The sequence below is a fragment of the Thalassophryne amazonica genome, chromosome 14 (assembly GCF_902500255.1).
Source record: "Thalassophryne amazonica chromosome 14, fThaAma1.1, whole genome shotgun sequence".
NCBI classification, from domain to species: Eukaryota; Metazoa; Chordata; class Actinopteri; order Batrachoidiformes; family Batrachoididae; genus Thalassophryne; species Thalassophryne amazonica.
In genome coordinates this window covers 95,069,768-95,358,125 of record NC_047116.1, presented here as the reverse complement: position 1 = coordinate 95,358,125, position 288,358 = coordinate 95,069,768, and the positions used below count along the sequence as shown (strand labels likewise).

General features: G+C 42.1%; 6 protein-coding genes and 1 long non-coding RNA gene across 7 annotated transcripts in view; 4 read left to right on the top strand and 3 right to left on the bottom strand.

Annotated features, from left to right (window-relative positions):
• Nucleotides 1-17,809, top strand: part of LOC117525028 (nck-associated protein 5-like) — a 159,039-nt gene extending 141,230 nt beyond the window's left edge. The window contains exons 11-13 of the mRNA XM_034186850.1: nucleotides 3,159-3,545; nucleotides 14,480-14,575; nucleotides 17,797-17,809. Of these exons, the coding sequence (XP_034042741.1) occupies nucleotides 3,159-3,545; nucleotides 14,480-14,575; nucleotides 17,797-17,798 (485 nt within the window). The 3' untranslated portion in view covers nucleotides 17,799-17,809. The remainder of the gene's footprint in view (nucleotides 1-3,158; nucleotides 3,546-14,479; nucleotides 14,576-17,796) is intronic.
• Nucleotides 17,810-62,054: 44,245 nt separating this feature from the next.
• LOC117525059 (ly6/PLAUR domain-containing protein 1-like) lies at nucleotides 62,055-102,545 on the top strand. Its single transcript, XM_034186900.1, is given in 4 exon segments — nucleotides 62,055-62,075; nucleotides 62,077-62,104; nucleotides 64,256-64,387; nucleotides 101,826-102,545. Coding segments are annotated over 4 exon segments (423 nt in total). The 3' UTR covers nucleotides 102,068-102,545.
• Nucleotides 102,546-120,050: 17,505 nt separating this feature from the next.
• On the bottom strand, nucleotides 120,051-157,161 carry gpr39 (G protein-coupled receptor 39). Its single transcript, XM_034186874.1, has 2 exons — nucleotides 156,068-157,161; nucleotides 120,051-120,990 (listed from the first exon to the last, which is right to left on the bottom strand). Exons 1-2 carry the CDS (start codon nucleotides 156,933-156,935, stop codon nucleotides 120,488-120,490), a joined length of 1,371 nt encoding a protein of 456 aa, XP_034042765.1. The 5' UTR covers nucleotides 156,936-157,161; the 3' UTR covers nucleotides 120,051-120,487.
• A 10,922-nt stretch (nucleotides 157,162-168,083) lies between these two features.
• On the bottom strand, nucleotides 168,084-219,360 carry LOC117524336 (solute carrier family 35 member F5-like). The gene is given in 15 exon segments (XM_034186096.1): nucleotides 168,084-168,712; nucleotides 174,138-174,238; nucleotides 193,307-193,461; nucleotides 198,463-198,553; nucleotides 199,861-200,020; nucleotides 200,214-200,318; nucleotides 200,399-200,463; nucleotides 203,719-203,805; nucleotides 206,063-206,134; nucleotides 206,369-206,514; nucleotides 206,848-206,991; nucleotides 215,205-215,354; nucleotides 215,802-215,868; nucleotides 215,870-215,934; nucleotides 219,319-219,360. Coding segments are annotated over 14 exon segments (1,431 nt in total). The 3' UTR covers nucleotides 168,084-168,712; nucleotides 174,138-174,156.
• A 1,534-nt stretch (nucleotides 219,361-220,894) lies between these two features.
• On the top strand, nucleotides 220,895-222,856 carry LOC117525062. Its single transcript, XR_004564943.1, has 3 exons — nucleotides 220,895-221,032; nucleotides 221,256-221,346; nucleotides 222,789-222,856. It is a non-coding gene; the product is annotated as an uncharacterized LOC117525062 (long non-coding RNA).
• Nucleotides 222,857-232,113: 9,257 nt separating this feature from the next.
• Nucleotides 232,114-257,388, bottom strand: LOC117524335 (solute carrier family 35 member F5-like). Its single transcript, XM_034186095.1, has 13 exons — nucleotides 257,252-257,388; nucleotides 254,650-254,784; nucleotides 254,052-254,201; nucleotides 246,801-246,860; nucleotides 246,468-246,549; nucleotides 245,667-245,857; nucleotides 242,783-242,864; nucleotides 242,546-242,633; nucleotides 239,217-239,281; nucleotides 239,031-239,135; nucleotides 238,678-238,837; nucleotides 237,281-237,371; nucleotides 232,114-232,284 (listed from the first exon to the last, which is right to left on the bottom strand). The coding sequence occupies exons 2-13, from the start codon at nucleotides 254,782-254,784 to the stop codon at nucleotides 232,114-232,116; spliced, it is 1,380 nt and encodes a 459-aa protein (XP_034041986.1). The 5' UTR covers nucleotides 257,252-257,388.
• A 2,385-nt stretch (nucleotides 257,389-259,773) lies between these two features.
• On the top strand, nucleotides 259,774-282,630 carry sympk (symplekin). The gene is given in 35 exon segments (XM_034186902.1): nucleotides 259,774-259,911; nucleotides 260,135-260,225; nucleotides 261,674-261,739; nucleotides 262,019-262,072; nucleotides 262,255-262,328; nucleotides 262,437-262,563; nucleotides 264,385-264,634; nucleotides 266,370-266,390; nucleotides 266,393-266,437; nucleotides 266,440-266,496; nucleotides 266,499-266,527; nucleotides 266,530-266,539; nucleotides 266,817-266,961; nucleotides 266,963-267,057; nucleotides 267,586-267,663; nucleotides 267,666-267,701; nucleotides 267,704-267,739; nucleotides 267,895-267,957; nucleotides 267,960-268,046; nucleotides 268,254-268,482; nucleotides 269,547-269,697; nucleotides 270,434-270,669; nucleotides 270,979-271,060; nucleotides 271,146-271,259; nucleotides 276,091-276,238; nucleotides 277,578-277,738; nucleotides 277,851-277,959; nucleotides 278,224-278,324; nucleotides 278,659-278,746; nucleotides 279,164-279,265; nucleotides 279,748-279,935; nucleotides 280,204-280,380; nucleotides 280,476-280,565; nucleotides 281,505-281,663; nucleotides 282,258-282,630. Coding segments are annotated over 34 exon segments (3,648 nt in total). The 5' UTR covers nucleotides 259,774-259,911; nucleotides 260,135-260,165; the 3' UTR covers nucleotides 282,438-282,630.
• Nucleotides 282,631-288,358: the final 5,728 nt, after the last annotated feature.

The following is a 288,358-nucleotide window of genomic DNA, read 5'->3' as shown; positions in this document are numbered from 1 at the left end:
CAACAAAAAGTTGTCACATATGTATGCAACGCCAGATATGTGGGGCTGAGCAACCATACGCATACAGTGTCCAGTGAGCGCAACAACCAGTCACTGACGGAACATCCGCCATGAGGTGGATTTGATGGAGTTGGATTTGATGAGTCTTTTTCTTCCAGTAATGGCAAAAATTGAAGTTACAAAGAAAGACAGTAATTCAATATAACTATGTTTATTACCTCCACCAAGGAGGTTATGTTTTCGGTCGAGTTTGTTTGTTTGTTTGTTTGTTTGTTTGTCTGTCTGTTTGTCAGCAGGATAACTCAAAACGTTTTGAACGGATTTTGATGAAATTTTGTGGAGTGGTTGGAAATGACAAGAGGAACAAGTGATTAAATTTTAGTGGTGATCTGTATCACGATCCGGATCCAGGAATTTTTTAAAGGATTCTTCACCATTGCAGGATAGGGGGAATTATGACATTCTAGTTTCTAACTCCACAAAAACAAGGCAGAAAGGCTTGAAAAAAAATTAGGGTGTAACATAGTCAAATGTTCTATCAAACAACAAAGTTTGGTGATGATCGGATCCGGATTCCGGATCTGGTGATCCAGAATATGCAAAAATATAGGGAAAATAGAAAATGTGTCAATGTGAGGTGACAAATGAAGCTAGAGATGCACAACTAACACCAAATTGTAGCTGAATCTGTACTGATTCAGTAAGGTGTCATCAGATTTGATGTAGCTTCAAATGTTATGGAGCTCGATCCAGAAGAAAACTGCCATTACAGAAAAATCGTTTTTATACAATAACGTTTGAACTAATAAAGACATAAAAGTGATTCCAATTTCTAGTGGTATGTTTCCATGGTCAAGGATGTCAAATATAAAGGAAAGAAAAGTGTATGTATCATAGTTTTGGTTGTAACACTGAATTGTTGAATAGATCACTGAGCCAAGGAGGGAATCTCTTTAGGGTCAGTGACCCTATGGTCTTGTGTAGCACATGCAGCACTTAAAAATAGTTCTATTTCAGAATTTACTGTTATTTATTTAGAGAAATGTTTCATAAATGTTAAAAAATTAATATATTTGCAGTTTAGTTGAATAATAAATTGAATTTTGTCTCTTATTTGTTTTTGTCTATAAGCACATGCAATATCAATATCAGTGCTCAGATGACAGTAGCTTCTGGGAAAGGTGCAAGTTGCAATAAACTGATGCCAAGCGCTAAGGATACATGCTATCCAGTCACAGCAGATGAAACTTTTTTTACTAGCAAACATCATTGTTAGACTTTTTTAGGTTCAATGATTCCACGGCGTGTAGATGTTATGGCATCAGTGACCCCATGGCCTTGGCGGAGGTTTGCACTCTCTGAGTGCTTCTAGTGTTAATTCTAAGATAGAGAGAACAAATGAGAAGATGCACAATAATTAAAAAACAAGACCTTCTGACTTCTTCTTTACAAACACCAATTAATTCTAGTTTTGCAACTTTTTTGACATTTGCTAAAATTACATTTCTGTTGTATTAAGCGCTGTAGCTCACACAATTTGCACTAAAAGATAAAATTACTTTGCTGTTAATTTGATGTTGAACATTAATGTCAAGAATAACAACAATGCAAACGTGCTATAAAATTCAGCACAGAGTTCTTACTGTTGTTACTTGTGTAATTTATAATTTTGCACATCCTCGGCTGATGGTTTTGTCTTGCATGATGTTGCATCGTGGCTCTCAGTTTTGAAGTCATGCTGCTCATTTTCGAAGTGTCTTCCACAGTATGGCTGATCTATTGCAAATGAAATAAATACACTTTAGTAGTGTATTTAAAATTCATTTCACATGCTATTATGTGCATTTCACATTCATCATATGATGAGTGCATGCTACTCTCACAGCCATTAAACAGTGTCTGTTTTAGACAGAAGTGGATCGTAACGTAAAAGTAAGCTTCAGTACAAGCTAATCCATGAACTGAAAATAGAACTGTGATAACGCTAAACTGATAAGCCGCTAACACATTTAGCTGAAGCTACCAGAAACCACTAACAACTAACTTTTATTACATTTATTTATCTTTGGCTTAGAGTAATCCCTTAAAAACATATATAGACAGCTGAAATTCTAACATGTTGGATTGTAAGCTTGGAGCTTTCCAAGAAGATCACATGATGATCAAGACCCAAAATAATATAGAATTTAACAAACAAATGAAATTAAGCAGTAGTTTCTGTTCAACATACAGTTTATTTAAAAACAGTTAAAAAAGAGTATTGAACATATAAGAAACATTACATAAAAATACGTGAGAAATAATTGTAATAATGTAATTAATGCGTTTATCTGGCTTGACCTCCAGGTGAGGCTCGCTGCCTTCACACATGTCGAGTTCATTTATTGGATTCATGTGTAAACTCCAGCAACAAACATATCATTGTAGGGCTTTAAACTTTTATTTTTTAAAAAGTTAGCCAAACTAAACTTAGTGGAAGCTAACTGGTCTGCTAATGGTTTTCAAAGTTAGCTGAAAAGCTAATCCCCTAGCGAATAAAGTTAGTTTCACAAATTCCCTGTTAGCTGAACTGTGTCCACCCCCGATTTTGTTTTTAGTAAGAAATCCTCACTTTTCAACATGGCTAAAAATAAATGTGTGCAGTGGGAGACATAGAAAAGTGGACAAGAGAAAATCAAAACCAAAACATGGTACAGTGATTATAAAGTTGCCCTTAATGAAGGAAGTGGACAGTTATTGTCTCAAACATTATTCCTGGAAATAAAAAAACAATTTAAGATGCGGTACATTTGTCTTTGTAACATTTGTGACACTAATGCAGATACGAGGGGCGATTGAGAAGTTTTGAGCCCGACCCAGAAAAAGTAGGACGTGGTTCTTCATCTTTTGTATTCTGAGCAACCAACATGTCTCAAGAATGTGTGTCAATGTTGAGAAATGTTGGTTTATCAGAATGCAATAGATGGAGAATCACGCCCTACCTTTTCTGGGTCAGGCTCAAAACTTCTCAATCACGCCTCGTATATAGCACAATATAGGAGCAAGATAAGTTTAAAAGTTTCCTTTTGTGCCACTTCACCCATGTTGTCCCTGTTGTTTCCTTATTGTTGTGTCTGGTGCCACCATGAGTCCTTCTAAATGTTCTGCTTGTGCTGCAGGCTCTGGCTGCAAGATGCAAACATTGGACAGTGGGATCGGCACCATCCCCCTTCCTGAATCCTGTTCCTTCTTTTCCTCCATCCTACATCTTCTCCCTAAGTCCTCATCAACTCCAGAGCAGTCCCTCAGTCCTCCCAGTGCCCCTGGTTCCTCCAGCGAGGAGGTGTCCCCTTCCCTTTTACCCCGATGGAAAGTACCCTCTGGCTTTAAGGACAGCTGTCAGGCAGCGGTGCCACACTCCTTGCCCAACTCCTCCAGAGCACATATACAGTCAGTGCCGTTCCCCACTGTGGCCTTCCTCCAGCCCATTCAACCCCAGTGTCAACCCATTGTGACCTCTGCCATTATGTGTGATACCCAGACCGGGCTACCCGGACCAGCACAAGGTAAAGCCACAGATGTTCAGATGCATCAGTCATGACAAGGCACACAGGCTTTGGAGCTATTGTGTTGTTCAAAGTTGTTTTGGGGTTCATCTGGGGTGGAGTTTGTAGTCTGATGGTCACACTTCATCTCATTTGAGCACTGTAGAGGTTTTCCTCTATAGGAGTTGCATTTTCAAATGCCACAATGTGTGGGGAATGGACTAAAGGGTTAGAGGGTGATATTCCTCAAGGTAAAGGTTGTATTACATGAGAACTCTTACAGACAAGTTCACACATGTCACACACACTCACACACACACACACATATATATATATATATATATATATATATATATATATATATATATATATGTATATATATATATATACACACAAGGTCTGTCAATAAAGTATAGGTCCTTTTAATTTTTTTCAAAAACTATATGGATTTCATTCATATGTTTTTACGTCAGACATGCTTGAACCCTCGTGCGCATGCGTGAGTTTTTCCACGCCTGTCGGTGACGTCATTCGCCTGTGTGCACTCCTTGTGGGAGGAGTCGTCCGGCCCCTCGTCAGAATTCTTTTGTCTGAGAAGTTGCTGAGAGACTGGCGCTTTGTTTGATTAAAATTTTTTCTAAACCTGTGAGGCACATCGAAGTGGACACGGTTCGAAAAATTAAGCTGGTTTTCGGTGAAAATTTTAACAGCTGATGAGAGATTTTGAGGTGATACTGTCGCTTTAAGGACTTCCCACGGAGCGAGACGTCGTGCAGCGCTCTCAGGCGCCGTCGTCAGCCTGTTTCAAGCTGAAAACCTCCACATTTCAGGCTCTATTGATCCAGGACGTCGTGAGAGAACAGAGAAGTTTCAGAAGAAGTCGGTTTCAGCATTTTATCCGGATATTCCACTGTTAAAGGAGATTTTTTTAATGAAAGACGTGCGGACGGATTGCAGCGTCGGCTCGCAGCTGCTGCGACGCTCCGCCACGGGAAAAACACCTCCGTTGGAAGCCTTAAGGACAAGTTGGAACATGTCCAGCTGTTAAACAATTTCTCATATACTCACTCCACTGAAAGCCATCAAAAGCAGCCTGGATTTTACAAATGGTTATCAACACGGAGATGTTTTTCCTGTGCTGCCGCACCGCGCCGGCTGCATCCCGACGCGCGGACCCGTCTGCACGTCTTTCATTAAAAAAATCTCCTTTAACAGTGGAATATCCGCATAAAATGCTGAAACCTACTTCTTCTGAAACTTCTCTGTTCTCTCATGACGTCCTGGATCAATAGAGTCTGAAATGTGGAGGTTTTCAGCTTGAAACAGGCTGATGACGGCGCCTGAGAGCGCTGCACGACGTCTCACACCGTGGGAAGTCCTTAAAGCGACAGTATCACCTTAAAATCTCTCATCAGCCGTTAAAATTTTCACCGAAAACCAGCTTAATTTTTCAAACCGTGTCCACTTCGATGTGTCTCACAGGTTTAGAAAAAATTTTGATCAAACAAAGCGCCAGTCTCTCAGCAACTTCTCAGACAAAGGAATTCCGACGAGGGGCTGGACGACTCCTCCCACAAGGAGTGCTCACAGGCGAATGACGTCACCGACAGGCGTGGAAAAACTCACGCATGCGCACGAGGGTTCCAGCATGTCTGACGTAAAAACATATGAATGAAATCCATATAGTTTTTGAAAAAAATAAAAAGGACCTATACTTTATTGACAGACCTCGTATATATATATATATACTCGTATATATATAAGCCATATAATGAATGAATTAACCTTGCTTGCTCGGTTTGTAAAATATTTCAAGTTCAAAAGTTTTTGGAAGTACTGTACATGATGACAGTTTGTTTTTACCAAGGACAAACACATGTCACTAAAATAATTTAAAATTGAAAACAACCACAAAAGTGTTTTAGAAAATGTTTTATCATTGTTGAAGATTGTTATTGTGTATATATAATGACATTTGTCCTCTAATTACAGTTACACACAATCCAAACACACCAACTCCAGATGTAGAGACGTTGCTTTGCTCAGGGGCAGAGAAAGGAGCAGACCCTAAAAAAAGCATATTTTTGATTGATGATTGATGATACAATTATATCAACAAATTGACTGGTTTTATCAACAAGTACCAACAATGAAAATGTGGATCAAGAAAATGTACATATGTCTCCACCAGTTTCTTCAGGTACAACCCTAACTCAGAAAAAATTGGGACAGTACAGAGAAAAAAAAAGATTCTGGCATTTACTTGGACTTTTATTTCATTACAGACAGTTTGAACCCTGAAAGATCTTTGAGATTAATGTTGAAAATGTGAATCCACATAGAGAAATACAAACCGTAACTCTCCCAGTGATTTCAAGGATGCAGTCGTGTTTCAGGCAGAACTTTCCATGACTGTGTATAGCAGGTGTTTCAGTGAGATAAATAATTCGGTTACTGATATTTAGAGCTGGGTTTGAGTCATGGTCACACTACCTGTGTGCATGCTTGGACGAGGCACTTCATCTGTATTGTTCTAGTCCGCACCGCTGTGAATGGATACTGGACTTGACTGGGGAAGTAAACTACCTCATACTGGGTCTATGACTCTCCCGGGACTGGAGAGTCAGACTCTCACTGGCTTTATGCTACAGAATCCAGTGATAAACCCCGGCACCAACACTTCTCATATAGGACTTTCTACTTGTTTGTCTTTCCATAACGCCCCATGCTTTTCATATTTTCATCCAAATAACATTTGAGGAATCTGACAGGTTACACAGTACAAACTGTCCCATTTTAAAGTGACCTCAGCCACACCCTTATGATCAATATCAACACAACCAAACTATGGTTTTGTTGTACTGCCAGTTCAAGTCGGATTTATGGTATATCAATCAATCAATCATCAATCAATTTTTTTTTTATATAGCGCCAAATCACAACAAACAGTTGCCCCAAGGCGCTTTACATTGTAAGGCAAGGCCATACAATAATTATGTAAAACACCAACGGTCAAAACGACCCCCTGTGAGCAAGCACTTGGCTACAGTGGGAAGGAAAAACTCCCTTTTAACAGGAAGAAACCTCCAGCAGAACCAGGCTCAGGGAGGGGCAGTCTTCTGCTGGGACTGGTTGGGGCTGAGGGAGAGAACCAGGAAAAAGACATGCTGTGGAGGGGAGCAGAGATCAATCACTAATGATTAAATGCAGAGTGGTGCATACAGAGCAAAAAGAGAAAGAAACAGTGCATCATGGGAACCCCCCAGCAGTCTGTTTAATATGCGCTTTGAATGACATATCCTGATCAAAAATGACTCCAAGATTTCTCACAGTATTACTAGAGGTCAGGGTAATGCCATCCAGAGTAAGGATCTGGTTAGAGGCCATGTTTCTAAGATTTGTGGGGCCAAGTACAATAACTTCAGTTTTATCTGAGTTTAAAAGCAGGAAATTAGAGGTCATCCATGTCTTTATGTCTGTAAGACAATCCTGCAGTTTAGCTAATTGGTGTGTATCCTCTGGCTTCATGGATAGATAAAGCTGGGTATCATCTGCGTAACAATGAAAATTTAAGCAATGCCGTCTAATAATACTGCCTAAGGGAAGCATGTATAAAGTGAATAAAATTGGTCCTAGCACAGAACCTTGTGGAACTCCATAATTAACTTTAGTCTGTGAAGAAGATTCCCCATTTACATGAACAAATTGTAATCTATTAGACAAATATGATTCAAACCACCGCAGCGCAGCGCCTTTAATACCTATGGCATGCTCTAATCTCTGTAATAAAATTTTATGGTGAACAGTATCAAAAGCAGCACTGAGGTCTAACAGAACAAGCACAGAGATGAGTCCACTGTCCGAGGCCATAAGAAGATCATTTGTAACCTTCACTAATGCTGTTTCTGTACTATGATGAATTCTAAAACCTGACTGAAACTCTTCAAATAGACCATTCCTCTGCAGATGATCAGTTAGCTGTTTTACAACTACCCTTTCAAGAATTTTTGAGAGAAAAGGAAGGTTGGAGATTGGCCTATAATTAGCTAAGATAGCTGGGTCAAGTGATGGCTTTTTAAGTAATGGTTTAATTACTGCCACCTTAAAAGCCTGTGGTACATAGCCAACTAACAAAGATAGATTGATCATATTTAAGATCAAAGCATTAAATAATGGTAGGGCTTCCTTGAGCAGCCTGGTAGGAATGGGGTCTAATAAACATGTTGATGGTTTGGATGAAGTAACTAATGAAAATAACTCAGACAGAACAATCGGAGAGAAAGAGTCTAACCAAATACCGGCACCACTGAAAACAGCCAAAGATAACGATACGTCTTTGGGATGGTTATGAGTCATTTTTTCTCTAATAGTTAAAATTTTGTTAGCAAAGAAAGTCATGAAGTCATTACTAGTTAAAGTTAATGGAATACTCAGCTCAATAGAGCTCTGACTCTTTGTCAGCCTCGCTACAGTGCTGAAAAGAAACCTGGGGTTGTTCTTATTTTCTTCAATTAGTGATGAGTAGAAAGATGTCCTAGCTTTACGGAGGGCTTTTTTTATAGAGCAACAGACTCTTTTTCCAGGCTAAGTGAAGATCTCCTAAATTAGTGAGACGCCATTTCCTCTCCAACTTACGGGTTATCTGCTTTAAGCTACGAGTTTGTGAGTTATACCATGGAGTCAGGCACTTCTGATTTAAAGCTCTCTTTTTTAGAGGAGCTACAGCATCCAAAGTTGTCTTCAATGAGGATGTAAAACTATTGACGAGATACACTATCTCACTTACAGAGTTTAGGTAGCTACTCTGCACTGTGTTGGTATATAGCATTAGAGAACATAAAGAAGGAATCATATCCTTAAACCTAGTTACAGCGCTTTCTGAAAGACTTCTAGTGTAATGAAACTTATTCCCCACTGCTGGGTAGTCCATCAGAGTAAATGTAAATGTTATTAAGAAATGATCAGACAGAAGGGAGTTTTCAGGGAATACTGTTAAGTCTTCTATTTCCATACCATAAGTCAGAACAAGATCTTAGATATGATTAAAGTGGTGGGTGGACTCATTTACATTTTGAGCAAAGCCAATAGAGTCTAATAATAGATTAAATGCAGTGTTGAGGCTGTCATTCTCAGCATCTGTGTGGATGTTAAAATCGCCCACTATAATTATCTTATCTGAGCTAAGCACTAAGTCAGACAAAAGGTCTGAAAATTCACAGAGAAACTCACAGTAATGACCAGGTGGACGATAGATAATAACAAATAAAACTGTTTTTTGGGACTTCCAATTTGGATGGACAAGACTAAGAGTCAAGCTTTCAAATGAATTAAAGCTCTGTCTGGGTTTTTGATTAATTAATAAGCTGGAATGGAAGATTGCTGCTAATCCTCCGCCCCGGCCCGTGCTACGAGCATTCTGACAGTTAGTGTGACTCTGGGGTGTTGACTCATTTAAACTAACATATTCATCCTGCTGTAACCAGGTTTCTGTAAGGCAGAATAAATCAATATGTTGATCAATTATTATATCATTTACCAACAGGGACTTAGAAGAGAGAGACCTAATGTTTAATAGACCACATTTAACTGTTTTAGTCTGTGGTGCAGTTGAAGGTGCTATATTATTTTTTCTTTTTGAATTTTTATGCTTAAATAGATTTTTGCTGGTTATTGGTAGTCTGGGAGCAGGCACCGTCTCTACGGGGATGGGGTAATGAGGGGATGGCAGGGGGAGAGAAGCTGCAGAGAGGTGTGTAAGACTACAACTCTGCTTCCTGATTCAAATCTGATCTCACTGACTAAATGTCCACATTATATATAATAAGTGACCATGTGGCACTCTTCATTTTCCATCTGATCCACATCGGTTGCTGTAATCAGGCATAGCACCCACAGGGCAAGTGAGCACAGTGGAAGAGAGAGTGGAGCAGCATTTCTGTTTTTAAATCTGGACCATCACTCATCTGAAGCATGAGTGACCCAGAATGTATCTGTGTATTAAGCCTGAAACACATTGCATGTTATGTGTCGGACGCAGCCCGGAGAACCGACCAGCGTTTGAAGGACCCAGTATAAAATAAGCAGAGCACGGTACAAAGGATAACAGAGTTTAATAAACATAACAGTGATGTGATAAATATAACAAAAGAGTGCGCGGTCTGGCGTGGTGGATTACGGTGCGCTCCCAGCAGCACTAACGGTCCGGAGCCAGAACCAGTTCGGACCCAAGGACCCTGCCGACACCCACACTCCACACACAGAGAGACTGCTCAAAGGTGTACAAACAGCAAACACTTCCTGGCTTAATTACTAATCAGCTCCCCACCCTGCAGGCATGGAACACCCTGTTCACAAACTCACTGCAGTGGAAGCTGATTAAAACGACTAACATAACAGCTCAATATAATAAGGTGTGAGGGACACCACATTTACTGACTGTACAAATGTTAGTCACAAAACCTAACGTACCTCAGGAAGTGTGCTGACGAGCGTGAGACCTCACCCTCTCCTCTTTCACAGACCATGCATCAAACCTGGACGTTCTCTGCATCCACTGATGATGAGATGGCTCTCGAGACGACGATCTCACCCGTCTGGTCACAAGGTCGAGTCTCTGGCAAATACACACTGTGTACTCCAGACTTAAATGCCACCATGTTCCAATCCGTGTAGATGCACCACAGCTGTGAGTCCTGACGAGCCGCACCTGATCAGCCTCAGGTGATCAGGGTGAGGTCCTGGTAACTCAGCCACACAGCCACTCAGTCCCAAATGCGCACCACCTGGAAGGAAAACCAAAAGACAGAAACAGAAGACCAACAAAAGCCAGCCAGGCATGCCAGCCACAACAGCACCCCACCCTCACGGGAAGCCTCCCGGCGACCACACAAACCTGGCCCAGGAGAAACACCCCCCTCCAGGGACCATGGCTGGAAACCGTATCTGCATACATCTTCCAACAGAATCTTTCCAACAGAACGGTTGATGTCTTCTCCTCTGGCTGCATCTTTGCCTTTGTTTCTGTCTGTCAATTAGCACAGGTGTGGCCAGGAGTTCTTAAACCTGTGCGGTCAGCCTTTGTCCAACCATGTTCACAGTCTGATTAGTCATAAAACAAAAAAGACAAACACAAACAACCAAACCACCCCCCCCCCCCCTCCCCAGAAGACCGTCCCATCAAACCCCGGGAAGAGGAGAAAAGAAAAACTACCCAAACTTAAGCTTGCAAATAAGAACGCTAACACCCCCCCCCCCCCCCCGATGACATGTAGGGACCAACACCCCCCAGAGGACATCCCGCCAGCTCCAGGAGTAATAACCACAGCCGAGGTCCCTCTGGGATCCAAGGTCACCCATGGGGACTCCCAGCGCCTCCCAGAGGACCGTTCCATCAACCCCAGGAGACGCCTCCCCTCATGACCAACGGACCCAGCCCCGGCCGTCTATGGCTAGATGGACCCACAGCCCTTTCCCCCCCAGAGGACACCACAGTCACACCCTGAGGGCGGAAACGGGGGGAAAAACAAAAGGAAAGAAAAAAAACATACAAACAAAACAACCCCAACCCCACCCCCTTGGCGCAGTGGAAACTGGAAGCACGTCCAGCGTCACCAACCGTGACTATACCCCAGAAGCCAACCGGGAGGAGTGGAACAGCAGTTATGGCAGACGGCACAAAACGGCGCCACTCCTCCGACTTCCAAACCAGCCACCAGCTGCGGGTATATCCCACTGCCCCAAACCTCAGCCACGCCGATGGCAGACGGCTCAAAGGCGCGCTGAAGCCGGAGGTGGAACAGGGAAACAACAAACAAAAAAAAAAAACAACACCACCCCGAACCCCCCCCCCCCCCCCCCCAGGTGCAGAGGTTACCTGGGAAACGCCCAGCATAACCATACTGCACCACTCCAGCAACGCCGACACGTACGGCTCACCCGGCTGGAGTCAGAGGAGAAGAGAGGGCATAACAAAAAAGAAAAAAGAAAAAACAACCCAATTACCCCCCCATCACCCCCCAGGGGACCGTCCCATCAAACCCTGGGGAGGTGAAACTAAAAGAAATAAAAAGAAAGACTAACAGACTAACATAAAGTTGCTTGGGTCCTTTTTTTGCTCCAAACAGACTGCAGGGTCACAACCCCAGAACACTAAATAGTGTAAAAAAAAAAATCCCACACAAAAACCAACTCAAACACCCACAAAAAATGAACCAACACTAAACTAATAAGTGACGTATACCGTTAAGCTCAAACAAATGGAACACACCTGTTCCAATTTAAGAGCTTAACGGTAATGTGACTCAGTTACCAACAGAGGGAGCCAAAGTGCTCAAAATGAAAAACCCCCTTTGGTAACAGAGAACCCAACTCATGCTGCTTTTCTGTGTGCAGCAACGTGTAAACACACAACCAAAAATGTGATTCAACTAAATAACGCCGGAGCTGAACAACAGACGCAGTAGCTATCTTTACCCGGGGAAACGGGGCTACAACTGTAACACAGGAAGCTCAGCGACCCGTGCCACAGAGCTCCGCCGTGCGCGTTCACCCATTACAGACACACTCTTGCAGCTCCCATTTAAACCTCTTATCCGGTCAAAGTGTGACGCGAAGCCGTCGCCAGTCACACTCCACCACGACCCTCGGATAAGGCACACACACAGGAACACAGCTGCAAGAGAGCTCAAATCAGTATTCAGCAATGGGTTCTCAAACACGCACCATCCGGGCGGAGAGCACCCGCAACTGATCCGGATAACTTCTGAACGTCTGCTGCCGCCTTCCCGGCGCGTTACCGTCTCTCCTACCGCTGGGTCTGTGATGTTTGGCCAGAGACTACTGTTATGTGTCGGACGCAGCCCGGAGAACCGACCAGCGTTTGAAGGACCCAGTATAAAATAAGCAGAGCACGGTACAAAGGATAACAGAGTTTAATAAACATAACAGTGATGTGATAAATATAACAAAAGAGTGCGCGGTCTGGCGTGGTGGATTACGGTGCGATCCCAGCAGCACTAACGGTCCGGAGCCAGAACCAGTTCGGACCCAAGGACCCCGCCGACACCCCCCAGGTGGCCGCGACAAACCGAGTCTGTGAATGAAGAAATCATCATGTGAGTCCACACTCCACACACAAAGAGACCGCTCAAAGGTGTACAAACAGCAAACACTTCCTGGCTTAATTACTAATCAGCTTCCCACCCTGCAGGCATGGAACATCCTGTTCACAAACTCACTGCAGTGGAAGCTGATTAAAATGACTAACATAACAGCTCAATATAATAAGGTGTGAGGGACACCACATTTACTGACTGTACAAATGTTAGTCACAAAACCTAACGTACCTCAGGAAGTGTGCTGACAAGCGTGAGACCTCACCCTCTCCTCTTTCACAGACCATGCATCAAACCTGGACGTTCTCTGCATCCACTGATGATGAGATGGCTCTCGAGACGACAATCTCACCCGTCTGGTCACAAGGTCGAGTCTCTGGCAAATACACACTGTGTACTCCAGACTTAAATGCCACCATGTTCCAATCCGTGTAGATGCACCACAGCTGTGAGTCCTGACGAGCCGCACCTGATCAGCCTCAGGTGATCAGGGTGAGGTCCTGGTAACTCAGCCACACAGCCACTCAGTCCCAAATGCGCACCACCTGGAAGGAAAACCAAAAGACAGAAACAGAAGACCAACAAAAGCCAGCCAGGCACGCCAGCCACAACATTGCAAGCATAATGTCAAACATGTGCGGCACACTTGGCTGTGTTTCAGCTGTCGTCTTGCTGTTCAATCTGTCCAAATCATTTGTCATTGATAATAACTTTTATTCCACACTCTGTATCTTCTGTGACTGTTTTTTTTTTTTTGGACTTCATTTTACACGTTAGTTTGGGCTTTTTGTTATTGTACCTGCTTTTTTTTTATTGGCTTGTTCAGCTGAACAATGGTTGCCACCCAACAGCACCCAATGGGAACACTGCATGATGAAGGTTTTGTTTTTGTTTTTTTGATCGAGCAGTGAACAATTTTATTCGAGCGTGGTGAAGATTGACCGGAGTGGGGAGCAGGATAATAAGCGGACAATCTGCAGTGTGCGGCTCCCCACATTCCACCGAATTTTGCATATTGTCAAAATCACATTCATAGCAAAACACACCAGCAATCCAATCTGAACAGTCAGACCAAAACGGATGGGCAAAAATGTGAATTTAACTGCATTTGTAACTACCTACAAATGAGGCTTAAAACAGATTTGGGAAAAAACTGATTTCATTCTATTTTTAACTGTTCAGACTTACAATATGGGATCATATATGCACATCAGCCACATGTCTACTGGCAGCCTGATCAGACTGCAGACTACAGATCAGATATTAGAAATCTGAGGTAAATCACATGACCTGACACAGTCCAACTATAGTGTCACGAATCTGCACACTTACTCACGAGTTGCATGTGTCTGATCCCATTTAAATTCCAGTAAATGAGTTTTTACAAAATGATGCCACAGGTGCAACACGTCTGCACAAGAACAGAGAGTTCAGTCCTACAACTAAAGTATCTCATGTCAACTCTGCGACACTTTCCCTGCTGAATGGTTCCTTGTGAATCAAATAAATGAATGGTTTTGTTGGGTCTGCTGTTTATGCTGTGTAAACTGTTTCTCAGTATGCGGTGAACCAGACCTCACCTCGACGTGTTCAACCTCTCAATACAGTGAGGCGGCTGTCAATTTAAAGGTGGAATGACGGAGAAATTGCTCATCTTTTCAGATGTTCGATGCTGCTCCTTCTGTGTCACACACAAATCTGGCACTTTGGATCCAGAATTACACTCTTGCCACATTTGCAGATGTGTGTCTGTGCTACTGGACATGCTCTCAACAGGAGAGGGATTAAAATGCCACTGCTGAGAAAGTCTCTTCAATGAGTTTCAATTTCTACTTTTTCCAGGTGGAATGGAGCCAAAGAAGCTGACCTACATCAAATCAAAAACTCGAGCCTCAGTGAGCCAACAGAAAGAACAGACCAGACTGCAGCTTGCCAACTGTATGAGCCACAGAAACATACATACACAGATACCACACATACGGAAGATCTTTAGGTCGCCAACCTTCTTATGGTCAACCGATGTCACATGAAGAAGCTAGTGTTAGAAGTACTCAAGTCGCAAAATGCACATTTTGAGAACATTAAATCTGAAAATATCAAGTTGGAAAATCAGCCATTAAAACATTTGTTTGAAATAGTTTCACAACCCTAAAAACCTGAACCATTTTCCACCAACTGTAATTAGTTTTGAATCATGGATGAGTTGTTATTTAGCATTTTTCTGTAACCACTGTTAATATGCACTAACATAGTCCAACATTCATTCATTTTCTGAACCCACTTATTCCAGTAGAGGGGCACGGGGAGCTGGAGACCATCCCAGCAGTCAGTGGGCAGAGAGGCGAGGTACATCCTGGACAGGCTCCAGTCTGTCGCAGGGTCAACACATATAGACAAACACATTCACACCTACAGTCTATATAGAGTCACCGATTCATCTACCCTGCATGTGTTTGGAAGTGGGAGGAAGCCAGAGTACCTGGAAGGAACCTAAGCAAATGCAGGGAGAACATGCAAACTCCACATGGAAAAGGCCCAGGCTGGATGTGAACGTGGGATCTTCTCATTATGAGGAAACAGTGCTAACCACTTAGTCACCGTGCTTCTCTGGTCCAACATTGTGATGCAAAGAAATAATTTTATGGCAACCAAAAAAAAACTGGTTCTGTTCACATAACAATGTCATTAGTCATCGTTAAAATCACAGCTGATGCTTGAGGACATCTGATGCAGATTTATGGAATTATTGGTACTTGAATGATACTTGGTTGGACCACTGGCTTTCTGTGCAGAAGGTCACCTTATGGTCCTACTCTGGCCAGAATGGGACCATATATTCACAGTTAGTGTTAATTTAACAGTGTTGATTTTACTGTGATCTCACAGCAGGTCACAAAATATATTTTGTGATACCATCAGGAAAACTTACTATATTTCCATGATGGCATCATGATCTAATCTACTAGATTGCCATGTGGGTTCGCTCCTCTTTCCATGACAAAAACTCCTGTAACAGTGGAATGTGCCGTTCATTTCTAAACTGGACGCTGTGTTTTATCCGGGACGTCGTCTGACTAGCACAGAAATTGCGGAAGACGTGGACATCAGCACATTTTTGGCACATTGAGACAGACGTGCAGAGGAATTCCGCGCATCGTGGCGGAGCTGCATGGCGCAAAGCAACGCCGTGATGAAGCCTCACAGGACATGTTGGGGCATGTCCAGCTCATGCACAATTTCTCGGATAGTCACACGACTGAAAAGCCACCGAAAACCGTCTGAGCCAGCTGAAAGCCATCCTGTGAGACCAACATGGAGGTGGTTTTGTGCCGCGCCATGAGCGGCACGGTGGCGCATCCCTCCGCTCCTCTTTCCATGAAAAAAACTCCTGTAACAGTGGAATGTGCCGAAAAAGTGCTGATGTCCACGCCTTCTGCCTTTTTTTGTGGAAGTCAGACAACGTCCCGGATCAACAAAGCCTTCACGTTGGAAATAATCTGGTTGTTTCAGCGGGGTGTCAGCCTGTCGATCGGCGCTCGGAGTGCGCCGCGCTGTCAGATGCTGTGGGTGGCCTTTAAACCGGCTGGAGCACTCCTTAATCTGTGTAATCCCCATAAAATCGTCGCTGAAAGCCATATGAATTTTCCGAATGGTGTCCACCTGGAGGTCTCTCACAGTTTCTGGAAAGATTTGATGCAGCAAAGCTCCAAATTGTTCAGACATTTATTCGCAATAAAAATCCGATGAGAGGGGTGTACCACTGCTCACACAAAGCCTGCTCACAGGCGAATGACGCAACCGACAGGCGTGAAAAAACTCACGCATGCGCATGAAGGTTCAAGCTTGGCTGATGCAATCACACGTGATTCAAATCCATATGGTTTTTGCAAAAAATAAAAAGGTCTGATACTTTTCTAACTGACTTCATAGTCCACCAAAAAACAAAACAAACATCAAAACAAAAATCTTTTAACCAAAATCAATTTAATCAGCTCATTAGTGATTAAGAATGCAAATACTGCCACAGGCTAACTGGCTAATTAATGTTATTGGATAATAAAAAAACACTCAGAGTAAACCACTTCTTGCCATCACTGAATAATTAGAATTACAGTTGTATGCAAAAGTTTGGGCACCCCTGATAATTTCCATGGTTTTCCTTTATAAATCATTGGTTGTTTGGATCAGAAATTTCAGTTAAATATATCATATAGCAGACAAACACACTGATATTTGAGAAGTGAAATGAAGTTTATAGGATTTACAGAAAGTGTGTAATAATTCTTTAAATAAAATTAGGCAGGTGCATAAATTTGGGCACCCCAACAGTTGGTTTGCTTCAGCTTATCTGAGATTTTTCTTGGCCTGCCACTTTGGGCCTTAACTAGTACTGTGCCTGTGGTCTTCCATTTCCTCACTATGTTATTCACAGTGGAAAATGACAGCTGAAATCTCTGAGATAGATTTTTGTATCCTTCCCCTAAACCATGATGTTGAACAGTCTTTGTTTTCAGGCGATTTGAGAGTTGTTTAGAGGCTCCCATGTTACCACTCATTAGAAGAGATGCAAAGAGGGGAAACATTTGCAAATGGCCACCTTAAATACCCTTTCTCATGATTGGATTCAACTGTGTAAGAAGGTCAAGGGTCAATGAGCTTACCAAACCAATTTTGTGTTCCAATAATTAGTGCTAAATGTATTCAAATCAATAAAATGACAGTGGTGCCCAAATTTATGCACATGCCAGCTGGAGGGTAAGAGGCTAAGGCAGGGGTGGGCAATCATGTGCCATAAAGGGCCGAGACACTGCAGGTTTTCCGTGCAACCAGTCACCTCAGCAGGTGATTTCATTAATGATCAGGTGTCTCAGCAGGTGATTTCATTGACAACCAGGTGTTTATGTTCAGAGGAGAAGCTCATCAGCAACCCACCTGCTGAGGTGAATGGTTGCATGGAAAACCTGCAGTGTCTCGGCCCTTGATGCCCACCCCTGGGCTAAGGTAACCAAAAACAAAATTTGGTTGAAAAATGATGAGTTTCTCCTTTATGCATATCAATATGTATTGCTGTTTTTAAAGGATGTGCACACATTTTATTTTGAGGATTATTTGCTTGGCACACTATGGTAACATCTTACTCTGCTCTACATCTCTTTCAGAGATCACTATGAAGAAACAAATCAGGCACTCAGTTGGACTGATCTCTAAATCCAACTGTTTGGACAGTGTCTGCGTATCTGGAGGACAGTCTCAGAACTGGACAACGAGCAAGATTTTAGAGTTCCATCTGGGTTCAGTTGCCTTTTGCGTATTGCTATGCAAACTGTGGCAGCCATAATGGAGGTCTGTAAAGTCTTTGGTGTTGATTGTGATCAGCTGATTCAATTTCTAAATGTATAATGTTTCACCACAGGCATCCCAACATCAATGTAGCTGATTAATGTCTTACAGTAATGGTATTTCCACATTAGAGTACTACAGTACACCTCATCATTTCAGTACTGTAAATACGTCTGATTTGCACCCAAAGATCGTGTCCAGAAATTATGACATTACTTTTATCTGTAAATTTAACAAATGATCAAGGAAAGCCGCACAAAGCCACTCTTATTCATTGAAAGATTTGTCATAGTGTTAACTACAACTACACTGCTGCAACATGTCTCCATATTTTTAGCAACTCTGTTGCCTTTGAATTCATTTTCATCAGCTATTAGATTTTCATGAAAACACAACACTGTCATAATGGAAGTTTTTTCCATTACCGTAAAAACACAAATTTAATATATCTGCTTCCTTCAGGAAAGACACACACAATGTGCATTGTACAGCCAACCATTCACCAATGTGAGTGCTAGAAGGCGCTGTGTGCAAGCAGCACTATGACAAGTTGCTATTTTTCTGACAATGGAATGCAGTTGCACAACTCTTGGTGTATTTGTGCCAGTGTGGCTTACACAACACAAACGGCATTCAAAGGTGGAAGCATGATGTTGTTGTACATGCATTGTTTGAAATATGGTTCAAATGGTGTTATTGCTAGTTATTGCTGACACATTTGTCATTTTTATGCCCAGTGTCCACAATACCAGTTCTATTCATGTGGACGTGTTGACGTAAAACTGAGGTGTGGAGATGAGATGAACAGAAAGCATTCAGTTTCCACTCGGAGGCTGACTTTAAAAATAGTTTGAAAAGAAAAGACAGACTGCTGATAATATATGTTTAAAGTGTGCAACACTCCAAGCTGTGATTTTTTAAACATTTTACAAAAACTGTACATTGCATAAAACAGTTTGATTGACAGCAACTATCTTTACCTTTGGAACACAAAGTAATCCTACATTTTTAGAATACAGAGCACATGCCAGTACATAAGGTTTAATAAGATCTGCCAGATAAGAGCATGCCAATACATTTAGAACTTGATATCTTAATATAAGCTTAAAATGTAGCCAGACATGAACAGGAAGTAGGTAAACTGTCAAAACTGATGTAACATTGTCAAATTTTCTTCTCCTGATTAATAGCATCAGTGCATGTGGGGATTTGTCCTTGTCCACTGTCCATAAAATAAAACAAGACACCTTTTACACGCTCCTTGCGGGTGTTGAGCACACATGAAGGTGACACAGTGTTGTTTTTATGGGCTGAGTCCACCCAAGTCCCACAGTGGCAGACCTGGTGACGGTGTTTAGTTTAAAAACAAATATGGCGGGAGCTTATTGAGGCTGTTCCACTTCCATTCAACTCAGTTCCACCTCATTGAATAGAACATTTCATCTTTCACCTCATGAAATAATTATATTTGTATACTAACCTGTGGAGCCATGGGAAAGCCTTGATAACCTCATCACTGTCATCAGCGCTGTTCTCCAGAAGACTTGTTGAAAGCAGAGTTTAGTGTTTTTGACCTCAGAGTTTTTTGAACACATCAGTAGGCTTCTTGGGGTCACCTTTCCTAAAGCACACAAACCAAGTTTGGTGACAATCAGGCAATTCATGAAGACGTTACTGTGCTGACAGGATTTTTACAATATACACTCATGACATAGACCTTTGACACATACCAAGTTTGATGACAATCGGGCAGTTAAAAAAGAAGTTATTGCACTCACAATATTTTTACAAAGTGTGCTCCAATGACCAAGAACTTTGACTTTTTGACCCCAAGATCAGTGTGCTTCTTGGGGTCAGTATGCATCATGTATATACCAACTCTGATGTCAATCAGACCAGTGCTACTGAAGTAACCTCAGTCACACGTGAAATGATGCATGACAGACTGAAAAACTCAGCTGGACACGCCCTAAATCCACTTGCACTTTGTATTTTGTGTCATAGATAACCAAGATAGAACCCTCTGGCTTCTATGGCTCCATTTCAATATGATGTTTCTTATACAGTAACAAAGAAACTCTTGATTTTATTGACCTTAAACAGGAAAATATGATGGAAAAGAATTCCTCTTGAGACACTAAACACGGACTACATGCCTTATATCCTATATAGTACACCCAACTCTCACAAACCTCTTTGCAGGTTTAACACAAAGTTCCTCCTCCAAAGCAAATAACAACCCACATCAAACTGTTTCTGACTCTAGATGGCAGAAAAACCTATCAACTTTGAGCAATCAAAGTAAAGTTTTTGTTCGTAGTGAGCAAAATAGGTTGTCATTAGTATGCAGACACAACCGAGGATTTTCATCGACTCTGTTGTCATCGAAAAAAAAAATCTATAGGTGAAACATCTGCTGTGGACAAAGACAACCAGACCTATGAAGTCTTGACTTCACTCCCTGCAGAACTGAAGCCAGTGAACTCAAATGAACTGTAGAAGAGATGTTTTTGTAAATCCAATTTTAAAAGGATGTGATTGTTCGAGCAGCCTATTAATGAGCAGAATAACTGATGGAACCGTGCGGGCTGATCATCACAAACAGTCGCTTCCATTTTATGTACAGCACGAACAACTGATCGCTATTAATAACCAGCACTGAGTAACATGAATCCTCAAAGCATGCATTGTCTTGTTTGAAACTTTTTTTGTGTCAGAATGTTAATAGCTATACTCATACATATGCATGCAGCCAGCATCAAAATGGAGAAACAAACTGTAAAGGTTTCATCACAAAGAACACTCTTTTACAGAGCTGCACAGTGTTTAGTATACATGAAATATTGCACATCATCTAATGTGTCACTGTTTTGTCAGCAAATGTATATAAAATAAAAGGTAGCACATCTGACGGGTATCAATTTCTATTTTATTCACATGAAAGGAAACCCTTTGTGTACAATCATCATTTTCCACAGTTATGACATCAAGCTTGTGTTCTGCATGTAAACTTAAAATGTTTGTGTACATTCGCTGTGCTCACTCAGGGAAATACAATTTATTGTCTCTGATCAACTTGATCGACACTGTGGAAATGAAGCTTTGTTTTACGGTTGGTACATCCGACTGGTTTCACTTTTCTTCTTATGACCTGAACTCGACATATTCTCCTCTTTGACACTTACTGTTTGTAACTATTAGATCTCACAGTGTATCTCTATTAGTAATAGTTTTGTGTCCTGATGTATTTAGGTGCTTTGAGGTGACCCCCCCCCCAACACACACACACATACGTTTTTCAGCTCTTCTACATATACAGTGCTGCTTGAAAGTTTGTGAACCCCTTGAGCATTTCCATCTTTAAAATGTTTTTAGGACATAAAGAAACAAGACAAGAATTCAGGCTTTGTATATTGAAATTTCTAAAATGATGCCCTTGTGAAAAGTAATCTCAACATCATGAATTAAAAGAAATAAAAATCTAAAAGCCAAAATAATGGTGTGAATAAGTAAGTGTCCCCTTTAGGATAACACATGAAGATCATCACTTTTAAGTCCAGTTTTCTTCAGACAAATCAGGAGATGAACACATGTACATTTCCAAGGCACTGATTATTTCTTGGACTTTATTTACATCATTTATGAGTTTTTGAGAACTGTCTGTTCCACACAGATTGACCATAGAGTACCATACTGTTTATATTTCTTTGTGGTGTTTGTTTCTTTATATTTCTCTACTGGTGGTTGGCTCTCACTGCGGTATTGTATGACTTCCTGTTCTGGAGCACAGCGGTGTTTTTCTGTATCTGTTAGCTGTTTAATCTGCACAGTTAGATTGATCTAGTTAACTAGATAACAATTTGTTTCACAGTGTAATCTTCACGTGCCTTAACTAAAGCACTCCCTCTGCTGAATCACCTCTAAATTATTTACACATTATTCACTTTGTGTGTTTTTAGGACTCCACTAGCTTAGCGCAGCTATTAGCCCTTAGCCGATTTAGCATGGTGGCTTCTCCTGTCTCTCCCGCACTTTTCTGCTCTGGGTGTGAAATCTTTACTTATTCCTCGGCCTCCTTTAGCAGTAATGGTACTTGTAATAAGTGTAGCTTGTTCGTAGCTTTGGAGGCCAGGCTGGGCAAATTGGAGACTCGGCTCCGCACCATGGAAAATTCTACAGCTAGCCAGGCCCCTGTAGTCGGTGCGGACCAAGGTAGCTTAGCCGCCATTAGTTCCCTTCGAGCAGATGCTGAGCAGCCGGGAAAGCAGGCCAACTGGGTAACTGTGAGGAGGAAGCGTAGCCCTAAACAGAAGCCCTGTGTACACCGCCAACCCGTTCACATTTTTAACCGTTTTTCCCCACTCGGCGACACACCCACCGAGGATCAAACTCTGGTTATTGGCGACTCTGTTTTGAGAAATGTGAAGTTAGCGACACCAGCAACCATAGTCAATTGTCTTCCGGGGGCCAGAGCAGGCGACATTGAAGGAAATTTGAAACTGCTGGCTAAGGCTAGGCGTAAATTTGGTAAGATTGTAATTCACGTCGGCAGTAATGACACCCGGTTACGCCAATCGGAGGTCACTAAAATTAACATTGAATCGGTGTGTAACTTTGTAAAAACAATGTCGGACTCTGTAGTTTTCTCTGGGCCCCTCCCCAATCGGACCGGGAGTGACATGTTTAGCTGCATGTTCTCCTTGAATGAGGTGGGCTTCATAGATAATTGGCAAAGCTTCTGGGGAAAACCTGGTCTTGTTAGGAGAGACGGCATCCATCCCACTTTGGATGGAGCAGCTGTCATTTCTAGAAATCTGGCCAATTTTCTTAAATCCTCCAAACCGTGACTATCCAGGGTTGGGACCAGGAAGCATAGTTGTAGCCTTACACACCTCTCTGCAGCTTCTCTCCCCCTGCCATCCCCTCATTACCCCATCCCCGTAGAGACGGTGCCTGCTCCCAGACCACCAATAACCAGTAAAAATCTATTTAAGCATAAAAATTCAAAAAGAAAAAATAATATAGCACCTTCAACTGCACCACAGACTAAAACAGTTAAATGTGGTCTATTAAACATTAGGTCTCTCTCTTCTAAGTCCCTGTTAGTAAATTATATAATAATTGATCAACATATTGATTTATTCTGCCTTACAGAAACCTGGTTACAGCAGGATGAATATGTTAGTTTAAATGAGTCAACACCCCCGAGTCACAATAACTGCCAGAATGCTCGTAGCACGGGCCGAGGTGGAGGATTAGCAGCAATCTTCCATTCCAGCTTATTAATTAATCAACAACACAGACAGAGCTTTAATTCATTTGAAAGCTTGAGGTTTAAGGATATGATTCCTTCTTTATGTTCTCTAATGCCATATACCAACACAGTGCAGAGTAGCTACCTAAACTCTGTAAGTGAGAGTATCTCGTCAATAGTTTTACATCCTCATTGAAGACAACTTTGGATGCTGTAGCTCCTCTGAAAAAGAGAGCTTTAAATCAGAAGTGCCTGACTCCGTGGTATAACTCACAAACTCATAGATTAACGGAGATAACCCGTAAATTGGAGAGGAAATGGCGTCTCACTAATTTAGAAGATCACTTAGCCTGGAAAAAGAGTCTGTTGCTCTATAAAAAAGCCCTCCGTAAAGCTAGGACATCTTACTACTCATCACTAATTGAAGAAAATAAGAACAACCCCAGGTTTCTTTTCAGCACTGTAGCCAGGCTGACAAAGAGTCAGAGCTCTATTGAGCTGAGTATTCCTTTAACTTTAACTAGTAATGACTTCATGACTTTCTTTGCTAATAAAATTTTAACTATTAGAGAAAAAATTACTCATAACCATCCCAAAGATGTATCGTTATCTTTGGCTGCTTTCAGTAATGCTGGTATTTGGTTAGACTCTTTCTCTCTGATTGTTCTGTCTGAGTTATTTTCATTAGTTACTTCCTCCAAACCATCAACATGTCTATCTATTGTTCATGTAAATGGGGAATCTTCTTCACAGACTAAGGTTAATTATGGAGTTCCACAAGGTTCTGTGCTAGGACCAATTTCATTCACTTTATACATGTTTCCCTTAGGCAGTATTATTAGACGGCATTGCTACGCAGATGATACCCAGCTTTATCTATCCATGAAGCCAGAGGACACACACCAATTAGCTAAACTGCAGGATTGTCTTACAGACATAAAGACATGGATGACCTCTAATTTCCTGCTTTTAAACTCAGATAAAACTGAAGTTATTGTACTTGGCCCCACAAATCTTAGAAACATGGTGTCTAACCAGATCCTTACTCTGGATGGCATTACCCTGACCTCTAGTAATACTGTGAGAAATCTTGGAGTCATTTTTGATCAGGATATGTCATTCAATGCGCATATTAAACAAATATGTAGGACTGCTTTTTTGCATTTGCGCAATATTTCTAAAATTAGGAAGGTCTTGTCTCAGAGTGATGCTGAAAAACTAATTCTTGCATTTATTTCCTCTAGGCTGGACTATTGTAATTCATTATTATCAGGTTGTCCTAAAAGTTCCCTGAAAAGCCTTCAGTTAATTCAAAATGCTGCAGCTAGAGTGCTAACAGGGACTAGAAGGAGAGAGCATATCTCACCCATATTGGCCTCTCTTCACTGGCTTCCTGTTAATTCTAGAATAGAATTTAAAATTCTTCTTCTTACTTATAAAGTTTTGAATAATCAGGTCCCATCTTATCTTAGGGACCTCATAGTACCATATCACCCCAATAGAGTGCTTCGCTCTCAGACTGCAGGCTTACTTGTAGTTCCTAGGGTTTGTAAGAGTAGAATGGGAGGCAGAGCCTTCAGTTTTCAGGCTCCTCTCCTGTGGAACCAGCTCCCAATTCAGACCAGGGAGACAGACACCCTCTCTACTTTTAAGATTAGGCTTAAAACTTTCCTTTTTGCTAAAGCTTATAGTTAGGGCTGGATCAGGTGACCCTGAACCATCCCTTAGTTATGCTGCTATAGACTTAGACTGCTGGGGGGTTCCCATGATGCACTGAGTGTTTCTTTCTCTTTTTGCTCTGTATGCACCACTCTGCATTTAATCATTAGTGATTGATCTCTGCTCCCCTCCACAGCATGTCTTTTTCCTGGTTCTCTCCCTCAGCCCCAACCAGTCCCAGCAGAAGACTGCCCCTCCCTGAGCCTGGTTCTGCTGAAGGTTTCTTCCTGTTAGAAGGGAGTTTTTCCTTCCCACTGTTGCCAAGTGCTTGCTTACAGGGGGTCGTTTTGACCGTTGGGGTTTTTCCGTAATTATTGTATGGCCTTGCCTTACAATATAAGGCACCTTGGGGCAACTGTTTGTTGTGATTTGGCACTATATAAATAAAATTGATTTGATTTGATTTGATTTGTAACTGATGTAAATGACATTTCCAAGACATGATCAGTGTCTTGGAAATGTTCATGTGTCTATCCCCTGTCTTGTCTGAAAAAGACTGGATGTAAAAGTGATGGTTTATATATTTTACACTAAAGGGAGCACTTGCTTATTCACAGCTTAGCCGCCAGATTACTTAGCCGTAGAGATTACTTTTCACTGTGAGTTTAAAGTGCATCATTTTAGAAATTTTAATATAAAAAGCCTGAATTTTTGTTTTGTTTTTGATGTCCTAAAAATGTCAAATGTATAAAACCTCAAGGGGTTCATAAACATGGCCAAACACATCTTTCAGTTAAACTCTGTCAATAGAAAATGAATGCAAATAAATCTACATATCAGAGTACAGCCATATCCTCAGAAAGCTCTCGTTTTTCAGATTAACATTCATGTGTTACAAAAGAATGAGGTATTTTAATGTTGCATACTCATATCGTCTTATTTACCTCTTAATCTACACTCACTTGTGTATTTTCAAGATAATATTAACAATATCTGCAATGGTGTTCATGCGAATAGGCGCGCACACGACTAATAAATGGCATATGTAGCATTCACGTGTACACGGTCCAGGGAACAGATTGGTTCTGCTGATATGGGTAGACGGGTCATGGTGTCTTTATTTATAAAATCACTCATTATATTAAAAAGTGTCACTCACACAAGAGTTTTGTATTTTTCTAGTATTTACTCTAAAGTCCTGTATTTGCACTCACCATAGATATGTTTTATCTCCCCTGACTGCACATGTTGTTACTCACTAATTACAGTATTTCTCCCTGTAAATGTTATTTTTGGAACCCAGTAGCAGTGATGTTTATTGTGTCTATCAGTATGAATTTTAAAAACATATGTATACTGCTAATATTCCTGTTTTATGTACAAGATGAATGACAAAATAAACTATTTCAGTACTTATATGTTCTTAGAGGTGGTGCCTTTCTGTTGTATTTGACTGAATTTTGCTTGTTGTATGGGAATTTACATAGCCTTGTATGTGTCACTGAGGAAAAAAGAGATAATATGCATGTAGCAAGTAAATTGCCTATAATGACAAGGAAAGTGTCTCTTGTCTTTATAAGCCACTACTTGTAACTTGTAGCAAGGTCAGGGACACAACTGTAAGTTGATTTTTTTTTGGCTGTCAGCCCATCTTAATTTCACCAAAAGTTAACTACTCAGATGAATAAACAAGCGAGACCTTGCCATACATTTGAATAGCTTTTGTTACCATCTAGTGGATAATGTAAGCATTTCAGGGCTTCTGTACATTTCCTGCTTGAAACTACAACTTCAGTTTAAAAAAGGCATTTATAAACATCAGAAACACATAATGTAAGGACAGCAATTTCTCTTAACATGTATAACTTTCAGTTGTGAATAACAATGCAAATTAAAAAACTACAAATTAATTTGTCTTTGATTTTCAATTTAATTGTCTTAAATCATGAATGTGTGTGCTCCAATTATAAACTGGTGCCCAGGAATAACTCATTAGTACCATTTATTTATTCATTTGATCCCTTGTATGGTTCTTAATTAATTTGATGCTATAAATGACTTTTGCTTTGTTATTGAGGCTCCATGTGAACCAGAAACAGCCAAATGTGCTAAGGTTCTTGATAATGTCCTCTCTCAGAGTAAACATCTACAATCTTTTCTGATTAATGTAAAATAGAAGCTGTGCACACAATCTCAGGGAACATGTTTGAAAAAACACTGAATTCAGCTGCATTCAGCTACAGATTTTTAGGAGTCTCCTCTATAGTTCTGGAATGTTACCTTTTGGTTTACCTGCAGTTTTCAGGCATCTGCATCCGGTGAGACCATTGTTCAGTATGATTCCACATTGTCATACAAGTCTCTTTTTTTTCTTATCTTTTTTGACAAATATTATTTCCTTTTCTGTGGACTGTAAACGTCATCATTTTTTGTTTGTTTTTTTCTACAAACTGCTGTCCGTTTGTCACCAGCGCTGTCCATGGTGCTGAAACCCTGGTGCGTTGCAGGCTGACAAGGATGATACTTATATGATGATACTAAAATGATGATAGTAAGAAGTAATACATTTGATGGTCTACTCTGAACATCACAGGAAACCTGTAGGAAACCTGGACTCCCTCAAATAAACAAAAATCTAATTGGAAGCATAATTATATCAGCCCAAATTACAAGTGCAACTAAATGGTACATGGGTTGGATTTCTACAGAACATGTGAATCTGATGCAAATGAAAATGCGAACGATGCCTCACATTCATCCATTTACACACACACACACACACACACACACACACACACACACACACACACACACACACACACACACACACACACACAAAACAATGTCAGTGTACTTGCATGCCTGGGGCTCATCTGCACACTGGGGGTGTCCTTGCTCAATGGCACTTTGTGATTTTTTTCAGTCTGACATGGAACTGAACCAAGAAACCTCTGGCCTCACACTGCAAAAGAATAAAATAAATCATTCCCATATTTTTGTTCATTTATGGCAAAATTTACATAATTACAGTTTTTTAAAAAAAAACCTCTCTCTTTGGTTCATCCAAAAAATAAAACAAAAAAAGCAGTATTTTTAATTTGTATTTTTAATTGTCCTGTAAGTGGATTATTATGGTATTATGTAACATGTGCACTTCTCATTTGGAGAAACTCCAGCCAACAAAACAGTGATCTTTGATTGACCCCCTGAGGAGGTCTTGGTCTCTAGTCCATCACTGCCCACAAAACATGACTTCACACATAGTAACCTCCACAATTAAACTAATTACCAAACATTTTCAGGAATATTGTGAAGAAAATGCTAGAAACAAAGGAATATGTGGATTTTGGAAGCACCAGCAATGCAGTGAATATGTAGAATTCTAGCAGCAAAACATTTATTAATTAAAACCATAGAAGAACAAATGAGTCTTATGACCAAAATACTGTAGTGGAAAATGGAATAATAAAAAAAATTATATTATTAACAGGCAACACTGACATTCATGATGGAAACAGGATTTTCAGGCAAATAAGAAGAATATGGATGAGAAGTGATTGTGCTCCATTTTTGAAAATTCTTCCTTTTTTTATAGCAAATACTATGTAATTTCTGAAAGCAAAAGTATTACATTATAAACAGGCACAACCTTGAGTAACCCTTTTTTGATGCACTTATCAATGACTTATTTGATAAACAAGCACAAATTTGAAGAACACACTGACCCACCAGAATTATGTAGAAGTAAAAACGACAACAGAAACTGACAGCAAGTTCTCATTTAGATGGAGAATTAAACATCAAAGAAAGGAAACGGTTTTGACAAGGGGGACGGTTTAAATTCAATGTGAATCATGTTCTTCATAATAATAGCAATGCACCAATGCACCACGGAAGTCAGCCTATAAGGGTTACATTTAATTCAGTTTATATGTCTATATACAGCAACCAACCACAACATTTCGGCCTAAGACGCTACCCAGCAAGCAAAGTTTAAACCTTACCCAACCCATGAGTGAGGAAGAAAAACCCCCTCAGGCGCTCAAACAGAGCAGACTCAGCGGGGTGACCATCTGCTATGTCCATACTGACAAAACAGAACAATGATGGATGGCTGGAAGTGAAGAGCAGGATGGCCTGTGGCAGTTCCCAAGTGGCTGCGGGTGGAACTGTGTTAGTGTATTTTAGAGGAAATTTGAAGCACATTATACATTTCAAGTGTAATTGCAGTAAATGTGTCAATGATTCCTCAAGTCAAATGGGACAAACCACCAACTAACCCTTTGAAACCCTCAGGTTTAGCAAAAAGCTGAAATTCTGAGTGTTGCTTATTTCTGAAACCTCTAATTGAAATTCTAAAGTCAGTGAAAATATAACTGCTTTTATTGCCTTTTTTCTCAAACTGGATGTGACTTCATAGCTACATTAAAGCTGTACAGCTTTTCAAATGTCACAAAACTGACCAAATTTAGTTTCTATTGAAATCCAAGCATTATAATGTCGGTTTATATTTGTAACATGTTGCAGAATTAAAGCTCATTTTGATGAAGGAACATATTAATCTGGGGGGAATTCCATAGCAAATATTGTCTTTTCCTTTTAACGCCATCGTGCAGACAAACTGCAGGAGGACGCACGTGCATGTGTGAGGGTTTGAGATGACCTTTGACCTGACCCACTTGCATGATGTGCATTCACGGGTCATGCACGCTAACATCCTGTAAGATGTCGAGTAAGTCACCTTAAAGGCGTTATCTGGTTACAAAAACAGGAGTTTTAGATTTAGAGCCTTTTATTTCTCACTAACCTTTACAAAATATATGTGAAACGGTAACACTTTACTTGAAGGTATTGTTGTTGACGACATACTTCTGGTCATGTCGCTTTGATTATGTCAGGTTGTCACAATCAAGACAACCAAAAAAATGCCAACTTGTCATTACAAAAACCAAATGACACTTAATGACAGCAGTCATGAACGTTTATGACACTGACATGTTTATGACACATTCATGACTGTGTCATGTCACTTTTATGATGATACCTTCAAGTAATGTAAAGTGTTACCTGAGAGAAACATATTAGATTTACGAGGTCTATTAGAAAAGTATCCGACCTTATTATTTAAAAAAAAAAACAACATATGGATTTGAATCACGTGTGATTGCGTCAGACAAGCTTGAACCCTTGTGCGCATGTGTGAGTTTTTCCACGCCTGTCGGTTGCGTCATGCGCCTGTGAGCAGGCTTTGAGTGAGGAGTGGTCCAGCCCCTTGTCGGATTTTCATTGTCAGGAAATGGCGGAATGAATTGGGCTTTTTTTCCATCAGAATTTTTTCAGAAACTGTTAGAGACTGGCAGCTGGAAACCATTAGAAAAATTTATCTGGCTTTCGGTGAAAATGTTACGGGCTTGGTAGAGAATAAGGAGTGTTACTGTCACTTTAAGGACGGCCCCCAGCGGCTGTGGGGCGCACCGCGCTCCGAAGCCGCCATCAACAGGCTGAACGACCATTTCATTTCTAAACGGATGGCTGTCTGGATCCGTGACCATCATGTGCCATTTCTCTGGTTATCACAAGAGCTGGACATCAACCATTTTCCGGCAGATTTCACTTTTAACAAGAGATTTTGTCATGGAAAGCCGAGCGGAGGCTTCGCGCGTCACGATGGATTCGCTACTGGAGCGAGACAAAAGCGACGCGCGGAATTCCTCCGCACGTCTGTCTCAATGTGCCGAAAAAGTGCTGATGTCCACGTCTTTTCACAATTCCTGTGCTAGTCAGAAGACATCCCGGATAAAACACAGCGTCCAGTTTGGAAATGAACGGCACATTCCACTGTTACAGGAGTTTTTGTCATGGAAAGAGAAGCAGAGGCTTCGCGCGTCGCGGCGGTGCCGCATGGCGCACAGCAACGCCGTGATGAAGCCTCACGGGACATGTTCTGGCATGTCCAGGCACATCCACAATTTCTCAGGTAATCACTCGATGGAAAAACCACCGACAGCTGTCTGAACCCCATCTCAAAGCCGTCCTGTGAGACCAAAACGGAGGTGGTTTTGGCTTAGTTTAATACTGATAAACTGATTCCACCTGCTCAAAATGATGTTAATCAGTGAAATCACCTGCTGCAGTGGGTGGTTGCACAGAAAGCCTGCACCCTCTTGGCCCTTTCTGGAAATGGTTTGAGAACTCTGGTATAGAGCAAAGACTGTGAATACTTATGTACATATGATTTTATATATATATATATATATATATATATATATATATATATATATATATATATATATATATATATATATATATATGAGGTCTGTGAGAAAACTATCCGACCTTTTTATTTTTTTCAAAAACTATATGGATTTGAATCATGTGCACTTGCATCAGACAAGCTTAAACCTTCGTGTGCATGCATGAGTTTTTTCACGCCTGTCGGTTGCGTCATTCGCCTGTGGGCAGGCTTTGAGTGAGCACTGGTCACTTCCAAATTTAAGGCTCTGTTTATGCAGGACGTCGTGTGACTAGCAGAGAAGTTTCAGAAGAGGTCGGGATCAGCACTTTATCGGCACATTCCACTGTTAAAGGAGATTTTGTAATGAAAGACGTGCGGAGGATTTCGCGCGTCGGCACGGAGCCGCTTATTGCAGGCAACAAAAAAAAAAACACCTCCGTGTTGGAAACCATTCAGAAGATTCAGACGGCTTTTGATGGCTTTTCAGTCGAGTGAGTATCCGAGAAATTGTTTAACAGCTGGGCATGTTCCAACTTGTCCTGTGAGACTTCCAACACAGAGGTGTTGTTTGTCCAGCGGCTGTGAGCGGCTGCGTCCCGACGCGCGAATCCGTCTGCACATCTTTCATTACAAAACCTCCTTTAACAGTGGAATGTGCCGATAAAGTGCTGACCCCGACCTCTTCTGAAACTTCTCTGCTAGTCACACAACGTCCTGCATCAACAGAGCCTTAAATTTGGAAGTGATCTGCTCGTTCCAGCCTGTCGATGGCCGCTCGGGGCGCAGTGCGCCCTCCGCCGCCGTGGGCCATTCTTAATCCAGTTTTAATGGTCCTTAATCCGTGTGATACCGACAGAATCTTCACCGAAATCCATCTGAATCTTTCAAATGGCTGTCCAACTGGCTGTCTCTAACAGTTTCTGAAAAAAAAATCATGGAGCAAAGCGGCAGCCTCTCAGCCATTTCACTGACAATAAAAATCTGACGAGGGGGGTGGACCAGTGCTCACTCAAAGCCTGCCCGCAGGCGAATGACGCAACCGACAGGCGTGAAAAAACTCACGCATGTGCACGAAGGTTCAAGCTTGTCTGATGGAAGCGCACATGATTCAAATCCATATAGTTTTTGAAAAAAATAAAAAGGTCGGATACTTTTCTGTTATGTGTCGGACGCAGCTCGGAGAACCGACCAGCGTTTGAAGGACACAGTATGAAATAAGCAGAGCACGGTACAAAGGCTAACTGAATTTAATACATAACAGTGATACAAAAATAACAGAAAGTGCGGTCTGGCGTGGTGCGCTCCCAGCAGCGCTAACGGTCCGGAGCCAGAAGCTGTTCGGACCCAAGGACCCCGCCGACACCCCCCAGGTGGCCGCAACAAACCGAGTCTGTGAAAGAAGGAACCATTATGTGAGTCCACACTCTACGCACAGAGAGAACACTTAAAGGTGTACAAACAGCAAACACTTCCTGGCTTGATTACTAATCAACTTCCCAACCTGCAGGCATGGAACATCCAGTTCACATAACTCCACTGCAGTGGAAGCCGATACATGACTAACATACAGCTCAATATAAAAAGGTGTGAGGGACACCACATTTACTGACTGTATAAATGTTAGTCACAAAATCTAACGTACCTCAGGAAGTGTGCTGACGAGCGTGAGACCTCACCCCCTCCTCTTTCACAGACCGTGCATCAAACCCTGGACGTTCTCTGCATCCACTGATGATGAGATGGCTCCCGAGACGACGATCTCACCCGTCTGGTCACAAGGCCGAGTCTCTGGCAAATACACACTGTATACTCCAGTCTTAAATGCCACCATGTTCCAATCCATATAGATGCACCTCAGCTGTGAGTCCTGACGAGCCGCAGGTGATCAGGGTGAGGTCCTGATAACCTCAGCAACACAGCCACTCAGTCCCAAATGCAAGCCACCTGGAAGGAAAAACAAAAGACAGAAACAAAAAGGCAGCCAGGCCCCCCAGCCATACAACACTTTTCTAACAGACCTCGTATATATATATATATATATATATATATATATATATATATATATATATATATATATATATATATATATATATATACGAGGTCTGTCAATAAAGTATAGGTCCTTTTTATTTGTTTCAAAAACTATATGGATTTCATTCATATGTTTTTACGTCAGACATGCTTGAACCCTCGTGTGCATGCGTGAGTTTTTCCACGCCTGTCGGTGACGTCATTCGCCTGTGAGCACTCCTTGTGGGAGGAGTCGTCCAGCCCCTCGTCGGAATTCCTTTGTCTGAGAAGTTGCTGAGAGACTGGCGCTTTGTTTGATCAAAATGTTTTGTAAACAGGCTGACGACAGCGCCTGGGAGCGCTGCATGACGTCTCACTCCGTGGGAAGTCCTTAAAGCGACAGTATCACCTCAAAATCTCTCATCAGCCGTTAAAATTTTCACCGAAAACCAGCTTAGCGCTCTTAAAAAACACAGCTGCACATAGACATACTTCTCACTCCTTAAAATGTATCAAGCAAGAAATACATTGTCTACTGTACGTGCAAGACGTCTCTCAGTCTATGCTCCAAGGTCTTCAACCCCTCCCAACAGATGACTGTCTTCCTGTTATAATGATGTGCTGCTCACTTACTGTTTGGCTCCTTTTTTCCCTCTGCACATTTTTCCTCCAGACCTGCTGAACTCTATCTTTGAAGCTTCAAAACAAAAGACAAATGTTGTGTGTTGGGGGGTGTGGCTGGATGTTTTGGTGTTCTTTTCTTTTCTTTGCTCTTCAGGTGGCATGGAAACTGATTTGTCTGTGGAGAAGGTGCTGGCTGAAGAATCCTCACCCTCATCAACATCATGTGAAGCACCTGTGACTGGTGCTCACATGCAACCTTAAAGACTTTCAGCTGAAGCAGATAATTGGATGGCGTTCTGCATTTAAGGCATGTGTGATTCAAGCAGAACTGCCGGGAACTCGACCTTGTGATGTTCGTTTGTGAGACGCTGAGGACCGCACCTGGGTTTGACACATCGAGCCCGTGAAGCAAGGAAGGGTGAGGACACATGCTGTCAGCACACGTTAAAGGTAATTAAGTGTGTGACTAATTGTTGATAGTAACTTGGTGTTTTGTTACATAGTATACTTGAATTGTGATGAGAATTGTGCAGCTTGCTTCTCACTGCTGTGGCGTGCAGGATAAGTGATCCTCCACTTGTTGTGAGAAGCTGCTCATTTGCATAAAGATAAAAAGTACAGACCTGAATGTGTTGCTGATAGCGTGTGTCTTTTGAAAGATATTGTTGTAACTGCTGACTTACCTCACCTCTTCTTTGCTTCACAGAGAGTCAGTTTGTCGTGTCCACCTGGGGGGTGTTTGTCTGGTGGTAGTGGGTCCAGGAACGCCGGACTTCTCTCCTTGCGGGCGCTGGAGAGCGTGCCAGCAGTCACTCCTCCAGAAGGACGTTGGTTTTGGTTTTGTACATTTTATTTAGGCACAGGTGAAAAATAAATTGTTTTTGTTGTTGGAACCGCTTTCTGGTTATTTTTAGCGCTGGGTTCTGTCTGACGCAGGTTCGCTCCTCAATCAGCGTCGACACATAACAACAAACCTAAGATCATTTTCTCTCAGAGACTTGAATTTCTCCCCTTCAGGGGTTGAAATTCTAAATTGTTGAAGCCTGCATGTAACATTGCAGACACTCTAAAACATGCTGCTGCGTTTAGTTATGTCTACTTGTTTCCTCTCTTTAACATAAAGAGCTCTTACAAGTTTTGGATGTTGAACTCAACTTTACAAGTTGAGTTGAGTTGTGAAGTTGAGTTCAACATCCAGGACCAGATGTTGGGACTGGACTGACACTGAGGTGATGTATCCTAAAAAATATCCCAGAGTAAGCATCAGTCCAGATGTTTATGTCATAAAAATCAAAAAGGAGCTGTTTCAGGCATAAATTTTGTTTATTGCAGCAGAGTATCTGAAAGTTAATGTAGGAAACCCTCAACTACTGTATATTATAACTGTAAAGGATAGATTAAAGAATTCAACCATTTAAACCTGTTCAAAAGCTGGTCTATGCATTCTGTCACCCTCTAGTGGTTGGCCTCCTGTGGTTCTTTCCATACTGTTGCAGTTCCTTGTTAGTTATTGTACTTCCTCTCATGTCACCTGATTTTGAGCTCTTCACTCTTGAACTCGCACCATGCTGTTGTTTTCTTTTTGTTGTTTTTTCCACGTGTTCCCGCCCCTGTTTGAGGTTAATGTTTTGTCATTGTGTTGACAGCAGACACCATGTTTTATTCATGGACACGTTAGCACATCTCAACCTGCGACCTTCACGTCACGTGGGTTTGGAAGCACGCAGCCACCTTGATTTGTGGAGGTCACTTCACAAATGAAGAGCGCCGGTCATTTGGAATGAACCATCAGAGAATCTCATCGTTATCAGAACTTTTGGTGAAAGGACTCACACACATCGGATCGGTGCGGCATCTGCAGTGATGTGGTCGCTGTATCGGACCGTCGTGGTGAAGAGAGAGCTGAGTAGGGGGGCAAAGCTCTCAATTTACCATTCGATCTACGTTCCGATCCTCACCTATGGTCATGAGATTTAGCTCATGACCGAAAGAACGAGATCACGAGTACAAGCGGCCGAGATGAGTTTCCTCCGCAGGGTGGCTGGGTGCTCCCTTAGAGATAGGGTGAGGAGTTCGGTCACTCGGTAGGAGCTCGGAGTCGAGCCGCTGCTCCTCCACGTCGAAAGGAGTCAGTCGAAGTGGCTCAGGCATCTTTTCCAGATGCCCCCTGGACGCCTCGCTGCAGAGGTGTTCCGGGCATGTCCCATTGGGAGGAGGCCCCGGGGAAGACCCAGGACACGCTGGAGGGACTACGTCTCTCGGCTGGCTTGGGAACGCCTTGGGGTTCCCCCCAGAGGAGCTGGGGGAGGTGTGTGTGGATCGGGAGGTCTGGGCGGCTTTGCTTGAGCTGCTGCCCCCGTGACCCGACTCCAGATAAAGTGGAAGAAAATGGATGGATGGATGGATGGATGGACTCATACACAGCAAATCAACATCCTCTTTAACCAACAGCGTCCTTGTAACCTGCAGGCGGTTTGAAATAATGACTCATCTTTGCTTTACAGACACTAACTTAATAAAGACACATGTTTTGCTTCTTTTACATCTTTCCCATTTAAATTCACAATACTTTACTCATTTATTCACTCGTGAGGCTGTGCGTTCATTCTTTAGTGGTTCTGACATTCACACATGATGAGTGTTGCTGCTCTTGTGTGTGGAATGCCTCCTACTGTTCTCGCAGTCATGGAATGACACAATGGAACTCTTGTCCACAAACCAGAGAAAAGTCCTAAATGTATCAGTGTTTTCACTGTGAGACAGGAGAGCGCCCTGCAGGAGCACCATTCAATAGCCACCAATGAGCACAGAACCTGTGGAGGATCCCATCCTGGACACCAGGTCTCACCCGCATGCAAAGAGGTGCAAAGCAAGCATGCACAAGGTACCTACCAGGATACCCCCTTACTGCACAAACACAGAGGAGGCCCTCAGATGGACGGGACATGTAACAGGGACCTGAGGCAGGAGCAGGCAGCAGGTTCTGAAGTGGGGCCCTGGATCCAGGTAGATCAGGGATTGGGGGAACTGAGGAACACACCTCTATCCTGTGTGGAAGCCTTTCCAACAGCAGTGAAAACAAACAGGCTGCACCCAGGTAAGCTGTGGGTCACATGGACCACACCGTGAATAGGTGAGGACCTCCACACCTGGATCAGGACACAGGGAGGCGTATGTGTCACCAGGCTGTGGCAGATGAGACCTGACCAAACTTGGTTTTAGCCTGAGCTCCACCCACTGAGCTCCATCGGTGATTCCACTGTAATTATGTTCCATTTGAGTATTAAACAACCTTGGGTGCAGTTATAACGCTTGTCAGCGCCTTCAAACAAATGCAAATGACAGTTAGCTCATTTAAAGTTCAGCCAAAGAAGAGATTCATAATGCTAAGTGTGTCCTAATGTGCAATTATCAAGGTTCCAATTAAGCTGATTAGCACCATAAGTCACAGCTTCTTGACGGCTGTTTGATGCAGCACCAACACCGTTTCATCCACTAATTAAAACGGTTCATGAAGCTGTTGCACTGAATACAGACAGCCGGCTGCTCCTGAGACGAGTCAACAAAGACAAAGTGTAAAGTGAACGCGTGATCCGCAGATCTGCAATTTGTCTCCTGGACGCGAGTGACGCCGGACACATCACATAGTGATGACCAAATTACCCAGACAAGTTTCAGACTAGAGTTACTGCACTTTCAAACAGCTCAACATATAGGACAGGACTGGGGTTCACCCAGGACAGGACGCCAGTCTATCGACTTGATTTTATAAAATATATATAAAGATTTTGGCATCCCAGAGTTATAATAAAAGTAGCATTTGATGCCCCTCCCCACGCCCTTTTTATAGGCATGTCAACACCAACTAAAGTGAATATGTATGTGAGCTATATTTTTATTCCTTAATAATAATAATAACTCACCACCAGATGGTGATCAGCTGACAGCTCTGCCCCTCTCTTCACCCGAGCATCCAGAACATGCAGCTTCTGCATCAGATGAGATGATACGATCACAAAATTGATCATCGACCTTCGGCGTATAGGGCGCTCTGGTACCACGTACACTTATGAGCATCCTTATGTTTGAACATGGTGTTCGTTATGGACAGTCCATGACCTGCACTGAAGTCCACTTACAAATGACCATTCAGGTTTAGATTGGGGTCACCTCTCCAGGTGTTTCTCTCATTGCCCATGTGTGTGTTGAAGTCCTCCAGCAGAACAATGGAGTCTCCCACCAGAGGCCCATAAAGGACTCCATTCAGGGGACTCCAAGAAGGCCAAATACTCCAAACTGCTGTTCGGTGCACACGTGCAAACAACAGTCAGAGATTCACCAGTTATACAGCTTCATGGTAACGTGGTAGAGACGAGGATTTCCTCACAGATAAGACCTGAACGTTTTGCTACAAATTACCAGAGGGGACATCTGAGATGCAAGTCTGGATATGATCTGTTCTGGTGGGACAATATCCACGTGAGGATGGTTACCTTTTGTAGCCATTCAAACCTGTTTGTGTCAACTTCAGACTCAGACTCACTTTTATTGTCACTCGACCCTTACAGGCAGAACGAAATGCAGTTTGTCCAGGTCTTGGTGTAGTTACTTGTGTGCATGTTCTCAGACCAACATCACCAGGGGATGTAAACTTTTGATCAGGGTCATTTGGTTACTTTCTGTTGTCATTATGATTTAAAAAGTGACCACAGTTGTTTGATAATAAATGGTTTCACACATAACTGTATACCCCCCCAAATAAAATCACACATAAATTGAATCCAGTTTTCATATCAATTATCATCACAGTTGAAATTCATCACACATTTCATTTATTTATGAATAATTAGCAGGTTTTCATAATTATTAATGCTTTTATGATGCATTAAATGTACCTAAAACATTTGCACAGCGCAACAAACACACACACACACAATCAATCAATCAATCAATCAATTTTTTTTTTTATATAGCGCCAAATCACAACAAACAGTTGCCCCAAGGCGCTTTATATTGTAAGGCAAGGCCATACAATAATTATGTAAAACCCCAACGGTCAAAACGACCTCCTGTGAGCAAGCACTTGGCTACAGTGGGAAGGAAAAACTCCCTTTTAACAGGAAGAAACCTCCAGCAGAACCAGGCTCAGGGAGGGGCAGTCTTCTGCTGGGACTGGTTGGGGCTGAGGGAGAGAACCAGGAAAAAGACATGCTGTGGAGGGGAGCAGAGATCGATCACTAATGATTAAATGCAGAGTGGTGCATACAGAGCAAAAAGAGAAAGAAACAGTGCATCATGGGAACCCCCCAGCAGTCTACGTCTATAGCAGCATAACTAAGGGATGGTTCAGGGTCACCTGATCCAGCCCTAACTATAAGCTTTAGCAAAAAGGAAAGTTTTAAGCCTAATCTTAAAAGTAGAGAGGGTGTCTGTCTCCCTGATCTGAATTGGGAGCTGGTTCCACAGGAGAGGAGCCTGAAAGCTGAAGGCTCTGCCTCCCATTCTACTCTTACAAACCCTAGGAACTACAAGTAAGCCTGCAGTCTGAGAGCGAAGCGCTCTATTGGGCTGATATGGTACTACGAGGTCCCTAAGATAAGATGGGACCTGATTATTCAAAACCTTATAAGTAAGAAGAAGAATTTTAAATTCTATTCTAGAATTAACAGGAAGCCAATGAAGAGAGGCCAATATGGGTGAGATATGCTCTCTCCTTCTAGTCCCTGTCAGTACTCTAGCTGCAGCATTTTGAATTAACTGAAGGCTTTTTAGGGAACTTTTAGGACAACCTGATAATAATGAATTACAATAGTCCAGCCTAGAGGAAATAAATGCATGAATTAGTTTTCAGCATTACTCTGAGACAAGACCTTTCTGATTTTAGAGATATTGCGTAAATGCAAAAAAGCAGTCCTACATATTTGTTTAATATGCGCTTGAATGACATATCCTGATCAAAAATGACTCCAAGATTTCTCACAGTATTACTAGAGGTCAGGGTAATGCCATCCAGAGTAAGGATCTGGTTAGACACCATGTTTCTAAGATTTGTGGGCCAAGTACAATAACTTCAGTTTTATCTGAGTTTAAAAGCAGGAAATTAGAGGTCATCCATGTCTTTATGTCTGTAAGACAATCCTGCAGTTTAGCTAATTGGTGTGTGTCCTCTGGCTTCATGGATAGATAAAGCTGGGTATCATCTGCGTAACAATGAAAATTTAAGCAATACCGTCTAATAATACTGCCTAAGGGAAGCATGTATAAAGTGAATAAAATTGGTCCTAGCACAGAACCTTGTGGAACTCCATAATTAACTTTGGTCTGTGAAGAAGATTCCCCATTTACATGAACAAATTGTAATCTATTAGACAAATATGATTCAAACCACCGCAGCGCAGTGCCTTTAATACCTATGGCATGCTCTAATCTCTGTAATAAAATTTTATGGTCAGCAGTATCAAAAGCAGCACTGAGGTCTAACAGAACAAGCACAGAGATGAGTCCACTGTCCGAGGCCATAAGAAGATCATTTGTAACCTTCACTAATGCTGTTTCTGTACTATGATGAATTCTAAAACCTGACTGAAACTCTTCAAATAGACCATTCCTCTGCAGATGATCAGTTAGCTGTTTTACAACTACCCTTTCAAGAATTTTTGAGAGAAAAGGAAGGTTGGAGATTGGCCTATAATTAGCTAAGATAGCTGGGTCAAGTGATGGCTTTTTAAGTAATGGTTTAATTACTGCCACCTTAAAAGCCTGTGGTACATAGCCAACTAACAAAGATAGATTGATCATATTTAAGATCGAAGCATTAAATAATGGTAGGGCTTCCTTGAGCAGCCTGGTAGGAATGGGGTCTAATAAACATGTTGATGGTTTGGATGAAGTAACTAATGAAAATAACTCAGACAGAACAATCAGAGAGAAAGAGTCTAACCAAATACCGGCATCACTGAAAGCAGCCAAAGATAACAATATGTCTTTGGGATGGTTATGAGTAATTTTTTCTCTAATAGTTAAAATTTTGTTAGCAAAGAAAGTCATGAAGTCATTACTAGTTAAAGTTAATGGAATACTCAGCTCAATAGAGCTCTGACTCTTTGTCAGCCTGGCTACAGTGCTGAAAAGAAACCTGGGGTTGTTCTTATTTTCTTCAATTAGTGATGAGTAGAAAGATGTCCTAGCTTTACGGAGGGCTTTTTTATAGAGCAACAGACTCTTTTTCCAGGCTAAGCGAAGATCTTCTAAATTAGTGAGACGCCATTTCCTCTCCAACTTACGGGTTATCTGCTTTAAGCTGCGAGTTTGTGAGTTATACCACGGAGTCAGGCACTTCTGATTTAAAGCTCTCTTTTTTAGAGGAGCTACAGCATCCAAAGTTGTCTTCAATGAGGATGTAAAACTATTGACGAGATACTCTATCTCCCTTACAGAGTTTAGGTAGCTACTCACACACACACACATATATATATATATATATATATATATATATATATATATTATATATATATATATATATATATATTATATATATATATATATATATATATATATATATAGTAAATAAGACATTCTTTCTGTGTTTTAAATCATGCTTTCACATCCCAGAAGTTGATTGTTTGTCTTTCAGTGTCAGTTTTGTGTCCAGGATCTGATCCATTTCTGCGCCTGTAATATATTCTTCAAGTTGTTGAAGTCTAGAGTCACATGGTGTTGCACAGTTAACGGTGCTGGACAGAATTATTTGATGGTGGGCAGAGTTTAACTAACAGGTAATCCCTGAAGCTAACTTGTCAGTTAGCGCCACATGGACAAAATATCGTAGTTGACAAACCCATTTAGTCTCCCTTAATAATCACTGGTCTGACACACAAAGTTGTTCTAGTGGAACCCAAGAATCCTCCAAAGGGATCTGTTTCCAATCCACGTGTCTCATTAGGTCACTGGTTCGTGTCCAAGTTTCACAATCATGCAGTAAAACTGGAAGCAGGGTGCTAATTATTGTCACTCCTGAAAGTTAGGTATTCAGGGAGTCAGTGGTCAAGACATAAAAGCAGGGGGCTCATGATCACCAGAGGTTCCTTCGCTTGGTTCCCTGACAGAGACACAGCAATCAAAGGTGCCCTTGATCACGGTCCTGAATCCCCAAGTTGCTTCCTGTGTTCAATTGAGCACTTTGCATAGCACCGTCCTGTCATCAGTGTGTGTGTGTGAGAAAGAGAGAGAGAGAGAGAGAGAGAGAGGAGAGAGAGGAGAGAGAGAGGAGTGAGAGAGAGAGAGAGAGAGAGAGGAGAGAGAGACATCACTGTAAAAACTCTTTTAGTGCCTACATCAGCTGTAGTAATGGAGTCATTTAACATTAAGGACGGAACTGAAATAACATGAATACAAATGAGCCAATTTCGTAAATCTCTCTATTTCATGAAAATGTTCAATGTTATTGACCACCAAGACTAAAACAATAACTGTTTTCCCAAAATCAAATAAAAAATACAGACAAAAAGTAAACAACATAATGAAAGGATACCTTGATGAATTTACAGTAAATCGTCACTTTTGCAGGCAGTTTTCTTCAGACAAGTCAGGGGATGGATACATGAACATTTCCAAGTCACTAAATATGTCTTACATGTCATTTATATCAATCATTAAGAAATACATACAGCATGTTACTGTGCGGTAAATCTGTATGAGTGGGCAGTTCTACCATCAGACTCATCAGGTTAAAGGAAATTATTTATCACATAGGTGAGTACAGAGGTATAAATTTGTTTTGGCCTCAGCCCCTGTAGCAGCAGTGGGATGAGCAGAGACTCTCAGATCCTGCCAATGGAGGAGGCAGGGGCACGGAGCCCATCCCCACAGTGGACAGAGACCATCCAGTGGTGGTGGGGCAGTGGAGGAAGCGTCAAGTGGAGAACTGTAAAACAGTGAGAGGTGAGTTTGATGCCAAAGCTTCTAAAAAATGTGCCTGTGTCCTAATGGCTTGAGGAGACACATGATGGGATTATGTTTGTGCCTGGAGTCAATTAGCTGGTTGTGAGAGTACCTGAATCATGAGTCCCCTGGTTCTGAATTCCATCAGAAAGACTCGGAAGGAAAGAAAAAGTTGAATATTTCAGTATTAACGGGGGACACCTGCTTCTATTTGGAGATTACACCTGGCTGACAGGCAAAAATCAATTTACAGTTGTGTTCCTGCCCTTATGGATAATTTATATATGAAATGTTGCCTACAGTTTGTCAGAAGGCACATGGGACACTTGATCGGTTTTCTTGTGTTAAAATTATTTTCTTGTTTAATCACTCTGAGGATTCTAGAAAAACTGTTTTTTGTTTGTTTGGTTGGTTGGTTGGTGACTCTGAGAACTGTAGCCCACAGACACTGGTGGCTTCGGTGCGTTGCATTGCCAAATATATTAGTTCTTGGACCTTGACTTTCCAAAATTACAAAATCTGCATTTTATTGACCATATTTTGGGGTTTACAACTTTTCAAAGGTAAAAGTCAAATGCTCCAAAAACAGTTGGAGTACAAACGTGCTTTAAAATGTTCCTCTCCTCCTCCCCATTTAAATTTGCGCAGAGCGTTTGCTGAGGTGATGATGATGACTACTGGCTATGATCAGCTTCATGAACACACACACACACACACTTCCACCGCCACTGCAAAACACAGCTGCGGTCACGTGGTAGCGGTACGTGCGCGCACGCCCTTGGACGCCCAAACGTGTGTGCGCGTGCGTCAGCATGGTATGAAAGGGATGAAGCGCCGCACGCGTCCTCCTCACCATGTCAGACTGTCAGCTGCTGCGCACCTCAGCGCGCACCCGTCTCTCATGTTTGTGCACATCCGCGCCACACTGGGCGAAGAATGCGGCTGTTCACGGTCACAACTTTGCTCCTCTTCTTCTTCTTCAAGTCAGGTGAGAAAAAAAAAATACTTTGTTCTCTTTTATCATTTGAGTTCTATCGTTTGGTGCCAAAACGTCAAAACGCGCTCATCTCTGGTTTTGGTGATAAACCGCGCGCGCACGACTCGGAGGACCAGACTCTTTCCTCCTTCGACACATTAGTTTTTTCTGGTGCTCTTTTTTTTCCCCTAAAAATGTATATATATATATATATATATATATATATATATATATATATTTTTTTTTTTTTTTTTTTTTTTTTTTTTTTTGAAGTAAAGAATCCTACACTTTTCCTTCATCAATTAATACCGTATTTTTGAATGCAGTCTCCAAAAGCGCGCTGTGACGGACTGCGCTCTCGTGCGTAAAAACGATCCAGACAAGTTGTGTGAGTTTTTTATTTGTTTATTCGGCAAATAATGCATACAAACACACAACATGTAAACATGGCATTAAAAACCAGGAGAGCACATGAAAGCATAAACGCTGATTTCCAATGTGGTTCTTGTGGTCCAGAGAAAGCTGTTCAAATCCACCTCGATTTTAAATGTCCAGACATTTCCATGATTTTACTTCTACTTCGGCTTGTCGAATATTGTACATTTCTTCCTCGAGTCTGTAGATGGCATGTTTTTAATCCATCGAATTTAGTGTTTTGGCGCAATTTCTTCAAAAACTCGCAAAAAAAAAAAAAAAAAAAAAAAGCTTTGCAAACTCTTAAAATAGTGAGACGTGACAGCGACTTTGACATCGATCAGTAATAAAATATAACTGACTGTGTTGTTTCAGACTTGATTTTCTTTTAACATTATCCAAAATGTGAACCCCGAAATTGACTTTAAGGATTTACATTTCAGTTTCGAATCTGCTGTTCTAACTTTTAAATGAATCTAGTAAATTCACAGTAACCTGCTGCGCTTCCATTGCAGAAAAGCTGCCAAACGTTTACATTACACACAAATATGAATGTGTGACTTTTTCAGCTTATATGTATAAAATAATTACTTTTAGATGGTCTGTAGCTCATGAGAAAAACACGTTGTATTTAATCAGGTTCTTTTTTAATAATAAATTAATTTTTTAAATTTTATTTTACATTTTATTTATTTATTAAATGATTAGCAGCAGCAGTCTGTGTTATTATGTGGATGGCAGTGCAGAAGTCTGTGAAATCCCCCCCCCCCCCCCCCCTACTTTTTTTAAAGTTTTAAAGCAAGGTTTTTAACCTGCACTCAAAAAACTGACTAATTGGACTGGATTTCCATCTAATAAATATATGTTGTCCCAACTAAATTAAATTAAATTATCTTGCATGGATGTGTTTTATTTGAGTTGGGGCTACATATATTATTAGATGGAAATCCTGCACATAATTGAATTGAGTTCATCCAATGAGTCATTTTTTTGAGTGTAATAATCAATTAGAAAGAGAAAAGAATCTCACATTGTTTGCAATAATAATAATAATAATTAATAATAATGTGTACAGTAGTGTATAAGATTAATTGTGAAACAGGAGCCTCCATAAATAAAGTCTTATACGAGTATTAAATGGAAACACATGACCTGAGCAGCTGAGAATGAAAATGTGCTTTAATTAAACTGTCAGTCCAGTTAATACTCAATAATGGATTATTGGAAAGAATCTCCTCTTTTGAATCAATGAATCTGAGGTGAATGTTTTGCAGCAGGTCCTTTATAAACAAGTCCATCTTCCAGCAGGAGTGAAATAAAGCAAGACATGATGAAATGTGGTGACAGCCGGCTGCTGCAATATAGTGGCAGCATTTCAAACGCAGTTAAATAATTCAGCATGGCTGCGTATTTGAATATGTTTGGAGTGCAAGAATCCGAAAGAAGAAAAACTGAAATCAAACTTTAGTCTGGATGCTGGAGAAAATGAATTTGCAGATGTTGTTATAGATTTCACCTGGCAAGACCTTGTTCACTGTGGAAGTCAGTTTCACCTGCTAAGCATTTTTATTCAAGCACAATGATCAGAATGATGTGTGTGTGTGTGTGTGTGTGTGTGTGTGTGTGTGTGTGTGTGTGTGTGTGTGTGTGTGTGTGTGTGTGTGTGTGTGTGTGTGTGTGTGTGTGTGTGTGTGTGTGTGTGTGTGTGTGTGTGTGCGTGTGCGTGCGTGTGCGTGTTTGCAGGAGTGTGTCTGCAGATTCAGTGCTATCAGTGTGAGGAGATGACACATGACTGCTCCACGCCGGAGTTCATTGTTAACTGCACGGTGAACGTGCAGGACATGTGCCAGAAGGAGGTTCTGGTGAAGGAGGACGGTGAGTCACAGGCTGCAGGAAGAACAAACAAACAAACAAACATTTCAGCGTCATCTGGTCAACAGACTTTTGATGGTGATTTGGATCTGGCCATTTCAGAATTTGACATATGTTCTCTGCACATTAAAATCAGTGTTGATCATTGAAGCACAGGAGTGCTGGCGAGTTACTCGTGTGAACGGACACATTCGGACTCACTGTGCTCTCTCAGGATGGAGACTACAGCTAGACTGGCACTGGACACATTCATCACTGGTTAGAACATGTAAACTCCACACAGAACAGGCCGTGTGGGAAATGATCCCACAACCCTTCTTGCTGTGAGGCAGCAGTGCTAACCCTAAGCCACGGTGCCACCCACTTTATGAGTCACTCACTGCTCATCTTCAACTAGTTGAGTTGTAAAGTGAGTTCAACATCCAAAACTCGTAAGAGCTCCTTTATGTGAAAGAGAGGTAGCAAGTGGACATAACTAACACAGCAGCATGTTTTAGAGTGTGGAGCCTGTCCCAGCAGTCACAGGGTGTGAGGTGGGTTCACCCTGACATGGGATGCCAGTCTGTCGCCGGGCCACAGTAGAAAAACAAACACATTCACACCCGCAGGCACACCTACAGACATTTAAATGATTTTTTTTGTGTGTGAGACAGTTCTCTTTTGCTGGTAGAGAATAGAGCAGTTTCTTCTGAAAGCAGCTCTCTTCTGTTTGCAGAGAGTAGAACTATGCCATCGTTAGGAAACTTTAAACAGTAGGTGCTCAACGATTTTAAATTTTAAAAATGTTTGCTGTTGTTTCTTTGTTTACTATGTTATCGGTCTCAAAGTTAAAGGACAAAATGTTTTTTAAAGTTATCTAAAAAGATAATCTGATAATGAAAACATTATCTTTGATAATTATCTGTTATCGGATTATCTGAACTGTGCCCACCACTGGTATTATAATTGTATTCTGGGCCTCTCTGGGCCACTAGAATCCTTCTCCTTATTCTCCCCTTTTTGGCACCCCTGCAAGGATGACAAAAAAGGGTTCTGAGAAACACCATGGCTGCACATGTCACTCACACCGCCACCAACATCAATCACAGACTACACCCACCCCCTCCACAAACACATGCCTCCCTCTGTGGTTGCTATGAGAACCCTCCTCCCCTGCTTGTAGTGCTCTGGGTTGACTTTAGGTGGCTTCCCGCATGGATGGAGATGTTGGTGAGTTCTGAGTGTGATCCTTCCTTACAGATTACATCCTTAAATATGAAAAAGCACAATAAAGAAAATCTGTCTTCAGTCTTCGTCCGGGGGCTGAAGTCATCAAACTGACCTGAGGTCAGTGTGGACAACAAACCCCCGGTGCTTAAGAACCGTCATCAGCAGGTGGAAGCCGGAGCTGAAGGTTAGAGTTTGAAACAGACGTTAAACATTCTGTCTCGGCTGAGCAGAAAGTGTCTCGGCTCATCATCCTGCGTACAGGTCGCCGTCATAAGCGGGCTGTTGTGGAAATGTTGGGGCATCACTAAGCATGCACCGCGGCACTGATGGGATCATAAAATTTGATTTGTTTTGGCCTGTTTGTGATTTTAACCTTCAGCTGTTGTTTGTCTTTCGACACGTCTCACCTGAAAGATTTGATTTGCCTCAAATAAATGAAAACCGTTTTTTTCACTTTTTCCAACTGTTATGGACGTTAGTGCTATGAAGAAATGTCCATGTGACCGTGAGGGCGCTGCGTCGATGTGCCCGTTGTCCAGAGAGACGCATGAGATAAAACACGACTGTCTGAAGTTGTGGATTATTACCCTCAGTATTGCAGCAATATCTCCAAAAGTCAAAGAGCAATGACAATCAAATTTGGTGGATAAACTCGACACACTGTCCCCTCACAACACAGGTCATATTAAGGTCATAGGGCTATGGTTAAGGTCAAATCAGAGGTCATCTAAAATACATCATTAATGATTATTATTATTCCCTGCAGAGGAATGGTCTATTTGAAGAGTTTCAGTCAGGGTTTAGAATTCATCATAGTACAGAAACAGCATTAGTGAAGGTTACAAATGATCTTCTTATGGCCTCGGACAGTGGGACTCATCTCTGTGCTTGTTCTGTTAGACCTCAGTGCTGCTTTGATACTGTTGACCATAAAATTTTATTACAGAGATTAGAGCATGCCATAGGTATAAAGGCACTGCGCTGCGGTGGTTTGAATCATATTTGTCTAATAGATTACAATTTGTTCATGTAAATGGGGAATCTTCTTCACAGACTAAAGTTAATTATGGAGTTCCACAAGGTTCTGTGCTAGGACCAATTTTATTCACTTTATATGCTTCCCTTAGGCAGTATTAGAACGGTATTGCTTAAATGTTCATTGTTACGCAGATGATACCCAGCTTTATCTATCCATGAAGCCAAGGACACACCAATTAGCTAACTGCAGGATTGTCTTACAGACATAAACATGGATGACCTCTAAGTTCCTGCTTTTTAAACTCAGATAAAACTGAAAGTTATTGTACTTGGCCCCACAAATCTTAGAAACATGGTGTCTAACCAGATCCTTACTCTGGATGGCATTACCCTGACCTCTAGTAATACTGTGAGAAATCTTGGAGTCATTTTTGATCAGGATATGTCATTCAAAGCGCATATTAAACAAATATGTAGGACTGCTTTTTTGCATTTACGCAATATCTCTAAAATTAGGAAGGTCTTGTCTCAGAGTGATGCTGGAAAAACCTAATTCTTGCATTTATTTCCTCTAGGCTGGACTATTGTAATTCTTATATCAGGTTGTCCTAAAAGTTCTCCCTAAAAAGCTTCAGTTAATTCAAAATGCTGCAGCTAGAGTACTGACGGGGACTAGAAGGAGAGAGCATATCTCACCCATATTGGCCTCTCTTCATTGGCTTCCTGTTAATTCTATAATAGAACTTCAAATTCTTCTTCTTACTTATAAGGTTTTGAATAATCAGGTCCCATCTTATCTTAGGGACCTCGTAGTACAGCATATCACCCCAATAGAGCGCTTCGCTCTCAGACTGCAGGCTTACTTGTAGTTCCTAGGGTTTGTAAGAGTAGAAGGGAGGCAGAGCGCTTCAGCTTTCAGGCTCCTCTCCTGTGGAACCAGCTCCCAATTCAGATCAGGGAGACAGACACCCTCTCTACTTTTAAGATTAGGCTTAAAACTTTCCTTTTTGCTAAAGCTTATAGTTAGGGCTGGATCAGGTGACCCTGAACGCTCCCTTAGTTATGCTGCCTATAGACGTAGACTGCTGGGGGGTTCCCATGATGCACTGTTTCTTTCTCTTTTGCTCTGTATGCACCACTCTGCAATTTAATCATTAGTGATCGATCTCTGCTCCCCCCACAGCATGTCTTTTTCCTGGTTCTCCCCTCAGCCCCAACCAGTCCCAGCAGAAGACTGCCCCTCCTGAGCCTGGTTCTGCTGGAGGTTTCTCCTGTTAAAAGGGAGTTTTTTTCTTCCCACTGTAGCCAAGTGCTTGACTCACAGGGGGTCGTTTTGGACCGTTGGGGTTTTTACATAATTATTGTATGGCCTTGCCTACAATATAAAGCGCCTTGGGGCAACTGTTTGTTGTGATTTGGCGCTATATAAAAAAAAATTGATTGATTGATTGATATATCGCCCACGGCAGTTTTTGTAGTACATAAAATGACTGTACAGTACCAATGCAACAAAGAGGTGAGGTCAACTAGTCTACCAAAGCCTTTAAATATATATATATATATATATATATATATATATGAGGTCTGTGAGAAAACTATCCGACCTTTTTATTTTTTTCAAAAACTATATGGATTTGAATCATGTGCACTTGCATCAGACAAGCTTAAACCTTCGTGTGCATGCATGAGTTTTTTCACGCCTGTCGGTTGCGTCATTCGCCTGTGGGCAGGCTTTGAGTGAGCACTGGTCACTTCCAAATTTAAGGCTCTGTTTATGCAGGACGTCGTGTGACTAGCAGAGAAGTTTCAGAAGAGGTCGGGATCAGCACTTTATCGGCACATTCCACTGTTAAAGGAGATTTGTAATGAAAGACGTGCGGAGGATTTCGCGCGTCGGCACGGAGCCGCTTATTGCAGGCAACAAAAAAAAAAACACCTCCGTGTTGGAAACCATTCAGAAGATTCAGACGGCTTTTGATGGCTTTTCAGTCGAGTGAGTATCCGAGAAATTGTTTAACAGCTGGGCATGTTCCAACTTGTCCTGTGAGACTTCCAACACAGAGGTGTTGTTTGTCCAGCGGCTGTGAGCGGCTGCGTCCCGACGCGCGAATCCGTCTGCACATCTTTCATTACAAAACCTCCTTTAACAGTGGAATGTGCCGATAAAGTGCTGATCCCGACCTCTTCTGAAACTTCTCTGCTAGTCACACAACGTCCTGCATCAACAGAGCCTTAAATTTGGAAGTGATCTGCTTGTTCCAGCCTGTCGATGGCCGCTCGGGGCGCAGTGCGCCCTCCGCCGCCGTGGGCCATTCTTAATCCAGTTTTAATGGTCCTTAATCCGTGTGATACCGACAGAATCTTCACCGAAATCCATCTGAATCTTTCAAATGGCTGTCCAACTGGCTGTCTCTAACAGTTTCTGAAAAAAAAATCATGGAGCAAAGCGGCAGCCTCTCAGCCATTTCACTGACAATAAAAATCTGACGAGGGGGGTGGACCAGTGCTCACTCAAAGCCTGCCCGCAGGCGAATGACGCAACCGACAGGCGTGAAAAAACTCACGCATGTGCACGAAGGTTCAAGCTTGTCTGATGGAAGCGCACATGATTCAAATCCATATAGTTTTTGAAAAAAATAAAAAGGTCGGATACTTTTCTGTTATGTGTCGGACGCAGCTCGGAGAACCGACCAGCGTTTGAAGGACCAGTATGAAATAAGCAGAGCACGGTACAAAGGCTAACTGAATTTAATACATAACAGTGATACAAAAATAACAGAAAGTGCGGTCTGGCGTGGTGCGCCCCCAGCAGCGCTAACGGTCCGGAGCCAGAAGCTGTTCGGACCCAAGGACCCCGCCGACACCCCCCAGGTGGCCGCAACAAACCGAGTCTGTGAAAGAAGGAACCATTATGTGAGTCCACACTCTACACAGAGAGACACTTAAAGGTGTACAAACAGCAAACACTTCCTGGCTTGATTACTAATCACTTCCCAACCTGCAGGCATGGAACATCCAGTTCAAAACTCCACTGCAGTGGAAGCCGATACATGACTAACATACAGCTCAATATAAAAGGTGTGAGGGACACCACATTTACTGACTGTATAAATGTTAGTCACAAAATCTAACGTACCTCAGGAAGTGTGCTGACGAGCGTGAGACCTCACCCCCTCCTCTTTCACAGACCGTGCATCAAACCCTGGACGTTCTCTGCATCCACTGATGATGAGATGGCTCCCGAGACGACGATCTCACCCGTCTGGTCACAAGGCCGAGTCTCTGGCAATACACACTGTATACCAGTCTTAAATGCCACCATGTTCCAATCCATATAGATGCACCTCAGCTGTGAGTCCTGACGAGCCGCAGGTGATCAGGGTGAGGTCCTGATAACCTCAGCAACACAGCCACTCAGTCCCAAATGCAAGCCACCTGGAAGGAAAAACAAAAGACAGAAACAAAAAGGCAGCCAGGCCCCCCAGCCATACAACACTTTTCTAACAGACCTCGTATATATATATATATATATATATATATATATATATATATATATATATATATATATATATATATATATATACGAGGTCTGTCAATAAAGTATAGGTCCTTTTTATTTGTTTCAAAAACTATATGGATTTCATTCATATTTTTACGTCAGACATGCTTGAACCCTCGTGTGCATGCGTGAGTTTTTCCACGCCTGTCGGTGACGTCATTCGCCTGTGAGCACTCCTTGTGGGAGGAGTCGTCCAGCCCCTCGTCGGAATTCCTTTGTCTGAGAAGTTGCTGAGAGACTGGCGCTTTGTTTGATCAAAATGTTTTGTAAACAGGCTGACGACAGCGCCTGGGAGCGCTGCATGACGTCTCACTCCGTGGGAAGTCCTTAAAGCGACAGTATCACCTCAAAATCTCTCATCAGCCGTTAAAATTTTCACCGAAAACCAGCTTAGCGCTCTTAAAAAACACAGCTGCACATAGACATACTTCTCACTCCTTAAAATGTATCAAGCAAGAAATACATTGTCTACTGTACGTGCAAGACGTCTCTCAGTCTATGCTCCAAGGTCTTCAACCCCTCCCAACAGATGACTGTCTTCCTGTTATAATGATGTGCTGCTCACTTACTGTTTGGCTCCTTTTTTCCCTCTGCACATTTTTCCTCCAGACCTGCTGAACTCTATCTTTGAAGCTTCAAAACAAAAGACAAATGTTGTGTGTTGGGGGGTGTGGCTGGATGTTTTGGTGTTCTTTTCTTTTCTTTGCTCTTCAGGTGGCATGGAAACTGATTTGTCTGTGGAGAAGGTGCTGGCTGAAGAATCCTCACCCTCATCAACATCATGTGAAGCACCTGTGACTGGTGCTCACATGCAACCTTAAAGACTTTCAGCTGAAGCAGATAATTGGATGGCGTTCTGCATTTAAGGCATGTGTGATTCAAGCAGAACTGCCGGGAACTCGACCTTGTGATGTTCGTTTGTGAGACGCTGAGGACCGCACCTGGGTTTGACACATCGAGCCCGTGAAGCAAGGAAGGGTGAGGACACATGCTGTCAGCACACGTTAAAGGTAATTAAGTGTGTGACTAATTGTTGATAGTAACTTGGTGTTTTGTTACATAGTATACTTGAATTGTGATGAGAATTGTGCAGTTTGCTTCTCACTGCTGTGGCGTGCAGGATAAGTGATCCTCCACTTGTTGTGAGAAGCTGCTCATTTGCATAAAGATAAAAAGTACAGACCTGAATGTGTTGCTGATAGCGTGTGTCTTTTGAAAGATATTGTTGTAACTGCTGACTTACCTCACCTCTTCTTTGCTTCACAGAGAGTCAGTTTGTCGTGTCCACCTGGGGGGTGTTTGTCTGGTGGTAGTGGGTCCAGGAACGCCGGACTTCTCTCCTTGCGGGCGCTGGAGAGCGTGCCAGCAGTCACTCCTCCAGAAGGACGTTGGTTTTGGTTTTGTACATTTTATTTAGGCACAGGTGAAAAATAAATTGTTTTTGTTGTTGGAACCGCTTTCTGGTTATTTTTAGCGCTGGGTTCTGTCTGACGCAGGTTCGCTCCTCAATCAGCGTCGACACATAACAACAAACCTAAGATCATTTTCTCTCAGAGACTTGAATTTCTCCCCTTCAGGGGTTGAAATTCTAAATTGTTGAAGCCTGCATGTAACATTGCAGACACTCTAAAACATGCTGCTGCGTTTAGTTATGTCTACTTGTTTCCTCTCTTTAACATAAAGAGCTCTTACAAGTTTTGGATGTTGAACTCAACTTTACAAGTTGAGTTGAGTTGTGAAGTTGAGTTCAACATCCAGGACCAGATGTTGGGACTGGACTGACACTGAGGTGATGTATCCTAAAAAATATCCCAGAGTAAGCATCAGTCCAGATGTTTATGTCATAAAAATCAAAAAGGAGCTGTTTCAGGCATAAATTTTGTTTATTGCAGCAGAGTATCTGAAAGTTAATGTAGGAAACCCTCAACTACTGTATATTATAACTGTAAAGGATAGATTAAAGAATTCAACCATTTAAACCTGTTCAAAAGCTGGTCTATGCATTCTGTCACCCTCTAGTGGTTGGCCTCCTGTGGTTCTTTCCATACTGTTGCAGTTCCTTGTTAGTTATTGTACTTCCTCTCATGTCACCTGATTTTGAGCTCTTCACTCTTGAACTCGCACCATGCTGTTGTTTTCTTTTTGTTGTTTTTTCCACGTGTTCGCGCCCCTGTTTGAGGTTAATGTTTTGTCATTGTGTTGACAGCAGACACCATGTTTTATTCATGGACACGTTAGCACATCTCAACCTGCGACCTTCACGTCACGTGGGTTTGGAAGCACGCAGCCACCTTGATTTGTGGAGGTCACTTCACAAATGAAGAGCGCCGGTCATTTGGAATGAACCATCAGAGAATCTCATCGTTATCAGAACTTTTGGTGAAAGGACTCACACACATCGGATCGGTGCGGCATCTGCAGTGATGTGGTCGCTGTATCGGACCGTCGTGGTGAAGAGAGAGCTGAGTAGGGGGGCAAAGCTCTCAATTTACCATTCGATCTACGTTCCGATCCTCACCTATGGTCATGAGATTTAGCTCATGACCGAAAGAACGAGATCACGAGTACAAGCGGCCGAGATGAGTTTCCTCCGCAGGGTGGGGGTGCTCCCTTAGAGATAGGGTGAGGAGTTCGGTCACTCGGTAGGAGCTCGGAGTCGAGCCGTGCTCCTCCACGTCGAAAGGAGTCAGTCGAAGTGGCTCAGGCATCTTTTCCAGATGCCCCCTGGACGCCTCGCTGCAGAGGTGTTCCGGGCATGTCCCATTGGGAGGAGGCCCCGGGGAAGACCCAGGACACGCTGGAGGGACTACGTCTCTCGGCTGGCTTGGGAACGCCTTGGGGTTCCCCCCAGAGGAGCTGGGGGAGGTGTGTGTGGATCGGGAGGTCTGGGCGGCTTTGCTTGAGCTGCTGCCCCCCGTGACCCGACTCCAGATAAAGTGGAAGAAAAATGGATGGATGATGGATGGACTCATACACAGCAAATCAACATCCTCTTTAACCACAGCGTCCTGTAACCTGCAGGCGGTTTGAAATAATGACTCATCTTTGCTTTACAGACACTAACTTAATAAAGACACATGTTTTGCTTCTTTTACATCTTTCCCATTTAAATTCACAATACTTTACTCATTTATTCACTCGTGAGGCTGTGCGTTCATTCTTTAGTGGTTCTGACATTCACACATGATGAGTGTTGCTGCTCTTGTGTGGGAATGCCTCCTACTGTTCTCGCAGTCATGGAATGACACAATGGAACTTGTCCACAAACCAGAGAAAAGTCCTAAATGTATCAGTGTTTTCACTGTGAGACAGGAGAGCGCCCTGCAGGAGCACCATTCAATAGCCACCAATGAGCACAGAACCTGTGGAGGATCCCATCCTGGACACCAGGTCTCACCCGCATGCAAAGAGGTGCAAAGCAAGCATGCACAAGGTACCTACCAGGATACCCCTTACTGCACAAACACAGAGGAGGCCCTCAGATGGACGGGACATGTAACAGGGACCTGAGGCAGGAGCAGGCAGCAGGTTCTGAAGTGGGGCCCTGGATCCAGGTAGATCAGGGATTGGGGGAACTGAGGAACACACCTCTATCCTGTGTGGAAGCCTTTCCAACAGCAGTGAAAACAAACAGGCTGCACCAGGTAAGCTGTGGGTCACATGGACCACACCGTGAATAGGTGAGGACCTCCACACCTGGATCAGGACACAGGGAGGCGTATGTGTCACCAGGCTGTGGCAGATGAGACCTGACCAAACTTGGTTTTAGCCTGAGCTCCACCCACTGAGCTCCATCGGTGATTCCACTGTAATTATGTTCCATTTGAGTATTAAACAACCTTGGGTGCAGTTATAACGCTTGTCAGCGCCTTCAAACAAATGCAAATGACAGTTAGCTCATTTAAAGTTCAGCCAAAGAAGAGATTCATAATGCTAAGTGTGTCCTAATGTGCAATTATCAAGGTTCCAATTAAGCTGATTAGCACCATAAGTCACAGCTTCTTGACGGCTGTTTGATGCAGCACCAACACCGTTTCATCCACTAATTAAAACGGTTCATGAAGCTGTTGCACTGAATACAGACAGCCGGCTGCTCCTGAGACGAGTCAACAAAGACAAAGTGTAAAGTGAACGCGTGATCCGCAGATCTGCAATTTGTCTCCTGGACGCGAGTGACGCCGGACACATCACATAGTGATGACCAAATTACCCAGACAAGTTTCAGACTAGAGTTACTGCACTTTCAAACAGCTCAACATATAGGACAGGACTGGGGTTCACCCAGGACAGGACGCCAGTCTATCGACTTGATTTTATAAAATATATATAAAGATTTTGGCATCCCAGAGTTATAATAAAAGTAGCATTTAATGCCCCTCCCCACGCCCTTTTTATAGGCATGTCAACACCAACTAAAGTGAATATGTATGTGAGCTATATTTTTATTCCTTAATAATAATAATAACTCACCACCAGATGGTGATCAGCTGACAGCTCTGCCCCTCTCTTCACCGAGCATCCAGAACATGCAGCTTCTGCATCAGATGAGATGATACGATCACAAAATTGATCATCGACCTTCGGCGTATAGGGCGCTCTGGTACCACGTACACTTATGAGCATCCTTATGTTTGAACATGGTGTTCGTTATGGACAGTCCATGACCTGCACTGAAGTCCACTTACAAATGACCATTCAGGTTTAGATTGGGGTCACCTCTCCAGGTGTTTCTCTCATTGCCCATGTGTGTGTTGAAGTCCTCCAGCAGAACAATGGAGTCTCCCACCAGGGCCCATAAAGGACTCCATTCAGGGGACTCCAAGAAGGCCAAATACTCCAAACTGCTGTTCGGTGCACACGTGCAAACAACAGTCAGAGATTCACCAGTTATACAGCTTCATGGTAACGTGGTAGAGACGAGGATTTCCTCACAGATAAGACCTGAACGTTTTGCTACAAATTACCAGAGGGGACATCTGAGATGCAAGTCTGGATATGATCTGTTTGGTGGGACAATATCCACGTGAGGATGGTTACCTTTTGTAGCCATTCAAACCTGTTTGTGTCAACTTCAGACTCAGACTCACTTTTATTGTCACTCGACCCTTACAGGCAGAACGAAATGCAGTTTGTCCAGGTCTTGGTGTAGTTACTTGTGTGCATGTTCTCAGACCAACATCACCAGGGGATGTAAACTTTTGATCAGGGTCATTTGGTTACTTTCTGTTGTCATTATGATTTAAAAAGTGACCACAGTTGTTTGATAATAAATGGTTTCACACATAACTGTATACCCCCCAAAAAAATCACACATAAATTGAATCCAGTTTTCATATCAATTATCATCACAGTTGAAATTCATCACACATTTCATTTATTTATGAATAATTAGCAGGTTTTCATAATTATTAATGCTTTTATGATGCATTAAATGTACCTAAAACATTTGCACAGCGCAACAAACACACACACACAATCAATCAATCAATCAATCAATTTTTTTTTTTATATAGCGCCAAATCACACAAACAGTTGCCCCAAGGCGCTTTATATTGTAAGGCAAGGCCATACAATAATTATGTAAAACCCCAACGGTCAAAACGACCTCCTGTGAGCAAGCACTTGGCTACAGTGGGAAGGAAAAACTCCCTTTTAACAGGAAGAAACCTCCAGCAGAACCAGGCTCAGGGAGGGGCAGTCTTCTGCTGGGACTGGTTGGGGCTGAGGGAGAGAACCAGGAAAAAGACATGCTGTGGAGGGGAGCAGAGATCGATCACTAATGATTAAATGCAGAGTGGTGCATACAGAGCAAAAAGAGAAAGAAACAGTGCATCATGGGAACCCCCCAGCAGTCTACGTCTATAGCAGCATAACTAAGGGATGGTTCAGGGTCACCTGATAGCCTAACTATAAGCTTTAGCAAAAAGGAAAGTTTTAAGCCTAATCTTAAAAGTAGAGAGGGTATCTGTCTCCCTGATCTGAATTGGGAGCTGGTTCCACAGGAGAGGAGCCTGAAAGCTGAAGGCTCTGCCTCCCATTCTACTCTTACAAACCCTAGGAACTACAAGTAAGCCTGCAGTCTGAGAGCGAAGCGCTCTATTGGGCTGATATGGTACTACGAGGTCCCTAAGATAAGATGGGACCTGATTATTCAAAACCTTATAAGTAAGAAGAAGAATTTTAAATTCTATTCTAGAATTAACAGGAAGCCAATGAAGAGAGGCCAATATGGGTGAGATATGCTCTCCTTCTAGTCCCTGTCAGTACTCTAGCTGCAGCATTTTGAATTAACTGAAGGCTTTTTAGGGAACTTTTAGGACAACCTGATAATAATGAATTACAATAGTCCAGCCTAGAGGAAATAAATGCATGAATTAGTTTTTCAGCATTACTCTGAGACAAGACCTTTCTGATTTTAGAGATATTGCGTAAATGCAAAAAAGCAGTCCTACATATTTGTTTAATATGCGCTTTGAATGACATATCCTGATCAAAAATGACTCCAAGATTTCTCACAGTATTACTAGAGGTCAGGGTAATGCCATCCAGAGTAAGGATCTGGTTAGACACCATGTTTCTAAGATTTGTGGGCCAAGTACAATAACTTCAGTTTTATCTGAGTTTAAAAGCAGGAAATTAGAGGTCATCCATGTCTTTATGTCTGTAAGACAATCCTGCAGTTTAGCTAATTGGTGTGTGTCCTCTGGCTTCATGGATAGATAAAGCTGGGTATCATCTGCGTAACAATGAAAATTTAAGCAATACCGTAATAATACTGCCTAAGGGAGCATGTATAAGTGAATAAAATTGGTCCTAGCACAGAACCTTGTGGAACTCCATAATTAACTTTGGTCTGTGAAGAAGATTCCCCATTTACATGAACAAATTGTAATCTATTAGACAAATATGATTCAAACCACCGCAGCGCAGTGCCTTTAATACCTATGGCATGCTCTAATCTCTGTAATAAAATTTTATGGTCAGCAGTATCAAAAGCAGCACTGAGGTCTAACAGAACAAGCACAGAGATGAGTCCACTGTCCGAGGCCATAAGAAGATCATTTGTAACCTTCACTAATGCTGTTTCTGTACTATGATGAATTCTAAAACCTGACTGAAACTCTTCAAATAGACCATTCCTCTGCAGATGATCAGTTAGCTGTTTTACAACTACCCTTTCAAGAATTTTTGAGAGAAAAGGAAGGTTGGAGATTGGCCTATAATTAGCTAAGATAGCTGGGTCAAGTGATGGCTTTTTAAGTAATGGTTTAATTACTGCCACCTTAAAAGCCTGTGGTACATAGCCAACTAACAAGATAGATTGATCATATTTAAGATCGAAGCATTAAATAATGGTAGGGCTTCCTTGAGCAGCCTGGTAGGAATGGGGTCTAATAAACTGTTGATGGTTTGGATGAAGTAACTAATGAAAATAACTCAGACAGAACAATCAGAGAGAAAGAGTCTAACCAAATACCGGCATCACTGAAAGCAGCCAAAGATAACAATATGTCTTTGGGATGGTTATGAGTAATTTTTTCTCTAATAGTTAAAATTTTGTTAGCAAAGAAGTCATGAAGTCATTACTAGTTAAAGTTAATGGAATACTCAGCTCAATAGTCTGACTCTTTGTCAGCCTGGCTACAGTGCTGAAAAGAAACCTGGGGTTGTTCTTATTTTCTTCAATTAGTGATGAGAGAAAGATGTCCTAGCTTTACGGAGGGCTTTTTTATAGAGCAACAGACTCTTTTTCCAGGCTAAGCGAAGATCTTCTAAATTAGTGAGACCCATTTCCTCTCCAACTTACGGGTTATCTGCTTTAAGCTGCAAGTTTGTGAGTTATACCACGGAGTCAGGCACTTCTGATTTAAAGCTCTCTTTTTTAGAGGAGCTACAGCATCCAAAGTTGTCTTCAATGAGGATGTAAAACTATTGACGAGATACTCTATCTCCCTTACAGAGTTTAGGTAGCTACTCACACACACACAATATATATATATATATATATATATATATATATATATATATATATATATATATATATAATATATATATATATATAGTAATAAGACATTCTTTCTGTGTTTTAAATCATGCTTTCACATCCCAGAAGTTGATTGTTTGTCTTTCAGTGTCAGTTTTGTGTCCAGGATCTGATCCATTTCTGCGCCTGTAATATATTCTTCAAGTTGTTGAAGTCTAGAGTCACATGGTGTTGCACAGTTAACGGTGCTGGACAGAATTATTTGATGGGGGCAGAGTTTAACTAACAGGTAATCCCTGAAGCTAACTTGTCAGTTAGCGCCACATGGACAAAATACGTAGTTGACAAACCCATTTAGTCTCCCTTATAATCACTGGTCTGACACACAAAGTTGTTCTAGTGGAACCCAAGAATCCTCCAAAGGGATCTGTTCCAATCCACGTGTCTCATTAGGTCACTGGTTCGTGTCCAAGTTTCACAATCATGCAGTAAAACTGGAAGCAGGGTGCTAATTATTGTCACTCCTGAAAGTTAGGTATTCAGGGAGTCAGTGGTCAAGACATAAAAGCAGGGGGCTCATGATCACCAGAGGTTCCTTCGCTTGGTTCCCTGACAGAGACACAGCAATCAAAGGTGCCCTTGATCACGGTCCTGAATCCCCAAGTTGCTTCCTGTGTTCAATTGAGCACTTTGCATAGCACCGTCCTGTCATCAGTGTGTGTGTGTGAGGAGAGAGAGAGAGAGAGAAGAGGAGAGGAGAGAGAGAGAGAGAGAGAGAGAGAGAGAGAGAGAGAGACATCACTGTAAAACTCTTTTAGTGCCTACATCAGCTGTAGTAATGGAGTCATTTAACATTTAAGGACGGAACTGAAATTAACATGAATACAAATGAGCCAATTTCGTAAATCTCTCTATTTCATGAAAATGTTCAATGTTATTGACCACCAAGACTAAAACAATAACTGTTTTCCCAAAATCAAATAAAAAATACAGACAAAAAGTAAACAACATAATGAAAGGATACCTTGATGAATTTACAGTAAATCGTCACTTTTGCAGGCAGTTTTCTTCAGACAAGTCAGGGGATGGATACATGAACATTTCCAAGTCACTAAATATGTCTTACATGTCATTTATATCAATCATTAAGAAATACATACAGCATGTTACTGTGCGGTAAATCTGTATGAGTAGGGGCAGTCTACCATCAGACTCATCAGGTTAAAGGAAATTATTTATCACATAGGTGAGTACAGAGGTATAAATTTGTTTTGGCCTCAGGCCCCTGTAGCAGCAGTGGATGAGCAGAGACTCTCAGATCCTCCAATGGAGGAGGCAGGGGCACGGAGCCCATCCCCACAGTGGACAGAGGACCATCCAGTTGTGGTGGGGCAGTGGAGAAGCGTCAAGTGGAGAACTGTAAAAACAGTGGAGAGGTGAGTTTGATGCCAAAGCTTCTAAAAAATGTGCCTGTGTCCTAATGGCTTGAGGAGACACATGATGGGATTATGTTGTGCCTGAGTCAATTAGCTGGTTGTGAGAGTACCTGAATCATGAGTCCCCTGGTTCTGAATTCCATCAGAAAGACTCGAAGGAAAGAAAAGTTGAAATTTCAGATTAACGGGGACACCTGCTTCTATTTGGAGATTCCACCTGGCTGCAGGCAAAAATCAATTTACAGTTTGTGTTCCTGCCCCGTATGGATAATTTTATATGAATGTTGCCTACCGTTTGTCAGAAGGCACATGGGACACTTGATCGGTTTCTTGTGTAAAATTATTTTCTTGTTCTATCACTCTGAGGATTCTAGAAAAACTGTTTTTTTTGTTTGTTTGGTGGTTGGTGGTTGGTGACTCTGAGAACTGTAGCCCACAGACTACTGGTGGCTTCGGTGCGTTGCATTGCCAAATATATTAGTTCTTGGACCTTGACTTCCAAAATTACAAAATCTGCATTTATTGACCCATATTTGGGGTTTACAACTTTTTCAAAGGTAAAGTCAAATGCTCCAAAAACAGTTGGAGTACAAACGTGCTTTAAAATGTGTCCTCTCCGTCCTCCCCATTTAAATTTGCGCAGAGCGTTTGCTGAGGTGTGATGATGATACTGGCTATGATCAGCTTCATGAACACACACACACACACACTTCCACGCCACTGCAAAACACAGCTGCGGTCACGTGGTAGCGGTACGTGCGCGCACGCCCTTGGACGCCCAAACGTGTGTGCGCGTGGCGTCAGATGGTATGAAGGGATGAAGCGCCGCCCGCGTCCTCCTCACCCTGTCAGACTGTCAGCTGCTGCGCACCTCAGCGGCACACGTCTCTCATGTTTGTGCACATCCGCGCCACACTGTGCGAAAGAATGCGGCTGTTCACGGTCACACTTGCTCCTCTTCTTCTTCTTCAAGTCAGGTGAGAAAAAAAAAAAAATACTTTGTTCTCTTTTATCATTTGAGTTCTATCGTTTGGTGCCAAAACGTCAAAACGCGCTCATCTCTGGTTTTGGTGATAAAACCGGCGCGCGCACGACTCGGAGGACCAGACTCTTTCCTCCTTCGACACATTAGTTTTTTCTGGTGCTCTTTTTTTTTCCCCTAAAAATGTATATATATATATATATATATATATATATATATATATATATATATATTTTTTTTTTTTTTTTTTTTTTTTTTTTTTTTTTGAAGTAAAAGAATCCTACACTTTTCCTTCATCAATAATACCGTATTTTTGAATGCAGTCTCCAAAAGCGCGCTGTGACGGACTGCGCTCATCGTGCGTAAAAACGATCCAGACAGTTGTGTGAGTTTTTTTATTTGTTTATTCGGGCAAATAATGCATACAAACACACAACTGTAAACATGGCATTAAAAACCAGGAGAGCACATGAAAGCATAAACGCTGATTTCCAATGTGGTTCTTGTGGTCCAGAGAAAGCTGTTCAAATCCACCTCGATTTTAAATGTCCAGACATTCCATGATTTTACTTCTACTTCGGCGTGTCGAATATTGGTACATTTCTTCCTCGAGTCTGTAGATGGCATGTTTTAATCCATCGAATTTAGTGTTTGGCGCAATTTCTTCAAAAACTCGCAAAAAAAAAAAAAAAAAAAAAAGCTTTGCAACCTCTTAAAATATGTGAGACGTGACAAGCGACTTTGACATCGATCAGTAATAAAATATAACTGACTGTGTTGTTTCAGACTTGATTTTCTTTTAACATTATCCAAAATGTGAACCCCGAAATTGACTTTAAGGATTTACATTTCAGTTTCGAATCTGCTGTTCTAACTTTTAAATGAATCTAGTAAATTCACAGTAACCTGCTGCGCTTCCATTGCAGAAAAGCTGCCAAACGTTTACATTTACACACAAATATGAATGTGTGACTTTTTCAGCTTATATGTATAAAATAATTACTTTTAGATGGTCTGTAGCTCATGAGAAAAACACGTTGTATTTAATCAGGTTCTTTTTTAATAATAAATTAATTTTTTAAATTTTATTTTACATTTTATTTATTTATTAAATGATTAGCAGCAGCAGTCTGTGTTTATTATGTGGATGGCAGTGCAGAAGTCTGTGAAATCCCCCCCCCCCCCCTACTTTTTTTAAAGTTTTAAAGCAAGGTTTTTAACCTGCACTCAAAAAACTGACTAATTGGACGGGATTTCCATCTAATAAATATATGTTGTCCCAACTAATTAAATTAAATTATCTGCATGGATTGTGTTTTATTTGAGTTGGGGCTACATATATTATTAGATGGAAATCCTGCACATAATTGAATTGAGTTCATCCAATGAGTCATTTTTTTGAGTGTAATAATCATTAGAAAGAGAAAGAATCTCACATTGTTTGCAATAATAATAATAATTAATAATAATAATGTGTACAGTAGTGTATAAGATTAATTGTGAAACAGGAGCCTCCATAAATAAAAGTCTTACTACGAGTATTAAATGGAAAACACATGACCTGAGCAGCTGAGAATGAAAATGTGCTTTAATTAAACTGTCAGTCCAGTTAATACTCATAATGGAATTATTGGAAAGAATCTCCTCTTTTGAATCAATGAATCTGAGGTGAATGTTTTGCAGCAGGTCCTTTATAAACAAGTCCATCTTCCAGCAGGAGTGAAATAAGCAAGACATGATGAAATGTGGTGACAGCCGGCTGCTGCAATATAGTGGCAGCATTTCAAACGCAGTTAAATAATTCAGCTGGCTGCGTATTTGAATATGTTTGGAGTGCAAGAATCCGAAAGAAGAAAAACTGAAATCAAACTTTAGTCTGGATGCTGGAGAAATGAATTTGCAGATGTTGTTATAGATTTCACCTGGCAAGACCTTGTTCACTGTGGAAGTCAGTTTCACCTGCTAAGCATTTTATTCAAGCACAATGATCAGAATGATGTGTGTGTGTGTTGTGTGTGTGTGTGTGTGTGTTTGTGTGTGTGTGTGTGTGTGTGTGTGTGTGTGTGTGTGTGTGTGTGTGTGTGTGTGTGTGTGTGTGTGTGTGTGTGTGTGTGTGTGTGTGTGTGTGCTGGTGTGTGTTTTGCAGGAGTGTGTCTGCAGATTCAGTGCTATCAGTGTGAGGAGATGACACATGACTGCTCCACGCCGGAGTTCATTGTTAACTGCACGGTGAACGTGCAGGACATGTGCCAGAAGGAGGTTCTGGTGAAGGAGGACGGTGAGTCACAGGCTGCAGGAAGAACAAACAAACAAACAAACATTTCAGCGTCATCTGGTCAACAGACTTTTGATGGTGATTTGGATCTGGCATTTCAGAATTTGACATATGTTCTCTGCACATTTAAAATCAGTGTTGATCATTGAAGCAACAGGAGTGCTGGCGAGTTACTCGTGTGAACGGACACATTAGGACTCACTGTGCTCTCTCAGGATGGAGACTACAGCTAGACTGGCACTGGACACATTCATCACTGGTAGAACATGTAAACTCCACACAGAACAGGCCGTGTGGGAAATGATCCCACAACCCTTCTTGCTGTGAGGCAGCAGTGCTAACCCCTAAGCCACGGTGCCACCCACTTTATGAGTCACTCACTCGCTCATCTTCAAACTAGTTGAGTTGTAAAGTTGAGTTCAACATCCAAAACTCGTAAGAGCTCTTTATGTTAAAGAGAGGTAGCAAGTGGACATAACTAAACACAGCAGCATGTTTTAGAGTGTGGAGCCTGTCCCAGCAGTCACAGGGTGTGAGGTGGGTTCACCCTGGACAGGATGCCAGTCTGTCGCCGGGCCACATGTAGAAAAACAAACACATTCACACCCGCATGCACACCTACAGACAATTTAAATGATTTTTTTTGTGTGTGTGAGACCAGTTCTCTTTTGCTTGTAGAGAATAGAGCAGTTTCTTCTGAAAGCAGCTCTCTTCTGTTTGCAGAGAGTAGAACTATGCATCTGTTAGGAAACTTTTAACAGGTAGGTGCTCAACTGATTTTAAATTTTAAAAATGTTTGCTGTTGTTTCTTTGTTTACTATGTTATCGGTCTCAAAGTTAAAGGACAAAAATGTTTTTTTAAAGTTATCTAAAAAGATAATCTGATAATGAAAACATTATCTTTGATAATTATCTGTTATCGGATTATCTGAACTGTGCCCACCACTGGTATTATAATTGTATTCTGGGCCTCTCTGGGCCACTAGAATCCTTCTCCTTATTCTCCCCTTTTTGGCACCCCTGCAAGGATGACAAAAAAGGGTTCTGAGAAACACCATGGCTGCACATGTCACTCACACCGCCACCAACATCAATCACAGACTAACCACACCCCCTCCACAAACACATGCCTCACTCTGTGGTTGCTATGAGAACCCTCCTCCCCTGCTTGTAGTGCTCATGGGTTGACTTTAGGTGGCTTCCCGCATGGATGGAGATGTTGGTGAGTTCTGAGTGTGATCCTTCCTTACAGATTACATCCTTAAATATGAAAAAGCACAATAAAGAAAATCTGTCTTCAGTCTTCGTCCGGGGGCTGAAGTCATCAAACTGACCTGAGGTCAGTGTGGACAACAAACCCTCCGGTGCTTAAGAACCGTCATCAGCAGGTGGAAGCCGGAGCTGAAGGTTAGAGTTTGAAACAGACGTTAAACATTCTGTCTCGGCTGAGCAGAAAGTGTCTCGGCTCATCATCCTGCGTACAGGTCGCCGTCATAAGCGGGCTGTTGTGGAAATGTTGGGGCATCACTAAGCATGCACCGCGGCACTGATGGGATCATAAAAATTTGATTTGTTTTGGCCTGTTTGTGATTTTAACCTTCAGCTGTTGTTTGTCTTTCGACACGTCTCACCTGAAAGATTTGATTTTGCCTCAAATAAATGAAAACCGTTTTTCACTTTTTCCAACTGTTATGGACGTTAGTGCTATGAAGAAATGTCCATGTGACCGTGAGGGCGCTGCGTCGATGTGCCCGTTGTCCAGAGAGACGCATGAGATAAAACACGACTGTCTGAAGTTGTGGATTATTACCCTCAGTATTGCAGCAATATCTCCAAAAGTCAAAGAGCAATGACAATCAAATTTGGTGGATAAACTCGACACACTGTCCCCTCACAACACAGGTCATATTAAGGTCATAGGGCTATGGTTAAGGTCAAATCAGAGGTCATCTAAAATACATCATTAATGATTATTATTATTCCCTGCAGAGGAATGGTCTATTTGAAGAGTTTCAGTCAGGTTTTAGAATTCATCATAGTACAGAAACAGCATTAGTGAAGGTTACAAATGATCTTCTTATGGCCTCGGACAGTGGACTCATCTCTGTGCTTGTTCTGTTAGACCTCAGTGCTGCTTTTGATACTGTTGACCATAAAATTTTATTACAGAGATTAGAGCATGCCATAGGTATTAAAGGCACTGCGCTGCGGTGGTTTGAATCATATTTGTCTAATAGATTACAATTTGTTCATGTAAATGGGGAATCTTCTTCACAGACTAAAGTTAATTATGGAGTTCCACAAGGTTCTGTGCTAGGACCAATTTTATTCACTTTATATATGCTTCCCTTAGGCAGTATTATTAGACGGTATTGCTTAAATGTTCATTGTTACGCAGATGATACCCAGCTTTATCTATCCATGAAGCCAGAGGACACACACCAATTAGCTAAACTGCAGGATTGTCTTACAGACATAAAGACATGGATGACCTCTAATTTCCTGCTTTTAAACTCAGATAAAACTGAAGTTATTGTACTTGGCCCCACAAATCTTAGAAACATGGTGTCTAACCAGATCCTTACTCTGGATGGCATTACCCTGACCTCTAGTAATACTGTGAGAAATCTTGGAGTCATTTTTGATCAGGATATGTCATTCAAAGCGCATATTAAACAAATATGTAGGACTGCTTTTTTGCATTTACGCAATATCTCTAAAATTAGGAAGGTCTTGTCTCAGAGTGATGCTGAAAAACTAATTCTTGCATTTATTTCCTCTAGGCTGGACTATTGTAATTCATTATTATCAGGTTGTCCTAAAAGTTCCCTAAAAAGCCTTCAGTTAATTCAAAATGCTGCAGCTAGAGTACTGACGGGGACTAGAAGGAGAGAGCATATCTCACCCATATTGGCCTCTCTTCATTGGCTTCCTGTTAATTCTAGAATAGAACTTAAAATTCTTCTTCTTACTTATAAGGTTTGAATAATCAGGTCCCATCTTATCTTAGGGACCTCGTAGTACCATATCACCCCAATAGAGCGCTTCGCTCTCAGACTGCAGGCTTACTTGTAGTTCCTAGGGTTTGTAAGAGTAGAATGGGAGGCAGAGCCTTCAGCTTTCAGGCTCCTCTCCTGTGGAACCAGCTCCCAATTCAGATCAGGGAGACAGACACCCTCTCTACTTTTAAGATTAGGCTTAAAACTTTCCTTTTTGCTAAAGCTTATAGTTAGGGCTGGATCAGGTGACCCTGAACCATCCCTTAGTTATGCTGCTATAGACGTAGACTGCTGGGGGGTTCCCATGATGCACTGTTTCTTTCTCTTTTTGCTCTGTATGCACCACTCTGCATTTAATCATTAGTGATCGATCTCTGCTCCCCTCCACAGCATGTCTTTTTCCTGGTTCTCTCCCTCAGCCCCAACCAGTCCCAGCAGAAGACTGCCCCTCCCTGAGCCTGGTTCTGCTGGAGGTTTCTTCCTGTTAAAAGGGAGTTTTTCCTTCCCACTGTAGCCAAGTGCTTGCTCACAGGGGGTCGTTTTGACCGTTGGGGTTTTACATAATTATTGTATGGCCTTGCCTTACAATATAAAGCGCCTTGGGGCAACTGTTTGTTGTGATTTGGCGCTATATAAAAAAAAATTGATTGATTGATTGATATATCGCCCACGGCAGTTTTTGTAGTACATAAAATGACTGTACAGTACAATGCAACAAAGAGGTGAGTCAACTAGTCTACCAAAGCCTTTAAAACCTATCAGTACGAGGTGTATTAGACAATAAACCGACCCTTTTATTTATTTTTTTTAACTATATGGATTTGAATGACGTGCGATTACACCAATCATGCTTGAACCCTCGCGCGCATGCGTGAGTTTTTTCACGCGTGTCGGTGACGTCATTTACCTGTGGGCAGGCCTTGAGTGAGATGTGGTCCCGCCCTCTTGGCTGAATTCCTTTGTTTCACACGCTGCTCGAGACGGCGTGCGTTGCTTTATCAAATTTTTTTCTGGACCTGTGAGGAATATCCGAGTGGACACTATTCGAGAAATTAAGCTGGTTTTCGGTGAAAAGTTTAACGGCTTTTATGATTATGGGGTGTTTCTGTCGCTGTAAGGACTTCCCACGGAGCGGGACGTCGCGCAGTGTTTCCAGGTGCCGTCGTCGGCCTGTTTCGACCTGAAAACATCCTAATTTAAGGCTTAATTCACCCAGGACGTCGTGAGAGAACAGAGAAGATTCAGAAGAGGCCGGCATGAGGACTTTATGCAGACATTCCACTGTTTAAGGACATTTTGTAATGAAAGACGTGCGCGCAAATTCGCTGAGTCGTTTCCGTGATGACTCGGCGAATCTGTGTGCGCCGCAACAGGAAAAACACCTCCGTGTTGAAAACCATTTGTAAAATTCAGGCGGCTTTTGATGGCTTTCAACAAGTGAGTAACTGAGAAATTGTTTAACAGCTTGGACATGTTCCAACTTGCCCGTTAAGGTTTCCAACGGAGATGTTTTTCCTGTCGCGACCCCCCGCGATCGGGTCCGGCCCGACATGCGACTCTGCCCGCACGTTCTTTCATTACAAAATGTCCGTTAACAATGGAATGTCCGAATAAACTCCTCATGCCGACTTCTTCTGAAAGTTCTCTGTTCTCTGATGACTTACTGGGTCAACAGAGCCTGAAATGCGGAAGTTTTCAACTTGAAACGGCGAGACGCTGCCGCCTCAAAGCGCAGATCGCCGTCAGGTGCCCTGGGCCGTCCTTACGGCGACTCTACCAGACCAAAATCTCTCATCAGCCGTTAAAATTTTTATCGAAAACCAGCTGAATTTATCAAATGGTGTCCACTCAGTTGTGCCTTACAGTTTTGAAAAAAATTTGATCAAACAAAGCAGCAGTCTCTGAGCCCTTCCTAAACAATGAAAAAAACGACGAGAGGGTGGGCGACTCCTCACTCAAAGACTGCCCACAGGCGAATGACGTAACCGACAGGCGTGAAAAAACTCTTGCATGCCCACGAGGGTTCAAGCATGTCTGATGTAATCACACGTGATTCAAATCCATATGGTTTTTGAAAAAAATAATAAGGTCAGATACTTTTCTAATAGACCTCGTATCTTTGAGGACATAATGAGTCATCTCTGCACCTGTTCAAATTGTAAATTACTGCAAAATTGCTGTTTATGCAGCTTATTACTTTTGTTGTTGTTGTTTTTGTTTTTTAACCAGGACAATCAGCAATTTTGACATCATTCCAAATAAATAATAATATATCTCAGATGTACCTTCTGGTAAACTGTAGCTGAACTTTCAGCTCTTCTTTTTAATAAAATCCTCCTCTATACCACTTCATCATGAAGCTGTATAACTGGAGATACAAAATGCAAAACTTGCACTGTGCACAATTTCTCCAATCACAACCAGAAGCCTGTAACTTCTGGGTTGTCTGGGTGTCTTGGTGGCTTTCCTCACTCTTCTCCTTCTTGCACAGTCACTCAGTTTTTTGAGAACTGTCTCCTCCACACAGATTTACCATAGAGTGCCATACTGTTTGTATTTCATCATAACTGATGTAAATAAAGTCCAAGACATATTCAGTGACTTGGAAATGTTCATGTATCCATCCCCTGACTTGTCTGAAGAAAACTGGCAATTAAACTGATTATTTACAGGTATTATACCAAAGGGGCTGATTACTTATGCAACCCATCATCTTGGCTTTTAGATTTTTAATGAATTTATAAGAAGTTGTGAAGATTTACTTTCAGTTTGAGTTTAAGGAAGATAATTTAAAAAAAAAATTATATTGAGAAGCCTGATTTATTTATATTTTATTTATTTACTTATTTATTTATTTTATTTGAAGTGGCACGAACATATTAAAATGTGTGCAATAAGGGGCTGAATACTTTTGAAGGACGCTGTAGATTCCACATTAGTGTTAATTTTATTAGCTGACAGGGAAGTGCATCAGTGTTTTCTGATCCTGAAAACATTTTCATTGTTGTCTGGATTTATTAGCAGGCCATTTTTACAATTTGGTAGTGTTGTGAAAATTTGCAGAGTGATTTTTTTTAAGTTGTTCTGTTGTGCAAATTTGCTGTTTTAGTTGTGTTGTGAGAATTTTCAGAGTATAATGTAGTTCTGTTGTGAGAATTTGAGGTTTATTTATTTATTGTTTTGCTCTGAGAATTATATGTGGAGTTTTTTGTGTGTGTGCTGTGAGAATCTGCAGGGTTTTTGTTGTTGTTGTGTTGTGAGAATTTGCAGTTTTTTGTTTGTTTGTTTGGTTGTTTTTTGTTTGTTTTTGTTTTTTTTGGTTGTGTTGTGAGAATTTGCAGTTTTTTGTTTGGGATTTTTTTTTTTTTTTTTTTTTTTTTTGGTTGTGTTGTGAGGATTTGCAGTTTTTTGTTTGTTTTTTGTTTGGGTTTTTTTTTTTTTGGTTGTGTTGTGAGAATTTGCACGGTTTTTGTTTGTTTGTTTGGTTGTTTTTTGTTTGGGATTTTTTTGGTTGTGTTGTGAGAATTTGCATTTTTTTTGTTTGTTTTTGTTTGGGTTTTTTTTTTTTTTTGGTTGTGTTGTGAGAATTTGCACGGTTTTTGTTTGTTTGTTTGGTTGTTTTTTGTTTGGGATTTTTTTGGTTGTGTTGTGAGAATTTGCATTTTTTTTGTTTGTTTTTGTTTGGGGTTTTTTTTTTTTTGGTTGTGTCGTGAGAATTTGCAGGGTTTTTGTTGTTGTGTTGTGAGAATTTGTGGGTTTTTTGTTTGTTTGTTTGGTTGTTTTTTGTTTGGGATTTTTTTTTTTTGTGTCGTGAGAATTTGCAGGGTTTTTGTTGTTGTGTTGTGAGAATTTGCAGTTTTTTGTTTGTTTGGTTGGTTGTTTTTTGTTTGGGATTTTTTTTTTTTTTTGGTTGTGTCGTGTGAGAATTTGCAGGGTTTTTGTTGTTGTTGTGTTGTGAGAATTTGCCGGTTTTTTTGTTTGTTTGGTTGGTTGTTTTTTGTTTGGGATTTTTTTTTTTTTTTTTTTTTTTGGTTGTGTCGTGAGAATTTGCAGGGTTTTTGTTGTTGTTGTGTTGTGAGAATTTGCGGGGTTTTTTGTTTGTTTGTTTGTTTGTTTTTTGTTTGGGATTTTTTTTTTTGGTTGTGTCGTGAGAATTTGCAGGGTTTTTGTTGTGTTGTGAGAATTTGCAGTTTTTTGTTTGTTTGGTTGTTTTTTGTTTGGGATTTTTTTTTGTTTTGGGTTGTGTCGTGAGAATTTGCAGGGTTTTTGTTGTTGTGTTGTGAGAATTTGCAGTTTTTTGTTTGTTTGGTTGGTTGTTTTTTGTTTGGGTTTTTTTTTTTTTTGGTTGTGTCATGAGAATTTGCAGGATTTTTGTTGTTGTGTTGTGAGAATTTGCAGGGTTTTTGTTTGTTTGTTTGGTTGTTTTTTGTTTGGGATTTTTTTTTTGTTGTGTCGTGAGAATTTGCAGGGGTTTTGTTGTTGTGTTGTGAGAATTTGCAGGGTTTTTGTTTGTTTGTTTTGTTTGGCTGTTTTTTTGTTTGGGATTTTTTTGGTTGTGTTGTGAGAATTTGCAGTTTTTTGTTGTTGTGTTGTGAGAATTTGCAGGGTTTTTGTTTGTTTGTTTGGTTGTTTTTTGTTTGGGATTTTTTTTTTTTTTTTTTTTTGGTTGTGTCGTGAGAATTTGCAGGGTTTTGTTGTTGTGTTTTGAGAATTTGCAGGGTTTTTGTTTGTTTGTTTGTTTGGCTGTTTTTTTGTTTGGGATTTTTTTGGTTGTGTTGTGAGAATTTGCAGTTTTTTGTTTGTTTGGTTGGTTGTTTTTTGTTTGGGATTTTTTTGGTTGTGTTGTGAGAATTTGCAGGGTTTTTGTTGTTGCTTTGTGAGAATTTGCAGAGCATGTGTTGTGAAGCTGATATGCATATATTTTCCAAAGTTGCAGCATGATGAGTTCACTGGGCCTCTGCAAAATACAGTTTAAACAAAATAACAACAAATGTTTCGTATGAACTCTTGTTGGGATCACAAGAGGTTCTTCCAGGCATACTTTGTGTTTCTTCTTTTTTATCCACCATGTAACAATCAGTTGTAATGGTAAATGGACTGCATTTATATCGCGTTTTTCCATCTGCATCAGACGCTCAAAGTGCTTTTACACATCAGTGCCTCACATTCACCCCAATGTGAGGGTGCTGCCATGCAAGGCGCCCACTACACAGCAGGAGCAGCTAGAGGATTAAGGACCTTGCCCAAGGGCCCTTAGTGACTTTCCGGTCAGGCTAGGGTTTGAACCCATGATCCTCTGGTCTCAAGCCAAATGCTTAACACTTGTAGGCCCAGACATTTCCAGTTCTGCTGCTTGCCCCTCCTCTTTGCAAAACATGTTAATTCCTCTCCATATGTTAGCATATTGAGAGGTCTCCACGGTAACACTCAGCCCTGCAGCCACACCTGCAGAGGTCATAAAACCCAAACTGCCTGTTTGAATGAAGTCTCATCAGCCCAACATACTGTGTGTGTCAGTATGAGCCATCTCTCTGGAAGTGAATCTGTGCCATCAGTTTGCAGTTGAATTTCTAAGGTTGAATTTGTTTAACATCAAAACATTCAGCCTCAAAAACATCAACCTAAAAAAATTCAACCTCAAAAAATATAAAAGCAGGGGATCATATGGAAGTACAGTGGGGCCAAAAAGTATTTAGTCAGATGAGAGAGGTCTGTAATTTTCATCATAGGTACACTTCAACTATGAGAGACAAAATGAGAAAAAAAAAAATCCAGAAAATCACATTGTAGCATTTTTAAAGAATTTATTTGTAAATTATGGTGGAAAATAAGTATTTGGTCACCCACAAACAAGCAAGATTTCTGGCTCTCACAGACCTGTAACTTCTTCGTTAAGAAGCTCTTCTGTCCTCCACCTGTTACCTGTATTAATGGCACCTGTTGGAACTTGTTATCTGTATAAAAGACACCTGTCCACAGCCTCAAACAGTCAGACTCCAAACTCAACCATGGCCAAGACCAAAGAGCTGTCGAAGGACACCAGGAAGAACATTGTAGACCTGCACCAGGCTGAGAAGAGTGAATCTACAATAGTCAAGCAGGTTGGTGTGAATAAATCAACTGTGGGAGCAACTGTAAGAAAATGGAAGACATACAAGACCATTGATAATCTCCCTCCATCTGGGGCTCCACGCAAGATCTCATCCCGTGGGGTCAAAATGATCATGAGAACAGTGAACAGAAATCGCAGAACTACACAGAGGGACCTGATGAATGACCTGCAGAGAGCTCGGACCAAAGTAACAAAGGCTACAAACTACACAGAGAGGGACTCAAATCCTGCAGTGCCAGGCGTGTCCCCCTGCTTAAGACAGTATGTGTCCAGGCCCATCTGAAGTTTGCCAGAAAGCATATGGATGATCCAGAAGAGGATTGGGAGAATATCATGTGGTCCGATGAAACCAAAATAGAACATTTTGGTAAAAACTCAACTCGTCGTGTTTGGAGGAAGAAGAATGCTGAGTTGCATCCCAAGAACACCATATCTACTGTGAAGCATGGGGGTGGAAACATCATGCTTTGGGGCTGTTTTTCTGCAAAGGGGACAGGACGACTGATCCATGTTAAGAGAAGAATGAACGGGGCCATGTATCATGTGATTTTAAGCCAAAACCTCCTTCCATCAATGAGAGCATTGAAGATGCAACTTGGCTGGGTCTTCCAGCATGACAATGATCCCAAACACACCACTCAGGCAACGAAGGAGTGGCTCCGTAAAAAGCATTCCAAGGTCCTGGAGTGGCCAAGCCAGTCTCCAGACCTCAACCCCATAGAAAATTTGTTGAGGGAGTTGAAAGTGATTTCCTGGATTTTTTTTTCTCATTTTGTCTCTCATAATTGAAGTGTACCTATGTTGAAAATTACAGACCTCTCTCATCTTTCTAAGTAGGAGAACTTGCACAATCAGGGACTGACTAAATACTTCTTTACCCCACTGTATCGCTCCATCGTCTTCTTTTGATTTGGTCTCAGTGTCACATGACCAATGGAGCAAAACGTGATTGGTTGAATGTTGGATAACTGAGACAGGGATTGATTGCTTCTGCTTTTCTATTTTTTTTAGGTTGAGTTTTTTTAGGTTTAATTTTTTGAGGATTTTTTTTTTAGGTTGAATTTTTGAGGATGAATTTTTTTAGGATAATTTTTTAGGTTGAATTTTTGAGATAGAATTTTTTTGAGGTTGAATATTTTGATGCTAAACAAATTCAACCTTAGAAATTGTCCATAGTTAACAGTCATTCACTGGTCCATAAATGGTTCCATCAACTTCAAAACAACATTCTTTGTTTCAGTCCCATTCTCCACCTGCCCCTCAACTTAAAAGGCTATTTCTCAGGTGTTATGTGAGTGACTGTGGGTGTGTGTGTGTGTGTGGGGGGGGGGGGGGGGGGGGGGGGCGGTGCTGGCTGGTACTCAGCTCATTTAAATGACAAAGGGAGGAGGTTTGTGGCGCACTAAACTTTGGGCAGATTTTCACTGCAGACTAAATAAAGTCTGCTCTCTGGGCCTACGAGTGTCCACTAGACCATCACCTCCCCAATTGTAGTTTACATTGTCCACTAGGTGTCACTAATACAGTGTTTAAAGTACCTCTAAATATGCAATTTATTTTCTTGCTAGAACTTAGTGTTTTCAACATTTTTACATTTACTGACTTATTTTCTCAAAAAATTGCTTAATTGAGAATATTGAATTTATATTTATATATTACAGCATTTGAAAACAGTGACTCATTTTCTGAAACAGCTGCTTCATTTAGGGAATAACCCTGTTGTGTCTGATTTGTGAACATTCATGCTGGTTATAGAGTCACAAATAGAGCTTTACCAGCGACGCTTAAGCGCAGCCGGTAAAAAGGAGTTTTACTATTTTTTGCTATTTGCTGTAGTTTTGCTATTTGTGACCGTATAACAGCATGAACGTCCACGAATCATCAGACACAAGGGGGTTATTCCCATTCTAATCCAATTCCATTCTTTGCACAGTTTATTTTTCTGTAGGTAATTCAGTCAGCGAGGCTTACCGTGAGGCAGCGTCACTCCAACAGCGGTCAGGGCGCGGAGTTATCTATCAAACATGAAAATCCATCAAATGGGAAACAGTAATTCTGTATCAGAATCCACATCAATACTTTTATATGGTAGCTTAAATTCACCCATTTCGGAGGCAGCATAGGTACGCGACTTTCTCTTGCTCTCAGCTAACAGCGCTAGCAGCGCGCGCAATCAGTGTTCTGTTGAATTGTGCGTCTTATCAATTCTGTGTCCCGACTATATTGCACATGCGTGCACATGTCCAGTTGTGCGGAGGACCGGAATGACATTGAGCGGGAATGACATCTCATCAGAACAGCGGTCAGGGCGCGGAGTAATACATCCAAATGTGAAACAGTCAAATATTTTGCCACTGTTACCCTGATATTATAAAGTCTGAAATCTCACACGATTAACCAATCAGATTCGTGGAAAAAAATGTAATTGGATTAGAATTAGTGTTTTGAGAATTTTGAAATATTGATTTTTTTTTTTTTTCATATAAATGGTTCATTTGGTTCAAGGATTCTTGCATGTCCTGTCATGTGCAATGTTTCAGGAGGAGAGTACATTATGCGCCCACCCTTATTATGCATGTAGGTTATGGGGGGGTCAGTGGAGAATTTCTCATGCACAAGCCTTATTTGTCCATTTTTGCGGTTTTTACCATGTGCATCTGCTTTTTTAATGTCAGTACAGCCTTTGCCATGTTTATTTTCTGCACACAGTGAGACCTCAGACACTAAAGGTCACTCTTTCTGTCTGCGATTTGCTTAATTTTTACGCCTACAGATAACTGGGGCCTTTTTCATTCTCTCTCTTCCCAGATGAGCAGAAGCATTAAGCTCCTGTCTTTGGAAATGTGGTTTCCCATCCAAAGGGCAGACATACCGGACTCTGGAGCAGACAGTTCTTTAATAGGAAAATTTCCGCGTGAATGCCTGTGTACATCCATGCCTTTTATCTCCCAGTATGATCATTACCTTTTGCAAGAAAATGAGGGTTTAGAAATTGAGCTGACCACACTTGATGACTTTTTGAAATGCAGTAGATGTAGTCAGAATTGAACTGCCACCTCAGTGCTTCGGGCTCTGCTGATGAGAATAAAAATTAGTGAGGCTGCTTGATTCTTTCTAAGTGTTTTGCTGAGCAGATGCATCCATCAGCCTGTGACTTTGTGGGCAGACACAGAAGACAGAGACCTACAGACTGATGTCCTCATCTCCTTTTTGTTCAGTTTAGTCTTTGTGTACCTTGTTTAGTCCGTCTGCGTTTGTTGCTCTATCTTAGTGCAGCAGATAACAGAATATTTACAGAGGAATGCTGAAAATGGCGATAAAGCCACCAAATTTGGCACAAATACTCCTTAGACATTACTCTTAAAAAAAAACAACTGTCCATTTAAATTTTCAATAGGTGGCCAGGTAGGGGTCAATAGGAGAATTACACAGGGGCAAAATTTAAAAATGTCCCAATCATACTGAAAACTACACCACATTATTTGCCTGATCATAAATATTCCAAGAAGGTATAGTTTGGACTATCTGTGACTGAATGTTCTGGAGTTATGGGGTCAAAAGAGCAAGAATGGTGACAAAGGTCAGTTTCAGTTTGTACAGGAGTCAAAAGGTAAAGTTGCTGTAATTTTGGTATAAAAAAGTGATGCAAATTATTGGTAGAGCTACTTTGGGGGGGCAGGACCTTCTTGCTGTGAGGCAGCTGCACTGACCACTAAACCACTGGCTGCACAGTTTATCAAGCTGTGCTAATTATTTCAGCAAACACAGTCTAATCTGCTCCTGAGTGGGCGTCACTGTGTTTTATGACTTTCATTTAGTTACTGTTGCATGGAAACTGTCTCTGGATGGCCACAGGACTGATGATAAGTGAGCAGCGGGGATCCGGTCACCTCGTCACTCCTTCACGTCCTCCTCCACCGTAAAAACAGGAAGTCATGAGATCCAGGCCACTGACCCCAGCTTGCGTAATGATGTGACACGGTATGGAAACGTGCACAGTCAGGTCATATGCAGTTATTAGTTTGGCTCTCTGTCATGTAAGCAAAGTGCCATCTTCATTCCTGAGTTTCAGGGCGGCACCAGTTAGCGTCACACACTTCCTCATCTTTGTCTCCCTCGTTATGTTGTGTGTTGGGGGGGTTTGGCTGGACAAGGTTGGGTTGTTTTGTGTTTATTTTCCTTCCCAGGTGATTTGGGGCTGTTCTCTGAGGAAAATGTGCTGCAGAAGAGTCTCTCTCCTCTGTTACGATGATTGGCTGCACCTGTTGCATTCTCGTGCGGCTCTCTATCAGGACAATCCACGACACCTGTGATGTTCACGTGTAGATCTGAGGACTTCCAGCTGGTACCAATGTAGTGATGAAGAACTACATTTAAACCAGCAGTGAGTTGGATAAGATTGCCAGAGAATATGACCGTGTGGGGACGCTGAGGGCCGTTTCAGAGTCTGACATCGTGCCTGTGAAGGAGGACGAGGGTGAGAGGCAAACGTTGTCAGCACACGGCAGAGGTGAATATTCTGAAAAGTTTATCTGTGAATGTAAATTGGCGTCTTATACGCAGCTATAAGTAATTATTGGTGGAAAGTGTTTGGTGTGCTCCTCACGGCAGTGGCGTGCGGATTAATGATCCTCCACTAGCTGTGAGCAGCAGCCTCCTTGAATTAAGTTGGAATTCAGACCTAAACGTGTAGCTGATAAGTTTGCCTCTAAACAATATTTCGTAGTAATAGTGTTGAATAATCTCATCTCTGTTCCTCCTTCGCAGAGTACAGTTCTGGGAAAAAGTCACCTGGGGGGGGGGTGTCGGCGGAACTCCTGAGTCCTGAACGTTCGGACTCCGACTGTTGAGACGCTGAGAGAGTGCGCCGCCTTTTCACCTCACCAAAACTTTAATTAATTAGTATTTTATGTATAGCACAAAGGGAGAAAAATGTTTTCTTTTTGGAACTGCTTCTGATTATTTCATGCTGGGTTCAGTCAGATACTGGACCGCTCCTCACTCCGCGTCTTATCCATAACACGTTACACCCCATAAGATGAACTCACTCAGCCCCTGCCAGGACTTAAACCAGAAACCTTCTGCACACACAGCCAGTCTTCTATCCTTTTAGACAGTGGATATTTTCCCGTGACCACAAGAGGACTTACTTTGGGTATTTGTCTGGAACACGCTGTGATTGGTCCGGTGGAGTGTGATGACATCATCACATGACCATTTTAGCGGGTCATTGGGTTTTAATATTTTTGTGACACAGTTTTATTGTTTATTTTCCTATTTCTGACCCTCTGGCTTCCCCTAACCCCTGACCATAACGCATCACTTTTCATTTTGTGCTTCCGTCACAGAATGTATTTAAATGAATTTAAATACTGTGTATTCAGCAAAGGTGGCAGACTGCTTACCTGGAACTGGGATATTGGCAGGTGGCACACGGAACATTTTGAAGATCTCCTCAACCCTACTGACACACTCTTCTTAGGGGAGGTGATAGTCAAGTGGTAAAAGTGGTGGACTTGTGACCAGAGGATCCTTGGTTTAAATCCCTATCAGACAGAAAATCACTCAGGGCCCTCGAGCAAGGTCCTTAATCCCCATGTTGCTCCTGATGTGTAGTGAGCACCTTGTATGGCAGCACCCTGACATTAGTGTGTGTGAGAGAGAGAATGTGAGGCATCACTGTGAAGCACTTGGACCATAAAAGTGCTAAATAAATCCAGTCCATTTACCATTTAGGCAGATGTGGTGCCACGTACCTGGTGGAAGTCACTGAGGTCATCCAAGAACTCCACAGTAGCAAGTTGGTGGGAGTGGACTAGATTGTCCTTGTGATGCTGAAGTCACTGAATGAAGTCAGAGACTCTGTCTCCACTCACAGTGCCTGGAAACAGGTTGGCAATGTGTTGGTCTGGATGCCAACAGTTCTCATGATCTTCCATAAAGCACATCAAACACTGCAAAAGTCAACGTAGGTCACAAGGAAGCAAGGAAGCACTGTCAACATTCATGTCCGCAGTTCGTGAGTGCTCCCAGAGCTAATAATGGACTTTTTATATGTTGTGATTTCCTGTTAAGAATGACCCTTGCAGGTACCTCACCTGGCACAGAGATCAATACCTCTGTAGATGCACTGTAATCTGGGTGATTAGTCTTTCCTTTCCAGAGAGAGATGAGTGCTTTTTTCAGATATGTTGGGTTGGTGTCCATCTCCCAAATGAAAACAAAAATTGCTTGCAATGCCTGAACAACAGCATCTCCAACTATCTGATGATGAAGTCATCCCTGAAGCCCTTCCTGCTTTCTGCTGTTTTAGCACCTTTCCAGTGTCACTGAGATTTGGTGGTCTACAGCTGACCAGAGGTTCAGCCACACGAGCCCTGTCACTGGAGACGTCCAGCATCCCTGCAGGAATATCAGCCTGATAGAACTGCTCGGAGGAGCCCAGCTCAGCAGAACAGCAGAGTCCTCCTTCAGGAGCGTGCAGTTACTGACCGTGACTGCAGTGTCACGAGGCCTCTGATGATGGTGTCCCACTTGCAGACAGGTTCCTTTAACAAGTGGCCCCTGCATACATAATGAGTACCATCTAATTTGTTACGGTAGGGAAGCAAATTCATTTCACTTCATATACTCCCCCCAAAAAATCATGGCTGTGGAATGGCACAGCTGAGACAGGAGAGCAAAAAAAGACCACACAGTCATATGAAACACTGAAACCATTTTAACTCTCAACATCAAATGCCGTTTGGATCTTTGGACCACTCAGAACACTCAGTCATGTGCTGGTAATGCCATCAGCAACCGGCCCAAACATTAACTGTGTTCACCAAAAACACCGTCTGACCGTGTTTCACGGTGCACAGAAGAATCTGTCACAGCTGCTTTTTGTCTTCATCTTGAAGACGTCTTGTTAAGTGGAAGTTCTAAGTGGAACTGTGATGACAAGACAAATGAGTGGAATGATTCCCCTCAGATTTCTGTGAGTCTCTCTGAATATCTGTGAGTGATGTGTTGGAGTGTTGCCTTTTACACAGGATGCTGATGACATTTTAAACACATCTTAATGTCTGTACAGAAAATGACTGCATTTAATATTGTGGTGAAATTATTTCTTTGATTCCTGCTCATAAATCATTGTGAATGTGAGACCGAATGAGTGAGGCTGAAACAGTTTTAAACCTTCAACTGTCGACATCTCAAAAACAATGTGAGCAGTTCTGCAGCATTTATGGGGTTTTTTTATGACCAATGGTTAAAGACTGTAAAATGCTTCTAATATGTGTGAAAACATTGAGTGATGAGTGATTTGGTGTATTATGTATCGTTTATCAAAAGTAGGTGTAGTTTATTCATACAAATTGCCAACAGAATCAGTCCGGTGGGTGTTATTCTGAGTTAGGTTTGATTTGTATTTACTGTGGCTGTTTGACTTATTGTCAACGTCATTTTGAAAAATCTGTTTCTGAATGTGTTAGTTGTGTATTGGCTCAGGTTTGGGTGTGTGGTGCTGCAGGGAATGGACCCGCCACTCGTGTGGCACGATGGTGTCGTCCACAGTGTCGGTGAACAATAATATTACAGCACAAACAGCTTTCTCACTGTTCTTGCTTTATTTATGGAACACTGCATCAGCTCCAGCTGCAGGCTCCAACAATACTGGTAACCACCTGAAGAAACGGTTTAGTTTTTGTAGCGCACCAGAAGCTGTCAGTCATTGCTTTATTTCCTGCTGTGCATCTGCAGGTCACTTCCGGTGCAGGAGGACATTCAGAGAACCCTCTGGTTACTGTGTGAAGCTGAACTACAGCAGAACAAAACAGCAGCACTGATTCATTTTGACTTTAGTGTCAAACATCTGAACCGAGTTTCAGGTTGGAGAGTGACCTCAGAGGTCACTGTTGCAGAGACGATGACAGATTACAGGACGTCTGACATCAGACCTGCGTGTTCTGCTTTTTATGTGCTTGACGAGTGTCGTTCAGATGTAAGTTCATGTCTCTGCCTCACACGTCTCTCTGCAGATTGACCAAAGCATTTCGACACATCCTTTCGATGCCTTGCTCAACAGGTGGGTGTTTGAGGGATGTATGCTTTGGGTTCCGTTGCATTCTGTGTCCGTGAGTGGAAACCTGATCCGCTGAACAGAAAGTGAGATGACGTGGAGGATGAACGTTCACGTTCTCAGCTTATCATAATTAGCTTTCACTCAAGTTCAGTTGTTGCGTGATGAATAGCCTCATAGTGTTCGAGGTGGTGATTGAGGGGGTGTGGTGAGTTATATGCATGTCCCTATTGAATTTCTTGTGCTTTAAGCAAAAATGTGGCCTGACACATCTGGACTTAGATTCTGTGATATATGTAACAGAAGTCCTTATTTGGGGTCCTGTTTATTTTGTGATACTCTGCGTTACGCGCTCAACGCAGTGTCCTCACTCTGCCTCTAGGGGCAGGAAGGTGGCGCTTCTCTCGACTAAACTATAGGAACTGACCTAAACAACTTATCATCTAGCAGCCTTTCTCAAACAGTGGTCCAAGGACCACTGGTGGTCTGTGAGTGTTTTGCTAAAATATCACATTTAAATTAATATTATATTCAGACAGAAATGTGTTTCTCACACTGTTTAAAAATGACTCCACAGTCTTATAAATAGCAGAATATATGTATTGTTTTATTATTAACTCAAATCATACTACGTAATTTTTTACTGTTTTGGGATAGTTGGGGAGTTACGTGGTCAGATTTATTTATTTTTTTTGTAAAGTGGTCCTTGGTCTGAAAAGGTTTGAGAAATGCTGCCACGTACTGTATTTTCCACAGTATAAGTCATGTTTTTTTAACTTGTTTGGGAGGCCCTGTGACTTGTACTTTGGTGCAACTTATATACTGAAAAATCATGCATTTGTTATTCATAATAATAATTAGAGTAAGTATTTATCCCAAAAATCACAAATTAATGAGCTGATAATACAGAAGAAAAGGTCCACCATAAAATAATTAAAATAAGTACTGAACACGTCACCATTTTTCTCAGTAAATATATTTCTAAAAGTGCTATTGGCCTGAAATTTTCACCAGATGTCAGTAACAACCTGAGTAATCCACACATACAAACAAATCAAACCATAGATGTCCATACACCAAGTTATGTGTAATAATGTGAAATGACACAGGGAAAAAGTATTAAACATGAAAATAGTCACATGTGTTGCTCAGGTGGGATTTTGGTCCATTCTTCCACACAAACAGTCTTCAAGTCTTGAAGGTTCCGTGGACCTCTTCTATGAACTCTGATCTTTAGTTCTTTCCATAGATTTTCTATTGGATTGAAGACAGATTATTGACTGGACCATTCTAGCAGCTTTATTTTCATCATCTGAAATCATTTGAGAGTTTCCTTGGCTGTGTGTTTGGGATCATTGTTTTGTTGAAATGTCCACCATCGTTTCATTTTCATCACCCTGGTTTTTTTTTTTAAATCAAGAATGTCTTGGTACATTTTCCCTTCATCTTTCCTTCAATTATATGATTTTTGCCTTCACTGCTGGTGTGGTGTTTTTGGGGTGATGTGTAGTGCCACTTATGGTGTGTATTCTGGCATCCAGAGAGTTCAGGTTTTTGTCTCATCTGTCCAGACTGTATTCTCCCAGTTTTTCACAGGCTTGTCTAAATGTGCAGCAAACTTCTACATGCTTTTTCTTCAGCAGTGGAGTCTTGCGTGGTGAGCGTGCATACAGGCCATCGCCGTTGAGTGCATTATTTATGTAGCAGTTTTAATCTGTGTTGTGTTTCTGTTGTGACTCCTCCCCTTCGCTCCCCTCAGGATGCAAACTCATTATCTCCAGCATGGGAGGTGGACACTCTGACCAGTCGGCTAAAAAGCCAGGCTCTAGCCTCAGTGGCCAGAGTATCCTTTAGCTGTCGGGGAAGTAAGGCCTATGGACTACTATTGCACAGTGACTCCTGCTGGTCTCTGTCACATATTGTTTCCTTTGAAACAAATGTACCTGCTAATTCCTGCTAATAAGTCTTTCTGAAGTGGTCACTGGCTCTTGGCAACTCTTCTAATTCTTTTCACTCCTGATTTGACACTGGCCATTTTTTCTTCGTAATAACGTGTGGTAAGTGCTTCTAAACCCCGGGGTTTGATTCTGTCACCATATGCAGTAAAATCACCAGTGTTAAATTAACACTGACAGTGCACATATGGTCCCACTCTGACTAGAGTAGGACCATATGTGCACTGTCAGTGTTAATTTAACACTGTCAGTTTTAGTTTTACACTGGTGATTCTACTGTGTAGTACTAAATGAGAAGTTTAAAGCTCAATTTTTTTCTCATAATCAGAGAGTCTATATGCACACAGAGAGAACTGGCACTTTGACCATTTTTTACATAAATCCCACAACATATTTAACTCAATCAATCAATTTTTTTTTGTTTATATATAGTGCCAAATCACAACAAACAGTTGCCCCAAGGCGCTTTATATTGTAAGGCAAGGCCATACAATAATTATGTAAAACCCCAACGGTCAAAACGACCCCCTGTGAGCAAGCACTTGGCTACAGTGGGAAGGAAAAACTCCCTTTTAACAGGAAGAAACCTCCAGCAGAACCAGGCTCAGGGAGGGGCAGTCTTCTGCTGGGACTGGTTGGGGCTGAGGGAGAGAACCAGGAAAAAGACATGCTGTGGAGGGGAGCAGAGATCGATCACTAATGATTAAATGCAGAGTGGTGCATACAGAGCAAAAAGAGAAAGAAACAGTGCATCATGGGAACCCCCCAGCAGTCTACGTCTATAGCAGCATAACTAAGGGATGGTTCAGGGTCACCTGATCCAGCCCTAACTATAAGCTTTAGCAAAAAGGGAAGTTTTAAGCCTAATCTTAAAAGTAGAGAGGGTGTCTGTCTCCCTGATCTGAATTGGGAGCTGGTTCCACAGGAGAGGAGCCTGAAAGCTGAAGGCTCTGCCTCCCATTCTACTCTTACAAACCCTAGGAACTACAAGTAAGCCTGCAGTCTGAGAGCGAAGCGCTCTATTGGGGTGATATGGTACTACGAGGTCCCTAAGATAAGATGGGACCTGATTATTCAAACCTTATAAGTAAGAAGAAGAATTTTAAATTCTATTCTAGAATTAACAGGAAGCCAATGAAGAGAGGCCAATATGGGTGAGATATGCTCTCTCCTTCTAGTCCCCGTCAGTACTCTAGCTGCAGCATTTTGAATTAACTGAAGGCTTTTTAGGGAACTTTTAGGACAACCTGATAATAATGAATTACAATAGTCCAGCCTAGAGGAAATAAATGCATGAATTAGTTTTTCAGCATCACTCTGAGACAAGACCTTTCTGATTTTAGAGATCTTGCGTAAATGCAAAAAAGCAGTCCTACATATTTGTTTAATATGCGCTTTGAATGACATATCCTGATCAAAAATGACTCCAAGATTTCTCACAGTATTACTAGAGGTCAGGGTAATGCCATCCAGAGTAAGGATCTGGTTAGACACCATGTTTCTAAGATTTGTGGGGCCAAGTACAATAACTTCAGTTTTATCTGAGTTTAAAAGCAGGAAATTAGAGGTCATCCATGTCTTTATGTCTGTAAGACAATCCTGCAGTTTAGCTAATTGGTGTGTGTCCTCTGGCTTCATGGATAGATAAAGCTGGGTATCATCTGCGTAACAATGAACATTTAAGCAATACCGTCTAATAATACTGCCTAAGGGAAGCATATATAAAGTGAATAAAATTGGTCCTAGCACAGAACCTTGTGGAACTCCATAATTAACTTTAGTCTGTGAAGAAGATTCCCCATTTACATGAACAAATTGTAATCTATTAGACAAATATGATTCAAACCACCGCAGCGCAGTGCCTTTAATACCTATGACATGCTCTAATCTCTGTAACAAAATTTTATGGTCAACAGTATCAAAAGCAGCACTGAGGTCTAACAGAACAAGCACAGAGATGAGTCCACTGTCCGAGGCCATAAGAAGATCATTTGTAACCTTCACTAATGCTGTTTCTGTACTATGATGAATTCTAAACCCTGACTGAAACTCTTCAAATAGACCATTCCTCTGCAGATGATCAGTTAGCTGTTTTACAACTACCCTTTCAAGAATTTTTGAGAGAAAAGGAAGGTTGGAGATTGGCCTATAATTAGCTAAGATAGTAACTAATGAAAATAACTCAGACAGAACAATCGGAGAGAAAGAGTCTAACCAAATACCGGCATCACTGAAAGCAGCCAAAGATAACGATACGTCTTTGGGTGGTTATGGTTATGAGTAATTTTTTCTCTAATAGTTAAAATTTTGTTAGCAAAGAAAGTCATGAAGTCATGAAGAAAGTCATATGTTGCATAACTGTATGCAACATATAAAAACTGATTTTGACTTTAACCTTTTCACAGAAAGCACACATATTCATGTGTCTCCAAACACCAAATGGTGCATTCTGCAGCCAAACTACTATAAAATGTCAATGACGTTGTTATGTGAAGCTCTCGACATGAGAACTTTGCAAATCTAAAACTAAAACTAAATCACTCAGAGAAGCATGCAGCGCGGTGACATTCAGTCGAAGGGTTTTACTCATATTTGAACCTTTTTTGGCAACACTTTACTTGAAGGTATCATCATAATAGTGACATAACACTGTCATAAGTGTTACATGACACAGTCATGGATATGTCATAAACATTATGTCAATGTCATAAACGTTTGTGACTGCTGTCATTAAGTGTCATTCTGTTTTTGTAATGACAAGTTGACATACAACTGAAGACCAAAAAGGCCAAAGTCAACTTCTGGTTGTGTTACTTTGATTAATATCAAGTTGTCATATTCAAGACAACCCAACAAATATCAACTTGTCTTTACAAAAACCAAATGACACTTAATGACAGCAGTCGTAAACATCCATGACATTGACATAATGTTTATGACACCTTCATGACTGTGTCATGTAACACTTATGACAGTGTTATTTTACTATTATGACGATACCTTAAAGTAAAGTGTGACCCCTTTTTTATATCACCCAGTGGAAATACGAGGTGCTGCTGAGTATTTTCTTATACTAACCAATTAAATAGTTTTTTAAGTTAGAACATAATCAGGTTGATTAATTTTTAAATTGTAATTGATGACTTCATACAGAAGTAGTTTGGCTCCAGTCTGGTGCAGCCGAGCGTCTCCGTGTGTTCAAAGAGTTTGATATTTTTATTTTTTGGGGTGATTCCTCCACTTTTATCACCAAACTGCTCTTTTAATGTCCGGAGTGTTCGTCCGTCTGAGGGGCAGCTTTACATCACCTCCTATAAAACAGTCATTACATTTTACTGCTCCTTCAAGTTAGATGGAGCCGTTCCAGCAGACTCATATATGTCTCATAGACTTTAGCTGCTTTAAGATTTATTATTATTATTATTATTCCTCTCAGACTTACAGAATGTGTCACTGTTAAAAATTCACTATTGTCAATAATGTCTTTTCTTGTGGTCATATCACAAGAGTTTTTATTTCCTTTTCAAGTTAACTCAGTAACCAAAGTAGTGAGGAAAACTAACCACTGCTTCAAGACAAGCAAATATGTCAAAAACATGGCAAACAATTATTTCATAGTCAGTTTTCACACTCATACTTACTTAACAGCAGAATAACTATTTTTCTGGAGAATTTGAAACCAAAGTGAAGGGCTAAGTAGCTAAGTGCTACTCCAAATAAAGTGCCCAACAAATCTAATGGCCCAGTCACACTCTGACGTTTGCCGATGGAGAGTGAAAAGTTACTTAAGCCCCCGTCGCACATGGCAAGAATGTGCAGGAACCAGCCCCACATCACAAATATTGCCATAATCCAACACAGTTGGGAGGAAAAGAGGCGTGGCCAGCAGTGTCAGAACGCATCAATTTGACCTCGTCCACACCTCCACTGGAACAGGGTTGGTGACCCCTGAGATAAAGATTTGAACAAAAACTCATAAGGGTCAGTATTTGTGATCGACTGATGATGAAGTCACAAAGCAGAGGTCACCAACCCTGTTCCTGGAGAGCCCCACCCTGCATGTTTTCCACATCAACTTACTCAAGTCGCACCTGTGTTTTTAAAGTGGTGTCTTCCAGCTGTTGATTGGCTGAGCACACCTGATAGAGTTAATTGCCTGGGAGTGGAACAGGGAGAGTTAGAAAACATGCAGGGCAGGTGCTCTCCAGGAACAGGGTTGGTGACCCCTGTTTTAGATGGTTCCAATACGTTCTCCACCTCATTAAGTGCACGAGAAAGAGGGAGAAAAAAAGAGGCAGATGAAACGGTCCTCTGTGATTCTGAAAGCGATTAGAGGTGTCTTCAACAGCCAACTCTGAGAGAAAATGATAAATCCACTATGAAATAATTATTTTATATATGCAGCGTCCAGTGGAACAAAGCGCAGCGTCCAGCTGGGAGCACAGCGTGTGGGATCATCACGACAAAGTGCATGGATCAAAGTATTGCAAGTGTCAGGACACCTTAAGTCAGTGTCAGCTGGGCAACGCTGATGTTCAAGATTCAAAGAGTGAATAAGGAGCTGCCCTGCCAATGCATAGATCTGGGTTCGAATCCTGCTCATGTTACCTGTCTGTGTCCTTGGACCAGACACTTAATCTACACTGTCTCAGTCCACCCAGCTGTAAACGGGTAGTGAGTCCATGATCTGTGGGGAGTTACAGACTCTCACCCACCTGACACTATGGAATCCGGAGATGAGCAAGAACGCCAGCGGGCCTCAGAGCCCATATAGGATGCTATAGAGTGCCAGCAAGAGTTGAGCTTCGTTACCACTACATCACCTCTGTTAGTACAGTCTTACTGCTCCATTCCCCTCCTCATGCCAGTGTTGGAGTCTTGACTGGATGCGCCACCTCCTCTGGATCTCTTGGGCATGAAAAAATGTGAAGGAATATGTTAAATCTGTCTCAACACCGCACCAGTAGCAAATGATGCAGTTGCAGAGTTACGTTGAGTTTCCATAGACTACGTCGCAAACACCGAGTCCATGATCAGCTCCACCAAGTTATCCTACTGATCCAAGGAGTGCACTACAAGTTCACCCACCCTCTGACGGTGACAGTTAAACTACAGCCTGTGTGAGTCAGCTGACCTTTCACAAATGCTGAAGTCCACCAGAACAACAGCACCCTCTGCTGGGCTATTTCATCCTGTGTTGGGGACGGCAAATATGGAGCTCTGGAGCACGCCTTCGCCAATGTTTGTTTGAATGGACCCTAAGCATAGACAAGGTTAAAAATGAACACACCAATCAGAGAAACAGTGGGCGAGGTTCAAAGCCCACCTCATTTGCTCCTGGTTTTTTTTTTATTATTATTTAAATTTTTAAAGGATGCACATTTGTTCTTTTATTTTTTATTTTTTTTTGCAAAAAATGTCCAGTAAGCAATATTTTAAATATTGGCATAGCAGCCAATAATTTTTTTTCATTCATTCATTCATTCATTTTTATTTATTTCATTCATTTAAAAGAAAAAAAAACAAAAAACAAAAACAGAAAAGCAGAAATAAAGCATCTCAATTACCAGAATGAAAAGGAGCAGAGAGAAGAACAAGTCTTATATTTTCTGCCCCTTTTTACAATACAATCTTTCAATATCCAGCGTCATTATTCAACATTATTTAACAGATTGTATTTCTTTAACTTGTCACATACCACTGACGTATTTCATAATTATGACCATTATTAAATAGATTACATCTCTGACAGGTTACATTTTTAAACTTAAAACATTTTAAACATTATTAACAAATTACCTTTTTGACTTCTTATTTCATAGTTTCATACTTACTTAATACATCTAGTTAAATACGTTTTTTAAATAATTTAATTCTCATAATTAATTAATAATAATTTTCTCTAAAGATTTAGGGCCTGATTTACTAATATCTCAGAGTGCTAAACTGTATGGGCAGTTCAAACTTTTGCACGGCGGGCTGGAGACAGTTTTGCAGACGGTTTTGCAGACGATTTACAAAGAGTGAACATACAACTGATAGCAGGTGATAATGTAATGCAGCTGGCATTATGTAAATGAGGATTTTATATTAACAGTCATAAGCACAAAATTAAATTAAATCAGCCACTGAAGTTAAGTTACTGGATACAGGTTCAAGGCACCTCTTTACCCCATTGTAATACACATAGAAGGCAACTCAGTGCTCAAATAGCAGTATATGTTATTGATTTATTTAATTCTGTCTATATTATGTTATTGTTTATTACTGTGATTGCTCTCTGTGCTGTTATTACATCCTCTGCCAGTCTGTTCCATGTATCCACTCTCACTGTAAATGAGAATTTGCTGACATTCAGACAGAACCTTCTTTTAAACCATTTCTGTCAACCGCCCTGTTGTCTTCTGATAATGGTACATCAGGAGTACATTCGCTCGCAGTAATATTAATTCTCATTAGATTAAGGTGTTTTCAGAAAAATGGTTAATAATTATGATGTGTCCTGCCTGAGGAGTGCACACAAACAGCTTTGCATTCCATCAGCAAAATGCATTAAAATTATTCACCAGTTTGCTAAAACAACAACAACAATAATAATAATAATAATAATAATAATAATAATAATAATAATAATAATAATATTTATTAGATGCCTTTTTATTGAATTTGCATAAGCACTTTTTTTTATGTATGTATGTATGTATATGTATATATGTGTGTATGTGTATATATATATATGTATATATATGTGTGTGTGTGTGTGTGTGTGATGGTATGTCTATTTGGATGTTGGCGTCTGCAATAAAGTTTGACTTGACTTAAATAATAGCAATATTAATAATAATACATTTTATTTTTGTAGCACTTTAAAAAGAACAAAGTGCTTCACAATCCAAGGTTGTTTAGTTCATGAAAACATCATGATACAACAATAATTAAATGTCTGAAACAGGAGATTGTTTGTTTGTTTGTAGTAATATTTAGCCCATATAACAAAGAGGATATACGAGTATTTACACACAAACAAAACAGTTTTGCAGCTATAGTTACCAGCCTGTGACGTCACCACGCTAACGTACACGAAATACGTTCACATATGTTATTAGGTTCCAAAAATTGCATTTTCAGTTTTAGAAGTGTTTATTTCTCTGTAGCTTTTACATAATATATAAGAGACATGCATATAAAAACACAATACAAAGCTGGTTGGAGAGACCAGCCACTGACGTCATGGTGCAGCTCTACTCTGATTGGCTGTCATCCCCCGCCACTCAAAAACAAAGCACAACAGATTCAAACAGAATGTGACATTTAACCTCTTAAAATACCTCTTAAAATAGGTCAAGGTTCGCCATCTTTTAACTTGTCCAATGTCTGTGTCCTAAAAATGTTCCCTGTGTATGTGAAGACTGTGGCAGTAATAGCACTGGACTTATGCTGAGGACAGACAGATGGACAGACACCAGGTCTTTACAATACACAATGGCCATATGTTGACTTCGGGTAAAAAAAAAACATGAGACTGGGCTGCCCATGTAGATATGAAGGGTTCATTATAAGTGCATGAAAATGCAATGTTTTGTTGTTGCAGGAAAGAACAAAACCCTATAACTGCATTCATAATATTCCATCATCTACAGCTGTACTAAGGTATTGATACACTAGCTTTCTGCAATTCAGACGTTTTACTACACTGAACAGTCAAAATGCTGTTGTGTGTGCATAAGACAGGTCATTTCCACATTTGGATTCATTTGTGTGCACAAGATAATCTCAACAGACAAATCTTGCTGCGGGAAAAAGTGAGATGATAATATCAAAATTAGCTGCCATTAGATTATTCTTGTATATCTCCTTATGCACTGACATTGCAAAGGTATTAACATCACCAAACGTCTGTGTCCAGGGACCTCATGGCTCTGAAAGTGCTTCTTGTGTAATTATGGCTGACTTTTTGGAGAGTTTTATCATCAAGGACAAGGTCAAAAGCAGGTAGCAGCAGAATGAATAACTTCGCATCACATATCGCCAAGACAGTTCATCTGCATTGTCCCAGTCCACCCAGTGAAGCAGAGAAGCTTGAATCTTCAACTGGACTGGGTTGCTTGACACGAGGACGTTTTGCTTCTAATCACAGAAGCATCCTCAGCTAAATTTCTTGCTCTGGTAGTCTGATTTCTGGCTTGACTCTTGTAGAGAAGAATAACAAGCATTTCACATACAATGCTTCCTTCACTCCCCTCTCAAACCATTTCTTTTCTCTGGATAAGATTTTAACTTCCTTGTCCTCAAACATGTGGTTAGTGTCTTTAAAGTGGAGATGAACTGCAGACTGAGGTCCACCTGCGCCCTCTCTGTGGTGCTGGTATAGCCTTTTGTGCAACGGCTGCTTAGTCTCACCTATGTAGTGTTCGTTACACTTTTCCTGACATCTGATAGAATACTATACTACTACTACTACTACTACAATAATACTTTGTATGTGAAACAGCTGAAACCCAGACTTAACTGGGGAGGGGGTCTGAGACACGCATTGTCCCCTGTTTACAATGGGGTACTCAGGTCAAAGCAGTTTCAGTCTTTTGTTCATGGTAATGGGTCATTCACGTCGTCAGGAGAGTCGTCAGGAGAGGCGTTAGTCCCGTTGTGAGTATGAACAGCTGCCCTGTCATTAGGATGGTGCTAACTAGAGCACAATAGGTGCAAATTAGAGCAATTGTTAGTCACTAGCCAGTGGTAGTCTGCCTCTCGGTAGGAAGGGACTGGTTAGGTTTAAAACTTCAGCTTTGCTGGCTTGTTCTTCTCTACAAGAGTCAAGACAGATGTCAGACTACCAGAGCAAGAAATTTAGCTGAGGAAGCTTCTGTGATTAGAAGCGAAATGTCCTCACGTCAAGCAACCCAGTCCAGTCAAAGATGGGTACCGACCTCGGCTGTGAACGTAACCTGGTTCCCATCCAGAGGGAGTCCATTTTCATCCACTTCACGAAATATCGCATATCCAGAGATAAGCACTGGCCCCAATGGGATGTTCAAGTCACACAGAAACTATTCAGCGTATGGGAATGAAGTAATTACAGCAAATTAATATAAATATGAATTGTACCTTGTGTCCCCAAATTAATCAAAACATGTCCACAAATTGTATCTGATGCACACGCAGTAGCATTTTGAGCACTCGGTGTCGTAAAAGTGGCCTGGTTATATTATTTAACTTTTCCTTTCCTCTCTCTGCGGCGGCTCTGAACCAAACCAAGCGTGAGTGTGATTTTAATCTGTTTTGTGATATGATGGTACATTTCATGAGAGAGCTGTCCAACATTTCACAGTGTGTTACCTCTGGATTACTCTGGGACCTCCGTTGATATTTGCAGTATATGGGACATGGGACAATGCACACTTTAAATTAGAGTGCAGTACTTTGTGGTAGTGTGCGTTTGTGAAGCACTGAGAGAAAAGAGAAACACTACGAGGGCTAAAAGACGCACATCTGCTCACGTGTAAGGTGACATATTGTCCTTGCAGGCATCCATCACTTCAACTCCAGTTTAGGCACAAAGGCCAACGAGCGTTTCAGTCGGATTCACTTTACTGTCACTGGAATTCATCGAAGACTGAGGAAAACTAAATGACCAAACAGGCAGTGACACTCTCACAAACACAGCATTAACTTATGAGAACAAATATGAGAGTGATTGGGACATGTTTGATTAAGATATAATGTAAAATATACATTAAATGGGTTTTCAATGTTAAATTTAAATGGCCACAAAATCTGTCATCTGGATCAGATCCAGATCAAACTTTGTCAGTTGATAAAGGATACCATCCTACATAACACTGTCAAATATGAAAGAAATTCTATCTTCAATCTTTTTTGATAGAGATATGATTTTTTTTTTTTTAATTCATTCAATGTTAAAGGAATGGGAGTTTTGCAATTTTTTTTTTCCTAACTTTGAACTTTGACCTATGTTGAAAATTGAGTCAGTTCTTGCCTATGAGGATATGAATCCTCTGTAAAAGTTTCATAACGTTTATAACAATATATGAAACATTGTGGGTTACAGGCTGTTCACAAACAGACAAACAAACAAACAAACAAACAAACAAGGGGGAAACATTACCTCTTCCCAACTTCGTTGGCAGATGTAATCAGGAAAAAAATTAGGACAACATGGGAAGTTTTAAAAAAAAAAACCTTATGTTTACTTTAACTTCTCCTTCATTACAGACTGTATGAACCCAAGATTTCATTTGCTTAATATCCATCTATTCCTACGCCTGCAACACATTCCAAAAATAAGTTGGAATAGGACAGTATGTTGTAAATATCATCATGAAATTTAGTAATCTGTAAAGGTCTTATGACTAAGAAACAATATACAACAGAGTACATTAAAGGGAAATGGGAGAAAGAGAAATTTCTCAATATCAAATGAAGACTGGTCAGGTATGTGGAATTTTGTATGGAGATGTACAAACTCCCAATTGTGGAGGGAATTTGGTTGGAAGTGTAGTGTTCTTTTTTATCACACCTAGGCAGAAAACACACTTTGCACGAGGGGATAGTGAATGTTGGAGACAGTGTGGGTGTCGGGAGGCAGATCACTGGCATATTTTCTGGGAGTTCCCAGTAATAAAACCATTTTGGATGGAGATCCATAAAACACTAAAAAACATCCTGAACATTGACTTGCCTCTGCATTTTACTTCACTATTTCTGGGAATTGTTGTTTTTCAGTCAAGAAGTGGTATAGTGATCTCAGCCTGTAAAAGCTCTCACTACAAAGTGGCTGCTTCCTGAACCCTCCACAGTACAAGAGTGGATTAATATTGTGAATGATCTTTATGTTATGGAAAGGATTACTTTTTCTTTATGTTTACAGAAGGATGCTTTTATTGAATACTGGAGGAAGTGGGTTAAATATGTGAAACCTATACGAGCGGACTTTGTGGAGGTGACAATCAAAGAACCATATGATGCCATCTTGTCTTAATGTTTTTTTTAACTCAGGTTATTTCTTTTTTGCTTTAAATTTCTGTATCTCTCTTCAAATCTCTTTGATAGGCCGGTAGGCACTTTTTTGTTGTTGTTTTACGATCATTATCTCTCCCATGTTTGTATTTTATGTTTACTGTTTAAAACTGAGGACTACAGAGGAAACTGAACAGATTTCTATCTAAAAACAATGTAAATATTCTCTGTTGTCTAAAAAACAAAATAAAGAATCTCAAAAAAAAAAAAAAAAAAGAAAAAGAAATTTGCTAATCTGTACACTTGAAATCACACCAGAACCTCTTGCTTTTTTAATGTTGTTAAATTTTTAGTCTATTACAGGTATTTGTAATATAACTAGACAGGGTCAGCTGTTTTGAAAAAAAAATGATGGTGTATTTGGCTCATAAACCATATTTCATTTTGTGTGTGGAAACAATTCTGAGTTATTGGTTTCTGTAGGATGTGGCTGGTAAAAGGACTGCATGTTGTGTGGGCCACTGAAGAGGAGGTACTGCTGGCCCACCACCACTAGAGGGCGCCCTGCCTGGAGTGCGGGCTCCAGGCACCGGAGGGCGCTGCCGCCTTACGGGAGCAGCCAGGATGACAGCTGTCACCCATCACTGGAGACAGCTGATCCCAATCAATAAGGAGGTATATCAGCAGGACGGCATCTCCACCTCATTTGCCGAGATATCGCCTTACCAAAGAGGTAACAAACTCAGCCAGTTGTATTATTCTGAGAATTAATACTGTGTTGCTTGTGCTTAGGTCAGCTGAAGACCGTATTGGACGAAGTAGGATAAGTACTCACCTTCCTACATTTCTTGATTGTTGTTGACGAGAGGTGGAGGTGGACTCTCCACTCTCCGTGTTGCTGGGTGCAGCCGCATCCACACCTGACTGTTTCTGTTTCCTGCCAGCAAGTACCGGATCCGACGAGCGCGGAGGCAGTGGCCACCTGGGAATTCGGGACTTGGCGGCTCCAGTATTCCCGGGGTTCGGTGGCAGAGGAAATCGGGTTGGTTCCGGTTCGACTTGGACAGACGTCTCCTATCGTCGAGCCTGCCCACACGACACCGTTGTAATAAGACTCAATCTCCATATTGTAATCGGTTGTATTTGTTGTGCCTTTTTCACAACAGTAAAAACAGTGTTATTTGATTCCTCCATTGTCCGTTCATTTGCGCCCCCTGTTGTGGGTCCGTGTTCCTACACTTTCACAACAGGATATCTCGGCCAACGTCATGGATCCCGAGGGGCGTCAACCGGCTGTTGAACGGCCAATGGAAGAACAGGACGCGCAGGCGTCGCAGGAGGGGTAATCGTGTGAGTTGCAGCGGATCCTCACCGCTTTCACGACTCGATTAGATTTAATGACCGAGCAGAACGTCCTCCTGAACCGCAGGGTGGAGGCTCTCGCCGCGCAGGTGGAAGCGCGCCCTCCGGGCGCCGCTGCGGCTCTCTCTCCCGTAGACCCTGTGCGTAACATTGACGTTCCACTGGTCGTTCAACGACCCCTCCCCACCTTCCCGGAAGCATACATAAGCCCCCCAGAGCCGTACGGAGGCTGTGTGGAGACGTGCGCGGATTTCCTTATGCAGTGTTCGCTCGTCTTCGCACAGCGTCCAGTTATGTACGCGACTGATGCTAGCAAGGTAGCTTATGTAATAAACCCTGCTTCGCAGCGAGGCACGCGCTTGGGCTACAGCGCTCTGGGAGCAAAAGTCACGGCTCCTTCAGACATATGATGGGTTTGTGAGGGAGCTCAGAACCGTGTTCGATCACCCCAATAGAGGAGAAACCGCTTCAACTGTGCTACTGTCGATGAGACAGGGGCGTCGGAGGGCAGCGCCTATGCAGTCGACTTCCGCATCGTGGCTGCGAGGTCCGGCTGGAATAGCGCTGCCCTCCGCGCCGCCTTTGTAAACGGACTGTCATTGGTTCTTAAGGAGCACCTGGTGGCTAAGGACGAACCGCGGGATTTAGATGGCTCATCGATCTTGTCATACGGTTAGACAACCGGTTAGAAGAACGTCGGCGGGAACGAGACGAAGGTGGTGGCCGGGCACGCGCCGTCCCTCTCCCTTCCGGTTCCGACCGCGCTCCGCCTTCCCCACGCTCCACGGCCCCTGCGCTCCGTGGGGCCACAGCTCCCCCTGCTGACGAAGCTATGGACACGAGTAGGGCAACATTTAGGGCACCAGACGCACAGAGGAGACGGGCCCACGGAGCTTGTTTTGTTTGTGGTGCGATAGAGCGCCACATGAGGGACTGCCCCGAGCGGTTCAACTCCAACGCCCTGCCCCTAGAGACTGGGCTAGGGGTGGGCCGAGACATTCACGTGGGACACACCCACATTGCCACACGACTCCCAGTCACGATCCTTTATGAGGACTCAACCCTGAAGGCCCCAGCACTGGTGGACACGGGCTCTGAGGGGAATCTGTTGGACAGCAGATGGGCCAGGGAGATAGGGCTCCCTCTGGTGGCGCTTACCTCGCCGGTACAGGTTCGGGCACTAGATGGCTCCCTACTCCCTCCGATCACGCATAAGACACCACCTGTAACTCTGGTGGTGTCAGGAAATCACCGGGAGGTGATCGAGTTTTTTGTGACTCAGGCCACCTCCCGTGTGGTTTTAGGTTTTCCCTGGATGTTGAAGCACAATCCCCGGATTGATTGGCCGTCCGGGGTAGTGGTTCAGTGGAGCGAGACCTGCCATCGGGTTTGTCTAGGTTCCTCGGTTCCTCCCGGCTCCCAAGCTAAGGAGGAGGTCAGAGTCCCGCCCAATCTGGGGACGGTGCCGGTGGAGTACCACAACCTTGTCGACGTGTTCAGCAAGGATTCTGGCTCTCACTCTTCCCCCCCACCAGTCCGTAATGATTGTGCCATTGATTTGGTTCCGGGCAGTGAGTTCCCGTCCAGTAGGCTGTACAACCTCTCACGGCCTGAGCGCGAATCAATGGAGACCTACATCCGGGACTCGTTAGCTGCCGGGTTGATCCAGAATTCCACCTCCCCGATGGGCGCAGGTTTCTTTTTTGTGGGCAAAAAAGATGGCGGACTCCGTCCATGCATTGATTATAGGGGGTTGAACGAGATCACGGTTCGCAACCGATACCCGTTGCCCCTGTTGGATTCAGTGTTCACACCCCTGCATGGAGCCCAGATTTTCACCAAGCTCGATCTTAGAAATGGGTACCACCTGGTTCGGATCCGGAAGGGAGACGAGTGGAAGACGGCATTTAACACCCCCTTAGGTCACTTTGAGTACCTGGTCATGCCGTTCGGTCTCACAAATGCTCCCGCGACTTTCCAAGCGTTGGTTAACGATGTCTTGCGGGATTTCCTGCACCGGTTCGTCTTCGTATATCTAGACGATATACTCATCTTTTCTCCGGACCCTGAGACCCATGTCCAGCATGTACGTCAGGTCCTGCAGCGGTTGTTGGAGAACCGGCTGTTTGTGAAGGGCGAGAAGTGTGAGTTCCACCGCACGTCTTTGTCCTTCTTGGGGTTCATTATCTCCTCCAACTCCGTCACTCCTGATCCGGCCAAGGTTGCGGCGGTGAGAGACTGGCCCCAACCCACAAGCCGTAGGAAGTTGCAACAGTTCCTAGGCTTTGCTAATTTCTACAGGAGGTTCATCAAGGGCTACAGTCAGGTAGTTAGCCCCCTGACAGCCCTGACCTCACCAAAAGTCCCCTTCACCTGGTCGGATCGTTGCAAAGCCGCGTTCAAGGAGTTGAAACGGCGCTTCTCGTCTGCACCTGTTCTGGTGCAGCCCGATCCTAGTCGCCAGTTAGTGGTTGAAGTGGACGCCTCGGACTCAGGGATAGGAGCCGTGCTGTCTCAGAGCGGGAAGACCGATAAGGTCCTTCACCCGTGTGCCTATTTTTCCCGCAGGTTGACCCCAGCCGAACGGAACTATGACATCGGCAATCGAGAGCTCCTTGCGGTGAAAGAGGCTCTTGAGGAGTGGAGACATCTGTTGGAGGGAACGTCCGTGCCATTCACGGTTTTCACTGACCACCGGAACCTGGAGTATATCAGGACCGCCAAGCGGCTGAATCCCAGGCAAGCCCGCTGGTCACTGTTCTTCGGCCGTTTTGACTTCCGGATCACCTACCGTCCCGGGACCAAAAATCAAAGATCGGATGCTTTGTCCCGGGTACATGAAGATGAGGTCAAAATGGAGTCGTCGGATCCCCCGGATCCCATCATCCCGGAGTCCGCTATCGTGGCCGCCCTCACCTGGGACGTGGAGAAGACCGTCCGGGAGGCCCTGACACGAGACCCGGACCCCGGAACCGGACCGAAGAACAAACTCTACGTCCCACCAGAAGCGAGGGCTGCAGTTCTGGACTTCTGTCACGGTTCGAAGCTCTCCTGTCATCCTGGGGTGCGAAGAACCGTGGCAGTCATCCGGCAGCGCTTCTGGTGGGCGTCCCTGGAGGCCGACGTCCGGGGTTACATCCAGGCCTGTACCACCTGCGCCAGGGGCAAGGCCGACCACCGCAAGACATCGGGATTGCTACAGCCGCTGCCCGTGCCTCATCGCCCCTGGTCTCACATCGGCCTGGATTTTGTCACGGGTCTCCCGCCGTCCCAGGGAAACACCGTCATCCTCACGATAGTGGACCGATTCTCCAAGGCGGCCCACTTTCAACGGCCCAGGAGACAGCGGACCTCCTAGTCCACCACGTCGTCCGTCTGCATGGGATACCATCAGACATCGTCTCCGATCGCGGTCCCCAGTTCTCCTCGCATGTTTGGAGGAGCTTTTGCCGGGAACTGGGGGCCACGGTCAGTCTCTCGTCCGGGTATCACCCCCAGACCAACGGACAAGCAGAACGGGCCAACCAGGAGATGGAGCAGACCCTTCGCTGTGTGACAGCCGCGCACCCGACGGCCTGGAGTACCCACCTGGCCTGGATCGAGTACGCCCACAACAGCCAAGTGTCATCAGCCACCGGCCTCTCTCCTTTCGAGGTGTGCTTGGGGTATCAACCCCCGTTGTTTCCGGTGGTTGAGGGGGAGGTCGGTGTGCCCTCGGTCCAGGCCCACCTACGGAAGTGCCGTCGGGTGTGGCGTACCGCTCGTTCTGCTTTGTTAAGGGCCCGGACGAGGGCGAAGAACCATGCAGACCGGCGGCGGGCCCCGGCTCCCACGTATCGTCCTGGGCAGGAAGTGTGGTTGTCCACCAAGGACATTCCCCTTCAAGTGGACTCCCCAAAACTGCAAGAACGATACATCGGCCCGTATAAGATACTCAAGGTCATCAATCCCGCCGCAGTGAGGCTCCAGCTTCCGGCCTCACTGCGGATTCATCCAGTATTCCACGTCTCCAGGATTAAACCCCATCACACCTCACCCCTCTGCACTCCGGGTCCGGCGCCACCTCCTGCCCGGATCATCGACGGAGAGCCGGCTTGGACCGTGCGCCGGCTCCTCGACGTCCGACGGATGGGCCGGGGTTTTCAGTATCTGGTGGACTGGGAGGGGTACGGCCCCGAAGAACGCTCCTGGGTGAAGAAGGGCTTCATCCTGGACCCGGCCCTCCTGGCCGACTTCTACCGTCGCCACCCTGACAAACCCGGTCGTGCGCCAGGAGGCGCCCGTTGAGGGGGGGGTCCTGTTGTGTGGGCCGCTGAAGAGGAGGTACTGCTGGCCCACCACCACTAGAGGGCGCCCTGCCTGGAGTGCGGGCTCCAGGCACCGGAGGGCGCTGCCGCCTTACGGGAGCAGCCAGGATGACAGCTGTCACCCATCACTGGAGACAGCTGATCCCAATCAATAAGGAGGTATATCAGCAGGACGGCATCTCCACCTCATTTGCCGAGATATCGCCTTACCAAAGAGGTAACGAACTCAGCCAGTTGTATTATTCTGAGAATTAATACTGTGTTGCTTGTGCTTAGGTCAGCTGAAGACCGTATTGGACGAAGTAGGATAAGTACTCACCTTCCTACATTTCTTGATTGTTGTTGACGAGAGGTGGAGGTGGACTCTCCACTCTCCGTGTTGCTGGGTGCAGCCGCATCCACACCTGACTGTTTCTGTTTCCTGCCAGCAGTACCGGATCCGACGAGCGGAGGCAGTGGCCACCTGGGAATTCGGGACTTGGCGGCTCCAGTATTCCCGGGGTTCGGTGGCAGAGGAAATCGGGTTGGTTCCGGTTCGACTTGGACAGACGTCTCCTATCGTCGAGCCTGCCCACACGACACCGTTGTAATAAGACTCAATCTCCATATTGTAATCGGTTGTATTTGTTGTGCCTTTTTCACAACAGTAAAAACAGTGTTATTTGATTCCTCCATTGTCCGTTCATTTGCGCCCCCTGTTGTGGGTCCGTGTTCCTACACTTTCACAACACTGCATTTATTTTGAGCATATCCATCTGCATCAGAAGCTCAAAGCGCTTTACAATGATGCTTCAAATTCACCCATTCACACAGACACACACTCACTACACACCAGGAGCAACTCGGGGTTTTAAGGACTTTGCCCAATGGCCCTTAGTGATTTTCCGGTCAGGCTGGGATTTGAACCAAGGATCCTCTGGTCACGTGCCCAACGCTTAACCACTAGACCAGCACCTTCCTTAGTAGAGAATCTATGCAGACTACAACTTTTTATAATTGCATCACTAGTTCATGGTGGAGTGGAACAGAAAAGCACTTTCTTAAAAAGAAATTTCAGCTACAGTTTGATAGAAAGCACATACACTCACCGGCCACCTTATTAGGTACACCTTGCAAGTACAAGGATGGACCTCTTTTGCCTTCAGAACTGTCTTAATTCTTCATGGCATAGATTCAACAAGGTGTTGGAAACATTCCACAGAGATGTTGGTCCATATGGACATGATGGCATCACACAGTCGCCCATTCAACCAGTCTGCCCGTTCACCTCTGACATCAACAAGACATTTTTGTTCACACAACTGCCGCTCACTGGATAGTGAGATAGAAGCTTCTGGACGAAAGAGTGAGCGTCAACACTGGGCATGGTCAGTCGTCCCCGGGTCCACCATCCCATCAGGGAATCCATCAAGAGACAGTCTTCCTGTCCACTGAGGGTTCGCCACGACGATGATTAAACACCCTGCTTAAAGTGAAATATATGAAGTAGTAGCTGTGTATGAGAGTAGGCTGAAAAGTTCTAAGGCTCACTATAATGCATTAACTGCATTATAGTGAGCCTTAGAACTTTTCAGCCTACTCTCGTATAGTAAAGTACACACACACACACACACAGCTGTATTCTGCCCATAATGAGGCTGATGTATTTATCTGTGTCTTTGTTGCAGGCGTGCACTACCGTAAGTCCTGCGCCTCGTCTGGAGCGTGTCTCATCGCCTCTTCTGGCTACCAGCAGTTTTGCACCGGCAAGCTGAACTCGGTGTGTATCACCTGCTGTAACACGCCGCTCTGTAACGGACCACGCCAAAAGAAGAGGCCTGCACTGTCCACCGCTAGCACCCTGACCACACCACAGCTCCACCTCTTTCCTCTGTCCACCGTCCTGCTGATGTGGTCGACCCTGTGCTGACAGACCGCCACACCCTCAGTCAAATTGTCAAAAATGTCAAAAGCATAGAGTAGAACTGTCTTTGTAGAGACAGTGAAGGACTCATCTTTTCAAACTCATATTCTTTAAGGCACGACAAACGTTTGGACATTTATCTTCATGATGTTTTGCAGTAGGTTGCCTGTGAAGGTCAGAAGGTCAGAGAAGGAATTTGAACTTTGCGTCGTATCACAAACTGGAAGATGAAACGTCCTCAAGCTGCTGAGCTGGACACCAGAAGAAAAAACAAAGATTTGATATTTCCACGTCAGATTGCTGCATGTTTGAAATCTGTATTCTGTGAAATGGTGAGAGATGGTGAATGAGAACTCTTCAGGAACCAGAACCCACTCGGGCTGTGGTGCAGCTTTTTAAATGTTTAAGCTGCAGAAGAAGACATCCATCCATGACGGCAGGTCAGGAGCGAGGACAAACACAGCGTCTCTGCAGATGTGGTGTCATCGTTATTTCAGGCCAAACAATGCCTTATGAAGCATTTGCTATTTTTTCAGTGGCCACTAGATGGGAGTGTGTATTTAAAAAAGTGTACTGTGATTTGAATTCTTTTTATGAATCGACACTGTCATCTAATGGTCTAAGAAAAACACCACTTGCTTCATGGGCCTCACATGTCCATCACTTTCAGCGGTGGGTGTGATTCAGGACATCAGCCAACAGCCCACAGTGAAGCCAACTTTTTCTTCTGTTTGTTACCTTTTCTGCTAACTCTGAAAATCATCAGCAGACCAATTTGCTTCCACTAAATTCTGCTAACTTTAAATCACATTACTTTTTTTAAAATAAAGTTTAACAGTCAAAAACATTTGTCAACCCTAAAATCATACATGTTCATAGTCATGGGAAATTGGGATGTCACAACAGGAAAAAGGAAAAGCTGGAAAAGCAGATGTGACCGCACCTCCTGCCAGATGACAAAATACAATACATAATAAAATATATTGATAAGCATATTAAAACCTTTAAAATTGTTTCTCTGTTATTAATTACGCAAAAATGTAAGAATGTTGGAAGTTTTTAGACTAATTAACAATTCTGAAGAAGTATTGTATGAAACCTGCAGCCTACAATGAAATCTGGTTTAGTTTTTTTTCTTATATCCACTGATTTATTGATGCTGATAGTGTGTGTGTGTGTGTGTGTGTGTGTGTGTGTGTGTGTGTGTGTGTGTGTGTGTGTGTGTGTGTGTGTGTGTGTGTGTGTGTGTGTGTGTGTGTGTGTGTGTGTGTGTGTGTGTGTGTGTGTGTGTGTGTGTGTGTGTGTGTGCCCAATGTCCACACTGTGTCACAGAAAAGGGGGTTTAAATAAAACATAGTATATTTTGTACCATTTAAATTAGAGCCTGACTGATATATCAGTTGTCCCCTAATTTCGGCCAATGTGAGTCTTTCACCAACATATCGGTATCACCATTATTTTTGGCGATATGAAACATTTTATTTTACTAAGTAAACAATGCAGAAAAAACAGTCTGGCTGTTGAAAATGGTGTCATTACACAGTTTCTCCAGCAGTGAGCACTCACACTGTATCATTCACTATTCTATCTAGCATGGCTAGGACCCCATCACCCCTTGGTCACATTGTTTTCAAGACACAGAAACAAAGTGACCAAGTGCCAGTCATTTTTCAATCAGAGTGGGTATTTTACAGCGGAAGGAGACAAGTGGTCACTAATATAATTTAATGCAAATGCCAAGCGATGCAACACAGTAATGTCCAATCAGAGTGAAGGCAGCGTGATGTACGTTGGTTGGTTTTATGTTACATTTATAGTTATTTGTAATAAAGCGCATCTTTCAACTGTAAAACCTCAAGCCTCATTTGTCATTTGTCATAAGGGTTAGATAATGAAATGTATGAAATCACTGACATTTTTTTATGTGTATATTGGCAGGTAAATAGGTATCATAAATGATTAACTCATTAATACCTGAATCGTCTCAGAATGCATATCAGTCGGGCTCTAATTTAAATATTGTGTTTAGCTTTTTTTTTGGATGTGTTCTTGTCAGCTTAGTGGGACACCCCACAACAGCACCCCTTAACTTGAATCCTCTTCCCACAGTCACGTACCACATGTTTGTTCTTGATGGAGTTTTACACTAATCCAATAAGTATAATCAACACATTGCGCAAACGCAACAAATATGACCTTGAGGAGGTGGAGGAGTGGGCGGTAAAGCCAGAGTAATTGATTAATTAGATTATTAAAATATGACCTCGAGGAGGTGGAGGAGTGGGCGGTAAAGCCAGAGTAATTGATTAATTAGATTATTCAAATATGACCTCGAGGAGGTGGAGGAGTGGGCGGTAAAGCCAGAGTAATTGATTAATTAGATTATTCAAATATGACCTCGAGGAGGTGGAGGAGTGGGCGGTAAAGCCAGAGTAATTGATTAATTAGATTATTCAATATGACCTCGAGGAGGTGGAGGAGTGGGCGGTAAAGCCAGAGTAATTGATTAATTAGATTATTCAAATATGACCTCGAGGAGGTGGAGGAGTGGGCGGTAAAGCCATAGTAATTGATTAATTAGATTATTAAAATATGACCTCGAGGAGGTGGAGGAGTGGGCGGTAAAGCCATAGTAATTGATTAATTAGATTATTAAAATATGACCTCGAGGAGGTGGAGGAGTGGGCGGTAAAGCCATAGAAATTGATTAATTAGATTATTAAAATATGACCTCGAGGAGGTGGAGGAGTGGGCGGTAAAGCCATAGTAATTGATTAATTAGATTATTAAAATATGACCTCGAGGAGGTGGAGGAGTGGGCGGTAAAGCCATAGTAATTGATTAATTAGATTATTAAAATATGACCTCGAGGAGGTGGAGGAGTGGGCGGTAAAGCCATAGTAATTGATTAATTAGATTATTAAAATATGACCTCGAGGAGGTGGAGGAGTGGGCGGTAAAGCCATAGTAATTGATTAATTAGATTATTAAAATATGACCTCGAGGAGGTGGAGGAGTGGGCGGTAAAGCCATAGTAATTGATTAATTAGATTATTAAAATATGACCTCGAGGAGGTGGAGGAGTGGGCGGTAAAGCCATAGTAATTGATTAATTAGATTATTAAAATATGACCTCGAGGAGGTGGAGGAGTGGGCGGTAAAGCCATAGTAATTGATTAATTAGATTATTAAAATATGACCTCGAGGAGGTGGAGGAGTGGGCGGTAAAGCCATAGTAATTGATTAATTAGATTATTAAAATATGACCTCGAGGAGGTGGAGGAGTGGGCGGTAAAGCCATAGTAATTGATTAATTAGATTATTAAAATATGACCTCGAGGAGGTGGAGGAGTGGGCGGTAAAGCCATAGTAATTGATTAATTAGATTATTAAAATATGACCTCGAGGAGGTGGAGGAGTGGGCGGTAAAGCCATAGTAATTGATTAATTAGATTATTAAAATATGACCTCGAGGAGGTGGAGGAGTGGGCGGTAAAGCCAGAGTAATTGATTAATTAGATTATTAAAATATGACCTCGAGGAGGTGGAGGAGTGGGCGGTAAAGCCAGAGTAATTGATTAATTCGATTATTAAAATATGACCTCGAGGAGGTGGAGGAGTGGGCGGTAAAGCCAGAGTAATTGATTAATTAGATTATTAAAATATGACCTCGAGGAGGTGGAGGACGTGGGCGGTAAAGCCAGAGTAATTGATTAATTAGATTATTAAAATATGACCCTCGAGGAGGTGGAGGAGTGGGCGGTAAAGCCAGAGTAATTGATTAATTAGATTATTAAAATATGACCTCGAGGAGGTGGAGGAGTGGGCGGTAAAGCCAGAGTAATTGATTAATTAGATTATTAAAATATGACCTCGAGGAGGTGGAGGAGTGGGCGGTAAAGCCAGAGTAATTGATTAATTAGATTATTAAAATATGACCTCGAGGAGGTGGAGGAGTGGGCGGTAAAGCCAGAGTAATTGATTAATTAGATTATTAAAATATGACCTCGAGGAGGTGGAGGAGTGGGCGGTAAAGCCAGAGTAATTGATTAATTCGATTATTAAAATATGACCTCGAGGAGGTGGAGGAGTGGGCGGTAAAGCCAGAGTAATTGATTAATTCGATTATTAAAATATGACCTCGAGGAGGTGGAGGAGTGGGCGGTAAAGCCATAGTAATTGATTAATTAGACTATTAAAATATGACCTCGAGGAGGTGGAGGAGTGGGCGGTAAAGCCAGAGTAATTGATTAATTCGATTATTAAAATATGACCTCGAGGAGGTGGAGGAGTGGGCGGTAAAGCCAGAGTAATTGATTAATTAGACTATTAAAATATGACCTCGAGGAGGTGGAGGAGTGGGCGGTAAAGCCAGAGTAATTGATTAATTAGACTATTAAAATATGACCTCGAGGAGGTGGAGGAGGTGGGCGGTAAAGCCAGAGTAATTGATTAATTAGATTATTAAAATATGACCTCGAGGAGGTGGAGGAGTGGGCGGTAAAGCCAGAGTAATTGATTAATTAGACTATTAAAATATGACCTCGAGGAGGTGGAGGAGTGGGGCGGTTAAAGCCAGAGTAATTGATTAATTAGATTATTAAATATGACCTCGAGGAGGTGGAGGAGTGGGCGGTAAAGCCAGAGTAATTGATTAATTAGACTATTAAAATATGACCTCGAGGAGGTGGAGGAGTGGGCGGTTAAAGCCAGAGTAATTGATTAATTAGATTATTAAAATATGACCTCGAGGAGGTGGAGGAGTGGGCGGTAAAGCCAGAGTAATTGATTAATTAGATTATTAAAATATGACCTCGAGGAGGTGGAGGAGTGGGCGGTAAAGCCAGAGTAATTGATTAATTAGATTATTAAAATATGACCTCGAGGAGGTGGAGGAGTGGGCGGTAAAGCCAGAGTAATTGATTAATTAGATTATTAAAATATGACCTCGAGGAGGTGGAGGAGGGGGGCGGTAAAGCCAGAGTAATTGATTAATTAGACTATTAAATATGACCTCGCGGAGGTGGAGGAGTGGGCGGTAAAGCCAGAGTAATTGATTAATTAGACTATTAAAATATGACCTCGAGGAGGTGGAGGAGTGGGCGGTAAAGCCAGAGTAATTGATTAATTAGACTATTAAAATATGACCTCGAGGAGGTGGAGGAGTGGGCGGTAAAGCCAGAGTAATTGATTAATTAGATTATTAAAATATGACCTCGAGGAGGTGGAGGAGTGGGCGGTAAAGCCAGAGTAATTGATTAATTAGATTATTAAAATATGACCTCGAGGAGGTGGAGGAGTGGGCGGTAAAGCCAGAGTAATTGATTAATTAGATTATTAAAATATGACCTCGAGGAGGTGGAGGAGTGGGCGGTAAAGCCAGAGTAATTGATTAATTAGATTATTAAAATATGACCTCGAGGAGGTGGAGGAGTGGGCGGTAAAGCCAGAGTAATTGATTAATTAGATTATTAAAATATGACCTCGAGGAGGTGGAGGAGTGGGCGGTAAAGCCAGAGTAATTGATTAATTAGATTATTAAAATATGACCTCGAGGAGGTGGAGGAGTGGGCGGTAAAGCCATAGTAATTGATTAATTAGACTATTAAAATATGACCTCGAGGAGGTGGAGGAGTGGGCGGTAAAGCCAGAGTAATTGATTAATTCGATTATTAAAATATGACCTCGAGGAGGTGGAGGAGTGGGCGGTAAAGCCAGAGTAATTGATTAATTAGACTATTAAAATATGACCTCGAGGAGGTGGAGGAGTGGGCGGTAAAGCCATAGTAATTGATTAATTAGACTATTAAAATATGACCTCGAGGAGGTGGAGGAAGTGGGCGGTAAAGCCATAGTAATTGATTAATTAGATTATTAAAATATGACCTCGAGGAGGTGGAGGAGTGGGCGGTAAAGCCAGAGTAATTGATTAATTAGATTATTAAAATATGACCTCGAGGAGGTGGAGGAGTGGGCGGTAAAGCCAGAGTAATTGATTAATTAGATTATTAAAATATGACCTCGAGGAGGTGGAGGAGTGGGCGGTAAAGCCAGAGTAATTGATTAATTAGACTATTAAAATATGACCTCGAGGAGGTGGAGGAGTGGGCGGTAAAGCCAGAGTAATTGATTAATTAGATTATTAAAATATGACCTCGAGGAGGTGGAGGAGTGGGCGGTAAAGCCAGAGTAATTGATTAATTAGATTATTAAAATATGACCTCGAGGAGGTGGAGGAGTGGGCGGTAAAGCCAGAGTAATTGATTAATTAGACTATTAAAATATGACCTCGAGGAGGTGGAGGAGTGGGCGGTAAAGCCATAGTAATTGATTAATTAGACTATTAAAATATGACCTCGAGGAGGTGGAGGAGTGGGCGGTAAAGCCAGAGTAATTGATTAATTAGATTATTAAAATATGACCTCGAGGAGGTGGAGGAGTGGGCGGTAAAGCCAGAGTAATTGATTAATTAGACTATTAAATATGACCTCGAGGAGGTGGAGGAGTGGGCGGTAAAGCCAGAGTAATTGATTAATTAGATTATTAAAGTATGACCTCGAGGAGGTGGAGGAGTGGGCGGTAAAGCCATAGTAATTGATTAATTAGACTATTAAAATATGACCTCGAGGAGGTGGAGGAGTGGGCGGTAAAGCCAGAGTAATTGATTAATTCGATTATTAAATATGACCTCGAGGAGGTGGAGGAGTGGGCGGTAAAGCCAGAGTAATTGATTAATTCGATTATTAAAATATGACCTCGAGGAGGTGGAGGAGTGGGCGGTAAAGCCAGAGTAATTGATTAATTAGACTATTAAAATATGACCTCGAGGAGGTGGAGGAGTGGGCGGTAAAGCCAGAGTAATTGATTAATTAGACTATTAAAATATGACCTCGAGGAGGTGGAGGATGGGGCGGTAAAGCCATAGTAATTGATTAATTAGATTATTAAAATATGACCTCGAGGAGGTGGAGGAGTGGGCGGTAAAGCCAGAGTAATTGATTAATTCGATTATTAAAATATGACCTCGAGGAGGTGGAGGAGTGGGCGGTAAAGCCAGAGTAATTGATTAATTCGATTATTAAAATATGACCTCGAGGAGGTGGAGGAGTGGGCGGTAAAGCCAGAGTAATTGATTAATTCGATTATTAAAATATGACCTCGAGGAGGTGGAGGAGTGGGCGGTAAAGCCAGAGTAATTGATTAATTCGATTATTAAAATATGACCTCGAGGAGGTGGAGGAGTGGGCGGTAAAGCCAGAGTAATTGATTAATTAGACTATTAAAATATGACCTCGAGGAGGTGGAGGAGTGGGCGGTAAAGCCATAGTAATTGATTAATTAGACTATTAAAATATGACCTCGAGGAGGTGGAGGAGTGGGCGGTAAAGCCATAGTAATTGATTAATTAGATTATTAAAATATGACCTCGAGGAGGTGGAGGAGTGGGCGGTAAAGCCAGAGTAATTGATTAATTAGATTATTAAAATATGACCTCGAGGAGGTGGAGGAGTGGGCGGTAAAGCCAGAGTAATTGATTAATTAGATTATTAAAATATGACCTCGAGGAGGTGGAGGAGTGGGCGGTAAAGCCAGAGTAATTGATTAATTAGATTATTAAAATATGACCTCGAGGAGGTGGAGGAGTGGGCGGTAAAGCCAGAGTAATTGATTAATTAGATTATTAAAATATGACCTCGAGGAGGTGGAGGAGTGGGCGGTAAAGCCATAGTAATTGATTAATTAGATTATTAAAATATGACCTCGAGGAGGTGGAGGAGTGGGCGGTAAAGCCAGAGTAATTGATTAATTAGATTATTAAAATATGACCTCGAGGAGGTGGAGGAGTGGGCGGTAAAGCCAGAGTAATTGATTAATTAGATTATTAAAATATGACCTCGAGGAGGTGGAGGAGTGGGCGGTAAAGCCATAGTAATTGATTAATTAGACTATTAAAATATGACCTCGAGGAGGTGGAGGAGTGGGCGGTAAAGCCAGAGTAATTGATTAATTAGATTATTAAAATTACTTTTCTTGTGTGTTTTTATTTAGTGTTTCTTATTCATTTAATACTTTCTGTACTGTGAATAAAATAAAATGTATGTTGAATGGAATTTACAGTTTAATTTTATTTAATTATATCTGATCTTGGCATGCTGAACCTTTTCGGGAACCTCTGTGTTTGAGTTACAACCCAGCGGGAAAAACAGTGTTGATCCGGTGCTGATCCATGTTCGAAAAGACATTGGATTTGAAAATTGGATCCATATAGAAATCCTAACATGGGATCAACATCGATATTCACGTTATAGATATTCAATATAATATTCAATTTATTACAATAAATGTTAGAATCAATGAGTAACAGATCTGCTGCTATGTGTAAATCAATAAATACAGTTCCTGTGGGTTTCTGACAAATTAAAAATAGGTCAAAATACATGTGAGGAACATAACCACATTTTGACATCGCATTGATGTCATATTCACACATTACAACATTGATTACAAGATTGATGATGGAGCGATGTTGATTGATTGGCATAAAAATGTAGTACAACCATACTCGGACTGATAATCTGTGATTTTGGGCATTTGCCCGATGGGCCGCTGCACGTTTTCACGTGCGTGGGCCGGCCCTTCCATATTTATAGAGATTATGGAAATACAGTGTTCTTGAACCGCGCGGTGCTGTCAACACGAGGAAAGTCGGTGATCGGTGAAGCTACAGCATTTAATCAGCGCAGCTGCAGAACCACGTCCTGCATTTGTGTCAAAATAAAAGTTCTGCACTGTTTCATACATGGCGCAGTCTTATTCTAGATTTCAGTTTTGTTTCCGTTTGATCACACAACGGTGACTTACATCGACCAAAATGATTGACATGACCAACAGCCAATGACAATTGGAGAAGCATATATGTGGCCAATCAGATTGCAGGAAGAGCAGGCGGCCGCTCCCGCCCCTGCAGTGTTGCCAGATGTACGATAATTTGTACGATAGTTTTACCCTCTGTACGATGTACGATCAATAATGGGAAAAAATCCAAAATGTACGATAATTTCAGTTGGTTGACCAAACACGCATCTCTCTCTGACACCCAAGAATCATTTTGAAGGTGTTGCACTCAGGCGGCATCAAAGACACAACACACACAGGGCTGCTGCTGGCTTTGGGCGCCCGGGACAACGTCATTTGAAAGCCCGCCCCCTCTCATACAGAGTAATGAGTTCCATCCAATCACTGCCGTGACAGGAAGATTCCCCAACCAACACCTTTTTTTTCGAAACTTTATTTCAACAAATGCAATAACAAACGAAGAAAACACAAGAGCAAAGAGATATACAAGAAAAATAAAAAAAGTTCAAGTTCCTTATGGAGGTGTCAACATTTTTTCTGTGTTCAACAAAATCTGCACAAGTGGCATCGGATGACGACAGCGACCTCGAGGTTGAATTTGACTCTTTCTAGTCTGGTAATTAACACGTTTGTGTCCCTTCACAGAAAAAAAAATCTTTGTAGTAGTGCGTTCTAGTTTCCCCATTACTATAATTACTGTTTAAAAATGTGACATAAAATTCTTTGGAAATTAAAAAAAAAAAACCCGCTAAAACGTTGTATGCGTTTTGTTTGTGTACGATCATTTCTCCCAAAATACGATAATTTTGAGGTTTTGGTACGATAGTTTCATATTTCATATCTGGCAACACTGCGCCCCTGTGAATGGACTGAGGCCTCGGCGCCTGGACTTCTCTGCGCTTCGCGCGCTCCCTGCTGCTCGGATTTATTCCTGAATGTTGCTCCTGGTGTGGAAACGAGGGTGAAAATTTAAGATAAAACGAATGAGTGATTTTTTTTTTGTTTGTTTGTTTGTTTTAGGGGTCAAAGCTGTGATCTTTATTAGGACAGCAGACCAGTTAGAATGGTAATAGGGGAGGCCGGGGCTGTTTGTAACAGTGTTCAAAGCTGCAGCCATGCTGGCATTTTGATTTCACTTTACACGTTATGAGGATCAGTTCACAGAAGTGAAATATTGTTTGTAGTATTCCACACTCTAAAACAAATTATTTGCTCAGTTTCAAAACAAAACAAAACCCTAAAATAGTAATTTGCATGTCAGCAACTCAGCCACTGAGTTCACACAAGACACTTATAGTCAGACAAACCCAAGTTTAGCAACACATTTAATTAAGTGGTTTTGTATACTTAATTTGCTTTGTCCTCTACACTGTTAATTAATTTTAACCAATTTAATTTAAAGGTTTTGGTGTTATTAGTTAGTCAAATTATTCAATTTAAGTTTTTCAAGCTTCTTTTTTGCCTCTATTCCACTCAGTAATGTTCATGCAAAATATTACCTTAATTTTCTCTGTCTCACTCACTCACTCACACACACACATACTTTGGAGACACAAAAGCTTTTTTCCACCTGTGTGCTTTTGCTTCCATTTTGTACTATGATCAAGGTGAAATGACAGTGAAAGTGTGTGTTCATGGTGTTTAGGTGTATAGTATTTGTTCATTGGGGGTTTGGTATGGACAGGTGGGTGTGCGTGTTTGGGGGTGGATTCGTCGGGCCAATAGTGGGCTGGTCCAGAGCAAAAATGCCAGGGCCAAAATTTGTTCCCAGTCCGACCCTGAGTACAACCAATAACAAAATATATATAATGTAATTATAATATATAATTTGTGTTGTTTGTATGGATGTTGCCGCCCAGCATTATTCTGCCAACTGCTCCGCTGAAACATGTCCAGTTGCTGCCAAACTCTGCCAAGGAATAGATTATTATCATGGCCTTCCAGACGGGGTTTATTTGGAGTTGAGATTTTGTGCTACTGTCAATCGTGGGCTAATTTATTTCTTCCTGCTGTGTATCTCCAATGCTTCATCTTTACCGCTATGATTGTTTTGGTTTCTCTAACATCTCATCGCTCTAAAAGTGCTTCTTGTGTAATTATGGCTGACTTTTTGGAGAGTTTTATCATCAATGACGAGGTCAAAAGCAGGTAGCAGCAGAATGAATAACTTGGCATCACATATCACCAAGACAGTTCATCTGCATTGTCCCAGTCCACCCAGTGTAGTAGAGAAGCTTGAATCTTCGACTGGACTGGGTTGCTTGACACGAGGACGTTTTGCTTCTAATTACAGAAGCTTCCTCAGCTAAATTTCTTGCTCTGGTAGTCTGACTTCTGTCTTGACTCTTGTAGAGAAGAATAACAAGCATTTCACATACAATGCCTCCTTCACCCCTCTCTCAAACCATTTCTTTTCTCTGGCTAAGATTTTAACTTCCTCGTCCTCAATCGTGTGGTTAGTGTCTTTAAGGTGTAGATGAACTGCAGACTTAAGGTCCACCGGCGCCCTCTCTGTGGTGCTGGTATAGCCTTTTGTGCAACGGCTGCTTAGTCTCACCTATGTAGTGTTTGTTACAGTTTTCCTGACATCTGATAGAATACTATACTACTACTACTACTACTATTACTGTACTAGAATACTTTGTATGTGAAACAGCTAAAACCCAGCCTTAACTGGGAAGGGGGTCTGAGACACGCTTTTTCCCCTGTTTACAACGGGGTACTCAGGTCAAAGCAGTTTCCATCTTTTGTTCATGGTAATGAGTCATTCATGTCGTCAGGAGAGGCGTCAGTCCCATCGTGGGGAGGGACAGCTGCCCTGTCATTAGGAGGATGCTAACTAGAGCACAATAGGTGCAAATTAGAGCAGTTGTTAGTCACTAGCCAGTAGCAGTCTGCCTCTCTGTAGGAGGTGTCTGGTTAGGTTTAAAACTCCAGCTTTGCTGGCTTGTTATTCTTCTCTGCAAGAGTCAAGACAGAAGTCTGACTACCAGAGCAAGAATTTTAGCTGAGGAAATTTCTGTGATTAGAAGCGAAATGTCCTCACATCAAGCAACCCAGTTCAGTCGAAGATTCAAGCTTCTCTACTATGGAAACCACCTGGACAACTGAGAGCCTTCACAGAAACAGTCCACCCAGTGGTAACTGGGTACCGGCCTCGGCTGTGAACGTAACCTGGTTCCCATCCAGAGGGAGTCCATTTTCATACACTTCACGACATATCGCATATCCACAAAAAAACAATGTTGATATAATGTGGCTGTGCCCAGTGGGAACATCCTACCTATAATTTGTGATGTTTGTATGGATGTTGCCGCCCAGCATTATTCTGCCAACTGCTCCGCTGAAATATGTCCAATTGCTGCCAAACTCTGCCAAGGAATAGATTATTATCATGGCCTTCCAGACTGGATTTATTTGGAGTTGAGATTTTGTGCTACTGTCAATCGTGGGCTAATTTATTTCTTCCTGCTGTGTATCTCCAATGCTTCATCTTTACCACCATGATTGTTTTGGTTTCTCTAACATGTCGTAGATGCTGAGATTTCAGTATGGTTGCTAACGTCATCTCTAACTCCATCATGAATCACTGCGTTATGGCACTGACCTTTGTCATGTGATCAGGAAATACAAATGTAAGACTGGAAATACAATAAACACACCAATTAATAACAAAAATGAAACAACTTCTTTGTGTTTATTGGCGGCTGCAAACCAGCTTTGGGCGTGTGTACCGCCACCTACTGTATCTGAGTGTGTGGAATAATGGCATTAATTATTCTAAGTCAATACAATACAGAACATGAAACAATAAATGAAAAATAAAATAATCAAAATGTCCAACAGATATCTTAACACTTTGATAATTGATGCATTGATTCCAGAGGTCTCCTTACATTTTGTTTTAATGGAAAACAAAAAAGACAATTTTGTAACTATTCTTCAACTGGACAAAGTATGCTCATCTTAAAATTTTCAGGTTTTTAGGTATATTTTTCAGGGTTTCAGAGACCAAAACAAAACACAAGTCAAAGCTAAATTCTTATAATAAATGTTAGCCTTTAGCTGTAGCTTCAGCTAACATTTTAACAGTTTATGATTTAGCATTACCACAGTTACCATATTTTCCGGAGTAGAAGTCTTAACTGTTATAAAATGTCTCTTGAAGCAGAGGAACCCATATATAAGTCGCACTGGAGTATAAGTCACACCTCTTGTCTGTATTGTTAGCTTTTTAGTTTTGGATTTTTGTGCATTAATTATTGTTATGCATTTTTTTTATATTACAGCTTATTTTGTTTTATTGCATTGATTCCTGGGAAAGTCCTGTATAAATAGTCTTTATAATTACTATTCTTTATAATGAATTTGTGATTTTGTTGTTGTTGTTGTATAAGTCATGCTGGTGTATAAGTCACAGGATGTCCTAAGCTACTAAACCAACTATGACTTATATTCCAGAAAATACGGCAACGTTTCAGTTAGTGGATTTTTTAACTTTTATATAGCTGTGTCCACCACTGACCAAAAGCCAAGTGGCCTCTGTGTACATGTGTGTAACTTCACTTTTGGAGAAACTGGGGAGAGCTGACATTTGATGTTTTGTATGTTTATATATTTTGGGTCAAGGATGAACAATGTGAAAAAAAAGTTGATAGGACGAATATTTTTGGAGAAATTAGTGATTTTAGGTAACAACAGTGAACAATGGATGTTGATATCACCATGAATCAGTCCCTGGTAACCAGATGAGCTCTGAACAAAGGAAACATCTCAACATCTGATGTTTTACAACCTTGTCAGTTCATCAACTGAATGTGCCAAATAATAAAAACAATTATTCACTAAACTCTCATTTTAATTTCCTGCATTTTCAGTTAAAATCATTATAGAAACTATAGAAACTAACAATCTAGAGCCCATGGATCCCCACAGACAACACACTAGTTTGTTTTAAAAGCGGATTGTAGCCACAAATGTCCATTAACACTGATGTCATACTGCTTATAAAAACTTTCTAAAGACTTATTCACTGTTTCAGTGATTGTTGGTTTAAATAGAAAGGAGCTGCGTTTGTCCATTTGTCCTCCACCAGACTGTGTGGGTGTGTCTCACATCACACAACGCCCCCAGTGGACGTTTCTTATTGAGTCAGCAGGAGTCCTCTTACAGAATTCCATGACATACTTTTAAAATGACTCATTTCTTGTCTGTGATTTTCTGAGAATGCAAAGTCACAGGATTGTGGGAATTTGAGGACCACAAACCTCCAGCTGCTGCTGTTAAAGATGAATAGATACTGATTTTACACATTATAACACCTTTAAAGTGAATCCACCCACATCCGTAAAGCCTGTGACAGGGAGGTCATTTGCTCAGAGCCAAGAACTCAAACAACAGCCACTAACACAAAAGAAAACCACTTCAGTCTGATGGCAGTATTCCTGCAATGTGTCCATAAAAACCCACAAGTTGGAGGTTTGTGGGAGACAGAGAGACATTTTGGTTACATATTGTTATACTGTTTGTATGTGTTCTTAAGTACTTTTTGAAAATTATCTTATTACAGGCAGTGTTGCCACAGTTACTTTGAAAAAGTAATCCAATTACTGATTACTCCTTGAAAAAGTAACTTAGTTACTTTACTGATTACTCAATTGTAAAAGTAACTAAGTTAGATTACTAGTTACTTTTTTAGTTACTTTCCCAGCTGTCGACAACAACCCTCTGCCACCTCAACATGACAATGATACCTGTTTTGCCAAAACTCACTTTATAGTCACCCTTGCTTGACTTCAATGAAAATAAATACTTGTTTTATAAAAAGTAAAATAAAGACGTCTTTCTTGACCTCATATTTAACTGTTGACAGCACTGTAACAGTAAAACTTGCAATTTCAAACCTACATTGTTTATAAATGTAACTATTAAATTCTAACATTTTTCTAACATTTAAATTCTCTCTAAACATTTTACTTGTCGAAATTATTATTATTTTAAGCAATATTAGTAGTTGTAGTAAAAAACGGCTTCAAAACTGGACCTATCTAGGGGTGTTGTGGGGGGGGCACATCCCATCTGGATTCGCCCCTGCTTTGGCGTTTGAGCACAAAGAATGGATAACATTTATTTATGCAGAAAACAGGACCAGATTTACAGGTAAGAAAGTTTTATTGGGTTTTCACATCATGTGGTCCTCAGAAAGAGAGTTTAGGTGCATTTGAGTAGAAAATAGTGTTAGTTGTTGACACGTCGCGGAGGATCAGCTGTTTTTAACGAGACGATACGGAGCGGCTCAGCTCTAAATAAAGGAGGAAAAAAGTATAAAAATGTCTTCGTAAAGCTCAATGCAGGTGTGCTGATCACCGCCTTTTAAGAGGTGAGGACGAGTCGAGCAGCTGCAAAAAACCGCGGATGAAAAGCTCACAGCTCACTTAAAGTGGGACGTTCAGTCGAACCCCGACCTCCTGCCCACGGACCAAGTTTAATGCTGCTATGGACCCACAATGAAAAATAATAGTAACGCACAGTGACATGGAGAAGTAACTTTAATCTGATTACTGACTTGGAAAGATTAACGCGTTAGATTACTCGTTACTAAAAGAAGTGGTCAGATTAGAGTAAAGCGTTACTAAGTAACGCGTTACCGGCATCACTGATTACAGGGTAGGTTGGTGAAGCAGTGAGCAGGGTCTTGTTTTCACTAGATAAGATAGCATAACATGTATCATCCACACAGCAGAGAAGGTGAATGACTGTAGCCTGCCATCCCTACAGGACCTGTGCAGGGCCCTGAGGTGAGCAAGGAAGATAATGGCCGATCCCTCTCACCCAGGACACAAACTTTTTGTCACATTCCCCACTGCTAGACGGCTGAGGTCCATCAGGACCAAAACCTCAAGACACAAAAACAGCTTCTTTCCATCCACAGCTAGACTTATAAATAATGCCAGAGAGCCCCATTTACACCCCACCCCCCCCACTCCCATAAAGTACAGACTTGCCAATTTTGTCTATTTGACTCTTTCACTTCTAAAAGAAGTATCTTTTCTTTTTACTGTCGTTTATGGACCAGTGACACAAGATCAAATTCCGTGTGTGTGAGAAGTTACGTGGCAAGAAATTCAAATCTGATTCTGATTAAACACAGCTGGATGGATTTCCTTCAAACCTGGTGGGAATATTACTCGGATAGATATCTAGAGGCACCCTCTGTGACTGCTGGGATAGGCTCCAGCCCCCATGACTCTTAACTGGAGTAAGCAGTTGAAGATGAGTGAGTGAGATATCTAGAGGTGATTAGATTTTGTAGTAGTTTGGTCAAAGGTCAAGGAAAACATGGCCCAAAAAAACACCTTTTTTAATACATCTCAACAACCAAGAAGTGGAGTTTGGTCAAAGGTTGAGGTCAAGGAAAACTTGCGCCAACAACACCTAATGGTGTTGGTACAAGGGATGGTTGGGCTTTATTTCCATGTCCTGAGGTGTCCATGTCCTCTGTGTAGGCCTGATCCAGTCATATCTCAAAAGCTAAGTAGTTGGTCCTGGTAAGTTATTGGATGGGAGACCACTTCAGAACAGTTAGTTTGTGTGTTATACATCATACAGATAAAGTGAGGAACCTTGGAGTAATTTTTGATCCTACGTTGTCCTTTGATCTCCACATTAGAGACATCACGAGGACTGCTTTCTTCCATTTGCGAAATATAGCGAAGATTCATCCCATCCTGTCTATGGCTGATGCTGAGACTTTGATTCAGGCATTTGTCTCTTCTAGATTGGACTATTGTAATGCTCTATTTTCTGGCTTACCGCAGTCCAGGATTAGGGGTCTTCAACTGGTTCAACACGCTGCTGCCAGACTTTTGACACAAAGCAGAAAGTTTGACCACATTACACACTGTAAAAAAAAATAGTTGAGAATACTTAAAATTTGCAGGCAACAGTCTGCACTAAGACTTTTATGTTGTGCCGATGATGAAATATATGTTATAGTATATCGTTCATCACTGGCACAACATAAAAGTCTTAGTGCAGACTGTTGCCTGCAAATTTTAAGTATTCTCAACTATTTTTTTTTTATTTTTTTTTTTTACAGTGCACCCATTTTGGCGTCCCTGCACTGGCTTCCAGTTGCTGCAAGATCGGATTTTAAAGTACTGTTATTAGTTTATAAAATTGTTCATGGATTTGCACCTCCCTATCTGGCTGACCTGGTAAGCCCCTATGTACCAACTCGGGCCCTGCGTTCTCAGGGTGCAGGACTTCTGTGAGTTCCCAAGGTAAATAAAAAGTCTGCCGGTCACAGAGCTTTCTCCTACTCTGTCCCAGCTCTGTGGAACGATCTCCCGGCACACATTCGGCAGTCGGATACTGTGGAGACTTTTAAGTCACGTTTACAGACTCTTTTGTTTTCTCTGTTTTATCGTTAGTGTTATGAAGTGCTTTTATTCTTGTATTCTTTTATGGTCATCTTTTTATTGTGTTTAAAATTTTTAATTTGGTTTTGTTGTTGTTTTATGTTGTGTGAAGCGCCTTGAGACGAGTTTGTCGTGAATTGGCACTATATAAATTAATCAATTTGAATTTGAAATTTGTTGGGTGTGTGACTGATCCAGTGTGGATCTGCTGTGGTGACCCTGATTCAAGATAACACTGGAACCTTCAGAGTTATCTTGAGGCTGGACGTGTTTCTGTAGTAAGTCCTCCATAGGCCCTGAGGTCCACTGGGGCTGGTGCTTATCTCCAGATTACTTAACGTCAAGCAGATGAGAATCTACAACTTCCCCTGGACAGGACACTAGTCCAACACTGGTTACTTCCCCAGTCAAGGGTGGACTGAAACAATGTAGATTAAGTGTTTTGTCCAAGGACACAGATGGGTAACATGAGCAGGATTTGAACCCAGGTCTGGATACTGGCCGGCCGGCTCCTTAGCCACTGAGCTACCTGCTCTGTAATATTACACGTATTTAAATCAGTTGAATTATCACACAAAACCAAAACCACAATTCAGATGAGTTCAGTTTAATTTGTTTTCCTCATATGGAGCCAAATCACAACATAAGTTGCTCCAAGACTCTCCACAAGGGTACGGTCTGACCTCACCGACCCCCAGAAAATCTACTGTATGTACTCTTAACATCTGAGCTCAAACTATATCATATTGTCACGACTCTCCAGAAAGATGAGTTTGTGCCACAGCAGTTCCACATGCCTTGAAATTCCTTGAATTTTCTTGAGATGACTGAAGCTTTGAAGCCTCAAGGCCAAGGCGTCCAAGACCTTGTTTAAAGCAACAATATTCAGATACGGTGCACTTGTGCATGTGACTATCAGCCTTTGTTACCACCCTTTGGCAGCTTTGACTGCCTCACTAATGTTTGGAGCCGCCGCTGCCAGTAAGAAACCTTTCTGTTGTTTTTCTGTTACCAGGTCACTTTGTCCTTTCCTGAAAACGTCTGACTCTATTCTGTGTTGATTTGGTGTCAGGACTGTCCCTGTGTCCTCGACTAAAGCGTCTTGCACCATCTGAACTTGAGCCGGAGTTGTATTAAACTGTGCAGCATTTTATATCTCACTCTCTGCTGGAATATTTATCTTTGGTTTGAAAGTGGAATCCGACTCTTCAGTCATGCTGATGGACTCTGGCACGTTTGAAGCCACTCCTGAGTCGCTTTGAGGCTGAAAGGTTGAGAAGGAGGGCGGTTTTTTCTCTTCTTCTTGTGGGGAGTTACTCCACCTGCTGCGACGCAGAGACTTGAAGAGTAGGGGTCGTAAAGAGCGCGCGGAGGAGGCTTGAGAGATTGGCACCGTGTGCTTGTTGACATGCTGGATGGTGAGGCGGCACCGCAGCACTTGGACAAACACCTCCCTGAACTGTCTGGAGGACAGGTTGTACAGGAAGGGGTTGAGGACGGAGCTGAGGTAGAAGAAGGTGTCAGCCACAGGGTGAAGGGTGATGTAGGTGCGGAAGTAGAAGGCCGTCCACTTGGACTTGGACACACTGGCCATCATAAGACGACGAACCTGGTTGGGAAGCCAGCAAACCATCAAGGACGCCACAATGAGACCTGAGGACAGAAACAGAAACAGAGATTAGTATAAATCTAGAGGGCTGTGTATCCTGGATGTCAAAGTCACATCACCTGACAGCCACTGGTTCTGTCCTTGCGGGGACAGCCAAAAAATACAAAAACAAAGAAAGACGAAATCAAAAAAACAAAAGGACACGCGCAGCACATACCTCCACCAAGCCCTCTGTTCATCTGTCCTTAAACAGGTTAAAGACCTGTGGGGGGGGGGGCTGTCTCCTCAAAGTATAAGAGCTTTGAGAATTCTTCAGTTTTCCACTCAAGTTGCTCTGTTCTTTGTTTCACGTTGAGTTGAGTTTCATTCACTTGAAGCATTTTCTATTTCAGTTTATTTCATTTATATAGCGCCAAATCACAGCAAAGCTGCCTCATGGCGCTTCACACAAGTAAGGACTACCAAGCTACCAACCCATTTTTTTATGCTGGTGAAAACACTTTTTAGTTTTATATTTTATTGGCCTTTGGTCAGTCGGGACTGGAAGTATGCAACAACTGCCTCATGTTGATCTCATGTCTGTGTCGTGTCCTTTCTCTCCAGAAGGACCAAACATCCTGATTGTCTAATCTGGTATTTATCCGTTTCCCTGCAATGTTTGAAAAGGGAATTATACTGTGAGCAAACAGGATTTCAACACTAACAAAACTGTTTGGTTTGAGACATCATGTCCTGTTGAGGAACAACACGTATATTTATAATTAACCAGCCAAGTCGTTACATCACATTATTTATCACCAGTGTCAAAAGATAAAAGTGTCAACAGAGACCAGATAAAAAAAAATAAAAAAAAAACAGAAAATGAATGCTTCATCCTCAATTACATGAATAGTAGATTTATGATGATAATTATGAAAATTTTTTGCAGTGACAATGAAAACTTGCCGCCAGCTCCAGATGTTGTGTTTTCAAGCTGAAATAGTGCAGAAAACAGACACAATCAGATCAGGAACAGCTGGCAACAAGATGGTATCAGACAATAAATTCTCCGTTTGCCGGAAGCTGCATAAGACAGGTTTAGTTTTGCTGTTCTACAAGGTAAATTAAAGGTCACCATGGAAACTGACGTCCATCACCATCCTGCTCCAGATTCAATACTGGGGGGCGGATGAAGAATGTCACATGACCACAGAGTCACGAGCATATCACTCATGTGACTGGCAGTAGAGATGACACAGACCTTACCCTTGACCTAATCCTAACTTTACCCTGAAGGCAACTGCTGTCTGGAAAAAAAAAAAAGACGACATTTCAAGGTTAAAGTTGAACTTCTAAAAATAAATCGCTAACACATATGGCTGCTTCATATACCTTGTGCATAAGAATGAGTGAAATTGTATTTCAGAATGATTTTAGAAGCAAGGAAATTATTATATTTTCATAATATTACTTGATTATTATTTATAATATAATACTTTATACTATTACATCTATAAGGGCTGAAGAGACTGTGATGAAAATTGTGTCTGTTCAGAAGGAGAAACCACAGAGTTGCCACTTGGTAAAATAAAGGTTTTCATATCAACAAAAGTGATGCTGATATCGATATGTGAAAAGGTTAATGCTGGTCAGTATAATTGGCCGACTGATGTATGAGTCAGGCTCTAATAGAGAGAGCTAAAATACTAAGCAAAATATCAGTCTAATATTTTGGATGATGCATGGTGTCTGTCTAATCAGCCACTCACAGCTTCATCGTTGAGTGGAGATGAGAAGGATTATCATACCACAAAACTGTACAGGACACTTAGAAAGCGGGCTGTGATGACCCTGAGAATGGACAAAGAGGCATTTGTTAGTGGAACCTATGGTTAAGTGACACCTTCTGTGGTCTAATGACCCTCAACCTGCTTACAAAAGGGCGCCAAGCACTTTGTTCCTCCAAAGCTACTCCTCGTCCCTCTGTAGGTACGGCCGAGGATGGCTCAGTCCAGACAGATGCTTCTGATGTACTGTCACATTGGACCACCTACTTTGAGCAGCTGTATGAGGCTGATCCTTCAACTAGGATGTTATATATTTCTGGATTCTTGCAATTGAAAACCAGCAAATCTTGGTGAGCTCACAAAGGTCATAAAACAGCCGAGGAAGAGGAAAGCTCCACGAATCTGTGGCATTGGAAGCTGATCTCCTAGAAGCAGGTGGAGATGCTGTTCTCATGGCATTGCAAACACTCTTTGTTTCAATCTGGGAGACAGGTATCATTCCTACAGACTGGAAGTAAGGACTTGTCCCAATCTGGAAAGGAAAGGGCAATCGTATGGATTGGAACAGCTATAGGGCTATCACAATGCTCTCTGTGCCGAGAAAGGTGCTTGTAAGGGTCATTCTTAATAGGATTCAGTCCCACCTACTTTCTGCTCAGTAACTGGAACAGTCTGGCTTCATGCAAAAGAAGCCAACCATCGACAGTGCTTCTTCGCAACCTATGTTGATTTTTTGTAAAAACCATTTGATTCAGTTGATCAAGCTGTTCTCTGGTACATCCTGAGAATTTGTAGGATCCCTAATGTTATTAGACATCACAACCAGCCTATACACACATACTGTGATTACTGTGCAGAGTGGGGGGTAGAGATTCTGATTGAAAACTGGCGTTCCTCAGGGATGTGTTTTGGCTCCTACATGGTTCAGTGCTTGCACGGACTTGGTGTTGGGTGAGTTGTGGAAACCAGTGATCTAGGTGCTTTTGTTGGTGAGGAAAGTTTTGCTGGGCTTGATAATGTTGTGATATCTGCCATATCAATGGATACTCTTGATTGCAGCTCTTGAGAAGCTGAGTGAGGAATCGGAGTGTCTGGGTTTGCAATTTTCCTGGATCAAGACTGAGATTCAGACTTTTAACAACTTCTCAGTCAACAGATATGTATCTGTATGTGGTGAAAGTATTGGAACTTGAAGAGACATTCACTTATCTCAGTAACAGCATTCCTGTCTGTGGGTCCTCAGCCTTTGAGAACATGAAGTCCCTGGGAGGAGCTCATGGAGTCACAGGGTCGTTGGACAGAGGTGTTTGGGGATGCCAATATCTTTGGTACTAGATCATGTGAGAGGATCGTTGGGTATCTCTGAAATGGCTTTGTGTCAAATGACCACTTCCTTAGAGAGACTCAGATGATGAGTATCCAGCTTTGACATTTTGGCCATGTGGTGCATGATCCAGAACACAGGTGACTGTGTGTTGAGGACACCAGTAGCTGGGGAAGGCCTAGTGGACGCCCACTTCTCACCTTGCTACAGCAGGTAGATGGCTGTTTTGGAGTTGTGGGAATGAACCAGTGTCGCCGACTGAACGGTCCCCCCTAAAAATCGGTGCCCTGCCTTCACTGTGCGTGAGTCATCAGCCGCGATTCATTGATTATCACCTCATTTCTGCTTCAAACTGCCTCCAGTCATCATCTGTCTCAATGACAGATATCTGAAGCTTTTGTACAGCGATCATTTCCACATAAAAGACAGAGGAAGCGATCAGAGCGCCGCCGCTACATGAGCTGTTAGCTGATGCGTTCACTGTGCATCAGTCATTTCAAAGCTTCACCGAGTTTCGCCTCGTTTCTGCTTAAAGCTGACTTTAGAATGATTTAAGAGGTTTTACTTTGTCATCTGATGGTTAATAATCACATTAATCCATCTGAACGCTTTGGGTGAAGAGACTCTGTCTCAGAGCTCCAAAATGACACATGCGCCGTGGAGGCAGGGTGGACCGATTTTTAGGGGCGGACCGCTCGGTCTGCAACACCGGTTGTCTCCCTGGGTGGTTGCCATCCAGGACCAAAAGACAGTTATGTGGAGTCATAAATGTGGTGAAGACGCGACCTGACTTGATCATGAGCTGTTCTGTCTCATCCATCTGCTGTAAATAACTTTCATGGCACACAGTCATTTTGACAGTCAGCTGCACTTAGTTTCAAATCACCAAAAGTGGCTCAGACTGGAGGAATGAAGTACTTTGGCAGTTTGTCGTGGCATTTAAAAATATCGCTCGTACTTCAGTTACATCTCGAAAGGTCACTTAGAGAAAACATGACTCTTGTTACTGATTAGACACAGATTCTGTGTGTGTCTTAGCCGTGGTAAATGACTAAAGTTCTCTGTGAACATGTGCAGGTTTCTTTATTTATTTTCTTCATTTCATTCTCTCAAATCGCCACGTGCACACTCGAGTCGTAGCGTGTGCATGTGGGAACACTGTAGCTGTAAAACTCCTCCTGCATCACCACAAATACATGAAGTCCCCTCAAATTCTTTGCGTCTCCAAAGAGGAGCTAAATATTCCTGTCCACTGATGAGACGGGCTCATGGACGTCTAAAGTCAAACCCAACTTTTGCTTAGTCACAAATAAGTTCCTGCATTCACCGTCGCACAGTTCTAAAACCTAGGTGATGTTTAACATGTTAACACCAACCAATCATAGCTGTAAAATGTAGATTAAAAAGTCATTTTCACAACTTTAGAAGGAGAGAAAGAATAACAAGAAACGCCTTCTTTCAGTGTAAAGTAACAGGTGCAGAAATGGATATTTCTTTTATCTCTATATGTATTTTTTTAAGAATACATCACTTCAGCATCTAATAAAACTAATATGACCTCTTTGACCTAAACTACATCCACACTCACACTCAATGAGAAGATGAAGAGGGAGAAAATGGAGTAGTATATTATAAGAAAATAGTAGCTGTTATAATGGACGTTATTGCCCCAAGTGGTGGATTTTAAGTCTTTTTCATGAGTTGCAGCGTGAGCTCGAAATTCAAACTGAGACGGCATCAGATGTTTTACAGATGCTGCACCGGACCGTCGTGGTGAAGAAGAAGCTGAGCCAGAAGGCAACACTCTGGATTTACCAGTTTATTTATGCTTGGGTCCTCACCTATGATCATGAACTTTTGGTAATGACCAAAAGAATAAGATCGCGGATACAAGCAGCAGGAATGAGATTCCTCTGTCAGGTATCTGGGCTTACACTCCTGGACAGGGTGAGAAGCTCAACTACCAATTCACATCAAAAGGATCCAGCTAAGGTGGTTTGGGCATATGGTGAGGAGGATTCCTCCAGTGGTCTCTCTAGGGAGGTCTTCTAGGCATGTCCAACCAGGAGGGGGCCCTGAGAAAGACCCAGGACACGCTGGAGGTAGTATCTTTCCCAGCTGGCTTGGGAATGTCTTCAGGATCCCCCAGGAAGAGTTACAGGACTTCGTTGAGGATATGGACACGTGGACATGTAGATCTGTAGATAACCGACAATGAGGAACTTCCAATCGATGCTCTGTTTTTGAAACTACTTTGTCAGTTGACAGTAAAATGAAGAAGAAGTGTGAAGGGAAGTGATATATTTCCTCCGGTGTTAATGGATGGGACCTGACTGAAGACGGAATCACTTCACCAGCCATAAGTGTATCGTGCTCTCAGTTGCCTGTGAATTTAAAGCACATGTATCTATGAAATTACAGAAATGAAAAAAGTTAATGAGGGAGCAGATGAGTGAGGGCTGAAATCACTCAGATTCCCAAAGTACGGCAAACTGAAGGAATGAGTGTCACTGCCTCTTTGCATCAGCATGCACACGGATTATATATAGTCAGGATGCACAAAAATGAGATGTATCACAAAAAAAAAATAAATAATGCAGAACTAGTGGGAGACAGTCAGTAGAGTGCTTGTATTTATAGGCTGCTATTTTTCTGTTTCAAAACAACTGGTGGGTTTAAACCAGTTGGGCAGGTGGACATTTGTCAAAGACAAAACCTCGTGTAATTAAACTGCGACGAGTAATTGCAAATTTGAGAAAAGGTCCATTAAGGTTTCGCCACTTTTACAACTGTGCTGAAGTCATTAAATGTTATTCAGCTGAAGCCCCTCAGAGTGGGAAAAGCAAGTCATTTATGAGTCCGTCAAGCACACAGAGAGAGTGAGCGAGTGATTTATCCTGCCACTGCAAATGGAGAAAGAAGAGACCATTCGTAATGTTGAGCTCCACTCTGGATAGAGAGTGAACAAAGTCATTTGAACGCAAGCAGAAGATCCTCACTCATTAAAATGCTTGAATAACTTTTCATCAGTTTTGGGGAGATGTTTGGCGTAACGGCGCTCGTCTAATCGTTTTTATTGTAGAGTTTCTTTCGGAGATGTTGCACCTGTTGGTAGAGATCCTTGTTCCAGGGAATTATGTTTGTTATGTCTAAAAAAATGCTTTCAAACTTTTCAGATTTCCATATTTGCTGCACATTTGAATCATAAGTGTAGATTCTGAATCAGGTTGAAGGTAATTTCACTAAATGTGTCATGTTTCATGTTTTTAACTTTATGACACGTTCACCTCTTTATAAATATAACAATCTTAAACGTTCTGCTCACAGATGTCAGGATATATCAGTAAAGTACTTCCAAATGAGGTAAGAATTATGGATCACAGCAAAAACCATTTACAGTCTAAAATTGATGGTGTACGACTCATGAAATAAATTTTTGGTACAAATTTTATTATGAGTCCTTTAAAGCTGTCCTCAGCAGAAACATTTATTGCCGACATCACCGACGATGACTGAGTACGTGAAGCCTGACGGGTCTGAAGTTCTAAGGTGGATGAAGCCATGATATGTCAGCAGTTTCACAGAAGGTCCTCACGTGGGCCACCAAGGAGGGACAGACCGGTCAGGTTCAACAACCTAAACCTGAACTGGTCAACATGATAAATTCCACTGCTGAAATCAAAAAGTAGCTGTATGACATGAAAATGGATTTGAAAACTTCTCATATCAAGTTTTGTTGTTTGTGTCGAGATTTTCATGGGTTAAATCTCCATGCTATAAGTGGTTCTGTATCCTGTCCAGGTGCCTCACGCCCTGTGACTGCTGGGATAAGCTCCACCCCCATGAAGGTTTTTTTTAAATTACACACCATTTATGAATTAATGTCAGTACAATTGATTTAGCACTATGGTGCATTTATAAACCTTTTCCCTCAAAATTCAACTCACAACACCACATAATGACAACATAAAAGTTTTTTTTTTAAATTTGCAAATTTATTAAACAAACAAAAAACAACTAAGAAATCACACGTACCTAAGTATTCACATGCTTTGCTCAATAATGCACCTTTAGTACACCTTCAGGACGACGAGGAGAGTCTCACAGCCCCCATTACACATCAGAGGAGAAGAGATGGAGAGGGTTCCTTGGCACCCACATCACCAAGGATTTGACATGAACATTACACACCCACAACCTGGTGAAAAAAGCCCAACAGAGGAAATTCTTCCTGAAGAAGCTGAAGCAGGCTGGTCTGGCTCCACAGCTGCTCCAGAACTTCTACAGGAGCACCATCAAGAGCATCCTCTGCCAAGGCTGCACAGTGTAGTAGACCAGCTGCACGGCAGAGGACAGAAAAGGTCTGTCCCGGGTGGTGAAGACAGCACAGAGGATTGTAGGAGATGAGCTCCCGGACACGGGGCCATCTGCAAGGACAACAGCCACCCTGGATATTCCCCATTTGCTCCTCTGCCGCTGGGGAAGAGGTACCACACTCTAAGGACAGAGACTGATAGACTAAGGAACAGCTTTTTCCCCAGAGCTGTAGCCTCTATTACTCCCCCCCAAACAGACACTCAGTAACGGATATCAACGTGCAATAAATAATACAGTGTGTTTGCATATCTAAAAGTATCCTACCTCACTAAGTACTAAGCACCTTAATAATTTATTAAGCACCTTTTTTTTTTGTTTTCTTTTTTTGGTATTCTAAGAAGGTCTTGCCGTCATGTGAAGCTGTTCATTGTTATATTTAAAGCACCTCTTGTGTTGTTTTGTGTGTATAGCTTTTTGGAAAGTGCCACCAGAATAAACATCTACGAGGTCTGTCAATAAAGTATAGGTCCTTTTTATTTTTTCCAAAAACTATATGGATTTCATTCATATGTTTTTACATCAGACATGCTTGAACCCTCGTGCGCATGCGTGAGTTTTTCCACGCCTGTCGGTGACGTCATTCGCCTGTGAGCACTCCTTGTGGGAGGAGTCGTCCAGCCCCTCGTCGGAATTCCTTTGTCTGAGAAGTTGCTGAGAGACTGGCGCTTTGTTTGATCAAAATTTTTTCTAAACCTGTGAGACACATCGAAGTGGACACGGTTCGAAAAATTAAGCTGGTTTTCAGTGAAAATTTTAACGGCTGATGAGAGATTTTGAGGTGATACTGTCGCTTTAAGGACTTCCCACGGTGCGAGACGTCGTGCAGCGCTTTCAGGCGCCGTCGTCAGTTTCAGCATTTTATCCAGATATTCCACTGTTAAAGGAGATTTTTTTAATGAAAGACGTGCGGACAGATTGCAGTGTCGGCTCGCTCCGCCACAGGAAAAACACCTCCGTTGGAAGCCTTAAGGACAAGTTGGAACATGTCCAGCTGTTAAACAATTTCTCATATACTCACTCCACTGAAAGCCATCAAAAGCCGCCTGGATTTTACAAATGGTTATCAATACGGAGGTGTTTTTCCTGTGCCGCCACACCGCGCCGGCTGCGTCCCGACGCGTGGACCCGTCCGCACGTCTTTCATTAAAAAAATCTCCTTTAACAGTGGAATATCCGGATAAAATGCTGAAACTGACTTCTTCTGAAACTTCTCTGTTCTCTCACGACGTCCTGGATCAATAGAGCCTGAAATGTGGAGGTTTTCAGCTTGAAACAGGCTGACAACGGCGCCTGAGAGCGCTGCACGACATCTCGCTCCGTGGGAAGTCCTTAAAGCGACAGTATCACCTCAAAATCTCTCATCAGCCGTTCAAATTTTCACTGAAAACCAGCTTAATTTTTCAAACCGTGTCCACTTCGATGTGTCTCACAGGTTTAGAAAAAATTTTGATCAAACAAAGCGCCAGTCTCTCAGCAACTTCTCAGACAAAGGAATTCCGACGAGGGGCTGGACGACTCCTCCCACAAGGAGTGCTCACAGGCGAATGACGTCACCGACAGGCGCGGAAAAACTCACGCATGCACACGAGGGTTCAAGCATGTCTGACGTAAAAACATATGAATGAAATCCATAGTTTTTCCTATAGTTTTTGAAAACAATAAAAAGGACCTATACTTTATTGACAGCCCTCGTATTCTATTCTTTGGCAGCAATTACAGCCTCAAGTCTTCTTGAATATGATGCCACAAGCTTGGTGCACCTATCTTTGGGCAGTTTAGTCCATTCCTCTTTGCAGCACCTCTCAAGCTCCATCAGGTTGGATGGGGAGCGTCGGTACACAGCCATTTTCAGATCTCTCCAGAGATGTTCAATCAGATTCAGGTCTGGGCTCTGGCTGGGCCACGCAAGGACATTCAGAGTTGTCCTGAATCCACTCCTGTGATATCTTGGCTGTGTGTTTAGGGTCAATGTCCTACTGAAAGATGAACCGTCGCCCCAGTCTGAGGTCAAGAGCGCTCTGGAGCAGGTTTTCATCCAGGATGTCTCTGTACATTGCTGCATTCATCTTTCCGTCAATCCTGACTAGTCTCCCAGTTCCTGCTGCTGAAAAACAACCCCACAGCATGATGCTGCCACCACTATGCTTCACTGTAGAGATGGTGCCTGGTTTCCTCCAAACATGACACCAAAGAGTTCAATCTTTGTCTCATCAGACCAGAGAACTTTGTTTCTCCTGGTCTGAGAGTCCTTCAGGTGTCTTTTGTCAAACTCCAGGTGGGCTGCCATGTGCCTTTTACTAAGGAGTGGCTTCTGTCTAGACACTCTACCATACAGGCCTGATTGGTGGATTGCTGCAGAGATGGTTGTCCTTCTGGAAGGTTCAGCTCTGACAGAGTGACCATCGGCTTCGAAGTCACCTCCCTGAAGAAGGCCATTCTCCCCTGATCGCTCAGCTTAGACGGGCGGCCAGGTCTAGGAAGAGTCCTGGTGGATCTGAACATCTTACATTTACAGATGATGGAGGCCACTGTGCTCATTAGGACCTTCAAAGCAGCAGAAATGTTTCTGTACCCTTCCCCAGATTTGTGCCTCAAGACAATCCTGTCAAGGAGGTCTACAGACAATTCCTTTGATTTCATGCTTGGTTTGTGCTCTGACTGTCAACTGTGGGACCTTATATGTAGACAGGTGTGTGTATTACCCCAGGTGGACTCCAATTAAGGTGTAGAAACATCTCAAGGATGATCAGTGGAAACAGGAGGCACCTGAGCTAAATTTTGAACTTCATGGCAAAGATTTTTTTTTTTCATTTTTAATAAATTTGCAAAAATCTCAAAAAACATTTTTCACATTGTCATTATGGGGTATTGTGTGCAGAATTTTGAGAAAAAAATGAATGTCATCCATTTTGGAATAAAGCTGTAACAAAATGTGAACAAAGCGAAGTGCTGTGAATACTTTCTGGATGCACCGTATGATAGACTTTGATAGAATGGATTTAACACTATGATAGAGTTGATGTAACACTCAGTGGGAACATGGGACCATGTGCACTTGCTGCAGTCCCATTGCATGAGTCCCATGCATCCTCATTCCCTTCACACCACTTTTTGTGTTCGACCATGAAAAATAACCAACTTAAAAAGTAGTTTCAATTGGTAACATCTAAATTAATTAAGTTGTTTGAACTTAAGTTAATAAGTTAGACCAACTCTAACTTACAAGTTGGTTCTACTATTCTCTTTTTTCATTGCATGAGGGCACGCCCCTTTACAGTGTCAAATACCATGTGACTTAACGTGATAATCTGGTTGGTCAATTCCAGAAGATATTGACTCATTTCTTCCAGAAGCATTGATTATCATCTGTTTTAAGAGTCAAGGACTCATCTGTAAATGTAGCAGAACCTCTTCATCACTGCAGTTTCAGCTATAGTAATTCGAGAGCTCTTTCCTCTAGGACAACTCCATGTGGAAAGCCTTCCAGGCTCATCCAACTCCGAGGGCACCCTAAGAGATTACATATCTCAGCTGCCTTGAGAATGCCTGAGGTGCTCCCAAAAGGAGCTGGAGGACACAACCAGGGAGAAGGATGTCTGGGCTATTGATAGGGTTTTAAGCCCCTGATGCACCTCAGACCAGGTGAATTTCTATTATTGTTTCAGGAAAAATTGGAAAATGACAGAAACATATTTTAGCCTTTAACCACTGTATCTGGGTACTTTTGGAGAACTGGAGGGTTGGTCTGCATCAGTAAGTGTAAGAAAGATGACTGATGAACATTCCTAATCAACCCTGATGATACAAGTAAGTTTCACACAAAGGTGAGGGACACAACTATGAGTTGATTTTTGGCTGTCAGCCCATCTTCTTTTCCCCCAAAATGAATTTCTCAAATGAATAAACAGTAGAGACCCTGCCACACATTTGAGCAGCTTTTGTCACCATCTAGTGGGCGATGTGAGAATTATGGGGCTTTTGGTACACTTCCTACTTGAAACCCAAAATTCAGTCTTAAAAAGGCATTCAGAAATGTCATAAATGCATGATTTTTATCATTATTATTATTATTATTTTGTCACACAAAGCATTGACCTCCCAGTATTAATGTATAAAAGTTTGATTCTGTGAATTTTACCGTTGTTGAGTTTCAAGATACGAAAGTTTGCTGGAAGGATATATGAAATAAATGGACTGCATTTATATAGCACTTTTCCATCTACATCTGACACTCAAAGTGCTTTACAATGATGCCTCACATTCACCTATTCACACAGACACACTCACCCACCGATGACAGGATGCTGCTGTGCAAGGTGTCAGGCTGGGGTTTGAACCGAGGATCCTCTGCTCTGAAGCCCAACGCTTAAACACTAGACCATCACCTCTCCGAAAGGACAGAATTTCTACTGGCAAGCATAACTTACAGTTGTGAATAACAATAATATATCTAACAGTATTCACTGTTTCCATAAGTGCACCATAATTTTCCCACAATGCACTACATTTGATGCAAAAATCAGCCTGCTTAGGCTCAAGAGATCATACTACAGATTCCACACAAACAACCACAAAGATTACAACAATTCTCTGAGCACACCGGAACCTCTTCCTCCCAGATCTCGAGCAAAATCATGCACTCGAGATGTCGCAATGCATGTTACGTTTGAGATGTTGCACTCAAGAATGCCTTCTTCTGTTTTGCTTAAATGTACTAATTAAATTAAACAATAGTTTCCATTTAACAGAGTTTAGCCACAGTATAGAAAGTATGAGCCAAATCAGGAATATTATTAAAGTTAGTGGGACTAAATTTAGTGGACGCCAATTGTTGTTTTTCAAAGATAGCTGAAAATCTGCAAATGATAAAGTTAGCACTGCTAGTTAGCTGCTAGCTGATTACATGTCGCATGCCCCCCTGGAATAGTGAAATTCTGATATTAATAGGAGTGATCATACTCTGAGTGACAGAACCAAGCTTCTGTTTTTCCAGCTGACATGATGAAGGAATTATTGATGTTCACATGAATGTGTGGGGTCTGTTGAGGTGCCAAAGCTAAGCTAGCTACATTTGAACCACAACTACGTTTACTTTGTTTAGTAGCAAAGACACAATCTAGAGCATCCATTTAAATTCTCAACTTTACAATATCAGGATTTTCTGCCATTCAGAATCAGATTCTGGTTCATACACCATTATTATTATGTCTCCAGCTGTAGTCATGGCAACCCAGTGCTGCGGGGAACATGAATAATGTATTAATAATGTATTACCTGGTACCTTTGGTTACACCTCCAGCCAATCGTAGGAACTCTTACTGAATAATAATATTTTGTGTAATTAACTTCCAGGATTTGTTGCTACTTGGCAGAAAGAGGTGGGCTGTAAGAAAATACGAGATTAGAGAACAAGAGACAAGAATCTGGTGAATAAAATTTGAGATGTTCTACCTGTGTGTGTGTGGGGGGGGGGGGGGGGGGGGGGGGGGGGGGGGGGGGGTATGATTTAAGTCTGTATGTCTGGAATTTATTTGTGTGTTTATGTTTATATTTGCAAACTGTTTTTTGGGGGGGTTGGTTTGGGTTTTTTTACTTTCACTTTTGATACTCTGTGTGCTTCTTACCCTGTGTGCTGCTATACAATGCTGCTGGAACCTCAATTTCCCTGAGGGAGTCTTACCAAGGGATCAATAAAATTCTATCTAATCTAATGTAATCTAAGTAAAAACATTTTTTTGTTTGACACCACTATAATTTTATTCCTTAGCCATTAAATAAGGGATGTATAATTTCTGCCCCTGAAGGGGAAAAAATTCAAATGATCAGATGTCGTGACCTACATTTACTACCAACATTTTAAAATTTTGGAACTTGATTGATTTTATCATAATACAAATTATGTTTAAAGTAAAAAATAAACTTTTACCACAACATGTCCAAAACCTGTTTAAAATGAGGGACTTCAGTTATATACATTATTATTTGAGAAATCAAAGATTTGAACGACTGTAAAAAGTCATTGTGTTTCTGTTAAAGGTGTTAAAAAGTGACCTGTTAACATTAAAACATTTGGTAACTCGGCTGACTTTAAAAGGCTCTATAATAATTATTTAGTGATTTATTACAGAATGATGAATTAGATTTATCGATTTGTTTTGTTTTTGGTGCACTGCTGTTTGCAAGTTTGTGTTTTGAAGTTTTAGTTCAGTGATTAATTTATATGTTGTATTAATTATCATGGGTATATGCATATTTTTATATACATATGTATCCATTTTTATTTTGTGCTTTAAGAGGTGGGTGTTTATAACTTTTCTTCTGCCTGCACCCTTTCGGGCGCATGGGCGCGTTGTTACATAAACTGTTTTCTTTATGAGTTTTCTTTGTTATTTTGAGTCTATGTGCCGAATAAATTAATTCGTTCACTCACTCACTCATTCATTCATTCATTCAAAAATAAACTGACATTATAATACTTGGATTACAGTAGAAACTAAAATGTCAGTTTTGTAAAATTTGAAGGGCTGCACAGCTCTAAACATACATTCAATAGTTAATTTGTTGTTTTTTTAATGGAAATGGGCAGTAACAGCACTTTAACAAAATCATCATCAGTAAATCCAAGAGAACGGAATTAAAATATCACAATGAGCTCAGAAATGTGAATAATGTCTGTCTGTAACACACGCAAAGTGCCTCACACACACACACACACACACACTGATGTCAGCATGCTGCCTCTCAGGGAGTAATTTGGGGAATAAGTGCCTTGCTTCAGGGCACCTCAGTGAGTTTTCGGATCCTCTGAGAGCCAGGCATCACCGACCTTCCTTTTCTGGCCGGTTTATATTTACTTGTTCTCATAACTATAAGAACTGATACAAATTGATAAACGGCTCCGTTTTGTGAAGAAAATACTCAGATTGCTTTCTGCATTCTGGTCCTGGTTCCAAATAGGCCTCACTTAGATTTCATCCAGGGTTGATTAAATGCTGCTGTGTTCTACATGGTACAGATTTTTCACAGACTGAACTATTTATAGGATAAAGAGACCAGTTTGAAATAAAGTGATCCAGATCTAAACTCATTATTCACTGTTTCTGATTCTGTCACTTCACACTGACTGTCATGAAAACAAAAAAGTACTATTTAAAGTCACACCAAATACTTTACTGAGTTTTGCAAAAATCAGTTGTATTACTTTGTCATGACTGACAGTGGAAGGAAAAACATGTAGTTTCCCCGGATCTGCCATGGACTGCATTTATTTATATACTAGCATGTTGTCTGTGGGGATCCATGGGCTCTAGAGTGGGTCATGTTTATAAAATAAGTAGCTGACATTTTTCAAGGGTGGTAATAAATTGTGCAAAGTTTCTATAATGATTTTAACAAAGTGCAGGAAATTAAAATGAGAAAGTTGTGTGAATAATTGTATTTATTATTCGGCTGCTGCAACAAGTGATTTTCCTGCTCTGGGATCAATAAATTTGATCTTATTTTAGTTGATGTCATGTTTTACAACTGGCAAGATTGAAATGTTTCCTTTGTCTGGAGCTCGTCTGGTTACCAGGGACTGATTCATGGTGATATCAGCGTCCATTGGTCACTGTTGTTACCTAATATCCCTAATTTCTCCAAAAATATTAGTCTTATCAACTTTCTATTTTTGCAGCATTTATCCTTGACCTAAAATACATAAACACACCAAACGGCAAATGTCAGCTCTCCCCAGTTCCTCTGTGATCGAAATCATACATGCACGCATGTACAGAGACTTTTAACATATCAATTGATGTCTTGCATTCAAACAATCACACACTCACACACCGATGTCAGGGTGCTGCCATACAAGGTGCTCACTACACACCGGGAGCAACTTGGGAGTTAAGGACCTTGCACAAGGACCCTTAGTAATTTTCTGGCCAGATGGGGATTTGAACTGAGGATCCTCTGGTCTCAAGCCGACTGCTTAACCACTAAACCATCACCTCCCCATTTATAGTAAATCTTGGCAAACAACCTGCCCAGTCTCACTTTTATTTTTTTTCTTGATACCATCATGAAAGGCGTCACATTTTTGTGACACAGTCAAGTTTCAGTCATTATTTTTAACCACAACCCAATACCGCTGCCTCCCCGCCCCCCACCTCCCAAATTTCATGACATCATCACTGAATAATTTTTCGATAACGTCATGAAATCAGTATCACGGAATGACAGATTAAATCCCTTTTCATGGCACCATCACAAACTTGGCGTGAGATCAGAGCCTGGTTTCATAAAGTGGTCTAACCTTGTTTAGTCAATTAATCTTTTCACGTTGGTCATTGCACAAAGTGCTTAGTCAGCTAAAGTTTTTAGCTGCTACAGAGGAGGCTAATCCTATTTTAACTGACAAAACTTCAGTGTCTTACCTCAAGAAAGACAACTATCATGTTCCACCAACTGATGAAGCAGGAAGGAAGGAGAGACTTGCGGCGGGAGCGGGTGGACCAGAATAATCCACTGGAGATGTTTACGGATGTCGAAGCCGGGAGCGATTCTCCTCCAACGCGATGAACTCAGCCATGTTTATAGCAGACCACCAAGCCAGAAGTTAACAAAACGGTTGCACATTGGAGGCGTTTCTTGGCAACAGCGCTCACGAGGCCGCTTATGTTCATGAAAATCATTGACTAGATGGCAAATCTAAAGCCGGTGATGTGAAACAGAGATTAGATGGCTAATGTTGGCCAACTAACCTTAGTTGACTAAGTGAGTTTAGTAGGTTAAAAGATTAAACTGCTTTATGAAACTGGTCCAGGTTGCCAACAACAGAGCTGAGAATATTTGATAATCATTAATAATAAAACTGTTCTTTGATTTTCTCATTAATTTATTTAATTTTCCTTAATTTTCTGGCTCTGGTTTGAAGAATGTTTTTGTCCTTCCCCAAAGCAACTGAAATGAGAGCTTCTTGTGTTCTATCAAAGTAAGATTTTATATATTTTTTTCTTTCCAACTGTTTTATTTATTGCAGCTGTGAGACTGTGGGACAGGGAGGAGAATAATAATGTGTGGAACAGATCACCTCACATTCTCTCTGTGTCCATGCAGTCAGGGGCGATGTCTTTGTGTACGACTGTGGACACGCGTTATACCGCCGTCAAGCAGGCAAATAAACACGTCTCCTTCTGAGAGCTGTCACGGCGTGATGCCACGCACACGTCTTGGGGACTGTTCGGTGACTGCAGGCTGTCACTCGCAGGAAGGCTCACCGCTGGCGATGTTGACTGCCAGGGGACCAGAGCGCCCTGGAGATTAACTCCAAAATATGCAGCTGTCACTCAGTGCAGTGCAGGAGAGCGGGCACGATTTAAAAGATGAAATTCATCAGCCGGCGCAAAGACACCAAACACTCAGGTACCGAAAACACAGAGATCAAGACGTATATCTGCAGTCACACACACACACGCGCGCTTTTCCTTTCCACGCATCAACTAAAGAACGTCACATCTGATTGAAACCATCTCTCTGTGCTGAACTGTGGGCTAGAAGAAGTTTCTGTTTGAAAATGGGGTTGTCCATGATCCACTATGGCTGCCATCTTGATTTTTGTTTCTGCAGGGTGGCACGGTGACTTAGTGGTTAGCACTGGTGCCTCACAGCAAGAAGGTCATGGGATCAATTCCTGGCCTTTCTGTGTGGAGTTTGCATGTTCTCCCCATGTCTGTGTGGGTTTCCTCCAACAATCGAAAACATGCTTATTTAGAGTCTGCTCCTTCCTCTGCCCCTGAGCAAGGCAGCGTCTCTACATCTGGAGTTGGTCCCTGGGTGCCGGACTGTGGCTGCACACTGCCCCTAGTGGTTGGATTGTGTCTAACTGTAATTAAGATGGACTACATGCAGAGGACAAGTTTCACTGTGTGTATATATGTGCAATGACAATAAAGTTTCCACTCTATTCTGCACAATAATTATAGAATTGTCACCTGAATGAAAACATTTCTTGGTGTTGGTGGGGGGGGTGAGGGTTAGAGGACAGCTCCTTTTTAAAATGGCCTTGGTACTTTATCCAGTTTGGTCACTTTGGGTGGCAGTTTGTTTTTCATTTCTGTGCAATAAGTAAAGAAAACCTCATCAGATTGAAACCACTTCTTGGTGCTGAATTAGGGAGGCTGAGGAAGTTTCCTTTACTCTTTTCTTTTTCTTTTTTTACAAATCAAATAATTTCTTTTCATTGGCTGATGCTCAGTTATTCCACCAGGTTTTGGCAAAATGGGATCAAAACTCCTAAAGTTAATGTTTCTGCATGGAGCGACAGACACACCAAAACCAAAAACACGACTGTGGTAAGTAAGTATGAAATGTAAAAGTACTGGTTAAGAACAAAAACAATACTGCTGCCTGGATGTGTTGAAGTTGGTGTGTCATGAGGAATACTGTCTATAATAAATTGCACATCTGGGACAGAGTTAAGGGTCAGGAAATGGAAATGTGGAATCCCACATACAAAGTCCTGAGTTGTTGTTCTTTACGTTTTTTTAATCTAATCAATAAAATCATTTCTTGAGTGTCGCTGAGCATGTTGTCAATTACTCTGTTTGATTGATCCACTTTATGCAAATTAGAGTCCATGCTTCATTCATGCACATTCACATTTTGATGCTCAAAATGTTTTGTATAATTAGTTTTATGGTGGATAAAAAAGCTGCTCGGTGTGTCCTTCTAGTCTGAATGATAAAGTCACATTAACACACATACAGTGAACGTAGACAGCGTTCTGTTACCTGGAGCTTTGCAATTTGAGTAAAACAACAGTCCCACTGACATTATCTGCAAAGTGTGCAGCGTCACTCACACGCATCACGTGCACATGAACCTGACAGCGCGCGTAACCGTCTCCACAACATGCGCCATCCTCAGAACTCCTTATTTTACATTTATTAAGCCAAACTGAGTGTTCCAATCACAGCCAGTCCTCAGGAGCCAAAGGTCACAGGTCAAAGGCTGCAAAACATAATTAATATTCACTTTATAAACACGGGCTCCAGGTGAATAAAAAAGTATCTAAAGCAATTAACCTTCTGTCCTTGATGTGACGTCTTAACAAGTTTGCTCTCTGCTTTTAATTACTCACTCAAGTCCCAGAGACCAGTGAGGATTAAAAGTTATTCTGAGGAAAAACAGCATCTCCACGAGAACGTGGCCTCTTCAGAACATTCTGGAAGAACTTAACATATGACACAGCATTACATATTGTAGCTGAGAAAAGTATTATTTGTATTTGATATATTCATTTATTTTGCTGGATTTTCCCAGAAAGATATTTTTGTTTTTATTATGGTGAACTTCCCCCAAATTATTTTCTTGTAAATAAGTTCCTGCCATGATTATATATTTATTGTTTCCACCGGGCGAAATTTTGGTGCAACACCTCCATGCCCATCTTCAGTGAGCGCGCACGCTTTGAGCTGGTGAGACGTCTTTTGTTTTCTTGAAGTTAACATATTGTTTGTTTTTTGTGGTTAAGAAATTCATTTTAGTGACACACACTGATAATCAGAGTTGCCACAGTTACTTTAACAAAGTAATCCAATTACTGATTAATCCTTGAAAAATTAACTTAGTTGCTTTCCTGATTACTCAATTTAAAAAGTAACTAAGTTAGATTACAAGTTACTTTATTAGTTACTTTCAGCAGCTGCTGACAACAACCTCAACATGAAAATACCCAGTTTTGCCAATACTCACTTTATTGGAAGTGCATTTTTAACAGGAACGTAAAGTAAACAATATGTGTCCTGACATTTTAAGTTGAACTTAAATACTATTTCCTGATAAAAAAAAGTTTTTGTAAAACATGAAATAAAGTCAGTCTTTCTTGACTTCAATGAATATAAATACTTGTTTTAAAATAAACAAAATAAAGACAGTCTTTCTTGACCTCATATTTAACTGTTGACAGCACTGTAACAGTAAAACTTACAGTTTATTATCTACATTGTTTTAAATGTAACAATTAAATTTTTTCTACCATTTTTCTAACATTTAAATTCTTTCTAAACATTTTAGTTGTTGAAATTATTATTATTATTATGAGTAGCAGTATGAAAAATGTCTTCAATGTGCCTTTAATCTAGGATGTTGTGGTTGGGGGCCAAGTGCCCCCCCCCCCATGCCCCCTTTCCATCTGGATTTGCCCCTGATTTGCCGTCTGAGCAGGAAGAAAGGATAACGTGTATTTATGCAGAAAGCACAACCAGACTGAAAGTAAGAAAGAAAGAAAGAAGGTTTCGTTAGGGTTTTTATATCATGCCGTCCTCAGAAAGAGACTTTAGGTGCATTTGGGTGGAAAAAAGAGTGTTAGTATTTGTTGTTAACACGTCACGGGTCTTCAGCTGTTTTTAGAGTTTTACAGAAAAAGAAGCGTAAAAATGTGTTTGTAAAGCTCAGTGTAGGTGTGCTGCCGTCACTGAGCTTTAAGAGACGGCAGCTGTTCTTTCAACTCGGGCGTTAAGGGCAAAGTGTGCAGTTCAGCTGAACCCTGACCCCCCACTGCCCCCCCCCCCCCCCCCGATCGGCTGGTCAGTCACAATTTATACTTTATAAAAAGTATAAAAATATTAGTAACACACAGTGACTTGGAGAAGTAATTTTATTCTGATTACTGATTTGGAAAGATTAACGCGTTAGGTTACTCGTTACTGAGAAAAAGTGATCAGATTAGAGTAACGCGTTCCTTAGTAATGTGTTATTATGTTGTGTTGGCACTATTTCTGTTGTGTTGAGAAGCTTTTTAAATCCTTTCTGTGTTCAGGTGCACTGTGTGAATTTAAAGCAGGCCTGTTATCAAATGAAACGAGCTGCAGGTTATATTTGTTTACGCTCTCTGGATTTGGAAGCCCCCCACACACACACACCCAATGTTTTTGATGCAACTATCTGTTATTGAATTTATGCAGATGTTTTTAAAAAAAATTTTGCATTTGCATTTGGATTTGCTGGTGTCTTCTTCGTTAGGAAGTAAAATGTTGTGGCCACCATACAAACACAGTCAACTGAGAATTCTGAAGAACATGGTGATTGTTGATGCCTGTAAACTGTCCTCATATTCTAAAAAGATCCATTAAAATTACAATATTCTATGATGAGAATGAATTCTAGTTTGCAGCTTGCTGTTCTACGGCTTTTTCCTCCACTGAACTATTATGAATTTTGAAGCAGGTTTAATATATAAATATGATAATGTTTGCACTGGACAGACCTATGTTCTTTTTCTAAAATTAAAACATAGTAAAACTCTTACAGCATAAAGTATTTTTATTATTATTTATAACTAAGTTGTGTTATTTTGTGTGTGGTCACTCTATAGGTGTTACCATCATCACACCATCATGACTTGAATATAAAGTGTAAGAAATTCACTCTGAGTTTCTTCTCATCAATATTTATGGATCCATCAATATTCTAGTCTGTTGGTTTGTATGTAGAGTAATAAACCTGGTTGGAATCTGAGCTTCAGCTGGGAAAAAAAAACCTCCCACTGAGCAAAAGCACAAGCAAATTATTTGCATAAAATGTTATCATACATCAGGAAGCATCATTAAAAATCAGGATTCATTCTGGCAGCGCTGATTGATTTTTTTTTTTTTTTAAATCAGCGCTGCCAGACTGAGTCCTCAGATGTACAATTCCTCCAGTTTCACCATCATTTCTGCACCCATCAAGATAATATTCTTCACTGTCCACGTCTTCCAGAGAGAGCTGATGAGCAGCAGATCAATAGTTTATGTTCATGAAGCCGTTTTGTGATTCTGATAAACTGCTGGAGGAGCCGTGACTGAAGTCATCAAGTTGTAAAATTCTCAATTCACCATTTTCCGCTTAAAATAAATCACCTCACATCTGTTGATGAATGTACTCTCAAAGTACTGCTAAAGACCTTTACTCTTCAGAATATACTATAACACAGTCATTTGCTCCGTTACATATTCATATTGATTCATTGATTTTCCTTTCTGATCTGTGTATTTATTATTTATTTATGTATTTATTTTCATGTTGGTTTCTACTGATGACGACTGCTCATCTTCAAACATGTGAGTCGTTCACATTTGCCTGATTGACAGCACTGGCAGCTCCGCTTGAAGGATCTTGGAACTGGGTCAAACAGGGTCATTTATTGAAACCAGGAGCAGAGCTGAGACTGGTATAGAGGGATTCAGTCCAAACGGGCAGCCGTGTCCACAAGGACACAGACAAGGTGGATAATCCAGGAAAAGAGCACAAGGTCAAACACACAGAGTGTCGGTAACAGTACCAGGTAACTGTGTCCAAATCAGCAGGAAAACTCAGGAAAACTTAAACAGCCACATAATCCTGCAACTACAAATCAAAGGAAGAAAACCATGAAATAATAGTACAAACATTCTGAAACATGGGGACTCAGGGATGTAATCAAGGAACACATGGTCACAGGAAGAAAGCAAACACAAAGAACAAAAGGGCTTTGACCCAGTTCAAGATCTGCACACGTCAAGGCTCTGCAGGCTTTAGTGGAGTCTGAACCAGACCACTATGAAATGAGATGGTCTCTGGATCATGGAGCGCTTTGGATGCTGTGTTAATTGTCATAAAAACTCAGAGCCCATAACGCCACATTGCGCCTAACTGTGCACACATCCAGTATGTCTCAGAGGAGCTACACGTAGGAATAGTTAGGTTTAAAAAAGTACTTTATCCACTGATCCCAGAGTCATAAAAACTGCACCAAACGTCTTTGACACACACGTGTGTGCATGCTAGGACCACTAGTCCTAGCATTAAGGACAGCATGTTGAAGTTATTTTTACATTTATGGTAGGTTACATGTTGCACTAAAGTAGGTTAAGCAATGTTGTAAAAGTGTGACAATTAAAAAACAAAACCATTTAATTACGGTGAATTATCATTATTTGTTGATTTCAGTTCAACAGATTTATATACAACAGTACAATTAAAGAAGATTAATGGTGTGTGTCAACAGAATCATATGTTTTATTTTTATGAATTGAACAAAACTGGATCTGGTTTGTTAGCGATTTGAAAGTATGTCATTTATTTGTGAACTTCAGCTTGAGGTTTTAATATACACCATCTAATAATATAGAGAGGTTAGGACCATGGACCCTCGGACCAGTGGACCTTCCACGTGAAGTCTGGGAGCAATCTACTGGCCGCATCCACAACACTACAGAACCACCTTGGGTCCTGGATGACAACCACCCAGGCAGTCAACCAGCCCATTGATAACCATCTACCTGCAGCAGCCAGGTGAAACGTGGGCGACCCCTTGGACTTCTCCAGCCACTGGGGTCCTCAGCACTCAAGCACCGGTCTGCTGGATCATGCACAGAGGAGCAGGCCACATGACAAAGTGTTGAAGCCAACGTTCCCCCACAACACAAGTGATACTCCTCTACCTAGTCACTCTTAGGGTTCTGTCCCACTGGCGTTTAGGAGGATTTGTGGATGGAATGCGCACAAAAGTGGCCCACATGTTGTGTGGGCCGCTGAAGAGGAGGTACTGCTGGCCCACCACCACCAGAGGGCGCCCTGCCTGGAGTGCGGGCTCCAGGCACCAGAGGGCGCCGCCGCCTCACGGGAGCAGCCTCGGTGACAGCTGTCACCCATCACCTGAGATAGCTGACGGCAATCATCAGTGGGGTATATCAGCAGGACGGCATCTCCACCTCATTGCCGAGATATCGTTTTTACCGGAGAGGTAACGTATTGACGCTAACAGAGTGTATCTTTTTGGATTGAGCTAGTTATTTGGATTACTGTTCCAACGAGAGGTGGAGGTAACTTTCCTGCTGTTCGGAGTCCTGGGTGCAAACGCGCCCCCATCTGACTGTACTTTGTTTCCTCGCCAGCAGTACCAGGTCCGACACGCGGAGGCAGTGGCCACCTGGGAGTTCGGGACTTGGCGGCTCCAGTATTCCCGGGGTCCTGTGGCGGAGGAAGCCGTGTGGTACCGGTCTTACCTTGGAGAGGCGTCTCCTATCTTCAAGCCTGCCCACACGACACTTTTGTGAATTGACTGTTGTCCATTTCTGTGATTGGTTGTATTCGTTGTGCACATTCACAACAGTAAAGCGTTGTTATTTGACTTACTCCATTGTCCGTTCATTTGCGCCCCCTGTTGTGGGTCCGTGTTCCTACACTTTCCCAACACCACATCCGCCAAACAACCACAATAACCGTGTAACATTCCTGTATGAGTCGGCTACCATCCGAACACGTCCGTAATCATCCGTAGAGGCACACATGTCCGCAGCAGGATTTTTGAGCTGCTCAAAAATCCTGCTGCAGATGAGATCTGCATCACTGCCTGAACACATAATGAAGACATATGCAGGACATACACAACCAACGCGCCGCATATCCCCTGTCATCCGCTGATATCCGCAACCGACGGGTTGGCGCGGCTTGGCGGCGGACCGGGACAGCGTGCAAAACAGATATGACGCGTGCCCAGCACGGGCACGTCACGGTCACAAATGGTATGTCACGCATGCAGACAGAGTGGGCACGGATGAAGCGAGTGCATCACGGCCGCTGTGGTCCGAGGTCCGGCTGGAATAGCGCTGCCCTCCGCGCCGCCTTCGTAAACGGACTGTCATTGGTCCTCAAGTAGCACCTGGTGGCTAAGGACGAACCGCGGGATTTAGATGGGCTTATCGATCTTGTTATACGTTTAGACAATCGGTTAAATGAGCGCCGTCGGGAACGAGACAAAGGGCGTGGCCAGGCACGCGTCGTCCCTCTCCCTTCCGGTTCCGACCGCGTTCCGCCCTCCCCACGCTCCACGGCCCCTGCGCTCCGTGCGGTTGCAGCCCCCCCTGCTGACGAAGCTATGGACACGAGTAGGGCAACATTTAGGGCACCGGTCACACAAAGGAGGCTGGCCCGCGGGGCGTGTTTTGTTTGTGGCTCGATTGAGCATCAAGTAAGGGACTGCCCTGAGTGGTTAAACACCAACGCCCGCCCCTAGAAACTGGGCTAGGGGTGGGCCGAGACGTTCACGTGGGACACACCCACATCGCCACACGACTCCCAGTTACAATCCTTTATGAGGATTTAACCCTGAAGGCCCCAGCACTGGTGGACACGGGCTCAGAAGGGAATTTGCTAGATAACAAATGGGCTAGGGAGATACGGCTCCCTCTGGTGGCGCTTACCTCGCCTGTGCAGGTACGGGCACTAGATGGCTCCCTACTCCCTCCAATCACTCACAAGACACCACCAGTAACTCTGGTGGTGTCGGGGAATCACCGGGAGGAAATCGAGTTTTTCGTGACTCCGGCCACCTCCCGTGTGATTTTAGGTTTTCCCTGGATGTTGAAACACAATCCCCGGATCGATTGGCCGTCCGGGGTAGTGGTTCAGTGGAGCGAGACCTGCCATCGGGTATGTTTAGGTTCCTCCCGGTTCCCAGGCCAGGGAGGAGGTCAGAGCCCCGCCCAATCTAGGGACGGTGCCGGTGCAGTACCATGACCTTGCGGAGGTGTTCAGCAAGGATCTGGCACTCACCCTTCCCCCGCACCGCCCGTATGATTGTGCCATTGATTTGGTTCCAGGCGTTGAGTTCCCGTCCAGTAGGCTGTACAACCTCTCACGACCTGAACGCGAATCAATGGAGACCTACATCCGGGACTCTTTGGCTGCTGGGTTGATCCGGAATTCCACCTCCCCGATGGGTGCGGGTTTCTTTTTTGTGGGGAAAAAGGATGGCGGATTACGTCCATGCATCGATTACAGGGGGCTGAGCGAAATCACGGTTCGTAACCGATACCCCTTACCCCTGTTGGATTCGGTGTTCACGCCCCTGCATGGAGCCAAGATATTCACCAAGCTTGATCTTAGGAATGCGTATCACCTGGTTCGGATCCGGAAGGGAGACGAGTGGAAGACGGCATTTAACACCCCGTTAGGTCATTTTGAGTACCTGGTCATGCCGTTCGGTCTTACAAATGCTCCCGCGACGTTCCAAGCGTTGGTTAATGATGTCTTGCGGGACTTCCTGCACCGATTCGTCTTCGTGTATTTAGACGACATACTCATCTTTTCTCCGGATCCTGAGACCCATGTCCGACATGTACGTCAGGTCCTGCAGCGGTTATTGGAGAACCGGCTGTTTGTTAAGGGCGAGAAGTGTGAGTTTCACCGCACCTCTTTGTCCTTCCTGGGGTTCATCATCTCCCCCAACTCCGTCGCTCCTGATCCGACCAAGGTTGCAGCGGTGAGAGACTGGCCCCAACCCACAAGCCGTAGGAAGCTGCAACAGTTCCTCGGCTTTGCGAATTTCTACAGGAGGTTCATTAAGGGCTACAGTCAGGTTGTTAGCCCCCTGACAGCCCTGACCTCACCAAAAGTCCCCTTCACCTGGTCGGATCGTTGCGGTGCCGCGTTCAAGGAGTTGAAACGACGCTTCTCGTCTGCACCCGTTCTGGTGCAGCCCGATCCTAGTCGCCAGTTAGTGGTTGAAGTGGACGCCTCGGACTCAGGGATAGGAGCTGTGCTGTCCCAGAGTGGGAAGACCGATAAGGTCCTTCACCCGTGTGCCTATTTTTCCCGCAGGTTGACCCCGGCTGAACGGAACTATGATGTCGGCAACCGAGAACTCCTTGCGGTGAAAGAGGCTCTTGAAGAGTGGAGACATCTGTTGGAGGGAACGTCCGTGCCATTCACGGTTTTCACTGACCACCGGAACCTGGAATATATCAGGACCGCCAAGCGGCTGAATCCCAGGCAAGCCCGCTGGTCACTGTTCTTCGGCCGTTTTGACTTCCACATCACCTACCGGCCCGGGACCAAGAACCAGAAATCGGATGCCTTGTCCCGGGTACACGAAGACGAGGTCAAAACGGAGTTGTCGGATCCACCGGAACCCATCATCCCGGAGTCCACTATCGTGGCCACCCTCACCTGGGACGTAGAGAGAACCGTCCGGGAGGCCCTGGCACGAAGCCCGGACCCCGGGACTGGACCAAAGAACAGACTTTACGTCCCACCAGAGGCAAGGGCTGCAGTCCTGGACTTCTGTCACGGCTCTAAGCTCTCCTGTCATCCAGGGGTGCGAAGAACCGTGGCAGTTGTCCGGCAGCGCTTCTGGTGGGCGTCCCTGGAGGCCGACGTCCGGGACTATATCCAGGCCTGTACCACCTGCGCCAGGGGCAAGGCCGACCATCGCAAGGCTCCGGGACTGCTACAGCCGCTGCCCGTGCCTCATCGCCCCTGGTCCCACATCGGCCTGGATTTTGTCACGGGCCTCCCGCCGTCCCAGGGAAACACCGTCATCCTCACGATAGTGGACCGATTCTCCAAGGCGGCCCACTTCGTGGCCCTCCCGAAGCTCCCAACGGCCCAGGAGACAGCGGACCTCCTGGTCCACCACGTCGTCCGCCTGCATGGAATACCATCAGACCTCGTCTCCGATCGCGGCCCCCAGTTCTCCTCGCATGTCTGGAGGAGCTTTTGCCAGGAACTGGGGGCCACGGTCAGTCTCTCATCCGGGTATCACCCCCAGACCAACGGGCAAGCAGAGCGGGCCAATCAAGAAATGGAGCAAACGCTACGTTGTGTGACAGCCGCGCACCCGGCGGCCTGGAGTACTCATCTGGCCTGGATCGAGTACGCCCACAACAGTCAAGTGTCATCAGCCACCGGCCTCTCCCCCTTTGAGGTGTGTTTGGGGTATCAGCCCCCATTATTCCCGGTGGTTGAGGGAGAGGTCGGTGTGCCCTCGGTCCAGGCCCACCTGCGGAAGTGCCGTCGGGTGTGGCGTGCCGCCCGTTCTGCTTTGTTGAGGGCCCGGATGAGGGCGAAGACCCATGCAGACCGGCGGCGGACCCCGGCCCCTACGTATCGCCCCGGGCAGGAAGTGTGGTTGTCCACCAAGGACATTCCACTGCAAGTGGCCTCCCCAAAACTGCAAGACAGGTACATAGGTCCGTTTAAGATTCTCAAGGTCATCAATCCCGCCACAGTGAGGCTTCGGCTTCCAGCCTCACTGCGGATCCATCCAGTATTCCATGTGTCAAAAATCAAGCCCCATCACACCTCGCCCCTCTGTACACCCGGTCCGGCGCCACCTCCTGCCCGGATCATCGATGGCGAGCCGGCTTGGACAGTGCGCCGGTTGTTGGACGTCCGACGGATGGGCCGGGGCTTTCAATATCTGGTGGACTGGGAGGGGTACAGCCCTGAAGAACGCTCCTGGGTGAAGAGGAGCTTCATCCTGGACCCGGCCCTCCTGGCCGACTTCTACCGTCGCCACCCGGACAAGCCCGGTCGGGCGCCAGGAGGCGCCCGTTGAGGGGGGGGTCCTGTTGTGTGGGCCGCTGAAGAGGAGGTACTGCTGGCCCACCACCACCAGAGGGCGCCCTGCCTGGAGTGCGGGCTCCAGGCACCAGAGGGCGCCGCCGCCTCACGGGAGCAGCCTCGGTGACAGCTGTCACCCATCACCTGAGACAGCTGACGGCAATCATCAGTGGGGTATATCAGCAGGACGGCATCTCCACCTCATTGCCGAGATATTGTTTTTACCGGAGAGGTAACGTATTGACGCTAACAGAGTGTATCTTTTTGGATTGAGCTAGTTATTTGGATTACTGTTCCAACGAGAGGTGGAGGTAACTTTCCTGCTGTTCGGAGTCCTGGGTGCAAACGCGCCCCCATCTGACTGTACTTTGTTTCCTCGCCAGCAGTACCAGGTCCGACACGCGGAGGCAGTGGCCACCTGGGAGTTCGGGACTTGGCGGCTCCAGTATTCCCGGGGTCCTGTGGCGGAGGAAGCCATGTGGTACCGGTCTTACCTTGGAGAGGCGTCTCCTATCTTCGAGCCTGCCCACACGACACTTTTGTGAATTGACTGTTGTCCATTTCTGTGATTGGTTGTATTCGTTGTGCACATTCACAACAGTAAAGCGTTGTTATTTGATTTACTCCATTGTCCGTTCATTTGCGCCCCCTGTTGTGGGTCCGTGTTCCTACACTTTCCCAACACCACATCCGCCAAACAACCACAATAACCGTGTAACATTCCTGTATGAGTCGGCTACCATCCGAACACGTCCGTAATCATCCGTAGAGGCACACATGTCCGCAGCAGGATTTTTGAGCTGCTCAAAAATCCTGCTGCAGATGAGATCTGCATCACTGCCTGAACACATAATGAAGACATACGCAGGACATACACAACCAACGCGCCGCATATCCCCTGTCATCCGCTGATATCCGCAACCGACGGGTTGGCGCGGCTTGGCGGCGGACCGGGACAGCGTGCAAAACAGATATGACGCGTGCCCAGCACGGGCACGTCACGGTCACAAATGGTATGTCACGCATGCAGACAGAGTGGGCACGGATGAAGCGAGTGCATCACGGCCGCTGTGGTCCGCGGTCGCCTTCGCTTCTGTTCCCTGTTATATCCGTTTTTCTTCCTCATGTATTCGCTGATCCACCTCGGGACATTTGTCATTTCCGCCCACCTTTGTTGTGGACACTCAGCTTTTGTCTCCTCATTTCATGTGCAAATCCTCCTAAACACCAGTGGGACAGGGCCCTTAGTAACCGCTTGTTTAACACAAAGTCATTCCGGCGGTACTCAAGGATACTTCGAAGACACCTAGTACCAAAGATGTTGTCACCTTAGATCACTGGTTAGAATCCATACAGCAAGACGGGAAACACCAGAGGCCTCATGTTCAAAGGCTGCGTACACACAAAAACGTGCCGTACGTCCACCTCCACGCTAACGTTCAGAGGTATGTAAAGTGAAATGACCGTATCCTGGCTGCCATTTGCACGTTTCTACAGCTATTGTTCCTCTGCTGACACGTAGAGGTGATGCTAGGAACCATTAATAGTGTGAAAACATGAAGTCATCAGAGCGATGAGGAACATCAGAGACACACTGATGAACAACTAACACACCCACGAGTTTGTAGTTATATGGGTGGATATAAAAACATGTGTAAACAGTGGCTGTGTTAGTGATGTTAGAGGACCTTGTAAACGGTAAAATTGGACCAGGCCCATTGCAACAAGGCGAGCAAAAACAATCAACTGCTTGGGGCCCCAACCTGGCCCCCAAACTGTGTGAGCGCCCCTTTAAATTCTGTGACAGTCAATGCAGGAAAGTGCAGCGACACTGTTATCGGAATGATCCTCTCAAGTGCCCCCCCCCCCCCCCCCCCCCCCCACAGTAGCCCCAGTGTAGCTCAACTCAACGGGTCTGAGTTCATTTTGACGAGAGTCAGGACATTGGCAAAATATAAAACTTAAGCAATCATGAAGTGGAGTTATCTGTCAGAAAGCCAGAAAAGAAACATGCCTTACTCAGGACATCACTGGTAGCATCTTCATCTTCACATATATCATCATCATCATCATCATCAGTGATGACAGACAGAAAGTTCAAACTGTTACACATACTGTGACAATACAAAAAAAAAAAATCTGATTACATAGTGTTTTGGGATGAATAATTCTCCTTCTGGTCCCTTTATCATGTGTGTTTTCATCATTTATTTACTTATTTATTTAAAAAAGAAGAAGAAGAAGAAAGCCTGCGGTGAGCACTGATCAAATCGATTTGGTGCCATCTGATCTCTGTTTGTCTTTTGGACTTAAAGGCATCAATCTGTCACCATTGTTTTAAAGATATACAGTAAAGAACAAGTGACCGTCAGTTTGTTTTTCAGCTACAGGATGTAAAACCCCTCGAGGCTGATTATCAGTGTCAGTCTCTCTCACTCTCATTGTGACTGATCCATAGCTGTCCTGAGGACTTTGGAAGCTCCAACACTATAATGGAGTCTCACAGTGTCAAATCCAAACAGAGAGACAAATAAACATGTTACCACCTGAAAATGCTTTCAAGGTTTAAAATAACATCATCTTAAGGTGTGTAGTTCATGTGCATAGTATTTTTGACCACTCTGTTTGTATGGAGGTCGACCAAATGGCTCTTCCTTTCAGAATGTGACCAGCAGGAATAAGTATGAGTGTGTCCACATCACATTCTGTACACATGACAAATGCTGGCTGCTGAAGCAGAGCGTACAGATACTGTACTGGCCTGTTGCGGTCCAGCGGCCTGATGTTCAAAGGTCACGTACACACAAAAACATGGCGTCCGTCCATCTCCGTGCTAATGTTCAGATGTATCAAAAGTGAAATGACCATGGAAATGTGCACTGCGTCACACTAAAATCGTAGCTGGCGTCCGCACGCTTCTACAGCTGTTGGTCCTCCGCCGACATGTAGAGGTGATGCTGGGAACCGTTAATAGAGTGAAAACATGAAGTCATCAGAGTGATGTGCACATCAGAGACACACTGATGAACAATTAACACACCCACGAGTTTACAGTTATATGGATGGATATAAAAACAAAGTGATGCGTAAAACAGCACTAACAGTGGCTGTGTTAGCGTTATTGGAGGACCTTACAAATGGTGCAATCTGACATGAGCGTGTATTCAGGGAATGCAAGGATTTACTTGAAAATGATGATTATTGGCTCATAAGCCAATTTTGTTGACCAAAGCCACTGTTATTGGAGTTGTGTGCAGAACTGCAGCCGGCCCAGAGCACAATACAGTGAGGAGCCAGGGGTTTTCTGTGCCCACACAGGTGCTGCCCACACTGGGCTTCCTGGCATCAGGGGCATTCCAGCAGAAGCTGGCCAATCGGTCAGGAGTGTGCCAGGCAACCTTGAGCCGAGCCATGCCAGCTGTGTGGAACAGAATCATCCGAATGTCATCCAGGTACATCACATTCCAACATTAAAGCACAATTTGAAGCGAGAGCCGGTTTCCCGAATGTAATCAGAGCTGTTGACTGCACACATATTGCTGTTAAGGTGCCATCACATGATGAATTTGTATTTGTTCATAGGAAACATTTTCATTTCATCAGTGTTCAACTCATATGTGTTGCACAAATGCATTGGGTTGGGTTGGTAACGGACTAGAGGCTGGCACAGTGTACGACGGGTGGCTGTTGGTGAGTAAATACTTTATTTGTGTAACTGTTCAGACCGAAAAACAGCGCGGGCACATTCTGGCATGTGCACATTCAAATATTGTTTTGTTATTATTATTTATTATTGTGTTTTCTTTTTCTTAATGGTGAAACTAGAGCTGCAGAGCTTCTTATCAGGCCCCAGATTGTCTCCCTGAGTTCAGTATTCATCAATAAATGCCTGCTAAAGTTGTGAATGTCACACTGTCAGCTATGACACACCTCATTTCTTTTAACTTCAATATGTGTGTGCTGCTCTGAGCTCACAGTGTTTACGACCTCACACACACGCTCTCACTGACATTTTTCCAGTTTCATGTTTATTCTGTTTGACAGGGTACCAAATAAACAATCCCTGCATGTCTCCATGTCATTTCCAGTCATCTGTAGCTCATCCTCAGTATAATTTCTTTCCTGTGTTAATGCTGACTGACCTTCAGTTAATTCAAAATGCTGCAGCTAGAGTGCTAACAGGGACTAGAAGAAGAGAGCATATCTCACCCATATTGGCCTCTCTTCATTGGCTTCCTGTTAATTCTAGAATAGAATTTAAAATTCTTCTTCTTACTTATAAGGTTTTGAATAATCAGGTCCCATCTTATCTTAGGGACCTCATAGTACCATATCACCCCAATAGAGTGCTTCGCTCTCAGACTGCAGGCTTACTTGTAGTTCCTAGGGTTTGTAAGAGTAGAATGGGAGGCAGAGCCTTCAGCTTTCAGGCTCCTCTCCTGTGGAACCAGCTCCCAATTCAGATCAGGGAGACAGACACCCTCTCTACTTTTAAGATTAGGCTTAAAACTTTCCTTTTTGCTAAAGCTTATAGTTAGGGCTGGATCAGGTGACCCTGAACCATCCCTTAGTTATGCTGCTATAGACTTAGACTGCTGGGGGGTTCCCATGATGCACTGAGTGTTTCTTTCTCTTTTTGCTCTGTATGCACCACTCTGCATTTAATCATTAGTGATCGATCTCTGCTCCCCTCCACAGCATGTCTTTTTCCTGGTTCTCTCCCTCAGCCCCAACCAGTCCCAGCAGAAGACTGCCCCTCCCTGAGCCTGGTTCTGCTAGAGGTTTCTTCCTGTTAAAAGGGAGTTTTTCCTTCCCCCTGTCGCCAAGTGCTTGCTCACAGGGGGTCGTTTTGACCATTGGGGTTTTTCCGTAATTATTGTATGGCCTGCCTTACAATATAAGGCGCCTTGGGGCAACTGTTTGTTGTGATTTGGCGCTATATAAATAAAATTGATTTGATTTGATTTTGATCTGACGGAAGGGGATTCCAAGTTCCAAGGACCTATTTACATGGATTTGCATATTTAAACAGGGGCGTGGAAAGGGAGAAGCTTGGTGAGTGTACATGTGTGCTCAATTCCACGTTCATTGGGATGTACATATGGAACATGGTTGGATCCATGTGTACACACACTTTGAAACAGCTGGATCATTTTTGTGCTCATGCCAGTTTTTGGGTTTTGGTGTGCACCATGTCTCAGTAGGAAATCCACGCACGTGTACATGAGGCCCCTGGACTGTCTCTAACAGACAATGTGGGGATAAATTTGAAACAAACAATCCAGCGGTGGCAATGACCCCGTACTATTGCACACCTTAAGCTGTGTTAGCAGAAAGAATTGGACAAAATAACACCTGAAACGCTTCATCATCTTTTCAGTGTTGTGAGAATGAAAGCAACATTACAGGTGAATGCTTTAGTGTTTCACCATTTTTGTAATGTTTGTCATTAACAAATTAAATGAAGCTGACCACACAAAACATGACATATCTTTGTTTCAGCCTGTCTGCAATGAAAGAGAAGTAAAAGTAAATGTTAGAATCACTATGCCACCCCAATATTTACTGATTTAGGGTCAGCAAAGCCGAGATGTTGATAAGTTTCCATTTTAAGAGGCCATTTTTACTAGAGATGGGACGACTAGTCGTAATAGTCGACTATGACTTGCTAACATCTGACTAGTCGACTATTTTTTATTTGTCACCTTTAGTTGAAAGCCATTTATTAAGTTCATTTAACCCTTAAAAACAGACCTGCTGGAGCTGCTCCCTTCACTCAGTGAAGAAATCATCCATTGTCTGATGATAGTATAGTACAGTTGTGCAAATCTCCACAGAATTCCAGCAGAACATAGTCAGCCTGACTAAAGCTTCAGTTTCCAAATGGTGATCAACCTTATCAGCTGTGTGGAAACAAAAAGATCTCTCATGTGTTTGAGTCAATACGCCGTGTCTAATCAAAACAGGCTGTGTTTAAAGTAGAAGTATGTGTTCATTTTTAGGAAGTACATGTTCAAACAAGTGTAAAACATATTTCCTTTCTTGTTTCTTTTCATTTATATTAAATGTTTGGTGTTTTCAGCTGAGTTTCAAGGGTTTTTTTGGGAGGTTTTATGGAGTTTTGTCTGGTGCAAATGAAACACTGGATGTCTTCCAGTTTTCTACTTTAGAACTCAGAGAAAACTGATATGACTGTGTTTTATTGTTGTGATCAGTAAACACTGGCGCTGGTGTTATTGATTGTAGTGAAAGTTTAAGTAAAATGTTAGCCGGCTTTTCTTGAAGTTGAATTTACTTGTGTTTTTAAGGCAGCAATTGAACTTGAGTTGTGAAGTTTAATCACCCTGATAGTGGAGAGATGATGAAGACGGCCTGTTATCATTTATGGATTGTAAAGATCAGACCTCTCCTGTTTATGGTGGACTCTCTGACCAGTGGCGGCGCCAGGAAATTTTTGTTGGGAGGGCTGAGGGGGGGCTGGGGTAAAAGTTGGAGGGGCTCCACAAAATGTCGTCAAAATGAACAATATATAGTAAATTGCTTTATAAATACCAAGGTATATGTTTTAGTTACCCATGCTCCTCTAAAATGTGGTATCAATGCACACACACATCCCTTAGAATCACGTGCTTTGTGATCCACAAACACAAATTTATGATTTGTAACTTGTGTGTGGGTTTTAATAAATAAATGTTTACTTGCAAAACTGAAAATTCTGTTTGTGAAGGGTGATTCAGCATTGGTGGATCACCGAACACACACATTCATCACTTTGATCAGTTACACAATATTGAGACATTCTCAGCGCAAAACTGCAGTTGAGATCCACAAATATGTCAGTCGCTATTCACATTATTGGCAGAATTATTGGGGGGGCTGAGGGGGGAGCTTGGCTTATTATTGGGGGGGCTTAAGCCCCCCCAAGTCCCCCCCCCTTCCCTTGGCGCCACCACTGTCTCTGACACTTGATGTTGCTTTTTTGTCCTCCAGAACTGGTTACCATAATGTTTTATCATCTGGTGTTCCACATAAAACATGAGACGTCTCCAGTTGATTCCCAACAGGGCTGCTTGGGTTTTCAGGAATAAATCTGACAACCCTGAAGAACCTATAGACTTCTGTGGCTGTGATTGGAGAAATTGTGCATAGGGCAAATTTTGAGTTTTGTATCACCAGTTATACAGCTTCATGATGAAGTGGTATGGAGAAGGATTTTATAAAAAAAACAAACAAAAAAAAACAAAGAACACTTGAAATATATATATATATATATACTTCAATAGTGTAGGAGTTACAAGTACCTACCAAGAAAAAGGATGGTTTGCTTCCTGGCACTCTTGACCTTTGAATTTTCATGTTTGGCTGCTTTTTGAATTCCGCTGACTCCTCCATCCACGGAACCTAAGGATTTCCTCAGGACCAAGACCATAGCCCGGCACATGAAAGCCACACAGATCAGCACTATCATGTAGACGATGAAAGCCAGAAAGATGCTGACCCTGTACATCACCCAGTGGTCTCTCAGGTTTGTGCAGAAGGTCAGATTCTGGACAGGTGTGCTTGCTAGAAGTGGAATGTGGCCCTCAGTTCCTGTGGCCGTCAGCAATGGCAGCGCCACAAGCACGGACACGAGCCAAGCAAATGTGATGAGGGCAGATGTGCGTTTTTCAGCAAAGGCTTTGAAGCGAAACGGGTGGCAGATGGCCACATAGCGTTCGAAGCTAAGTGTAGCTACGTTAAGGATGGTAGCGTAGCTGCATGCCTCAAAGAGAAAGTTGTATATCTTACAAGCAGCGTTGCCAGATGCGGATGTGAACGGGAACCATATGGCACTGTAGAGTTCCACCGGCATGCCGATGAGGAGCACCAGGAGGTCGGAGCACGCCAGGCTCACCATGTGGTCAGTCACATTCTTCTGCAGGTAGCCATTACGCAGCAGCACCTGTGTCACTCTGATGGTTACCGAGTTACCCACAATACCCGTAACCAAGATGAGGCTGTACAAGACTGTCAGGAAGATTTTAAGAGGATAGTTGGGTTCAAGTTGACTCCAGTCTTTCTCCTCAGGTGTCTCTGCTTCCCCGGACATGGCGACCAAGTGGTGAGCTGAGATTTTCCAGGTACTGATTTGTTCCCGTTGCTTATCAGTTCGGCTGGGTGTAGTCGCTGTCATTAGTGACCGAGTGAGAGCCAAGATCCCGGGGTGAGACGCACTCCAAGATAACAGGTTTCTCTGTCTGAAACTGTCCCTGCTTCTTCAAAGAGTTCATCTCAGGAATTAAATCACAGCGGGATGATAAACATTGATAATCCAGATTATAAGATTCTTATTCCTGAGTGTCTTCAGTCCAAAATCTGTATAGTGGGGAAAGCCTGGTCCATGTTGACTTGTTCCTGAGTCACGGAGAGTCCACGCATGTCCCACTCCAAGTGCTGCCAACACTCAGTTTGCACAAATGTCCTCCTCCCCCGTGTGTGGGACGGACAGTTAAACATTAAACAATGAGACGGAAGGCGCCGCCTTCTCAGCCCGACTTCCCGTCTTCTTATAGGGTTTTAAATGTGTTGCACTTTCATGCTGAAGTATCATTTAACTGCAGTGAGTTCAGAAGTGCAGCCACATGTGGTTGTAACTTGGGGATTCCCCGAGTTTGACAATAAATCAAACTATATGAGGCTCACAGGCTGAAGGTTAATGAGTTTTGCTTGGAGATCATTTCAGAGATAATGCTGAAAATATGTCACGCTCACAGAACCTGAAAATGACGCTCGTCGTAAACGCTGCAGGTGCACAGTCACATTACAGCACCCTGGAAACGGGGAGCGGGTCATTACTTTTGCTCTTAAAAATGGGAATGTAGTTGAAATGAAGTGGGATGCACTGATATAATCCAGGCGTAGCTGCAACAGGGAGACGGACGTATTTTCCAGGCCTGCAAAAGATAGTGTACTTATTATTTTATTTATTTATTTTAAGGAGGTGTGAGAGATGTCTCTGGACACTCCAGCACATGCAGAAAGCTGAGTTTGTACATCCTATGAAAGTCAAGAGCTAAAGTTTAACATGTTTTGTGGCAGACAGTCTAACAGTTCTGGACGTGCGATTACATACATCTGTGGTAAAAACTTTCAAACTCAGTTTTCACTGAGCGCACAGATTCCACTTTATCACACGTGTGTTAAGTCAGTTAGACTGTCTGCAGCATTTCCAGGGCTGAGCACAGCTAACCTTTAACCTTTACATTTGGCTCCAAGTATAGAATGTGGCCAAACCTCTGCAAATGATCACTTTTTCCTTTTTGGGGGGGGGGAGAGACTTATACTTAAAGGCTCCTTCACACTCCGATGATAAGCCCGGTGTTTGTCGATGGAGAGCGAAAAGTTGCTTAGCGTTGACCAACACTGAGGTCCGTCAGACTCTGCAGGAGTTAAGTTGACGTCAGTCAGTTAACACTGATGTTCATCGTGGTCCCGGAAAAATTTTCAGCATGCTTAAAATCTTCGATGTTCATGCAAAATGCCAGCAAAGGTTGAGCTCAGCTTCCACGCTAGCACGCCATTACTGCTCCATCGCCCTCTGCTGGCCAACATCAGCAGTTTAACTGCATGCACCACCTCCTCTGGATCCTTTAGGCATGAAGAAATATCAAGAAATGTGAAGGAAGATGTAGAACCTGTCTGGACAACAGACCGGTAGGAAGTGTTACGTCGAGTTTATACAGGCTACTTCATACGACGTCTCAAAATCAAGAGAGCACTGCGTCATCACAACTGGAAAGTGTGTGGACCAAGAAAAAAGCTATTAACCCAAAAGTGAAATTAAAAATGAACTATAAAGAATAACCTGGAGCCATAGGTAAGAGTTAGATACACAGTGAGGACTAGTGTCCATCCAAAGGACATGGATGACTTTAAAAACAAAAGTACGACTTGTACTGCTAAACCCTGACACCCCAAAACATTATCATGTTTTCTGAAGCACACGTATACTTATTAAAAACATATACAATCTAAAATGCATAAAAAAAATTGCCTGGAGTTAATTTCAATCCCCCTAGTCCACAGTACCATATTTAATAGGTACAACATTGAAATAAACCAAGACTGTGTAAATATATATATATATATATATATATTTTTTTTTTTTTTTTTTTTTTTTCAGACGCCATCTTGAAAACTGAAGTGGCTAATGGCTTTTTTATTTATTTATTTATTTTTTACCTATTCAGTACCACTGTGCCAAATGTGGTGCTTGTATCACAAAATCTAAGATTCTTTATGATCTATGAAAATTCAGTAAGGTATATCTTCTATTATACATTCCAAATCTAAGGTGGAACTCTACTAGTGTATGCTAAGGTACTTCTAAATATGCGTTTACCTGATAACTACCTAATAAACCTGGAAAAACAGCAAAAAAAAGAAACTGAGTTGGAGGCTTCATGTGCTTGATGTAAGAAGGGATATGAGCCTAAATACTTTCAGAGGGGGACGAACATAACCACAGTGACCATGTTCACAGTACTCTGCGCCTCCCTCTCCATCCCAAGATCCAGTTTTTTTGTCATGAGACGTTCATGTTTGCCGGCGTATCAGACAGCAGCACCATGGGCGCAATTTGGTGGGGGATAGGGGGGACATGCCCCCCCCTCCCCACACACACAGCTTTTCAACCAGGGGGGGCAGAATATGGTATGCCCCCCCCCCCACCTTCTGACATATACCGGTATCTGTGTACTTGAAACATGCTATGTCAGTCTTATGTGCAAAACCATGTCAGAATAGTATCTTTGTTTCTACAAGTTTGTATTTTTAGCAGCATTGACTTGTTTACAACACCTGTTTCTTGTTTGTCACATTCGGAATTTTCTGGGACTGCATTTGCACAGATTTGAAACCAAAAATAGTTGCCTCTAGGGACTAGTAAAAGACAATGTGATATCACCTTAAACACAAGCACATTTGATTGCCAATGTACAACCCCTGGCAAAAATTATGGAATCACCGGCCTCGGAGGATGTTCATTCAGTTGTTTAATTTTGTAGAAAAAAAGCAGATCACAGACATGACACAAAACTAAAGTCATTTCAAATGGCAACTTTCTGGCTATAAGAAATCAGGAAAAAAAAATTGTGGCAGTCAGTACCGGTTACACTTTTAGACCAAGGAGAGAAAAAAAAATATGGACTCACTCAATTCTGAGGAATAAATTATGGAATCACCCTGTAAATTTTCATCCCCAAAACTAACACCTGCATCAAATCAGATCTGCTCGTTAGTCTGCATCTAAAAAGGAGTGATCACACCTTGGAGAGCTGTTGCACCAAGTGGACTGACATGAATCATGGCTCCAACACGAGAGATGTCAATTGAAACAAAGGAGAGGATTATCAAACTCTTAAAAGAGGGTAAATCATCACGCAATGTTGCAAAAGATGTTGGCTGTTCACAGTCAGCTGTGTCTAAACTCTGGACCAAATACAAACAACATGGGAAGGTTGTTAAAGGCAAACATACTGGTAGACCAAGGAAGACATCAAAGCGTCAAGACAGAAAACCTAAAGCAATATGTCTCAAAAATCGAAAATGCACAACAAAACAAATGAGGAACGAATGGGAGGAAACTGGAGTCAACGTCTGTGACTGAACTGTAAGAAACCGCCTAAAGGAAATGGGATTTACATACAGAAAAGCTAAACGAAAGGCATCATTAACACCTAAACAGAAAAAAACAAGGTTACAATGGGCTAAGGAAAAGCAGTCGTGGACTGTGGATGACTGGATGAAAGTCATATTCAGTGATGAATCTCGAATCTGCATTGGGCAAGGTGATGATGCTGGAACTTTTGTTTGGTGCCATTCCAATGAGATTTATAAAGATGACTGTCTGAAGAGAACATGTAAATTTCCACAGTCATTGATGATATGGGGCTGCATGTCAGGTAAAGGCACTGGGGAGATGGCTGTCATTACATCATCAATAAATGCACAAGTTTACATTGATATTTTGGACACTTTTCTTATCCCATCAATTGAAAGGATGTTTGGGGATGATGAAATCATTTTTCAAGATGATAATGCATCTTGCCATAGAGCAAAAACTGTGAAAACATTCCTTGCAAAAAGACACACAGGGTCAATGTCATGGCCTGCAAATAGTCCGGATCTTAATCCAATTGAAAATCTTTGGTGGAAGTTGAAGAAAATGGTCCATGACAAGGCTCCAACCTGCAAAGCTGATCTGGCAACAGCAATCAGAGAAAGTTGGAGCCAGATTGATGAAGAGTACTGTTTGTCACTCATTAAGTCCATGCCTCAGAGGCTGCAAGCTGTTATAAAAGCCAGAGGTGGTGCAACAAAATACTAGTGATGTGTTGGAATTACTCAGAATCACTCAGAATTGAGTGATTCCATATTGTTTTCCCTCTGCTTGGTCTAAAAAAAGTAAAAAAGTAACCGTAACAGTATATTGTTACATGGGAAACAAGGTACCAGTCGATTCAGTAGATTCTCACAAATCCAACAAGACCAAGCATTCATGATATGCACACTCTTAAGACTATGAAATTGGGCTATTAGTAAAAAAAATGCAGAAAAAGGGGGTGTTCACAGTAATAGTAGCATCTGCTGTTGACACTACAAACTCAAAACTATTATGTTCAAACTGCTTTTTTAGCAATCCTGTGAATCACTAAACTAGTATTTAGTTGTATAACCACAGTTTTTCATGATTTCTTCACATCTGCGAGGCATTAATTTTGTTGGTTTGGAACCAAGATTTTGCTGGTTTACTAGTGTGCTTGGGGTCATTGTCTTGTTGAAACACCCATTTCAAGGGCATGTCCTCTTCAGCATAAAGCAACATGACCTCTTCAAGTATTTTGACATATCCAAACTGATCCATGATACCTGGTATGCGATATATAGGCCCAACACCATAGTAGGAGAAACATGCCCATATCGTGATGCTTGCACCACCATGCTTCACTGTCTTCACTGTGAACTGTGACTTGAATTCAGAGTTTGGGGGTCGTCTCTCAAACTCTCTGTGGCCCTTGGACCCAAAAAGAACAATTTTACTCTCATCAGTCCACAAAATATTCCTCCATTTCTCTTTAGGCCAGTTGATGTGTTCTTTGGCAAATTGTAACCTCTTCTGCACATGTCTTTTATTTAACAGAGGGACTTTGCGGGGGATTCTTGCAAATAAATTAGCTTCACACAGGCGTCTTCTCACTGTCACAGCACTTACAGGTAACTCCAGACTGTCTTTGATCATCCTGGAGCTGATCAATGGATGAGCCTTTGCCATTCTGGTTATTCTTCTATCCATTTTGATGGTTGTTTTCCGTTTTCTTCCACGTGTTTTTTTTTTTTTTTTTGTCCATTTTAAAGCATTGGAGATCATCGTAGATGAACAGCCTATAATTTTTTGCACCTGCGTATAAGTTTTCCCCTCTCCAATCAACGTTTTAATCAAACTACGCTGTTCTTCTGAACAATGTCTTGAACGTCCCATTTTCCTCAGGCTTTCAGAGAAAGAGAAAAGCATGTTCAACAGGTGCTGGCTTCATCCTTAAATAGGGGACACCTGATTCACACCTGTTTGTTCCACAAAACTGACAAACTCACTGACTGAATGCCACACTACTATTATTGTGAACACCCCCTTTTCTACTTTTTTTTTTACTAATAGCCCAATTTCATAGCCTTAAGAGTGTGCATATCATGAATGCTTGGTCTTGTTGGATTTGTGAGAATCTACTGAATCTACTGGTACCTTGTTTCCCATGTAACAATAAGAAATATACTCAAAACATGGATTAATCTTTTTAGTCACATAGCACTACTATTATTCTGAACACTACTGTGTGTGAAGGCTCCCCAACTTGTGCAAAGGATGCTGAGGAGCACACGGTGACAACCAATCAGAGTAGAGAAAGGCAGCATGACGTCGGCTGGCTGCTCACTCAAACAAAATTAACCAAGATGGTCGAAAACACTCTAAAAGAGCTTATTTCTATATGAATCTAATATGCTTCTTATATTTGGTAAAAGTTAGTGAAATCTAAAAACGATAATACCGCTGAAGTGACTTACAAGACATCTTACGGACGTTAGCGTGCACACCCCGGGAATGTGCACCATGAGAGGTCAAAGGAGTTTTCTGGTCAGTTCTAAATCTCATGCATGCGCACGTGCTTCCTCCTGCAAATGGCATTACAAGGAAAATAAAAAAAAACTGTAATTTTGCAACAAGTTTCAAAAATAAACCGACATTATAATGACTGGATTTCAGTACAAACTAAACTTTGACAGGTTTGTGAAATTTGAAAGGCTGCACAGCTTTAATGTTGCCATATCTTATAGAAACACTCAAAAATGGAAACATTTGTCATGGTTTATAAAACTGTGAGTTACAGTGTACGGTGCAACAAAATGATGTGCTTATTGTACATAAACCTCTAAAACAAAAGTTAATTTGCTAATTGGTGGGTGCCACGTTAATCCTACTTGATCGTGTGTCAAACTGGGGGTGCATTCGTCTCCCATCTGAATGGACGGGCTTCGTTATCATTTTCATCTACAGGGGCATCTATCACAAACTAGTTTTTCTGCATAAAAACTGAAAATAAAATCAAACTATACAACTATAGGAGGACTATCAAGTAGCCCGTTGATCATGTGATGGACTCGGTGAAGATCATTAACACTAATTATGACATCATTGCAGATTTATCATCCACATCATGTTCAAGTTTGACTTTCAATGAGATGAAGTTCATACCAGAGCTTAAAGTTGGTGTGAAAAGCCAGGATGTTTCTAGAGGCCAAATTAAACACGTTTTCATGTAACTTTGCCATTTCAGGGCGACTTATGTAAAAGTCTAATAGGCTGCAATGCCACTGTTTTGTAATATGTCCAGATTTTGGGGCGCTCATTATGCAAAACTGCCAAACCAGTGTGTAAATTTACCAATTTCAATTCACAGTCGCATGACTGCATGTGGCAACAAGGGGATGAAGCAGCGACGTGGTTTGACACAACAGGAAACGTGCAGTGAAATATAAACACAATTTTGTAAATGGTTTAAATGAAATAATTTAGACATCTGGCTGAATATGACACACACTGATGAAAAGTTCAGAAGAGCTCCAAAAGCCACTGGTGACAATAAAGTGCAAACCCACAGCGTGGAACAAAACGCAACAGATCAGAAATGCCGCATGTCTTGTGTCATGGTAAAGATGCTCACTCACTGTTTATCACTGAATATTTGACCAATTTCAATATATTAGGCTCAAAATAACCTCTACATTTTTCCAAGAATTTGAATTTAATCTACAACAAAAGCTGAAGCTGTGAAGCCGACACTGTAACCATCCTCTGTTAGCGCCAGTTGGCAACATAATTCCTATTAAGGACGGAAAATGTGTTTGTAACACATTCAGGAAGGTTTTCTGTGGGAAACACAACAATTACAACAACCTGATAAATTTGGGAAAACAGCACGTTCCCGACCTATAACACTATGTAACACAATTTTTGTTCCTGGCTTCTACGTAAGTGTTATATTTCAACTGCTTATGTCTAAAGTCTATGGAAAAATGACTACATTCAGCACAAACTTTGATTTTATTTTTTCTAACGTTCTAGAAAGTTCTAAAAGTTTCTTGAAATTTCTAGATAATTCTGGAAACTTCTGGAAAATTCTGGACACTTCTAGCACTTCAAGAATATTCTAGAAGACTACTCAGTAGTAGCAAAGGCGAATCGAGAATATTCTTGAAAACAGACAAATTTCAAAATATCATTGTCCTGATCACAGAAGCAAAGTTTCTGTGGAGTAACAGTTATTTTCTATTTATTTAAGGCATAACAGGTTAGGAAAACCCACTGTGTACCCAGGAACAAAACTAAAATAAAAATTTGTTACATAGTGTAACTAATCATTACGACTCCAGCAGAATAAAACACCATTAAAGAGCTGTTAAAACACGTATTTAATAGTTCAGTGTATTCATGAAAGCCAAATTTAAAAAATGAAAATTCTAATAATCAAGACAATGGAAAGTAATATAATTGGCCTTAAATTAACTCTTACCGCACTTAAAAGCAAACAGCACACAAAGTACCTGAGCAAGACAACAAACAAAACATCTTCAGAGCATATACAAAAAAGTACCAATAATTAAAAAAAATAATAATAAAAAACAACAATAAAGCGGACGTCATGTGTATATGTCCAAAAATGAGAGAAAATGTGAAAGACTGGAAAAAGTAAGAGATCAACAATGAGTGTGGGCTGGTGAAGATTACATCGGTCAGCTAGTTGATTCAAACCGAGTTAATAGTTCCTCCACGTAATCAGTCCAAACATTTGGACATGGACATTTGGACGATTAACAAGCTAAAAGAAAATGTGGGTTTAAGGGTTAAACATTAATTGATCATTTAAAAATAATTCCAATTGATGTGCAGATCAGAGTTACACATAAACGAGAGGTGCAGTAAGTTTACAACATTTATAATGAATACAGAAATGATGTAAAATGATCAATAAAATACACAGTATCAGAGTATCAGACTCTTTAGTGGTCACCTGAAATAAGAGCGAACACTTTGAGAATGTGTCGGCGAGTATTTATGCATTTTCAAATGGAATCAGATTATTCAAGCAGACAGACATTAAAGAAACAAATCTTTTTCTTTTTTTAAGCACATAGGCCTTAGTGTCAGTTCATGAATGTTGCTCTCAACATCCACACGTTTGTCACAGTTTGTCTCCAGAATCCAGCAAAGACAGCGAGACGGGACAAAACAAAAACACGGCTCAAAAAAGGAGCTTTTGTCTTTAACAAAGCTGCCTGTCAGGAAGCCACCACTGAGACACACGTCTAAGTCCAGCAGAAGAAAAAACAACAAAACACAACACGTTGTCATAAACAGTCTGGTCCGTAAGTATTTGGACTGTCACACTCTTTGTAATTTTGCCTCTGGACACCGCCACAATAGAGTTAACAGGAAATAAAGATGTGAAGAAAGTGTGGAGAGTCACAGCCAGAGATGCCTACGACACCTTCAAAGTTCTGTGGGTGATTTGGTGGCTTCCCTCACCAGCCCTCCTCTGTCATGGCCACTCATTTTTTGAGACTTGCCTACTCCAGAAAGATTTACCACACAGTATGTCTGAATGATATATACATTTTATATACCCATGTTTTTATTATACAGTACTGTGCAAATGTTTTAGGCACATTAAATGCATCATAAAAGCATTCAAAATTGTGAAACCCTGATAAATATTCAGAAATAAATTAAATGTGTGACGAAATTCAACTTTAATGATAATCTATATGAAAACTGGGTTCTATTTACATGTGATTTTTTTTTTTTTTTTTGGTATACAAGTCGCACAAGAGTAAAAGTCGCAGGACCTCAACAACCACATTAATTAAAGTGCAACTTAAAGTATGAGTAATTGTGTTTTATGATCATTTTAACATTGTATGATCATTTGCAGCTGTGTTTGTGTGGTATTATCATGGCAAGTACACTTACAAAGAAATGATCATTATTATTAATTATTATTGTTATGGAATAAAGAAAAGATGGCTAACATATTCACTTTTGTTGGAACAGATTTTGTGTTGACATACCAATAAAAATGGTGGCGGGGGGAGGTGGAGAGAGGGGCAGCAAACACTACTTTTATTAAAACTCTGGGCTCCCGTGTTCATCTGGTGACTTATGGCCACTGATAATGGAGTGACTGTGTGTACAAACAGCTCTAACTCCTTTATGGCTAATGTGATATTTTTGATAAACTTCTTGAATTAAAGCTGAGAGTCGACACTACAAGGTTATTGTTTCATTTGAATGTCATTGTCATAGTGTACGGAGGCAAAATTACAATAACTGTATTACAGTCCAAATACTTATGAGCCTGGCTGTATTTACTTTGTTTTTTTTTAATCATGAAATAAGCAACACCGTTTAGTTATTACAAAATGTCAATCAGCCCTCTAAAATGTTGCCAAGACTCCAGAAGGGACCCCCACCCCCAGACACCGACTTTATAAAAGGTGACATCACATCAACAGACCTCAAGGACGCACGTCAGTGTCACCCCACGGCTGTGACTTTATTATTTAAACATGTCTGGAAAAACAGTCATTCAAAGGCAGCTGCACCCATCTGAGGACGAGACACTTTTACCCACAGAGAGAGAGAGAGAGACAGACAGACAGAGTGAGAGTGAGAGACAGACAGAGTGAGAGAGAGACAGAGTGAGACAGACAGAGAGAGAGACAGACAGAGTGAGTGAGAGAGAGACAGAGAGTGAGAGAGAGAGAGACAGAGAGTGAGAGAGACAGAGAGAGAGAGAGAGACAGACAGAGTGAGAGAGAGACAGAGAGTGAGAGAGAGACAGAGTGAGACAGACAGAGAGAGAGACAGACAGACAGAGTGAGAGTGAGAGACAGACAGAGTGAGAGAGAGACAGAGTGAGACAGACAGAGAGAGAGACAGACAGAGTGAGTGAGAGAGAGACAGAGAGTGAGAGAGACAGAGAGTGAGAGAGACAGAGAGAGAGAGAGAGACAGACAGAGTGAGAGAGAGACAGAGAGTGAGAGAGAGACAGAGTGAGACAGACAGAGAGAGAGACAGACAGACAGAGTGAGAGACAGACAGAGTGAGAGAGAGACAGAGTGAGACAGACAGAGAGAGAGACAGACAGAGTGAGTGAGAGAGAGACAGAGTGAGAGAGAGAGAGACAGAGAGTGAGAGAGACAGAGAGAGAGAGAGAGACAGACAGAGTGAGAGAGAGACAGAGAGTGAGAGAGAGACAGACAGAGTGAGAGAGAGAGAGAGAGAGACAGAGAGAGTGAGAGAGACAGACAGAGTGAGAGAGAGAGAGAGAGAGAGAGAGACAGAGAGAGTGAGAGAGACAGAGAGAGTGAGAGAGACAGAGAGAGAGAGAGAGACAGACAGAGTGAGAGAGAGAGATACAGAGAGTGAGAGAGACAGAGAGAGAGACAGACAGAGTGAGAGAGAGACAGAGAGTGAGAGAGAGACAGACAGAGTGAGAGAGAGAGAGAGAGAGAGAGAGACAGAGTGAGTGAGAGAGAGAGAGACAGAGAGAGTGAGAGAGACAGAGTGAGAGAGACAGAGAGAGAGAGACAGAGTGAGAGAGACAGACAGACAGTGAGAGTGAGAGAGACAGAGTGAGAGAGACAGACAGAGTGAGACAGACAGAGTGAGAGAGAGAGAGACAGAGAGAGAGAGAGAGAGACAGAGAGAGAGACAGACAGAGAGAGAGAGAGAGACAGAGAGTGAGAGAGAGACAGACAGAGTGAGAGAGAGAGAGAGAGAGAGAGAGAGAGAGAGAGAGAGAGAGAAAGAAAGAGACAGACAGACAGAGAGACAGACAGACAGACTTACCAGCATGATGCAAAGTGACAACCTGAGCAGAGAGAGTGTCTGGGCTTTGTTGGACATGCAGGAAAGTAATCAGAGTTTGATCCCCGACCCACACTACCACCTGAGCCCCAGAAGAAGAAGTGAAGACTCAATTTAAGATTAAGTGTTTTAAATTTTCATCATCAGAAATTCTCAGTCACACCTGCAAAACAGCAAAAAGGGATTATGGACAAAGACGACGTCAGCCCAGCGGTCTTCCTTCATGAGTCCACAGGAAGAACACCTGGAAGCCAGAGTGCTGCTGCTGCACCGTTATTAGCATCGTCAGTACCACAGCGTTTGGACCGACGTAATGTGCATGTCCTCTGTAGCTTAAAGATCCTCCTCAGTAAAAAACCTCCGTCTGTGTTTGCTGATGAGCAGCGGCAGAAACGGCTGAGAATAAACATTTAACTGGAGGCACCGGCATAGTTCAACGTCTCTGACAGTTAGCAGACTGTGAAATAATCCCGATCCTCAGTCACCACCTTGGGAAACGGGGGAGAGGACACGGTGAGACAATTATGTGTGGAATTACACTGCAATAAACTTGAGACAAATCAAAACCCAAACTATGGTCAAATTCAGCAGGTCAAACGGAACAACCCGAGTCCACCTCTAACGACAACTTTACTGAAATGCAAACTTTAAGCACGTGATTCTATGGTAACGGAATTATGACGATGGGAAAATCTGGCCATATTTTAGCTCCCCATTAAAAATGTGCTACGATTGTAATTCCGTTACCATAGAATCGCCCAAGCTTTTTATCTAACATATTTACACAATGACCGTCCTCCTCGTCTTCCTCTTACTCACCAGCACGCCGCAAAAATGCACGTCTAAGACAAACAAAAGGTCTCAGCTCACATCCACAGAGTGAAAAAAACATACTGAACAGTATCTACATCTCTGTCTCGCAAGCGCTACATTTTGGTCCTAGTGTGCTCCTAGTGGTCCCTTGTGTGCGTATGCGGCTGGACTGGACTTGCATGACAAAGATCTTCATCACCTGAGAGGTTTTCTGCTTTTCCTCTCTACTGATGGACTATACTGCCACCAAACTGTCTTTGTTTTGCATGTTAGAAAATTCTTTGTTGTACTTTCAATTCAATTCAGTTCATTTTATTATCCCCCTGGTATGAAATGGGGGGGGGGGGGGGGGGGAATATAGCAATCAGCATGTCTGTCCGTCCGTCCGTTTTTGGTTGATAACTCGATATCTGAAGAACCAGTTGACTAACTTTGTTCATATTTAGCATCAGCGTGTACTTGGGTGATCCCCCAACACTTTGTATTACTGATTCATGGGGACTGGGTGCAAATGTCATTTTCTGATGACTTTTGTTTATATAGAGCTAAATCACAATGAAGCTGCCCCAAGGTGCCTCACATGGTTAAGATCTAACCTCATCAACCCCAGTGAGCAAGCACATAGGCAATAGCGGTAAGGAAAAACTCCCTCTGGCGTTCTTGAGGAAGAAACCTCAAGCAGACCAGTTACAGAGTTGCGACAGTTACACTGCATGATAGTGCAAAGTCCAACCCAAGGCCAAGCTGACAGACTCCAAGATTTAGCCCCACATCCCTGCCACTGGCACTTCTGGCTGTCACTGTGGAATGCGGTGGGTCAGATCGGCCATCCATCATGTGGATCTGTTCACACCTCGACCACTCCCCCAGACTCAGCCTCTGCAATAACACCTCAGACTGAGAGAAAAAGTGCCAAATCAACTGGACAGACTTAACGGCACCTCGGGTATTAGTCTCACTAACAGCAGAGAGAGTACTAATGCGGTCAAGGGCAGCCAACCCTTTGCTTCAAAAACAAACCCAAAATATCTGTTGTAATGAGACGCGTCCTTTGTTTATGTTATGGGGTCCTCTGTTCATGGGGTCTGATTGGTTTTCTGTCATGTCTGTCCTCTGTGGATCTGCTTGTTGCATCTGTCTCCTGTGGCGTGTGTGTGCGTTGTGCACCTGGTATGTGTGTGGGCACGCCCCTTGGTATGTGTCTGTGTTCGCTGTCAACGGTGTGGATGTGTGAGCGCGTCTGCTTCCGTGCTGTATGTGTGTGAGAGTGTATGAACGTTTCCTCCAGCATGTCCCTGTTCCTGCGTCCCTGTCGTGTGTGCGTGAGTTGTCACTCATAGTGTGAGTCTTGTGCGTGTGTGTGCTGTTTGGATCTCCAGCCTCTCACTCGTGTGTCTCTCTGTGATTCGTCACCTTCTCTGTGGTTTTATATGTTGGTTTATAGCCTTTTGGGTTCATCAGTTTATTCTGTATTGAGAGTTGATCCATTATGTTGTGTTTGCTTTTTTTATTACGTGAGGTGTATTTTGGTTTTGTGTTATTGTAATGTTTAGCCTTCCGTTGCTCATAGATGTCTGTTTGCTGCCCCCCTGTGTCTCCTTTTTTAGCACGTTCCTGTCACCCTGATCATTTGCACCTGTCCTTCATTAGTCTGTTTAAGTCACTTTCTTTTGTCTTTCCATTGTGGGTCCATTAACATATGTTTCGTGTCATTCATGTTACTAGTTAGTCCGTGATTGCTTGTGTTCTCTGTGGGTTTGTAAGCAGTATTGCCACAGTTACTTTGAAGTTACTTAAAAGTAATCCAATTACTGATTCCTGATTACTCCTTGACAAAGTAACTTAGTTATTTTACTCAATTTTAAACCTAAGTTAGATTACTAGTTACTTTCAGCAGCACCCCCGGCCACTTCAACATAAAAACAGACAGTTTTATCAATGCTCACTTTATTAGAAGTGCCTTTTTAACAGTAACATAAACAATGTGTGTCCTGAGATTAAGTTGAACTTAAATACTATTTCCTGAAAAAAAAAATTGTAAAACATGAAATAAAGTCAGTCTTTCTTGACTTCAATGAACAGAAATACTTATTTTATAAAGAGTCTTTCTTGACCTCATATTTTTGACAGCACTGTAACAGTAAAACTTACAATTTATAAACTACACTATTTTATTTTAAATAGAGCAATTAAGTTCGTTCTATGTTTTTTCTAACATTTAAACTCTTTCTAAACATTTTACTTGTTGAAATTATCATAAGTATTATTAGTAGTATGAAAAATGTCTTCTAAAATGGACCTTTAATCTAGGGGTGTTGTGGGGAGCCACCCCCACCCCCACACCCCCTTTCCATCTGAATTCTGGTTTGCCATCTGAGCAAGAAGAAAGGATAATGTGTATTTATGCAGAAAGCACAACCAGATTGACAAAGTTTTATCTGTGTTTTTTACGTCATGTCATCCTCAGAAAGAGACTTGGGTGGAAAAAAAAAAAGAGCGTTAGTATTTGTTGCTAACATGTCATAGGTCTTTAGTTGTTTTTAGCGAGGACAGGTCAGTGCAGGTGTGCTGCCGTCACGGCGCTTTGAGAGTAAGAGGAGTGTCTCTCCCTTATTTAGCAGGAGTAGGGGAAAAACTACAGAGGATCTTCAGACAGCACAAAATCCCAGTTTACTTTAAACCTGTTAACACCTTGAGACAGAAATTAGTTCACCCTAAGGACATGATCCCTAGTTACAAGCAGAGCAATGTAGTGTATTCTATCAGATGTCAGGAAAACTGTAACGAACACTACATAGGTGAGACTAAGCAACCTTTACACAAAAGGCTATACCAGCACCACAGAGAGGGCGCCAGTGGACCTCAGTCTGCAGTTCATCTCCACCTTAAAGACACTAACCACACGTTTGAGGACAAGGAAGTTAAAATCTTAGCCAGAGAGAAGAAATGGTTTGAGAGAGGGGAGAAGGAGGCATTCTATGTGAAACAGTTGAAACCCAGCCTTAACCGGGGAGAGGGTCTGAGACACGCTTTGTCCCCTGTTTACAATGGGGTACTCAGGTCAAAGGAGTTTCAGTCTTTTGTTCATGGTAATGAGTCATTCACATCATGAGACACGTCAGGAGAGGCGTCAGTCCCATCGTTAGGAGGGACAGCTGTCATTAGGAGGGTGCTAACTAGAGCACAATAGCTGCTAATTAGAGCAATTGTTAGTCACTGCCAATAGCAGTCTGCCTCTCAGTAGGAGGGGTCTGGTTAGGTTTAAAACTCCAGCTTTTGTGGCTTCTGTTTGTTCTTCTCTACAAGAGTCAAGACAGAAGTCAGACCACTAGACCAAGAAATTTAGCTGAGGAAGCTTCTGCAAATTGAAGCGAAACGTCCTCGCATCAAGCAACCCAGTCCAGTCGAAGATTCAAGCTCCTCTACTTTGAGAGACGACAGCTGTTTTTTCAACTCAGAGCTGCTCTACCCACAGGCCAGTTGTAATGCTGCCATCTACCCACACTATCTCTGCCATCAACTGCTCGGGCACCTCTGATTTACACTGTATAAAAAAATACAAAAACAACAGTAACGCACTTTGACTTGAAGTAAATTTAATCTGATTACTGATTTTGAAATATTAACATGTTAGATTACTCATTACTGAAAAAAGCAGTCAGATTAGAGTAACGCCTTACCGGCATCCCTGTTTTTAAGTATTCAGTCTTTGGTGTTTGCATTCCCTGTTTTTTGTTTATGGTTATTTGGTTTATCTTGTCACCCACAGTTAGGGTTTAAGACAGTATTTTTGTTGGAACCTTCCCTACACCTGTTTGTGTGGTTTTAACTCACCTGTTGTAAATTAAACACTATTTTTGGAGCTCACCTCTTGTGTCCTGTGAACACATCCAAGTCACTGAATATGTCCTGGACTTTATTTACATCAGTTATGAAGAAATACAAACAGTATGAGGATTTTCTTAAAAAAAAAAAAGACCTGAAAGTCGAGACTTAAGACTTATTTGTTCTCCCTGTTTTATCGTTAGTATATTAAGATACGAGTTTTTATTCTTTTTACTTTTTTATGGTTTGCTCTTTTATTGTGTTTTAATCTTTTAATCTATTTTGTGTTTTTTTATGTCATGTGAAGCGCCTTGAGGTGACCTTGTTGTGATTTGGCACTATATAAATTAATAAATTTGAACTTGAAAGTTCAGCTACAATTTGCCAGAAGGTACAGCTGAGATACAAGCCTAGATTTGATGTTTTGGTGAAAGAAAATCCTCCTCTGTACCACTTCATCATGAAGCTGTATAACTGGTGACACAAAATGTAAAATTTGCACTGTGCACAATTTCTCCAATCACAGCCACAGAAACCTGTAACGTCTTCTGGGTGTCTTGGTGGCTTTCCTCACTCTTCTTCTTGCACAGTCACTCAGTTTTTGAGAACTGTTTACTCCATACAGATTTACCACCGAGTGTCATACTGTTTGTATTTCGTCATAACTGATGTAAATAAAGTTCAAGACATATTCAGTGACTTGGAAATGTTCATGTGGCCATCACCTGACTTGTCTGAAGAAACCTGCCAGTAAAACTGATTATTTACAGGTATTATACCATTAGTTATGCAACCCATCATCTTGGCTTTTATATTTTTAATGAATTTATATCAAGTTGTAGAGATTTATGTTCAGTTTAAGGAAGATGATTTTAGATTTTTTTATATTGAAAAGCCTGATTTACATTTTGTATTTGAAATGGCATAAATTAAAATGTATGAAATACCAAGGGGCCAAATACTTTTGCAAGCCACTGTAGACAAAGGTTTGATTGCAGCTCAAGCTACCCATCTGTGTCTTGTCCAAGGACACCTCATCTGCATTGTCTCAGTCCACCCAGCTGTAAATGACCACCAGGCTTGGTTCTGAAAGTAACCAGGGGCAGTAGGTTCTCATCTGCCTCCTGCTCCTGAATCTCAATTTATTTTATTTGTATCGCACCAAATCACAAAGCTGCCTCAAGGCGCTTCATATCTCAGGGCCTAACGTCGGACTTATTTACTTCGAGAGAGAACGGAGGCATGCACACCACACAGGGTTGAGTGATCATTTACCTCGTAAGTGGTTGTTGGATCATGAGCAGAAGCTTCCTTGATGTGGAGAAACTGTGTGCAGAGGAATGAGGCTTTCACACTGTTCACTGTCTTCAGGCAGTCTGTGGGCGGAGGAAGCAGCCTGTCAATCATCATCACTGCCATCGCCTTGACAGCTATCTTTATTATGATCATCATCTCTGCACAGAGGGGCGTGTGGTCACAGAAGAATGAAGAATCTAACTACAGCGGAAAATATGGTCCTTCGGGTGTTACCTCCTGTGACTACAGACTCAACCCATCCAGAGTGTGAAGTAAAAACTGAATCCAGTGACACAGAAAGTTACAGAAAGTGGAGCTCAAATCATCATCATCGACAGCAGAATACAATGAAACAACAATTAACCTTCCATATTAAACAACCTTTAACAAGACCTGAATCAAACACAGAATTTTACTATTCTTTTAAAAATAAAGTCTGTGTGCGCAAGCGCAGAAATAAACGGTTACCTCACGAAAAGTGACAATGGTTCAAATCTGGACATGTCAGTGATCAGGAAGGGAGAAGACCCCAATGAGACGCTGTGCCCATTTTGTGAAAATGTAACTGGACAATTTCATTTACAATGGACAAGACAAACTTTGTCTTAATCTATGGACTAAGAGTGTGTGTGTGTGTGTGTCCCTTTCCTGTCCAAAGGGCACCTCAGAATAGAGCCAAACTTGGCACACATACATTTTGACAGATGGGAAGTCATATAGGCTATTGAGCACTGTAGTAGTAGCAGCTGTCTCTTCTTGAGACAGCTTTAGTCACACCCTAACAGTTCACTGGAATCCGGGATAGGTGGGAGGTGATAGCTTTGTCGGTGAAGATGAAGTTTTCATTTCAGCCTCTGAATCAAACCTGCCCTGGGGTGGGGAATCAGATATATTATACAAGACTCGCCTCATTGAATGGAACATTTTAATCTGTCACCTCATGAAATATTCTTACCATTGCATGAATGAAAAAAAAATCCATTATTTGTTTTATATACAGTAGTGTTCAGAATAATAGTAGTGCTATGTGACTAAAAAGATTAATCCAGGTTTTGAGTATATTTCTTATTGTTACATGGGAAACAAGGTACCAGTAGATTCAGTAGATTCTCACAAATCCAACAAGACCAAGCATTCATGATATGCACACTCTTAAGGCTATGAAATTGGGCTATTAGTAAAAAAAAGTAAAGGGGGTGTTCACAATAATAGTAGCATCTGCTGTTGACGCTACAAACTCAAACCTATTATGTTCAAACTGCTTTTTTAGCAATCCTATGAATCACTAAACTAGTATTTAGTTGTATAACCACAGTTTTTCATGATTTCTTCACATCTGCGAGGCATTAATTTTGTTGGTTTGGAACCAAGATTTTGCTGGTTTACTAGTGTGCTTGGGGTTATTGTCTTGTTGAAACACCCATTTCAAGGGCATGTCCTCTTCAGCATAAGGCAACATGCCCTCTTCAAGTATTTTGACATATCCAAACTGATCCATGATACCTGGTATGTGATATATAGGCCCAACACCATAGTAGGAGAAACATGCCCATATCATGATGCTTGCACCACCATGCTTCACTGTCTTCACTGTGAACTGTGGCTTGAATTCAGAGTTTGGGGGTCGTCTCACAAACTGTCTGCGGCCCTTGAACCCAAAAAGAACAATTTTACTCTCATCAGTCCACAAAATATTCCTCCATTTCTCTTTAGGCCAGTTGATGTGTTCTTTGGCAAATTGTAACCTCTTCTGCACATGTCTTTTATTTAACAGAGGGACTTTGCGGGGGATTCTTGCAAATAAATTAGCTTCACACAGGCGTCTTCTAACTGTCACAGCACTTACAGGTAACTCCAGACTGTCTTTGATCATCCTGGAGCAGATCAATGGGTGAGCTTTTGCCATTCTGGTTATTCTTCTATCGATTTTGATGGTTGTTTTCCGTTTCTTCCACTCGTCTGTTTTTTTTTTTTTGTCCATTTTAAAGCATTGGAGATCATTGTAGATGAACAGCCTATAATGTTTTGCACCTGCGTATAAGTTTTCCCCTCTCCAATCAACTTTTTAATCAAACTACGCTGTTCTTCTGAACAATGTCTTGAACGTCCCATTTTCCTCAGGCTTTCAAAGAGAAAAGCATGTTCAACAGGTGCTGGCTTCATCCTTAAATAGGGGACACCTGATTCACACCTGTTTGTTCCACAATATTGATGAACTCACTGACTGAATGCCACACTACTATTATTGTGAACACCCCCTTTTCTACTTTTTTTTTACTAATATCCCAATTTCATAGCCTTAAGAGTGTGCATATCATGAATGCTTGGTCTTGTTGGATTTGTGAGAATCTACTGAATCTACTGGTACCTTGTTTCCCATGTAACAATAAGAAATATACTTAAAACCTGGATTAATCTTTTTAGTCACATAGCACTACTATTATTCTGAACACTACTGTACATTATACAAATAATGAAAGTTTGAGTGCAATGGTAAGAATATTTCATGAGGTGACAGATTAAAATGTTCCATTCAGCGAGGCCTCATTGAATGGAACATTTTAATCTGTCACCTCATGAAATATTCTTACCATTGCATGAATGAAAAAAAAAACATCCATTATTTGTTTTATATAATGCCTAAAATAGATCATTTACATAATTTTACAGTTTATTATTTTATAAATAAGAGAAAAGGAACTTACATTTTGATGCGGTTCCAAACACGCCAACACAAACTTTAAATAGGACTTTAATCCAAAATTGCAAAAACAGTCAGATAGTTCAAAAACAATCCTGATGCTGTAGTCCGTACCTGATGCCGTGCAGACTTCTTCGTGTACAGACTGCCGTCTGCTTTCCTCAATCCAGCAAAAAATCGTTACAGAAATTTGTCGAGCTCTTCAGGCGACAGCGTTTCTATTTCAGCTGAAGACGTCCCAGCAAATACTGGAAATGCCTCCAGACGGCTTACAGCATACTGGATTTGGGGTTTTTATGTGTGCGTTAAAAAAAAATTAGCACCATCAATAAACTTGTTCAAATCATCGTCTGTCACCAAAACAAACCCTGCCACGCTTGTTTTTAAGGTAAGCGCCCTCGCCGCTAGTATGAGTGTGCGGCGTGCAATGTTACAAAACATACGGAATCAAAATTGCACAGTACATGAACACAATGGCAAATATAGTACAAATGATCAATGTCACGTGACATAAAACCACCAATCAAATGACAAGGATCCAGGTGTTATATAAATATATACATTTACCAATGCCTCAGGTTTATAACTGCGGTCCAGGGCGGCAAGGTGGATTAGCGGTTAGCACTGGTGCCTCACACCAAGAAGGTCTTGGGATCACTTTTCACCTGGTCCTTTCTGTGTGGGTTTCCTCCTGGTGCTCCAACCTTCTCCCGCTTCCAAAGACATGCAGGTTAGCTGAACTGACTAACATGACCAGGAGTGCCAACATGTTTGCTTGTCCATGTGTGTCAACCCTGCAAGAAACTGGCAGCCTGGCCGGGGTGTCCTGGGATAGGGTAAAACCCTCCAACACCCTTAAATGGAGTAAGCCGTTGTAGGAAAATGAATGAATGAATGAATGCTAAGATATAAAAACTCATTAAATGACATCAAACATGAGTTAGATTGCTGTCAAACTGATTTGTGTCAGATCGGCTTTGAACGGCAGTGTTATCGTGTATGGTTTTTAAAGTGAGCACCAACAGAAACCTCCTGGGACTCGTTTGAGTGCAAGACACAAACCATGAAGTGCACTGCTGATCATAGCTAATAAATATAAAGCTTTTTGACAGCCAACAATTCTGAATTGCTGGAGCATCCCTGGACAGAACACAAATCAGCTTTTAAAAACACTGATTGCAACTAAAGAGTTACAGGAGAAATTTGCAACTTCAAAGGAAACAGGACATTTGCATTTCTGAGTGATTATTTCCAAATAATCCAAGTCTATGTAATTATAATAATAATAAAGAAAAAAAAAGAAAACCAGTCTAAAGTCCAGGGTCTGTATCCAGGAAGCAACTCAGAGTCCTCTCAAAGAGCTCCTAACTTAGCCTAAAAATTCCTGGCAAGGAGTCTTAGCCTAAGAGTGATCCAGAAAATGTCTGAGAGCAAGTCTGAGCAAGGAGGGCACAAAAACTTCTATCGTTCTGAGGAGGCGAGGCTGACCCCATTGCTAGGTATGACGCAGTCCTCTCAGAGCTGTGACTGGTCGTCACAAAAAGGGAAGGAGAAAAAAAATAAAAATGCACTCTGTGCTTGTTATGAATGGAGAGTGAAATCAACTGATCATAGAAGCTGAAATGAATTAAGAAATGTGTAGTCATGAAAACAATTTAATGTCATGATGATGAAACTCAGCAAAAATAAATGAATTGTTACACAGCTTCAAAATGTTTCAACGTACCGTATTTATATATTAAAAGCATGAGCGCATTTATTAAGTTCAATGTAAGCACATAATACAATTGTAAATAGGCAAAAAAAAAATACATGGATGACACAAAAAAAGTGAAAACACCTATTTCCATTGTGGTCCATTTAAAAATCAAATGACAAAATAATTATAAAATAAAATATTAATACTGATAATAATAAAAGTAATGATAATATTAAGTGTGTATATGATAACAAGAACCTAAACAATTTATAAATACATGATGCTGTCAGTTCAGTTGCTCCCGTTATTGTTCGGGGTTGCCACAGCGGATACAGCCCGATCCACATTGGTATTTGGCACAAGATTTACGCCGGATGCCCTTCCTGACGCAACTCCAGTTTCACCCTGAGAACGGAAAGCACGGGCCGGTACGTAAGGTTTAATTAGGTCAGCTAGGTAGGGAGGTGCCAGGCCATGAATAATTTTATAGGTTAGTAGCAGAACCTTAAAATCTGATCTCACTGGGACAGGAAGCCAGTGAAGGGATGCCAAAATGGGTGTAATGTGGTCGAACTTTCTGCTTCGTGTCAAAAGTCTGGCTGCAGCATTTTGAACCAATTGGAGACCCCTAATGCTACACTGCGGTAAACCAGAAAATAGAACATTGCAGTAGTCCAATCTAGAAGAGATAAATGCATGGATCAGGGTCTCAGCATCAGCCATAGACAGGATGGGATGAATCTTCGCTATATTTCGCAGGTGGAAGAAAGCAGTCCTAGTAATATTTCTAATGTGGAGGCCAAAGGACAACGAAGGATCAAAAATTACCCCAAGGTTCCTCACTTTGTCAGTGTGATGTATGACACACGAGCCGAGGCTGAGCGTTAACTGGTCAAATTGATGCCGATGTCTCACTGGACCAAGAACCATCATTTCAGTCTTATCAGAGTTTAAAAGTAGGAAGTTTCTAGACATCCAACTTCTCACTGCTGCAAGGCAATCTTCTAAGGATTTTATGTGAACAAGATTACCAGCAGTTATCGGCATGTATAACTGAGTGTCATCTGCATAGCAGTGAAAAGTAATCCCAAAACGCCGCAATATGTGCCCAAGGGGTGCTATATGAAGGGAGAAAAGCAGGGGGCCTAAGACAGACCCCTGTGGAACCCCAAATTTCATGTCACTAAGGTTAGAGGTAGTGTTACTGTACAAAACACAGTGAGAATGACTGGTCAAGTATGACATCAGCAATGCAAGGGCACTCCCAGTAATCCCAAAATGATTTTCCAGCCTATCAAGTAGAACATGACGATCCACTGTATCAAATGCAGCACTGAGATCTAACAGCAACAGAACCGTAGTGGTGTCCGAATCCATTGTAAGCAGAAGATCATTCACCACTTTAGTGAGACCCGTCTCTGTGGAATTATATTTTCTAAAAGCAGACTGCAGTGGCTCAAAGAGATTATTCTCAGTAAGATAGTCTACGAGCTGCCGTGAAACCACTTTTTCCAGAATTTTAGAGAAAAATTATAGATTTGATATCGGCTGATAGTTTGTCAATACACTAGGGTCAAGATTAGGTTTCTTAAGTAATGGTTTAATCACTGCAGATTTGAAACATTTAGGAACAGATCCAGAAGTTAAAGAAAGATTAATCATTTCCAGCACAGTCGGCCCAAGAGTGGGCCACTGGTCCTTAAACAGTTTTGTTGGTATAGGATCAAATAAACAGGTTGTGCCACAGGTCCTTAAACAGTTTTGTTGGTATAGGATCAAATAAACAGGTTGTGCTTTTTGTTGACGTTACGAGTTTCGTCAGCATGTCTAGAGAGATACTATCAAATTCTGTAAATCTAGGTAATACCTCAGTAATGGCGCCCACCTCAATAGCAGGGTGTAGTGGCTGGGTTAAGGCATGCCGGGATATGTTTAACCTGATGTCTTCTATTTTCTTCCCAAAGTAATCCAGGAAATCTTGTGCTGTAAAAGGAGAGCGAACTACAGGTGGTTGTCCATGAATAAGTGTCGCCACTGTGTCGAACAAGAACTTTGACTTATGCTTGTTTTTATTGATCAAATCAGAGTAGTAAGTCCGCTTTGTAGCCAATAATGCATGCTTATAGTCTAAGATAGCATCACGTCACGCAAGGTGAAATACTTCTAATTTTGAACAACGCCATCTCCGTTCTAGACCTCTTGCTTTATGTTTGAGGTCACGCAGATAATCACTGAACCAAGGTGACTGTGATTTGGGGGAGCGTGGTTTTAACACAGGTGGTGCAATCATGTCGAGTGTAGTTTTGAGCACTGAGTTTAAACTATCCACAAGTCTGTCTACTGACTGGGTTTTTATCAAAAGTGAGGCTAAGACATCAGGCAGTCTAGCTTCGAGTTCAGTCTTAGTTGAGGAGTTGATGCGTCGCTGTAATGATATATAAGGTTGTTGTTCCACTAAACACGGCAGCGAAACTGTAAACTTAATAAGTGAGTGATCAGACACCACTGATGTGAGAGGCATGATGTCAATATTCGTGACAGCAATACCACGTGCGAGAACCAGATCCAGGGTATTTCCACTAATGTGCCGAAATCCTAATGCATCCACAATTTCCATAAATCAATCAATCAATCAATTTTTTTATATAGCGCCAAATCACAACAAACAGTTGCCCCAAGGCGCTTTATATTGTAAGGCAAGGCCATACAATAATTATGTAAAACCCCAACGGTCAAAACGACCCCCTGTGAGCAAGCACTTGGCTACAGTGGGAAGAAAAAACTCCCTTTTAACAGGACGAAACCTCCAGCAGAACCAGGCTCAGGGAGGGGCAGTCTTCTGCTGGGACTGGTTGGGGCTGAGGGAGAGAACCAGGAAAAAGACATGCTGTGGAGGGGAGCAGAGATCGATCACTAATGATTAAATGCAGAGTGGTGCATACAGAGCAAAAAGAGAAAGAAACAGTGCATCATGGGAACCCCCCAGCAGTCTACGTCTATAGCAGCATAACTAAGGGATGGTTCAGGGTCACCTGATCCAGCCCTAACTATAAGCTTTAGCAAAAAGGAAAGTTTTAAGCCTAATCTTAAAAGTAGAGAGGGTGTCTGTCTCCCTGATCCGAATTGGGAGCTGGTTCCACAGGAGAGGAGCCTGAAAGCTGAAGGCTCTGCCTCCCATTCTACTCTTACAAACCCTAGGAACTACAAGTAAGCCTGCAGTCTGAGAGCGAAGCGCTCTATTGGGGTGATATGGTACTACGAGGTCCCTAAGATAAGATGGGACCTGATTATTCAAAACCTTATAAATAAGAAGAAGAATTTTAAATTCTATTCTAGAATTAACAGGAAGCCAATGAAGAGAGGCCAATATGGGTGAGATATGCTCTCTCCTTCTAGTCCCCGTCAGTACTCTAGCTGCAGCATTTTGAATTAACTGAAGGCTTTTTAGGGAACTTTTAGGACAACCTGATAATAATGAATTACAATAGTCCAGCCTAGAGGAAATAAATGCATGAATTAGTTTTTCAGCATCACTCTGAGACAAGACCTTTCTGATTTTAGAGATATTGCATAAATGCAAAAAAGCAGTCCTACATATTTGTTTAATATGCGCTTTGAATGACATATCCTGATCAAAAATGACTCCAAGATTTCTCACAGTATTACTAGAGGTCAGGGTAATGCCATCCAGAGTAAGGATCTGGTTAGACACCATGTTTCTAAGATTTGTGGGGCCAAGTACAATAACTTCAGTTTTATCTGAGTTTAAAAGCAGGAAATTAGAGGTCATCCATGTCTTTATGTCTGTAAGACAATCCTGCAGTTTAGCTAATTGGTGTGTGTCCTCTGGCTTCATGGATAGATAAAGCTGGGTATCATCTGCGTAACAATGAAAATTTAAGCAATACCGTCTAATAATACTGCCTAAGGGAAGCATGTATAAAGTGAATAAAATTGGTCCTAGCACAGAACCTTGTGGAACTCCATAATTAACTTTAGTCTGTGAAGAAGATTCCCCATTTACATGAACAAATTGTAATCTATTAGACAAATATGATTCAAACCACCGCAGCGCAGTGCCTTTAATACCTATGGCATGCTCTAATCTCTGTAATAAAATTTTATGGTCAACAGTATCAAAAGCAGCACTGAGGTCTAACAGAACAAGCACAGAGATGAGTCCACTGTCCGAGGCCATAAGAAGATCATTTGTAACCTTCACTAATGCTGTTTCTGTACTATGATGAATTCTAAAACCTGACTGAAACTCTTCAAATAGACCATTCCGCTGCAGATGATCAGTTAGCTGTTTTACAACTACCCTTTCAAGAATTTTTGAGAGAAAAGGAAGGTTGGTGATGGCTTTTTAAGTAATGGTTTAATTACTGCCACCTTAAAAGCCTGTGGTACATAGCCAACTAACAAAGATAGATTGATCATATTTAAGATCGAAGCATTAAATAATGGTAGGGCTTCCTTGAGCAGCCTGGTAGGAATGGGGTCTAATAAACATGTTGATGGTTTGGATGAAGTAACTAATGAAAATAACTCAGACAGAACAATCGGAGAGAAAGAGTCTAACCAAATACCGGCATCACTGAAAGCAGCCAAAGATAACGATACGTCTTTGGGATGGTTATGAGTAATTTTTTCTCTAATAGTTAAAATTTTGTTAGCAAAGAAAGTCATGAAGTCATTACTAGTTAAAGTTAATGGAATACTCAGCTCAATAGAGCTCTGACTCTTTGTCAGCCTGGCTATAGTGCTGAAAAGAAACCTGGGGTTGTTCTTATTTCTTCAATTAGTGATGAGTAGAAAGATGTCCTAGCTTTACGGATGGCTTTTTTATAGAGCAACAGACTCTTTTTCCAGGCTAAGTGAAGATCTTCTAAATTAGTGAGACGCCATTTCCTCTCCAACTTACGGGTTATCTGCTTTAAGCTACGAGTTTGTGAGTTATACCATGGAGTCAGGCACTTCTGATTTAAAGCTCTCTTTTTTAGAGGAGCTACAGCATCCAAAGTTGTCTTCAATGAGGATGTAAAACTATTGACGAGATACTCTATCTCACTTACAGAGTTTAGGTAGCTACTCTGCACTGTGTTGGTATATGGCATTAGAGAACATAAAGAAGGAATCATATCCTTAAACCTAGTTACAGCGCTTTCTGAAAGACTTCTAGTGTAATGAAACTTATTCCCCACTGCTGGGTAGTCCATCAGAGTAAATGTAAATGTTATTAAGAAATGATCAGACAGAAGGGAGTTTTCAGGGAATACTGTTAAGTCTTCTATTTCCATACCATAAGTCAGAACAAGATCTAAGATATGATTAAAGTGGTGGGTGGACTCATTTACTTTTTGAGCAAAGCCAATAGAGTCTAATAATAGATTAAATGCAGTGTTGAGGCTGTCATTCTCAGCATCTGTGTGGATGTTAAAATCGCCCACTATAATTATCTTATCTGAGCTAAGCACTAAGTCAGACAAAAGGTCTGAAAATTCACAGAGAAACTCACAGTAACGACCAGGTGGACGATAGATAATAACAAATAAAACTGGTTTTTGGGACTTCCAATTTGGATGGACAAGACAGAGTCAAGCTTTCAAATGAATTAAAGCTCTGTCTGGGTTTTTGATTAATTAATAAGCTGGAATGGAAGATTGCTGCTAATCCTCTGCCCCGGCCCGTGCTACGAGCATTCTGACAGTTAGTGTGACTCGGGGGTGTTGAGTCATTTAAACTAACATATTCATCCTGCTGTAACCAGGTTTCTGTAAGGCAGAATAAATCAATATGTTGATCAATTATTATATCATTTACCAACAGGGACTTAGAAGAGAGAGACCTAATGTTTAATAGACCACATTTAACTGTTTTAGTCTGTGGTGCAGTTGAAGGTGCTATATTATTTTTTCTTTTTGAATTTTTATGCTTAAATAGATTTTTGCTGGTTATTGGTGGTCTGGGAGCAGGCACCGTCTCTACGGGGATGGGGTAATGAGGGGATGGCAGGGGGAGAGAAGCTGCAGAGAGGTGTGTAAGACTACAACTCTGCTTCCTGGTCCCAACCCTGGATAGTCACGGTTTGGAGGATTTAAGAAAATTGGCCAGATTTCTAGAAATGAGAGCTGCTCCATCCAAAGTGGGATGGATGCTGTCTCTCCTAACAAGACCAGGTTTTCCCCAGAAGCTTTGCCAATTATCTATGAAGCCCACCTCATTTTTTGGACACCACTCAGACAGCCAGCAATTCAAGGAGAACATGCGGCTAAACATGTCACTCCCGGTCTGATTAGGGAGGGGCCCAGAGAAAACTACAGAGTCCGACATTGTTTTTGCAAAGTTACACACCGATTTAATGTTAATTTTAGTGACCTCCGATTGGCGTAACCGGGTGTCATTACTGCCGACGTGAATTACAATCTTACCAAATTTACGCTTAGCCTTAGCCAGCAGTTTCAAATTTCCTTCAATGTCGCCTGCTCTAGCCCCCGGAAGACAATTGACTATGGTTGCTGGTGTCGCTAACTTCACATTTCGCAAAACAGAGTCGCCAATAACCAGAGTTTGATCCTCTGCGGGTGTGTCGTCGAGTGGGGAAAAACGGTTAGAGATGTGAACGGGTTGGCGGTGTACACAGGGCTTCTGTTTAGGGCTACGCTTCCTCCTCACAGTCACCCAGTCAGCCTGCTTTCCCGGCTGCTCGGGATCTGCCAGGGGGTAACTAACGGCGGCTAAGCTACCTTGGTCCGCACCGACTACAGGGGCCTGGCTAGCTGTAGAATTTTCCACGGTGCGGAGCCGAGTCTCCAATTCGCCCAGCCTGGCCTCCAAAGCTACGAATAAGCTACACTTATTACAAGTACCGTTACTGCTAAAGGAGGCCGAGGAATAACTAAACATTTCACACCCAGAGCAGAAAAGTGCGGGAGAGACAGGAGAAGCCGCCATGCTAAATCGGCTAAGAGCTAGTAGCTACGCTAAGCTAGCGGATTCCTAAAAACACGCAAAGTGAATAATGTGTAAATAATTTAGAGGTGATTCAGCAGAAGGAGTGCTTTAGTTAAGGCACGTAAAGATTACACTGGGAAACAAATCGTAATCTAGATAACTAGATCAATCTAACTGCGCAGATTAAACAGCTAACAGATACAGAAAAACACCGCTGTGCTCCGGAACAGGAAGTGATACAATATCGCAGTGAGAGCCAACCACCAGTAGAGGCAAGCAAAAGTGATTTGCAGAGGGGATCAGAAGGCTCATTTATATGAATGTTAAAGTCACCAATGATCAGAATGTTATCTACACTAGTTGACAAGTTAGAGATGAAGGCACCAAATTCATCTAAGAATTCAGAATATGGGACAGGAGGCCTATATACAGTGACAATGTAATACAACTGATTTTTATTCTTCTGACCTTGGCAATGTGCAATATCCTGAGCAGAGCGAAGAATCAGATGCTCAAACGAGTGATATTTGTAACCCCCAGCAGCTAATAAGCTAAACCTAGATTTATAAATAAGAGCAACACCCCCGCCTTGCTTCGCATCACGAGGGACATGACTACATGTATAAGCTGGGGGGCAGGCCTCATTTAAGGGGAGGACAGCTGTAGGTTTAAGCCAGGTTTCACATAGCCCAATCATATCTAAGTGATGATCAATAATCAGATCATTGATCAACAATGATTTTGAGGACAGTGATCTTATGTTAATGAGACCCAGTCTAAGGACCTCAGTGGGGTTGACAGTTGAACTGTTTGGGTTTAGGGGTGGTTCCAGAGTAGCATATATAAGATGCCTAGAAGTAGGTTTAGGTTTAAGACATTCCACGTGTGTTGTAGGTAGCAGACACGAAATCTTTGCTATTGTTGGAACAACCACTGGGCCATCCTCAATTTCAACATCATCCAATATAGTAATGGGTATTAAGTTTGGAAAGCATATCCCTCTATGATTTTTATGGACATGACTATGGAAGAAGGCCACAGTCTCAACTTGTTGAAATTCCCTCCCTGGCAAATAAACTGCACTATCACCATAATGGATTTTCTGCACTAAATTCCCCGCTAAGCTAATGGATTCCACACCCACATTTGTCATAAGCCTTGCAGGGTCTCTAATCACCTGCTCCGTGGCCTGCTGTAGATTCCTAATGTTACCCTCCCTGTAGAGCTCTATGTTCATAGACAAGATGGCGGCTCCTTCCCCAGTAGGGTTGAGGCCGTCCAGCATCAGCAAGCCATGGCGGCCCCAGAACGAAGGCCAGTTATCAATAAAGCTAAAGCCTTGCTGCCTACAAAACTGCGCCAGCCACCTATTTAACGATGTCAGCCTGCTAAACGCCTCATCAGTACCCAGGGAGGGGAGGGGACCGGAGACTATTAATCGATACCAACACATCTTTCTGGCAAGGTCACAAGTCCTCTCTATATCCATTTTTGTGACCTCTGAGTGCTTCATCCTGATATCATTGGTGCCAAAGTGAATAACTATGTGACTATATCTCATGTCATATTCCTTCGTCTGTCTTCCCTTCTGCAGTGTCAGCACCCTAAGATGAGATGCAATGTCGGGAGCTCTGGCCCCAGGAATACATTTAACATCAGCCGGCGTCTGTAACCTGACTTTGTGGGTGATAGAATCCCCTATCACTAACGTCCGGTGTTTCGGCCTGGAGACAGGAGTGGAAGTCACTTGTGGGCTCAGAGAATTCACATCTGGCAAATCCAAGGGGGAGAACCGATTCACAGTTCGCAGTGGCGAGTGTGATCGGGGTGCCACAACTGGGCACCAAGCCCTACGGGGCTTCCTCCGCCTAGCCACAGTCCGAAAGCCGTCCTCCACAGCCGGCGTTTCTAAGATGATGCTAATGGGCTCGCTAGCCGGCCCAACACTAACCTCATCTGGAGTGCCCGTAACATCTAACTCCACTGAGCTAAGAAGCTGCTCTAACTTACAGACACGGCTCTGTAAGAGAGCCACCCTATCTTCCAACATCACACAGGATTTACGGAGAGTGTAAAGTAGAATTAGTAGTGTACTTTGTGCACTAAGAAATTCAAGAATGTAGCCAAGCAAACACGAGCTAACCAATAATGGATAAGCTAACCACTCTTAAGGCTCACACAGACGCAAATAAATTTATTAAAATTCACAGCAGTTACACTGAAAAACTAACAGAAGTATTAAACAGGTAAAAAAAAGCAGCAGCTATACAATACACTAAACAGTTAATTAACTAACAGGAGAGTAAAAAAATTAAGTGCTGGTATTTGCGCACAAGCAGCGAGTGTGAGAAGTGCTGGTATGTGCTGTAATCCAAAGTGAGAACAGAGACTGCAGCACACAAGTGAAGGTCTCCAACAGGCGAGTTTAGGCTCTGACTGCTGACGTGGCTTACTTTGATACGGATGTTATAGAATTTAGAATAGAATGCCCTTTATTGTCCTCATACAAAATATACAATGACATTAGAGAGAGTTTCTCCTGTGTCACTGCAAACAGATAAAGTAAAAAAAAAAGGTATAAAATTCCACAGGATAGTGCAATGAAAATATGTACAAAGAAAAAAAAAAATTATATTTATATATATATATATATATATATATATATATATATATTAGCGCCCAAACGATATTATCAGCCAAAATGAGCCCTTTTCAAAGTACTCACTATCGGCCGAAATTTTGCCGATAGAACGCCGATAATTTCTCAAACAGAACAGTTACTGAAATAATGTTTGTGTCGCGAAGGTAAAATGTCCTTGCACTGTTTGTCCAGTAGATGGCGCTCTGACTCCATTCAACTGCTTACACCCCTGCTTAAATGTGTTCATCATCGGTCCCGTAGCTCGGCGTCACACTGCACTGATCGGCTGACAAAAGCATACAAGTAAGTTTATAAGGATGTTGTTTGTAATAACTTTGCGATTACATTCACCCCACATTTCTCCTGTTTCAGTTCAACTCAGTTTGATTAACTCAGTTTATGTAGTAATGTGTCAAATGTGCTTCATTGCGTCGGTCACGCTTTTCATTAAGCCCACGTTGTGTAGACCTTATTTCTAGCATGAAAAACTTTCGTTTACTGCTAAGAGGTTGAAACATTCAGATTCACTTGTCGTCCGGAAGGGTTCTGGGAATTACTGCCATTCACCATTAACCCTCTGGGGCCGACACCGTCGTATACGACGGCTGGGACCAAGCTTTACTAAATTGTAAATAACTTTTTAATGATATGAGATAGAAACTTCTTTTTTTGATGAAAAGTTAACTCTGTGGACTTTCGATCCACCGTCGGCCATCTCGGTCCTCCTCATAGAAGATGTGTGATGACATGCGCAATGCGAGTGTCCAATCGGAATTGGTTCTCCGTCACATGGTTTTCCAAAATCCAATCGCAGGGCAGATTTACATCATGTGATATGGCAAAAATCATTTTCAGGAGTGATATCTTACTGGCCCATTTGAATAGCCTCTCCAATTGCATTTTTTAAACTTGAAACTTCTTCTCTGTGATAAAGTTAATCAATATGAGGACAAAACTTCAGCTTTTAGCTCATACCTTTTTTTGTTAAAGGGACCAAAACAGAACATTTTATTCATTTAAAAAATAATAATAATAATATCGGCTGATTTATCGGCTATCGGCAAATCAGCCAATTTATCTATTATCTGCATTTTTTTTTTCATCCATATATCGTTATTGGCATCAAAAAAATCCATATCGGTCGGGCTCTAATATATATATACAAGGTCTATTAGAAAAGTATCCGACCTTATTATTTTTTTCAAAAACCATATGGATTTGAATCACGTGTGATTACATCAGACATGCTTGAACCCTCGTGGGCATGCGAGAGTTTTTTCACGCCTGTCGGTTACGTCATTCACCTGTGGGCAGTCTTTGAGTGAGGAGTGGCCCACCCTCTCGTCGTTTTTTTCATTGTTTATGAATGGCTCAGAGACTGCTGCTTTGTTTGATAAAAATATTTTCAAAACTGTAATGCACAACTGAGTGGACACCATTTGATAAATTCAGCTGGTTTTCGGTAAAAATTTTAACGGCTGATGAGAGATTTTGGTCTGGTAGTGTCGCTTTAAGGACGGCCCACGGCGCCTGACGGCGATCTGCGCTTCGAGGCGGCAGCGTCTCGCCGTTTCAAGTTAAAAACTTCCACATTTCAGACTCTGTTGACCCAGTAAGTCGTCAGAGAACAGAGAACTTTCAGAAGACGTCGGCATGAGGAGTTTATTCGGACATTCCATTGTTAACAGACATTTTGTAATGAAAGAACGTGCGGGCAGAGTCGCATGTCGGGCCAGACCCGACCGCGGGGGGTCGCGACAGGAAAAACACCTCCGTTGGAAACCTTAACGGACAAGCTGGAACATGCCCAAGCTGTTAATTTCTCAGTTACTCACTTGTTGAAAGCCATCAAAAGCCGCCTGAATTTTACAAATGCTTTTCAACACGGAGGTGTTTTTCCTGTCGCGGCGCACACAGATTCGCCGAGTCGTCACGGAAATGACTCGGCGAATTTGCGCGCACGTCTTTCATTACAAAATGTCCTTAAACAGTGGAATGTCTGCATAAAGTCCTCATGCCGGCCTCTTCTGAGTCTTCTCTGTTCTCTCACGACGTCCTGGGTGAATTAAGCCTTAAATTAGGATGTTTTCAGGTTGAAACAGGCCGACGACGGCGCCTGGAAGCGCAGCACGACATCCCGCTCCGTGGGAAGTCCTTACAGCGACAGAAACACCCCATAATCTCTCATCAGCCGTTAAACTTTTCACCGAAAACCATCTTAATTTCTCGAATAGTGTCCACTCGGATATTCCTCACAGGTCCAGAAAAAATTTTGATAAAGCAACGCGCGCCGTCTCGAGCAGCGTGTGAAAGAAAGGAATTCAGCCGAGAGGGCGGGACCACATCTCACTCAAGGCCTGCCCACAGGGAAATGACGTCACCGACACGTGTGAAAAAACTCACGCATGCGCACGAGGGTTCAAGCATGATTGGTGGAATCGCACGTCATTCAAATCCATATAGTTAAAAAAAAAAAAAAGGTCGGTTTATTGTCTAATAGACCTCGTATATATATACACACACACACACACACACACACACACACACAAATATGCATTGTATCCAGGTATCGCAACGTTGTGATGACCTTCATCTCAGGCGTTATTATGCTGGGTGGGAAAAGTCAGCTCATTCCTGACGAGGTCAACCACAGACGTCATCCCTGCACTATCAGACCGGCAGCATCTTACTGAGTCACTGCCATTCAACATATGGAGAACGTCTCTCCTTCCTCTCTGTCTTTCTGCCGTCTTCTCTGTTTACGACACCCTTAGGCTTCTTAAAAGTCCTCCTCCTTCCTCTGAACAGTTTGGCACCTTAGGAGCTCTCTTAAGGCCTAAGGTGCTTTGTAAACAACATTTATCTTGCCAAGGAAAAAAAAAATCTAAGAAATCGCTAAGAATTTGAGGAATTCTAAGATTTTTTTTTTTTTTTTTAGAATAACATCACTAGGAGCTACTTTTTGCCTGAGGATGCTTCATGGATTGGGGCCCTGGTGATTTGTAACTATGAGACTAAAACATTTATTTCCTTGCGTTTTAAGAAATAAGCTGCTACTCGCTTCAACTACCAGCTGTCTAAAGTACATCCAGGAAATGTGAGTCAGTTTCTGAGCTGCTGACCCCTAAATTAAACAATCAATCAATCAATCAACATTTATTTATAAAGCGCTTTACAGCACCAACTGGTGTCCAACGTGCTTAACATTAAAAACACAAATTTACAAAAATAAAACACATAAAATAAAATTTTAAAACAACACATAAAAAAAGAACATAAAAATAACAGAACATGTCACCTCCCCACTAAGTGTTAAAAGCCAGTTTAAATAAATAAGTCTTTAACTTAGATTTAAAAAGTGCTAGGTCACGAATAGTACGTAACTCAAGAGGCAGCTCATTCCACAGTCTGGGGCCAGCTACCGCGAAAGCATGATCACCCCAGCATTTACATCTTGACCTTGGAACATCTAAGTAAAGCTGGCCAGACGCCCTTAATGTTCTACTGTAGGTGCGCAAAGTTAAAATTTCAGACAAGTAGGGAGGTGCAAGGCCATAAATAGCTTTAAAAACAAACATTAAAATGTTAAAATCAATTCTAAAACGAACTGGAAGCCAGTGGAGTGAATACAGAACAGGCCTAATATGCTCACGTCTAAAAGTGTTTGTTAAAAGACGAGCAGCAGCATTCTGCACCAACTGGAGACGTGCAAGAGACGACTGATTAATGCCCGAATAAAGTGCATTACAATAATCAAGTCTGGAGCTGATGAAAGCATGAATGACCGTCTCAAGATCACATCTACTGAGAAAGTGCTTTATTTTAGCCAAAAGGCGAAGTTGGAAAAAACTAGCTTTGACAACAGAATTTATCTGTTGATCAAACCTCAAACAGCTGTCAAATATCACTCCCAAATTCTTGACAGCTGGTTTTACATAGTTAGCCAAAGCACCAAAATTTGGTGTTACCACATTTGGTATGCCAGAGCACTCAAACACCATGATCTCAGTTTTACCATCATTCAGGTAAAGGAAGTTTTGGGACAGCCACTGCTTTACATCGCGAATACAACTAAATAATGATGACAAAGCATCACTCCCATTAGTCCTCACAGGCAGATAGATTTTCAGATCATCTGCATAACAATGAAAGGACAGGTTGTGTTGGGTTATAATTGACCCCAATGGCAGAATGTACAAAGAAAATAGAATCGGCCCAAGGACAGAACCCTGCAGCACTCCACAAGACAGATGAGCAGTTGATGAGGAAAGGTCCCCAATCATGACAGAAAAGCTCCTTTCAGCCAAATATGATCTAAACCACTTAAGTGCAGTACCCTGAATGCCAATAAAATGTTCTAACCGGGAAACAAGTACTGTGTGATCCACAGTATCAAAGGCTGCTGTGAGGTCCAACAGAACCAGCACAGCAGGATTCCCTGCATCCACCGACAAAGTGATGTCATTATGAACTTTTAAAAGTGCTGACTCAGTGCTGTGTCGCGATCTAAAACCCAGATTGGAATTTTTCAAGGATGAGATTGTCTTCTAAAAATGATTGTAACTGTAAAAAGACAACCTTTTCTAAAACCTTAGACAGAAATGGCAGATGAGACACAGGTCTAAAATTAGATAAAACTGATGAGTGCAGGTGAGGTTTTTTAAGAAGAGGTCGAACCACAGCATGTTTAAAAGCAGCTGGAACAGACCCTGATCTAAGACAAGCATTGATAAAAGTTAGGAGACCTGCCCCAACAGTATTAAAAATCTCCTTCAGCACCTTAGCTGGAACAACATCTGAAGGACAACTTGTAGGTTTTATGTGTTTGACAACATCAGCGAGAGATGCAAAAGAAATGGGCTCAAACTGTTCGAGCACAGCAGAATGTGCACGAGGAGCAGACAACTCAACATTACAGCTCTGATCAGCGTTCTGTCTGACTGATGAAACCTTATCAATAAAAAACTGAAGAAACTCCTCACAGGTTGTGGTTGTAGCGTCCATCAAAGCAGAGGTGTGTGGATTTACAACCGAGTTTATAGTCTGAAATAACACACTGGGACGATGACAACTGCTCGAAATAATATGAGACAGATAGTGTTTTTGCCTCCTTCACAGCCTTCTGATAGTCAGTCAGTCAAACATTGACAAACCTCTGAATACGGTGTTTCCTGCAAATGAAGGCGTACAGTCTCCTCAGGCCGACCATGACAGGATCCCAGTTGTTGTAATGGCACAAAAGTGTAGCAATGAAGAAGGACAGAAAGACTGGGACAGCCCCGGCAAAAAACAGCCACGAGAAGCGTACCTGTGTGCAGACAGACGGCCCTCTTCATTTCAAACATAAATATACAAAACATGTCCAATCTGCAAAGCACTGGCACAAAAAGTGTTTAAAGGGCAATTTCATGTTTGTTTGGTTTTTATAAACCTGTGACCTATTTTTACGTTGTTTGGGTTAAACATTTTGGTACTAAAAGGATTTTATTCACTCCAGTATTATTTTGAGGATCGCATGCCATGAATAGAAAAAGAACAAAAAACAGGCAAATTATTTTTGATGGAATCATTTTACTGAAATGGGCATTCCCACAAATGTAATATTGGCCATGCTCGTGCACCGGTCCACCCCCTCTTTGTGAATTTCGTGCGGAACGCGCTGGGCACTCCCAAAGGGTGAGTACGGTAATATCTGTTGTGCTACACTTATTCTCGGGGGAAGCTCCCAAAAGAAGGTCGATTTGTTGCCAAAAGTTGCTAAAGGGCGTGACGTTGTGTGATGATGTCATCATGTTGACATATCCAACAGCATCCTCAGAACAAAAAAATGTGATCATTATCAAAACTAACAAATTTCAAATTGTACTTTTCACCAATTTTTCCACGGACACCGTTTCAGGTTGACATGATGACATCACGCAATGACATCTCATAACTTAGCAACAAATCAGCCGCCAGCTTCTTCTGCCAATAAATGTGTCACAGGTACTGACGCAGTGGCCTGGAGAAGCATTTTACTGCCATGTTTTATGACTGCTGTGTGCGCTTCCTCAGATTTAACAATCAAACTAAATACTGGACCGATTAAATTCTCGTTAATCCCAGTTAAAATGTTTAACTAAAAACAATCCAAAAATTAGTCCCAGGTTAAAAAAAACAAAAAACAGAATTCTCCTTTAACTACAGTAATCAACACACCTTTACAATGACCAGCACACAAAGTGAATAAATTACAACAGTCATGGAAACAGACTAAAATTATGATTTTTCTTTTTTTGTTTTATGACTTGATTCTGCAGTCAGTCAGTCATTTGTGACCAGTGGTGGGTAGTGCACTGAAAATCTATACTTAATTATCATAAAAATTACTCAACAGTGGAGAAACTCTGATTTGAGAAAACTATTCAAGTAATAACAGTACCTAGGTTTAATAAAGTACTGTAGTACTGAGTACTCTACTCAAAGTTCAAGTTATTTTCTTTCACCCAAGATCTGAGTTTTCTCATGAAAATTCTGTCACCTAGGTAAGCGTGGACATCGGTACACTGACCAACTTTGTCTTAGACTATTACTTTTCTGTCAAGGTAAAACATTTATGTGCACCTCATCGCGATGCGCACACCTGTTGCACTAGGCAGGACAATGTGCAGCGCTGATGAGACGACAGTCCTGCACGTGACACCTGCTCTCAGCTTCAGAATGCAAATTACCATTTTAATTGTAACTTAGGTTCAGTTGCACGAACTCTAAACTCCACTTGGCAATTGCAGTTAAAATGACAATAGCAGTGTGAACATATCTATAAATGACACCCATGACACTCAGCAAATAGCTATTTAAATGCTTTTATAAATAGAACACAAGTCTACTTTCACCTGAGCCTTAAATGTGGTTGGAAGATGAGTTTTAAATGCAGAGACTTCACAGTTTCTTGGGAGATGCAGCAACTACTTCACAGGATAACTTTCTATATTTTATTTATTTAGTTTACATAGTACCAAATCACAAGAAAGCTGCCTCAAGGCACTTCACACAAGTCAGGTCTAACCTTACCAACCCCCAGAACAAGAACACAGGTGACAGGGGAAGGAAAAACTCCCTCTGATGATACTGAGGAAGAAAACCTCAAGCAGACCAGACTCAGAGGGGTGACTCACTGCTTAGGCCAGTCTACCAGAAGATTTACAATACAGAACACAACAACACAATTGATGAGAGACCATGCAGGTGTCCAATCCACTGTCGGGGGGGGGGGGGGGGGGGGGGGGTGTCATCAGTGGATCTGTTTCTGCCAGCAGAATCCATTCCACATCTGTTACAGAAATCATCTAATCCAGCACGTGGATCCAGCCACATCTCAGACAGGAGAGACAAAGAAAACAGATCAGTTGGCGTCAAAAAAACTACACTTAATAGGACTAATTCCTCAGCATTAAGCAACAGGAAAGCAGAAGAGATACTAAGGAAATCGCTGGCTGTTAACCCTAAGCTTCACTAAAGCGTGGACTTTAGATAAAGTTGAGGCCGCGAGACCCACTCTATTTACTAATAAAATGAATTAAAGAGCAAAAAGCATAGTAACATACTATGCCAGTATGCTAGCCATACGAAAGGGAAAATAAGTGCGTCTTAAATCTGGACTTGAAAGTCTCCACAGAATCTGACTGTTTTATTGATACAGGGAGATCATTCCACAGAACAGGGGCACGATAAGAGAAAGCTCTGTGACCCTCAGACTTCTTATTCACCTTAGGGATACAAAGTAGTCCTGCACACTGAGAACACAGAGGCCGGTACGTAGGTTTAATTAGTTAAAACCCAGTCTGGTAGAGGTGCCAGTCTGTGAATAATTTTATAGTTTAATAACAGAACCTTAAATCGATCTCACGGGACCGGAAGCCAGTGAAGAGCACCAAAATAGGTGTAATGTGTGTCAAACTTTCTGCTTTGTGTCAAAGTTTGGCAGCAGCATTTTGAACCAATTGGAGAGCCCTAATGCTAGACTGTGGTAAACCAGAAAATAGAACACTGCAAGTAGTCCAATCTAGAAGAGATAAACACATGAATCAGGGTCTCAGCATGAGTCATAGACCGGATGGAACGAATCTTCACTATAATTCACAGGTGGAAGAAAGCAGTCCTCTTTATACAACCCCTGGCAAAATGTATGGAATCACCGGCCTCGGAGGATGTTCATTCAGTGTTTAATTTTGTAGAAAAAACGCAGATCACAGACATGACACAAAACTAAAGTCATTTCAAATGGCAACTTTCTGGCTTTAAGAAACACTGTAAGAAATCAGGAAAAATAATTGTGGCAGTCAGTAACGGTTACTTTTTTAGACCAAGCAAAGGGAACAAAAAAATGGAATCACTCAATTCTGAGGAATAAATTATGGACTCATGAAAAACAAAAGAACGCTACAACACATCACTAATATTTTGTTGCACCACCTCTGGCCTTTTATAACAGCTTGCAGTCTCTGAGGCATGGACTTAATGAGTGACAAACAGTACTCTTCATCAATCTGGCTCCAGCTTTCTCTGATTGCTTTTGCCAGATCAGCTTTGCAGGTTGGAGCCTTGTCATGGATCATTTTCATTTTCTTCAACTTCACCAAAGATTTTCAATTGGATTAAGATCCGGACTATTTGCAGGCCATGACATTGACCCTATGTGTCTTTTTGCAAGGAATGTTTTCACAGTTTTTGCTCTATGGCAAGATGCATTATCATCTTGATAAATGATATCATCCCCAAACATCCTTTCAATTGATGGGATAAGAAAAGTGTCCAAAATATCAACGTAAACCTTTGCATTTACTGATGATGTAATGACAGCCATCTCCCCAGTGCCTTTACCTGACATGCAGCCCCATATCATCAATGACTGTGGAAATTTACATGTTCTCATCTTTATAAATCTCATTGGAAACGGCACCAAACAAAAGTTCCAGCATCATCACCTTGCCCAATACAGATTTGAGATTCATCACTGAATATGACTTTCATCCAGTCATGCACAGTCCACGATTGCTTTTCCTTAGTCCATTGTAACCTTGTTTTTTTCTGTTTAGGTGTTAATGATGGCTTTCGTTTAGCTTTTCTGTATGTAAATCCCATTTCCTTTAGGCGGTTTCTTACAGTTCGGTCACAGACATTGACTCCAGTTTCCTCCCATTCGTTCCTCATTTGTTTTGTTGTGCATTTTCGATTTTTGAGACATATTGCTTTAATTTTTCTGTCTTGACGCTTTGATGTCTTCCTTGGTCTACCAGTATGTTTGCCTTTAACAACCTTCCCATGTTGTTTGTATTTGGTCCAGAGTTTAGACACAGCTGACTGTGAACAACCAACATCTTTTGCAACATTGCGTGATTATTTACCCTCTTTAAAGAGTTTGATAATCCTCTCATTTGTTTCAATTGACATCTCTCGTGTTGGAGCCATGATTCATGTCAGTCCACTCGGTGCAACAGCTCTCCAAGGTGTGATCACTCCTTTTTAGATGCAGACTAACGAGCAGATCTGATTTGATGCAGGTGTTAGTTTTGGGGATGAAAATTTACAGGGTGATTCCATAATTTTTTCCTCAGAATTGAGTGATTCCATATTTTTTTCCCTCTGCTTTGTCTAAAAAAGTAACCATTACTGACTGCCACAATTTTTTTTCCTGATTTCTTATAGTGTTTCTTAAAGCCAGAAAGTTGCCATTTGAAATGACTTTAGTTTTGTGTCATGTCTGTGATCTGCTTTTTTTCTACAAAATTAAACAACTGAATGAACATCCTCCGAGGCCGGTGATTCCATAATTATTGCCAGGGGTTGTATCTCTAATGTGGAGGTCAAATGACAACGTAGGATCAAAAATTACCCCAAGGTTCCTCACTTTGTCAGTGTGATGTATGACACATGAGCCTAGGCATATATACTCTTTATGATTTTGGAATAAAAACTGTCCAGACGCGGTGTATGGATCGTCTTGTTGTGCATCTTTTATCGTCACATTTGCATCACAGTCTAAGAAAAGGTGGTGCATATTTTGTCTCCACGCAGCTTTGCACTCAGCACCAGCAGTTTCAGCCCAATTTACAATAGACTGTTTGCAACAAACTGTAATAGCAATTTATAACAACTTGAATAAAAGTAGAAACAGTTTTTTTAAGTGCTCCCTCCTATAAAAAAAAAAACTACTTATTTTGCAAACAGTATGTGTGCTCCTTGTGACGCGTTACTACCCACCACTGTTTATGAAAAGCAACCATGAGCTTCAGTTTGACTTCAGCTCTGACTGTAATGAGAAATTTACCTTCTGCATGCAAATATCTGCCAGAATAGAAAGCGGGATTGTAAGGCTCAGTGCCAGAGTGCCGATCAAGGAGGAAGTGAGGAAACAGCCCCTGTGGACACATCATCAGTCACAGAATTTATACGCTGAAATACTGTGTTCCAATCAAAGTGATGTACTTGGTGTATCAGTTAAACATAATCAGAGTATATAGCAAATACAACAGATGATTGAGAAGTTTTGAGCGTGACACAGAAAAAGTAGGGCATGGTTCTCCATCTTTTGTATTCTGAGGAACCAACATTTCTCAACATTACACCTAGTAAGTGAAAACCTCACACTTTCGCAAGAAATGCTGGTTTCTCTGAATGCAAAAGAAGGCAAACCACACCCTAATTTTTCTGGATCAGGCTCAAAACTTTTCAATCACCCCTCGTAATTCTCCCTATCACATATACTCACCTACGAACCACCCTAGGGGGCGCACTATTATTATTATTGCCTTATTTCTTTTCCGTGAATTACAGTCAGCCGTACTTCTGTCTGGCTGTGTTGTAACACGCACAGTGTTCATGAAGCGAGAGTTAAAAATACACCCAATAAGTGTAAACCAGTCTGGACAAACTAAGTCAGTCCCTTCGACTGCTCCCTTGTTTCGGGGTCACCACAGCAGATACGAAGGAGGTGGATCAGTTTTATATTGGACGCCTTTCCTGAAGCAGCTACATATTACATGGAGAACTGAGAACCTTTCGCACTGGAAACGCACACGTAACCACTTGGCCGCCACCCTGCCTTACTGGAAACTAAATACACATCTTACAACACAACCACATTACAGCCATTACCTTCTCCTGAAGTGGCACACATTATACGGTCATGCTGTGCGACGCTGCTTCAGGCTTCATGCCATCTAGTGTGCTTTGATACTCCAAGTTTCCATGACTTGAATGCTAGCTGTCCACTGCAGACACCCAGTGTCACTTCTCCCCAAGTATTCAGTCCCACTGTTCCAAAATCAATTAAACTTGCATCATTTCTCAGACACGTGCAGAAATAAAACAGAACTGGCAGGTGCTGCAAAGCAAAACTACTGACTGTGTGGACGTAACTGAAAGTTTGCCTTTTTGGGTCCATTTTACAAATACGACATATTATAAAAATAAAGTGCGTCCCCTTGAAGACATCAGAGTGGAATTACTTAACTTCAGGCCTACCCAAGAACTACACAGGACTTATTTCTTCCCATCTTCAAATGGTGTACTACTATTGTGAGAAGATCTGATGAAGTCCACCAACTGATTTAGCAGGACAGGGGGACTGACGCTGTACCACCAGCTCCCCCTAATGTGTTGAGGTACCAGACAAATGCACAGGATTTGTGCACTCAGCACAGTGTAATCTGGGTCAGGTGCTCACCACAGCCACAGGAACTCTGAGAGAACTGTTCCGATGAGGCCGTTAACGAGAATGTAAGTCCACACCAGCTTGCTCGGAAGTTCAAACATCTCAAAGCCCGTGTAGTGTAGCACGAGGAAACCGGGCCACAGCAGCAGCAGGTTGAATAGACCCACAAACCCTGTGAGACAAACAGCAGCTCCAGCAAACATTGCTTTGACATGTCACGGCACACCCTCTGGTGGCCAGAAGCCCACAGAATGAAAGCTATTTTCCCGTAAAGTCCCTAATTTTGCAAGAAAGAATGATGTGAATAATATACAAGTTAAAGAAGTCTTATCGCGACATGTCATATGACTGACACACATGCTTACCAAAGAACATGGGAATGTTGAGCTTGTCCTCCCGATCCACTCGTCTCTTGATCATTACGATGTAGATAGCATACAGTACGGCTCCAGCCAATGACCACAAGGAGCCTTCAAGAACATTTAAGAACCATCACTGTCTTGGAAAATGAGCGTCGACTACTAATCAAAAGATGTCTCATTATGATTACCTATGACGCCTTTGTCATTGGGGTTGTCCATGCTGGAAAAACTCACAAGGGCAACACCTCCTATGCTGGTAGGAAAAAAAAAAAAACAAAGACAATGCATGGAATCACCCTATTCATACCATAACATTAACTTGAGATAATGACACCATGAAGTCAGGTTTTTTTTTTTTGCACCCAAGGAGACCATTTTAAAGTTGAAATGAACAGGAACTATACAAACTGAAATATTGCTCCTGATCTGCTGATCCTACATTTGCATTCAGCAGCAGGTTAAGCCCATAGTGACCTTCCATAAAGTTGATACTGAAACACAAACTTTGGAGAATAAGTGTGTAGGGAAACCGAACTGACAAATTCAGATGACTGCAGGAGAAAATTCAAGCAGAAATGCAGCAGGAACTGTAGAAGCAGTTGTCTGCACTGAGCAGAAATTTGGTAGAGGAAGTGAAGCAGGAGCTGACTTCCACAAAGTGCAGGTTGTAGTTTCCAGAACTACTAATGAAGAGATGGGCCACTACTTCAACAAGACTCATCAAGAGACGACATATCTCCCAGGTGTAAAACTGATATAGGCACTCTGACTCATTGCTACTGGTTCTGCAGGAAATTACAATTTTGTTGGAATGTGGTTAAATGTGAAATTGATCAAATATTTTCTGTTACTACCAATACAGTATGTAATCCATTGAACCTGTTGCTTGAAATAACAAAAAACCAACATTTCTGGAAAGTACCAAAGACAACTTTACATGATACTTGTATTCTGTGGTCGCAAGTGTGTCCTTTGAATTGGATCTGCGATAAGCACATCCAAGAACCAATGGCATCGAACTGTACTGGAGTATTTAACATGTAAGTTGCACAAGAGGGACGTATGTCCCACAAAATTTGGGACCCCTATGGACTTAGGACTTATGCTGGATTGGACATTTCCTCTATCTTTTATAGAGGCCTAATCTGAACTCGAGCTTGTCTCACTGAGCTGTCTGTTTTGTATATTAAGCCAGATTGTTCTGTTTTCTTTATTGTGTTTCTTTTCCTTTTTACCGTTCTATATGTAAAATCTATAAACATAACTGGGGAAAGAAAAAAATAGACGAAATATCACAACCACAAACGTTACATTTGGAGAGGAGGTCAACAGGTCCTATGATGAAAGGTACACCATTCCTACTGTGAAACACCGAGGTGGATCGCTGCTGTTTTGGGATGTGTGAACTACAAAGGCACAGGAAACTTGGTCAAAATTGATAGCAGCATGACTCCAGCATGTTATCAGAAAATACTGGACGAGACTTTGCACTCAACAGCCCAGAAGCTGCGCATAGGACTGTTGTCTTCTCCTGATTCTTTAATCATGCAGTCCCAAATAGAGTCCTGAAACAAACTATTTCTCGGGTTAGATTTATTCAAAGTTACGGTGAGATGTACAGATCTGGGTTCTTACAACCGTCACTCACGCAGGAGTGTTGTGTTATCAAAACCTAACTTAGTACTCTGTATGCTACAACATTAACCAGTTAGAACTGGTTTGCATGCACTTTAGACAGATAACAGGAACTTGTTAAATAGTGACCACACCCATGGCATGCAAACTAAATTTGTTACCTTCAAAAATTAAATCCCAAATAGTGCAGCAGATAACAGAATATTTACAGAGGAATCCTTCAAATCTGGAAAGAAGCACCAAAGTTGGCACAAATACTCCTTAGACATTATTCTTTTGAAAAAACTGAGTAGCCACTTGAATTTTCAGTAGGCGGTCACGTAGGGGTCAATTGAAGAATTACACAGGGGTCAAAATTTAAAACTGTTTCAATCATATTGAAAGCTATACCACATTATTTGTCTGATCATAACGATACCAAAAAGGTATAGTTTGGATTATCTATGACTGAATGTTATGGAGTTATGAGGTAAAAACAGCAAGAATGGTAACAAAGGTCAGCATTAGTTTGTACAGGGGTCAGATGTTAAAGTTGCTCTAAATATTGTAAAATGTGATGCAAATTATTGGTTGAGTTAATAGGGTTTTAAAAAGGAATAGTTTGCACTATGTGGCATGCTTAGATATCATGTTACAGGGTAACATATGTCACATGTCATAGAATCCAATGGACATCGACATTGCTCTACCTTTACCTTACAGACCAAACATTCAACACAGTCAGAACTATTTCATTTATTAATCGTATTAGTTCAACCAATAATTTGCACCACTTTTTACCAAAATTGGAGCAACTTTAACTTCTAACACCTGTACAAACTGAAACTGACCTTTGTCACCATTCTTGTTGTTTTTACCCCATAACATTCAGTCATAGGTTGTCCAAACTATACCTTTTTGGTATCGTTGTGATCAGACAAATAATGTGGTATAGTTTTCAATATGATTGGAGCATGTTTTAATTTTGACCCCTGTGTAATTCTTCAACTGACCCCTACCTGGCCGCCTACTGAAAATTCAAGTGGCTACTCAGTTTTTTCAAAAGAGTAATGTCTAAGGAGTATTTGTGCCAACTTTAGTGCTTCTTTCCAGAAATGAACAATTGTTACAGTTATCTGCTCCACTAAAACAAAACTAAGAGGCTTAGTGTGAAAGTTAAACATTGGCTCAAGCAGCAGCAGAAATATGAACTTTAATTTCTTTCAAGTAATTTTCAATGCGATAGCATTTTCCCAATGTTTTATGTTAAATTTAACTTGTGTTTATTCTCTAATCTGCAACTGTGTTTGTATATTCATGGTACTATTCATTGTATTATTCACTGTATTTGTATCATGGCATTGTATTATTTTTTAGTAAATTTTACTATTCTAAAGCCTGACCAGAGACAAAGACTGCAAATTAGTGGAAGCTAGACATCTTTATGCATCACATTTTCCCTTTTTTGTGCTATGTTGTATGTATTGTCCCTTCAAATAAAATAAAAAAAATTAAAGTCTAGGGTGACAAAAACCTTGCAGAGTACGACATGCCCACATAGAACATTGGCTGGCTTTGTCTCTACAGGAGAAGGTTAGACATCATTAAGACAACTGGACTGAATCTCAACAATTCTTTATGAATAACTGACCTGCAACTAGAATATATTACCGGCTGAACTGAACCTACCAGCTTTCACCAAGAAGTTAAATTTGGGATATTAAAAATATCCTTATTGACCAAATCTCATAGTATTCTATACAAATCCAAGTTTAACAGCAGCATGGACACATTTTAAGTTGACAGAAGAACACACGGACTCATGCACAAACAGAGTGAGTGCTGAAAGCTCCCAGCACGCTCTGTCCCCCAGCTGTCAGCTCCGAGTGTTTACCTGAGAGCCACAGCTAACAGTTTGGACAAGGTGAAGCGGTCACTGCTGTTGCTTGGAAATATGGCAGTTAAGATGAGTGTAACAGGCCTGAAGAGGGAGACACCAAAGACCAGGGTTCAGCAAACAAGCAGCTACAGCACAAGAGACACTGTTCTTTAATAGTCAACACAAAGTGCTGTTCTTCACACCAGGCAGACTGACCCAAATCAATAAACTTCAGTGAGATGGAAAGTCACCTGAGGTGGAAGACAGGATGTTTACGATGGCCACCTGCATGTCTGAAAGGGCTTCCTGATAGGACAGGTTAGCCAGGAACCACTGTGGGATGGAAAAAAAAAAGTAAAAAAAATATCACAACATTTTACATCCACCAGCTCTGCAGTATGTAATTTGATCCAGGTCCTTTGGTCTGGATTGGCCAATCCCATCTGAAATGGCTGATTCATAGTGATGATCTTTTATCACAGAGTCATGCAATCCCTCAGTGGCAAGAAAAACTGTCTCCTGGTAGATTCTGGGATGAGATAGTGGAATTCTAAATTCAGGGTCAATTCAGAGACACCTGTGCATGAGTTTATTTAAGGTGAGAATGTCGTTGCTCGCTGACAAACACGCGGTCCTTGACAGATCTTTAGACTGGTCTGATGGCTGGGAAAACCCAGACGATCGGGGTCTGAGGACCTGCTGCAGCCTTCATCCACCTTCACAGATGTTGAGTTACAAGCCGTCACCTCCTCCGCCTGACCTGCTGTTGAGGACTTCTTGTTTCACCAGGGCCCCATTAGCCGTCTCATGTTCATGGTTCCTGTCAGGCCTTCATGGCTACTGTAGTGGCAATGGAGCACTCAAGGTCCATACTGCATTTCACCCCAACAGGCAACCCCTACCTGATCCAATACCCAGGTATCAAAGCGTGGAAGAGAGCTTGGACTCTCACATCCTTCTCACAAAGTAATGAGTCAGTCTGGTGTTATCTATGTTAAAAAAAAAAAAAAAAAAGTAAGTCCTTTTGGCTGCTCCCTTGTTGCACTCGGGGTCACCCACAGCAAGTCCTAGTTGGAGCTGCATGTTGAATTGGCACAAGTGTTACGCTGCAAGTCCTTCCTGACACAACTCCACATATTTCTCCAGGGATGGAGAAATATGGCTGGGATGGGGTTTGAACCGCGAACCTTCCGCACTGAAACCAGCGCACTAAACCACTTGGCTACCATCCCTGCCTGGTGTTGTTCTATATACTCATAATAATTATCTTTGCAAATGCAGTTTTTCTGTGTTTGGAAGCTTAGCTCAGTCTAAAAAACCAGCCAAGTTACCAGCTGATTAACACCAAAATATCACTGGACAGAACTGTGTAGATCTACAAACCAACTAGAGCAATGACAACCAAATGTCACGTGCACTGAGTGACACATTTTTAAGTCGTTTTTACGGATACAAATTTTAATAATTAACATATCAAAAGCCATATACAACATGAATGCTTAATTAACTGATTTTAACTGCAGCCTGACAGACTATTTATTCTATTTTATTTAATGTTATCCTGCCTTTTGGTTTTCTTTTATGTGATCTTAGTCGAGTTTTGTATCAGTTCATTTTAATGTGGCATGCTTTGGTAATGACCGTTTGTGCATTTGTGGAAAGATGTTTATAACTGCAGTTTGACATATTGTGTACTGTGCACATAATTGGGCTAAACCCAAATGAGTTCATTCATTCATCATGTGCTGCTATACAGATGACTGTGTGTCAGACTAATCAGCAGAGCAAATTTAACAGGATCTCTCAGACTTGTTTGGTTCCCAGGCTACTTTTAAAATTCATTTTGATCACCGTTTGCACTAACCCGTAATTTGACAGGTTGTGTTACAAGCTTGGCTCAAATACGCTCAGTACAACTTGAGTAATTAACACCAACAAACTAACTCAGCGACACAGGCAAGAACATAAAAAGTGCCAAGTAAAAAAACACAAAAGTTTTTTGAGAAAGCAGCAAAAACTGAATATAAAAGCAAACCGGGTCATATTATTGCTCGGCTGTTATATCCACTTGAAGTACAAGGTTGCTGGTCGTCCTGCGAGGCATCACTGCCTCAAACTGTTTCCCCGCTACACTACTCTTTAGGGTGCCAAAATCAAACCGCTCATCCACGTCGTGACACCTGGATAAACGGATCAAGTAGGGGATTGCATGTTGGGTGAAATATGGTGGAGACCTTTGCACCGCGCGGCCGCTATGCTAACCATGAAGGCCCAACATAAACCCTGAACAGGAGATGGCTACAGGGCTCTGTTGAAACAAGAAGTCCTCAAGATCAGGTGGAGGTAATGATTTACAAACCCAGTGGCTGTGAAGGCAGCCGAAGGATACAGCAGGTCCTCAGATCCCGATAGTCTGGACTCGGCTAAGTATCTGTCAAGGACCATATGTTTATCAGAATTAAAACATGTGTACAGGCATCTCTCCGTGTCCAATATCCCATCCGGGAATCAACCACAAGACGACCTTCCTCACCACTGAGAGACTGCCACGACAGATGAGGAGGCCAGCCAACACCTTGGTACAGCCTATGCAGGTCATCAGCTGGAGACCACCGATCCTTGATCCTCCGTTATAATACTACACTCAGCTGCCAGGTCAGAGTACTTTTCCCACTTCCGCTCATGAGCTGCCTCCAGCCCATCGTCCCATGGCACCATGAGCTCCACCAAAAGAACAGCCTTGGTGGCCACAGAGCCCATCACGATGTCAGGCTGTAGTGATGTTGTCATGATTTCTCTTAGGAACTGGAGCTGCTTCACCATATCAGCTTTCAACCTATTTGCTGCCACACGTTTTGAAGCATTTTTCGAGAGTCCATATTGAAAGAAAGACTTACAGGCAGTGCTAAATGGGGTCTCATGACATCAAATGGTTCATGAAGTGAATGAGTAGGACTGCCGCTCTCCCGATTCATAAACAAAACTTGAGTAACAGTTTAAAAAAAATAAAGTTTCATCATTTCTGGTAATGTTGCAGTCAGCACACGGCTTGTCGCCCATTTTCTATCACTACATATTTGTAAAAACAAAATTTCTAAATCCATCACCCCATGTGCGGGACTTTTCTCTAAAAGCTCTACTCACCACAAAACAGAAGAAGAAGCTGACTTTGGCCACATCGGTGACGGTGAGCTTGCCACACTGGGCAGCATCAGCTTCATGGTCTTTGGCTGCGGGGGTAGTGGACATGCGGGACAGCTTAGCCTCCAGGGCTTGAGTGGACGGCAGCTGACGCACCTCATGATATTACTGAAACGCACCCGTTGCTTTTTGGTGAGCTTTAGCGAAGCGAACAGAGATGGAAAATGCTGCAATCAGACACTCCAGTGGCATTAATTCATGTTAATGAACTGAAGACGAGTCTGTTGATACAGGAAAAAAAAAAAAGATTGGGGTGTAGATCAGGTAGATGTACGTTTGAGGTCTGTCTGTTCGTGACACTGACTACATCTCTTCTGTCAAAGCTCACTGCTGCCCCCTGTTGTTCAAATACTTTTGTCAATGGCAACACAAAATAACCTGAGGCGTCAGCATGGACATTTTCTGAATACGTACTTTATATGTAAACGTACTATGTGATGAAAACCATGAATTGGTATCTTGGCATTTTCGTGTCTTTCTGTATATCACAGTGTTTCCCTCTGCATATGTATTTTCAATATTTCAAAAATGTGCAAATAAATTCAAACCTGATGGCTATGTCCTCTTATGACAACCAATACTGCCTCCAGGCTTCAGAAACTACTTCATAATACAGTAACATGCTGATATAACTCGAACAGAAACAGGAAAATACAAATTCATATCAAAATTTATGGAATTTTAGTCAATACAAAGTGACGGTTGTATGTAACTTGATTTATAAAGTGCTTAAGGTACTCACAAACTTTTACAGTCTCCAGTAAATTGTTTGAATGCTCAGCCGCTACATCCTGGAACTTCACCGGAACGTACAGTGGTTCACTCTAAATGAGAGTGTGAGAAAGGTCAGGCATTCAAAGTCCTTAAATTTATACACTGCACATTATGAGTTGCACCACAAAATGTTTTAAATTTCAATGTTTTTTAAGTCCTCTCGAGTATCATTCATTCTGATTGTCACTGCATTCCAAAAAAAAAAAAAAAAAAAAAAAAAAGAAGAAGTGCATATTTCCTGAGTTATTACTGATTCTCTAAAGTCTGTAACTTGTATGTGTGTAATTTTAATCAACTCACCCAAACCATTATTTATGGGGTGTCAGTGGCACAGGAGGTGAAGGAAGGGTCAGCAATCAACTGCACAAAGATAGAATTCAGACCATAAATGAAATGCAGAAAAGCAATAAATCATTCTGAATTCTGGGGGCAGTCACCGATTTTCCACACATTATTTCACATTTCTTATTATCATCAATAATAGGCTGAAGGATTTTCTTACATGGTCCTGCGGTAGACTGGCGTCCCATCCAGGTGTATCCTGCCACCTGCCTTAAGACTGCTGGATAGGCTACACCCCCCCACCCCCACCCCCCTGTGACCCTTAACTGGCGTAAGCTGGTATAAAAAAAAGTAGTACAGTTCAGCTAATAAATGGGCTAACAGCAAGTTAATCAAGGCTAACTTTTTCATATGCCATTAGCTTTGAAAACCATTAGCAGAACAATTAGCACGCCAACAAATTTTGTTCCGCTAACATCAAGTCAGGTCCTATTTTTTTAATAAAGGTTTAACAGCCATAAACATTCGGAATCCATAAATCATGTACTGACACATATATACAAATGCATATATATATATATATATATTATATATTATATATCTATATATATGTGTGAAGTCAGTGGTGTGTGTTTAAGTGAAGAGTTAATGGTCCGTGTCCCTTGGACGGACACAGGCACGGGCAGGAAACATACACTTGTTTATCACCAATGTCACGGACAAAATGACAAGAATAACCAAAACCACTTACTTATGGAAAGAAATATTGTCTCCCCTTGTTCCTCCGTTTGTGGATGCCAACATGCGCAGCTTTCCAGCATATTCCCACCAAGGGCGTAGGTTTGGTCTCAGCTTTGGTAGGGACAATACCACCCCCCCGGCCCCCCTGCCCACCACCACCACCCCCTAACCCACTCATGACCTAGGGATGGGTATTGATAAGATTTTATCGATATCGATGCCATTATCGATTCTGCTATCAATCCAATTGCTTATCGATTCCCTTATCGATACCTCTTGTGAATTTTGTACTAAAAGTAGTCTTTCCAGGTTTTCTATGTATTTCAATGAGTCTTAACTTGACTCAGCAGAGAGATGCGCAGCGTTTGGAGCTGTGTGAACATGAACGGAGGACGATTCTCATTTCTTTTCTCACAAGACAGGAGTCCCAGTTAATAACTTTAATCCGCACAAAAGTGACTCACGATTGACATATTCAGGGATGAAAGTGGTGAAAAAACAAAAAAAGCTGAAACCCCAAAATTACCCCCCAGCACCACTTGCACAAAAATGTTGAATTCTAGAAGCTCTGAATGCAATCTGGGACTATTCCAGACAATAAACTGGAGTGAGTGCAGCATCCATTTAGGTTTAGGTGAGGGGGAAAAAAAAAAAAAAAAACTTTCCTTATTCAAATTCATTCCAGTAGTATTCTGCTCTTACAAGGATGCAGCAGTTTTCTAGCTTGGCAGATAGTTCTGGAGGAAATCACTGAAGAAATTAACGCACTGAAAATATGGTTTGACCGAAACAAAGTGTCATTAAACTTAAATAAGACAGGGATGAAATGGAGGTGTAAGAGTCACTAGGTGTTCACAGGAAACATTTATTTATTTCTGTATGTATGTATTTATTTATGTTCATTGTTAGTTGGTTTTATATTTTCTGTTGTGTTTTTATTCAGGTTCTTTTTGTCTCTTTCTCTAAAATTGTATATAATAACTAATCATTAGATTATTAATATATAAACAAAAATAAATAAAAAAATATTACAGTTTGTAATACAATTGACTCTTTTACGACAACAAACGCGTATTATACAGAAAAATGCACCCGAACGCGATGACAGCTGCAACTGCTTAATGCTAAATTAACACTGAAATGCCATAACATGCTAACTCGTTAGCATCGCTCCCGTTTTAAGTTATAACATACATCTATCAACTGTTTCAGAAGACCATAACAGGTCGGTTTAACATAAAAAAGGTAAATAATACTCACAGATGTATGCACTAGGGTTTTAGTGGGGGAAATTAAGATACAGCTAAAGAAAAAAATGAATAAACGAAGCAATAGATCGAAGCACTGCTTCAATCTGCGAACCACTGCTTCGATTGGTTCAAGGTTCAAAGCAAAGCCGCGCTGCAGAAAAGTTGATTACGGAGCCGTTGCAGGGTCTGTAATGAACTTAGAGAAGTGATCATTTTCCTGACAAACACCCCTAAAAACAACGGCCACTCTGAAGGACCGATAACGGAATCGTTAAGCAAAAGCTTATTGATGTCGGTGGATCGAATAATTTCTTAACGATACCCGAAAGGAACCGGTTCTCAATACCCATCCCTACTCATACCATTAGACGCACAAGTACAGCATAATACATAACATATGACGACATAATGCTGAATAATTTAACACTTTATTTACATTATTAAGTGTGTAGGCAAACAAACAAATAGCTTAAATAACAAAATTGCACCCAAAATCACGAATCTATTCTATAGGCCTACACCTGAGAGAACAAGACAAAAAAAAAAAAAAAAGTTTTTGCAACCAAGATGTATAATCTATTCTCTTCATCAATAATGCAGTTGTAGGTATCTGGCAACCTAATTTGCCAAAAAAAAAACGGGATTTCCAATGACATATGGTGTATTACGGTAAACGTAATCCTGTGATGTCATAACGCAGAGGAAAAACACGGAAGTTTCACACTAGTGCGCTGCTGATTCTCATTACCGTAAGTTCTCATGTAAGCCCTCACTCTGAAAAATTTCAACACTAACAGCAACCCAAGAACCCGTGCTTAACAACAGTATGCTATAGAGGGTTTTCATGTGACGTATCAGTCACGTCATTTTGGTCCCGTGGCCATTCTGGATTACGACGCGGTGGCCGCTGTGATACACTTCGTGCATTGGCGAACAACTGCTCAAGTTTCAACGTCGATGTGAAGAATCCTCATGGCACCGTGGCGCTGTGAGAAATCCACTGCTCCCAGAATTTTATTTTATTCGGCAATAAAATTATATAACAATACATAAAAATACTGCAGAGTATAACACAATAACGGTTCCAATACAGATGCTTATGTAGCGGGATGAAAGTCCCGGGTCCCTTTGGCTGACCTGGTAGAGGAGCAGTCTTTTGTGCGAGCCGCATGGGTTCGATCCCCACCGTCGTCCCGGCCACGAAGGTCCTGCTGCTTCACTTATTTACGTTGTGGTCCTCGAGTACCGAGCTGCTGATCCACAAGCTGCCCTTCCAGCGCCTGGTGAGAGAAATCGCTCAGGACTTCAAGACCAACCTCCGCTTTCAGAGCTCCGCTGTGATGCTCTGCAGGAGGCCGGCGAGGCTGACCTGGTCGGCGGCTTCCTAGTTCACAGTATCGCAGTGTGACACGGTTGGCCAGTTCATTACATCAACACTAAACTCACTATCTGGTATAAGATACGGATCCACTGAACCAACTGCTACACATCAATAGCTTTATTTCGAGGATTTAAAGCCTCGTAATAACCGGACATTCTCTTCATTTTTCTATCACGCGTCAGCCTCCTTGTAATACGGCACCTGTCCTGCAGCAAATCGGTCACGTGAATGAAAACCCTCTATATGTTGCATATATTACGGTAAAGTGCGTTCGGTGACTTTTGAAAAGAGGGAAAAGTATGAAAAAGAGTGCAAAAGTGACAGAAAAGTACAGAAACAGACAGCAAACATAAATGTAGTAATTTTTGTGGAAAAGGCAGGGTGTTAGTGTCATTTGTGAAGGTGTGTGTGCGTGTTTGTGTGTGTGCAGTTTATTTTAAGTGTGGCGCACAGCATTGCTCGCAAGTCCCCCGCCCTTCTTGTTTTTCTGCGCTCCGGGACCTCCCACTTTACAAATTAAGCACTGCCTAATTTGCATTTTATTACATAAAATAAGTATTTGACCCCCTAGAAAAATAGAGCTTAACAATTGGTACAGTAGCCTTTCTTTGCAATTACAGAGGTCAAACGTTTCCTGTAGTTCTTGACCAAGTTTTCACACACTGCAGCAGGGATTTTGGTCCACTCCTCCATACAGATCTTCTCCAAATCTTTCAGGTTTGGAGTTTAATCTCCCTCCAAAGATTTTCTATTGAGTTCAGGTCTGGAGACTGGCCAGGCCACTCCAGGACCTTGAAATGCTTCTTACGGAGCCCCTCCTTAGTTGCCCTTGCTGTGTTTGGGGTCATTGTCATGCTGAAGACCCAGCCATGACCCATCTTCAATGCTCTTAATGAGGGAAGGAGGTTGTTTGCCAAAATCTCGCAATACATGACCCCATCCATCCTCCCTTCAATACGGTGCAGTCGTCCTGTCCCCTTTGCAGAAGAGCACCCCCAGAGTATTATGTTTCCACCCCCATGCTTCACAGTTGGGATGGTTTTCTTGGGGTTGTTCTCATCCTCTAAACATGGTAAGTGGAGTTGATTCCAAAAAGCTCTATTCTGGTCTCATCTGACCACATGACCTTCTCCCATGCCTCCTCTGGATCATCCAGATGGTCACTGGTGAACTTCAAACAGGCCTGGACATGTGTTGGCTTGAGCAGGGGGACCTTGCTGCCCTGCAGGATTTTAAACCATGACAGCATCATGTGTTACTAATGTAATCTTTGTGACTGTGGTCCCAGCTCTCTTCAGCTCATTGACCAGGTCCTCCTGTGTAGTTCTGAGCTTTCTCAGAATCATCCTTATCCCACAAAGTGAGATCTTGCATGGAATCCCAGACCGAAGGAGATTGACAGTAATCTTGTGTTTCTTCCACTTTCTAATAAATAATCATAACAGTTGTTGTCTTCTACCAAGCTGCTTGCCTGTTGTCCTGTAGTCCATCCCAGCCTTGTGCAGGTCTACAGTTTTGTCTCTGATGTCCTTAGACAGCTCTTTGGTCTTGGCTATGGTGGACAGGTTGGAGTGTGATTGATTGAGTGTGTGAACAGGTGTCTTTTATACAGGTAACAAGTTCAAACAGGTGCAATTAATACAGGTAAAGAATGCAGAATAAGAGGGCTTCTTAAAGTAAAATTAACAGGTCTGTGTGAGCCAGAATTCTTGCTGGTTGGTAGGGGGTCAAATACTTATTTTATGCAATAAAATGCAAATTAATTATTTAAAAATCATACAATGTGATTTTTCTGGATTTTTTTTTTAGATTCTGTCTCTCACAGTTGAATTGAACCTACGATAAAAATTACAGACCTCTCCGTTCTTTGTAGGTGGGAAAACCTGCAAAATTGACAGGGGGTCAAATACTTATTTTCCCCACTGTACATAACCTCTTTGGTTGGTCCACAGGTGGCCTTTAGTTCTCTTACTCTCCACCAGGAGGCAGCACTGCTTGGGCTTAGGACTGGAAGGAGTGGGCTTCATGCTGGCATTTACAACCCTAGACCCTGGCACTAGACTCTATAGAGTTGAAGACATCTGTTCTACGTCTACACTGATGATGGTCATCACACTTTCGAGTAAAATTTCTTCATCAAATTTTTCATAGCCTTTGGAATATTTTTTAGACAAACATATTTTCCTTAACATGGCCCATGCCCGAATTTCCCAGCCCATCTGCCCGAATCTGAACATTTTGCCGAGCTCAGGGGGGGCGGTTGCCCTGCCCCCACCTCCTACGCCTATGCACACAAAGGAAACAAGCATCTTCAATGAGGACCAGGAGGTCAACCCAGAGTAACTGCATTAAGATTAGTAAAAATTACTTCCTGTGTGTATTTTTACTTCTTAATATGTCTTATTTATTTAATACTTTCTGTACTGTGAAAAAAACTGTACACTGAATGGAAACTACGACTTAACTGATTTTGTTCATTGAATTATTTCTGCCCATTTTGCTCGTAATGTTCCATTAGCAGATTAGTGGTTATCAAAGATACCCAGAGTATTTCACACCTGTTAAAAAACACCCATTGAAGAGGAAAAAAACATACATACATACATAAAAGTTGTTTCTGTATTATCAACTCTTTAATTTTAGATTTTTTGTGCACTGTTGTGGTGTACTTTATTATTTTCATGAATTCTTTTATCATTGGAATTTATTTTGTTTAGTGCTGTAATTCCTGGAAAAGCCCCAATATTATTCATGGTATACAAGTCACACTGGCATATAAAATCGCAGGACCTTCTAAATTATTAAAATAAATAAATAACATGACATACTTCAGAAAATACTGTAACTTTTGGTTAGCCCTGCACACAACCAGAATGGAAAGTTTGTTAAATGCGCAGGGAAAATGTTTTGATGGACTTTATGACTACGCAGACGGATTGCAGTAAGTACCACATGGGTAATATTTACGCGATCCTCAGAAGTGACACTGCTTACATGTGTGCAGATAACGGACGCACGTCAAAGTTATAAGAACTTGGAATTACAGGACGGTTACAACAAACATATTTAAATATTCAAGCTCTGTGCTCTTTTTATTTTTCTACTCTTATGTTGCACAGATGCGGATTTTTCAGTTGCCCAAAGAAACACGTTTGCGTGGATGTGGATTTTGTAGGGAAACCTGCGTGGGAAGAACTCAAACTTTCCAGGCTGGCCCACCCTGCCCAGAGCATATAAAATGATTTTCAATTTTGCACATAGCAAAAAACCTAATTGACTAAACTTTTACATTTAGTCCTTTAACAACTGTGCATTGTTTTTACAACCCCAAACAGAAAAGGTTGGGAAAATATGGAAAATGCAGGAGGGAGAAAATGGCAAGAATCATTAAATTTATGAGTTTGACTTTGAGTTCATTGCAGACAGTATGAACCCTGGATATTCCAGGTTTCGTGTGGTCAGCTTCATTTCATTTGTTAAGAAACATCCCTTACTGCATTTAAGGGTGAAGAAAAGAAAAACCTTGACAGTGTTGATTTAGAGAAGATCCAAAAATAAATAAAATTCAGACTTGTGCACCCAATTCTTATTCTTTAAAGTCATAAAGATGTACTTTATACTCGTACAATCATTCCACTGACAAAAGAACAAAGACATCAATAAAACCACAAAATTAACATGACAGTCATACCCCTGATGAGTGTACGTAAACGTCCGACCACAAGTGTACCCTACGCTGCCTGATAAGCACAGGTGCAGGTAATGAGGCACATATTGAGATGATCCCTGTCCAAAATAAATAAACTGATAAAGCTTGATGAAGCTGTGCCTTTAGCGCCACCATGTGGTAAGTGTGCAATGTAAAGACTCACGAAGACAGAGCGCTGACTTTTCAGATTGCGTGTGCACTGCTGCCTCCAGGGGCGCCACAGCAGGAAACCCAGCAGGTACAGCACAAACATGGAGGTTTTGGTGAATGTGCTGAAGAAAGGTTTGTTGTACTCCTGTCGCTTGAAGATGTACTAATAGGGGGGAAAAAAACAAATCGACACAATACAACAGGAAAGTTGAATGTCAGGAGCGACATCTTCATTGTTCAACTCCCAGATATAGCTGCAAACTCGGGTGAAAATATGATGACAGACCAGTTTTAGCTCCCAATATTGTGATGCTGTGAACACATTAAAACCTCAGGATTTAACTGCCACATTTGCTGACTGAAAACTGCAGCACAGGCTGAATACGTAGCTCCAGTTCCTTTGTCGCTTGTACAAAAGTTGGACACTGAAAGGTTGTTGTGGGCTCAGGAAAATTATACCATCGTAGTTTCATGTTCTTGTTGTTATGCAGAATACCTCATGAGCACAAACACACCACTGTCAGCTGACTCACGGTCACGGCAAAGCAATCTGATCACTGACACATTTTGTTTCAGAAAATGGTCACAGACCCTGTGCCGGCAGACTTACGGAGGTCAGCTCGGAGGAGGCGACCCAGTATAACATCCACCAGAGGAGGATGGCCACTCGAGGGCCATGCGCGACGCTGAGCTGCCAAACTTCCCGGAGAGTTCATCCGGTTCATGATGAACACCCACTCCATCTGCAAAGTGCAAGATCAGAGGAAACCCAAAATTAGATAAAGCTCAACAATTATGAAAGAATATTGTGACAGCAGAAACAAAAATATTGGTCAATATTTTCCAAAGGACAACACGTGACTGACAAATGATAATAAAACTGAGGCAATCTTGAGGGACCACAATGTTACAGTTTGCATCAAGCTGTGTGTTCAATAACAGAAAAAATATTAAACATAAACACTCACAGATAGATATTCAGACAGACTTTCCCATTCAGTGAATGAGAAAGTCTCTCTAAACTTTTGACTTGTACTGAAACTAGGAAACTAGAGTTGCAACTAATGGCTGTTTTGATTATTAAGTAATCTGGTTACTTTTACAAGTAAGGAAAGGATATTATCTTAACAGCATGATATTCATTCATTCATTTTCAACCAGTTATCTGGTTCCAGGTCACCGTGGCAGCACAACAAGCAGCTCAACTCACAGTTCCTACCCTCAGCAGGATCGGTGCTCTAAAATCTCAATATACTTTTCTACATTAATGCTGCCATCACAGTAGCATACAGTGGCTTGCAAAAGTATTTGGCCCCTTGGTATATCATGCATTATAATTTATTTATACCATTTCAAATACAAACATAATCAGTTTTCTCAATATAAAAATTTGGAAAATTATGTTCCTTAACTCAAAATGAAAACAATCTCTACTAATTGATATAAATTTATAACAAATATAAAGCCAAGATGATGGTTGCATAAGTATTGGCCCCTTGGTATAATACCTATAATAATCTGTTTTATTGCCAGTTTGCTGTATTTATGTGTTGGCTATGTGCAGCAGACAGACCCCCCCCCCCCCCCCCCACCCAATATTTTTCTCTTTTTTTTTTATTTTAGGTCTATTTCCTCCATTTTGGTGTATATTTCACCCCAAAATGCAATCACAGAGGCAAGATACTTTATACACTTGTTTTTTTTTTTTTATAATTTGACTTGTATTGTCCAGTCTTGAATGTAATGCTAGTCAGATCGGATCAGTCGCTCCATTTCATTACACTTTAACCCCCGTTTCGTTATTAGCAGTCCCCATTTTGCTCCATTTTGCATAAAAACAATTAAATAAACGTAATTAAAGTGAATCATATTTAATCATATTTGGAGTCAGTCTGCTCCATTTCGTTACTTTTTACCCCATTTCGTGATTATTAGGGCTCCATTTCGCCCCATTTCGTCCATTTCGTATTTTAGTATAGAGGGTTTTCATGTGACGTATGGTCACGTCATTTTGTGTCCCGCGGCCATTCTGGATTACGACGCGGTGGCCGCTGTGATACGCTATGTGCATTTGGCGATCAATTGCAGAAGCTTCAACGTCGGTGTGAAGAAGCCTCACGGCATCGTGGCGCTGAGAGAGATCCGCCGCTAACAGAAATCCACTGTTACCAGAATTTTATCTTATTTTATTTGGCAATAAAATTATATAAGAATACATAAAAATACTGCCGAGGATAACACAAGAACACTTCCAATACGGATGCTTATTTACATTGTGATCCTCGAGCACCGAGCTGCTGATCCACAAGCTGCCCTTCCAGCGCCTGGTGAGAGAAATCGCTCAGGACTTCAAGACGACCTCCACTTTCAGAGCTCCGCTGTGATGCTCTGCAGGAGGTCGGCGAGGCTGACCTGGTCGGCAGCTTCCAAGTTCACAATATCACAGTGTGACACTGTCGGCCAGTTCGTTACATCACCACTAAATTCACTATCTGGTACAAGATACGGATCCACTGAACCAACTGCTACACATCGATCACGATAAATAGCTTTATCTCAAGGTTTTAAAGCATCGTAATAACCGTACAATCTCTCCATTTTTCTATCACGCGCCAGCCTCCTTGGAATCCAGAATGGAGACGGCACCTGTCCTGCAGCAAATCGGTCATCGTGATTGAAAACCCTCTATAGCCGGCCAGAAGTGACACTGTACTGAATTCTCCTATTGCGGGTGCCACATATGAATACATTTATGGATGTGACATTACACAGAAGTGTTTTCCCCAACTGACGTCAGTAATTTTATACCCCTCCCATTAGAGAAACAGAAATCTCACAGTAAACAGTGCGCAAGGGCCCCCCTGACTACGCCCCTGTAAAGCCCACGATGTCTTTGGTCTTCAGTCTTTATCCGTTAAGGAGACAACGGTTTGATGTCGGCTTGCGTCTATATTGTGACTTTGACAGACAAATTAGTCAACATATGGAGACAGGCTAAGTGTCAACTAGTCTCTGTGAGTTAACAAGCAGGTTAGCAACCGGCGCAGCAGGTTGTAAGAAAAAAGATGACAGCTTCTTGTTTCCCACACGAGCAAAAGTTGGTACTAAAATTTCTGTACTTTTCGCTACGTGTACTTATCGTAGCTAAGCGCTAACAAACAGCTTAAATGTTATGCTCACGTAAGACTTCGTTACCTGACTGAAGTCATATTTTGTGAGTGGTTGTCCTTTCACGTCCCGTAATATCCAATGTATCGATTATTTCAGTAACTAAACACGATGACATATCTGACAGTCCAGCGGTTATAAACTTTAGCACACTCATCGCCTTTTTTTTTTTTCTTTTTTGATCAGGTGATTTCACTTATGTGACGCTGAGGCTGCTGGGATTTGTAGTCGTACAGCGATACTATTAAAAGGGGTTTAATCTCTACGTTAAATGTGTTAACTCCACAATCTAGGCACCTAGACACAGATTGACTCAATCAAATCACAATTTAAACAGAACTGTTTTATCAGTGTGAAGTTAAAAGGTGTCACTGAGTAGCACACTATGTCTTGGTAAGTAAGTTCCCTTCTCCTGTTTTTTCACTTGAGGTCACCCACAGCAGATCCCAGGTGGACCTGCGTGTTGATTTGACACAAGTTTTACACCAGATGCCCTTGCTGACGCAACTCCACATTAAATGGAGAAATGTAGCAGGAGTGGAGTTTGAAACCGGGAACCTTCCACACTAGCATACTAATCACTTGATTACTACCCCTTGGTCAGGGTTGTCAAAATCCAACCCATCATCCTTGTCCTGACACCTGGGCAACGAATTAAGTAGGGAGATTGCCTGTTGGGGTGAAATACGGTGGGGACTTTGTGTGTCCCGTGGCCACTACAGTAACCATGAAGGCCCAACAGGAACCCTGTACACGAGGCACCTCATGGGTTCTGGTGAAACGAGAATTCCTCGTGGCAGATAGGTGAAAGAGGCAATGGCTTGTACTTAAGGGCTGTGAAGGCAGAGATGAAGGCTACAGCAGGTCCTCAGACTGCAATCGTCTTGATTTCCCGCCACCAGACCAGTCTAAGGATGTGTCAAAGACCATGTGTTTATTGGATGCAATGAGACTCCTACCATAAACAAACAGGTGGCTATAGATCCACCCTGGATGTACATATCCCATTCCAGGAAACTGATCAAGAGACAATCTTCCTCGTCACTGAGGGATTGCAACAACAATGTCTAGGTCAAACCAAAATATACCATAGCAGAGATTAAGTAGGAGACTGATATAAGATATTTTAAGACACTGTAACACTAACAAACTGTAGTTAGAGTCATTAGCCTTAAATTTAGATAGCCTGGTACAACAGTGAGACTTCCTAAGTGTTTAAGACCTTCCGCAGTTCAGGTCAGGTCTTTGAGCATGTACTGGTGCTGCACAATGCTGCATCCACCACACTACAGAAACCATTCTAGGTCCTACTTGGCAACAACCCAGGCAGACATCCAATCCATCCCGACATCCCATAAGTACCAATCTAGTATCTGTTGCAATAAGGTGAAATATGTGTCCCTCGGTTCTTTCCAGCTGCTGAGGTCCTCAGCACTGATGCCACCTGTGCACAGGATCATGCACCGACAAGCATGCTACATGGTCATAATGTCAGAGCTGACCTTCCCCCAGAGTGCAAGTAGTATCCCTCATCTGGGTCTTGATTCCAGTGAACACAAGAATAATCCAGAGAGATACAAAAACATCCAGTCAGCACCCATTTAAGTATTAAGGCTGCTGGACAGGAGAACAAAGGTCCAAGACTTTTTAACTAATGAGATTTCTTTATGTAATGCCAAATCACAGCATAATTAATCTCAAAGTGCTTTATACCAGTAGTCGAGACTTTATTCACCCTAATAGCAAGCACATTAGTGATAGTGGTAGAGAAAATCTCCATTGTTGTTGTCATTTTAAAGGAAGAAACCTTAAGGCAACAAGACTTAGTGAGGTGGACATCTGCTATGCCCACTGTAAGAAGATACAAAACATAATCAAATAATCTATCATTGTGAAGGCTATCAGAGCAAGCATGACATCGAAATGACATAGTAGCTAAAAAAAAAAAAAAAAACAACTTACTACTAACACAGGATTGTCTGAATTTCAACAAGACCCTCAAACCTTTTGGGAGAATATTTTATAGACTGATAACTCAAAACTGTTTAGAAGATAGTGTCACATTTCACCAAACGTGCAGAATTCTACTATATGAACATCATCCGTGATTTCCCATCGTAGGATGAGATCAGGATGCCTCTGTCAAAAAATCAGTAAAAATTCAGTAATCATTCATTCAATTAAATCTTAAATGCAACAGAATTATGCAAAACAAATGGTGCCTATATTACTTTAGAGTGGCAGTTACTTTTCACATGGATGATACTGATGTTAGATTATAAATTTCTTGTGTATAATTTAATAACTGTATTTTGCACGAGTGTCTTTGTTTGATATTAAACATTTTGCAAATCTGAATAATACGTTCTTGTGATTTACATTATTTATAGGTTTTTATAAATAAAGATGCCGGATTAAAACACCAAACTAAATGCATACACTTCCTTGCAATAAAATCATGTTTAGGGGCGCATATCCACACTCCAATCCTGTAGAGGGCGGTAATCAACTGAACTCAGGACTGTTACATGGCTAATAGAAAGGAAGGAAGAACGTCCGGCATCGTATCTGAAGTTTCCCAGTACAAAGTAAAATAACGTTTTATAGCCACGTTCATCAAAATATCCTCGTTTAATTACTCTGATTATGACGAAATAAAGACGCCTCTTAGTTGTAAGTATCAATGAGATATCTGACTATGAGTTTACAGGATTTCGGTGTGGGCAGCATGTAGCTTGCGTTAGCTATGAATGTAGCTTTAATTGTGTGCTAAAATCATTAGCAATTACGAAGATATTTAGCTGTTATCTTGCGACAACTGTCTGATGAAGTGTTCTGACGTTATAGTTTGTGTGCATCTAAGTGACACCTACAGTGTATATGGTTTGAATCGAAGGTTGGATGAAATTTTGGTGAGGAAAAGCAGCATGGAAGGGTCCTCGGAGGCGGAACCCCCCCAGATCATCCAGATGACCACCAACGAAAAGGTATTTTTGCATCTTAATAGTTTGCCAAGTTAGAGCTGAACCCTGAGAAACTGAAGGGAACTGGGGGAGTCAGCAGCCAAGTCAGATTATACAGACGATTTTCTGCCCCGTTTGGTTTTTAAATTTACCCAGTTCATTAAAAGCATTTCAGTCACAACTTAAAATGATTCTGTAAAATCATATAGGTCCTCAAAATAGAAGCCAGTAATGTTCTACCTCAGGAGAACCACCACCTCTCTAGTGGTGTCCAAAGTATTCCAGAAAGGACCAAGAAGGTGCAGGTTTTCTTTGCAGCCACTGACTCCAGCAGGTGATTTCCCTGATGAACTCATCCCATCTGCTCACAGCGATGTTCATCAGGGAAATTACCTGCTGGAGTCGGTGGCTGCAAAGAAAACCTGCACCCTCTTGGCCCTTTCTGGAATACTTTGGACACCATTAGACTCTAGTGGTTAAGCATTGGGCTTCAGACCAGACCACAGTACTATATAAATGCAGTCCATCCAAATGGAGATCTGTGACTTTGCACAAGCCACACGTTTTAGTTCTGTGCTAAAAAGTGCTCCCAGCTCTCACTTCAGTGGTGCTGGTGGACTGTAGTGCAGCTTTTGATACTACACATTGTTGCATGCGCGGCCTTTCTCCTGGACTGTGATCTAGATCTTGTTATTGCTGTTTATTTGTCTTTCAGGTGTTCTCAGGTGAATTGTTGTGTTGCTGATTTTTTTTTTTCCTTGATTTTTGCACTTTACAGTATTGTTAATTATTTCCTACTTTGTTGTGTTGCAGCCCATAAACAAAGCCTACAGTTAAGTCCACATTGAAAACAACTTGGATCAAAGGGGTGGCTGTGTTTTAGTTGTTAAAAATATATTCACCTTCTTAATTATTTCATATCTTGATGCCTACAGTGCCTGTTACATTCTGTTGGTCGCACATCCGGGCACAATGCCAGCTGGTGTGAAAACAGTCAAGCTGGGGTGGATTGTTTAAGAAGCATACAGTTTAATTTGATGTGTTGTTTTTTTGTTGTTTTTTTTTTTTACATTGTAGCCACTGTTTCAGTTCAACAGCAAATAACACTCACAATTATACACTGTAAGACACTTTATCTTCATTGTTAGTTGCAGCTCTACTGGCCTCACAACACTGGAGTTCAGTGTGTTTTTGTGGACACAATGTGTTAAATGTACACTCGGAATGTCTCTGCAATTCACCTAACCTTCATGTCTTTGGAAGTGGGAGGAAGCCGGAGCACCTGGAGGGAATCCACACAAACACAGGAAGAACAAACAAACTCCAGACAGAAAGAACCAACAGATGTTTAATAATTTTGTGTCGACTAATTGCAGTCAGGACTACAGCTGTGTCTTTGTCGTCATGTGCTGACAGTGAAAATAAATTTCACTTAAATATTGTTTGGGTTTAATTTTGAATTTCAGGTGGTGGAGCTTCTGAATCAAGCTGCTCTGACACCTACAGATGAAAAGCTAACAGTGCTCAAACAGGTTTGTGATCACATTTAAATCAAGTTTAAAGTGATGTGAGCTAAAGGATTATACTAATACAAAATGTTTGGAGAATACTCGCAGCTTAGATTAATGTTTGACATACTTCATATCTAAGAAAAAAAAAAAATCCCCTAAATAAATGCATGTTGCATGGACTTGAACTGTCCTTTAAATGAATTAAAGCTCTGTCTGGGTTTTGATTAATTAATAAGCTGGAATGGAAGATTGCTGCTAATCTCTGCCCCGGCCCGTGCTACGAGCATTTGACAGTTAGTGTGACTCGGGGGTGTTGAGTCATTTAAACTAACATATTCATCCTGCTGTAACCAGGTTTCTGTAAGGCAGATAAATCAATATGTTGATCAATATTATATCATTTACCAACAGGGACTTAGAAGAGAGAGACCTAATGTTAATAGACCACATTTAACTGTTTTAGTCTGTGGTGCAGTTGAAGGTGCTATTATTTTTTCTTTTTGAATTTTATGCTTAAATAGATTTTTGCTGGTTATTGGTGGTCTGGGAGCAGGCACCGTCTCTACGGGGATGGGGTAATGAGGGGATGGCAGGGGGAGAGAAGCTGAGAGGTGTGTAAGACTACAACTCTGCTTCCTGGTCCCAACCCTGGATAGTCACGGTTTGGAGGATTTAAGAAAATTGGCCAGATTTCTAGAAATGAGAGCTGCTCCATCCAAAGTGGGATGGATGCTGTCTCTCCTAACAAGACCAGGTTTTCCCCAGAAGCTTTGCCAATTATCTATGAAGCCCACCTCATTTTTTGGACACCACTCAGACAGCCAGCAATTCAAGGAGAACATGCGGCTAAACATGTCATCCCGGTCTGATTAGGGAGGGGCCCAGAGAAAACTACAGAGTCCGACATTGTTTTTGCAAAGTTACACACCGATTTAATGTTAATTTTAGTGACCTCCGATTGGCGTAACCGGGTGTCATTACTGCCGACGTGAATTACAATCTTACCAAATTTACGCTTAGCCTTAGCCAGCAGTTTCAAATTTCCTTCAATGTCGCCTGCTCTAGCCCCCGGAAGACAATTGACTATGGTTGCTGGTGTCGCTAACTTCACATTTCGCAAAACAGAGTCGCCAATAACCAGAGTTTGATCCTCTGGGGTGTGTCGTCGAGTGGGGAAAAACGGTTAGAGATGTGAACGGGTTGGCGGTGTACACAGGGCTTCTGTTTAGGGCTACGCTTCCTCCTCACAGTCACCCAGTCAGCCTGCTTTCCGGCTGCTCGGGATCTGCCAGGGGGTAACTAACGGCGGCTAAGCTACCTTGGTCCGCACGACTACAGGGGCCTGGCTAGCTGTAGAATTTTCCACGGTGCGGAGCCGAGTCTCCAATTCGCCCAGCCTGGCCTCCAAAGCTACAAATAAGCTACATTATTACAAGTACCGTTACTGCTAAAGGAGGCCGAGGATAACTAAACATTTCACACCCAGAGCAGAAAAGTGCGGGAGAGACAGGAGAAGCCGCCATGCTAAATCGGCTAAGAGCTAGTAGCTACGCTAAGCTAGCGGATTCCTAAAAACACGCAAAGTGAATAATGTGTAAATAATTTAGAGGTGATTCAGCAGAAGGAGTGCTTTAGTTAAGGCACGTAAAGATTACACTGGGAAACAAATCGTAATCTAGATAACTAGATCAATCTAACTGCGCAGATTAAACAGCTAACAGATACAGAAAAACACCGCTGTGCTCCGGAACAGGAAGTGATACAATATCGCAGTGAGAGCCAACCACCAGTAGAGGCAAGCAAAAGTGATTTGCAGAGGGGATCAGAAGGCTCATTTATATGAATGTTAAAGTCACCAATGATCAGAATGTTATCTACACTAGTTGACAAGTTAGAGATGAAGGCACCAAATTCATCTAAGAATTCAGAATATGGGACAGGAGGCCTATATACAGTGACAATGTAATACAACTGATTTTTATTCTTCTGACCTTGGCAATGTGCAATATCTGAGCAGAGCGAAGAATCAGATGCTCAAACGAGTGATATTTGTAACCCCAGCAGCTAATAAGCTAAACCTAGATTTATAAATAAGAGCAACACCCCGCCTTGCTTCGCATCACGAGGGACATGACTACATGTATAAGCTGGGGGGCAGGCCTCATTTAAGGGGAGGACAGCTGTAGGTTTAAGCCAGGTTTCACATAGCCCAATCATATCTAAGTGATGATCAATAATCAGATCATTGATCAACAATGATTTGAGGACAGTGATCTTATGTTAATGAGACCAGTCTAAGGACCTCAGTGGGGTTGACAGTTGAACTGTTTGGGTTTAGGGGTGGTTCCAGAGTAGCATATATAAGATGCTAGAAGTAGGTTTAGGTTTAAGACATTCCACGTGTGTTGTAGGTAGCAGACACGAAATCTTTGCTATTGTTGGAACAACCACTGGGCCATCCTCAATTTCAACATCATCCAATATAGTAATGGGTATTAAGTTGGAAAGCATATCCCTCTGATTTTTATGGACATGACTATGGAAGAAGGCCACAGTCTCAACTTGTTGAAATTCCCTCCCTGGCAATAAACTGCACTATCACCATAATGGATTTTCTGCACTAAATTCCCCGCTAAGCTAATGGATTCCACACCCACATTTGTCATAAGCCTTGCAGGGTCTCTAATCACCTGCTCCGTGGCCTGCTGTAGATTCTAATGTTACCCTCCCTGTAGAGCTCTATGTTCATAGACAAGATGGCGGTCCTTCCCCAGTAGGGTTGAGGCCGTCCAGCATCAGCAAGCCATGGCGGCCCCAGAACGAAGGCCAGTTATCAATAAAGCTAAAGCCTTGCTGCCTACAAAAACTGCGCCAGCCACCTATTTAACGATGTCAGCCTGCTAAACGCCTCATCAGTACCCAGGGAGGGGAGGGGACCAGAGACTATTAATCGATCCAACATCTTTCTGGCAAGGTCACAAGTCCTCTCTATATCCATTTTTGTGACCTCTGAGTGCTTCATCCTGATATCATTGGTGCCAAAGTGAATAACTATGTGACTATATCTCATGTCATATTCCTTCGTCTGTCTTCCCTTCTGCAGTGTCAGCACCCTAAGATGAGATGCAATGTCGGAGCTCTGGCCCCAGGAATACATTTAACATCAGCCGGCGTCTGTAACCTGACTTTGTGGGTGATAGAATCCCTATCACTAACGTCCGGTGTTTCGGCCTGGAGACAGGAGTGGAAGTCACTTGTGGGCTCAGAGAATTCACATCTGGCAAATCCAAGGGGGAGAACCGATTCACAGTTCGCAGTGGCGAGTGTGATCGGGGTGCCACAACTGGGCACCAAGCCTACGGGGCTTCCTCGCCTAGCCACAGTCCGAAAGCCGTCCTCCACAGCGGCGTTTCTAAGATGATGCTAATGGGCTCGCTAGCGGCCCCAACACTAACCTCATCTGGAGTGCCCGTAACATCTAACTCTCACTGAGCTAAGAAGCTGCTCTAACTTACAGACACGGCTCTGTAAGAGAGCCACCCCTATCTTCCACATCACACAGGGATTTACGGAGAGTGTAAAGTAGAATTAGTAGTGTACTTTGTGCACTAAGAAATTCAAGAATGTAGCCAGCAACACGGAGCTAACCAATAATGGATAAGCTAACCACTCTTAAGGCTCACACCAGACGCAAATAAATTTATTAAATTCACAGCAGTTACACTGAAAAACTAACAGAAGTATTAAACAGGTAAAAAAAAGCAGCAGCTATACAATACACTAAACAGTAATTAACTAACAGGAGAGTAAAAAATTAAGTGCTGGTATTTGCGCACAAGCAGCGAGTGTGAGAAGTGCTGGTATGTGCTGTAATCCAAAGTGAGAACAGAGACTGCAGCACACAAGTTGAAGGTCTCCAACAGGCGAGTTTAGGCTCTGACTGCTCGACGTGGCTTACTTTGATACGGATGTTATAGAATTTAGAATAGAATGCCCTTTATTGTCCTCATACAAAATATACAATGACATTAGAGAGAGTTTCTCCTGTGTCACTGCAAACAGATAAGTAAAAAAAAAAGGTATAAAATTCCACAGGATAGTGCAATGAAATATGTACAAAGAAAAAAAACAAAATATTATTTTATATATATATATATATATACTATATATCTATATATTAGCGCCCCAAACGATATTATCAGCCAAAATGAGCCCTTTTCAAGTACTCACTATCGGCCGAAATTTTGCCGATAGAACGCCGATAATTTCTCAAACAGAACAGTTACTGAAATAATGTTTGTGTCGCGAAGGTAAAATGTCCTTGCACTGTTTGTCCAGTAGATGGCGCTACTGACTCCATTCAACTGCTTACACCCCTGCTTTAAATGTGTTCATCATCGGTCCCGTAGCTCGGCGTCACACTGCACTGATCGGCTGACCAAAAGCATAAAGTAAGTTTATAAGGATGTTGTTTGTAATAACTTTGCGATTACATTCACCCCACATTTCTCCTGTTTCAGTTCAACTCAGTTTGATTAACTCAGTTTATGTAGTAATGTGTCAAATGTGCTTCATTGCGTCGGTCACGCTTTTCATTAAGCCCACGTGTGGTAGACCTTATTTCTAGCATGAAAAACTTTCGTTTACTGCTAAGAGGTTGAAACATTCAGATTCACTTGTCGTCCGGAAGGGTTCTGGGAATTACTGCCATTCACCATTAACCCTCTTGGGGCCGACACCGTCGTATACGACGGCCTGGGACCAAGCTTTACTAAATTGTAAATAACTTTTAATGATATGAGATAGAAACTTCTTTTTTTGATGAAAAGTTAACTCTGTGGACTTTCGATCCACCGTCGGCCATCTCGGTCCTCCTCATAGAAGATGTGTGATGACATGCGCAATGCGAGTGGTCCAATCGGAATGGTTCTCCGTTCACATGGTTTTCCAAAATCCAATCGCAGGGCAGATTTACATCATGTGATATGGCAAAAATCATTTTCAGGAGTGATATCTTACTGGCCCATTTGAATAGCCTCTCCAATTGCATTTTTTAAACTTGAAACTTCTTCTCTGTGATAAAGTTAATCAATATGAGGACAAAACTTCAGCTTTTAGCTCATACCTTTTTTTGTTAAAGGGACCAAAACAGAACATTTTATTCATTTAAAAAATAATAATAATAATATCGGCTGATTTATCGGCTATCGGCAAATCAGCCAATTATCTATTATCGGCATTTTTTTTTCATCCATATATCGTTATTGGCATCAAAAAAATCCATATCGGTCGGGCTCTAATATATATATACAAGGTCTATTAGAAAAGTATCCGACCTTATTATTTTTTTCAAAAACCATATGGATTTGAATCACGTGTGATTACATCAGACATGCTTGAACCCTCGTGGGCATGCGAGAGTTTTTTCACGCCTGCTCGGTTACGTCATTCACCTGTGGGCAGTCTTTGAGTGAGGAGTGGCCCACCCTCTCGTCGTTTTTTTCATTGTTTATGAATGGCTCAGAGACTGCTGCTTTGTTTGATAAAAATATTTTCAAAACTGTAATGCACAACTGAGTGGACACCATTTGATAAATTCAGCTGGTTTTCGGTAAAAATTTTAACGGCTGATGAGAGATTTGGTCTGGTAGTGTCGCTTTAAGGACGGCCCACGGCGCCTGACGGCGATCTGCGCTTCGAGGCGGGCAGCGTCTCGCCGTTTCAAGTTAAAAACTTCCACATTTCAGACTCTGTTGACCCAGTAAGTCGTCAGAGAACAGAGAACTTTCAGAAGACGTCGGCATGAGGAGTTTATTCGGACATTCCATTGTTAACAGACATTTTGTAATGAAAGAACGTGCGGGCAGAGTCGCATGTCGGGCCAGACCCGACCGCGGGGGGGTCGCGACAGGAAAAAACACCTCCGTTGGAAACCTTAACGGGCAAGCTGGAACATGCCCAAGCTGTTAATTTCTCAGTTACTCACTTGTTGAAAGCCATCAAAAGCCGCCTGAATTTTACAAATGCTTTTCAACACGGAGGTGTTTTTTCCTGTCGCGGCGCACACAGATCGCCGAGCGTCACGGAAATGACTCGGCGAATTTGCGCGCACGTCTTTCATTACAAATGTCCTTAAACAGTGGAATGTCTGCATAAAGTCCTCATGCCGGCCTCTTCTGAGTCTTCTCTGTTCTCTCACGACGTCCTGGGTGAATTAAGCCCTTAAATTAGGATGTTTTCAGGTTGAAACAGGCCGACGACGGCGCCTGGAAGCGCAGCACGACATCCCGCTCCGTGGGAAGTCCTTACAGCGACAGAAACACCCCATAATCTCTCATCAGCCGTTAAACTTTTCACCGAAAACCATCTTAATTTCTCGAATAGTGTCCACTCGGATATTCCTCACAGGTCCAGAAAAAATTTTTGATAAAGCAACGCCCGCCTTCTCGAGCAGCGTGTGAAAGAAAGGAATTCAGCCGAGAGTGAGGCGGGACCACATCTCACTCAAGGCCTGCCCACAGGGAAATGACGTCACCGACACGTGTGAAAAAACTCACGCTATGCGCACGAGGGTTCAAGCATGATTGGTGGAATCGCACGTCATTCAAATCCATATAGTTAAAAAAAAAAAAGGGTCGGTTTATTGTCTAAGAGACCTCGTATATATATACACACACACACACACACACACACACACACACAAATATGCATTGTATCCAGGTATCGCAACGTTGTGATGACCTTCATCTCAGGCGGTAGTATGCTGGGTGGGAAAAGTCAGCTCATTCCTGACGAGGTCAACCACAGACGTCATCCCTGCACTATCAGACCGGCAGCATCTTACTGAGTCACTGCCATTCAACATATGGAGAACGTCTCTCCTTCCTCTCTGTCTTTCTGCCGTCTTCTCTGTTTACGACACCCTTAGGCTTCTTAAAGTCCTCCTCCTTCCTCTGAACAGTTTGGCACCTTAGGAGCTCTCTTAAGGCCTAAGGTGCTTTGTAAACAACATTTATCTTTGCCAAGGAAAAAAAAATCTAAGAAATCGCTAAGAATTTGAGGAATTCTAAGATTTTTTTTTTTTTTTTTAGAATAACATCACTAGGAGCTACTTTTTGCCTGAGGATGCTTCATGGATTGGGGCCCTGGTGATTTGTAACTATGAGACTAAACATTTATTTCCTTGCGTTTTAAGAAATAAGCTGCTACTCGCTTCAACTACCAGCTGTCTAAAGTACATCCAGGAAATGTGAGTCAGTTTCTGAGCTGCTGACCCCTAAATTAAACAATCAATCAATCAATCACATTTATTTATAAAGCGCTTTACAGCACCAACTGGTGTCCAACGTGCTTAACATTAAAAACACAAATTTACAAAATAAAACACATAAAATAAAATTTTAAAACAACACATAAAAAAAGAACATAAAAATAACAGAACATGTCACCTCCCCACTAAGTGTTAAAAGCCAGTTTAAATAAATAAGTCTTTAACTTAGATTTAAAAAGTGCTAGGTCACGAATAGTACGTAACTCAAGAGGCAGCTCATTCCACAGTCTGGGGCCAGCTACCGCGAAAGCATGATCACCCCAGCATTTACATCTTGACCTTGGAACATCTAAGTAAAGCTGGCCAGACGCCCTTAATGTTCTACTGTAGGTGCGCAAAGTTAAAATTTCAGACAAGTAGGGAGGTGCAAGGCCATAAATAGCTTTAAAAACAAACATTAAAATGTTAAAATCAATTCTAAACGAACTGGAAGCCAGTGGAGTGAATACAGAACAGGCCTAATATGCTCACGTCTAAAAGTGTTTGTTAAAAGACGAGCAGCAGCATTCTGCACCAACTGGAGACGTGCAAGAGACGACTGATTAATGCCCGAATAAAGTGCATTACAATAATCAAGTCTGGAGCTGATGAAAGCATGAATGACCGTCTCAAGATCACATCTACTGAGAAAGTGCTTTATTTTAGCCAAAAGGCGAAGTTGGAAAAACTAGCTTTGACAACAGAATTTATCTGTTGATCAAACCTCAAACAGCTGTCAAATATCACTCCCAAATTCTTGACAGCTGGTTTTACATAGTTAGCCAAAGCACCAAAATTTGGTGTTACCACATTTGGTATGCCAGAGCACTCAAACACCATGATCTCAGTTTTACCATCATTCAGGTAAAGGAAGTTTTGGGACAGCCACTGCTTACATCGCGAATACAACTAAATAATGATGACAAAGCATCACTCCCATTAGTCCTCACAGGCAGATAGATTTTCAGATCATCTGCATAACAATGAAAGGACAGGTTGTGTTGGGTTATAATTGACCCCAATGGCAGAATGTACAAAGAAAATAGAATCGGCCCAAGGACAGAACCCTGCAGCACTCCACAAGACAGATGAGCAGTTGATGAGGAAAGGTCCCCAATCATGACAGAAAAGCTCCTTTCAGCCAAATATGATCTAAACCACTTAAGTGCAGTACCCTGAATGCCAATAAAATGTTCTAACCGGGAAACAAGTACTGTGTGATCCACAGTATCAAAGGCTGCTGTGAGGTCCAACAGAACCAGCACAGCAGGATTCCCTGCATCCACCGACAAAGTGATGTCATTATGAACTTTTAAAAGTGCTGACTCAGTGCTGTGTCGCGATCTAAACCCAGATTGGAATTTTTCAAGGATGAGATTGTCTTCTAAAAATGATTGTAACTGTAAAAAGACAACCTTTTCTAAACCTTAGACAGAAATGGCAGATGAGACACAGGTCTAAAATTAGATAAAACTGATGAGTGCAGGTGAGGTTTTTAAGAAGAGGTCGAACCACAGCATGTTTAAAAGCAGCTGGAACAGACCCTGATCTAAGACAAGCATTGATAAAAGTTAGGAGACCTGCCCCAACAGTATTAAAATCTCCTTCAGCACCTTAGCTGGAACAACATCTGAAGGACAACTTGTAGGTTTTATGTGTTTGACAACATCAGCGAGAGATGCAAAAGAAATGGGCTCAAACTGTTCGAGCACAGCAGAATGTGCACGAGGAGCAGACAACTCAACATTACAGCTCTGATCAGCGTTCTGTCTGACTGATGAAACCTTATCAATAAAAACTGAAGAAACTCCTCACAGGTTGTGGTTTGTAGCGTCCATCAAAGCAGAGGTGTGTGGATTTACAACCGAGTTTATAGTCTGAAATAACACACTGGGACGATGACAACTGCTCGAAATAATATGAGACAGATAGTGTTTTTGCCTCCTTCACAGCCTTCTGATAGTCAGTCAGTCAAACATTGACAAACCTCTGAATACGGTGTTTCCTGCAAATGAAGGCGTACAGTCTCCTCACGCCGACCATGACAGGATCCCAGTTGTTGTAATGGCACAAAAGTGTAGCAATGAAGAAGGACAGAAAGACTGGGACAGCCCCGGCAAAAAACAGCCACGAGAAGCGTACCTGTGTGCAGACAGACGGCCCTCTTCATTTCAAACATAAATATACAAAACATGTCCAATCTGCAAAGCACTGGCACAAAAGTGTTTAAAGGGCAATTTCATGTTTGTTTGGTTTTTATAAACCTGTGACCTATTTTTACGTTGTTTGGGTTAAACATTTTGGTACTAAAAGGATTTTATTCACTCCAGTATTATTTTGAGGATCGCATGCCATGAATAGAAAAAGAACAAAAAACAGGCAAATTATTTTTGATGGAATCATTTTACTGAAATGGGCATTCCCACAAATGTAATATTGGCCATGCTCGTGCACCGGTCCACCCCCTCTTTTGTGAATTTCGTGCGGAACGCGCTGGGCACTCCCAAAGGGTGAGTACGGTAATATCTGTTGTGCTACACTTATTCTCGGGGGAAGCTCCCAAAAGAAGGTCGATTTGTTGCCAAAAGTTGCTAAAGGGCGTGACGTTGTGTGATGATGTCATCATGTTGACATATCCAACAGCATCCTCAGAACAAAAAATGTGATCATTATCAAAACTAACAAATTTCAAATTGTACTTTTCACCAATTTTTCCACGGACACCGTTTCAGGTTGACATGATGACATCACGCAATGACATCTCATAACTTAGCAACAAATCAGCCGCCAGCTTCTTCTGCCAATAAATGTGTCACAGGTACTGACGCAGTGGCCTGGAGAAGCATTTTACTGCCATGTTTTATGACTGCTGTGTGCGCTTCCTCAGATTTAACAATCAAACTAAATACTGGACCGATTAAATTCTCGTTAATCCCAGTTAAATGTTTAACTAAAACAATCCAAAAATTAGTCCCAGGTTAAAAAAAAACAAAAAACAGAATTCTCCTTTAACTACAGTAATCAACACACCTTTACAATGACCAGCACACAAAGTGAATAATTACAACAGTCATGGAAACAGACTAAAATTATGATTTTTCTTTTTTTGTTTTATGACTTGATTCTGCAGTCAGTCAGTCATTTGTGACCAGTGGTGGGTAGTGCACTGAAAATCTATACTTAATTATCATAAAAATTACTCAACAGTGGAGAAACTCTGATTTGAGAAAACTATTCAAGTAATAACAGTACCTAGGTTTAATAAAGTACTGTAGTACTGAGTACTCTACTCAAAGTTCAAGTTATTTTCTTTCACCCAAGATCTGAGTTTTCTCATGAAAATTCTGTCACCTAGGTAAGCGTGGACATCGGTACACTGACCAACTTTGTCTTAGACTATTACTTTTCTGTCAAGGTAAAACATTTATGTGCACCTCATCGCGATGCGCACACCTGTTGCACTAGGCAGGACAATGTGCAGCGCTGATGAGACGACAGTCTGCACGTGACACCTGCTCTCAGCTTCAGAATGCAAATTACCATTTTAATTGTAACTTAGGTTCAGTTGCACGAACTCTAAACTCCACTTGGCAATTGCAGTTAAAATGACAATAGCAGTGTGAACATATCTATAAATGACACCCATGACACTCAGCAAATAAGCTATTTAAATGCTTTTATAAATAGAACACAAGTCTACTTTCACCTGAGCCTTAAATGTGGTTGGAAGATGAGTTTTTAAATGCAGAGACTTCACAGTTTCTTGGGAGATGCAGCAACTACTTCACAGGATAACTTTCTATATTTTATTTATTTAGTTTACATAGTACCAAATCACAAGAAAGCTGCCTCAAGGCACTTCACACAAGTCAGGTCTAACCTTACCAACCCCCAGAACAAGAACACAGGTGACAGTGGGAAGGAAAAACTCCCTCTGATGATACTGAGGAAGAAACCTCAAGCAGACCAGACTCAGAGGGGTGACTCACTGCTTAGGCCAGTCTACCAGAAAGATTTACAATACAGAACACAACAACAACAATTGATGAGAGACCATGCAGGTGTCCAATCCACTGTCGGGGGGGGGGGGGGGGGGGGGGGGTGTCATCAGTGGATCTGTTTCTGCAGCAGAATCCATTCCACATCTGTTACAGAAATCATCTAATCCAGCACGTGGATCCAGCCACATCTCAGACAGAGAGACAAAGAAAACAGGATCAGTTGGGTCAAAAAAACTACACTTAATAGGTATAATTCATCAGCATTAAGCAACAGGAAAGCAGAAGAGATACTAAGGAAATCGCTGGCTGTTAACCCTAAGCTTCACTAAAAGCGTGGACTTTAGATAAAGTTGAGGCCGAGACCCACTCTATTTACTAATAAAATGAATTAAAAGAGCAAAAAGCATAGTAACATACTATGCCAGTATGCTAGCCATACGAAAGGGAAAATAAGTGCGTCTTAAATCTGGACTTGAAAGTCTCCACAGAATCTGACTGTTTTATTGATACAGGGAGATCATTCCACAGAACAGGGGCACGATAAGAGAAAGCTCTGTGACCCTCAGACTTCTTATTCACCTTAGGGATACAAAGTAGTCCTGCACACTGAGAACACAGAGGCCGGTACGTAGGGTTTAATTAGTTAAACCCAGTCTGGTAGAGGTGCCAGTCTGTGAATAATTTTATAGTTTAATAACAGAACCTTAAATCTGATCTCACTGGGACAGGAAGCCAGTGAAGAGACACCAAAATAGGTGTAATGTGGTCAAACTTTCTGCTTTGTGTCAAAAGTTTGGCAGCAGCATTTTGAACCAATTGGAGAGCCCTAATGCTAGACTGTGGTAAACCAGAAAATAGAACACTGCAGTAGTCCAATCTAGAAGAGATAAACACATGAATCAGGGTCTCAGCATGAGTCATAGACAGGATGGAACGAATCTTCACTATAATTCACAGGTGGAAGAAAGCAGTCCTCTTTATACAACCCCTGGCAAAATGTATGGAATCACCGGCCTCGGAGGATGTTCATTCAGTTGTTTAATTTTGTAGAAAAAAACGCAGATCACAGACATGACACAAAACTAAAGTCATTTCAAATGGCAACTTTCTGGCTTTAAGAAACACTGTAAGAAATCAGGAAAAATAATTGTGGCAGTCAGTAACGGTTACTTTTTTAGACCAAGCAAAGGGAAAAAAAAATGGAATCACTCAATTCTGAGGAATAAATTATGGAATCATGAAAAACAAAAGAACGCTACAACACATCACTAATATTTTGTTGCACCACCTCTGGCTTTTATAACAGCTTGCAGTCTCTGAGGCATGGACTTAATGAGTGACAAACAGTACTCTTCATCAATCTGGCTCCAGCTTTCTCTGATTGCTTTTGCCAGATCAGCTTTGCAGGTTGGAGCCTTGTCATGGATCATTTTCATTTTCTTCAACTTCCACCAAAGATTTTCAATTGGATTAAGATCCGGACTATTTGCAGGCCATGACATTGACCCTATGTGTCTTTTTGCAAGGAATGTTTTCACAGTTTTTGCTCTATGGCAAGATGCATTATCATCTTGATAAATGATATCATCCCCAAACATCCTTTCAATTGATGGGATAAGAAAAGTGTCCAAATATCAACGTAAACCTTTGCATTTACTGATGATGTAATGACAGCCATCTCCCCAGTGCCTTTACCTGACATGCAGCCCCATATCATCAATGACTGTGGAAATTTACATGTTCTCATCTTTATAAATCTCATTGGAACGGCACCAAACAAAAGTTCCAGCATCATCACCTTGCCCAATACAGATTTGAGATTCATCACTGAATATGACTTTCATCCAGTCATGCACAGTCCACGATTGCTTTTCCTTAGTCCATTGTAACCTTGTTTTTTTCTGTTTAGGTGTTAATGATGGCTTTCGTTTAGCTTTTCTGTATGTAAATCCCATTTCCTTTAGGCGGTTTCTTACAGTTCGGTCACAGACATTGACTCCAGTTTCCTCCCATTCGTTCCTCATTTGTTTTGTTGTGCATTTTCGATTTTTGAGACATATTGCTTTAATTTTTCTGTCTTGACGCTTTGATGTCTTCCTTGGTCTACCAGTATGTTTGCCTTTAACAACCTTCCCATGTTGTTTGTATTTGGTCCAGAGTTTAGACACAGCTGACTGTGAACAACCAACATCTTTTGCAACATTGCGTGATTATTTACCCTCTTTAAAGAGTTTGATAATCCTCTCATTTGTTTCAATTGACATCTCTCGTGTTGGAGCCATGATTCATGTCAGTCCACTCGGTGCAACAGCTCTCCAAGGTGTGATCACTCCTTTTTAGATGCAGACTAACGAGCAGATCTGATTTGATGCAGGTGTTAGTTTTGGGGATGAAAATTTACAGGGTGATTCCATAATTTTTTCCTCAGAATTGAGTGATTCCATATTTTTTTCCTCTGCTTTGTCTAAAAAAGTAACCATTACTGACTGCCACAATTTTTTTTTCCTGATTTCTTATAGTGTTTCTTAAAGCCAGAAAGTTGCCATTGAAATGACTTTAGTTTTGTGTCATGTCTGTGATCTGCTTTTTTTCTACAAATTAAACAACTGAATGAACATCCTCCGAGGCCGGTGATTCCATAATTATTGCCAGGGGTTGTATCTCTAATGTGGAGGTCAAATGACAACGTAGGATCAAAAATTACCCCAAGGTTCCTCACTTTGTCAGTGTGATGTATGACACATGAGCCTAGGCATATATACTCTTTATGATTTTGGAATAAAAACTGTCCAGACGCGGTGTATGGATCGTCTTGTTGTGCATCTTTTATCGTCACATTTGCATCACAGTCTAAGAAAAGGTGGTGCATATTTTGTCTCCACGCAGCTTTGCACTCAGCACCAGCAGTTTCAGCCCAATTTACAATAGACTGTTTGCAACAAACTGTAATAGCAATTTATAACAACTTGAATAAAAGTAGAAACAGTTTTTTTAAGTGCTCCCTCCTATAAAAAAAAAACTACTTATTTTGCAAACAGTATGTGTGCTCCTTGTGACGCGTACTACCCACCACTGTTTATGAAAAGCAACCATGAGCTTCAGTTTGACTTCAGCTCTGACTGTAATGAGAAATTTACCTTCTGCATGCAAATATCTGCCAGAATAGAAAGCGGGATTGTAAGGCTCAGTGCCAGAGTGCCGATCAAGGAGGAAGTGAGGAAACAGCCCCTGTGGACACATCATCAGTCACAGAATTTATACGCTGAAATACTGTGTTCCAATCAAAGTGATGTACTTGGTGTATCAGTTAAACATAATCAGAGTATATAGCAAATACAACAGATGATTGAGAAGTTTTGAGCGTGACACAGAAAAGTAGGGCATGGTTCTCCATCTTTTGTATTCTGAGGAACCAACATTTCTCAACATTACACCTAGTAAGTGAAAACCTCACACTTTCGCAAGAAATGCTGGTTTCTCTGAATGCAAAAGAAGGCAAACCACACCCTAATTTTTCTGGATCAGGCTCAAACTTTTCAATCACCCCTCGTAATTCTCCCTATCACATATACTCACCTACGAACCACCCTAGGGGGCGCACTATTATTATTATTGCCTTATTTCTTTTCCGTGAATTACAGTCAGCCGTACTTCTGTCTGGCTGTGTTGTAACACGCACAGTGTTCATGAAGCGAGAGTTAAAAATACACCAATAAGTGTAAACCAGTCTGGACAAACTAAGTCAGTCCCTTCGACTGCTCCCTTGTTTCGGGGTCACCACAGCAGATACGAAGGAGGTGGATCAGTTTTATATTGGACGCCTTTCCTGAAGCAGCTACATATTACATGGAGAACTGAGAACCTTTCGCACTGGAAACGCACACGTAACCACTTGGCCGCCACCCTGCCTTACTGGAAACTAAATACACATCTTACAACACAACCACATTACAGCCATTACCTTCTCCTGAAGTGGCACACATTATACGGTCATGCTGTGCGACGCTGCTTCAGGCTTCATGCCATCTAGTGTGCTTTGATACTCCAAGTTTCCATGACTTGAATGCTAGCTGTCCACTGCAGACACCCAGTGTCACTTTCTCCCCAAGTATTCAGTCCCACTGTTCCAAAATCAATTAAACTTGCATCATTTCTCAGACACGTGCCAGAAATAAAACAGAACTGGCAGGTGCTGCAAAGCAAAACTACTGACTGTGTGGACGTAACTGAAAGTTTGCCTTTTTGGGTCCATTTTACAAATACGACATATTATAAAAATAAAGTGCGTCCCCTTGAAGACATCAGAGTGGAATTACTTAACTTCAGGCCTACCCAAGAACTACACAGGACTTATTTCTTCCCATCTTCAAATGGTGTACTACTATTGTGAGAAGATCTGATGAAGTCCACCAACTGATTTAGCAGGACAGGGGGACTGACGCTGTACCACCAGCTCCCCCTAATGTGTTGAGGTACCAGACAAATGCACAGGATTTGTGCACTCAGCACAGTGTAATCTGGGTCAGGTGCTCACCACAGCCACAGGAACTCTGAGAGAACTGTTCCGATGAGGCCGTTAACGAGAATGTAAGTCCACACCAGCTTGCTCGGAAGTTCAAACATCTCAAAGCCCGTGTAGTGTAGCACGAGGAAACCGGGCCACAGCAGCAGCAGGTTGAATAGACCCACAAACCCTGTGAGACAAACAGCAGCTCCAGCAAACATTGCTTTGACATGTCACGGCACACCCTCTGGTGGCCAGAAGCCCACAGAATGAAAGCTATTTTCCCGTAAAGTCCCTAATTTTGCAAGAAAGAATGATGTGAATAATATACAAGTTAAAGAAGTCTTATCGCGACATGTCATATGACTGACACACATGCTTACCAAAGAACATGGGAATGTTGAGCTTGTCCTCCCGATCCACTCGTCTCTTGATCATTACGATGTAGATAGCATACAGTACGGCTCCAGCCAATGACCACAAGGAGCCTTCAAGAACATTTAAGAACCATCACTGTCTTGGAAAATGAGCGTCGACTTACTAATCAAAAGATGTCTCATTATGATTACCTATGACGCCTTTGTCATTGGGGTTGTCCATGCTGGAAAAACTCACAAGGGCAACACCTCCTATGCTGGTAGGAAAAAAAAAAAACAAAGACAATGCATGGAATCACCCTATTCATACCATAACATTAACTTGAGATAATGACACCATGAAGTCAGGTTTTTTTTTTTTGCACCCAAGGAGACCATTTTAAAGTTGAAATGAACAGGAACTATACAAACTGAAATATTGCTCCTGATCTGCTGATCCTACATTTGCATTCAGCAGCAGGTTAAGCCCATAGTGACCTTCCATAAAGTTGATACTGAAACACAAACTTTGGAGAATAGTGTGTAGGGAAACCGAACTGACAAATTCAGATGACTGCAGGAGAAAATTCAAGCAGAAATGCAGCAGGAACTGTAGAAGCAGTTGTCTGCACTGAGCAGAAATTTGGTAGAGGAAGTGAAGCAGGAGCTGACTTCCACAAAGTGCAGGTTGTAGTTTCCAGAACTACTAATGAAGAGATGGGCCACTACTTCAACAAGACTCATCAAGAGACGACATATCTCCCAGGTGTAAAACTGATATAGGCACTCTGACTCATTGCTACTGGTTCTGCAGGAAATTACAATTTTGTTGGAATGTGGTTAAATGTGAAATTGATCAAATATTTTCTGTTACTACCAATACAGTATGTAATCCATTGAACCTGTTGCTTGAAATAACAAAAAACCAACATTTCTGGAAAGTACCAAAGACAACTTTACATGATACTTGTATTCTGTGGTCGCAAGTGTGTCCTTTTGAATTGGATCTGCGATAAAGCACCATCCAAGAACCAATGGCATCGAACTGTACTGGAGTATTTAACATGTAAGTTGCACAAGAGGGACGATATGTCCCACAAAATTTGGGACCCCTTATGGACTTAGGACTTATGCTGGATTGGACATTTCCTCTATCTTTTATAGAGGCCTAATCTGAACTCGAGCTTGTCTCACTGAGCTGTCTGTTTTGTATATTAAGCCAGATTGTTCTGTTTTCTTTATTGTGTTTCTTTTCCTTTTTACCGTTCTTATATGTAAAATCTAATAAACATAACTGGGGAAAGAAAAAAATAGACGACATATCACAACCACAAACGTTACATTTGGAGAGGAGTCAACAGGTCCTATGATGAAAGGTACACCATTCCTACTGTGAAACACCGAGGTGGATCGCTGCTGTTTTGGGATGTGTGAACTACAAAGGCACAGGAAACTTGGTCAAAATTGATAGCAGCATGACTCCAGCATGTTATCAGAAAATACTGGACGAGACTTTGCACTCAACAGCCCAGAAGCTGCGCATAGGACTGTTGTCTTCTCCTGATTCTTTAATCATGCAGTCCCAAATAGAGTCCTGAAACAAACTATTTCTCGGGTTAGATTTATTCAAAGTTACGGTGAGATGTACAGATCTGGGTTCTTACAACCGTCACTCACGCAGGAGTGTTGTGTTATCAAAACCTAACTTAGTACTCTGTATGCTACAACATTAACCAGTTAGAACTGGTTTGCATGCACTTTTAGACAGATAACAGGAACTTGTTAAATAGTGACCACACCCATGGCATGCAAACTAAATTTGTTACCTTCAAAATTAAATCCCAAATAGTGCAGCAGATAACAGAATATTTACAGAGGAATCCTTCAAATCTGGAAAGAAGCACCAAAGTTGGCACAAATACTCCTTAGACATTATTCTTTTGAAAAAACTGAGTAGCCACTTGAATTTTCAGTAGGCGGTCACGTAGGGGTCAATTGAAGAATTACACAGGGGTCAAAATTTAAAACTGTTTCAATCATATTGAAAGCTATACCACATTATTTGTCTGATCATAACGATACCAAAAAGGTATAGTTTGGATTATCTATGACTGAATGTTATGGAGTTATGAGGTAAAAACAGCAAGAATGGTAACAAAGGTCAGCATTAGTTTGTACAGGGGTCAGATGTTAAAGTTGCTCTAAATATTGTAAAATGTGATGCAAATTATTGGTTGAGTTAATAGGGTTTTAAAAAGGAATAGTTTGCACTATGTGGCATGCTTAGATATCATGTTACAGGGTAACATATGTCACATGTCATAGAATCCAATGGACATCGACATTGCTCTACCTTTACCTTACAGACCAAACATTCAACACAGTCAGAACTATTTCATTTATTAATCGTATTAGTTCAACCAATAATTTGCACCACTTTTTACCAAAATTGGAGCAACTTTAACTTCTAACACCTGTACAAACTGAAACTGACCTTTGTCACCATTCTTGTTGTTTTTACCCCATAACATTCAGTCATAGGTTGTCCAAACTATACCTTTTTGGTATCGTTGTGATCAGACAAATAATGTGGTATAGTTTTCAATATGATTGGAGCATGTTTTAATTTTGACCCCTGTGTAATTCTTCAACTGACCCCTACCTGGCCGCCTACTGAAAATTCAAGTGGCTACTCAGTTTTTTCAAAAGAGTAATGTCTAAGGAGTATTTGTGCCAACTTTAGTGCTTCTTTCCAGAAATGAACAATTGTTACAGTTATCTGCTCCACTAAAACAAAACTAAAGAGGCTTAGTGTGAAAGTTAAACATTGGCTCAAGCAGCAGCAGAAATATGAACTTTAATTTCTTTCAAGTAATTTTCAATGCGATAGCATTTTCCCAATGTTTTATGTTAAATTTAACTTGTGTTTATTCTCTAATCTGCAACTGTGTTTGTATATTCATGGTACTTATTCATTGTATTATTCACTGTATTTGTATCATGGCATTGTATTATTTTTTAGTAAATTTTACTATTCTAAAGCCTGACCAGAGACAAAGACTGCAAATTAGTGGAAGCTAGACATCTTTATGCATCACATTTTCCCTTTTTTGTGCTATGTTGTATGTATTGTCCCTTCAAATAAAATAAAAAAAATTAAAGTCTAGGGTGACAAAAACCTTTGCAGAGTACGACATGCCCACATAGAACATTGGCTGGCTTTGTCTCTACAGGAGAAAGGTTAGACATCATTAAGACAACTGGACTGAATCTCAACAATTCTTTATGAATAACTGACCTGCAACTAGAATATATTACCGGCTGAACTGAACCTACCAGCTTTCACCAAAGAAGTTAAATTTGGGATATTAAAAATATCCTTATTGACCAAATCTCATAGTATTCTATACAAATCCAAGTTTAACAGCAGCATGGACACATTTTAAGTTGACAGAAGAACACACGGACTCATGCACAAACAGAGTGAGTGCTGAAAGCTCCCAGCACGCTCTGTCCCCCAGCTGTCAGCTCCGAGTGTTTACCTGAGAGCCACAGCTAACAGTTTGGACAAGGTGAAGCGGTCACTGCTGTTGCTTGGAAATATGGCAGTTAAGATGAGTGTAAACAGGCCTGAAGAGGGAGACACCAAAGACCAGGGTTCAGCAAACAAGCAGCTACAGCACAAGAGACACTGTTCTTTAATAGTCAACACAAAGTGCTGTTCTTCACACCAGGCAGACTGACCCAAATCAATAAACTTCAGTGAGATGGAAAGTCACCTGAGGTGGAAGACAGGATGTTTACGATGGCCACCTGCATGTCTGAAAGGGCTTCCTGATAGGACAGGTTAGCCAGGAACCACTGTGGGATGGAAAAAAAAAAGTAAAAAAATATCACAACATTTTACATCCACCAGCTCTGCAGTATGTAATTTGATCCAGGTCCTTTGGTCTGGATTTGGCCAATCCCATCTGAAATGGCTGATTCATAGTGATGATCTTTTATCACAGAGTCATGCAATCCCTCAGTGGCAAGAAAAACTGTCTCCTGGTAGATTCTGGGATGAGATAGTGGAATTCTAAATTCAGGGTCAATTCAGAGACACCTGTGCATGAGTTTATTTAAGGTGAGAATGTCGTTGCTCGCTGACAAACACGCGGTCCTTGACAGATCTTTAGACTGGTCTGATGGCTGGGAAAACCCAGACGATCGGGGTCTGAGGACCTGCTGCAGCCTTCATCCACCTTCACAGATGTTGAGTTACAAGCCGTCACCTCCTCCGCCTGACCTGCTGTTGAGGACTTCTTGTTTCACCAGGGCCCCATTAGCCGTCTCATGTTCATGGTTCCTGTCAGGCCTTCATGGCTACTGTAGTGGCAATGGAGCACTCAAGGTCCATACTGCATTTCACCCCAACAGGCAACCCCTACCTGATCCAATACCCAGGTATCAAAGCGTGGAAGAGAGCTTGGACTCTCACATCCTTCTCACAAAGTAATGAGTCAGTCTGGTGTTAATCTATGTTAAAAAAAAAAAAAAAAAAGTAAGTCCTTTTGGCTGCTCCCTTGTTTGCACTCGGGGTCACCACAGCAAGTCCTAGTTGGAGCTGCATGTTGAATTGGCACAAGTGTTACGCTGCAAGTCCTTCCTGACACAACTCCACATATTTCTCCAGGGATGGAGAAATATGGCTGGGATGGGGTTTGAACCGCGAACCTTCCGCACTGAAACCAAGCGCACTAACCACTTGGCTACCATCCCTGCCTGGTGTTGTTCTATATACTCATAATAATTATCTTTGCAAATGCAGTTTTTCTGTGTTTGGAAGCTTAGCTCAGTCTAAAAACCAGCCAAGTTACCAGCTGATTAACACCAAAATATCACTGGACAGAACTGTGTAGATCTACAACCAACTAGAGCAATGAAAACAAATGTCACGTGCACTGAGTGACACATTTTTAAGTCGTTTTACGGATACAATTTTTAATAATTACATATCAAAGCCATATACAACATGAATGCTTAATTAACTGATTTTAACTGCAGCCTGACAGACTATTTATTCTATTTTATTTAATGTTATCCTGCCTTTTGGTTTTCTTTTATGTGATCTTAGTCGAGTTTTGTATCAGTTCATTTTAATGTGGCATGCTTTGGTAATGACCGTTTGTGCATTTGTGGAAAGATGTTTATAACTGCAGTTTGACATATTGTGTACTGTGCACATAATTGGGCTAAACCCAAATGAGTTCATTCATTCATCATGTGCTGCTATACAGATGACTGTGTGTCAGACTAATCAGCAGAGCAAATTTAACAGGATCTCTCAGACTTGTTTGGTTCCCAGGCTACTTTTAAAAATTCATTTTGATCACCGTTTGCACTAACCCGTAATTTGACAGGTTGTGTTACAAGCTTGGCTCAAATACGCTCAGTACAACTTGAGTAATACACCAACAAACTAACTCAGCGACACAGGCAAGAACATAAAAAGTGCCAAGTAAAAAACACAAAAGTTTTTTGAGAAAGCAGCAAAAACTGAATATAAAAAGCAAACGGGTCATATTTATTGCTCGGCTGTTATATCCACTTGAAGTACAAGTTGCTGGTCGTCCTGCGAGGCATCACTGCCTCAAACTGTTCCCCGCTACACTACTCTTTAGGGTGCCAAAATCAAACCGCTCATCCACGTCGTGACACCTGGATAACGGATCAAGTAGGGGATTGCATGTTGGGGTGAAATATGGTGGAGACCTTTTGCACCGCGCGGCCGCTATGCTAACCATGAAGGCCCAACATAAACCCTGAACAGGAGATGGCTAACAGGGCTCTGTTGAAACAAGAAGTCCTCAAGATCAGGTGGAGGTAATGATTTACAACCCAGTGGCTGTGAAGGCAGACGAAGGATACAGCAGGTCCTCAGATCCCGATAGTCTGGACTCGGCTAAGTATCTGTCAAGGACCATATGTTTATCAGAATTAAAACATGTGTACAGGCATCTCTCCGTGTCCAATATCCCATCCGGGAATCAACCACAAGACGACCTTCCTCACCACTGAGAGACTGCCACGACAGATGAGGAGGCCAGCCAACACCTTGGTACAGCCTATGCAGGTCATCAGCTGGAGACCACCGATCCTTGATCCTCCGTTATAATACTACACTCAGCTGCCAGGTCAGAGTACTTTTCCCACTTCCGCTCATGAGCTGCCTCCAGCCCATCGTCCCATGGCACCATGAGCTCCACCAAAAGAACAGCCTTGGTGGCCACAGAGCCCATCACGATGTCAGGCTGTAGTGATGTTGTCATGATTTCTCTTAGGAACTGGAGCTGCTTCACCATATCAGCTTTCAACCTATTTGCTGCCACACGTTTTGAAGCATTTTTCGAGAGTCCATATTGAAAGAAAGACTTACAGGCAGTGCTAAATGGGGTCTCATGACATCAAATGGTTCATGAAGTGAATGAAGTAGGACTGCCGTCTCCCGATTCATAAACAAAACTTGAGTAACAGTTTAAAAAAAAATAAAGTTTCATCATTTCTGGTAATGTTGCAGTCAGCACACGGCTTGTCGCCCATTTTCTATCACTACATATTTGTAAAAACAAAATTTCTAAATCCATCACCCCATGTGCGACTTTCTCTAAAAGCTCTACTCACCACAAAACAGAAGAAGAAGCTGACTTTGGCCACATCGGTGACGGTGAGCTTGCCCACACTGGGCAGCACAGCTTCATGGTCTTTGGCTGCGGGGTAGGACATGCGGGACAGCTTAGCCTCCAGGGCTTGAGTGGACGGCAGCTGACGCACCTCCATGATATTACTGAAACGCACCCGTTGCTTTTTGGGAGCTTTAGGAAGCAGAAACGAATGGAAAATGCTGCAATCAGACACTCCAGTGGCATTAATTCATGTTAATGAACTGAAGACGAGTCTGGTGATACAGGAAAAAAAAAAAAGATTGGGGTGTAGATCAGGTAGATGTACGTTTGTAGTCTGTCTGTTCGTGACACTGACTACATCTCTTCTGTCAAAGCTCACTGCTGCCCTCTGTTGTTCAAATACTTTTGTCAATGGCAACACAAAATAAACCTGAGGCGTCAGCATGGACATTTTCTGAATACGTACTTTATATGTAAACGTTACTATGTGATGAAAACCATGAATTGGTATCTTGGCATTTTCGTGATCTTTCTGTATATCACAGTGTTTCCCTCTGCATATGTATTTTCAATATTTCAAAAATGTGCAAAATAAATTCAAACCTGATGGCTATGTCCTCTTATGACAACCAATACTGCCTCCAGGCTTCAGGAAACTAACTTCATAATACAGTAACATGCTGATATAACTCGAACAGAAACAGGAAAATACAAAATTCATTCAAAATTTATGGAATTTTAGTCAATACAAAGTGACGGTTGTATGTAACTTGATTTATAAAGTGCTTAAGGTACTCACAAACTTTACAGTCTCCAGTAAAATTGTTTGAATGCTCAGCCGCTACATCCTGGAACTTCACCGGAACGTACAGTGGTTCACTCTAAATGAGAGTGTGAGAAAGTCAGGCATTCAAAGTCCTTAAATTTATACACTGCACATTATGAGTTGCACCACAAAATGTTTTAAATTTCAATGTTTTTTAAGTCCTTCGAGTATCATTCATTCTGATTGTCACTGCATTCCAAAAAAAAAAAAAAAAAAAAAAAAAAAAAGAAGAAGTGCATATTTCCTGAGTTATTACTGATTCTCTAAAGTCTGTAACTTGTATGTGTGTAATTTTAATCAACTCACCAAACCATTATTTATGGGGGTGTCAGTGGCACAGGAGGTGAAGGAAGGGTCAGCATCAAACTGCACAAAGATAGAATTCAGACCATAAATGAAATGCAAGAAAAGCAATAAATCATTCTGAATTCTGGGGGCAGTCACCGATTTTCCACACATTATTTCACATTTCTTATTATCATCAATAATAGGCTGAAGGATTTTCTTACATGGTCCTGCGGTAGACTGGCGTCCCATCCAGGGTGTATCCTGCCACCTGCCTTAAGACTGCTGGGATAGGCTACACCCCCCCACCCCACCCCCCTGTGACCCTTAACTGGCGTAAGCTGGTATAAAAAAAAGTAGTACAGTTCAGCTAATAAATGGGCTAACAGCAAGTTATCAAGGCTAACTTTTTCATATGCACATTAGCTTTGAAAACCATTAGCAGAACAATTAGCACGCCAACAAATTTTGTTCCGCTAACATCAAGTCAGGTCCTATTTTTTTAATAAAGTTTAACAGCCATAAACATTCGGAATCCATAAAATCATGTACTGACACATATATACAAATGCATATATATATATATATATATATATATATATATATATATATATGTGTGAAGTCAGTGGTGTGTGTTTAAGTGAAGAGTTAATGGTCCGTGTCCTTGGACGACACAGGCACGGGCAGGAAACATACACTTGTTTATCAACCAAATGTCACGGACAAAATGACAAGAATAACCAAAACCACTTACTTATGGAAAGAAATATTGTCTCCCTTGTTCCTCCGTTTGTGGGATTGCCAACATGCGCAGCTTTCCAGCATATTCCACCCAAGGGCGTAGGTTTGGTCTCAGCTTTGGTAGGGACAATACCACCCCCCCGGCCCCCCTGCCCACCACCACCACCCCCTAACCCACTCATACCTAGGGATGGGTATTGATAAGATTTTATCGATATCGATGCCATTATCGATTCTGCTTATCAATCCAATTGCTTATCGATTCCCTTATCGATACCTCTTGTGAATTTTGTACTAAAAGTAGTCTTTCCAGGTTTTCTATGTATTTCAATGAGTCTTAACTTGACTCAGCAGAGAGATGCGCAGCGTTTGGAGCTGTGTGAACAGAACGGAGGACGATTCTCATTTCTTTCTCACAAGACAGGAGTCCCAGTTAATAACTTTAATCCGCACAAAAGTGACTCACGATTGACATATTCAGGGATGAAAGTGGTGAAAAACAAAAAAAGCTGAAACCCAAAATTACCCCCCAGCACCACTTGCACAAAAATGTTTGAATTCTAGAAGCTCTGAAATGCAATCTGGGACTATTCCAGACAATAAACTGGAGTGAGTGCAGCATCCATTTAGGTTTAGGTGAGGGGGAAAAAAAAAAAAAAACTTTCCTTATTCAAATTCATTCCAGTAGTATTCTGCTCTTACAAGGATGCAGCAGTTTTCTAGCTTGGCAGATAGTTCTGGAGGAAATCACTGAAGAAATTAACGCACTGAAAATATGGTTTGACCGAAACAAAGTGTCATTAAACTTAAATAAGACAGGGATGAAATGGAGGTGTAAGAGTCACTAGGTGTTCACAGGAAACATTTATTTATTTCTGTATGTATGTATTTATTTATGTTCATTGTTAGTTGGTTTTATATTTTCTGTTGTGTTTTTATTCAGGTTCTTTTTGTCTCTTTCTCTAAAATTGTATATAATAACTAATCATTAGATTATTAATATATAAACAAAAATAAATAAAAAAATATTACAGTTTGTAATACAATTGACTCTTTTACGACAACAAACGCTTATTATACAGAAAAATGCACCCGAACGCGATGACAGCTGCAACTGCTTAATGCTAAATTTAACACTGAAAATGCCATAGACATGCTAACTCGTTAGCATCGCTCCCGTTTTTAAGTTATAACATACATCTATCAACTGTTTCAGAAGACCATAACAGGTCGGTTTAACATAAAAAAGGTAAATAATACTCACAGATGTATGCACTAGGGTTTTAGTGGGGGAAAATTAAGATACAGCTAAAGAAAAAAATGAATAAACGAAGCAATAGATCGAAGCACTGCTTCAATCTGCGAACCACTGCTTCGATTGGTTCAAGGTTCAAAGCAAAGCCGCGCTGCAGAAAAGTTGATTACGGAGCCGTTGCAGGGTCTGTAATGAACTTAGAGAAGTGATCATTTTCCTGACAAACACCCCTAAAAACAACGGCCACTCTGAAGGACCGATAACGGAATCGTTAAGCAAAAAGCTTATTGATGTCGGTGGATCGAATAATTTCTTAACGATACCCGAAAGGAACCGGTTCTCAATACCCATCCCTACTCATACCATTAGACGCACAAGTACAGCATAATACATAACATATGACGACATAATGCTGAATAATTTAACACTTTATTTACATTATTAAGTGTGTAGGCAAACAAACAAATAGCTTAAATAACAAAATTGCACCCAAAATCACGAATCTATTCTATAGGCCTACACCTGAGAGAACAAGACAAAAAAAAAAAAAAAATTTTTGCAACCAAGATGTATAATCTATTCTCTTCATCAATAATGCAGTTGTAGGTATCTGGCAACCTAATTTGCCAAAAAAAAAAAAGGGCTTTCCAATGACATATGGTGTATTACGGTAAACGTAATCCTGTGATGTCATAACGCAGAGGAAAAACACGGAAGTTTCACACTAGTGCGCTGCTGATTCTCATTACCGTAAGTTCTCATGTAAGCCCTCACTCTGAAAAATTTCAACACTAACAGCAACCCAAGAACCCGTGCTTAACAACAGTATGCTATAGAGGGTTTTCATGTGACGTATCAGTCACGTCATTTTGTGTCCCGTGGCCATTCTGGATTACGACGCGGTGGCCGCTGTGATTACACTTCGTGCATTTGGCGAACAACTGCTCAAGTTTCAACGTCGATGTGAAGAATCCTCATGGCACCGTGGCGCTGTGAGAAATCCACTGCTCCCAGAATTTTATTTTATTCGGCAATAAAATTATATAACAATACATAAAAATACTGCAGAGTATAACACAATAACGGTTCCAATACAGATGCTTATGTAGCGGGATGAAAGTCCCGGGTCCCTTTGGCTGACCTGGTAGAGGAGCAGTCTTTTGTGCGAGCCGCATGGGTTCGATCCCCACCGTCGTCCCGGCCACGAAGGTCCTGCTGCTTCACTTATTTACGTTGTGGTCCTCGAGTACCGAGCTGCTGATCCACAAGCTGCCCTTCCAGCGCCTGGTGAGAGAAATCGCTCAGGACTTCAAGACCAACCTCCGCTTTCAGAGCTCCGCTGTGATGCTCTGCAGGAGGCCGGCGAGGCTGACCTGGTCGGCGGCTTCCTAGTTCACAGTATCGCAGTGTGACACGGTTGGCCAGTTCATTACATCAACACTAAACTCACTATCTGGTATAAGATACGGATCCACTGAACCAACTGCTACACATCAATAGCTTTATTTCGAGGATTTAAAGCCTCGTAATAACCGGACATTCTCTTCATTTTTCTATCACGCGTCAGCCTCCTTGTAATACGGCACCTGTCCTGCAGCAAATCGGTCACGTGAATGAAAACCCTCTATATGTTGCATATATTACGGTAAAGTGCGTTCGGTGACTTTTGAAAAGAGGGAAAAGTATGAAAAAGAGTGCAAAAGTGACAGAAAAGTACAGAAACAGACAGCAAACATAAATGTAGTAATTTTTGTGGAAAAGGCAGGGTGTTAGTGTCATTTGTGAAGGTGTGTGTGCGTGTTTGTGTGTGTGTGCAGTTTATTTTAAGTGTGGCGCACAGCATTGCTCGCAAGTCCCCCCGCCCTTCTTGTTTTTCTGCGCTCCGGGACCTCCCACTTTACAAATTAAGCACTGCCTAATTTGCATTTTATTACATAAAATAAGTATTTGACCCCCTAGAAAAATAGAGCTTAACAATTGGTACAGTAGCCTTTCTTTGCAATTACAGAGGTCAAACGTTTCCTGTAGTTCTTGACCAAGTTTTCACACACTGCAGCAGGGATTTTGGTCCACTCCTCCATACAGATCTTCTCCAAATCTTTCAGGTTTGGAGTTTAATCTCCCTCCAAAGATTTTCTATTGAGTTCAGGTCTGGAGACTGGCCAGGCCACTCCAGGACCTTGAAATGCTTCTTACGGAGCCCCTCCTTAGTTGCCCTTGCTGTGTGTTTGGGGTCATTGTCATGCTGAAGACCCAGCCATGACCCATCTTCAATGCTCTTAATGAGGGAAGGAGGTTGTTTGCCAAAATCTCGCAATACATGACCCCATCCATCCTCCCTTCAATACGGTGCAGTCGTCCTGTCCCCTTTGCAGAAGAGCACCCCCAGAGTATTATGTTTCCACCCCCATGCTTCACAGTTGGGATGGTTTTCTTGGGGTTGTTCTCATCCTCTAAACATGGTAAGTGGAGTTGATTCCAAAAAGCTCTATTCTGGTCTCATCTGACCACATGACCTTCTCCCATGCCTCCTCTGGATCATCCAGATGGTCACTGGTGAACTTCAAACAGGCCTGGACATGTGTTGGCTTGAGCAGGGGGACCTTGCTGCCCTGCAGGATTTTAAACCATGACAGCATCATGTGTTACTAATGTAATCTTTGTGACTGTGGTCCCAGCTCTCTTCAGCTCATTGACCAGGTCCTCCTGTGTAGTTCTGAGCTTTCTCAGAATCATCCTTATCCCACAAAGTGAGATCTTGCATGGAATCCCAGACCGAAGGAGATTGACAGTAATCTTGTGTTTCTTCCACTTTCTAATAAATAATCATAACAGTTGTTGTCTTCTACCAAGCTGCTTGCCTGTTGTCCTGTAGTCCATCCCAGCCTTGTGCAGGTCTACAGTTTTGTCTCTGATGTCCTTAGACAGCTCTTTGGTCTTGGCTATGGTGGACAGGTTGGAGTGTGATTGATTGAGTGTGTGAACAGGTGTCTTTTATACAGGTAACAAGTTCAAACAGGTGCAATTAATACAGGTAAAGAATGCAGAATAAGAGGGCTTCTTAAAGTAAAATTAACAGGTCTGTGTGAGCCAGAATTCTTGCTGGTTGGTAGGGGGTCAAATACTTATTTTATGCAATAAAATGCAAATTAATTATTTAAAAATCATACAATGTGATTTTTCTGGATTTTTTTTTTTAGATTCTGTCTCTCACAGTTGAATTGAACCTACGATAAAAATTACAGACCTCTCCGTTCTTTGTAGGTGGGAAAACCTGCAAAATTGACAGGGGGTCAAATACTTATTTTCCCCACTGTACATAACCTCTTTGGTTGGTCCACAGGTGGCCTTTAGTTCTCTTACTCTCCACCAGGAGGCAGCACTGCTTGGGCTTAGGACTGGAAGGAGTGGGCTTCATGCTGGCATTTACAACCCTAGACCCTGGCACTAGACTCTATAGAGTTGAAGACATCTGTTCTACGTCTACACTGATGATGGTCATCACACTTTCGAGTAAAATTTCTTCATCAAATTTTTTCATAGCCTTTGGAATATTTTTTAGACAAACATATTTTCCTTAACATGGCCCATGCCCGAATTTCCCAGCCCATCTGCCCGAATCTGAACATTTTGCCGAGCTCAGGGGGGGCGGTTGCCCTGCCCCCCACCTCCTACGCCTATGCACACAAAGGAAACAAGCATCTTCAATGAGGACCAGGAGGTCAACCCAGAGTAACTGCATTAAGATTAGTAAAAATTACTTCCTGTGTGTATTTTTACTTCTTAATATGTCTTATTTATTTAATACTTTCTGTACTGTGAAAAAAACTGTACACTGAATGGAAACTACGACTTAACTGATTTTGTTCATTGAATTATTTCTGCCCATTTTGCACGTAATGTTCCATTAGCAGATTAGTGGTTATCAAAGATACCCAGAGTATTTCACACCTGTTAAAAAACACCCATTGAAGAGGAAAAAACATACATACATACATAAAAGTTGTTTCTGTATTATCAACTCTTTAATTTTAGATTTTTTGTGCACTGTTGTGGTGTACTTTTATTATTTTCATGAATTCTTTTATCATTGGAATTTATTTTGTTTAGTGCTGTAATTCCTGGAAAAGCCCCAATATTATTCATGGTATACAAGTCACACTGGCATATAAAATCGCAGGACCTTCTAAATTATTAAAATAAATAAATAACATGACATACTTCAGAAAATACTGTAACTTTTTGGTTAGCCCTGCACACAACCAGAATGGAAAGTTTGTTAAATGCGCAGGGAAAATGTTTTGATGGACTTTATGACTACGCAGACGGATTGCAGTAAGTACCACATGGGTAATATTTTACGCGGATCCTCAGAAGTGACAATGCTTACATGTGTGCAGATTAACGGACGCACGTCAAAGTTATAAGAACTTGGAATTACACGGACGGTTACAACAAACATATTTAAAAATATTTCAAGCTCTGTGCTCTTTTTATTTTTTCTACCTCTTATGTTGCACAGATGCGGATTTTTCAGTTGCCTCAAAGAACACGTTTGCGTGGATGTGGATTTTGTAGGGAAACCTGCGTGGGGAAGAACTCAAACTTTCCAGGCTGGCCCACCACTGCCCAGAGCATATAAAATGATTTCAATTTTGCACATAGCAAAAAACATAATTGACTAAACTTTTACATTTAGTCCTTTAACAACTGTGCATTGTTTTACAACCCCAAAACAGAAAAGGTTGGGAAAATATGGAAAATGCAGGGAGAAAATGGCAAGAATCATTAAATTTATGAGTTTGACTTTGAGTTCATTGCAGACAGTATGAACCCTGGATATTCCAGGTTTCGTGTGGTCAGCTTCATTTCATTTGTTAAGAAACATCCATTACTGCATTTAAGGGTGAAGAAAAGAAAAACCTTGACAGTGTTGATTTAGAGAAGATCCAAAAAATAAATAAAAATTCAGACTTGTGCACCCAATTCTTATTCTTTAAAGTCATTAAAGATGTACTTTATACTGTACAATCATTCCACTGACAAAAGAACAAAGACATCAATAAAAACCCAAAATTAACATGACAGTCATACCCCTGATGAGTGTACGTAAACGTCCGACCACAAGTGTACCCTACGCTGCCTGATAAGCACAGGTGCAGGTAATGAGGCACATATTGAGATGATCCCTGTCCAAAATAAATAAACTGATAAAGCTTGATGAAGCTGTGTCCTTTAGCGCCACCATGTGGTAAGTGTGCAATGTAAAGACTCACGAAGACAGAGCGCTGACTTTTCAGATTGCGTGTGCACTGCTGCCTCCAGGGGCGCCACAGCAGGAAACCCAGCAGGTACAGCACAAACATGGAGGTTTTGGTGAATGTGCTGAAGAAAGGTTTGTTGTACTCCTGTCGCTTGAAGATGTACTAATAGGGGGGAAAAAAACAAATCGACACAATACAACAGGAAAGTTGAAGTCAGGAGCGACATCTTCATTTGTTCAACTCCCAGATATAGCTGCAAACTCGGGTGAAAATATGATGACAGACCAGTTTTAGCTCCCAATATTGTGATGCTGTGAACACATTAAAACCTCAGGATTTAACTGCCACATTTGCTGACTGAAAACTGCAGCACAGGCTGAATACGTAGCTCCAGTTCCTTTGTCGCTTGTACAAAAGTTGGACACTGAAAGGTTTGTTGTGAGGCTCAGGAAAATTATACATCGTAGTTTCATGTTCTTGTTGTTATGCAGAATACCTCATGAGCACAAACACACCACTGTCAGCTGACTCACGGTCACGGCAAAGCAATCTGATCACTGACACATTTTGTTTCAGAAAATGGTCACAGACCCTGTGCCGGCAGACTTACGGAGGTCAGCTCGGAGGAGGCGACCCAGATAACATCCACCAGTAGGAGGATGGCCACTCCGAGGGCCATGCGCCGACGCTGAGCTGCCAAACTTCCCGGAGAGTTCATCCGGTTCATGATGAACACCCACTCCATCTGCAAAGTGCAAGATCAGAGGAAACCCAAAAATTAGATAAAGCTCAACAATTATGAAAGAATATTGTGACAGCAGAAACAAAAATATTGTCAATATTTTCCAAAGGACAACACGTGACTGACAAATGATAATAAAACTGAGGCAATCTTGAGGGACCACAATGTTACAGTTTGCATCAAGCTGTGTGTTCAATAACAGAAAAAATATTAAACATAAACACTCACAGATAGATATTCAGACAGACTTTCCCATTCAGTTGAATGAGAAAGTCTCTCTAAACTTTTGACTTGTACTGAAACTAGGAAACTAGAGTTGCAACTAATGGCTGTTTTGATTATTAAGTAATCTGGTTACTTTTACAAAGTAAGGAAAGGATATTATCTTAACAGCATGATATTCATTCATTCATTTTCAACCAGTTATCTGGGTCCAGGTCACCGTGGCAGCACAACAAGCAGCTCAACTCACAGTTCCTACCCTCAGCAGGATCAGGTGCTCTAAAATCTCAATATACTTTTCTACATTAATGCTGCCATCACAGTAGCATACAGTGGCTTGCAAAAGTATTTGGCCCCTTGGTATATCATGCATTATAATTTATTTATACCATTTCAAATACAAACATTAAATCAGGTTTCTCAATATAAAAATTTGGAAAATTATGTTCCTTAAACTCAAAATGAAAACAAATCTCTACTAATTGATATAAATTTATAACAAATATAAAAGCCAAGATGATGGTTGCATAAGTATTGGCCCCCTTTGGTATAATACCTATAAATAATCTGTTTTATTGCCAGTTTGCTGTATTTATGTGTTGGCTATGTGCAGCAGACAGCCCCCCCCCCCCCCCCCCCCCCAATATTTTTTCTCTTTTTTTTTATTTTTAGGTCTATTTCCTCCATTTTGGTGTATATTTCACCACAAAATGCAATCACAGAGGAAAGATACTTTATAACTTGTTTTTTTTTTTTTATTAATTTGAACTTGTATTGTCCAGTCTTGAATGTAATGCTAGTCAGTCTGGATCAGTCTGCTCCATTTCATTACACTTTACCCCCGTTTCGTTATTATCAGTCCCCATTTTGCTCCATTTTGCATAAAAACAATTAAATAAACGTAATTAAGTGAATCATATTTAATCATATTTGGAGTCAGTCTGCTCCATTTCGTTACTTTTTACCCCATTTCGTGATTATTAGGCTCCATTTCGCCCCATTTCGTCCATTTCGTATTTTAGTATAGAGGGTTTTCATGTGACGTATTGGTCACGTCATTTTGTGTCCCGCGGCCATTCTGGATTACGACGCGGTGGCCGCTGTGATACGCTATGTGCATTTGGCGATCAATTGCAGAAGCTTCAACGTCGGTGTGAAGAAGCCTCACGGCATCGTGGCGCTGAGAGAGATCCGCCGCTAACAGAAATCCACTGTTACCAGAATTTTATCTTATTTTATTTGGCAATAAAATTATATAAGAATACATAAAAATACTGCCGAGGATAACACAAGAACACTTCCAATACGGATGCTTATTTACATTGTGATCCTCGAGCACCGAGCTGCTGATCCACAAGCTGCCCTTCCAGCGCCTGGTGAGAGAAATCGCTCAGGACTTCAAGACGACCTCCACTTTCAGAGCTCCGCTGTGATGCTCTGCAGGAGGTCGGCGAGGCTGACCTGGTCGGCAGCTTCCAAGTTCACAATATCACAGTGTGACACTGTCGGCCAGTTCGTTACATCACCACTAAATTCACTATCTGGTACAAGATACGGATCCACTGAACCAACTGCTACACATCGATCACGATAAATAGCTTTATCTCAAGGTTTTAAAGCATCGTAATAACCGTACAATCTCTCCATTTTTCTATCACGCGCCAGCCTCCTTGGAATCCAGAATGGAGACGGCACCTGTCCTGCAGCAAATCGGTCACGTGATTGAAAACCCTCTATAGCCGGCCAGAAGTGACACTGTACTGAATTCTCCTATTGCTGGGTGCCACATATTGAATAACATTTATGGATGTGACATTACACAGAAGTGTTTTCCCCAACTGACGTCAGTAATTTTATACCCCTCCCATTAGAGAAACAGAAATCTCACAGTAAACAGTGCGCAAGGGCCCCCCTGACTACGCCCCTGTTAAAGCCCACGATGTCTTTGGTCTTCAGTCTTTATCCGTTAAGGAGACAACGGTTGATGTCGGCTTGCGTCTATATGTTGACTTTGACAGACAAATTAGTCAACATATGGAGACAGGCTAAGTGTCAACTAGTCTCTGTGAGTTAACAAGCAGGTTAGCAACCGGCGCAGCAGGTTGTAAGAAAAAAGATGACAGCTTCTTGTTTCCCACACGAGCAAAAGTTGGTACTAAAATTTCTGTACTTTTCGCTACGTGTACTTATCGTTAGCTAAGCGCTAACAAACATGCTTAAATGTTATGCTCACGTAAGACTTCGTTACCTGACTGAAGTCATATTTTGTGAGTGGTTGTCCTTTCACGTCCCGTAATATCCAATGTATCGATTATTTCAGTAACTAAACACGATGACATATCTGACAGTCCAGCGGTTATAAACTTTAGCACACTCATCGCCTTTTTTTTTTTTTCTTTTTTGATCAGGTGATTTCACTTATGTGACGCTGAGGCTGCTGGGATTTGTAGTCGTACAGCGATACTATTAAAAGGGGTTTAATCTCTACGTTAAATGTGTTAACTCCACAAATCTAGGCACACTAGACACAGATTGACTCAATCAAATCACAATTTAAACAGAACTGTTTTATCAGTGTGAAGTTAAAAGGTGTCACTGAGTAGCACACTATGTCTTGGTAAGTAAGTTCCTTCTCCTTGTTTTTTCACTTGAGGTCACCACAGCAGATCCAAGGTGGACCTGCGTGTTGATTTGACACAAGTTTTACACCAGATGCCCTTGCTGACGCAACTCCACATTAAATGGAGAAATGTAGCAGGAGTGGAGTTTGAACCGGGAACCTTCCACACTAGCATACTAATCACTTGATTACTACCCCTTGGTCAGGGTGTCAAAATCCAACCCATCATCCTTGTCCTGACACCTGGGCAACGAATTAAGTAGGGAGATTGCCTGTTGGGGTGAAATACGGTGGGGACTTTGTGTGTCCCGTGGCCACTACAGTAACCATGAAGGCCCAACAGGAACCCTGTACACGAGGCACCTCATGGGTTCTGGTGAAACGAGAATTCCTCAGTGGCAGATCAGGTGAAAGAGGCAATGGCTTGTAACTTAAGGGCTGTGAAGGCAGATGAAGGCTACAGCAGGTCCTCAGACTGCAATCATCTGTGATTTCCCAGCCACCAGACCAGTCTAAGGATGTGTCAAAGACCATGTGTTTATTGGCATGCAATGAGACTCCTACCATAAACAAAACAGGTGGCTCTAGATCCACCCTGGATGTACATATCCCATCCAGGAACTGATCAAGAGACAATCTTCCTCGTCACTGAGGGATTGCAACAACAATGTCTAGGTCAAACCAAAATATACCATAGCAGAGATTAAGTAGGAGACTGATATAAGATATTTTAAGACACTGTAACACTAACAAACTGTAGTTAGAGTCATTAGCCTTAAATTTAGATAGCCTGGTACAACAGTGAGACTTCCTAAGTGTTTAAGACCTTCCGCAGTTCAGGTCAGGTCTTTGAGCATGTACTGGTGCTGCACAATGCTGCATCCACCACACTACAGAAACCATTCTAGGTCCTACTTGGCAACTAACCCAGGCAGACATCCAATCCATCCCGACATCCCATAAGTACCAATCTAGTATCTGTTGCAATAAGGTGATAAATATGTGTCCCTCGGTTCTTTCCAGCTGCTGAGGTCCTCAGCACTGATGCCACCTGTGCACAGGATCATGCACCGACAAGCATGCTACATGGTCATAATGTCAGAGCTGACCTTCCCCCAGAGTGCAAGTAGTATCCCTCATCTGGGTCTTGATTCCAGTGAACACAAGAATAATCCAGAGAGATACAAAAACATCCAGTCAGCACCCATTTAAGTATTAAGGCTGCTGGACAGGAGAACAAAGGTCCAAGACTTTTTTAACTAATGAGATTTCTTTATGTAATGCCAAATCACAGCATAATTAATCTCAAAGTGCTTTATACCAGTAGTCGAGACTTTATTCACCCTAATAGCAAGCACATTAGTGATAGTGGTAGAGAAAATCTCCATTGTTGTTGTCATTTTAAAGGAAGAAACCTTAAGGCAACAAGACTTAGTGAGGTGGACATCTGCTATGCCCACTGTAAGAAGATACAAAACATAATCAAATAATCTATCATTGTGAAGGCTATCAGAGCAAGCATGACATCGAAATGACATAGTAGCTACAAAAAAAAAAAAAAAAACAACTTACTACTAACACAGGATTGTCTGAATTTCAACAAGACCCTCAAACCTTTTGGGAGAATATTTTATAGACTGATAACTCAAAACTGTTTAGAAGATAGTGTCACATTTCACCAAACGTGCAGAATTCTACTATATGAACATCATCCGTGATTTCCCATCGTAGGATGAGATCAGGATGCTTCCTCTGTCAAAAAATCAGTAAAAATTCAGTAATCATTCATTCAATTAAATCTTAAATGCAACAGAATTATGCAAAACAAATGGTGCCTATATTTACTTTAGAGTGGCAGTTACTTTTCACATGGATGATACTGATGTTAGATTATAAATTTCTTGTGTATAATTTAATAACTGTATTTTGCACGAGTGTCTTTGTTTGATATTAAACATTTTGCAAATCTGAATAATACGTTCTTGTGATTTACATATATTTATAGGTTTTTATAAATAAAGATGCCGGATTAAAACACCAAACTAAATGCATACACTTCCTTGCAATAAAATCATGTTTAGGGGCGCATATCCACACTCCAATCCTGTAGAGGGCGGTAATCAACTGAACTCAGGACTGTTACATGGCTAATAGAAAGGAAGGAAGAACGTCCGGCATCGTATCTGAAGTTTCCCAGTACAAAGTAAAATAACGTTTTATAGCCACGTTCATCAAAATATCCTCGTTTAATTACTCTGATTATGACGAAATAAAGACGCCTCTTAGTTGTAAGTATCAATGAGATATCTGACTATGAGTTTACAGGATTTCGGTGTGGGCAGCATGTAGCTTGCGTTAGCTATGAATGTAGCTTTAATTGTGTGCTAAAATCATTAGCAATTACGAAGATATTTAGCTGTTATCTTGCGACAACTGTCTGATGAAGTGTTCTGACGTTATAGTTTGTGTGCATCTAAGTGACACCTACAGTGTATATGGTTTGAATCGAAGGTTGGATGAAATTTTGGTGAGGAAAAGCAGCATGGAAGGGTCCTCGGAGGCGGAACCCCCCCAGATCATCCAGATGACCACCAACGAAAAGGTATTTTTGCATCTTAATAGTTTGCCAAGTTAGAGCTGAACCCTGAGAAACTGAAGGGAACTGGGGGAGTCAGCAGCCAAGTCAGATTATACAGACGATTTTCTGCCCCGTTTGGTTTTTAAATTTACCCAGTTCATTAAAAGCATTTCAGTCACAACTTAAAATGATTCTGTAAAATCATATAGGTCCTCAAAATAGAAGCCAGTAATGTTCTACCTCAGGAGAACCACCACCTCTCTAGTGGTGTCCAAAGTATTCCAGAAAGGACCAAGAAGGTGCAGGTTTTCTTTGCAGCCACTGACTCCAGCAGGTGATTTCCCTGATGAACTCATCCCATCTGCTCACAGCGATGTTCATCAGGGAAATTACCTGCTGGAGTCGGTGGCTGCAAAGAAAACCTGCACCCTCTTGGCCCTTTCTGGAATACTTTGGACACCATTAGACTCTAGTGGTTAAGCATTGGGCTTCAGACCAGACCACAGTACTATATAAATGCAGTCCATCCAAATGGAGATCTGTGACTTTGCACAAGCCACACGTTTTAGTTCTGTGCTAAAAAGTGCTCCCAGCTCTCACTTCAGTGGTGCTGGTGGACTGTAGTGCAGCTTTTGATACTACACATTGTTGCATGCGCGGCCTTTCTCCTGGACTGTGATCTAGATCTTGTTATTGCTGTTTATTTGTCTTTCAGGTGTTCTCAGGTGAATTGTTGTGTTGCTGATTTTTTTTTTTTCCTTGATTTTTGCACTTTACAGTATTGTTAATTATTTCCTACTTTGTTGTGTTGCAGCCCATAAACAAAGCCTACAGTTAAGTCCACATTGAAAACAACTTGGATCAAAGGCTGGTGGCTGTGTTTTAGTTGTTAAAAATATATTCACCTTCTTAATTATTTCATATCTTGATGCCTACAGTGCCTGTTACATATTCTGTTGGTCGCACATCCGGGCACAATGCCAGCTGGTGTGAAAACAGTCAAGCTGGGGTGGATTGTTTAAGAAGCATACAGTTTAATTTGATGTGTTGTTTTTTTGTTGTTTTTTTTTTTTTACATTGTAGCCACTGTTTCAGTTCAACAGCAAATAACACTCACAATTATACACTGTAAGACACTTTATCTTCATTGTTAGTTGCAGCTCTACTGGCCTCACAACACTGGAGTTCAGTGTGTTTTTGTGGACACAATGTGTTAAATGTACACTCGGAATGTCTCTGCAATTCACCTAACCTTCATGTCTTTGGAAGTGGGAGGAAGCCGGAGCACCTGGAGGGAATCCACACAAACACAGGAAGAACAAACAAACTCCAGACAGAAAGAACCAACAGATGTTTAATAATTTTGTGTCGACTAATTGCAGTCAGGACTACAGCTGTGTCTTTGTCGTCATGTGCTGACAGTGAAAATAAATTTCACTTAAATATTGTTTGGGTTTAATTTTGAATTTCAGGTGGTGGAGCTTCTGAATCAAGCTGCTCTGACACCTACAGATGAAAAGCTAACAGTGCTCAAACAGGTTTGTGATCACATTTAAATCAAGTTTAAAGTGATGTGAGCTAAAGGATTATACTAATACAAAATGTTTGGAGAATACTCGCAGCTTAGATTAATGTTTGACATACTTCATATCTAAGTAAAAAAAAAAAATCCCCTAAATAAATGCATGTTGCATTGACTTGAACTGTTCCTTTACGTGCACTTTTTGCATATCAGGAAATGATCTAGATGTATACAACTGTAAAGATTATTAAATTGATACAAAGCAATTAAAACTGGTGTTCTTGTGTATTTTTAGGTCCAGGAGCTTATCACTAACAAGGACCCATCTCTTCTTGATAATTTTTTGGACGTAAGCAAGCATCTGCACAGATTTCTTTACTGTTGTGTCTCCCCCCCCCCCCCCCCAATTCTGCTACATGGATGCAAAATTATCCTGCAAATGTGTTCAGAATGAAATGGCACGCAATGGTTACGCACTTGCTTTATATTTTCATTTATAAATTTTCTTCTGCTGTCTTGTACATCTTGTAGGAGATGATTGCCTTTCAGACGGACAGGTCCATTGAAGTTAGGAGGTTTGTCATTGGCTTCATAGAAGAAGCATGGTGGGTTCTCATACAGCGAATGACCTTTTATTTGTATTGATCATTATTGTAAGTTACACATTTGCAAAATAAGCTTTTGTAATTTTCTTGATCTTTCTTGTTTTTCAGCAAAAGAGACAATGAGCTTCTCATCAGACTGATCGCTAACTTGAACATGTTGCTGAAGGATGAAAGTGTAAATGTGGTTAAAAAGGCCATCCTCACACTCACTCAGCTTTACAAAGTTACTTTACAGGTAGAGTAAAACTCACCTAAACTATCATCACATAAACCAGATACTCGCACTCACAGGACAAAAGCAAAAGTCCCCATACTTTTGTATGGTTTTCCATGTAATAACATGTATATACAGGATTTTTTATAACTGATTTTCGCTCACATCAGGCAAAACGTCCCATCCAATCACAATGCATTTCCATTAAAAGCCCCTCTCATGTACCGGACAGATCAGTCTGGGTGTGTCCAGTCACAACAGAGGTATGAAATGAAGTTCAACACAGACACTCACTGATTTGAGGAAAGTACATACCGTATTTCCTTACTTTAAAAGACCAAGCGTTTATTGTTTTCAAACTGTGCTCAGACCCGGTGCCTCAGACCTGGGTGTGGCGAAACACAGACAACCGCTTTAGATCAGAGCCCTCTGCTTGGCTGCGAACCCTCTCCGTAGCTTGAAGCGCACCCGCGTTTGATTTGATTTGCGTAACAGTGTAAAAGCAAAAGTTCATTGAACTACAGGGTAACACAAAGCGACAAATGTACTTGTTTCCATTGTGACCCAATAATGCACTCCGCTTTAGCGACACAGACCGCAGCGGATGTGATGGGTCACTTTTCCGGCTTCACTCCTTCCTCTCCCGTCATATGTTAAAAGCTTTAGCAGTGCGCACGCCGATTAGATTTCGATCACGGATCAAATATGTTTGGCAGAAAAGTACACAAATATGGCCAACTTTCCAACATGGACTCTAACAACTACAAATACGCTCAAATGACCTGCAGTTCATGGAGAGAAATTGCATGTAATGTTTTTTGGATGGTTGATGATTGTATAAAGAAGTGGAGCTCGTTGAGGGACAAATTGTTCCAGAAAAAGCTGCTGTTCCTGTGGCAAGTTGCAATAAGACGCACACCAACACGATGGAAAACTTGAAAAGGGTCACGTGCACGTCTGCATCATTGTCTGGCCACAGTTACACAGTTGTAAAAGCATAAGTCGAGCTTTAGCATCTTAAGGTACCACTCCGCAGCAGACGTAGAAAAATGAGTGACTCGTCCAAATATAATGTTTTTAATGCACATAATGTGCGGTGCTTAATTAAGGGATTTACTTTTACTTTATTTACATTTACTTTTTTCAGACAAAGTTTTGTCCCGGCCATTAAACGAGGTAGGCCCTGATTCAAGGTCAACCGTTTAATCAAAGAAATATGTAAGCCTAATTGGTGCTGGGGATTCCCCGTAGATTGTTGAGTGCTGCCTGGCTGTAACTAATCTGTTACATACATATAGCAGATTTTGTCAGTTTTATACATATAGTGGCTTTCAATTATAGTAAGTCCCTTCGGCTGCTCCCTTGTTTGCACTCGGGGTCGCCACAGCAAATCCAAGGTGGATCTGCATGTTGAATTGGCACAGGTTTTACGCCGGATGCCCTTCCTGACGCAAATCCACATTACATGGAGAAATGGCAGGGGTGGGATTTGAACCCAGAACCTTCTGCACTGAAACCAAGCACATTAACCACTTGGCCACCACAACGGACAAATTTTCTGCTCCACCTTAATCCATTACATACGACTTTTACTCTATATGAGTTAACGCTGTCTGTTTCACAGCCTCATTTACATATATTTATCCCATGCAATTGATTTCTTGTGTAATTTAATCCATATTCCACTGTTGTTACAAACTGTCATGAATTTGTTGTTAGCCTGAAGAAAGTTTTTTTTTTTGTTTGTTTTTTGCACATAATCGTTCCCCAATGTGTTATTTCTTTTACCTCACTCCTGAAGATATTTTGTTTTCAGTTCATTTCTTGTTGCTCTCTTGCCAGTGGTTGGTGCGTTCCAAAATTGTGTCAGAGATGCAGGAGGCATGCTGGGATATGGTCACACAGATGAAAGGGGATGTTCTGGCCTTGCTGGACTCTGAAAATGATGGTGTGCGCACTCATGCCATCAAGTTCACAGAATCATTAATTGTGACACTGTCACCTCGGACAGCAGACTCTGACATCCCCAAACGACAGGAAGGTGACATCAGCCTGGACAAAGTACCCAAAGATCACTCCTACATTCGCTGCGGTATGGATTATTACCACTAGATGTACTTTAAGAATTGGAATCTGTACGAAATCCTGTTGAAGCAGCTTTGTTTGAGTACCATTGTTTTATTTGTGCAGGATAACTGTTAAATGGTTGATATTTTACAGTGCAATGGTAGACTTAAGGGTTTAATAAACAAAACCAAATCAAGATCATTTGCATGACCTCTTCCTCACATTTCTTAATTAAAATGGTTATAAAACACATCAAGAAAATAATAGCCACACAAATTCAGTATTTTTGACCCCACCATTAGTGCTCTTTTTGTGCTGATGTACGAGGTCTGTTAGAAAAGTATCCAGCTATTGGCCGGGGAAAAAAAAACTGGCTTACCTGGAGGGTTGGAAACCTAATCACCCTTGAAGTAGTTTCCTTGGGACTCCACACACTTCTCCCAGTGGTGTCGCCACTGTTGGAAGCATTCCAAAAAAGCCTCTTTTGGGATGGAGCGCAGATCCGCCGTCGTTGCAGCCATGATGTCCTCCCTCGTCTCAAAACGTGTTCCTTTTAATGGTGTTTTAATTTTTGGGAACAGCCAGAAGTCGCAAGGGGCCATGTCAGGAGAGTATGGAGCCTGTGGAACCACAGGAGTTTGGTTTTGAGACAAAAAAGTCTGATTTAAGTTCGAGGAATGTGCAGGAACATTGTCGTGGTGGAGGCGCCAATTTCCTGTGGCCCACAACTCCTGTCTCTTGCACCGTACAGCATTACGGAGGCGACGGAGGACATCCCTGTAATACTCCTTCGTTATTGTTTGACCCTGTGGTGCGTACTGGTGGTGTACCACACCGCAGGAGTAAAAAAACAGTCAGCATTACCTTCACATTGCTGCGCACTTGGCGCGCCTTCTTCGGTCGTGGCGACGTGGAATGCTTCCACTGTGACGACTGGAATTTGGTTTCCGTGTCGTACCCGTACACCCAGGACTCATCACCGGTGATAATAGTGTCCATAAAGCTGGGATCAGTGTGAATGGAGTCCAGCATGTCCTGTGAGACTTCAACACGGAGGTGCTTTTGGTCCGCCATCAGCAACCTCGGCACGAATTTCGCAGCCACTTGCTTTATGCCCAAATCTTCTGTCACGATGGAATGTGCCGAAAAAGTACTAATGTCCACTTCCTCTGCAATTTCTCGGATGGTCACTCAACGTTCCCGCATCACCACAGCGTTCACTTTGGAAATGATCTCCTCATTTCGGCACGTCGATGGTCGGCCAGAGCGCGGCTCGCTCTCCACCGTTACGCGTCCGTCTTTAAACCGGTTGTACCACTCCTTAATTTGTGTGGCGCCCATAGCTTCATCCCCGAAAGCCGTCTTTATTTTTTGGATAGTTTCCACTTGGCTGTCGCCAAGTTTCTGGCAAAATTTGATGCAATGGCGTTGCTCCAATCGTTCCGCCATTTTCCTTGCAACAAAAATCCGCCGAGCGCACAGAGCCACTCCTCACACAAAGGCTGCTCACAGGTGAATGACGCAACCGACAGGCGGGACAAAACTCACGCATGCGCACTAAGGTTCAAGGTTGGCTGATGCAATCACACGTGATTCAAATCCATAAAGTTTTTGAAAAAAATAAAAAGGTTGGATAGTTTTCTCACAGACCTCGTATGTGTTAAATGAGTAGCTTTTTAAAAAATGAAATGAGTATATTGAGCTTGTGATGCTGTTTGGACTGTGGTTTGATACATGTGTCTTTACATTTCTCTCTCTAGATGTTTTGTGCGAAGAGGGAAAGCTGCACTGGAAAAATGCTGCTGAAGTCATGTCCACCCGGCCATTTCCGCATCAATCTTACCACAGCACTGGGCTCCTTGGCCACCATCGCCCGTCAGAGACCCATGTCATGTCAAAAGTGGTGCAAGCATATGAGGGACTTTGCACGGTAAGCATTCCCAAGTCTGCATTTATGCAAATATCCATCAAACTGAGATTTTCTTTTAAAAACTGTAAAAAAGAAACAAAAGACCAGATCCCATAGACACCTCCTACTGACACCAAGTATGCTTTGTGCTTGTACAGTCATACCAAGTTAAATGTCTTTTATGTGTGTATTTTAATGGAGACTCCTTTAATCTCAGCAGCAAATTTTTTTGTGCTCTGTAGTGCCTAATTCTATAAGATTCTAATATATTTTTCCCTCATTCCATTTTTGTTCTTAGCAAATCTGCCCCCTACTCTGGCCAAGTCTCAAGTCAGCAGTGTCCGAAAGAACCTGAAGCTGCACCTTGTGGCAGTCCTCAAGCATCCCTGCAGCCTGGAATTCCACGGTCAAATCAGCACTCTGCTGCAGATCTGGGGATGCCCTGAGTGAAATAAGCAAGTGTACACCTGCTCCACTGAGCAGCGCAAAAGGACTCGCATATGAACAATACACAGAGGGGAGGAAAAGATCAAGAGTGGGTTAGTAATGATGTCTGGCAGTAAATGCACTGTGATTCTTCCACAGGTCTGAGGGGAAATACACTGAGAAGACATTGTCAGTGATTGGTCTTGAGGTGAATGTAGGCTGTGCAAGACTAACAGTCTTCTGTAGGAATATTTCATGTAATTGTTCAGTGTAAGTTGTGTTTGGCAGATAGATCACCTTAGTTGTTGCTACAGGTTAAAGGACCGGGATCATTTTATTTTGACTTTGGTTAGTTTGCTGATGGCAAACCCACACTGAATTTATAGCGGGTATGTGTTTTGTAGCTGTGCTATTTGCCTAGATTAGGTGAAAGTGCAGGAGCAGTGGGATCTCAGTTTCTCAAACAACATTGATTGAATCCCTGTTCTGGCTGAAGGTACTACATACTGCATTTACCTGAGAGAAAAGGCATAACTAATAGGTTTTTGGATATCAAGAATCAACTGACACTTGTGATGAATGGAATTTTTATTTATTTTTTTAACCCACCACTATCCATGACACACTTTCTCTTCTTTCAGAGCCGACCCTGATAGAAGATGATGAAGAGAAAGAGGAGCCAGCACCTATTTCAGACTCTAAGCCGTCAACTGCTTCAGTTGCCAGTCTTCAATTGACCTCACTGCCGAGTTCCTGCACCACTGCTCAACTCTGAGAATGTTGCTAACCTGGTGAGCTACAGGCTGTCCAAGCAAAACTTTACTAAACTATGATATTCTCTCTGGATAATTAAAAACTAAACAAATAAAATGCTTGTTCTTCATTAAAATATGTTTTGGGTATCTCTCTGTTTTAGCCTGAGTTACATTCAGATCGATGTCTGTTTTTAGGGTTGATCAGTATGGTGTACCTGCCTGATGTCATGCCAGCATCCCTCCAGGCCCACGTCTACACCTGTTGAGGTCAGCTGGTACTGATGCTCAAATCAAGCATCTGGCCAGGATGATGGCCACACAGATGACTGCTGCTGGAATTGGTCCAGGCTAGTATCAACCATATGGAACAGAACTCTCATTTTGGAGTGTGTGTGGTATTAATGTCAGTGTTTCTTTGGAGTCAGGCTAATAGCACCTACCTGGAGTATTGGCTGATACTACATATTTTTAAATGGCATTAAAATTACGGTACTCATTATTTGTATCGGTTTTGACTGGCCAAGCTCTATTGAGAAGTATGTCCACCATTCCAGGATTAGAGCAGTGCAAAGGCCCAAGAGGTTGAAGTTGCGTTCCCAAAGAGGAAGTCTTTGATGAGGACAACGCCACCAAGGATCCGCTCATCAAGCGCAGAGTACCAGCTGTGATGATTGGCCAAGCTATCTCTGTATTGGGACATTATGGAGAAAGTAATTCAGGCTACACTGAGGCTCCTGCAGTCAAGAGACTTCCTCAACCCATCATTCCTACAAGTCAAACAAAGTGAGTCCCACACACTGACACCGAGGAGCAGCAGAAAAACATGGTGCCATTAATTTACGGTGAAGGATATGAAAGATGAATAAAATAATGTGGTTTTCATAAACAGTTGTGGTAGATGAGCAGGAATGGAGTTATTCAAATAACTGCAGGCTAATTTTTTTATGATAACCAGATGCCTTGTTCAGACTGCCAGTAAATATCCAATTTATGTGTATATCCAATTTGAATCTGATTCCGTGCTGCAATTCTGAACAGTCAAAAGTTGTGTGAAATCTGTTTTTTCTTCAGGTGTTTAATACTTTTTTCCTGTGTCATTTCACATTATTACACATAACTTAATGTATGGACATCTGTGGTTTGATTTATTTGTATGTGTTGATTACTTGGGTTGTTACTGACATCTGGTGAAAATTTTGTGTTGATTGCACCTTTAGAAATATATTTACTGAGAAAAAAGGTAATGCATTCAATACTTATTTTACCCGCTGTATAAACACACCACCTTTGATTGTAATCCATATCCCGTGAGCCAGAGATCTGTGGTTGCAACAGTTGGATAGCAGTCATGTGACTGTTTATGTGGGTGTGACTTTTATTACTACATCAATCAATGTGGATTAAACAACAGATGAGAACTGCAACACAGACAAACACATCAGATCTGGTCACTTGCCATATGCATTATGGACAGTCGATCAGCATGATCACATGTGCAACAAATCCTGTTTAAACTGGTAGTCAGACTAAAGGTAGATTGTTCTTTCTGTTTTATTCATAAACTATAGATATGCTATACACATATCTAAAGTTTAATTCACACTGCTGACACTTTCATTTAATAATCGTTATCTGTTTGCACTCCGTTAGTCTACTAGCCTGCCTTTCAGAACAGTCCAGAATTAATTATTTTGTCTTTTTTCCTAACTGTTCTGGGGCCTGTCTATGTCAGGCCCGTGGCTGCAGTTATTTGAATGTGCAATGATGGAGTTATGTGTTTAGCTTTATTTGTGTATGCTACGTCTTTCTCGGGCATGCTTAATGCATAGTTTGATGATCTTTTACAGAGTTTTAGGGAGCAGCGGGAGAAAAAAAATGTTTCGTCTCCCAGATGTCGTCAAGCCTTTTTCAGATAGTCAAATTGAAATGTTAACATCCTCCGCAGTCAAACGCATCCTGCGTTCCGAAAAGACCATCGCCAAAAGTGGCATGTCTCATGTAAGTAAACCTCACCAATGATGATCAACATAAACATAACTTTGCTCAGAATTACATTGCTTATGTTTTAAGGAAAAAAAATACTCTTGTGGGTACGAACTACTTCTAAAATAATACAAGCTTCACAAATGGATGGACAGTTTTCCTGCTGTTTGAACAGATTTTGAGGAAAATATTATTTTCTTTATAATTATTACATGTATCTGTGGCAGCACGGTGGAGAAGCAGTTAGTGTGCTTGTTTTCACAACAGAAGGTTCCTGTTTCAAGGCCCACCCCTGCCCAGTCTCCATGTAATATGGAGTTGTGGCATCTGGCATAAACCGTGTGCAGAATCAGCATTCAGGTCCATGGTGGCCCTCCTGTGGTGACCCCAAGTGGAAAAGGGAGAAGCCTAAAGAACTTAATTACTATAGTTTTTTCCATGCATCTATTTATGTTAAGCAGAAATTTTTGATGGGTGGCTAAATAAACAACTTGTGTAGGATTGTGTAGGTGCACAGCATTGGATGGGTCTTTCACCTATTAAGTCCTTCCAGAGTATTACAGAGTGTGAGACCCCCCCAACATGATCAGAAAACGCCTCTTCAGGCAGTGTAATGGCAGGTCCTCAACGAAAGCCCTCTCTGACAGGAATGTGAAACAACACAGTGTGATTGTGAGCTCCTAAAACTCAGTACTTCTGCAGAAAGTCATGACAGCATTCATTTAAATTTTTATTCCTTTAATTATGTCAGGTCCGTGTGAAGCTTCTGTCCAGGCTGGTAACTCAGTTTGAAGGAACAATGAAAGAGGATGTGCTGAGTTATATTCTGGAGGACATCAGGACGAGAAGTGACCTGGCATTTTCACTCCTCTACCAAGAGTACAACGCCTACCTCAGCCAGCTGCCAGCCGGACTTCTGGACAGCTACGACCACTGTCTCTACACTCTGCTGTCGGGCCTGCAGGAGAAACCGGAGCAGCGGGACGGGTGAGGGGTTTGGGGGGTGGGGGGCGCAAAACAGAAACCTAAAACTTGTATGGTGGGTACAGTGAGGTCCATATATATTTGGACACTGACATATTTTAAAGGGAATTATTATATTCAAACACACCTTGTAGGGCAGTAGGACTCAGAACCGTTGCAGCCATGCACCATCCTTGCTGGCCCTGATTTATTACAAAGGTGCTGGCATACAGGAACATTCTTCCATATAAACCTGTAATTCTTGCACTTAATTTGACCTTCAACCTCTAATCAAAGAATAGCCATCTAACTAGAATTATGTTTCTCTTCCAGACTTTTCACTAAACTCGTATTAGAAGCTCCTATTATCACAGCGTCGGCTTTGGTTGTAATAAGACGTTACTGTGAGGATGAGGTAAATGACATGATTAAAAACACGTTCTCTCCAGAGAGCAGTTCCTTAAATTAAACACATCTGTTTATTGCTCCCTTTGTTTCAGTCACGGGTGTATTTGGGTATGAGCACTCTGAAAGAGCTGATCATCAAACGTCCCTCAAGACAGTTTCGGTATCTGCATGTGCTACTGGATCTCAGCTCACATGAGAAGGAGAAGGTGAAAACATTTCCTTTTTACTTTATCACTCAGTCATCACCAACCGCTTTTCCGGGTTCGGGTCGCGGGGGCAACAGCTCCAGCAGGGGACCCCAGACTTCCCTTTCCCGTGCCACATTGACCACCTATGACTGGAGGATCCCGAGGCGTTCCCAGGCCAGTGTGGCGATATAATCTCTCCACCTAGTCCTGGGTCTTTCCTGGGGTCTCCTACCAGATGGACGTGCCTGGAACACCTCCCTAGGGAGGCGCCCAAGAGGCATCCTTACCAGATGCCTGAACCACCTCAGCTGGCTCCTTTCAATGTGAAGGAGGAGTGACTCTACTCCGAGCTCCCCACGGATGACCGAACGTCTCCCCTTATCTCTAAGGGAGACACCAGCCACCCTCCTGAGGAAGCCCATTTCGGCCACTTGCACCCGAGCTCTAGTTCTTGAGGTCATGACCCAACCCTCATGACCATAGGTGAGAGTAGGAACGAAGATTGACCAGTAGATCGAGAGCTTCGTCTTTTGGCCCAGCTCCCTTTTCATCACAACAGTGCGGTAGAGCGAATGCAAGACCGCCCGTGCTGTGCCGATTCTCTGGCCAATCTCACGCTCCATCGTCCCCTCACTCGTGAAAAAGATTCCGAGGTACTTGAATTCCTTCACTTGGGGCAAGGCCATATTCCCTACCCGGAGTAGGCAATCCATTGGTTTCCTGCTGAGAACCATAGCCTCAGATTTAGAGGTGCTGATCCTCATCCCAGCCGCTTCACACTCGGCTGCGAACCGATCCAGTGAGTGTTGGAGGTCACCAGCCGATGAAGCGAACATGACCACATCATCTGCAAAAAGCAGAGATGAGACCCTGAGCCCACCAAACCGGAAACCCTCCTCCCCCCAACTTGGCCTTGATATCCTGTCCATGAATATCACAAATAGAATTGGTGACAGAGGGGGCCATGGGGGTCGGGTGCAGAGAGAACTGGGTGGCAGTCAAGGGCTTGTGCCGGAGGTTGAGAGGTACTGACTAGAGATAGTTGGGCTCACCTCCCTCTGTCAGCAAGGTCTTCAACTCCCACCTCTGGGAGAGCTTCTCCCAGATCCCGGGGGAGGTTGGAGACATGGAGTCCGAGTGGACCATGTTCTCCACCTCTATTGTCGATGCGTCCGCTCGTAGTTGTGGTCGCAAGGTCTCTGGTGCCTGTTGCGGTGGCAATCCCCGAACCCGGTGGTGGACGCCGGAAGTAAGGGATGCCGTCAAGCTGAAGGAGTCCTACTTGTCTTTGTTGGTAAGTGGGACCCCGGAGGCAGCTGACAGGTACCGGCAGGCCAAGCATACCTGCAGCCTGTGTGGTTGCAGAGGCAAAAACTCAGGTCTGGGAGGAGTTTGGGGAGGCCATGGAGGAGGACTATCGGTCGGCCTCAAAGAAATTCTGGCAAACCGTTCGACGCCTCAGGAGGCGGAAGCAGCTCTCCGCCAACACTGTCTATAATGCGGGTGGGGAGCTGTTGACCCTGACTGGGGATGTTGTCGGGCTTCGAGAATCGACTTCGAGGATCTCCTCAATCCCATCGTCACATCTTCCGAAGAGGAAGCAGAGACTAGGGACTCAGAGACGGACTCATCCATCACCCAGGTCGAAGTCACTGAGGTGGTCAAAAAGCTCCTTGGTGGCAAGGCTCCTGGGGTGGATGAAATCTGTCCTGAGTACCTTAAGTCTCTGGATGTTGTGGGACTGTCTTGGTTGACACGCCTCTGCAACATCACGTGGTGGTCGGGGACAGTGCCTCTGGATTGGTAGACCGGCGTGGTGATCCCTCTGTTTAAGAATGGGGAGCGGAGGGTGTGTTCCACCTACAGGGGGATCACACTCCTCGGCCTCCCCGGTAAGGTCTATTCCACAGTACTGGAGAGGAGAATTCGACCGACAGTTGAACCTTGGATTCAGGAGGAGCAGTGTGGCTTTCTTCCTGGTCGCCGCACACTGGACCAGCTCTACACCATCGGGTGCTCAAGGGTTCATGGGAGTTTGCCCAACCAGTCCACATGAGCTTTGTGGATCTGGAGAAAGCGTTCGACCGTGTCCTTCGAGGCACCCTGTGGGGGGGTGCTCCGGGAGTACGGGGCCCTTTGCTAAGGCCTATCCGGCCCCTGTACGACTGCAGCAGGAGCTTGGTTCGCATTACCGGTAGTAAGTCAAACCTGTTTCCAGTGCACATTGGCCTCCACCAGGGCTGCCCTTTGTCACCGGTTCTGTTCATTACCTTTATGGACAGAATTTCCAGGCGCAGCCAGGGTGTAGAGGGGGTCCAGTTTGAGAACCACAGAATCTCACCTCTGCTGTTTGCAGACGATGTGGTTCTGTTGGCTTCATCAAATCAGGACCTTCAGCGTGCCCTGGGGCGGTTTGCAGCCGTCAGCACCTCCAAATCTGAGGCCATGGTTCTCGACCGGAAAAAGGTGCCTTGCCCTCTTCAGGTCATTGGGGTGTCCTTGCCTCAAGTGGAGGAGTTTAAGTATCTCGGGGTCTTGTTCACGAGTGAGGGACAGATGAGCGTGAAATCGACAGATGGAACGGTGCAGCGTCTGTAGTGATGCGGTCACTGTATCGGACCGTCGTGGTGAAGAGAGAGCTGAGTAGGAGGGCAAAGCTCTCGATTTACCGATTGATCTACGTTCTGACCCTCACCTATGGTCATGAGATTTGGCTCATGACCGAAAGATTAAGATCGTGAGTACAAGCAGCCGAAATGAGTTTCCTCCGCAGGGTGGCTGGGCGCTTGAGCTCGGTCACTCGGGAGGAGCTCAGAGTCGAGAAGCTGCTCCTCCATGTCGAAAGGAGCCAGGTGAGGTGGCTCAGGCATCTTTTCCAGATGCCCCCTGGACGCCTCGCTGGACAGGTGTTCCGGCACGTCCCATCGGGAGGAGGCCCTGGGGAAGACCCAGGACACGCTGGAGGGACTATGTCTCTCAGCTGGCTTGGGAATGCCTCGGAGTTCCCCCGGAGGAGCTGGGAGAGGCGTGTGTGGGTCGGGAGGTCTGGGCAGCTTTGCTTGAGCTGCTGCCCCCGCGACCTGACCCCAGATGAAGCGGAAGAAAATGGATGTGCCTGCACCTTGCCTGGGTGACAAGGTGCAGCCCTGGCAGAGGCCAACCTCCACCGTAAACGACTCTGACTTACTGCTGAGCACCTGAACACAGCTCTCGCTTTGTGAGTACAGAAATTGGATAGTCCTGAGAAGGGACCTCCTCACTCCATACTCCCACAGTATCTCCCGGGGTACCTGATCATATGCCTTCTTCAAGTCCACAAAACGCATGTAGACTGGGTGGGCATACTCCCAGGCACCCTCCAGGATCCTTGTGAGAGTAAAGACCAGGATGGAACCCGCATTGTTCCTCTTCAATCAGAGGTTTGGCTATCGACTGAACCCTCCTTTCCAGCACCCTGGAGTAGACTTTACCAGGGAGGCTGAGCAGTGTGATGCCCCTGTAGTTGGCATACACTCTCTGGTCCCCCTTTTTAAATATGGGGACCACCACCCCAATTTGCCACTCCTTAGGCACTGTCCCAGACCTCAACGCAGTGTTGAAGAGATGTCTCATCCAAGACAATCCCTCCACACCCAGAGCCTTCAGCATTTCTGGACGGATCTCATCAACCCCCGGGTCCTCACCACTGCAGAGTTGTTTGACTACCTCAGTGATTTCCACCAGGGAAATTGATGAAAATCCTCCATCAGCTTCCAGCTCTGCCCCTACTATAGGGGGTGCTCCGGTCTGATGCAGGAGTTCCTCAAAGTGTTCCTACCAGCACCGGATTACATCCTCAGTTGAGGTCAGCAGAGTCCCATCCTTACTGTAGACAGCTTGGATTTTCTCCTCCTGAGGTGCCTCACGGTCTGCCAGAAGCACCTTTGTGCCGATTGAAAGTCCTTCTCCATGGTTGCTCCAAACTCCTCCCACACCCGCTGCTTTGTCTCCCCCACAGCAGAGGCTGTTGCCTTTCGGGCCTGTCAGTACCTTGCAACTGCCTCTGGAGTCCTCCGAGATAACATATCCCAGAAGGACTCCTTCAGTTGGACCATTCCCTGACCACCGGTGTCCCCCACCTAAGACCTTCAGGCCACAGCTCCCTGCTGCAGCTTCAGCAATGGAAGCTTTGAACATTACCCATTCTGGTTCAATGCCCCCAACCTCCACAGGGATGCTATAGAAGCTCTACCGGAGGTGCGAGTTGAAGATCTGTTGGACAGTGGGCTCCTCCAGACGTTCCCAGTTCACCTGCCCTATCCATTTGGGCTTACCAGGTCTGTCCAAAGTCCTCCCCCACCCTCTGATCCAACTCACCACCAGATGGTGATCAGTTGACAGCTCTGCCCCTCTCTTCACCCGAGTGTCCAGAACATGCGGCCTCAAATCAGATGATACAATCACAAAATCGATCATCGATTTTCGGCCTCGGGTGCTCTGGTACCATGTACACTTATGAGCATCCTTATGTTCGAACATGGTGTTTGTTATGGACAGTCCATGACTAGCATAGAAGTCCAGTAACAAACAACCATTCGGGTTTAGATCAGGGAAGCCGTTCCTCCCAGTCACACCTCTCCAGGTGTCTGTCATTGCCCATATGTGCATTGAAGTCCCCCAGCAGAACAATGGAGTCTTGTTTTGACATTGTTAAACATTAAATGATAATTGCAGAATTGTATATGTGGGTATATACCCTTCAACGTATAATTTGTAGGGCTAGAAGAATAAGTTAAATAAAATCTGCCAAATAAAAATTCAGTATGTTCCTGTCTTATTTTCATTTGAAAAGTTTGTGTTTTGTTATCAGGTGCGCACTACTGCCTTGGGTTTCCTCAAGCGCATGCATGAGAAAGACCAGCTGAGGGACTACATTGAGAAGTTTGCTCTCAACTACATGCAGCTTCTGGTCCATCCCAACCCTCCGTCTCTGCTTTTTGGGGCTGACAAAGACACAGGTGGGACAAAATGTTGGAAGATTGTAGTGTTTTTGTAGCACCTCTTTTATCTACCTTACGTTTCTTGTAACCAAATTCTCTTAATACAAGACTTGTAATGATGACTTGTAATGTTTTTTTTTTATTTTATATTTTTGTGCAGCCAACACTTGCAAACATTTAGCATCATAAGAAAGACATTGAGTGTGTAGAGTTGTGAGTCAGTGTTTCCCCTCTTATCATGGGCTTTAAAAATTAAAACTTTACTTTACTGTAAAGAGCAGTAAAAGCTTCCGAATAAAGTGTTCATCCTTTCAAAGCCAACAGTAGATAGGCATCATCCTTAAGTCAGAAAAAATGTCAGCTTTTTTTCTTTGTAAACGCACCCATCCTGAAGAAGATGCTAGAAGCTCTGATGCTGGTGATAGTTACCTCAGGCTTTGACCCACGTTGGGTGTTGAAGAGGAAATGCACATCATAATTAAATAAGAACACACAGTATGAATAACAGCTATAAAACAGCAATGTTCCTCCGTTAGCCACAAACATCATGAACTCTGCTGCTCCTTTAATATAGTGTGGTGTGTGTGTGTGTGTGTGTGTTGTGTGTGTGTGTGTGTGTGTGTGTGTGTGTGTGTGTGTGTGTGTGTGTGTGTGTGTGTGTGTTGTTGTGTGTGTGTGTGGTACAGTGTATAGTAATTCAAGTGAGCAGTGATGAGCCAGAGCTTGCAGATGCTCTGCTGTCATTAAGGTCTGCTGTTTGGAAACACAACAGTTTCTCACTATTCTCATGACCATGGATATTATCATGCGGGTCTGATCAAAACTACTGTATATGTCAGTGTTGTTCAGCTGTGGTCGGGACTCGGGTACGTAGCTGGTTGTACATCGAACTTACTCACCTGAATGTGACCATCAGTAGTACAAGAAAAATAATGTACTGCTAACTCACCTTCACATGACATTTAAGCAACATGCTGCTAACAAACAGACTGTGCCAAAGACTGTAGGTGTTTTTATTATAATAGATACATGAGAACACAGATTTAAAAACGATGTAATGAAAATTTACCAAACCGTGAGCATAAAACAACAGAGTTTATTCTTGCATATGTCCATGAGCATGATGATCAGCAGTCAGTTAATAACTGTAGGTCATGCTGTGTCTAAATATTATGTCTGTCTTCTGAGTAGAAGGTGATTTCTGCAGCTGCATTCTTGGAAAACAATGTACTTGATTATTTTTGGGGTGCTTATACTTTATATATATATCTGACTATGATTTCCACCCACACCTGTCTGAGGCTCTAAAAGAGCAGCAGTAAGTAATGGGAGTGTTGTCGTGTATTTGCTGGCACAGAGGTGGCTGCCCGCTGGACTGAAGAGACGGTGAGACAGTGTCTTTTCCTCTACCTGTCCCTCCTGCCACTGAACCACCGTCTTGTCCATGAGCTGGCTTCAGTTTACACCGAGGCCATCGCTGACATCAAGCGCAGTGTGCTTCGAGCAATAGAACAGCCTGTAAGTCAGCTCTCCCATCTCTTTGACCTGACACTGCTCCAGCTTTGTCTTGAGAATCCGTCAGTGTTTGTTCTTGTTCGTGTTCTCTCCAAGTTTCTCTTGTTTGTTTTAGATTCGTGGTATGGGCATGAACTCTCCTGAGTTACTCCTCTTGGTTGAAAACTGCCCAAAAGGAGCAGAGACTCTGGTAACTCGCTGTCTGCACATTTTGACAGATAAAGGTAAAAAGACAGTGAAGATGTTCTAACGTATGCTGTAGTATTGTTACCATTTATATCACTTGCCTTGTAATTATAAAGTTTGCTGTATCATCTTGTGTTGAAATGAGCTGTATGAAGACTTTATTGCTTAAAATGTTGAGGCATTTAAGACTAAAAATTTACTCGTGAATTCTGTAGGAACTGAATCTGCCTTGGTAGCATAAATACAGGTGAAACATATGGATGTGTAAAATGCATACGGTATGTCCTCGTCTCTGCATTCAGTGCCTCCGTCTCCAGAGCTGGTGGAGAGAGTACAAGATCTTTACCACAAACGAGTTCCAGATGTTCGCTTCCTGATTCCAGTCATAAATGGACTCGAAAAGGTATTGACCTGAAAATCATTTTAAATGGATTTTACCACATGAGTCCAAGACGAATTTCCTTTTGGGACAATGAAGTATCTCGTGCTGTAAATACTTATTCTGCATGTAGCCAAACACAGACACATGGGTTCTGTCTCAACAGCATGTCAGTTTAAGTCTCATGTCTTCAGACATGTAGAAATGTGATCTGATTTGTTCCTGGTTGTACACATCATGGTTACAGAACCCTTCGGTGCCAAAGCTGTTTCACAGGATGTTAGGCTGGAAGTTATACTTGATATTATAACATAGTGGGGTGTTTTTTGTTACTGTGGATTGTTTTCCACACACAGAGTGAAGTCATCAGGCTCTGCCCAAGCTGATCAAACTCAACCCAATTGTTGTGAAGGAGGTTTTTAATCGTCTCTTGGGAACCCAGCACAGTAAGAATCACTTCCAGCAGTCCATTTGTAACTGTTGATAACTGCATGACTGTCACTTCTGATCATTGCACTCTCTTTGAATGATGTTTCTTACTTTCTTTTACCTCCTTGTGTATGTGACTGCACAGTATTTGCCGTTATCAGTGTCCGACATGTTTAGTGATGTCACTGTAACAGAAAAATTTAGTGCTCAGTACCATTGAATTTACACAATTTGCGACTTCTCCACCCTACAGTAAATTCAATAACACGTTAGTTAAAAAACAAACAAGAAGATTATTATTGAATTTTGGAAGAGGTGCCTCAAAAGATTCATATCACTTCCCACAGAGAAAATGACAAAGATCTGCTTGATGTATGTATGAGTGTGATTGTTTGGCTTCATGTGACATAATTTGTCTTGGTGTTGATTTCCAGGTGAGGGGAGTTCCTCCATGTCTCCTCTCACTCCAGGAGACCTGCTCGTTGCTCTACACAACATCGATTCTGACAAATGTGATATGAAGTCTATCATTAAAGGTCAGTGTTCTCATGCTGCCAGAGTCCATCCTCAAGCAGTTTCTGTTCTGTTACTTCACACATTGTAAGTACGGGGACGGCTGCAGCCTACGTGGGCAAAAAAACTGCTACATTTAGAACATGTTCATCTGGGAGATTTTTAAGACAGTCCGTGTAAGACTACTTTTTCTCATAACACTTGTTACTGTTTTAAAATCAAGCCAGTGTTTGTATCATTTTAATGCAGATTTGAAGGTTTTGTTTGTGTTGTTGCAGGAGCTCCTCCTGATTTCATATTATAGAATTCACTAGGTCTGCTGTTGAACCCATAAGTACAGGTCAAATTAAATAAAAAAAATTGTGGCCTGGTTCTGGTACAAAGCAAAACCTTGTAGATGAATAAAGTGTCATCCCTCTGGTCCAGAATATGCTAAATGAGTCTCAGGCAGCTGCAGAAGAACTGATAAAACGACCTGAATCAGTGTTGTGTTTCTGTTCTGCAGCTACCAACCTGTGCTTTGCAGAGAAGAACGTGTACACGTCTGAGGTGTTGGCTGTGGTGATGCAGCAGCTGATGGAGCAGAGTCCTCTCCCCATGCTGCTCATGAGAACGGTCATTCAGTCTCTCACCATGTATCCTCGCCTGGGCGGCTTCGTCATGAACGTCCTGTCCCGTCTCATCGTCAAGCAGGTTCGCATCAAACACACACGTGAGTCAAAGTGCTTCTCTTATGGAAGAAAGTCACTTTGAGGTCAGTTTCAGCTGAAGATATAAGTCATTGAGGTATAGTTGAGTCTACACACCATCCCTCTGGAGTTGAACTGATACCGTCAGGATGTGATGGAAGGATTTCACCTGTAATTCAGAGGGTTTAACAAACTAGTGCATTGACCAGTAAAGTATTACAGTATTGCTGTAGTGCACTCAGGTCTTGACACGTCAGTGTTTCCTCCTGTAGGTGTGGAAGTATCCCAAAGTGTGGGAGGGGTTTGTGAAGTGCTGTCAGCGGACGAAGCCTCAGTCGTACAGCGTGCTGCTGCAGCTGCCGCCTGCACAGTTATCGAGTGTGTTTGAACGCTGCCCAGAGATGAGAGAACTTCTACTGCAGCACGTCCACTCTTTCACACCTAATCAGGTCAGATCAATGTCCAGATCACCTCACGCAGTGACTGAACTTAGCAACCGTCTGGATTTTGTGTTTCAAACCACCTCAACTTTTCTGTGTGACAGCAAGCCCACATATCTGCTTCCATCATGTCGGTCCTGGAAGTCAACACGAAACCAGAGCCAAAGTCTATAGAGTCTGTTGTGAAGAGAGAGGTGAGAGATGAATACCTCCTAAGGTGCACCACTCACACGTCACCCTGCCTTTGGTTTTCATAATTCACTAGGTCTAGAAAAGATGTTTCCCACTGGGTTTGAGGTAAAGATAATAACACAACACAAATTCCTTTTAAGGCTGCTAACTTTTTTGACACATAGTTAAATGCACACTGTGATCCTCGACCTGTGTCGTAGTTTGAGATATCAGGAAGCCATGGAGCAGGACCTGTGTGGATGGCAGCAGAAACAAGCCTCTGTGAGCAGACATTCAGGCATTCTGAATTGATCTGTAGCAGATTAACTAAACCCAAGTCAACAAATTGTCAGCTCTGTGAACAGTGGGCATGTTGCTCTGTTTCAGAAGTGTGGAGTGCCAACAGGCTGAAAGTTTAAAACACACATCGCTTCAATTCTCACCAAGTGTGTTTCCTGTCCTTTTACCTTTCTCCCAGCCAGCATGGCAGCAATTTCCACAAAAATTAAGCAAGATTTGACTCTCTATCAACTGTTTAACTCTTGTTGATCAGGTGCAGAGCCTTAGAGTGGCATCAACACCCCCCCCCCCCCAGAGTAAAACTCTATTTATTAATGAGAATTAATAAAACAACTAAAACATCATTCAGTCACCATGACTGTCATAGTTTTACTACTACAGTTCTGCACAGAGGGGAATTGGCCCCCCCAAATTTTTTTATCTTAATTAAAAAAAAAAAAAATGATTGCAATCATTATGCAGCAGCTTGATGATAAAAAATGCAATTAATTAATCAATTGCATGATTGATCATTGCTAACTCATGATTAATCCCAATTAAAAGTTTGAACTGTGCTGTGGCCAACTGTTGAGCACTGATGGTTCATTCAGGTTTACTTGTCCAACTTGTTGGTTGTCTGTTGTATTCATAATTTGTTGTACCTCCTTTGTGTTATCGTGTAGATGGTAGCAGCTGCCTCAGTGGTGGAGGAGAGTCCTGTGGTCATGCTGAGGGAGCCTGAGCCTCCACAGCGGCAGGTGTCAGCCGTTACACAAGACGAGGAAGAACCCATGGAGCAACAAGGAGCAGACTCTGAGAGACAGGAGGAAACTGTTAATGAGGTAAACACTTTTTTTAATGTATTTATTACGTGCCTTTGTCAGCATTATTTGACTTGTCTGTGGTACACCTCAGTAAACGCTGCTCGACTGCCTCAGACACACAAAATGTTGTCTTGTACGGGTCAAAGTCGAGTCTTGTCCAGTCGACGGACAGTTAAATTAGCTGCCCTACACACTTCTTTCACCTTTTAGTTTATTATTGTTCTTTTATTTACTGTGGTATTGAATTTGCAGCCGCCCTCTTCTGTCTACCTGATCCTATGACATGTCAGAAGGAGAGTGAGTGAGTACGTGGCTCTTAGATTGCTTAGTCCCAATACTGACCTCTAGTGAATCCACAGTGCAGCCGTGGTATCAACTTTTTGTAACAGCTTCTATATTTCTGTGACCACCCAAGTACTGAAAGTGATGCGCTTGAAGAGACATTCGTGTATTTCAGCACCAACATTCATGGACTTGGGTCCTCTGCCTTTGAGACTGAGAGACACCTGGGATATGTTGGTCATACAGCACGTGTCGGTCGGTGCGTGATGCGTCAGGGTTGAAGTCAAGGGGTCGTCCGTGTTTCAACTGGCTGGATGTTTTGATTGTTTGCAGGTGGAGTTAAAACCAGCAGAAGAGTCTGTGTCACCAGAACCAGAACCAGCTGAAGAGCCCATAAAGTCGTGTCAGTCTGAAGCTTCAGACAGAAATGAACCAGTAAACGAGGACATCGACGCTGCAGGGCCTGAAGAAGAAGCAGAAGAAGAAACCTGCAAAAAAGATGCAAAATAACAGACTCTCAGACAAATGCACCCAGAAGAATGTGTTCTCCAAACATCCCACATTTATCTAATTACAAAAACAACTGTTTTATTATTTTGTATTTGTAGAAATGTGTTTGTGTTGTAAAAGCATTCTGAATGTCTCCATGTCATGATATGTGGCAAATCAATAAAGAAGACAAATACCGAAGTCACCGAGGTGGTCAGAAAGCTCTTCGGTGGCAAGGCTCCTGGGGTGGATGAAATCCGTCCTGAGTACCTTAAGTCTCTGGATGTTGTGGGACTGTCTTGGCTGACATGCCTCTGCAACATCGCGTGGCGATTGGGGACAGTGCCTCTGGATTGGCAGGACCGGGGTGGTGGTCCCTCTGTTTAAGAAGGGGGACCGGAGGGTGTGTTCCAAACTATAGGGGGATCACACTCTTCAGCCTCCACCGGTAAGGTCTATTCCAGAGTACTGGAGAGGAGACTTTGACCGATGGTTGAACCTCGGATTCAGGAGGAGCAGTGTGGTTTTCGTCCTGGTCGCAGCACACTGAACTAGCTCTACACGCTCCATCGGGTGCTCGAGGGTTCATGGGAGTTCGCCCAACCAGTCCACATGTTTTGTGCATCTGGAGAAGGCGTTCGACCGTGTCCCTCGGGGCACCCTGTGGGGGGTGCTCCGGGAGTACGGGGTCCGGGCTATCAGGTCCCTGTACGACCGCAGCAGGAGCTTGGTTCGCATTGCCGGTAGTAAGTCAAACCTGTTTCCAGTGCACGTTGGCCTCCGCCAGGGCTGCCCTTTGTCACCGGTTCTGTTCATTATTTTTATGGATAGAATTTCTAGGCGCAGCCAGGGTGTAGAGGGGGTCTGGTTTGGGAACCACAGAATCTCGTCTCTGCTGTTTGCGGACGATGTGGTTCTGTTGGCTTCGTCAAATCAGGACCTTCAGCGTGCACTGGGGCGGTTTGCAGCCGAATGTGGGGCGTCTGGGATGAAAATCAGCACCTCCAAATCCGAGGCCATGGTTCTCGACCGGAAAAGGTGCTTTGCCCTCTTCAGGTCGGTAGAGTGTCCTTGCCTCAAGTGGAGGAGCTTAAGTATCTCGGGGTCTTGTTCACGAGTGAGGGACGGATGGAGCGTGAGATCGATAGACGAATTGGTGCAGCATCTGCAGTGATGCGGTCACTGTATCGGACCGTCATGGTGAAGAGAGAGCTGAGTGGGGGGCAAAGTTCTTGATTTACCAATTGATCTACGTTCCGATCCTCACCTATGGTCATGAGATTTGGCTCATGACCGAAAGAACGAGATCGCGGGTACAAGCGGCCGAGATGAGTTTCCTCCCCAGGGTGTCTGGGCACTCCCTTAGAGCTAGGGTGAGGAGCTCGGTCACTCGGGAGGAACTCGGAGTTGAGCCGCTGCTCCTCCACGTCGAAAGGAGTCAGTTGAGGTGGCTCGGGCATCTTTTCCGGATGCCCCCTGGACGCCTCGCTGGAGAGGTGCTCCGGGCACATCCCATTGGGAGGAGGCCCCGGGGAAGACCCAGGACACGCTGGAAGGATTACATCTCTCGGCTGGCTTGGGAACACCTTGGGGTTCCCCCGGAGGAGCTGGGGGAGGTGTATGTGGGTCGGGAGGTCTGGGCGGCTTTGCTTGAGCTGCTGCCCCCGCGACCCAACTCCGGATAAAGCGGAAGAAAATGGATGGATGGATGGAAATTATGTTCATGTTTAATTTTTTTTTAACAATCAAATCACTCAGATCTACTTGATTGTCCCCACAGTGATAAAGTGCTACATTGGCTGCAAAATAAGATACTGTATATATACTGTATCTACAAAAGTAGAGTGCTTTGAGGAGTAGAGAAGCTTTGAGGTGGATAAAGAGTCCCTGTCCTGAGTCTGAAACCTGAAGAAAAAGTTCATCACCTCTGCCTTGATCATCCAAAGTGGTGAACTGTAACTTTCTTGTGACACTTTTCATCTTTTTTTTCTTTTTTTTTCTTTTTTTTTTTTAAGTATCCATAGAGGTACAGCTCTACTCCACAGCTGCTCTGTTTTTCTCTCCAGAACTCAAAATTAGTGTCTTTCGTTGATGTAGCCACACCCACCTAGTCTGTGTTCCTCATCTTCTTTCTCTTCATTCAATCTGTAATCCTCATTATGTGTGGCTTGTTATACATAATAATACATGTATAATATTGTATAAATTATGACAACAAGACTGGCTCATTGACAACTGTAAATAGTACTGGTCAGGAGATGTTCCATCCTTCCAACAAGCTTTCGTAGCTTAAAACTCAATCACAAAACTGTCAATCTAAAAATTTATGCATTATTACTGGGAGGACAAGGATCTGCCTGCTGAAAAGTCATGCATTTATAACATGTATACGACATGTATAAATGCCTTCCTTACTGAATTTTAGGTTTCAAGTAGGAAATGTACAGAAGCCCTGAAATGCTCACACCAACCACTAAATGGCAACAAAAGCTGTTCAAATGCGCAGCAATAGCTTGACTGTGTAGTCATTTGGGAAGTTAATTTTTAGTGAAATAAGATGGGCTGACAGTCATAAATCAACTTAGTTATGTCCCTCTGACCTTAGGGCAAAGATTACTTGTTTATGAATTTGGCCACCTTACTGAGAATAACCTCTATGAGCTGAGCAGTCTGCATTTAGAATGCACCAGTTTTACGAGACAGCTCTGCTTGCAGTGGATTCAGACACGACTGGGGTGATTCTTAGACTACGGCACTTATGTGCCTTTGATCATATTGTATGAAAAACAGAAAAAAGGGGAAAATTTACACTTTTATAGTTATCTTTACAATGAAAGTGTTTTTAAGAAATTGTTCTAGTAGTCTATGATGACTGTTCACCTTTTTTTCAGCTCATTATATGCAAATATTGCCGTTTTGTGCTTGTCCCACCCAGACGTTTGATCTTCAATGATAAAAATGAATGGTATAAAAAAAAACTTTTTCTAATGTTTAAAATATCTCTGAATAAAATATCAGTGAAATAATCAAACATAATTGGGGTATTCAATGTCATACAACTGTTGTGATTTTTTTTTAAACAAAATGTAGTTGTCCCACACTATTGCCGTAATTTCCACCACAACACTGTAATGTCCCTTTAAACAGTTTGTATGAAAGATTGTTTGTGTAGTTTCTATGGAGATAAACAGTGACATCAGAGCACATGTATATAGCGCCAAATCACAACAAACAGTTGCCCCAAGGCGCTTTATATTGTAAGGCAATGGTGTGGAAATTACATTTACAAGGCCAATAGTGCCCGTAGTTAAAGAATCACCCGACTACGGTTCTGTTGCTGTTGGATCTCGGTGCTGCGTTTGATATTGTGGATCATCATATTCTACTTGATAGGCTGGAGAATCATTTTGGGATTACTGGGAGTGCCCTTGCTTGGTTGGCATCATACGTGACCAGTTGTTCTCACTCTGTTTTGTACAGTAACACTATCTCTAACCTTGTGACATGAAATTTGGGGTTCCACAGGGGTCCGTCTTACGCCCCCTGCTTTTCTCCCTTTATATAGCACCCCTTGGGCACATATTGCAGCACTTTGAGATTACCATGCTGATGATACTCAGTTATACATGCAGATAACTGTGGTAATCTCACCACAGAAGATTGCCTTGCATCAGTGAGAAGCTGGATGTCGATCTAGAAACTCTGATAAGACTGAAATGATTGTTCTTGGTCCAGTGAGACATCGTCATCAATTTGACCAGTTAATGCTTGGCCTAGGCTCGTGTGTCATACATCACACTGACAAAGTGAGGAACTATTGGGGTAATTTTTGATCCTACGTTGTCCTTTGCCCTCCACATCAAAGATATTACGAGGACTGCTTTCATCTACCTGTGAAATATAGTGAAGATTGATTCACGTGTTTGTTTCTTCTTGGACTACCGCAGTGTTCTATTTTCTGGTTTACTGCAGTCCAGCATTAGGGCTCTCCAAACTGGTTTCAAAATGCTGCTGCCAGACTTTTGACACGAAGCAGAAGTTTGACCACTAAGGCGGGTCCTCTACAGTATTATGGCAAAAATAAAAATGTGACTTTCTTAAGGTGCTTCCTGACAAAATTACTCATCTTGATGAGAAAATGTTTTCTGCAAAATTTTATTTTGATACGATTATTCTAACCACTACCACACGCAGGGTAGAAATTGCAATATGTGATAATATCAGTGCAAGCCAGTAATAGTAATGAACCTGTTGACAAGTGAAACAACAATTGTTTCTGCTTTAACTGACCATACAGGAGAGATAAAAAGTATTACATCACTGTCCACCTACTACTTGGTGAAAATGGGGAGTGGCCTTTGGTTCAGATTTTCTTTGCCTCCAGGAACTACACTCAACAAAAATCTAAACGCAACACTTTTGGTTTTGCTCCCATTTTGTATGAGATGAACTCAAAGATCTAAAACTTTTTCCACATACACAATATCACCATTTCCCTCAAATATTGTTCACAAACCAGTCTAAATCTGTGATAGTGAGCACTTCTCCTTTGCTGAGATAATCCATCCCACCTCACAGGTGTGCCATATCAAGATGCTGATTAGACACCATGATTAGTGCACAGGTGTGCCTTAGACTGACCACAATAAAAGGCCACTCTGAAAGGTGCAGTTTTATCACACAGGACAATGCCACAGATGTTGCAAGATTTGAGGGAGCGTGCAATTGGCATGCTGACAGCAGGAATGTCAACCAGAGCTGTTGCTCGTGTATTGAATGTTCATTTCTCTACCATAAGCCGTCTCCAAAGGTGTTTCAGAGAATTTGGCAGTACATCCAACCAGCCTCACAACTGCAGACCACGTGTAACCACACCAGCCCAGGACCTCCACATCCAGCATGTTCACCTCCAAGATCGTCTGAGACCAGCCACTCGGACAGCTGCTGAAACAATCGGTTTGCATAACCAAAGAATTTCTGCACAAACTGTCAGAAACCGTTTCAGGGAAGCTCATCTGCATGCTCGTCGTCCTCATCGGGGTCTCGACCTGACTCCAGTTCGTCGTCGTAACCGACTTGAGTGGGCAAATGCTCACATTCACTGGCGTTTCGCACATTGGAGAGGTGTTCTCTTCACGGATGAATCCCGGTTCACACTGTTCAGGGCAGATGGCAGACAGCGTGTGTGGCGTAGTGTGGGTGAGCGGTTTTCTGATGTCAATGTTGTGGATCGAGTGGCCCATGGTGGCGGTGGGGTTATGGTATGGGCAGGCGTCTGTTATGGACGAAGAACACAGGTGCATTTTATTGATGGCATTTTGAATGCACAGAGATACCGTGACGAGATCCTGAGGCCCATTGTTGTGCCATACATCCAAGAACATCACCTCATGTTGCAGCAGGATAATGCACGGCCCCATGTTGCAAGGATCTGTACACAATTCTTGGAAGCTGAAAATGTCCCAGTTCTTGCATGGCCGGCATACTCACCGGACATGTCACCCATTGAGCATGTTTGGGATGCTCTGGACCGGCGTATACGACAGCGTGTACCAGTTCCTGCCAATATCCAGCAACTTCGCACAGCCATTGAAGAGGAGTGGACCAACATTCCACAGGCCACAATTGACAACCTGATCAACTCTATGCGAAGGAGATGTGTTGCACTGCATGAGGCAAATGGTGGTCACACCAGATACTGACTGGTATCCCCCCCCAATAAAACAAAACTGCACCTTTCAGAGTGGCCTTTTATTGTGGGCAGTCTAAGGCACACCTGTGCACTAATCATGGTGTCTAATCAGCATCTTGATATGGCACACCTGTGAGGTGGGATGGATTATCTCAGCAAAGGAGAAGTGCTCACTATCACAGATTTAGACTGGTTTGTGAACAATATTTGAGGGAAATGGTGATATTGTGTATGTGGAAAAAGTTTTAGA

Coding starts and splice junctions, on each gene's coding strand:
- LOC117524335 (XM_034186095.1), bottom strand. CDS start 254,784: ATGGAGTGGGTGTTCATCATGAACCGGATGAACTCTCCGGGAAGTTTG. Junction 242,865..245,666: donor GCTTCTTCTTCTGTTTTGTG/GTGAGTAGAGCT, acceptor TCCATCCCACAG/TGGTTCCTGGCTAACCTGTC. Junction 239,136..239,216: donor CAATGACAAAGGCGTCATAG/GTAATCATAATG, acceptor ATGTTCTTGAAG/GCTCCTTGTGGTCATTGGCT.
- gpr39 (XM_034186874.1), bottom strand. CDS start 156,935: ATGACAGCGACTACACCCAGCCGAACTGATAAGCAACGGGAACAAATC. Junction 120,991..156,067: donor GCAAACCATCCTTTTTCTTG/GTAGGTACTTGT, acceptor TTCTGTCCTCAG/GTCTCATTGTGGCGTCCTTG.